The 288,358-nt window shown below is 46.1% G+C and overlaps 2 protein-coding genes, 2 long non-coding RNA genes, 1 other non-coding gene and 2 pseudogenes across 14 annotated transcripts; 4 read left to right on the plus strand and 3 right to left on the minus strand.

Moving 5' to 3' along the window:
• Positions 1–7,718: 7,718 nt before the first annotated feature.
• Positions 7,719–13,374, plus strand: LOC148777217 (uncharacterized). Its single transcript, XR_016037782.1, has 3 exons — positions 7,719–8,091; positions 8,937–9,103; positions 10,405–13,374. It is a non-coding gene; the product is annotated as an uncharacterized LOC148777217 (long non-coding RNA).
• Positions 13,375–57,032: 43,658 nt separating this feature from the next.
• Positions 57,033–206,053, minus strand: LOC129540269 (liprin-alpha-1-like). 9 transcript variants are annotated; one of them, XM_088837803.1, is made up of 20 exons: positions 205,923–206,053; positions 195,998–196,517; positions 194,218–194,421; positions 188,746–188,893; positions 172,390–172,585; positions 131,382–131,564; positions 130,203–131,122; positions 129,471–130,128; positions 117,231–117,274; positions 116,053–116,307; positions 114,828–114,922; positions 82,981–83,082; positions 82,348–82,512; positions 80,993–81,214; positions 78,933–79,079; positions 68,417–68,479; positions 66,686–66,909; positions 60,276–60,415; positions 59,264–59,430; positions 57,033–57,962 (listed from the first exon to the last, which is right to left on the minus strand). In XM_088837803.1, the coding sequence occupies exons 11-18, from the start codon at positions 114,828–114,830 to the stop codon at positions 60,391–60,393; spliced, it is 951 nt and encodes a 316-aa protein (XP_088693929.1). In that variant the 5' UTR covers positions 114,831–114,922; positions 116,053–116,307; positions 117,231–117,274; positions 129,471–130,128; positions 130,203–131,122; positions 131,382–131,564; positions 172,390–172,585; positions 188,746–188,893; positions 194,218–194,421; positions 195,998–196,517; positions 205,923–206,053; the 3' UTR covers positions 57,033–57,962; positions 59,264–59,430; positions 60,276–60,390. The 9 variants fall into 9 exon arrangements, with proteins under 9 accessions (XP_088693929.1, XP_088693924.1, XP_088693923.1 ...); XM_088837798.1 differs by lacking the exons at positions 57,033–57,962; positions 59,264–59,430; positions 60,276–60,415 and adding an exon at positions 64,827–64,993 and having other exon boundaries at positions 129,471–129,578; XM_088837797.1 differs by lacking the exons at positions 57,033–57,962; positions 59,264–59,430; positions 60,276–60,415 and adding an exon at positions 64,827–64,993 and having other exon boundaries at positions 129,471–129,619.
• LOC148777218 (U6 spliceosomal RNA) lies at positions 120,178–120,284 on the plus strand. The gene has a single exon (XR_016037946.1). It is a non-coding gene; the product is annotated as a U6 spliceosomal RNA (small nuclear RNA).
• LOC148777219 (large ribosomal subunit protein eL21 pseudogene) lies at positions 176,451–176,949 on the plus strand (annotated as a pseudogene).
• On the plus strand, positions 194,006–198,128 carry LOC129557881 (acidic leucine-rich nuclear phosphoprotein 32 family member B pseudogene; annotated as a pseudogene). The gene is made up of 2 exons (XR_016037783.1): positions 194,006–194,124; positions 197,180–198,128. The product of XR_016037783.1 is annotated as an acidic leucine-rich nuclear phosphoprotein 32 family member B pseudogene (transcript).
• A 4,487-nt stretch (positions 206,054–210,540) lies between the features above and the next one.
• Positions 210,541–221,792, minus strand: LOC148777220 (uncharacterized). The gene is made up of 3 exons (XR_016037784.1): positions 221,674–221,792; positions 211,387–211,639; positions 210,541–210,649 (listed from the first exon to the last, which is right to left on the minus strand). It is a non-coding gene; the product is annotated as an uncharacterized LOC148777220 (long non-coding RNA).
• Positions 221,793–222,034: 242 nt separating this feature from the next.
• On the minus strand, positions 222,035–240,374 carry LOC148777221 (liprin-alpha-1-like). Its single transcript, XM_088837794.1, has 8 exons — positions 240,173–240,374; positions 238,876–238,977; positions 238,242–238,406; positions 234,854–235,000; positions 230,742–230,873; positions 229,032–229,255; positions 227,051–227,261; positions 222,035–222,828 (listed from the first exon to the last, which is right to left on the minus strand). The coding sequence occupies exons 1-8, from the start codon at positions 240,287–240,289 to the stop codon at positions 222,685–222,687; spliced, it is 1,242 nt and encodes a 413-aa protein (XP_088693920.1). The 5' UTR covers positions 240,290–240,374; the 3' UTR covers positions 222,035–222,684.
• Positions 240,375–288,358: the final 47,984 nt, after the last annotated feature.

Here is a 288,358-nt window from a genome sequence, read left to right on the forward strand (position 1 = left end):
CTTTCAGTGGAGAATCTTGTGGTTTTTCTGGAATTGCTGCAGGAAGCTTGGGGTCCCTCTCGAGTAGTGATTCGGACCTCAGGAACTCAGTCGTCTTGTCCCAGGAAAATCAGGTCTCCTCTCGTGTTGGAAGGGGAAGGTCTGGATTCCTCTCGAGGCACGACAGAGGAATAGGGCCTCATCTAGAGTTGAGTCCTTATATTGGGTGCTCCTCTCCTGTGGGGACGGCTATATCGGGGAAAATTTTGAGTCACATAAGCGGTGTCAAGTACCCGTTTGAGTTTCAGGCGGGAATGTGGGATTTCTCTTTGACTCTGCAGCGGAAAAGTTCCTCATCTCGCATTGAGGGGAGAATCTTGTGATTTTTCTCGCGTTGCAGCGGGAAGCTTGGGGTTTCCCTCGAGTTGCAACTTGCATCTCAGGAACTCGCTCGTGTTGCCCCAGGCATGTCAGGTCTCCTTTCCTGTCGGAAGGGGAACTTTGAGATTCCTCTCAAGGGGCGGCAGAGGAATACTGCCACATCTAGCCTTGAGTCGGTCAACTGTGTGTTCCTCTCCAGTGGCGACAGGGATAGCGGGGTTACTATGTAAATTCTACTGGGGAGTCAGCCTCGTCTCGATTTGACGTATAGAATTCTGTTTTCTCATCGAGGTGTAAAACATGAGTCAGTCCTCTGTTCCTGCTCTGGTGGTTCAATAGGACATTTTCTATAGTCTCAGCATGGGTGTCAGGTCACCCATCATGTTGCGAAGGGATACTCGGTGTTTCATTGGAGCGGTGCAAGGACATCAGGACCTACCTCGGATGGAGGAGGAACTCAGAGTCTTTTATCCTTGCAGCAGGATCCACGGGAGAGCACACGAGTTTCAATAGGAGACAGAGGCCTCCTCTTGTGGTGGGAAAATAAGGAAGGATTCCTCATGAGTTGAAGCAGGGATTGGACGCACATATCGTGAGGAGGTGGGGAAAACGGTGCTCTTCTAGAGGTGTGCACAGAAACTCGGGGTTTCTCTAGATTAAATACGGGTATTTTGGGAGCCCTTTGAGTTGTAAATATGGATTCAAGCCTCCTATGGATTCTTAACAGAGAATTCGGGATTGCACTCCAGATGCTGCAGGAAAAAATGGCCTCATGTTTCGTTGCCTTGGGCATATCGTGGCTTTTGGGGAGCTGGAGAGAGAATTTTGGCTTTCCTTTCGAGTGACGATGGGGAACTCGGGGAGACTCTTGTGTTGTGTCAGGGAAGTAAGTTACGAGGGAAAGCTCGAGATTGCTCAAGTCACTGCAGAGGAGTCGAGCTTCAATTGGCATTGAAAGGGGTAACCACAAAGTGTTTCTCGAGTTGGGGCAGGAAACTTTCGAATTTCTCAAGTTGCAACAGGTGCCTCACGGAGACTCTCAAGTTGTCTCTGGGAAGTCTGGAATACTTTTGAGGTGTGAGTAGATTTTGGGATTCCTCTCGAGGGAGTGCAAAGGCCTAGGGTCTCATGTGGAGTTGAAGTGCTAACCTCAGGTACCTCTCAATTTCTGACACGGAGCTCACTGTTCTTATGAAGTTTCAACAGGGGAGTCATGCCAGCTCCCCGAAAACTCGGTTTCTCTGAGGAACTGTCTTCTCCTTAGGGAAGTCTGAGTATTCCATAGTAGGAAAACTGATTTCAGGTCTGCCTCAAGAGTTTTCAATTCCAAGATTGCCCTTGATTCTACAGTTCAGTCAGCCAGGGCGTTCTGTCCACAGTGTGTTGTCAGCACTCTGGGGGGGGGGGCGTTGTGGGGTGTCCTCCCCTCAGCTCTGAGCCCCAAGGTGGGTGAGGTCCTGAGGCGGTGTCCCCTGCAGCCCGTGCACACTCCAGCACTGAGGGAGTGCCTCCTGTGTCGCTCAGAGCCTCCCACGTTCTGGTGAAAAGCCGCCTGCATCAGAAAAGCTGGGGTTTTGTGGTTGGCAAATTCCCTATCAGATCTGCATTTTCCTTTTTCACTTAATACAGTGTGAAGATTGGCATGTTGGAAGACAGTGGTCCAAGGACATGCGTTTGAGTTTTACTCATCTCATCAGTAGATTTAAGAAGTTTTCTTTAGACACGGTCTTGGCAGTTATAGCAATTTACAAAAGGGGACAGAATCCAAAGGCCCGCCTCGTGGTGAGCAGGGGGCCTTGGGTCTGGGTACAGCCAGGTGGCTGGGGGCCCTGAGGCCTGCCTGGTGCCACACCCGCACAGCGGTTCCCCTGTCCCTAGTCCACGTTCAGAGTGGCTGCAGGCCGGCGACCCTGCACAGGACCTGGCAGAGCTGCTACTCAGATTGTTCTCGTCACATCAGCTGAGGCCGAGGTGCCCGTCCCTGTCGGCCGAGAGTGGGGGGACTGGGGGAAAGGCAGGGAGTGCACAGCACAACCAGCAAATGCAAGTGGTGCCGCCTCACTTTTGACGCCATAGACAGACTGCTTTGTAGGCCGTGTTTGAGCACAGACGAGCTCAGAAAGATTGCCTTTCCCCACCCCCACAGGAAATATGGAATGGTTATATATTAGTATTCTTATTTTTACAGCAAGTTGTCAGGTAAAAGTAATTTTCCCTTATGCAACAAGTTGACTTGATGTAAATGGTAAATTCTGTCCATCAACTTTTCAACAGTGAAAACTTTCAAGATGTATAAGTAGAAGTGAAACTGGAGAGTTTAGTTCCTGTAAGAATCTTATATTTTAATTTGAAAATCATTTTATTTGCATAATCGAGTATTTAAACTGCTGTATAACATCCTCCATGACACACGAGGGGAGAAGAGCAGTAACCATGAATTCTAGGTTAATACGGCACATTGACATGAATCCAGAAACTCACACAAAGCTGGGGGAGAACTTCATCAAGTGATGCGTTTGTACATATACAACCTCAAAAAAAAACAAAAAAAAAAGATCGACTCAGCACTTCATCTGGTCTGGGGACTTGTATTTAGAAACTCCAGCTTGTTCGTGAATCTCTGTTTTGACTGTACAGAGTTCCCGATTCCCAGTGGAAAAGACTTGAGGCACTGACGTGCATCTCTGCCCTGAGAGCAGGGAAAAGGTAAAGGCTGTCAACTTCAGGTATCTCCTTACAGGGAGAGAGTCACCACCCAGGCCCCGTCAGAATGTTAGAGTAAATAAGTGCAACCAAACGTGAATGATCAGGGGCCACTTTGTAAGACTCAGTGCTAGTTACTCTAAGTTTGAGAATATTCAAAAGAGGGAAAGTTGAACCTTTTTGCTGAGATGTTAATTGAGCAATTGTTTCTGGAATTTGCTAATCGTGACACAGAATGCCAGCCCAAATGTGTTGTCGAGACACACTCCCCTGCTGAAAAAGGCACGTGACGGGTTTTATTCTATTTTAGGTTGATCGAAGAGAAGAACACGGAGCAGTCGGCCGAGGAGACTGAGAGCAGTGTGGGCAGCGGGAGCTTAGGCAACCTCCGTCATTTTATTTATTTTTTATTTATTTATTTATTTTTTCAGCTTGTCAAATTTATATTTTATTAAAGGGATGTCTATGTGTCCTGTCAATGGGTTTATGTCTTCTTTCAGTGTATTTATTTATTTATTATTATTTTTTTTGGAGGCTAATTACTTTACAATACTATATTGGTTGGTTATGCCATACATGCTCCCTCAACCTGTATCCCGCCTCCTCGCTTGCCAGCTCCTGCTCGCACAGCAGTGGGCGCTCCAAGCCCCAAAGGAGGTGGCACAGCCCGCCGCAGGAAGTAGACAAGCTGGGCATCACGACTGGGATATGTGTCTGGCTCCTCCCTGCCGCGTCCCTCCCCCAGCACACTGGTTTTCTTTTGTTTGTTTGTTTTTTCTCTTTTTACCCAGAAGAAAATCAGGTACATTTGCTACGCTCAGAGGTCTAAGATTTTTTAAAACTGCCTAGTCTTTATGGCACAGTGACAAATTCAGTTCAGTTCAGTTCTGGACCACTGGCTTAGCACGTCATCGTGAACTCAGCCAGAGCCTGCCTCTGTAACATTGGGCCGGGCCTGTGCTGGGCACAGCAGCTGCAGGGAAGTTTCTGTTCTCAGGGAGCAGACAGCTTCATGAAAGTAACCATAGGCAGCTCTCATGGCGTGTGAAAACCGTGCCGCACATTTTCCACTGGGGATGCCTGACTGCAGGGCGCAGGGCATGCGGTGGGGACAAAACCCAAGAATCTCAACTGGTCTGCTTGCTGATGGGCCTGGCCGTGCGCTCAGGCCAGCTCTACGTGTGAAACCAGGTTAAAAGCCGGGGGCCCCAGGGAAGAAGTCGGGCTTCCTCACTCTTCCGAGTCTAAAAACAGGATGACTACCTAGGGCTTTTGGTGACAGAGTGTGTGGCTCTAAAGCACATGTCCCAGCTTGCTTTCATGTTTAGCCTGGGTTTTGTGAGTGCATTGCTGTTTACCCCATGAAATCACGTGTACAACACTCTGCTTTGTAACTGCACTTGCATTATCACTGTTTCCGTTACCACCCATTTCATGTTAGCTATATTGTTAGTCAGCATATAATTAAATTCACTGTGAATCATTTTAGTGGCATGTGAAGTGGTAACTAGTCCATGTTGTGGTCTTTTGACACGCTGTTTTTATAATTTGCATCATTGACTAAGTAGTTGAAATTTAAAATTCTTTGATGATTTCTCTGTGGTTTCATGCTTGATTTCTTTCCGAGTATTTGTAAAAGAACAGTTCTGTATATGTTTTCCTTGCTGTTGGACTTCTCTGACGGTGTGTCTGCTTTTGTCATTGGTTTTGATTTCCTGTCTCATCCTGCTGTCTGCTTAGTCGTTGTCAGTCAGGCAACGGTCAATCAGTCGTTGTCAATCAGCTGTCGTTTGCCCATCCGTCTCCCCTCCCCCATCCTCCCACTTGCTCTGGTCATAGCGGTGCTGTGGTCCACAGCGTGAGTCCCCTTAGTAGGGTTTGTGCTTTGTCTTCGTGTCTCATTAAATGGTGTGTTTGCCCCATAGCAGTAAGTTTGAATTAGCGTATCACTAAGCAGTTACAGGAGAAGGCAATGGCACCCCCACTCCAGGACTCTCGCCTGGAAAATCCCATAGACGGAGGAGCCTGGTAGGCTTCAGTCCATGGGGTCGCGAAGAGTCAGACACGACTGAGCGACTTCACTTTCCGTTTTCACTTCCATGCATTGGAGAAGGAAATGGCAACCCACTCCAGTGTTCTTGCCTGGAGAATCCCAGGGACGGGGGAGCCTGGTGGGCTGCCATCTATGGGGTCGCACAGAGGGGACACGACTGAAGCGACTTAGCAGCAGCAGCAGCAGCAGCATGCAGTTATAAGCATAATGTAGATGGATCCTAAACTACATAACGCGTGTAATTCATAAATGAGATGATCCTTACATAAAGAAATGACCCTCTTAAGTGTAGATTTAATGGACTTTTGACACAATATCCTTTCTGTGTAGGCGCTTGTATTTAAGACTCTCAATGTCATCAGCTTTTGCACAGTTAATGTCTCTCTTAGACTTTAAAAAAGTATCTTCTATGGTTAATGACTGCACCTGCTATTATGCTAGTTTTCATTCTTACATATTTTCACAGGGAACCTGCTTTAATGAATTTATTTTGAGAAGTTTTAAATCAAATTCTTTGTAAGGATTTTACATAAATATCCAATAAGTGGTCAGATTTCTTCAATGTTGAAATAGGTATTATGGTAACTTCCTCATCAGTTAAATTACTAATTTAATGTTTAACATTTTTTTATGAGAGAAACTAATTTATAGAGAAATTTGGCTGAGAATAGACAACTGTTAAGGCCCTTTATTGTACAGAATGCTGTGCTTTATTAAATCACGATATTGTAATGGAATTGTATCGTCTGAGTAGTAATTGATAGTGTTTCTCTAGTAAATCTTCAATAGCTTATTTAATTTCTGTGGTCAAAAATATGTTCTGTTTCCAGTTACATGTTCTCTAAATCTTCATCTCACTTATATGTTTGCAGTCTTTTTTGCTTTACTGTCTTTGCCTATACTGATTCTTGAATTTTTAGCTTCAGAGTCACAATAAATCTGGTGTCTTTTCATTTCTTTGCATGCATCTATCAACCTAGTGATTTAAGGAAGCATCGTTGAAAGGTAAACTACTTAGTACTTTAGCATGCCTTTGTTTCTCTGTGAAGTGTTAAACAGTCCTTATCGTTTAACATGAATGAACACTATGTGGTTATGTACTGGTGAATAATTGACGTTTTAATGGAAGTAACGAAGCTCACCTACCACTTAAAATATGCTGATGGTTCTGTTGGAAATAGGTCATTTGTTGGGACAATTGTAACAGTTTGCTTTCTCCCACTTGTTTGCCTTCTAATCATCTCATGCTTATTTATAATAGACATAGTATCATTGGTTATTTTTAAATTTTTCTTTACTTATTTTTTTGCCATGCTGCAGAGCTTATGGGATCTTACTTCCGCAACCAGGGATCAGACCAGTGTCCCGGCAGTGAAAGTGCCAAGTCCTAACCTCTGACCACCATGGAATTTACATTCGGTGTTTTCTTAAAAGTCACGACTGTTAGATTTTCTTAAAAGACATAGATGTTAGATTTGCGGGAAGCCAATTTACTGACGGTGGGTAGCAGTGTGCAGGAGACTCTGTGCACCGGGCACCGTGTCAAGTGCTTTCCAAGTCTGTCATCTCATCCCACAGACACCCAGGTGAGGTCTAGGCTGCTGTTATCCCCATTCAGCAGACATGGACACTGAGACTGAGAGAGCCCAGGCTCACACACAGCAGAGCGGTGCGGACTGGTCTGATCAGAGCCTGGACGTGTACCCGTGGTGCCGTCCAGCTCTCTTTCCTCCTGAGGCTCTCGTGTCCATCACGGCATCCCTGATGGAGGGAGCATCAGGAGGGAGCTCGGTGCCGCTCCCCTCGGGTCACTTGGATGAGCCCCTGTTGTTGGGATCCAGTGCCCCGAGGGTTGGCCTTCCTTGTCCCTCTCCCGCTCCCAGCCCGCTGACCGAGGACTCCTGGGGCCTTCCCGCAGGACTCGGGCAGCCGCACTCTGGTTCAGGCAGCTCAGTGCCCGGGAGCCCTCCTGTTGGGCACAGCAGGGCAGCGCCGTCACCCTGGGATTGGTGGCCGGGGTGTGCCGCTCTGTCAAACCTCAACATGGATCAGCCGTAGGCACCCATATGTCCCCTCCCTTTTGAACCTAACTCAAATCTCCCTCCCTATTCCACTGTTCTAGGTTGATACAAGATCATCTGTTAGTGAGACCTAGGGGTGCTTTATGGCAACCACAGTGAGCGAATTACACTCGAACTGTGTGTAAGCACTTCAGGGTGTAGCCCCCAGTCTGTGTGTTCCCTAGAAATCCAAGGCAGACCCGTGGTGTTCACATGGAGGGGTTAGGTACCTTTTCTGTGTTTCTCTGGTCGTGATGGGTTCCAGTAACCTGCATCATCACTACAAATGCTCTTGGGTGGTGGCACAAGCGGTGTGCTTTCCTCCTTCAAACAGAAAGGTCTGGACGGCTTTGCTGAGAGGTTTCTTACTCTTGAAACTGGTGCTTCTGAGCAGCGTCTGGCGATGAGCACAGTCCTTTCATCAGGGCAGTTCATGCCATGCAGGGTTCACGGTGCTGGCATTGCTCTGCCCTCCTGCCCGGCAGGGCCATCTGGTTGTTGGGTTCCAGGGAGGGCAGAGCCCGGCTGCAAGGAGGCTCTGGTCCGGGGTCTCTGCACTCAGTCGGGTGCTCTCGCTGCCCCACAGCCCTGCCTCTCTTGAACAAGACAGTCCTTTAAGATGGCATTAAGCTATAACAAGGGTTTATTTTGTACTTGGGGGAAAGCATAGCTAATAGATTTTCAAATAAGTTTCTGGTTATAATGTAAAGCCTGTGAGATTGCCTTTTACGACAGTCTTTTGTTACCCAATTTTACACTTACCTCATTCCCTCAGCCGCCAGCTATCCGGGAAGAGGTAGGAGGCATCGAAGGCAAAACCTCGACCCCTGCCTCGCCGCGGTCCCTTCGGCTGGACCGGCTGCACACGGGGTCGCTGCGCACAGCCAGCCACGAGGCCATCAGGGACGCCTGCAAGTAAGGGGCTTGTGCGCCTCGGCATCAGTTTCAGGAGCCCTGCGCCTCTTGTCTTGAAAGAGTTGCAAGGATGATTTTACATGAATCCCACTGGGTTCGGTGCCTGGGTTTAGTGGTGGACTTCAGGTGCTGGGGGAGGAGAGCTCAGTGACCTCAGTGATTTTAGGAAACGTCCGTCTCGATGGATTGACTCCTGTGGGAGCTTTCCTCCTGCTCTTGCTAGAGGTCTGCCCGGCCCGGTGTGCGTTCCTGCTGGTGGCGGCCCCTTGCCTCTCGGGTTCACTCTTGAGGGTCCCTCCCTTTTCCTCAAGCGTCTCCTCTCAGGAGACTCTGTCCACTCCCGTGACTGACACTGTCCTCATTCAGACCACCACCTGCTGATCTCCTGTCCTGAGCCAGGCAGCACTCGATGGAGGGCACGTGTGGTCACCTGACCAGCAGCCCTGCACGGTGACCGTCGCTCTCCTGCCACTGCCAGGGGCAGTCACCGTGCGGGAGGCAGGGCTACTGCCCAGAGCCGGGGAGCTCGCCTTCTCTGGGAGTGTCGTCACCTGCCGAGCAGCGACCCTGAGGGAAGGTTGGAGCGCCCTCAGCACCAGCTGGCCTGGAGTCAAGTCCTCCTTGGGGGAGAGCTAGAGGCAGGGAATCGCAGCTTCCCGGGGTGGTTGTCTGTGGCCAGGAGCCTGCTTTGCTCGTGTGGAGTGTGCTTGGTGAAGGAGACTCCACGGTCTGCTGCGAGGTTGAGGCACGGGTGTTGCTGGGTGCCCGGTTCTATCAGTAGGTCCTGTGGACGGGTGTGTGTTTGCACAAGGGTGCCAGATAACGGTCGTTTTCTCTCCCCGAAGCTCGACAGGCTCCCAGGACAGCCCCGGGAGCAACCCCAGCAGCAGCAGCCAGGACTCGCCGCACAAAGCAGCAAAAAACAAAAGCATCAGGTACTCCATCAGCCGCATATTTCAAAAGAAGTAAAAGGGCCGGCCTGGACACCCCGGCAAGGAGGCATTCGGACCAGGTGGGTGCTTCACCGTTCGGAGTTAGGGGGCCTGCAGGCATGTCCCTTCTGCGTCTCCCCCGTCATCCCCACGAGGCACCTGTCACTCACGCTGGGGGTCCTCCTGGGAGCAGGAGCGGAGGAGGCGTCTGTCTTCTCGGTGGGTCTGAGATGATCTGATGAGTTAATGAGTGGTTGGGTGGATGGATGGATGAATTCGTCAGTGGATGGGTGGATGGATTAATGAGTGGATGAACAGATGGCTGGCTGGATGGGTGGATGAAGGGAGCATGGAATGAATAAAGCAGATGTTTATACTCCAATGCTAGAAACATATTCTCCCAAATTGCTTGAGTAGGAGCTGGGCAATGGTTGTTTCCTCCAGAACAGTGACAGGTGTTTGGAAACGGCTAAGTGCTCATCAGTGAGGGGTGAGGTACAATCTGTGGACAGCCCACAAGGAACAGCCCCCTCCTTCCTGCCACCGTCCCCACCCCCAGGAGCCCGTCAGGGGCTCTGCCCACGGCCCCCGCCCCACCCCACAGCCGCGCAGGTCCTCCTGGGGGCTCCTCAGCACACAGTGTCATCACCAGGCCCCCACCTCACTCGGCGCCATCTCCTGGAGGACAGGGTGTGTTCCTGCCTCTCCAGCCAGATATTTGCTGAGTGTCTTGTTTGTGCTGGGTGTGGGATGTACAGGGGTAAGTAACGCAGATGTGGTCTGGAGCACAGTTTAGGGACAAGAGGGGAAAAGGAGCAGGTTATTACATCTCTCCCTGTTATTCAGAAATACAGCACTGCGAGGGATGCTGCATTGACTGTGTACCAAATGCTGCACGTGCCCCTCACCAAGCAGGGGCTGCCACCTCCCGATTTACAGAGGAGACATGGCCCCGCGGTTAGGGAGTGGTGAGGCAGGTTCACACCCACGCAGTGGGACCGGGCACTTTGCCGAACCCCAGCCACCTCTCCGGTGGATGCAACAGAAATGAGATGGTTCTATGGCATCACTGATTCAATGGACGAGAGTTTTAGCAAACTCCAGGAAATAGTGAAAAGGACAGGAAAGCCTGGAGTGCTGCCGTCCATGGAGCGGCAAAGAGTCGGGCACAACTGAGCGACTGAACTGAAACCTGAGTGTGTGCTGAACTGCTTCAGTCGTGTCCGACACTCTGCAAGCCCAGGAACTGTAGCCCAGTAGCTCCTCTGTCCAGGGGATTCTCCAGGCAAGAATACTGGAGTGGGTTGTCATGCCCTCTTCCAGGGCATCTTCTTGACCCAGGGATCGAACCCACGTCTCTCGTTATCTCTTGCATTGGCAGGCAGGATCTTTACCACGAGCGCCACCTGGAAAGCCCCAGTGAATGCTGACAACTAGGAAATGCAGAAAATAAGGGCTGCTCCTAAGTTAAACCAAAAGAGCAGCAAGCACAGGTTGTAAAGTGGGAAACGCAGGATGAGCGACAGCAGTGCTGATGGAAACAAGCTAGGATGCGCTCACCCACATAAAGAAAATACCCATGCCATTCGGAAGAGGAGCCCGTCAGCCCTCGAGGGACAGTAGAACCGGAACGGAAACCGAGGCCATGGTCAGCAGTGCCCACCCACAGGGCCCGAGTGGAGTAGTGTCACTCACCGGGCTTCCTGCGTCTCCAGAGCTGCTGGCGGTAACATCTCTGAGTGCTAGACTGGGCAGCGTCCCCGAGTGAGCTAAGACATCACTGCTCTCCTTCCAGTGCTGCTGCGGGGCCCTCTGTGGGCGGCCACGCTAATCCCCTGCCCTGCCACCCTCTGGGGCCCGGCTGTCCCCTGGGATCTTTTCAGCCCTTGATCTTGGGTGTTCCCAGCCCTCTGCCACGCAGGACTGGGACGCAACTCAGGACTTGGGCTTGAGACATCAAGGAGACCGTGAATCTGGACGGACCCCGCCCTGGGGCCTGTGAGAGAGCAGGAAAGCAAAGCCCCCACGGGGAGGAAGCAGAGCTGGGGAACGTGCCCTCAGCCACCACTGCCTTCTGCGCAAGTGCCTCTTCTTTGCCTCTCCTTGACCTGAAAGGAACCCCAGCTGCTGCTGCTCCGCAGGTGATTCCTAAAAATGCACCTCCTGCAAGAGCTGTTGTCCTGCTGCACTGGGGCTGCCTGAGTGTGCTAAGGAGTGTCAGAAAACTGGGGATGCCACACCTCATACTGGAGGTGGAGGGCCTGATACTGGGAAGGGTCTAATGCCTGGGGAGGGTCTGAGGGTGAGGGGGGCCAGATGCTGGACTAGGGTCTCATGCTGGGGGAGGGCATGATGCTGGACTAGGGCCTGATGCTGGGGAACGGCCTGATGCTGGACTAGGGTCTGATGCTGGGAGAGGACCTGATACTGGATTAGGGTCTGACCCTGGGGGAGGGTCTGATGCTTGGGAAAGGTCTGATCCCGGGGGAGGGCTTAATGGTGGGGGGGAGAGCCTGATAGTGGACAAGGGCCTGATGCGGGGGGAACCTCTGATGCTGGCCTAGGGTCTGATGCTGAAGTAGGGCCTGATGCTGGGGGAGGGTCTGATGCTGGGTCGTGTCTGAAGCGGGACTAGGCCCTGATGTTGAGAGAGGGTCTGATGCTGGAGTGGGCCTGATGCTAGGGGCAAACGTCTGATGCTGGGGGGACCCTCTGATGCTGGATTAGGGTCTGATGCGTGGGGAGGGCCTGATGCTGGGGGAAGGCCTGATGCTGGACTAGGGCCTGATGCTGGGGGAAGATCTGATGCTGGACTAGGGCCTGACACTGGGGGTGGGCCTGATGCTAGGGGGCAGGTCTGATGATGGGGTGCAGCCTGCTCCCAGATGTTCACAGAGTTGAGTATAAACCTCTGTGAGAAATCTTTTTCTCATACATTCCTAGCCGCCCTTCTATGTTCTCTTTTTCCGAAGCATAGTTGCTGTGCACTATCGGTTTAATTTCTGCCGTACATCAGCATGAGTTAGCCATAGGTGTACGTGTGTCCCCTCCCTCTTGAATCACCCCCCACCTCCCCTTGCTGCATTCTTGTTTCTATGGATACATGAATAGTAAAGACTGTTGACTAAGATAACATAAAAAGCTCCCACACACAAGCGTGCACAGGCACACTCCCTAGTGCATCATTCGGGTCCGCGTCAGGGTTGCCCTCGGCCAACCCCCTGGGACCCACAGTGCGCCTTGACACCTGCACTTTGTTCCCACCCTTGGCCCGCTGCCCACGCCTCAGCAGCAGCGGGGCCCTGTCCCCGCAGATGCTGAAGTGATGGAACCCCTTGGCTCCGGAGCCAAGGGCACGAACACCCCGTCGGTCGTCCTTTGCGGACACCTATGTCTTCGCCTTCTGGCCTTTCCACTGTATCCATCGGCTTCTCCTAACAGAATGTCCGTGTGATGACACGGGCTCCCATTACCAGCTCTGGTCTGTTCTCAGGGAGAGGACAGCTTACCCTCAGCACTCTTGATTGGCAGTGGGAAATTTTGCTTCAATACTTTATTGAAAGAAAACAATAAATAATACTGCAATAAAAAAAGTTCAGAAGTAGACTGTGCGTACTTTGTCACATATTCAGGAAGTTCACAAAAGAGTAATAGGAAAACAACGGTAAGAATGAATTGTACAAGTAAATTAAAGGCGGAACCTACATGTAAAGAGACATGTTGTCTCTGTCTACCGAGATCCAGCTGCATAATAAATATCGCACCATGATCTGAACGCATCTCTTGCTGGCTTTTTTAATGTGCCACTGAAAAAGTAAAAGTTACATTTGTACTTATACAATCCAGAATGGCTATGTCATTGCAATCTAAAAATGTACACCTAGGTCCATTCTTTAAACATGTTTAGAAACAGATGTAAAAAGGTGATTTACATACAAATAAGGCCTTTGTCAGAGCTGCACTACGCTGTCTGTCTGGGAAGTGGCACCTTCGCTGTCCAGCTGGATGGCTCCGCAGCGGGCACAGGGCATCGCAATTGGTCCCCGATGAGTCTCACCGGAGAGGAGGGATCCGAGTCCAGAGACTAGGTTACCGGAGAGATTTTCATAGCCGTCTTCTAGTCATCCTTTCAGCCCAAATTTCATCAGAAGCTCACATTTAACACCCAGTACTTTTAAATCGCTTCACGCTGCAGACAAAAAGCATTTCTTGCCAGAAAAAGTACGGTTTAGGTCAGTCGTTAAAATCCAACAACCATTGGTTGGAATTAAGTTTGCTGATTTCAGAGTGATTGTTCAAGAGCTCGGTTACAGTCTGGAAGGGTAATGCACACTGTGTCGTGATTTTACAATCGCAGGAAAAGCCCTTCTCTCATGGTTTAAGATGTAAAAGTTAAACAAGAATAATTACAATAAATGCATCATTTACAAAAGCCATATATTTGTTCATAGGATTGACACAGACAAGCACTGCAGTACATTCATTTGAAAGACTAAAATCAGGTATCAGAACACGAATTGCTCTGAAAGGATATTTATAGCCTGAATATACAATAAAAAGTAAGTAATTATATAAATGAAGTCATAAGTTTACATAAACATAAGAAACATGAAATTCTAAAATATTTTCTCTATGGTATCCATGAGCTTTTCACTAATTAAAAACCCTGTCATAAAATATCTTCGGGTCCATATAACAAGTATCAACAGATTAAAGATTGCATCGAGTTGAAAATGTAGTCTCTGTCGTATCCTGGACGCTGTCTAATCACCTGTAGAAGTAGTGTGGGTAAACTGGAAACACACAGACGAGTCAGTCCTGGGACGGCGGCTGGTGCCCGAGCCCCTGCCCCTCCAGACACCCCCCCACACCCCATTCTGGGCTTCAGGGGCTTTGAGAATTCAGAGAAACACGGAGGACCAAGCAGATGAAGGAGAGAACTCTGTGGCGGACTTTATTCTGACATATAGCTAAAAGCTGCTGGTAACAATCCCCAAAACCCAATCCAGCTTTCTAGCTGAGAGGGGAACAGGACAGAGCAGACAGCCTCCTGCCCTCAGAGCGGCTGGAGCAGGGCTGGGCCCCCAGGCCGGACACACCAGAGGACTGCCCAGAGCAGCACCTGCAAGGGAGGGTGGCCCCTCAGCGGCGGCCGAGCCCCAGATGCTGGTGCACCTCCGTGAGAAATGCTGGCCTCCGCACAGAGAGGCCCAGGGCAGGGCAGCCTCGAGAACCCTGACGCCCTGGGCCCTGCTCCCTCCAAGACTGTGCACGCAGGGCATGGCCGGCAGCACTGCCTCTGTGGGAGGGACACCCGTGCACACGGACGCATGGGAGCCTTGGGCCGTGCTCTGACCAGTCCAGCGCCAACCGGGCGCCAAGGTCACATTCTCTGCTGCTGAGGGCTCTCCCAGGCCGACTTCCAGAGACCCGCTGACCCTCCACTCCCAGGGTGTGGCCTCCATGCCCCCGCGGGACCAGGCTTGCCAGTACTCACCCCGAAGCTCAGCAGGAGCAAGTCCTGACTGCAGCGGAATCCAGCCTCTGCATTCCTGCCACGCTGCCTGATCCCACGAGCGCGGGAGGAAGCGTGCAAACACAGTGCGGCTAACCGTGCAATGTCACACGAGGCACGAGGACACACACACACTCACACCCGCAGCAGAGCCCACTCCTACTGAGGGTCTGGGGAACCTCCTAGAGGGAGGATGAGCCGGGGAGAGCGAGCCTGGCGGCTGCCATCTGTGAATCCTACCCACCGGGGGGGCGGGCAGTCACACTAGAGCAGGAACGGCACAGTCGATGACAAAAACACCGACATGGGGACAGCTACTCCACGTGAGCAGCTGCCACTGTTTCTCCCTGGTCTCTCATCCCCTCCTTTCCTTAATTAACAACTGCCTGAATCTGCCCAGTGGAACTCAGGGAAGGTCATGGAGGCTGAATGAAGGCCGTTAATCAAAGAAACGGGGGACACAGAATGCCTTGTGCTCAGGAGCCCCAGGGGGCCCTGCATGGTATCGCCTGTTGGCCCAGCTGCAGTTTGCTCATCCTGTCTTCCTATTCTGGGCCACCCTTCCCTTTTCCATCCCCTGCTACATTTCACTGTCAGGGCACCGACCATGACACCCTTTCTCCGGGTTCAACCACAGCAGGGTCGAAGGGCTGCAGCCTTTCAGCTTCCCCTCTGCTGGCACCTTCACCACACAGGACAGGGTCTGTGTGCACCCTGCTTGTTTACTGCAGCTGGAGACCACAGGCGGTGTGTTTGCTCATGTGCTCACCCCTTTCGCTTCGGGCCAGGTTTGGGGGGTACTGGAGGAGCCCACCACAAGGCGCCCTGGAGGTGGGGCATCAAGGCCCGGACAGAAGGATCGGTTCTTCCAAAATTGCTGGGGATGGGGGATGGGGCAATTTCAGGGCCTCCTCCTCCTGACACTTGGGAGTCTGTTCTTTGTTTTACTTTGCGTGTTTGTCAGAGGCTTCCCCTTTTTCTGTGAGCACTTTCTGAGCCCCCTTCCGCTGTCCCTAGACCCTAGGAGAAAGCCTGGCGAAGGCGGGGACAAACTTGGGGCTGAAATCAAACAGATCATTTACTCTCTGTATATCTTTGGTCGAATTATTAACTCGTCCACACTTCGGTTTCCTTTCCAGGAACAGGCCAGAAACTCCTAGCTCCTGGGACACCCCAGAGGATGAAAGAAGGTGACCAGTTGACCGCCCATCCCCAGTCCTGGCACCAGCACACAAAGAAAGCAATGCCTTCTCTCTGTCCTCCCAAATGTCAGGCCCCAGAGTTTCCTCCCTTATGATACCCGGCCCCCCACCCTACCCCCGCCCAGGAGAGGTATTCAGCTCAACTCAGTGTCAGGAGACATGGGGGCAGGTGAGGGAAATTGACGGTGATTTTCCACTAGCTGTTCAGCACTGTGCTGGATATTTTAGGCATTGCTAGATCTTTCAGGCATTATTTCGTTATTAGGCAGAAAGCACACAAAAATCGGTAATGACTCAGGCCTGCCTTGAACTTTCCTGCCTTCTGTGTGGCAGATTTCAGAGACTCAGGCCCTGGATTTCTCGTCCTCTGAGCCTGGCCACTGGGTGAGACCTGGTCCCCACTTTCCCTTTGCTGGCTGGCCCTGCAGGCCAGCACACAGACCCCTTTTCAAAGTGTCACAGACAGACTGACAAAGGAAGTAACACAAGTTTCAGAATCTCACAGGGCTCTGTGACTGCAGTCTGGATTCTGCCCCCTTTTAAGAGCTGGTTCTGAGACACCCCTTGACCTCTTGCCTGTTGCAGCCATGCCTGGGGCTGGGGGTCTGCAGTCTCCTGTTTCTTTTCCAACCTGCCCCCAACTCACCCCTGGCCGCAGAGTGTTCAGACCACAGAGAGAGGGACCTTAGGACCTCCTGAGGCATTTGTGAGGAAATCCCCTTGGGGAATTTTCTCAAAATGGGATTTGGAAATTCTGCACCTTAGTCACTCTGGACAGAGGCAGCTCTGGGCAGTGACAAGAGAGGGGGGACAGGGATTTAGATCTGGGCTCTGGCCCCAGTTCAGCTCCAGTCCTCTTTGTGAGATGGTGGCAGACCTCTGCCCTTTGAGGCCCTCCATTTCCTCATCTAGGAAGTGGAGGTTTGACAGTATTGTTCCTGAGGCTGTTCTCGGTTGAAAGATACAAAACTAGAGGATTTGTGGTATTCCGGAGGAGAGTTGGGGGTACGTGTGCTATTGCCCCTAAAATCGATTCACATCACTTCTCCTGCAGCTAAGGCTGAGGGGTTATCTTATCATCTCTCCTTCCTTCCCGTCCAAGGGAAGGGACTCACCAAGGCCCGGGACTCACCTTACTCCCTAGCTCATGAAGTCCTTGTGTGGGCAGTACTGGTCGGTCCTTTCACCTCACTCCCTCCGTCACTCCTTCCCTTTCTCCACCCGCTGCCGCCCCCCCCTCCCCGCCACCTTTCCATTCATTTCTACGTCTGTGACATGTAAAATTCTTCGGGGCTTCCCTGGTGGCTCAGTAGTTAAGAATCCACCTGCCAATGCAGGAAACACGGGTTCAATCCCTGGTTCAGGAAGATCCCACATTCTGTGTGACTACTAAGCCTTTGCGCCACAACTACTGAGCCTGTGCCCTACAGCCCAGAAGCCACAACTACTGAGCCCATGTGCCACAACTATTGAAGCCCGCACGCCCTAGGGCGTGTGCTCCACAACAAGGGAAGCCACCGCAATGAGAAGCCTGTGCACTGCACCTTGAGGGCAGCTCCCGCCTGTGCAACTAGAGAAAAAAAGCCCTCACGGCAATGAAAATCCAGCACAGCCAAATAGAAATAAAATAATAAAAAATAGAATTCTTTGTTTATTAATGTAGAAAACAACTTAAGCAGGAGGGTATTGTACTGGGGGCGATGCTGAGTAGTTCACAGAGTGGACAGAGCATTGGAGAACCTGACTTGGAAAAAGGGCAAGTGAGAAACCAGGGCATCTGGGCGGCAGTGCTACTGGACAGTCTCATCAGGGTACCACTGTTGAAACAAATATACCCCAACCATGTTTCCTATCCACGTCTCAATCTATTAAAGATTCATAGTCCTAGGGGAGGGAGGGTAAACAGCCAAGCTGGTGTCATTTTCTTGCTTCTTCTCTGGGAGAGGATAGAACTCTGCGATTTACAGTACCACTGAGACTGTAGAGCCTGGAGGAGAAATAAGTCCACAAAAGGATATCAAGATGATATTTGGAAGGGAGAATGGATACTGTGTAAGGAAGTTAAAAAACAAACACAGAAACATATTAAACCAATACTCCGCCCAACCATCCACCCATTAATCTCTCCATCTGTCCGTTTATCTAGCTATACTTTCGGCCAACCCAGAAACACGCTTAAACAAAAAAAAAGCCAAAACCTTTTATTTTGTATTGGGGTATGGTGCTGGAGAAGACTCTTGAGAGTCCCTTGGACTGCAAGGAGATCCAACTATTCCATCTGAAAGGAGATCAGTTCTGGGTGTTCATTGGAAGCACTGATGCTAAAGCTGAAACTCCAATACTTTGGCCACCTCTTGCGACGGGTTGACTCACTGGAAAAGACTCTGATGCGGGGAGTGATTGGGGGCAGGAGGAGACGGGGACGACAGAGAGTGAGATGGCTGGATGGCATCACCCACTCGATGGACATGAGTTTGAGTGAACTCTGGGAGTTGGTGGACAGGGAGGCCTGGCATGCTGTGATTCATGGGGTCGCAAAGAGTCGGACACGACTGAGCGACTGAACTGAACTGAACTGAACTGATAGCTGATTAACAATGTTGTAACAGTTTCTGGTGAACGGTGAAGGGACTAGGCATACATATACATGTATCCCTTCTTCCTCAAACTCCCCTCCCATCCAGGCTGCTGCAAAACAGTGAGCAGAGTTCCCTGTGCTAGAGCAGTAGGTCCTTGTTGGTTATCTATTTTAAATATAGCAGAAGAAACACACTAAAAAAGCCTTTTTTTTTTTTTTTTTTGGTCTGTGTGGCATGTAGGATCCTAGTTCCCCGACCAGGGATGGAACCTGTGCCCTCTTCATTGGAAGAGTGGAGTCTTAAACACCGGATCACCAGGGAAGTCCCTGAAGAAACACATTTTTATTCAGCACCGCTGGCTCAGATGGTAAAGCGTCTGCCTGCAATGCGGGAGACCCAGGTTCGATCCCTGGGTTGGGAAGATCCCCTGGAAAAGGAAATGGCAACCCGCTCCAGTACTCTTGCCTGGAAAATTCCACGGACTGAGGAGCCTGGTAGGCTACAGTCCATGGGGTCGCAAAGAGTAAGACACGACTGAGAGACTTCACTTTCACTTTCGTGTTCCAGAGGCCATACCAGGCACTTGATAGACTGCAAACGTATCCCTCAGAAATATCACAGGAATCTTCTTGGATTTACATACAAAGGATGTATTAATGGAGCTGAAACAAAGATGAGGACCCAGAGAAAGGAATTCATGTCTAGCCACGCACTGGAGGGCCTCTAACAACATATCTAGGGACAGAGTGACTCGCTTTGCATGCGGGCAGACAAGGGATGGATTTGTGGACGTGTATTGCAGGAGATTGCTCACCACAAGTGCACAACAGGATGTGGCCAGGATTTAACCTCTGAATCCTAGGCTCTGCCTCTAGTCTCTTTACCTCTCTAGCAGTAAGGAAGTCATAGTTCCTTTTTAACAGCTCTCAAACGGGGACTGTGAATATAAGAATCCCTGCCCGGTATAACTCAGAGAAGTTCTGTGAAGTGGGGTGAGTTAGTGGGTGTGAGGTACTTTCCAAGTACAAAGACAGAGAACTATTTTTGCCGTGTTTATTTCTGTCTCCAGAATGGCTAATGAGAACACTCCTGGCTCACGTGTCCCTCTCACTTCTTTCCAGTCCTCACTGCCCTCCACCTAGCGGTCACCACGGAGAGAGTCTGGTGAGATTTTTGGTTCTTTAGGCTGGTGGATGAATGTCCAGGATAATCACTGCTACTCACCTTGGATCTGTGAATAGTCAGGGCTCTGTGGGCCCCATGCTGGTTGGAAACAGTCCCTGGGTGAGTGTCTGTGTGTGTGTGAACAGATCCCGGTTTCTTGTAGAAGTGAATACAGTGACTCAGAAAGCCCTGAAATACGTGGGTGGCTCAGCTTTCAGTTCACAGTAGAAAGGAGCTGGTTCTCCAAGCTTTTGCTAAGTCAGCACAAGAGATCAGAGCTGAGATCAGAGGGTGAAACAGATATTGTCTGGAAATTGCCCCATGCTTACAGGACCCAGGCCATGACCCTGGGTGAAGCTTGTCAATTCCCAGTGCCTGTTTTGTCATCTGTAAAATGGGTGGCTTGCCTGTTGGTGGTGTTGCTTAATCTTTGTCACTTGTCCTAGGATGAATGTCTGTCCAGGCACAGGCCCCCAGCTCATCTCTTGCAGCTAACGGTCATTCCTCATATGGAAAGCACTCTCTGCGCTGCCTTTCATTGCTGGTGGTCTACACACACTGCCACCTCTCTGGAGGGTTGCTTGGCAAAATTCATTCAAATTTTCAAAGCGCATACTGTATTTAATAAGCACTAGCAATTCTACTTCTAGGAATTGATCTTACATTCATATGCACACGTGCACAAACTAATATTTACAAAATAGTCATGGTCTGTAACAATGAACGCTGCAGCCAGCCTCATTGTCCATCAGGAAGGGGCTGACTGGGGCTTCCCCAATGACTCAGTGGTAAAGAATCTGCCTATTGACATGCAGGAGCTGCAGGCGATGTTTGTTCGATTCCTGGGTCAACAAGAACCCCTGGAAGAGGGCATGGCAATCCACTCCGGTATTCTTGCCTGGAGAATTCCATGGACAGAAGAGCCTGGTGGGCTACAGTCCATAGGTTTGCAAAGAGTTGAAAACAACTGAAGGGCCTGAGCATGCAAGGGGCTGATTAATCTGGTGCTTCCATATAATGGAATTTTAGGCCGCTACTAAAAAGAATGATGTAGTTCTTTATGTGCAGTTATGAAATGATCTCCAAGATACAAGAGGCAAGAAACAGAGTAGCTTTTGAAGTGTGCTTCATGTGTGTGACAAAAGAAAACTCATCCATGCTTGTATATGTACAGATTCTCTTCTGGAGGCTCGTGGGAAACTAGTAATAATTACCTTCCCTTCCTATCAGAAAGGGCAATGCAAAGGAGGCCTGGGGGCATGGGTAAGAGGGGCAGTGCTTTTTTTCTTTTAAGCTTTCAGACACTTAAAACATGAGTTTAGGGACTTCCCTGGCAGTCCAGTGGTAAAGACTCCAAGCTCTTAATGCAAGGGGTACCGGGTTCAATCCATGGTAGGGGAACTAAGACCCTACATACTGCATGGCAGAGCCCAAAAGAAAAAGGTGAGTTTATTTAGGACAAAAGTATACTTTGAAACATTGACATGAGTCCTTCTTTTTTAATTTGTTATTATTATTATTACTGTTTTACTTTTTGGCCACACTGCACAGCATGTGGGCTCTTAACTCCCTGACCAGGGGTTGAACCCAGGCTCCTGGCATTGGAAACACGGAGTATTAACCACTGGAGCACCAGGGAAGCCCCAGCATGTATCATTTTAAACAGTATAACCATTCAAAATTATTATAGTATTTATTTTCAGTTTCTGGTAAAAAAAAAAAAATTACCTTTTTTACATGACTCCTTCACCAAACTTGCTTGATTTTTTTTCTAAAATTTTAATTTTATATTGGGGTACCATTTTGCTGACAAACGTCTGTATAGTCAAAGCGATGGTTTCTCCAGTAGTTATTTATGGATTTGAGAGTTGTACCATAAAGAAGGCTGAATGTCTAAGAATTGATGCTTTTGAACTGTGGTGTTGGAGAAGACTCTTGAGAGTCCCTTGCATTGCAAGGAAATCAAACTAGTCAATCCTAACGAAAAGCAGCCCTGAATATTCACTGGAAGGAATGACGCTGAAGCTGAAGCTCCAATACTTTGGCCACCTGATGCGAAGAACTGACTCATTGGAAAAGACCCTGATGCTGGGAAAGATTGAAGGCAGGAGGAGAAGGGGACGACAGAGGATGAGATGGTTGGATGGCATCAATGGACATGAGTTTGAGCAAGCTCCAGGAGAGAGTGAAGGACAGGGAAGCCTACTGTGCTGCAGTCGCAAAGAGAAGGACATGACTTAGCGACTGAACAACAGTTGATTAACGATGTTGTGTTTCATGTGTTCAAGAAAGTGATTCAGTTAATTATATACATGTATCTGTTCTTTTTCAAAATCTTTTCCCATTTAGGTTATTACAGAATATAGAGCAGAGTTCCCTGTCCTTGTTGATTATCTATTTTAAACGTAATAGTGTGTGTATGTCAATCCTGAACTCCCAACTTATTCCTCCCCACCAGAGGGATGCTATTTCTGTATCTTCAGAATTTAGTATCATGTGGATTTTCTGTCAGTTTATAAACAGTCATCTGGCAGGAAGTGCCCAGGAGTCCCTTGGCATTTCAGGCTCGGTCTTAGAGTCTCTTTGATCTCTAAGTCCAGTGAGGGACCCAGGTCTCACGGGGGTGGGACAACTCACCCAGAGGCTCATCCTTGCTGCAGTCTTTCACCCAATCCCTCGTCCCACCAGCTGCATTGGCTTTTGGAATCGTGCTTTGGCCCCAAAACACAGCCTTCTGTGCCTTCCCCTAGAAGAAGAATGATGTCTGAACCCTGGGAAAGGAGGGATGGATTACTATCTCCTCTGATAGAGGGTGTTGTGTAGTGGAAACTGCACCGGCTTTGCAGTTGCACAAGCTTAGTTTCCAATTCCAGCTTCTGCTGACGAAGCTGTGAAAGTTCAAGAAACTGCCGTGATCTTGTTAGACGGTCTGCTCATCTGTAAAACGGGCTGACTGCTACTGAGTCCTGGGACTGGAAAGACGAGAGGAGGTCATTGTGTACAGTGCCTGGCACACAGCAGCTGCTCCGCGAATAGCTGCAGCTGCGCCCATGGTCACTGAAGTTGGGGTGGCCTCTTCTCACGAGGGAGGGAAGAAAGAGTGGTGGTTGGAATTGAGGGCCCCCTGAGCTTGGCCCCTTGCTGGGTAGAGGTGAAAGGGCATGGTGCCTGCCTGCCAGGAATGCTCAGTGATTAAGTAGTCTGAGAGAACCTCAAGTCTGCAGCCGCCTCTCTGTAGCTCTGACGTCTGGAGATGGTGTGTTCGGCCCCAAGGTGACTGTTTGCAGGACGGGACTTGCCCTGGTGTTCATGGTGGTGACTCTGGTCAAGGAAGAGCCTGACTCAGGAAGAAGCAGGAGTGCTGGAAGCTGCTCTGGGAGGCTGGCATGACCCCGGCATCAGGGGTTCTTATTTCCTGGCTCCACACGTGACTCTGCAGCACACTGGCCTTTCCTGCCACTTGGAAATTGTTTTTAAAATGGGCTTTTCCTCCCAGCTACAGAAACGTCCACGCCTTCAAGGCGGGGGCAGTGGTGGAGGGCACAGAGTTTCGAGTAAGGCCCGCCTGGCTTGGAGTCCTTGCCTGGATGTTGATTCACTCATTGGCTGTGTTCTTTAACTTTTCAGAGCCTCAGTTTCCTTGTCTGTGAAATGGGGATAATAATGCTGCCTACTTTTCACTGTGAGGATGCACAGAAATGTGTGAGGCAGTACAAAAATGTTGTCTCAGGATAGCTGGTTAAAGCTGAGCTGATTGGTCTAAAATGAGGGCAAAAATCTTTTTAGGGTGGGAATTACTTTTGGGTTTGGGGAAAAGGTGCATAATGGGCATGTCTGATTAAAAAGGGGAGACTCCCTGCCTTACCCCACCCTTCCTCTGTTGTCTAGAGAGGGCTAATTTTTCTGCAAAAGAAAGAAACAGGTTTGAGAGTTTTTCATGGTCAGTGTGAGAGCTGGTGTGGAGTCGTGAGGGAGGAGAAGGGAGATGCCCAAGAGTCCCAGGTCTCGGGAAGAAAGTCAGGCCAGGAAGAGATTAATATTTTTCTGTCAGGAAATGGCCAGTGGGTTTTAAAAATAAATTTATCTAGCTAGGTAGCTATTTATTTATTTTTGGCTGTGTTGGGTCTTTCTTGCTGTACCCGGGCTTTCTCTAGCTGAGGTGAGCAGGGGCCACTCTTCATTGAGGTGCGGGGCTTCAGTAGTTGGAGCTTAGTTGCCCCATGGTGTTTAGTTGCCCGTGGCACGTGACGTCTTCTGGAACCAGGGATCAAACACGTGTTCCCTACATTGGCAGGCAGATTCTTAACCGGTGGACTACCAGAGAAGTCTCTGGCCAGTGGATTTTTAAAGCAGGGATTTTTACGGCTAATATCTCATTTTATTATTTATTTATTTTTAAATTTATTTATTTGGCTGTGCTGAGTCTTAGTTACAGCACGCAGGCTCTTCAATCTTTATTGCAGCATATGGGATCTGTAGTTGCTGCAACGAAACTCTTAGTTGCAGCATATGAACTCTTAGTTGTGGCATGTGGAATCTAGTTCCCTGACCAGGGATTGAACCAGGATCAGACACCCTGTACTGGGAGCACAGAGTCCTAGCCACTGGACTGCCAGGGAAGACCCTAATACCTAATTTTAAGTTCTCACCCAAATTATTCTGTGCTACATTCAGAACCTATCTTATGCCCAAATTTCCAGTAAACATCTGTTAACACCCAATAACTCACAGAGGGGTTACTTTGGGGAGATGAGGGCCCTGCGTGTGAAGGAAGAAAGAATTCAGTGGAAGCTGGGAACTGGAGAGGAGAGGTGGCAGGACCCAGCCCCAGCCTTCGGTTCTCACGAGGGCATGTGGATGGGCTGAGCTTCCTGACAGCTTGCAGACGCTGAGATGCCGGAGAGAACCAGTTTTGGGGATATTTTGGTGAGGCTCCAGATGACCCCAGAGCAGGACCTGCCAGGTGGGTGGCTTAAAAAGGAGGGAGGACACGCTGAGACTCAGGTCGAGGAGAACGGGGTGGGGCAGAGGCTGCAAGTGAGGGGCCAGGGGCTCTGGCCACCACGCCCAGTGAGCAGACTGCGAGTCCCCGGAGCTCAGAGCAAGGTGAGGTGACACCTCCTCAGGCAGAAACCGGAACCCGCAGGGTGAGAGTCACACCCCTCACCCCCAGCCAGGGCCTCCAGGCCACTTCAGTGCCCCTTGCATCCCCAGGCCCTCTTGGAGAGGGTTTCCCATCGTCCATCCTTGAGGATGGGATCCAGTGTGGGATCAGTTCCCGAGAACAAAGAGAACATCCGTCTTTGGGGGTGTAGCTAAGTGGTGACATGTCCGTTTTTGACACTGCCGCATGATGCACGGTAAAGGATCACCCCGCTGTCGCAGATCAGCGACACTCTCCAGCCACAAAACCACCCTCTTGGGTTGCAGACACACAGGCTGCTCTCCGGCCTCAGTGCTGCAGATACTCAGAGCATCTGTCTCTGCAAAGCCCTGCTGGTGCGGCTGAGAGCACAAGGGACCCTCCTTTTTCTGTCATGTAGCTGTCCTGTGACTTGTAGCTTCAGTCTCTTTAAAAAAAAAAAAAGAAAGAAAGAAAGAAAACAACAAAACTTTTTATTTATGTGACTGGGCCAAGTCTTATTTGGGGCACATGGAATCTTCGATCTTTGCTGTGGCGTGTGGGGTCTAGTTCCCTGACTTGGGATTAAATCTGGGCCCCCTGCATTGGGAGTGTGGAGTCTCAGCCATTGGACTACCAGGGAAGTCGCCTTCAGTCCTCTTTATGAGGCTTAATTTCCCTCCCAGGGACCAGGTAGAAAAGGCTCAGAGAGTAGGATGTGGAATGGTTTTGTTAAAAAATTAGAAAGAAAAGAAATGGAAAGTATGGAGGTTGAGTCACAGGGCAGTGGGGCTAGACCCAGGCCACCAGGACATCAGGTGGGTAGATTTTCTCTTTACTGTTCTGTTGAACTTGTCCTTTCTCCCTTTCTGTTAAATAGGGAATAATTTAAACAATTCTTCCCCTATGGCTTTGGCAAGATTCTCTGAGATAACATAAAGGATTGAATAGGATTTAGCACAGATGGACATGAGTTTGTGTGAACTCTGGGAGTTGGTGATGGACAGGGAGGCCTGGCGTGCTGTGATTCATGGGGTTGCGGAGTCGGACACGACTGAGCGACTGAACTGAACTGAAGCACTCAGTACAGACCAGCCGATATGGTCTTGCTTATTCTCGCCTCCCCTTTGTACTTTTGGTCTCTCTCTCTCTCTTTTCGTTCTCTCTTGCCTCCATTTTTCCACCAGTGATAAGGTGAGTGGAAGCATCATTCAGAATCCCAATAGTAGAACAGACATGTGGACACAGGGGGACGGGAAGGATGAGACGAATTGAGAGATTCGGATCGGCATATGCACACTCCCATGTGTACGATAGATAGCGAGTGGGAAGCTGCTGTATTGCACAGGGAGCTCACCTCAGTGCTGATGAGCTGGAGGGGTGAGATGGGGGTGCTTGGAGGCAGGTTTACGAGGAAAGGGATATGTGTGTCCAGCTGATGCACTTTGCTGTATAGCAGAAAATGACTCAACATTGTAAAGCATCTATACTCCAATAAAAGACTTAAAAATGAGAAGAGAAAAAAAAGGCATAAAGCACACCTAGAATAAACATCAAATGCTTATCATAAAAAAAGAAAAAAGAATCTCTATTGTGAGGAAAGGGGAACTTTCCTGTTAGGAGTGAGGATCTGGCTCCTGGTAATTAGGGATCGTCAAGATCCCAGGTTTTGGGCCCAGGCCAAAGCAGTGTGAACTTGCTACTTCCCTCAGCTCCTTGAAAGCCAGTTCCACCACTTACTAGCTGTTTGACCCTGGGCAAAGGGGTGAACTTAATCAAGCCTGTTTCCTTATTGGTAACATGGGGCTGATCCTGTGCAGGACACGCTGGGGCTGGGATAGTTGATCGGCATGTTCCATGTCATGGGCCCAGCTGAATGTGTAAGGCAGGTGCTCCAGATAAGTAGCTGCTTAAGCTAAGATGATGAAACTCTACTGCTCAGGCCAACAACCTGGGAGTCGTCGTCCTTGACTTTTCATTCTCACACACTTCTTTGAGCCTGGCGTGCTGCAGTCCATGAGGTTTGGAAGAGTTGGATGTGACTTGGCTACTGAGCAACAACAACTTCCCTGGGAGATGATTCCAGGAGTTTCCAGGAGGCACACAAAGAAATGGAGCATAAAAAGTAAGAATGCCCCTGCAGGTTTCTTTACTGAGCAGATTGCTATTGTAAATGGGCTTCCCTGGTAGCTCAGCGGTAAAGAATCTGCCTGCCAAGGCAAGAGACTGTAGGTTCGATCCCTGAGTTGGGAAGATCCCCTGGAGAAGGAAATGGCAACCCACTCCAGTGTTCTTGCCTGAAGAATCCCATGGACAGAGGAGCCTGGTGGGCTACCATCCACGGGGTCACACAGAGTTGGACATGACTGAGCAACTAAACAACAGCAAACCATCATAATGGGGCACTTTGGACTCAAAGTCTTCTTTGAGGACCCTGGCACATGGTGTGGAGGGAGAAGCTGAATGATTTGCCCACCAGCGTGGGTCTATCATTGATCAAGGGCTCTTCAGGATGACTTCCCCAGCATTCCCATCTTGCTGGGGGTGGGCCCTGGGGCAGGGAGGCAGCGGCTTGCTGTAGAGGGCCAGCCAGTGGTCGTGGGGCCTGGATTAAAAGGATGAGCTGGACCAGAAAGATTTCTCTGCTGTGGCCTTGGAGATGGAGAAAAAGTGGGGGCACAGGACCTTCCTCAGCTAGTAGGCGTGGACATTGAGCTGGGCGTGTAGATGCTATGACTATGGCCCATAGAGACAGGCATTGATCGGTCCCTCTGGGAGCCTTGGCATCAGACAGACACAGATTTGAATTTTGGCTTGGTCACTGACTAGCTGGGTGTGTTGGAGCAAGTTGCTTGAATTCTGAATTCTCCATGGTTTTCTCGTATGCCCTATGGCTAAAATCCCTGCCCTGCAGGGTAGATATTAGGATTAAGAGACATAAAGGATGCTGGGCGTCAGAAGAATTGATGCTTTTGAACTGTGGTGTTGGAGAAGACTCTTGAGAGTCTCTTGGGCTGCAAGGAAATCAAAGCAGTCAATCGTAAAGGAAATCAGTCCTGAATATTCATTGGAGGAACTGATGCTGAAGCTGGAACCCCAATACTTTGGCCACCTGATGCAAAGAAATGACTCATTGGAAAAGACCTTGATGCTGGGAAAGATTGAAGGTGGGAGGAGAAGGCGACGACAGAGGATGAGATGGTTAGATGACCTCACCAACTCGGTGGACATGAGTTTGAGTAAACTTCGGGAGCTGCTGATGGACAGGGAGGCCTGGTGTGTTGCAGTCCATGAGGTCTCAAAGAGTCGGACATGACTGAGCAACTGAACTGAACTGTCAGGTACCTGACACAGAACAAGATGGTCACTGAGTGTGATTTTCCTTTTCATTTCCCACTGCCCCACCCCTTGCTTCTTGGAGCTGGGCTGTGACAGGGTTGTGGGTCACAAGTGGGTTTGAGAATGGAGGCTTCTTAGGAAGAACTGAGGAGGACTCCAGCTAGAAAAGGGGAAGTGGAGGCATGCTCATGACTCAGAATTTCTATTTCAGGCTCCCAGGCAGGATTGGGAGGACAGTTCCCCAGCCATTGTGAGATATAAGCAGACAAGAACGAGCGAGGCCAGGGCTGGCTAGGCAGTGGGGGGTTTTCTGAGCTTGGGCCCTTCCCTTCCCCCTCCTCTCCCCTGGGGGGTGAGGGTGGGATGGTGGTCCTGGCAGGGACTCTGCTTTGTAGTAAGGCAAGAAAGGAGGTGGGGGAAGCACCCTGTCAGTTATGCAGCCAGGAGCCTCAGGCTGCTCTGTGAGCCCAAGAGGGAGACAGCTAGCTATCCAACTGTGGTCCACCCTCAGGATGAAGGGGCAAGGGCATCTGTGGGCAGACAAAAGTCTCAGGGAAGCCAGGGTGGGAGCACCTCCAGTGGACTCCTCCCTTGTAGGTCTCCATGCTGGAGACACAGGGTAACAAGAATGAGGGGAAATGATGCAAGTAAAACGCAAACACAGAAAACATTCAGATCATTAAAACGGATCCAAGTAATGCAGAAGCACCTAGAGCTGTGGCTGGAATCTAAGTTATAGACTCAGGTTTATAGGAAAGAGAACTTTACCACTATAACCTGGTCTGAAATGTATTTTTATCCTGCCCTGTTGCTGGCCTGGTGAGAAGCTTTGATGTCACCTTTCTGGGGGGTGTTCCAGGCATTGGGGCCCCCATTTGGTGACCTGTCACCACTAGTTATTGCTGAGCCTTCCTCCCTGGGGTTAGTGTGGACTGGGGGGTGTGGTGGTGTTCCGATAGTCTGGGGCTCGCTTGAGGACACAGAGACCTTCCCCAGGACTTGGGCCTTCTGTCTGAATGTTCTTCACAGCCCTTCTTCTTTGGGGTCTCCCCTGTGTCGGCCTAAAGAAAAAGACACAGTGTGTGAGCTGTGGCTTCGGGTTTCCTTCAGGGACTGGCTGAGGACTGCAGCCCGGGAGCCAGCCTCTCAGTCGCTCTGCAGAGTTGCTCTAAGGAAGTGTGTGGGGGGAGCCAGGGTGTGTGCGACTATCGGCTGAGGGTTATGAGCAGTCAAGCAAACACCTTGGTGAAAGGGCACCACTAGTCACGGAGCACAGCTGTCTCAGGTGAAAGGTGTCAGTGACATTCAGTGCATGGGAAGAGGTGAGAATCCGGGTCATTCAAGTTCTTCCTGAGATAAGCAACTGAGGGGTCTGCTTCTCTGAGGCCCAGAGTGTCTCATCTTGTTGTGGTCTTCTCTTTTTTCCTTTATAAATTATGAAAGTATGATAACACATTTACAGGAGGCTTGGAAAACACAGAGCAAGGTTATATATAATTCCACTATGCATTACAGTTTCTGTATTTATTTTTAAGTTTAAATTATGAAACTTTAATAACGCATTTACAGCAGTCTTGGAAAATACAGAACAAGGTTACATATAGTTCCACTATATATTACAATTATTTTTTAAGTAGATAAATTAAGATTTCTCTTTAAGTTGGAGTTTCAATGTCAAACTCTCAAAAATTAATAGGATGAAAAGATAGAAAGGTAGAAGGATATGGTAGACCTGAGAAGCACTATGAACCAATTCACATAGTTAAGATTTATACAATTTCCACACAATATCAGAATACAAATTCTAGTCAAGTCCCCGTAGTCTATAAGCCAGGAGACACTGGAACATATACAGGGACATAAAACAAGGTGCAAAAATTTAATGGTCTGCAGGTACAGAAACCATGGAGTCTGTCCTCTTATCACTGAAGAATTATGTTAGAAATCAATATCAAAAGATATTTGAAAATAACCCACATGTTTTCAAGTACACTGTGATGTTTACCAAGAGAGATCTTTGACTTAGCCTTTGAAAGCCTCAATAAAGATGAAAGACTGAAGAAACACAGAGGCTGATTGCAGAGAAGAAAGTGCTTAAATGAGAAATTAATGTCAAAATGGAAAATTAATATCAACGATACTTAAAAAAAACCATGTATTTTGAAATTAAATGTCCACTTTTAAATGACGGGTGTGTCCAAGAAGACATGACAGGGAAAATTAGAAGTGTCTGTACATCCTGTTGTGGGCTTCATTTCCCCTCAGAGCGTGCCGTCGGGCAGCTTCTGCAGCAGGTTATGACCTAACCTTCGTAAAGCCGGGTGCTGAGCAATGCTCTTGTTTATCTGTCTTGACACCTGCTTCCCGGCAGTGGTGCTGGGATGCGAGGTTGCACCTGCCTCCCTCCAGCCCAAACCAAGACTCCCTCTCTTTCTTTTCTTGGCCATGCCGAAGTGCAGGATCTTAGTTCCTTGATCAGGTCAAACCCGGGGCCCTAGCAATGAAAGTCCAGAATCCTAACCACCGGGTCAGCAGGGAATTCCAACCCCACCTTTTTTTTTTTTTTTTCCTTCTAAATGAGTGTTTCATTATCTTTCTTTCTTTTTTTTTTCAATTGAGGTGCAGTTGATTTACAATATTGTGTTAATTTCTGCTGAACAGCAAAGTGACTCTGTTATACACATGCATACATTTAAAAAATACCCTTTTCCTTTAAGGTTTATTCCAGGAGATTGGATACAGTTCCCTGTGCTATCCAGTAGGACCTTGTTGTTTATCCATTCTATTCTTTTTGGCTGTGCCACAGGGCATGTGGGATCTTAGTTCCCTGACTGGGGACAGAACACTCGCTCCCTGCAGTGGAAATCTTAACCACTGGACCACCAGGGAAGTCCCTGTTTATCTGTTCTAAAGGTAATAGTTTGCACCTACTAACCCTGGATTCTCAGCAGAACTCTCTTTTTTTTGTCCTGGAAGAAATCCTCCCTCTTTAATAATTCTGGTGAAGACATGAAGGAAATGCACTTTGAATCTTCTTTTATTCTTTGTGCAGAGGGCGTCGGCTTTTAGAACACAAGCCAGAGACCTCCAGTTTTGCTCTCTGCCCTGCATCAACTCTCCCCTGCAAGGGCTGCAGGAGCCCTCAGGGAAGGGAAGAGGGGACAGAAATAGGAAAATATCCCTAAATATCCTGACAGGGAGTAAAATGTGGCAGTCTGTTTTCCAACAGTGCTCCCTTCCCCCTGTTCACTCCTAGAGCAATGTGTCCTGCATTTGCATGTGTGTGGATTTGGTAGCCTGGGTTAGTCCTTAAGAGGGTCATGCCCCTCTACAGCCAGGAGCATTTCCCCATCTCCTCCCCATTCCCCGTTTCCCATTTTAAAATGCCATGTAGATTACAGTTTAGAATATGCTACACCTAGAGTAGAGCCAGACAGTTTGGTGACGTCAGCTCCCTCTGCAATACCAGCTGCCCTTCGCCTGGTAGATACCCAGTTCCCAAGAGCATAGTACAGAACTGCTATCTCTGCTTTACCGTTCCCCCAGCTCCCTATTAAAAAAATTATTGAAGGGCTTCCCTGGTGGCTCAGTGGTGGGGAATCTGCCTGCCAATACAGGAGACACAGCTTCGGTCCCTGGTTCGGGAAGATCCCACATGCTGCAGAGCCGCTAAGCCTGTGCACCCTAACTCCTGAGCCTGTGCTCCAGGGCCTGGGAACCACAACCACTGAAGTCCATGCGTTCTGTAGCCTGTGCTCCAAAACAAGAGAGGCCACTGAAATGAGAAACCCGTGCTCTGCAACGAGAGAGTGGCCCCTGCTCATCACAGCTAGAGAAAAGTCCAAGCAGTGACAAAGAACCGGCACAGCCAAAAAACGAAATAAAAAACTTAAAAGGAATTATTGAGGTGTGGCTTTGCATAGAGCTAAGTGTGTGCCTCTTACAGCTTGATGAATTTTGGCACATGGATATGTGTGAGTAGTCATCACCCAGACCCAGATAAAGAACATTGTCAGCTCCTCAGAAGTTTCTCTCTTGTTCACTCTCTTTTTTCGCCTTGCCAAAAGGCTTGTGGAATCTTAATTCCTTGAACAGGGATTGAACGCTGGCCACTGGGAGTGGAAGTGCAGAGTCCTAACCACTGGACCACCAGGGACTTCCCTCCCTCACATTTCTTTCTTTCTTTTCTTTTTTTTTTTTTGCAGTGAATCCCCTAAAAGTAACCACTATTTGATATCTATGACTGTTTTTTTTTTTTAAAGACTTTTTGGAAGTGGATCATTTTTTAAAAGTCTTTGTTGAATTTGTTACAACATTGTCTCTGTTTTGGTTTTCTAGCCTCAAGACATGTGGGATCTTAGGTCCCCCTACCAGGGATCAGACCTGCACCCCCTGCCTTGGAAGCTGAAGTCTTAACCACTGAATCATCAGGGAAGTTCTTCTATGATTGTTTTGACTGTTCTTGATTTCACATAAATGGGAAAAAGTATTTACCCTCATGAGTCTGACTGTTTTGCTCCAAACCATGTCTGTGAAATCCATTCATACTGCATCTATCAGTGGTTTGCCGGGTGGTGTGTCCCATTGCATGGATGCACCACAATGACTAAGGCTGCACACAAGCTTCTCTGAATTCAAGTTTCCCCCCAACCTCTGGTCTGAAGGGAGAATTGCATGACAAACTGCTCTCCACTTGTTCACCCAGTTCAGTTCAGTCGCTCAGTCTTGTCCGACTCTTTGTGACCCCGTGAACTGCAGCACACCAGGCCTCCCTGTCCATCACCAACTCCCGGAGTTCACTGAAACTCATGTCCATCGAGTCGGTGATGCCATCCAGCCATCTCATCCTCTGTCATCCCCTTCTCCTCCTGCCCCCAATCCCTCCCAACATCAGGGTCTTTTCCAATGAGTCAACTCTTTGCATGAGGTGGCCAAAGTATTGGAGTTTCAGTTTCAGCATCAGTCCTTCCAATGAACACCCAGGATTGGTCTTTGGGATGGACTGGTTGGATCTCCTCGCAGTCCAAGGGACTCTCAAGAGTCTTCTCCAACACCACAGTTCAAAAGCATCAATTCTTCGGCGATCAGCTTTCTTCACAGCCCAACTCTCACATCCATACATGATCACTGGAAAAACCATAGCCTTGACTAGACAGACCTTGGTTGGCAAAGTAATGTCTCTGCTTTTTAATATGCTGTCTAGGTTTGTCATAACTTTCCTTCCAAGGAGTAAGCATCTTTTAGTTTCATGGCTGCAGTCAGCATCTGCAGTGATTTTGGAGCCCAAAATAATAAAGTCTGACACTGTTTCCACTGTTTTCTCATCTATTTCCCACGAAGTGATGGGACCAGATGCCATGATCTTAGTTTTCTGAATGTTGAGCTTCAAGTCAACTTTTTCACTCTCCTCTTTCACTTTCATCAAGAGGCTTTTTAGTGCCTCTTCACTTTCTGCCATAAAGGTGGTGTCATCTGCATATCTGAGGTTATTGATATTTCTCCCAGCAATCTTGATTCCAGCTTGTGCTTCCTCCAGCCCAGCGTTTCTCATGATGTACTCTGCATAGAAGTTAAATAAGCAGGGTGACAATATACAGCCTTGACGTACTCCTTTTCCTATTTGGAACCAGTCTGTTGTTCCATGTCCAGTTCTAACTGTTGCTTCCTGACCTGCATACAGGTTTCTCAAGAGGCAGGTCAGGTGGTCTGGTATTCCCATCTCTTTCAGAATTTTCCACAGTTTATTGTGATCCACACAGTCAAAGGCTTTGACATAGTCAATAAAACAGAAATAGATGTTCACCCTGAGGTCCCGCCTTCTACGCTTCTGCAACTCTTGGAGTAGAAGGGGCAGCGTTTCCAGGTTCTCCAGCTGTCTCTTACTTTATGCCTTCCTCCTTCCAAGGAGGCACTGGCCCTGCCTTCTTTCTTGAGCTGGGAGAGCAACTGGTTTGCCAAGGAGGACATTCAGTACGACAGGACCTGCTGCTGGACCTGTGTGGGACTCCCGATTGGGGAGGGCAGTTGGAGAGGGAGAAAACGGGCCAAAGGAATAGAGGGAAATCTCGGGTGTGGAGTCTGGATTTCTGCAAGGCTGTGGCATTCAGGTTGCACCAAGTTTAATCAGGTATCCCAGGGGCAGAGAACCTCGAACTGGAGTCTTGGTTTCATACAAGGATGCCCAAGATCAGAGGTCATCTTGGTTCCTAGCCTAGTGCAAAGCAGGGCAAGCTGGATTGACTCAGATAGGACTTGGAAAAGGCTGGCTGGACTGAGCTGGGGAAGCTGGCTGCGGCTGCTTGGGAGGACAGACCTTCACCTGGGAGGTCCCTGTCCCCAGGAGGCCTTAGCTAAAGGGTAGGATGGCCTTCCGGGGGCATCAGATGGCTTCTGAGCAGATGACTATTTCTGGACCCCACTGAGGAGTAGGGCACATCACACCAATACCCCACAGGCAACACTGTAGAGGGAGAAGTTTGTCTGCAGAGGTCAGGATGAGAGCTGGACTGTGGCAGATACGGTCCAGAAGGCCCCTTGAAGACTTTCTGTTTCCAGGAACCCTCATTTAAGTGTCCACTTCAACCCTGACCTCTCCAGGAAATTCCCCATAATCCATAATACTCTCACTTCCTCTTTTCCAAAACTTTCCATCTCTCAGGATGGTGGGAATGGACAGCACCAGCCTGTGTGATAGTTTCCTAAAGGTACTAGCATGTAAAAGCAGTGTTCCTGGCTCCTAAATTGAGGTGCCAATTAGGAGGATGACAGGCACATGACCCTGGTGAAGGACAAGGCTCCTCATCATGACTGCAAGTTCTTTGCCATCATCTCCTCTTCTCCCAGGCAATCCCACTGCATCTCAGATTATACCATTACAGTGGCTCACTACTGGCTCACTACTTGCCCAAGCAATGTCTCAGCGTTGCCAATTCCCAGACAACCTTTTCCCTTTCCAAGTTAACCCTCCAGTATTAGTTTTGGAGAAAGTGGCTTTTCCCACCCCTGTTTATGTGTCTCCTCCAAGTGCAGCCACATCTCCGTCCTGTCGGTAATATGAGGGACCACATTCACTCTGCAGTTTGTCTGGTCTGATTTTTGGAGGTACTAATTTTTGGCTTAAGTGGCAGAAATCTAGCTTAAATGAACTTGCTCATAAAGGAAACATAATGGTTCATGGAACTGGAAAGTGCAAGCAGCTCCCGGCTTCAGATCCAGCTTGATCCAGAGACTCAAACAATGTCATCAGGAGTTTCTTGCCCTCCACTTTTCACTTCTGCTTTTTCTGAAGATACAGAATAGTCGGGATACTCAGAAATTATCCAGAAATGCTTGGACACAGCTCTCTCTCTTTGAGAGAGCCAAGACTCAACTTCAGTCATTAGCTGTGGACATGTTGTGACAGATTAAAGCAAGGGACATGGCACACAAACTCAAATTCCCATCGAGTCCAGGCAGTAATCTAAAAGAGTGAAATAGGCCAGCTGGAGAACGCACGCCTCATGAAAAGAGGGGCAATCACTATGTGGGATGTTGACCCATGGCTACCAGATCTGTTCATTTTTCTGAGTAGACATAGTGTTAACCTTTATTTCTGCATTATACTGTCTTGGATCAAACAAAATAATATTTTCAAAGTACATAAATCAGCAGGAAAAAGTGTATAACCAGTTTTCTCTGTAATAATATATTTTGAATATAAAGGTCAAAAATCATCTTAATACTGATTTTATCCAAGAGATAGATCTATTTTCCGTATCAGCCTGACAATTAGGGACAAAAAAGGAAAAAATAAAAACAGTAAAAGAAAATTTAAAATGGAAGCATTTAAAAATTATTTAAAACATTTTTATTTATATATTTATTTATTTTAATTGGAGGCTAATTACTTTACACTATTGTATTGATTTTCCCATACATTAACATGACTCTGCCCCGGGTGTACATATGTTCCCCATCTTGAACCCCCTTCCCACCTCCCTCCCCATCCCATCCCTCTGGTTCATCCCAGGACACCAGCCCCGAGCATCTTGTATCGTGCATCGAACTTGGACTGGCGATTCGTTTCACATATGATAATATACATGTTTCAATGCCATTCTCCCAAACCATCCCACCCTCACCCTCTCCCACAGAGTCCAAAAGACTGTTCTATACATCTGTGTCTCTTTTGCTATCTCGTATATAGGGTTGTCGTTATCATCTTTCTAAATTCCATATATATGCGTTAATATACTGTATTGGTGTTTTTCTTTCTGGCTTACTTCACTCTGTATAATAGGCTCCAGTTTCATCCACCTCATTAGGACTGATTCAAATGTATTCTTTTTAATTGCTGAGTAATACTCCATTGTGTAAATGTACCACAGCTTTCTTATCCATTCGTCTGTAGATGGACATCTAGGTTGCTTCCATGTCCTGGCTATTATAAACAGTGCTGCGATGAACACTGGGGTACATGTGTCTCTTTCAATTCTGGTTTCCTTGGTGTGTATACCCAGGGGTGCGATTGCTGGGTCGTATGGCAGTTCTATTTCGAGTTTTTTAAGGAATCGCCACACTGTTCTCCATAGTGGTTGTACTAGTTAGCATTCCCACCAACAGTGTAAGAGGGTTCCCTTCTCTCCACACCCTCTCCAGCATTTATTGCTTGTAGACGTTTGGATAGTAGCCATTCTGACTGGACTGAAATGGTACCTCATTGTGGTTTTGATTTGCATTTCTCTGATTATGAGTGATGTTGAGCATCTTTTCATGTGTTTGTTAGCCATCTGTATGTCTTCTTTGGAGAAATGTCTGTTTAGTTCTTTGGTCCATTTTTTGATTGGGTCATTTATTTTTCTGGAATTGAGCTGCAGGAGTTGCTTGTATATTTTTGAGATTAATCCTTTGTCAGTTGCTTCGTTTGCTATTATTTTCTCCCATTCTGAAGGCTGTCTTTTCACCTTGCTTATAGTTTCCTTTGCTGTGCAGAAGCTTTTAATTTTAATTAGGTCCCATTTGTTTATTTTTGCTTTTTTTCCAATATTCTGGGAGGTGGCTCATGGAGGATCCTGCTGTGATTTATGTCGGAGAGTGTTTTGGCTATGTTCTCCTCTAGGAGTTTTATAGTTTCTGGTGTTACATTTAGATCTTTAATCCATTTTGAGTTTATTTTTGTGTATGGTGTCAAGGAGTGTTCTAGTTTCATTCTTTTACAAGTGGTTGACCAGTTTTCCCAGCAGCACTTGTTAAAGAGATTGTCTTTTCTCCATTTTATATTCTTGCCTCCCTTGTCAAAGGAAAGGTGTCCCTAGGTGCATGGATTTATCTCTGGGCTTTCTATTTTGTTCCATTGATCTATATTTCTGTCTTTATGCCAGTACCATACTGTCTTGATGACTGTGGCTTTGTAGTAGAGCCTGAAGTCCGGCAGGTTGATTCCCCCAGTTCCATTCTTCTTTCTCAAGATTGCTTTGGCTATTCTAGGTTTTTTGTATTTCCATACAAATTGTGAGATTATTTGTTCTAGTTCTGTGAAAAAGAGAGTTCTGCTGAGAATCCAGGGTTAGTAGGTGCAAACTATTACCTTTAGAACAGATAAACAGGGACTTCCCTGGTGGTCCAGTGGTTAAGATTTCCACTGCAGGGAGCGAGTGTTCTGTCCCCAGTCTGGGAACTAAGATCCCACATGCCCTGTGGCACAGCCAAAAAGAATAGAATGGATAAACAACAAGGTCCTACTGGATAGCACAGGGAACTGTATCCAATCTCCTGGAATAAACCTTAAAGGAAAAGGGTATTTTTTAAATGTATGCATGTGTATAACAGAGTCACTTTGCTGTTCAGCAGAAATTAACACAATATTGTAAATCAACTGCACCTCAATTGAAAAAAAAAAGAAAGAAAGATAATGAAACACTCATTTAGAAGGAAAAAAAAAAAAAAAAGGTGGGGTTGGAATTCCCTGCTGACCCGGTGGTTAGGATTCTGGACTTTCATTGCTAGGGCCCCGGGTTTGACCTGATCAAGGAACTAAGATCCTGCACTTCGGCATGGCCAAGAAAAGAAAGAGAGGGAGTCTTGGTTTGGGCTGGAGGGAGGCAGGTGCAACCTCGCATCCCAGCACCACTGCCGGGAAGCAGGTGTCAAGACAGATAAACAAGAGCATTGCTCAGCACTCGGCTTTACGAAGGTTAGGTCATAACCTGCTGCAGAAGCTGCCCGACGGCACGCTCTGAGGGGAAATGAAGCCCACAACAGGATGTACAGACACTTCTAATTTTCCCTGTCATGTCTTCTTGGACACACCCGTCATTTAAAAGTGGACATTTAATTTCAAAATACATGGTTTTTTTTAAGTATCGTTGATATTAATTTTCCATTTTGACATTAATTTCTCATTTAAGCACTTTCTTCTCTGCAATCAGCCTCTGTGTTTCTTCAGTCTTTCATCTTTATTGAGGCTTTCAAAGGCTAAGTCAAAGATCTCTCTTGGTAAACATCACAGTGTACTTGAAAACATGTGGGTTATTTTCAAATATCTTTTGATATTGATTTCTAACATAATTCTTCAGTGATAAGAGGACAGACTCCATGGTTTCTGTACCTGCAGACCATTAAATTTTTGCACCTTGTTTTATGTCCCTGTATATGTTCCAGTGTCTCCTGGCTTATAGACTACGGGGACTTGACTAGAATTTGTATTCTGATATTGTGTGGAAATTGTATAAATCTTAACTATGTGAATTGGTTCATAGTGCTTCTCAGGTCTACCATATCCTTCTACCTTTCTATCTTTTCATCCTATTAATTTTTGAGAGTTTGACATTGAAACTCCAACTTAAAGAGAAATCTTAATTTATCTACTTAAAAAATAATTGTAATATATAGTGGAACTATATGTAACCTTGTTCTGTATTTTCCAAGACTGCTGTAAATGCGTTATTAAAGTTTCATAATTTAAACTTAAAAATAAATACAGAAACTGTAATGCATAGTGGAATTATATATAACCTTGCTCTGTGTTTTCCAAGCCTCCTGTAAATGTGTTATCATACTTTCATAATTTATAAAGGAAAAAAGAGAAGACCACAACAAGATGAGACACTCTGGGCCTCAGAGAAGCAGACCCCTCAGTTGCTTATCTCAGGAAGAACTTGAATGACCCGGATTCTCACCTCTTCCCATGCACTGAATGTCACTGACACCTTTCACCTGAGACAGCTGTGCTCCGTGACTAGTGGTGCCCTTTCACCAAGGTGTTTGCTTGACTGCTCATAACCCTCAGCCGATAGTCGCACACACCCTGGCTCCCCCCACACACTTCCTTAGAGCAACTCTGCAGAGCGACTGAGAGGCTGGCTCCCGGGCTGCAGTCCTCAGCCAGTCCCTGAAGGAAACCCGAAGCCACAGCTCACACACTGTGTCTTTTTCTTTAGGCCGACACAGGGGAGACCCCAAAGAAGAAGGGCTGTGAAGAACATTCAGACAGAAGGCCCAAGTCCTGGGGAAGGTCTCTGTGTCCTCAAGCGAGCCCCAGACTATCGGAACACCACCACACCCCCCAGTCCACACTAACCCCAGGGAGGAAGGCTCAGCAATAACTAGTGGTGACAGGTCACCAAATGGGGGCCCCAATGCCTGGAACACCCCCCAGAAAGGTGACATCAAAGCTTCTCACCAGGCCAGCAACAGGGCAGGATAAAAATACATTTCAGACCAGGTTATAGTGGTAAAGTTCTCTTTCCTATAAACCTGAGTCTATAACTTAGATTCCAGCCACAGCTCTAGGTGCTTCTGCATTACTTGGATCCGTTTTAATGATCTGAATGTTTTCTGTGTTTGCGTTTTACTTGCATCATTTCCCCTCATTCTTGTTACCCTGTGTCTCCAGCATGGAGACCTACAAGGGAGGAGTCCACTGGAGGTGCTCCCACCCTGGCTTCCCTGAGACTTTTGTCTGCCCACAGATGCCCTTGCCCCTTCATCCTGAGGGTGGACCACAGTTGGATAGCTAGCTGTCTCCCTCTTGGGCTCACAGAGCAGCCTGAGGCTCCTGGCTGCATAACTGACAGGGTGCTTCCCCCACCTCCTTTCTTGCCTTACTACAAAGCAGAGTCCCTGCCAGGACCACCATCCCACCCTCACCCCCCAGGGGAGAGGAGGGGGAAGGGAAGGGCCCAAGCTCAGAAAACCCCCCACTGCCTAGCCAGCCCTGGCCTCGCTCGTTCTTGTCTGCTTATATCTCACAATGGCTGGGGAACTGTCCTCCCAATCCTGCCTGGGAGCCTGAAATAGAAATTCTGAGTCATGAGCATGCCTCCACTTCCCCTTTTCTAGCTGGAGTCCTCCTCAGTTCTTCCTAAGAAGCCTCCATTCTCAAACCCACTTGTGACCCACAACCCTGTCACAGCCCAGCTCCAAGAAGCAAGGGGTGGGGCAGTGGGAAATGAAAAGGAAAATCACACTCAGTGACCATCTTGTTCTGTGTCAGGTACCTGACAGTTCAGTTCAGTTGCTCAGTCATGTCCGACTCTTTGAGACCTCATGGACTGCAACACACCAGGCCTCCCTGTCCATCAGCAGCTCCCGAAGTTTACTCAAACTCATGTCCACCGAGTTGGTGAGGTCATCTAACCATCTCATCCTCTGTCGTCGCCTTCTCCTCCCACCTTCAATCTTTCCCAGCATCAAGGTCTTTTCCAATGAGTCATTTCTTTGCATCAGGTGGCCAAAGTATTGGGGTTCCAGCTTCAGCATCAGTTCCTCCAATGAATATTCAGGACTGATTTCCTTTACGATTGACTGCTTTGATTTCCTTGCAGCCCAAGAGACTCTCAAGAGTCTTCTCCAACACCACAGTTCAAAAGCATCAATTCTTCTGACGCCCAGCATCCTTTATGTCTCTTAATCCTAATATCTACCCTGCAGGGCAGGGATTTTAGCCATAGGGCATACGAGAAAACCATGGAGAATTCAGAATTCAAGCAACTTGCTCCAACACACCCAGCTAGTCAGTGACCAAGCCAAAATTCAAATCTGTGTCTGTCTGATGCCAAGGCTCCCAGAGGGACCGATCAATGCCTGTCTCTATGGGCCATAGTCATAGCATCTACACGCCCAGCTCAATGTCCACGCCTACTAGCTGAGGAAGGTCCTGTGCCCCCACTTTTTCTCCATCTCCAAGGCCACAGCAGAGAAATCTTTCTGGTCCAGCTCATCCTTTTAATCCAGGCCCCACGACCACTGGCTGGCCCTCTACAGCAAGCCGCTGCCTCCCTGCCCCAGGGCCCACCCCCAGCAAGATGGGAATGCTGGGGAAGTCATCCTGAAGAGCCCTTGATCAATGATAGACCCACGCTGGTGGGCAAATCATTCAGCTTCTCCCTCCACACCATGTGCCAGGGTCCTCAAAGAAGACTTTGAGTCCAAAGTGCCCCATTATGATGGTTTGCTGTTGTTTAGTTGCTCAGTCATGTCCAACTCTGTGTGACCCCGTGGATGGTAGCCCACCAGGCTCCTCTGTCCATGGGATTCTTCAGGCAAGAACACTGGAGTGGGTTGCCATTTCCTTCTCCAGGGGATCTTCCCAACTCAGGGATCGAACCTACAGTCTCTTGCCTTGGCAGGCAGATTCTTTACCGCTGAGCTACCAGGGAAGCCCATTTACAATAGCAATCTGCTCAGTAAAGAAACCTGCAGGGGCATTCTTACTTTTTATGCTCCATTTCTTTGTGTGCCTCCTGGAAACTCCTGGAATCATCTCCCAGGGAAGTTGTTGTTGCTCAGTAGCCAAGTCACATCCAACTCTTCCAAACCTCATGGACTGCAGCACGCCAGGCTCAAAGAAGTGTGTGAGAATGAAAAGTCAAGGACGACGACTCCCAGGTTGTTGGCCTGAGCAGTAGAGTTTCATCATCTTAGCTTAAGCAGCTACTTATCTGGAGCACCTGCCTTACACATTCAGCTGGGCCCATGACATGGAACATGCCGATCAACTATCCCAGCCCCAGCGTGTCCTGCACAGGATCAGCCCCATGTTACCAATAAGGAAACAGGCTTGATTAAGTTCACCCCTTTGCCCAGGGTCAAACAGCTAGTAAGTGGTGGAACTGGCTTTCAAGGAGCTGAGGGAAGTAGCAAGTTCACACTGCTTTGGCCTGGGCCCAAAACCTGGGATCTTGACGATCCCTAATTACCAGGAGCCAGATCCTCACTCCTAACAGGAAAGTTCCCCTTTCCTCACAATAGAGATTCTTTTTTCTTTTTTTATGATAAGCATTTGATGTTTATTCTAGGTGTGCTTTATGCCTTTTTTTTCTCTTCTCATTTTTAAGTCTTTTATTGGAGTATAGATGCTTTACAATGTTGAGTCATTTTCTGCTATACAGCAAAGTGCATCAGCTGGACACACATATCCCTTTCCTCGTAAACCTGCCTCCAAGCACCCCCATCTCACCCCTCCAGCTCATCAGCACTGAGGTGAGCTCCCTGTGCAATACAGCAGCTTCCCACTCGCTATCTATCGTACACATGGGAGTGTGCATATGCCGATCCGAATCTCTCAATTCGTCTCATCCTTCCCGTCCCCCTGTGTCCACATGTCTGTTCTACTATTGGGATTCTGAATGATGCTTCCACTCACCTTATCACTGGTGGAAAAATGGAGGCAAGAGAGAACGAAAAGAGAGAGAGAGAGACCAAAAGTACAAAGGGGAGGCGAGAATAAGCAAGACCATATCGGCTGGTCTGTACTGAGTGCTTCAGTTCAGTTCAGTCGCTCAGTCGTGTCCGACTCCGCAACCCCATGAATCACAGCACGCCAGGCCTCCCTGTCCATCACCAACTCCCAGAGTTCACACAAACTCATGTCCATCTGTGCTAAATCCTATTCAATCCTTTATGTTATCTCAGAGAATCTTGCCAAAGCCATAGGGGAAGAATTGTTTAAATTATTCCCTATTTAACAGAAAGGGAGAAAGGACAAGTTCAACAGAACAGTAAAGAGAAAATCTACCCACCTGATGTCCTGGTGGCCTGGGTCTAGCCCCACTGCCCTGTGACTCAACCTCCATACTTTCCATTTCTTTTCTTTCTAATTTTTTAACAAAACCATTCCACATCCTACTCTCTGAGCCTTTTCTACCTGGTCCCTGGGAGGGAAATTAAGCCTCATAAAGAGGACTGAAGGCGACTTCCCTGGTAGTCCAATGGCTGAGACTCCACACTCCCAATGCAGGGGGCCCAGATTTAATCCCAAGTCAGGGAACTAGACCCCACACGCCACAGCAAAGATCGAAGATTCCATGTGCCCCAAATAAGACTTGGCCCAGTCACATAAATAAAAAGTTTTGTTGTTTTCTTTCTTTCTTTCTTTTTTTTTTTTTAAAGAGACTGAAGCTACAAGTCACAGGACAGCTACATGACAGAAAAAGGAGGGTCCCTTGTGCTCTCAGCCGCACCAGCAGGGCTTTGCAGAGACAGATGCTCTGAGTATCTGCAGCACTGAGGCCGGAGAGCAGCCTGTGTGTCTGCAACCCAAGAGGGTGGTTTTGTGGCTGGAGAGTGTCGCTGATCTGCGACAGCGGGGTGATCCTTTACCGTGCATCATGCGGCAGTGTCAAAAACGGACATGTCACCACTTAGCTACACCCCCAAAGACGGATGTTCTCTTTGTTCTCGGGAACTGATCCCACACTGGATCCCATCCTCAAGGATGGACGATGGGAAACCCTCTCCAAGAGGGCCTGGGGATGCAAGGGGCACTGAAGTGGCCTGGAGGCCCTGGCTGGGGGTGAGGGGTGTGACTCTCACCCTGCGGGTTCCGGTTTCTGCCTGAGGAGGTGTCACCTCACCTTGCTCTGAGCTCCGGGGACTCGCAGTCTGCTCACTGGGCGTGGTGGCCAGAGCCCCTGGCCCCTCACTTGCAGCCTCTGCCCCACCCCGTTCTCCTCGACCTGAGTCTCAGCGTGTCCTCCCTCCTTTTTAAGCCACCCACCTGGCAGGTCCTGCTCTGGGGTCATCTGGAGCCTCACCAAAATATCCCCAAAACTGGTTCTCTCCGGCATCTCAGCGTCTGCAAGCTGTCAGGAAGCTCAGCCCATCCACATGCCCTCGTGAGAACCGAAGGCTGGGGCTGGGTCCTGCCACCTCTCCTCTCCAGTTCCCAGCTTCCACTGAATTCTTTCTTCCTTCACACGCAGGGCCCTCATCTCCCCAAAGTAACCCCTCTGTGAGTTATTGGGTGTTAACAGATGTTTACTGGAAATTTGGGCATAAGATAGGTTCTGAATGTAGCACAGAATAATTTGGGTGAGAACTTAAAATTAGGTATTAGGGTCTTCCCTGGCAGTCCAGTGGCTAGGACTCTGTGCTCCCAGTACAGGGTGTCTGATCCTGGTTCAATCCCTGGTCAGGGAACTAGATTCCACATGCCACAACTAAGAGTTCATATGCTGCAACTAAGAGTTTCGTTGCAGCAACTACAGATCCCATATGCTGCAATAAAGATTGAAGAGCCTGCGTGCTGTAACTAAGACTCAGCACAGCCAAATAAATAAATTTAAAAATAAATAAATAATAAAATGAGATATTAGCCGTAAAAATCCCTGCTTTAAAAATCCACTGGCCAGAGACTTCTCTGGTAGTCCACCGGTTAAGAATCTGCCTGCCAATGTAGGGAACACGTGTTTGATCCCTGGTTCCAGAAGACGTCACGTGCCACGGGCAACTAAACACCATGGGGCAACTAAGCTCCAACTACTGAAGCCCCGCACCTCAATGAAGAGTGGCCCCTGCTCACCTCAGCTAGAGAAAGCCCGGGTACAGCAAGAAAGACCCAACACAGCCAAAAATAAATAAATAGCTACCTAGCTAGATAAATTTATTTTTAAAACCCACTGGCCATTTCCTGACAGAAAAATATTAATCTCTTCCTGGCCTGACTTTCTTCCCGAGACCTGGGACTCTTGGGCATCTCCCTTCTCCTCCCTCACGACTCCACACCAGCTCTCACACTGACCATGAAAAACTCTCAAACCTGTTTCTTTCTTTTGCAGAAAAATTAGCCCTCTCTAGACAACAGAGGAAGGGTGGGGTAAGGCAGGGAGTCTCCCCTTTTTAATCAGACATGCCCATTATGCACCTTTTCCCCAAACCCAAAAGTAATTCCCACCCTAAAAAGATTTTTGCCCTCATTTTAGACCAATCAGCTCAGCTTTAACCAGCTATCCTGAGACAACATTTTTGTACTGCCTCACACATTTCTGTGCATCCTCACAGTGAAAAGTAGGCAGCATTATTATCCCCATTTCACAGACAAGGAAACTGAGGCTCTGAAAAGTTAAAGAACACAGCCAATGAGTGAATCAACATCCAGGCAAGGACTCCAAGCCAGGCGGGCCTTACTCGAAACTCTGTGCCCTCCACCACTGCCCCCGCCTTGAAGGCGTGGACGTTTCTGTAGCTGGGAGGAAAAGCCCATTTTAAAAACAATTTCCAAGTGGCAGGAAAGGCCAGTGTGCTGCAGAGTCACGTGTGGAGCCAGGAAATAAGAACCCCTGATGCCGGGGTCATGCCAGCCTCCCAGAGCAGCTTCCAGCACTCCTGCTTCTTCCTGAGTCAGGCTCTTCCTTGACCAGAGTCACCACCATGAACACCAGGGCAAGTCCCGTCCTGCAAACAGTCACCTTGGGGCCGACCACACCATCTCCAGACGTCAGAGCTACAGAGAGGCGGCTGCAGACTTGAGGTTCTCTCAGACTACTTAATCACTGAGCATTCCTGGCAGGCAGGCACCATGCCCTTTCACCTCTACCCAGCAAGGGGCCAAGCTCAGGGGGCCCTCAATTCCAACCACCACTCTTTCTTCCCTCCCTCGTGAGAAGAGGCCACCCCAACTTCAGTGACCATGGGCGCAGCTGCAGCTATTCGCGGAGCAGCTGCTGTGTGCCAGGCACTGTACACAATGACCTCCTCTCGTCTTTCCAGTCCCAGGACTCAGTAGCAGTCAGCCCGTTTTACAGATGAGCAGACCGTCTAACAAGATCACGGCAGTTTCTTGAACTTTCACAGCTTCGTCAGCAGAAGCTGGAATTGGAAACTAAGCTTGTGCAACTGCAAAGCCGGTGCAGTTTCCACTACACAACACCCTCTATCAGAGGAGATAGTAATCCATCCCTCCTTTCCCAGGGTTCAGACATCATTCTTCTTCTAGGGGAAGGCACAGAAGGCTGTGTTTTGGGGCCAAAGCACGATTCCAAAAGCCAATGCAGCTGGTGGGACGAGGGATTGGGTGAAAGACTGCAGCAAGGATGAGCCTCTGGGTGAGTTGTCCCACCCCCGTGAGACCTGGGTCCCTCACTGGACTTAGAGATCAAAGAGACTCTAAGACCGAGCCTGAAATGCCAAGGGACTCCTGGGCACTTCCTGCCAGATGACTGTTTATAAACTGACAGAAAATCCACATGATACTAAATTCTGAAGATACAGAAATAGCATCCCTCTGGTGGGGAGGAATAAGTTGGGAGTTCAGGATTGACATACACACACTATTACGTTTAAAATAGATAATCAACAAGGACAGGGAACTCTGCTCTATATTCTGTAATAACCTAAATGGGAAAAGATTTTGAAAAAGAACAGATACATGTATATAATTAACTGAATCACTTTCTTGAACACATGAAACACAACATCGTTAATCAACTGTTGTTCAGTCGCTAAGTCATGTCCTTCTCTTTGCGACTGCAGCACAGTAGGCTTCCCTGTCCTTCACTCTCTCCTGGAGCTTGCTCAAACTCATGTCCATTGATGCCATCCAACCATCTCATCCTCTGTCGTCCCCTTCTCCTCCTGCCTTCAATCTTTCCCAGCATCAGGGTCTTTTCCAATGAGTCAGTTCTTCGCATCAGGTGGCCAAAGTATTGGAGCTTCAGCTTCAGCGTCATTCCTTCCAGTGAATATTCAGGGCTGCTTTTCGTTAGGATTGACTAGTTTGATTTCCTTGCAATGCAAGGGACTCTCAAGAGTCTTCTCCAACACCACAGTTCAAAAGCATCAATTCTTAGACATTCAGCCTTCTTTATGGTACAACTCTCAAATCCATAAATAACTACTGGAGAAACCATCGCTTTGACTATACAGACGTTTGTCAGCAAAATGGTACCCCAATATAAAATTAAAATTTTAGAAAAAAAATCAAGCAAGTTTGGTGAAGGAGTCATGTAAAAAAGGTAATTTTTTTTTTTTTACCAGAAACTGAAAATAAATACTATAATAATTTTGAATGGTTATACTGTTTAAAATGATACATGCTGGGGCTTCCCTGGTGCTCCAGTGGTTAATACTCCGTGTTTCCAATGCCAGGAGCCTGGGTTCAACCCCTGGTCAGGGAGTTAAGAGCCCACATGCTGTGCAGTGTGGCCAAAAAGTAAAACAGTAATAATAATAATAACAAATTAAAAAAGAAGGACTCATGTCAATGTTTCAAAGTATACTTTTGTCCTAAATAAACTCACCTTTTTCTTTTGGGCTCTGCCATGCAGTATGTAGGGTCTTAGTTCCCCTACCATGGATTGAACCCGGTACCCCTTGCATTAAGAGCTTGGAGTCTTTACCACTGGACTGCCAGGGAAGTCCCTAAACTCATGTTTTAAGTGTCTGAAAGCTTAAAAGAAAAAAAGCACTGCCCCTCTTACCCATGCCCCCAGGCCTCCTTTGCATTGCCCTTTCTGATAGGAAGGGAAGGTAATTATTACTAGTTTCCCACGAGCCTCCAGAAGAGAATCTGTACATATACAAGCATGGATGAGTTTTCTTTTGTCACACACATGAAGCACACTTCAAAAGCTACTCTGTTTCTTGCCTCTTGTATCTTGGAGATCATTTCATAACTGCACATAAAGAACTACATCATTCTTTTTAGTAGCGGCCTAAAATTCCATTATATGGAAGCACCAGATTAATCAGCCCCTTGCATGCTCAGGCCCTTCAGTTGTTTTCAACTCTTCGCAAACCTATGGACTGTAGCCCACCAGGCTCTTCTGTCCATGGAATTCTCCAGGCAAGAATACCGGAGTGGATTGCCATGCCCTCTTCCAGGGGTTCTTGTTGACCCAGGAATCGAACAAACATCGCCTGCAGCTCCTGCATGTCAATAGGCAGATTCTTTACCACTGAGTCATTGGGGAAGCCCCAGTCAGCCCCTTCCTGATGGACAATGAGGCTGGCTGCAGCGTTCATTGTTACAGACCATGACTATTTTGTAAATATTAGTTTGTGCACGTGTGCATATGAATGTAAGATCAATTCCTAGAAGTAGAATTGCTAGTGCTTATTAAATACAGTATGCGCTTTGAAAATTTGAATGAATTTTGCCAAGCAACCCTCCAGAGAGGTGGCAGTGTGTGTAGACCACCAGCAATGAAAGGCAGCGCAGAGAGTGCTTTCCATATGAGGAATGACCGTTAGCTGCAAGAGATGAGCTGGGGGCCTGTGCCTGGACAGACATTCATCCTAGGACAAGTGACAAAGATTAAGCAACACCACCAACAGGCAAGCCACCCATTTTACAGATGACAAAACAGGCACTGGGAATTGACAAGCTTCACCCAGGGTCATGGCCTGGGTCCTGTAAGCATGGGGCAATTTCCAGACAATATCTGTTTCACCCTCTGATCTCAGCTCTGATCTCTTGTGCTGACTTAGCAAAAGCTTGGAGAACCAGCTCCTTTCTACTGTGAACTGAAAGCTGAGCCACCCACGTATTTCAGGGCTTTCTGAGTCACTGTATTCACTTCTACAAGAAACCGGGATCTGTTCACACACACACAGACACTCACCCAGGGACTGTTTCCAACCAGCATGGGGCCCACAGAGCCCTGACTATTCACAGATCCAAGGTGAGTAGCAGTGATTATCCTGGACATTCATCCACCAGCCTAAAGAACCAAAAATCTCACCAGACTCTCTCCGTGGTGACCGCTAGGTGGAGGGCAGTGAGGACTGGAAAGAAGTGAGAGGGACACGTGAGCCAGGAGTGTTCTCATTAGCCATTCTGGAGACAGAAATAAACACGGCAAAAATAGTTCTCTGTCTTTGTACTTGGAAAGTACCTCACACCCACTAACTCACCCCACTTCACAGAACTTCTCTGAGTTATACCGGGCAGGGATTCTTATATTCACAGTCCCCGTTTGAGAGCTGTTAAAAAGGAACTATGACTTCCTTACTGCTAGAGAGGTAAAGAGACTAGAGGCAGAGCCTAGGATTCAGAGGTTAAATCCTGGCCACATCCTGTTGTGCACTTGTGGTGAGCAATCTCCTGCAATACACGTCCACAAATCCATCCCTTGTCTGCCCGCATGCAAAGCGAGTCACTCTGTCCCTAGATATGTTGTTAGAGGCCCTCCAGTGCGTGGCTAGACATGAATTCCTTTCTCTGGGTCCTCATCTTTGTTTCAGCTCCATTAATACATCCTTTGTATGTAAATCCAAGAAGATTCCTGTGATATTTCTGAGGGATACGTTTGCAGTCTATCAAGTGCCTGGTATGGCCTCTGGAACACGAAAGTGAAAGTGAAGTCTCTCAGTCGTGTCTTACTCTTTGCGACCCCATGGACTGTAGCCTACCAGGCTCCTCAGTCCGTGGAATTTTCCAGGCAAGAGTACTGGAGCGGGTTGCCATTTCCTTTTCCAGGGGATCTTCCCAACCCAGGGATCGAACCTGGGTCTCCCGCATTGCAGGCAGACGCTTTACCATCTGAGCCAGCGGTGCTGAATAAAAATGTGTTTCTTCAGGGACTTCCCTGGTGATCCGGTGTTTAAGACTCCACTCTTCCAATGAAGAGGGCACAGGTTCCATCCCTGGTCGGGGAACTAGGATCCTACATGCCACACAGACCAAAAAAAAAAAAAAAAAAGGCTTTTTTAGTGTGTTTCTTCTGCTATATTTAAAATAGATAACCAACAAGGACCTACTGCTCTAGCACAGGGAACTCTGCTCACTGTTTTGCAGCAGCCTGGATGGGAGGGGAGTTTGAGGAAGAAGGGATACATGTATATGTATGCCTAGTCCCTTCACCGTTCACCAGAAACTGTTACAACATTGTTAATCAGCTATCAGTTCAGTTCAGTTCAGTTCAGTCGCTCAGTCGTGTCCGACTCTTTGCGACCCCATGAATCACAGCATGCCAGGCCTCCCTGTCCACCAACTCCCAGAGTTCACTCAAACTCATGTCCATCGAGTGGGTGATGCCATCCAGCCATCTCACTCTCTGTCGTCCCCGTCTCCTCCTGCCCCCAATCACTCCCCGCATCAGAGTCTTTTCCAGTGAGTCAACCCGTCGCAAGAGGTGGCCAAAGTATTGGAGTTTCAGCTTTAGCATCAGTGCTTCCAATGAACACCCAGAACTGATCTCCTTTCAGATGGAATAGTTGGATCTCCTTGCAGTCCAAGGGACTCTCAAGAGTCTTCTCCAGCACCATACCCCAATACAAAATAAAAGGTTTTGGCTTTTTTTTTGTTTAAGCGTGTTTCTGGGTTGGCCGAAAGTATAGCTAGATAAACGGACAGATGGAGAGATTAATGGGTGGATGGTTGGGCGGAGTATTGGTTTAATATGTTTCTGTGTTTGTTTTTTAACTTCCTTACACAGTATCCATTCTCCCTTCCAAATATCATCTTGATATCCTTTTGTGGACTTATTTCTCCTCCAGGCTCTACAGTCTCAGTGGTACTGTAAATCGCAGAGTTCTATCCTCTCCCAGAGAAGAAGCAAGAAAATGACACCAGCTTGGCTGTTTACCCTCCCTCCCCTAGGACTATGAATCTTTAATAGATTGAGACGTGGATAGGAAACATGGTTGGGGTATATTTGTTTCAACAGTGGTACCCTGATGAGACTGTCCAGTAGCACTGCCGCCCAGATGCCCTGGTTTCTCACTTGCCCTTTTTCCAAGTCAGGTTCTCCAATGCTCTGTCCACTCTGTGAACTACTCAGCATCGCCCCCAGTACAATACCCTCCTGCTTAAGTTGTTTTCTACATTAATAAACAAAGAATTCTATTTTTTATTATTTTATTTCTATTTGGCTGTGCTGGATTTTCATTGCCGTGAGGGCTTTTTTTCTCTAGTTGCACAGGCGGGAGCTGCCCTCAAGGTGCAGTGCACAGGCTTCTCATTGCGGTGGCTTCCCTTGTTGTGGAGCACAGGCCCTAGGGCGTGCGGGCTTCAATAGTTGTGGCACATGGGCTCAGTAGTTGTGGCTTCTGGGCTGTAGGGCACAGGCTCAGTAGTTGTGGCGCAAAGGCTTAGTAGTCACACAGAATGTGGGATCTTCCTGAACCAGGGATTGAACCCGTGTTTCCTGCATTGGCAGGTGGATTCTTAACTACTGAGCCACCAGGGAAGCCCCGAAGAATTTTACATGTCACAGACGTAGAAATGAATGGAAAGGTGGCGGGGAGGGGGGGGCGGCAGCGGGTGGAGAAAGGGAAGGAGTGACGGAGGGAGTGAGGTGAAAGGACCGACCAGTACTGCCCACACAAGGACTTCATGAGCTAGGGAGTAAGGTGAGTCCCGGGCCTTGGTGAGTCCCTTCCCTTGGACGGGAAGGAAGGAGAGATGATAAGATAACCCCTCAGCCTTAGCTGCAGGAGAAGTGATGTGAATCGATTTTAGGGGCAATAGCACACGTACCCCCAACTCTCCTCCGGAATACCACAAATCCTCTAGTTTTGTATCTTTCAACCGAGAACAGCCTCAGGAACAATACTGTCAAACCTCCACTTCCTAGATGAGGAAATGGAGGGCCTCAAAGGGCAGAGGTCTGCCACCATCTCACAAAGAGGACTGGAGCTGAACTGGGGCCAGAGCCCAGATCTAAATCCCTGTCCCCCCTCTCTTGTCACTGCCCAGAGCTGCCTCTGTCCAGAGTGACTAAGGTGCAGAATTTCCAAATCCCATTTTGAGAAAATTCCCCAAGGGGATTTCCTCACAAATGCCTCAGGAGGTCCTAAGGTCCCTCTCTCTGTGGTCTGAACACTCTGCGGCCAGGGGTGAGTTGGGGGCAGGTTGGAAAAGAAACAGGAGACTGCAGACCCCCAGCCCCAGGCATGGCTGCAACAGGCAAGAGGTCAAGGGGTGTCTCAGAACCAGCTCTTAAAAGGGGGCAGAATCCAGACTGCAGTCACAGAGCCCTGTGAGATTCTGAAACTTGTGTTACTTCCTTTGTCAGTCTGTCTGTGACACTTTGAAAAGGGGTCTGTGTGCTGGCCTGCAGGGCCAGCCAGCAAAGGGAAAGTGGGGACCAGGTCTCACCCAGTGGCCAGGCTCAGAGGACGAGAAATCCAGGGCCTGAGTCTCTGAAATCTGCCACACAGAAGGCAGGAAAGTTCAAGGCAGGCCTGAGTCATTACCGATTTTTGTGTGCTTTCTGCCTAATAACGAAATAATGCCTGAAAGATCTAGCAATGCCTAAAATATCCAGCACAGTGCTGAACAGCTAGTGGAAAATCACCGTCAATTTCCCTCACCTGCCCCCATGTCTCCTGACACTGAGTTGAGCTGAATACCTCTCCTGGGCGGGGGTAGGGTGGGGGGCCGGGTATCATAAGGGAGGAAACTCTGGGGCCTGACATTTGGGAGGACAGAGAGAAGGCATTGCTTTCTTTGTGTGCTGGTGCCAGGACTGGGGATGGGCGGTCAACTGGTCACCTTCTTTCATCCTCTGGGGTGTCCCAGGAGCTAGGAGTTTCTGGCCTGTTCCTGGAAAGGAAACCGAAGTGTGGACGAGTTAATAATTCGACCAAAGATATACAGAGAGTAAATGATCTGTTTGATTTCAGCCCCAAGTTTGTCCCCGCCTTCGCCAGGCTTTCTCCTAGGGTCTAGGGACAGCGGAAGGGGGCTCAGAAAGTGCTCACAGAAAAAGGGGAAGCCTCTGACAAACACGCAAAGTAAAACAAAGAACAGACTCCCAAGTGTCAGGAGGAGGAGGCCCTGAAATTGCCCCATCCCCCATCCCCAGCAATTTTGGAAGAACCGATCCTTCTGTCCGGGCCTTGATGCCCCACCTCCAGGGCGCCTTGTGGTGGGCTCCTCCAGTACCCCCCAAACCTGGCCCGAAGCGAAAGGGGTGAGCACATGAGCAAACACACCGCCTGTGGTCTCCAGCTGCAGTAAACAAGCAGGGTGCACACAGACCCTGTCCTGTGTGGTGAAGGTGCCAGCAGAGGGGAAGCTGAAAGGCTGCAGCCCTTCGACCCTGCTGTGGTTGAACCCGGAGAAAGGGTGTCATGGTCGGTGCCCTGACAGTGAAATGTAGCAGGGGATGGAAAAGGGAAGGGTGGCCCAGAATAGGAAGACAGGATGAGCAAACTGCAGCTGGGCCAACAGGCGATACCATGCAGGGCCCCCTGGGGCTCCTGAGCACAAGGCATTCTGTGTCCCCCGTTTCTTTGATTAACGGCCTTCATTCAGCCTCCATGACCTTCCCTGAGTTCCACTGGGCAGATTCAGGCAGTTGTTAATTAAGGAAAGGAGGGGATGAGAGACCAGGGAGAAACAGTGGCAGCTGCTCACGTGGAGTAGCTGTCCCCATGTCGGTGTTTTTGTCATCGACTGTGCCGTTCCTGCTCTAGTGTGACTGCCCGCCCCCCCGGTGGGTAGGATTCACAGATGGCAGCCGCCAGGCTCGCTCTCCCCGGCTCATCCTCCCTCTAGGAGGTTCCCCAGACCCTCAGTAGGAGTGGGCTCTGCTGCGGGTGTGAGTGTGTGTGTGTCCTCGTGCCTCGTGTGACATTGCACGGTTAGCCGCACTGTGTTTGCACGCTTCCTCCCGCGCTCGTGGGATCAGGCAGCGTGGCAGGAATGCAGAGGCTGGATTCCGCTGCAGTCAGGACTTGCTCCTGCTGAGCTTCGGGGTGAGTACTGGCAAGCCTGGTCCCGCGGGGGCATGGAGGCCACACCCTGGGAGTGGAGGGTCAGCGGGTCTCTGGAAGTCGGCCTGGGAGAGCCCTCAGCAGCAGAGAATGTGACCTTGGCGCCCGGTTGGCGCTGGACTGGTCAGAGCACGGCCCAAGGCTCCCATGCGTCCGTGTGCACGGGTGTCCCTCCCACAGAGGCAGTGCTGCCGGCCATGCCCTGCGTGCACAGTCTTGGAGGGAGCAGGGCCCAGGGCGTCAGGGTTCTCGAGGCTGCCCTGCCCTGGGCCTCTCTGTGCGGAGGCCAGCATTTCTCACGGAGGTGCACCAGCATCTGGGGCTCGGCCGCCGCTGAGGGGCCACCCTCCCTTGCAGGTGCTGCTCTGGGCAGTCCTCTGGTGTGTCCGGCCTGGGGGCCCAGCCCTGCTCCAGCCGCTCTGAGGGCAGGAGGCTGTCTGCTCTGTCCTGTTCCCCTCTCAGCTAGAAAGCTGGATTGGGTTTTGGGGATTGTTACCAGCAGCTTTTAGCTATATGTCAGAATAAAGTCCGCCACAGAGTTCTCTCCTTCATCTGCTTGGTCCTCCGTGTTTCTCTGAATTCTCAAAGCCCCTGAAGCCCAGAATGGGGTGTGGGGGGGTGTCTGGAGGGGCAGGGGCTCGGGCACCAGCCGCCGTCCCAGGACTGACTCGTCTGTGTGTTTCCAGTTTACCCACACTACTTCTACAGGTGATTAGACAGCGTCCAGGATACGACAGAGACTACATTTTCAACTCGATGCAATCTTTAATCTGTTGATACTTGTTATATGGACCCGAAGATATTTTATGACAGGGTTTTTAATTAGTGAAAAGCTCATGGATACCATAGAGAAAATATTTTAGAATTTCATGTTTCTTATGTTTATGTAAACTTATGACTTCATTTATATAATTACTTACTTTTTATTGTATATTCAGGCTATAAATATCCTTTCAGAGCAATTCGTGTTCTGATACCTGATTTTAGTCTTTCAAATGAATGTACTGCAGTGCTTGTCTGTGTCAATCCTATGAACAAATATATGGCTTTTGTAAATGATGCATTTATTGTAATTATTCTTGTTTAACTTTTACATCTTAAACCATGAGAGAAGGGCTTTTCCTGCGATTGTAAAATCACGACACAGTGTGCATTACCCTTCCAGACTGTAACCGAGCTCTTGAACAATCACTCTGAAATCAGCAAACTTAATTCCAACCAATGGTTGTTGGATTTTAACGACTGACCTAAACCGTACTTTTTCTGGCAAGAAATGCTTTTTGTCTGCAGCGTGAAGCGATTTAAAAGTACTGGGTGTTAAATGTGAGCTTCTGATGAAATTTGGGCTGAAAGGATGACTAGAAGACGGCTATGAAAATCTCTCCGGTAACCTAGTCTCTGGACTCGGATCCCTCCTCTCCGGTGAGACTCATCGGGGACCAATTGCGATGCCCTGTGCCCGCTGCGGAGCCATCCAGCTGGACAGCGAAGGTGCCACTTCCCAGACAGACAGCGTAGTGCAGCTCTGACAAAGGCCTTATTTGTATGTAAATCACCTTTTTACATCTGTTTCTAAACATGTTTAAAGAATGGACCTAGGTGTACATTTTTAGATTGCAATGACATAGCCATTCTGGATTGTATAAGTACAAATGTAACTTTTACTTTTTCAGTGGCACATTAAAAAAGCCAGCAAGAGATGCGTTCAGATCATGGTGCGATATTTATTATGCAGCTGGATCTCGGTAGACAGAGACAACATGTCTCTTTACATGTAGGTTCCGCCTTTAATTTACTTGTACAATTCATTCTTACCGTTGTTTTCCTATTACTCTTTTGTGAACTTCCTGAATATGTGACAAAGTACGCACAGTCTACTTCTGAACTTTTTTTATTGCAGTATTATTTATTGTTTTCTTTCAATAAAGTATTGAAGCAAAATTTCCCACTGCCAATCAAGAGTGCTGAGGGTAAGCTGTCCTCTCCCTGAGAACAGACCAGAGCTGGTAATGGGAGCCCGTGTCATCACACGGACATTCTGTTAGGAGAAGCCGATGGATACAGTGGAAAGGCCAGAAGGCGAAGACATAGGTGTCCGCAAAGGACGACCGACGGGGTGTTCGTGCCCTTGGCTCCGGAGCCAAGGGGTTCCATCACTTCAGCATCTGCGGGGACAGGGCCCCGCTGCTGCTGAGGCGTGGGCAGCGGGCCAAGGGTGGGAACAAAGTGCAGGTGTCAAGGCGCACTGTGGGTCCCAGGGGGTTGGCCGAGGGCAACCCTGACGCGGACCCGAATGATGCACTAGGGAGTGTGCCTGTGCACGCTTGTGTGTGGGAGCTTTTTATGTTATCTTAGTCAACAGTCTTTACTATTCATGTATCCATAGAAACAAGAATGCAGCAAGGGGAGGTGGGGGGTGATTCAAGAGGGAGGGGACACACGTACACCTATGGCTAACTCATGCTGATGTACGGCAGAAATTAAACCGATAGTGCACAGCAACTATGCTTCGGAAAAAGAGAACATAGAAGGGCGGCTAGGAATGTATGAGAAAAAGATTTCTCACAGAGGTTTATACTCAACTCTGTGAACATCTGGGAGCAGGCTGCACCCCATCATCAGACCTGCCCCCTAGCATCAGGCCCACCCCCAGTGTCAGGCCCTAGTCCAGCATCAGATCTTCCCCCAGCATCAGGCCCTAGTCCAGCATCAGGCCTTCCCCCAGCATCAGGCCCTCCCCACGCATCAGACCCTAATCCAGCATCAGAGGGTCCCCCCAGCATCAGACGTTTGCCCCTAGCATCAGGCCCACTCCAGCATCAGACCCTCTCTCAACATCAGGGCCTAGTCCCGCTTCAGACACGACCCAGCATCAGACCCTCCCCCAGCATCAGGCCCTACTTCAGCATCAGACCCTAGGCCAGTATCAGAGGTTCCCCCCGCATCAGGCCCTAGTCCACTATCAGGCTCTCCCCCCCACCATTAAGCCCTCCCCCGGGATCAGACCTTTCCCAAGCATCAGACCCTCCCCCAGGGTCAGACCCTAATCCAGTATCAGGTCCTCTCCCAGCATCAGACCCTAGTCCAGCATCAGGCCGTTCCCCAGCATCAGGCCCTAGTCCAGCATCATGCCCTCCCCCAGCATGAGACCCTAGTCCAGCATCTGGCCCCCCTCACTCTCAGACCCTCCCCAGGCATTAGACCCTTCCCAGTATCAGGCCCTCCACCTCCAGTATGAGGTGTGGCATCCCCAGTTTTCTGACACTCCTTAGCACACTCAGGCAGCCCCAGTGCAGCAGGACAACAGCTCTTGCAGGAGGTGCATTTTTAGGAATCACCTGCGGAGCAGCAGCAGCTGGGGTTCCTTTCAGGTCAAGGAGAGGCAAAGAAGAGGCACTTGCGCAGAAGGCAGTGGTGGCTGAGGGCACGTTCCCCAGCTCTGCTTCCTCCCCGTGGGGGCTTTGCTTTCCTGCTCTCTCACAGGCCCCAGGGCGGGGTCCGTCCAGATTCACGGTCTCCTTGATGTCTCAAGCCCAAGTCCTGAGTTGCGTCCCAGTCCTGCGTGGCAGAGGGCTGGGAACACCCAAGATCAAGGGCTGAAAAGATCCCAGGGGACAGCCGGGCCCCAGAGGGTGGCAGGGCAGGGGATTAGCGTGGCCGCCCACAGAGGGCCCCGCAGCAGCACTGGAAGGAGAGCAGTGATGTCTTAGCTCACTCGGGGACGCTGCCCAGTCTAGCACTCAGAGATGTTACCGCCAGCAGCTCTGGAGACGCAGGAAGCCCGGTGAGTGACACTACTCCACTCGGGCCCTGTGGGTGGGCACTGCTGACCATGGCCTCGGTTTCCGTTCCGGTTCTACTGTCCCTCGAGGGCTGACGGGCTCCTCTTCCGAATGGCATGGGTATTTTCTTTATGTGGGTGAGCGCATCCTAGCTTGTTTCCATCAGCACTGCTGTCGCTCATCCTGCGTTTCCCACTTTACAACCTGTGCTTGCTGCTCTTTTGGTTTAACTTAGGAGCAGCCCTTATTTTCTGCATTTCCTAGTTGTCAGCATTCACTGGGGCTTTCCAGGTGGCACTCGTGGTAAAGATCCTGCCTGCCAATGCAAGAGATAACAAGAGACGTGGGTTCGATCCCTGGGTCAAGAAGATGCCCTGGAGGGGGGCATGACAACCCACTCCAGTATTCTTGCCTGGAGAATCCCCTGGACAGAGGAGCTACTGGGCTACAGTTCCTGGGCTTGCAGAGTGTCGGACACGACTGAAGCAGTTCAGCACACACTCAGGTTTCAGTTCAGTCGCTCAGTTGTGCCCGACTCTTTGCCGCTCCATGGACGGCAGCACTCCAGGCTTTCCTGTCCTTTTCACTATTTCCTGGAGTTTGCTAAAACTCTCGTCCATTGAATCAGTGATGCCATAGAACCATCTCATTTCTGTTGCATCCACCGGAGAGGTGGCTGGGGTTCGGCAAAGTGCCCGGTCCCACTGCGTGGGTGTGAACCTGCCTCACCACTCCCTAACCGCGGGGCCATGTCTCCTCTGTAAATCGGGAGGTGGCAGCCCCTGCTTGGTGAGGGGCACGTGCAGCATTTGGTACACAGTCAATGCAGCATCCCTCGCAGTGCTGTATTTCTGAATAACAGGGAGAGATGTAATAACCTGCTCCTTTTCCCCTCTTGTCCCTAAACTGTGCTCCAGACCACATCTGCGTTACTTACCCCTGTACATCCCACACCCAGCACAAACAAGACACTCAGCAAATATCTGGCTGGAGAGGCAGGAACACACCCTGTCCTCCAGGAGATGGCGCCGAGTGAGGTGGGGGCCTGGTGATGACACTGTGTGCTGAGGAGCCCCCAGGAGGACCTGCGCGGCTGTGGGGTGGGGCGGGGGCCGTGGGCAGAGCCCCTGACGGGCTCCTGGGGGTGGGGACGGTGGCAGGAAGGAGGGGGCTGTTCCTTGTGGGCTGTCCACAGATTGTACCTCACCCCTCACTGATGAGCACTTAGCCGTTTCCAAACACCTGTCACTGTTCTGGAGGAAACAACCATTGCCCAGCTCCTACTCAAGCAATTTGGGAGAATATGTTTCTAGCATTGGAGTATAAACATCTGCTTTATTCATTCCATGCTCCCTTCATCCACCCATCCAGCCAGCCATCTGTTCATCCACTCATTAATCCATCCACCCATCCACTGACGAATTCATCCATCCATCCACCCAACCACTCATTAACTCATCAGATCATCTCAGACCCACCGAGAAGACAGACGCCTCCTCCGCTCCTGCTCCCAGGAGGACCCCCAGCGTGAGTGACAGGTGCCTCGTGGGGATGACGGGGGAGACGCAGAAGGGACATGCCTGCAGGCCCCCTAACTCCGAACGGTGAAGCACCCACCTGGTCCGAATGCCTCCTTGCCGGGGTGTCCAGGCCGGCCCTTTTACTTCTTTTGAAATATGCGGCTGATGGAGTACCTGATGCTTTTGTTTTTTGCTGCTTTGTGCGGCGAGTCCTGGCTGCTGCTGCTGGGGTTGCTCCCGGGGCTGTCCTGGGAGCCTGTCGAGCTTCGGGGAGAGAAAACGACCGTTATCTGGCACCCTTGTGCAAACACACACCCGTCCACAGGACCTACTGATAGAACCGGGCACCCAGCAACACCCGCGCCTCAACCTCGCAGCAGACCGTGGAGTCTCCTTCACCAAGCACACTCCACACGAGCAAAGCAGGCTCCTGGCCACAGACAACCACCCCGGGAAGCTGCGATTCCCTGCCTCTAGCTCTCCCCCAAGGAGGACTTGACTCCAGGCCAGCTGGTGCTGAGGGCGCTCCAACCTTCCCTCAGGGTCGCTGCTCGGCAGGTGACGACACTCCCAGAGAAGGCGAGCTCCCCGGCTCTGGGCAGTAGCCCTGCCTCCCGCACGGTGACTGCCCCTGGCAGTGGCAGGAGAGCGACGGTCACCGTGCAGGGCTGCTGGTCAGGTGACCACACGTGCCCTCCATCGAGTGCTGCCTGGCTCAGGACAGGAGATCAGCAGGTGGTGGTCTGAATGAGGACAGTGTCAGTCACGGGAGTGGACAGAGTCTCCTGAGAGGAGACGCTTGAGGAAAAGGGAGGGACCCTCAAGAGTGAACCCGAGAGGCAAGGGGCCGCCACCAGCAGGAACGCACACCGGGCCGGGCAGACCTCTAGCAAGAGCAGGAGGAAAGCTCCCACAGGAGTCAATCCATCGAGACGGACGTTTCCTAAAATCACTGAGGTCACTGAGCTCTCCTCCCCCAGCACCTGAAGTCCACCACTAAACCCAGGCACCGAACCCAGTGGGATTCATGTAAAATCATCCTTGCAACTCTTTCAAGACAAGAGGCGCAGGGCTCCTGAAACTGATGCCGAGGCGCACAAGCCCCTTACTTGCAGGCGTCCCTGATGGCCTCGTGGCTGGCTGTGTGCAGCGACCCCGTGTGCAGCCGGTCCAGCCGAAGGGACCGCGGCGAGGCAGGGGTCGAGGTTTTGCCTTCGATGCCTCCTACCTCTTCCCGGATAGCTGGCGGCTGAGGGAATGAGGTAAGTGTAAAATTGGGTAACAAAAGACTGTCGTAAAAGGCAATCTCACAGGCTTTACATTATAACCAGAAACTTATTTGAAAATCTATTAGCTATGCTTTCCCCCAAGTACAAAATAAACCCTTGTTATAGCTTAATGCCATCTTAAAGGACTGTCTTGTTCAAGAGAGGCAGGGCTGTGGGGCAGCGAGAGCACCCGACTGAGTGCAGAGACCCCGGACCAGAGCCTCCCTGCAGCCGGGCTCTGCCCTCCCTGGAACCCAACAACCAGATGGCCCTGCCGGGCAGGAGGGCAGAGCAATGCCAGCACCGTGAACCCTGCATGGCATGAACTGCCCTGATGAAAGGACTGTGCTCATCGCCAGACGCTGCTCAGAAGCACCAGTTTCAAGAGTAAGAAACCTCTCAGCAAAGCCGTCCAGACCTTTCTGTTTGAAGGAGGAAAGCACACCGCTTGTGCCACCACCCAAGAGCATTTGTAGTGATGATGCAGGTTACTGGAACCCATCACGACCAGAGAAACACAGAAAAGGTACCTAACCCCTCCATGTGAACACCACGGGTCTGCCTTGGATTTCTAGGGAACACACAGACTGGGGGCTACACCCTGAAGTGCTTACACACAGTTCGAGTGTAATTCGCTCACTGTGGTTGCCATAAAGCACCCCTAGGTCTCACTAACAGATGATCTTGTATCAACCTAGAACAGTGGAATAGGGAGGGAGATTTGAGTTAGGTTCAAAAGGGAGGGGACATATGGGTGCCTACGGCTGATCCATGTTGAGGTTTGACAGAGCGGCACACCCCGGCCACCAATCCCAGGGTGACGGCGCTGCCCTGCTGTGCCCAACAGGAGGGCTCCCGGGCACTGAGCTGCCTGAACCAGAGTGCGGCTGCCCGAGTCCTGCGGGAAGGCCCCAGGAGTCCTCGGTCAGCGGGCTGGGAGCGGGAGAGGGACAAGGAAGGCCAACCCTCGGGGCACTGGATCCCAACAACAGGGGCTCATCCAAGTGACCCGAGGGGAGCGGCACCGAGCTCCCTCCTGATGCTCCCTCCATCAGGGATGCCGTGATGGACACGAGAGCCTCAGGAGGAAAGAGAGCTGGACGGCACCACGGGTACACGTCCAGGCTCTGATCAGACCAGTCCGCACCGCTCTGCTGTGTGTGAGCCTGGGCTCTCTCAGTCTCAGTGTCCATGTCTGCTGAATGGGGATAACAGCAGCCTAGACCTCACCTGGGTGTCTGTGGGATGAGATGACAGACTTGGAAAGCACTTGACACGGTGCCCGGTGCACAGAGTCTCCTGCACACTGCTACCCACCGTCAGTAAATTGGCTTCCCGCAAATCTAACATCTATGTCTTTTAAGAAAATCTAACAGTCGTGACTTTTAAGAAAACACCGAATGTAAATTCCATGGTGGTCAGAGGTTAGGACTTGGCACTTTCACTGCCGGGACACTGGTCTGATCCCTGGTTGCGGAAGTAAGATCCCATAAGCTCTGCAGCATGGCAAAAAAATAAGTAAAGAAAAATTTAAAAATAACCAATGATACTATGTCTATTATAAATAAGCATGAGATGATTAGAAGGCAAACAAGTGGGAGAAAGCAAACTGTTACAATTGTCCCAACAAATGACCTATTTCCAACAGAACCATCAGCATATTTTAAGTGGTAGGTGAGCTTCGTTACTTCCATTAAAACGTCAATTATTCACCAGTACATAACCACATAGTGTTCATTCATGTTAAACGATAAGGACTGTTTAACACTTCACAGAGAAACAAAGGCATGCTAAAGTACTAAGTAGTTTACCTTTCAACGATGCTTCCTTAAATCACTAGGTTGATAGATGCATGCAAAGAAATGAAAAGACACCAGATTTATTGTGACTCTGAAGCTAAAAATTCAAGAATCAGTATAGGCAAAGACAGTAAAGCAAAAAAGACTGCAAACATATAAGTGAGATGAAGATTTAGAGAACATGTAACTGGAAACAGAACATATTTTTGACCACAGAAATTAAATAAGCTATTGAAGATTTACTAGAGAAACACTATCAATTACTACTCAGACGATACAATTCCATTACAATATCGTGATTTAATAAAGCACAGCATTCTGTACAATAAAGGGCCTTAACAGTTGTCTATTCTCAGCCAAATTTCTCTATAAATTAGTTTCTCTCATAAAAAAATGTTAAACATTAAATTAGTAATTTAACTGATGAGGAAGTTACCATAATACCTATTTCAACATTGAAGAAATCTGACCACTTATTGGATATTTATGTAAAATCCTTACAAAGAATTTGATTTAAAACTTCTCAAAATAAATTCATTAAAGCAGGTTCCCTGTGAAAATATGTAAGAATGAAAACTAGCATAATAGCAGGTGCAGTCATTAACCATAGAAGATACTTTTTTAAAGTCTAAGAGAGACATTAACTGTGCAAAAGCTGATGACATTGAGAGTCTTAAATACAAGCGCCTACACAGAAAGGATATTGTGTCAAAAGTCCATTAAATCTACACTTAAGAGGGTCATTTCTTTATGTAAGGATCATCTCATTTATGAATTACACGCGTTATGTAGTTTAGGATCCATCTACATTATGCTTATAACTGCATGCTGCTGCTGCTGCTGCTGCTAAGTCGCTTCAGTCGTGTCCCCTCTGTGCGACCCCATAGATGGCAGCCCACCAGGCTCCCCCGTCCCTGGGATTCTCCAGGCAAGAACACTGGAGTGGGTTGCCATTTCCTTCTCCAATGCATGGAAGTGAAAACGGAAAGTGAAGTCGCTCAGTCGTGTCTGACTCTTCGCGACCCCATGGACTGAAGCCTACCAGGCTCCTCCGTCTATGGGATTTTCCAGGCGAGAGTCCTGGAGTGGGGGTGCCATTGCCTTCTCCTGTAACTGCTTAGTGATACGCTAATTCAAACTTACTGCTATGGGGCAAACACACCATTTAATGAGACACGAAGACAAAGCACAAACCCTACTAAGGGGACTCACGCTGTGGACCACAGCACCGCTATGACCAGAGCAAGTGGGAGGATGGGGGAGGGGAGACGGATGGGCAAACGACAGCTGATTGACAACGACTGATTGACCGTTGCCTGACTGACAACGACTAAGCAGACAGCAGGATGAGACAGGAAATCAAAACCAATGACAAAAGCAGACACACCGTCAGAGAAGTCCAACAGCAAGGAAAACATATACAGAACTGTTCTTTTACAAATACTCGGAAAGAAATCAAGCATGAAACCACAGAGAAATCATCAAAGAATTTTAAATTTCAACTACTTAGTCAATGATGCAAATTATAAAAACAGCGTGTCAAAAGACCACAACATGGACTAGTTACCACTTCACATGCCACTAAAATGATTCACAGTGAATTTAATTATATGCTGACTAACAATATAGCTAACATGAAATGGGTGGTAACGGAAACAGTGATAATGCAAGTGCAGTTACAAAGCAGAGTGTTGTACACGTGATTTCATGGGGTAAACAGCAATGCACTCACAAAACCCAGGCTAAACATGAAAGCAAGCTGGGACATGTGCTTTAGAGCCACACACTCTGTCACCAAAAGCCCTAGGTAGTCATCCTGTTTTTAGACTCGGAAGAGTGAGGAAGCCCGACTTCTTCCCTGGGGCCCCCGGCTTTTAACCTGGTTTCACACGTAGAGCTGGCCTGAGCGCACGGCCAGGCCCATCAGCAAGCAGACCAGTTGAGATTCTTGGGTTTTGTCCCCACCGCATGCCCTGCGCCCTGCAGTCAGGCATCCCCAGTGGAAAATGTGCGGCACGGTTTTCACACGCCATGAGAGCTGCCTATGGTTACTTTCATGAAGCTGTCTGCTCCCTGAGAACAGAAACTTCCCTGCAGCTGCTGTGCCCAGCACAGGCCCGGCCCAATGTTACAGAGGCAGGCTCTGGCTGAGTTCACGATGACGTGCTAAGCCAGTGGTCCAGAACTGAACTGAACTGAATTTGTCACTGTGCCATAAAGACTAGGCAGTTTTAAAAAATCTTAGACCTCTGAGCGTAGCAAATGTACCTGATTTTCTTCTGGGTAAAAAGAGAAAAAACAAACAAACAAAAGAAAACCAGTGTGCTGGGGGAGGGACGCGGCAGGGAGGAGCCAGACACATATCCCAGTCGTGATGCCCAGCTTGTCTACTTCCTGCGGCGGGCTGTGCCACTTCCTTTGGGGCTTGGAGCGCCCACTGCTGTGCGAGCAGGAGCTGGCAAGCGAGGAGGCGGGATACAGGTTGAGGGAGCATGTATGGCATAACCAACCAATATAGTATTGTAAAGTAATTAGCCTCCAAAAAAAATAATAATAAATAAATAAATACACTGAAAGAAGACATAAACCCATTGACAGGACACATAGACATCCCTTTAATAAAATATAAATTTGACAAGCTGAAAAAATAAATAAATAAATAAAAAATAAATAAAATGACGGAGGTTGCCTAAGCTCCCGCTGCCCACACTGCTCTCAGTCTCCTCGGCCGACTGCTCCGTGTTCTTCTCTTCGATCAACCTAAAATAGAATAAAACCCGTCACGTGCCTTTTTCAGCAGGGGAGTGTGTCTCGACAACACATTTGGGCTGGCATTCTGTGTCACGATTATCAAATTCCAGAAACAGTTGCTCAATTAACATCTCAGCAAAAAGGTTCAACTTTTCCTCTTTTGACTAGCACTGAGTCTTACAAAGTGGCCCCTGATCATTCACGTTTGATTGCACTTATTTACTCTAACATTCTGACGGGGCCTGGGTGGCGACTCTCTCCCTGTGAGGAGATACCTGAAGTTGACAACCTCTACCTTTTCCCTGCTCTCAGGGCAGAGATGCACGTCAGTGCCTCAAGTCTTTTCCACTGGGAATCGGGAACTCTGTACAGTCAAAACAGAGATTCACGAACAAGCTGGAGTTTCTAAATACAAGTCCCCAGACCAGATGAAGTGCTGAGTTGATCTTTTTTTTTTTTTTTTTTGAGGTTGTATATGGACAAACGCATCACTTGATGAAGTTCTCCCCCAGCTTTGTGTGAGTTTCTGGATTCATGTCAATGTGCCGTATTAACCTAGAATTCATGGTTACTGCTCTTCTCCCCTCGTGTGTCATGGAGGATGTTATACAGCAGTTTAAATACTCGATTATGCAAATAAAATGATTTTCAAATTAAAACATAAGATTCTTACAGGAACTAAACTCTCCAGTTTCACTTCTACTTATACATCTTGAAAGTTTTTCACTGTTGATAAGTTGATGGACAGAATTTACCATTTACATCAAGTCAACTTGTTGTATAAGGAAAAATCACTTTTACGACAACTTGCTGTAAAAATAAGAATATTAATATATAACCATTCCATATTTCCTGGGGGGATGGGGAAAGACAATCTTCCTGAGCTCGTCTGTGCTCAAACACGGCCTACAAAGCAGTCTGTCTATGGCCTCAAAAGTGAGGTGGCACAACCTGCATTTGCTGGTTGTGCCGTCCATCCCCTGCCTTTCCCCCAGTCTCCCCACGCTCAGCTGACAGGGACGGGCACCTCCGCCTCAGCTGACGTGACGAGAACTATCTGAGCAGCAGCTCTGCCAGGTCCTGTGCAGGGTCGCCGGCCTGCAGCCACTCTGAACGTGGACTAGGGACAGGGGAACCGCTGTGGGGGTGTGGCACCAGGCAGGCCTCAGGGCCCCCAGCCACCCGGCTGTACCCAGGCCCAATCTACTGATGAGATGAGTAAAACTCAAACACATGTCCTTGGACCACTGTCTTCCAACATGCCAACCTTCACGCTGTATTAAGTTAAAAGGGAAAATGCAGATCTGAGTGGGAATTTGCTAACCACAAAACTCCAGCTTTTCTGATCCAGGCGGCTTTTCACCAGAACGTGGGAGGCTCTGAGCGACACAGGAGGGCACGCCCTCAGTGCTGGAGGGTGCACGGGCGGCAGGGGACACCGCCTCAGCACCTCACCCACCTTGGGGCTCAGAGCTGAGGGGGGGACACCCCACAATGCCCCCCACAGAGTGCTGACACCACACTGTGGACAGAACGCCCTGGCTGACTGAGCTCTAGAATCAAGGGCAATCTTGGAACTGAAAATTCTTGAGGCAGACCTGAAGTCAGTTTTCTTACTATGGAACACTCAGACTTCTCTAAGGAGAAGACAGTTCCCCAGAGAAACCGAGTTTCCGGGGAGCTGGCATCAGGCTGACCCACCGGATCTCTTCGATGATGGCGTCCAGCTGCCCCTGAAGCATCACAGTCGGAGTCTCAGCATCGTTCTGCCCGCTGGGCGACAGCTGAGTGGCCGAGCTGAAGAGGGTAACCCCGTCGCCCTTGCCATCAGACACGCCCTCGTCACTCTCGAACGCCTGGGCCACGTTGGCCAGCATGCTGGCTTGCTGCACGCGATCCCAGCCCTGTTCCTTCAGGGTCTGCACCTGGGCATGAGAGGACCACGTCTCGTTAGCGACATTCAGGAAAGCTCAAGTCTATCAGGAACTGAACACAATTTTACATGGAAGCCCTGACTGAGGATAAATGGGTCATGCTTAGGAGACACTGCCATCTCTTAAGCGAGCAGTACTAAGAAACGGGCAGGAGGAGAATTCAGTTCCCATATGGCCTGGTGACACTCAGCTCTTAGCGTGGACAGAAGGCAATAGTATGAGGTTATTCACAAGGGAGGGCTGATGGAGTCAGAGACAAAAATCAAACATTAAAAAAATACATCCATGCCCCCATCAGCCAGGCTGAAGGAAAATAAGAAAAAGCAGTCCTTCAGCTCAGCAGCCGCTGGGTCCACCTCAGTTGTCATCACTTGTACTGGTTCACTGAGGAGGGCCACCCTCACAGGTTCCCAGTCCTCCATTTTCCAGGCTGGTCTGAACACCCACAGACAGGAGCGAGCAGGGGCAGCCAGGGGACAGGAGGGCCAGCCCCACCACGGCTTTCCTCTCAGGGCACAGGCCCTCGGCTGTTCTGGGCGGCGGCCCCTCGCACTGCAAGGGCGGCTCTGTCATCAGAGACGCACGGGAGGGTGCCTGCAGGGCCCCGTGCTGCCCTCCCACTCTCACACCTCACACCCTTCTCTCCGCAAATGTCCCCCCTGCCCCACTGTCACCCAGGTCCTGCCTTCTTTTCCCAGACATGACCTCAAAGCAACTGAGGGGCAGCCTCGAGATGCTGGCTTGCCGGCTCCCTGTCCCCAGGGGCCAGTGCCCTCGTCCCCTGTCTTCGTCACGACCCCTCCCCAGGGCAGGGCCACCCCCTTCGCTGGCTCCAGGACCACCTGCCATCATTCCTGCTCCGCTCCAGCGAACCAGCTGCCTATGGGTTCACCCCCATCAGCCCGGTCAGCACATCCTCTCCCTTCCTGCGCCTTCAAATCACACAACGGGAACCAGCAGATTCCTCCTCCAGGGCTCCCTGCAGCGCCTGCTGCGAGTCTCTTAAAGTTCCCTGGGAGCGGCCTCTACTGTCCCCCTCCCTGCCTGGTCTCCAGCTCTCTGCAAGCAGGCGGTGTGCCCCACCCCGCAGGGCAGCTCCCCGGGGGCTCTCAACCCCTGGACTGCCAGCAAAGACCCAGAAATAAACTTCTAAGAAAGAAACGAAGAGGTGAGGGTGGACCGAGAACAAAGTTCGAGCACGGCGGCTGCTAACACTGGGGCCATCGGGGGATCCGGCTCACTAATGCTTTCTGTAAGGGTTATGGGCACACGTCTACGTCTGTTCCTTTACACACTGCCTGTGGATGCTGTCATGCTTATTGACTAGCATGAAATGCTGCTACTCAATTATTCGTAACCAGTAAAGACATTTACTCTGGGGCCCTCTTGGGAACAGTTTTCCAACTCCTGTCCTGGAGCTTTCCCCCACACACAGATCAAGCCGGGACAGGCCACGCCATATGTGCCTCTTTGTAAAGGGGCCATGGGGCTGGCTCACCTTATCCTCCAGATCAGCCATTCTCTTATTGTGTTCTTCCTTCACGTCGTCTCCCTGCCTTGCCTACAACAGGAAAAACAAAACCTCATGAACTTCAAGAGCAAAGTACGGTTCTTCTTTTAAAAGCACCGGGGAGGGGAGAAGGAACAAGATGGCGGAGGAATAGGACGGCGAGACCACTCTCTCCCCCACAAAATCATCAAAAGAACATTTGAACGCGGAGTAAAGTCCACAAAACAACTTCTGAATGCTGACAGAGGACGTCAGGCACCCAGAAAAGCAGCCCATTGTCTTCGAAAGGAGGTAGGAAAAAACATAAAAGATAAAAAGCGAGACAAAAGAAGTAAGGATGGAGCTCCGTTCCGGGAAGGGAGGCTTTAAAAAGAGAGAAGTTTCCAAACACCAGGAAACACTCTTACTGGAGAATCTGTGGCGAGCCTTGGAAGCTCAGAGGGCCACATAACCCTCTTTTTTTTTTTTAAAGATTTTTTTAAAACCCACAGATTACCCGCCAAACGGTAACTCCCAGCAGAGAAGCAGCGCAGACGCCTGCATATGCCATTAGCAAGCGGCGGCTGGGCAGGGAGGAGCCGGCTGAACTTAGAGAGAGGACTGGGCTTGAATGCCGCAAGAACATTTTGAGAGAACTGGGGAGAGCAAAGCAGACTGTGGGACAGCTTCCCCACGAAAAGGCGGAAAGCTCTAACCTAAGACTCAGCCAGCCCCGCTCACAGAATAAAGGACTGAGCAGAGTGAGCCAGCTGCGGTCGGCCCATCCCCCATCCCCCACCGAGACAGGCAGGGAGCGCAGCCAGAGCTGGAGCGGGCAACCGCGGCCCCAGAAAGGCATCTGATACAAACTGCAGACAGGCTTGTTGCTAGTCAAGACTTCTTGGGCTCGGGCCGGTCGATATCCCCCTGAGAAGGTGCGCCAGTTGTACACCCAGAAAACTGAGTAGCGGGGACTGGGGAGGCGATAAGTCACAGAGACCGCGCTCGCCAAACACCTGGTCCCCTGAGCTGCTCGGACCGGGGAAGGCACAAAACGCAGGCCCAACCAAGTCTGCGCCTTTGTGGAGTACCTGAGAACCTGAACTTGAGCCGCTCAGACCTGGGAAGTGCATACAACCCGGCGCTGGCCTCGGACAGTTCCTGGCAGAGCAACCTAGAGCCTGTGCAGTGTAGACTGGGACAGCATATGTGCTGTGAGCGGGGGCAAACCCAGTGTGGCCGAGACGCTGCGAGCACTCCCCACAGATGCCAGAGATATTCGTCTGCAGTGTTCCTCCCTTCCCAGTACAGGACTGAACAACTGAGCCTTAAAAAGTGTCCACCCACCCCCTAGTATCAGGGCGGAAATTAGACACTGAAGAGACCAGCAAACAGAAGCTAAAACAGAGGGAACCACCTTGGAAATGACAGATAGAGACGTCTAGAGGCTACTCCAAGAATAAGACCAAAAACCAGAGGCAAGAGGCTTAAGCCCGAATCCTGAGAACACCAGAGAACTCCTGACTCCAGGGAACATTAATCAATAGAAGCTCATCAAACGTCTCCATACCTACACTAAAACCAAGCACCACCCAAGGGTCAACAAGTTCCAGAGCAAGACATACCACGCAAATTCTCCAGTAACACAGGAAACTAGCCCTGAGCTTCAATATACAGGCTGCCCAAAGTCACTCCAAACCCACTGACATCTCATAACTCATTACTGGACACTTCATCGCACTCCAGAGAGAACAAATCCAGCTCCACCCACCAAAACACCAACACAAGCTTCCATAACCAGGGAACCTTGACAAGTCACCTGTCCAACCCCAAACACAGCGAGGAAACTACATAATAAAGAGAACTCCACAAACGGCCAGAAGAGGGAAAGGCCACCCCAAGCAAAGCATTACAAGCAAGATGAAGAGGCAGAGAAATACCCAGCAAGTAAAGGAACAAGATAAATGCCCACCAACACAAACAAAAGAGGAAGATATAGGGAATCTACCCGATAAAGAATTTCGAATTTTGGTGGTGAAAATGATTCAAAATCTTGAAAGCAAAATGGAGTTACAGATAAATAACCTGGAGAAAAGGATTGAGAAGATGGAAGAAAGGTTTAATAAGGACTTAGAGGAAGTAAAAAAGAATCAATATACAATGAATAATGCAATAGATGAGATCAGAAACACTCTGGAGGGAACAAACAGTAGAATAACAGAGGCAGAAGACAGGATAAGCGAGCTAGAAGATAGAATTGTAGAAATAAATGAAACAGAGAGGAAAAAAGAAAAACAAATTAAAAGAAATGAGAACAATATTAGAGACCTCTGGGACAATGTTAAACGCTCCAACATTCGAATCATAGGAATCCCAGAAGAAGAAGACAAAAAGAAAGACCATGAAAGAATACTTGAGGAGATAATAGTTGAAAACTTCCCTAAAATGAGGAAAGAAATAATCACCCAAGTCGAAGAAACCCAGAGAGTCCCCAACAGGATAAACCCAAGGTGAAATACTCCAAGACACATATTAATCAAAATAACAAAGATCAAACACAAAGAACAAATATTAAAAGCAGCAAGGGAAAAACAGCAAATAACACACAAGGGGATTCCCATAAGGATAACAGCTGATCTTTCAACAGAAACTCTTCAGGCCAGGAGGGAATGGCAAGACATACTTAAAGTGATGAAAGAAAATAATCTACAGCCCAGACTACTGTACCCAGCAAGGATCTCATTCAAATATGAAGGAGAAATCAAAAGCTTTACAGACAAGCAAAAGCTGAGAGAATTCAGCATTACCAAACCAGCTCTCCAACAAATGCTAAAGGATCTTTTCTAGACAGGAAACACAGAAAGGGTGTATAAACTCGAACCCAAAGCAATAAAGAAAATGGCAACGGGATCGTACTTATCAATAATTACCTTAAACGTAAATGGGTTAAATGTCCCAACCAAAAGACAAAGGCTGGCTGAATGGATACAAAAACAAGACCCCCATATATGTTGTCTGCAAGAGACCCACCTCAAAACGAGGGACACATACAGACTGAAAGTGAAGGGCTGGGAAAAGATATGCCATGCAAATAGAGATCAAAAGAAAGCAGGAGTAGCAATATTCATATCAGATAAAATAGACTTTAAAACAAAGGCTGTGAAAAGAGACAAAGAAGGAAACTACATAATGATCAAAGGATCAATCCAAGATGAAGATATAATAATTATAAATATTTATGCACCCAACATAGGAGCACCACAATATTTAAGACAATTACTAACAAGTATGAAAGGGGAAATTAACAATCATGCAATAATAGTGGGAGATTTTAATACCCCACTTACATCTATGGATAGATCAACTAAACAGAAAATTAACAAGGAAACACAAACTTTAAATGATACAATAGACGAGTTAGACCTAATAGATATCTATAGGACATTTCACCCCAAAACAATGAATTTCAACTTTTTCTCAAGTGCACATGGAACCTTTTCCAGGATAGATCACATCCTGGGCCATAAATCTAGCCTTGGTAAATTCAAAAAAGTTGAAATCATTCCATGCATCTTTTCTGACCACAATGCAGTAAGATTAGATCTCAATTACGTGAGAAAAACTATTAAAAATGCCAAAATATGGAGGCTGAACAACACGCTGCTGAATAATGAACAGATCATAGAAGAAATCAAAAGAGAAATCAAAATATGCATAAAAATGAATGAAAATGAAAACACAACAACCCAGAACCTCTGGGACACTGTAAAAGCAGTGCTAAGGGGGAATTTCATAGCAATACAGGCACACATCAAAAAACAATAAAAAAGTCAACCGATTAACCTAACTCTACATCTAAAGAACTAGAAAAGGAAGAAATGAAGAACCCCAGGGTTAGTAGAAGGAAAGAAATTGTAAAAATTAGGGCAGAGATAAATGCAAAAGAAACAAAAGAGACCATAGCAAAAATCAACAAAGCCAAAAGCTGGTTCCTTGAGAAGGTAAATAAAATTGACAAACCACTAGCCAGACTTATCAAGAAACAAAGGGAGAAGAACCAAATCAATAAAATTAGAAATGAAAATGGAGAGATCACAACTGACAACACAGAAATACAAAGGATTATTAGAGAATACTATCAGCAATTATATGGCAATAAAATGAATAACCTGGAAGAAATGGACAAATTCCTAGAAAAGTACAACTTTCCAAAACTGAACCAGGAAGAAATAGAAAATCTGAACAGACCCATCACAAGCACGGAACTAGAGGCTGTAATCAGGAATCTTCCAGCAAACAAAAGCCCAGGTCCAGGTCCAAATTCTACCAAAAATTTAGAGAAGAGCTAACACCTATTCTACTCAAACTCTTCCAGGAAATTGCTGAGGAAGGGAAACTTCCAAACTCATTCTATGAGGCCACCATCACCCTAATCCCAAAACCTGGTAAAGACCCCACAAAAAAAGAAAACTACAGGCCAATATCACTGATGAATATAGATGCAAAAATCCTTAACAAAATTCTAGCAATCAGAATCCAACAACACATTAAGAAGATCATACATCATGACCAAGTGGGCTTTATCCCAGGAATGCAAGTTTTCTTCAATATCCGCAAATCAATCAACATAATACACCACATTAACAAACTGAAAAATAAAAATCATATGATTATCTCAATAGATGCAGGGAAAGCCTTCGACAAAATTCAACATCCATTTATGATTAAAAAAAAAAACCCTCCAGAAAGTGGGAATAGAAGGGACATACCTCAATATAATAAAAGCTATATATGACAAACCCACAGCAAACATTATCCTCAATGGTGAAAAACTGAAAGCATTTCCCCTAAAGTCAGGAACAAGAGAAGAGTGCCCACTCTCACCACTACTATTCAACATAGTTCTGGAAGTTTTGGCCACAGCAATCAGAGCAGAAAAAGACATAAAAGGAATACAAATTCGAAAAGAAGAAGTAAAACTATCACTGTTCGCTGATGACATGATCCTCTACACAGAAAACCCTAGAGACTCTACCAGAAAACTACTAGAGCTAATCAATGATTACAGTAACGTTGCAAGATATAAAATCAACACACAGAAATCCCTTGCATTCCCATACACTAAAAATGAGAAAATAGAAAGAGAAATTAAGGAAACTATTCCATTCACTGTTGCAACGAAAAGAATTAAATACTTAGGAATATATCTACCTAAGGAAACAAAAGACTTGTACATAGAAAACTATAAAACGCTACTGAAAGCAATCAAAGAGGACAGTAATAGATGGAGAAATATACCATGTTCATGGATTGGAAGAATAAATATTGTAAAAATGAGTATACTAGCCAAAGTAATTTATACATTCAATGCAATCCCTATCAAGCTACCAACGATATTTTTCACAGAACTAGAACAAATAATCTCACAATTTGTATGGAAATACAAAAAATCTCGAATACCCAAAGCAATCTTGAGGAAGAAAAATGGAACTGGGGGAATTAACCTGCCGGACTTCAGGCTCTACTACAAAGCCACAGTCATCAAGACAGTATGGTACTGGCATAAAGACAGAAATATAGATCAATGGAACAAAATAGAAAGCCCAGAGATTAATCCACGCACCTATGGACACCTCATCTTTGACAAAGGAGGCAAGAATATAAAATGGAGAAAAGACAGTCTCTTTAACAAGTGGTACTGGGAAAACTGGTCGGCCACTTGTAAAACAATGAAACTAGAACACTTCCTAACACCATACACAAAAATAAACTCAAAATGGATTAGAGCGCTAAATGTAAGACCAGAAACTATAAAACTCCTAGAGGAGAACGTAGGCAAAACACTCTCCAACATAAATCACAGCAGGATCCTCCATGACCCACCTCCCAGAATATTGGAAATAAAAGCAAAAATAAACAAATGGGACCTAATTATAATCAAAAGCTTCTGCACAGCAAAGGAAACTATAAGTAAGGTGAAAAGACAGCCTTCAGAATGGGAGAAAATAATAGCAAATGAAGCAACTGATAAAGGATTAATCTCCAAAATATACAAGCAGCTCCTGCAGCTCAATTCCAGAAAAATAAATGACCCAATCAAAAAATGGGCCAAAGAACTAAACAGACATTTCTCCAAAGAAGACATAAAGATGGCTAAAAAACACATGAAAAAATGGTCAACATCCCTCATAATCAGAGAGATGCAAATCAAAACCACAATGAGATACCATTTCACACCAGTCAGAATGGCTGCTATCCAAAAGTCTACATGCAATAAATCTGGAGAGGATGTGGAGAGAAAGGAACCCTCTTACACTTTTGGTGGGAATGCAAACTAGTACAGCCACTATGGAGAACAGTGTGGAGATTCCTCAAAAAACTGGAAGTAGAACTGCCATATGATCCAGCAATCGCACTCCTGGGCATACACACCGAGGAAACCAGAATTGAAAGAGACACATGTACTCCAATGTTCATTGCAGCACTGTTTATAATAGCCAGGACATGGAAGCAACCTAGATGTCCATCTGCAGACGAAAGGATAAGAAAGCTTTGGTACATATACACAATGGAGTATTATTCAGCCATTAAAAAGAATACATTTGAATCAGTTCTAATGAGGTGGATGAAACTGGAGCCTATTATACAGAGTGAAGTAAGCCAGAAAGAAAAATACCAATACAGTATATTAACGCATATATATGGAATTTAGAAAGATGCAAATGATAACCCTGTATATGAGACAGCAAAAGAGATACAGATGTATAGAACAGTCTTTGGGACTCTATGGGAGAGGGTGAGGGTGGGATGATTTGGGAGAATGGCATTGAAACACGTATGCTGTTATATGTGAAACGAATCACTAGTTCAGGGTCAATGCATGTTATAGGATGCTCGGGGCTGGCATGCGGGGATGACCCAGAGGGAGGATAAAGGGAGGAGGGAGGTGGGAGGGAGGTTCAGGAGGGGGAACTTATGTAAACCCGGGGCGAATTCATGTATGGCAAAACCAACCAATATAATATTGTAAAATAATTTGCCTCCAATAAAAAATAAATTAATTACCAATAAATAAATAAATAAATAAAAGAACCGGGGAGCCGTGACGTGAGCAGCCTGTGCCCTGGTTCTCGAGGTGGTCCCCTCCCACAGCCACGTCTGGTGGGCTCTTGAGCATCCCCAGAGCAGACGGGCAGGTGCAGAGAGAGGCAGGGACTTCACTTGTCAAAGGTCACTCCCAACGCTTCTCTTTGGCTGAGCACCTGAGGGACCTTAGTGTCACCAGCCATTACCTGTTGGAGGAGCTCGGGGAGCAAGCAAATTTACACTCAGAAACAAATAGACTTTAAAGGGGATCAGCTTACACACACGTTGGTAGAGAAAATTCCCAGTACATAAACAGAAGCTTGAGTCTGGTTTAAGGGGGTAAAATGAATTCAAGTTATAAAGCAAAAGGTGAGAAAATTCATTTTGGGAAAAAAGCCAGTGGAGATAGACATTCACATATTTTTCTTTACATGCAACATCACTTAAATTCTTTGTAATGATTGCTGTTGTTCAGTCGTGTCTAACTCTTTGTGACCCCATGGACTGCAGCATGCCAGGCTTCCCTGTCCTTCACTATCTCCCAGAAGTTGCTCAAACTCACATCCATCGGGTCAGTGATGCCATCCAACTGTCTCGTCCTCTGTCGCACCTTCTCCTCCTGCCTTCGATCTTTCCTAGCATCAGGGTCTTTTCCAATCTGTCAGTTCTTTGCATCAGGTGGCCAAAGTACTGAACCTTCAGCCTCAGCATCAGTCCTTCCAATGCATATTCAGGACTGATTTCCTTTAGGATTGATTGATCTCCATGCAGTCCAGGGGACTCTCAAGAGTCTTCTCCAACACCTCAGTTCAGAAGCATTGATTCTTTGGTGCTCAGCTTCTTTACGGTCGAACTCTCACATCCATACATGACTACTGGAAAAACCATAGCTGTAACTAGGTGTTCCTTTGGTGGCAAAGTAATGTCTCTGCTTTTTAATATGCTGTCTAGCTTGGCCATAGCTTTTCTCCCAATGATAATTCATATTCAGTTCAGTTCACTTGCTCAGTCGTGTCTGACTGTGCAACCCCATGAATCACAGCACGCCAGGCTTCCCTGTCCATCACCAACTCCCAGAACTTGTTCAAACTCATGTCCATTGAGTTGGTGATGGCGTCCAACCATCTCATCCTCTGTCACCCACTCTCTTCCTGCCTTCAATCTTTCCCAGCATCAGGGTCTTTTCCAGTATGAAAATTCATATTAAAAAACTGGAAATAATTACCTCAAGCAATTTTTAAATGTAATAACAAAGTTGGCAAGTCTGTGTTTTATAAAACGAGCATCAAGCTCGTGGTTTAAAAAGCTGTTTTAGGACCTACTATATAAAAAAAAAAAAAAATGGAGAGAAGACAAAAGAATGATCTATTTGAGACTGGCCCTGTGTTAAAAATTGCTGAGGCTAATTGCTGGGTCATGGGCATTTATTATACTATATTATAGAAGTGGTATATGATTATACCACTTTTGTGCATGTTTGAAATTTTCCACCTTAAAAAATGAAAAAACAGGTTCAGTTCAGTTCAGTCGCTCAGTCGTGTCCGACTCTCCGCGACCCCATGAATCACAGCACGCCAGGCCTCCCTGTCCATCACCAACTCCCGGAGTTCACTCAAACTCATGTCCATAGAGTCAGTGATGCCATCCAGCCATCTCATTCTCGGTCGTCCCCTTCTCCTCCCGCCCCCAACCTTTCCCAGCATCAGAGTCTTTTCCAGTGAGTCAACTCGTCGCATGAGGTGGCCAAAGTATTGCAGTTTCAGCTTTAGCATCAGTCCTTCCAATGAACACCCAGGATCGATCTCCCCCAGAATGGACTGGTTGGATCTCCTTGTGGTACAAGGGACTCTCAAGAGTTTTCTCCAGCACCACAGTTCAAAAGTATCAATTGTTCGGCGATCAGCTTTCTTCACAGTCCAACCCTCACATCTATACATGACCATGGGAAAAACCATAGCCTTGACTAGACGGACCTTTGTTGGCAAAGTAATGTCTCTGCTTTTTAATATATTATCAAGGTTGATCATAACTTTCCTTCCAAGGAGTAAGAGTCTTTTAGTTTCATGGCTGCAATCAGCATCTGCAGTGATTTTGGAGCCCAAAAAAACAAAGTCTGACACTGTTTTATTTTCTGTTAAAGTCTTCTCCAGCAACACAGTTCGAAAGCATCAGTTCTTCAGTGCTCAGCCTTCTTTATTGTCCAATTCTCACACCCATACGTAACTACTGGAAAAACGATAGCTTTGACTATACGGACCTTTGTCGGCAAAGTGATGTCTCTACTTCTCAATATGCTGTCTAGGTTTGTCATAGCTTTCCAAGGAGCAAGCATTTTTAAATCTCATGGCTGTAGTCACCGTCTGCAGTGATTTTTGAGCCCAAGGAAACAAAACCTCTCACAGCTTCCACAGTACGGCATCGGCATTCAAATATTTTTAAAGCAAAACAAAAGTTTACTTTGAACTGGCTTAGTCATAAACAGCATCCCAAGCTCAACAGCCTCTGAGCAGCTGTTCTGAAAGTAAGGAAGTGCACCCCTGATTGGGAGACATTGAGCTCTCTGCCTAAGCGGGGAGGGCGCCTCACCGTGGGTCTCATCATCGCAGTCAGAACCACTGCCCCCTGGGAGCCCACGTCTGAGGCTCTACAGTCCAGGCCCAGGAACACAGGCATGGTGGGGACAGTGCTGACACGTGAGGCTTTAAAACCCTCAGTAAACAATAGCATATGGTACGTAGTATTTTCTGATCTGCCTCTTGCAGCCACTATTTTGTATATCGTAATGCATTCCACCTCATACATTTCAATGATTTTCTAGTGTTTTATTTTTGTGGTGGGGCCAATGATACATGTTGGCACACACCGGCCCGACTCACTTTTTTTGAGAGAAGCCAGATTTGGTTTTCCTGGTTAAGTCCTGATTATCTGAGACCACACAGGAACAGGAGCGAGTAAGGCTCACCAAACCATAGGAAGGACAATCCCTAACCAGACCGGAGCTCTAACCCTTTTGTCACAATGACCCAGTTCTCCACAGGCAGCCCGCTGCCCTGAAGTTCCCTGCTGCTCTCTGCTCTTTCAGTAAAAACGCTAACAAGCCAACAGATTCACGTTCAAATAAAACAAGGGAGTCAGGAGAGGAATTTCACAAAATGGTTAAACCAAGTCCCAAATAATTCAAACCTGCAAGTTGCAGTCACCCCCAAATTTTAAAAAATGTATTTCCTTCCCGTACGCTGATTTACCATGATGTACATCATGATTTACCATGATATACCATGATGTACATAATTTACATGATGTACATGTTTTAGGGTCATAAGAACTTTACACAGGGACTTGATTTCCAACGTGGGAGGTCACATGAAAAGGTCTTTACCTTCCCTCCTCAGTAATTCAATACTATAAAAATCAGACACAGTACAGTAAAGGCCATTACCTGTCGATGCATAGAATCCTCATTTGCGATTTCCTTTTCAAGTTTATCATTGAAGTCATGCACATAGGCAGCTTCACGCTGTGTGGCGAGGGAGCGTTTCTCTAGGGTAATGATTCTCTTTTCCATGTCCTCCTTCTGGGCCATGGCCTACACCGGGCATTGCAGAGGAGAAAATGTAAGTTGTTATCATGGAACACTCCGATACACTTGAGTAACAAAGCTGGACTAAATCCTAAGTTTCAAATCAAACATAAAGTCAGCGTACTCAAAATTAAACTCCTAGACGTGGCAGTTTTCTTGAACGTGAGCAAAAACACGCCTACCTCCAAGGTCACATTTGCCATGATGGGCAGCCATCTGTCTGAATGTTCTGCCCGACTAATCGGTTTACCAAGCTTCTTTGCTATATAATAAATCCAAACAGCAAACAAAAAGTATACTAATCTACCCTGTTATTGCAAGAATTCCAGGAGGGAAGGTATCTGGCATGAAGTCAGGACCTCTGTCTGCTACACCATACAGGCAGACGTGACCAGAACAGGGAGGGACCTACAACAGACCCAAGAGGGAGCTCTGAGGCTCGTTTCCTCGGGTAAAAGTTGGAAAAATCTCATGCAATTTCCTCAAAATTAAAGTAAGACTATTAACGAGTGGAAACAGAAGTCAAAGTGTAACACAACTGGAAGCAGCCTTCTCAAGCAGAGTTAAACCACATGTATGAAATGCTCAAACCAGGACCAGAACTTGCTGCTGGCGCGACTCCTGTCTGCCAGCTCAAAATCCATTTTGGGTCCCTCTGCGGTCACTAAGTAACCAATGTAGGCCAAGTCCTAATATTAAAAGTGAAAGGTCTTAAAAACACTTTTTCCAGAATTCTCAACGTACTAAACTCTGTCACCTAATCTCCTCCTGTTGCCAAAGAGTAGTGTGAGAAGGTTATACAAACACGTGCAAGTATTTCTGTTTTGAGTTCTCACACAGAATTCCTCACACCAAGCTACTAAACAGGTACACCTGCTGGAACACATGCTGGAGCGGCTCTGTCTGAGACGGTGTCACGGGGGAGGGGTGGGGCAGGGTGGGCGCTGTCTGTCTGCATACAGAGGAGAGGTGAGGCTCACAGGAGGAGGCCTGAACCCCCAGCACTCTTCTGTTTTCACAATGACTGTTAGGTAGTTTCTCATAAATCATGACACCCGCAGACATGACTGCCAGAAACATCAGGAGTCTACGCGGTTACACAGCTCGGGCCTGAGGACCTGAGGGTGAGCAAACGCCACTCGACTGGTCTGACCGCCGGGATCACTGTCACACATCCCTGTCAAGGAGCGGAACCTCAGCAAACCAAAGAAGACGGCCAGGCAAGCTGCCTCGGCAGAGCCCACACAGCATGCTCCTATCTCTCCGAGAGAACGGCCTCCACAGACGTCACCAGACGCGCCTGAGTGAATCAGAAGGAAATCTCAGCATCGTCAGGAATACATTTGACAGGCAGGTGGGGGGGCGGGTGAACTGGGAGATTGGGGCTGGCATGTATACACTGCTGATACTACGTATCAAGTCAACAGCCAGTAAGGACCTAGTGTACAGCACAGGGAAGGTTCCTCAGTGCTCTGTGGTGAAGGAAATGGGTAGGAAATCTAAACAACAGGGATATACGTAGATATATATATACACATATACATGACTGATTCAGTTTGCTGCACAGCAGAAATTGACCCAGCAGTGTAAAGCAACTACATGCCAAGAAATGAATAAATGGATAAATGAATGTTTTAAAAGGAACACACTGGGCCCCCTAGAACTTGTAGAAATGAGGAGTCCACACCCAGGGTGCAGCACAGCGCAAGGGCTACCCTCATGTTGGTCCACTGCCAACGGACCGCCTGGATCAGGCCTCTTCTACCCCAGAGACCTTGACACAGAGGCGGGGAGGCAGCCTGTCGTGGTCTCACCAGAGCTCTGCTCTTACTCGCGCAGCCATCCCGAGGCTGAGATCACCGGGAGAACAAGGGACCCACAACCACCTCAGGGCAACAGACACGGCCGCCGTCACTCACTTCACGGACATCCCGCTCCAGTTTCGTGTTCACTTCCTCGGACTTGAGGAGTTTCTTCCTGGCCGTGTCCAGGTCCTCCTCCAGCTCTCTCACGTGTGCAGAGAGGGCTGCCAGGCGCTCTTTCATCTGGCTCTGCTCCCGCAACTGCTTGTCTATGACTTCCTGGAGCTCCCTCATCTTAGCCAGGTTTTGCTCGTGGCTTAGAGTGCCATCAGACGATCTCTGAGGGGGAAAGGAAGCCTTAGGCAGCCTTGTTTTGGGAGGGAGGGGACACAGCACTTCCGGGAAATCGGCGAGGTCAAAACTGCCTTCTGCTCTGGGAGCTCACGGGACCCTCACGGCTGCTCAGACCTACATGGTGCATTGGTGATGCTGTCCATCCCGATTAGAACCGGGTGATTATAGTCAGACTTTGTCTTCTCCTGGACAAAGGGGTGCTTAAGAGATCCTGCAGCTCTGAGCCACAAGTCTAGTTTGCTAGTCATTAAAATACCCCAGGTGGGCGGGTCCTCAATCAGAACGATAAATAGAATGTGATGCCCACCACTACAGCCTTCATACATTTTTAAAACGAAAGGATACAAATGACAAACTTTTAACTGAAATTACACGATGACTGATCAAACTTACCTCTTTATGTGTAGCACCTAATTCTTCTTCTAACAAATGACACCTTTCGAGTGATATACCTAACCGCTCTCTGAACTCAAATACAAGGGGTCGAGTCACTGTGTGTTGATGTGTGTATACACTTTAGTGCACTCCTCATTCTATACTCACTCTAATACATGGCTACTGTAACAGAGTATCTTTAATGGCTCTCATTGATCTTAACATCAAGAAAATCTGCTTGTTAACAGCTTTAAATTCTAAGTTTGAGAGAATAAAATGTTATCCTAAATTAATTATATTGCCCAGTTTTTAACTGCAAATTGATATACAGAATATAATAAACCTTGAGACATTTATGCCAACTAATACTTTTTAACTGGGGGCTTCCCAGGTGGCTCAGTGGTAAAGAATCCGCCTGCCAATGCAAGAGGGCAGGTTCGATCCCTGGGTTGGGAAGATCCCCTGGAGTAGAAGATGGCCACCCACTCCAGTATTCTTGCTTGGGAAACCCCATGAAGAGAGGAGCATGGTGGGCTATAGTCCACAGGGTCACAAAGATACAGACATGACTGAGCATATACGTAGGCAATGTTTCTTAACCATATAAAACTCTGACTTCTTACAGAAAAAATGTATTTACAAGAATTCAAGAAGCTCAAAAGTCAACTAGTTACATAAATACATGCATCATCCACCTAACAAGGCAGCAAGTGTACAAATTCAGGAGGTTGGGTGGCTGGTACCTTCTCATCCAGGGACTTGTGGTGGTCAAAAAGAAATTTCAGCGCCCTGAGCAACTCCAACTCGCTGGTCATGCTGGCTGGGGGCTGCTCCTGCTGCTTGCCCGCCGTCATCCGGAGGGATGGCACATTCCGGGAAACCAGGTACTCCAGGTGCTCCAGCAGCAGCTGCAGGGTGGGGCCAAAGGAGCACCTTCAACCTCATACTTGCATTCAGGGCCGGTAACTCCTCTCAGCCTCACTCTAAAACCGAAACCATGCTAAGGCATGTCAGAATCCCGCCAGTTCAGTCTCAAGTTAGAGTGGACTTCCCAGGTGGCCCAGTAGTTAAGACTCCACACTTCTGCAGGGGTCATGGGTTTTAATCCCTGGTCGGGGAACTAAGATCCCACACAAAGTATAGCATGGACAAAAATGTAAGTGAAGAGAACTCCCCCTCAAATGTAATAATTACATTAGCTCTCATCATAAATTTGAAGCAAGGTATGAGAACCCCGAACTGATCCACCCCAGTCTGCTCAGTGGGACGTTGTGAAAAATGACTTGAAAATCAGATAGAGTTTAAAGTCAGCAGCACAGAGCCCAGAGGTAACTGCCGCGGGGCAAATGTCAACACGTCAGAATCCCTCTACTGACCCTGGTATTGTTCCTTTCGGCTCTGAGCTCAGCGAGTTCTTCTTCTCTTTCCAGGAGCTGCTTCCTATATACATTTACCTCCTTGGTAGAAGTCAGAAACTTCTAGAAAACAATTAAATTAGTCACTAAATGCAAACACAAGTTAAAAAGAGAGCGAGACAATGAAGACTGACCCTGTCAAGTCTCTCCAGGCTCCACACAAAGGATCTCCCTGCCCCCCCACAGAAGAGGGGGTCCGCTGACCCCAAGACCACACAGACCACCATAACTCAGACCGGCCGTCAGCCTCCACCACGACCTGGCCGCACGCGGCAAGGGAGAACCCAGAATCCAAGCCTACCTTCTCAAGACCCAGGGACATCTGAGAAACGTTCCTAAACATAAACCTAACAACAAAGTGGATGAAGAGATTCTTAAAAGACACACAGACAAGTGACCTAGAACCACTGGGGAAAGTGAGGAAGAAAGGCAAGGTCTACAAGGCCACCAGGCTTTGGAGTGTTCCTCTGGGAAAAAGGCTGATGGCACCCCAAGGCCATCTGTTAGCTTGACCCTAGTGAAGTCACACAGTCATTCAATAAACTGGTTAAAATGTTAAATTCATGTTATATGTATTTTACCACAATTTGCGTGCACACGGAGATGTCCAAGTGGTGAACTTGCCCAAATTGAACCACAAAGCATTATTCATTCTTCTGTTTTTCTTGGCACAGATACGAAACTCCTGGGCTACGTATCCCCTATTACATACTGAGTATTCAGGACCCAGAACAGTGCCCTACACTTGTCAGAGGCATATAGTAGACAAGTGAAGCTATGAGGGTGTATGTTATACACATAAGCAGTAGGTTCAGTTCAGTTCAGCCACTCAGTCGTGTCCGACTCTCTGTGACCCCATGAATCACAGCACGCCAGGCCTCCCTGTCCATCACCAACTCCCGGAGTTCACTCAAACTCATGTCCATAGAGTCGGTGATGCCATCCAGCCATCTCATTCTCGGTCGTCCCCTTTTCCTCCCGCCCCCAAACTTTCCCAGCATCAGAGTCTTTTCCAGTGAGTCAACTCGTCGCATGAGGTGGCCAAAGTATTGCAGTTTCAGCTTTAGCATCAGTCCTTCCAATGAACACCCAGGACTGATCTCCTTTAGAATGGACTGGTTGGATCTCCTTGCAGTCCAAGGGACTCTCAAGAGTCTTCTCCAGCACCACAGTTCAAAAGCATCAATTCTTCAGCACTCATTTTTCTTCACAGTCCAACTCTCACATCCATACATGACCACAGGAAAAACCATAGCCTTGACTAGACGGACCTTTTTTGGCAAAGTATTGTCTCTGCTTCTTAATATACTATCTAGGTTGGTCATAACTTTCCTTCCAAGGAGTAAGCGTCTTTTAATTTCAAGCAGTAGGTACCCGTCATTAAAATCCTGGACACACTGGTCTGTGATTTGTAAGGCAGGGGATGTTAAGGGGTCTAGCCTTTCTGCTTCAAGGACTGGCTCTCTAGCTCAGTCCACGTGGCCCAGAGACTCCTTCAGCCAGTGTTTCCCTTCTTGTGGGGCCCCCGCCCATCCTCTGTGCAGCACCGCAGCACCAGCACAACCTCTTACAAGATCAACCTGCTGGGGTCGATCCTGCCCACTAAGGTCAAACGCCCTGCCTGGCAGGGCCCACAACCAGGCTAACAAAAGGAAACACAACCCCAACACTTCGCCAGGTGAGGGCCAATCTGACGGGCCCAGCCCCAAACTGCTCTCACCTCAGGCCACTCTGCTTCCAGGACTCGGTCCGAGGCCAAGTTCTTCCTTGTCTTCGCCTTTGCTTTGGGGTTGAAGCACTGGAATAACGCCCACAGGCGGGCCCTTCTGCGACCCATCCTCACGGATGGGGGCAGACCCCCACTCAGGGCAACTGCTGTTTCACAGCAGGATACCTCAGCTCCTGAGCTATCACCACTGATCTCACACTATGACCACCGCTCTCACACACACACTGCTCTCACACACACTGCTCTCACACACACCACTCTCACACTATGACCACCAGGACCACTGTCTCAAGGAGAAATGGCACGAAGTCTCTGCCCCCAGCACGTCTCCCAGGAGCACGGAACCAGAACCCACTCAGTCACAAGGGGTTCCATGGTAACAGGGGGGCTGGGCTCGGGCCCACCATCAACGGTGCAGAGCGGGGGAGGGGCTGCCAAAAAGATGGCAGGTGGGTGTGGGGTATGGGAGAGGGAAGGCCGTGCCAACAGCTCAGGCCCACCACCAAACATGACCCTGCAAGGTACTGGTCACAGTCGGACCGAACAGTTGAAACTGCTTTAGAAACCACCACCACTAGGAATGAGCATGTCTTCTAAGTGGCCTTCTGCCCCCTCCACCCCCCAAACAAGCCTTCAGTGAGGCTACAGAAAGGGTACCCCTGAACTCAAGGGCATCCCCAGAACCCACCCAGCTGAGGAGGACTCACCACGCCAGCCGCCCCTCACTCTCACCCTGAGCTCAGTCCTCCCTGACTGACTCCCTCACTCGAGCTCAGCAAGGGCTTGACCAACCTCGCTCCAGACACCTAAAATGAACCCACAGTGGGTACAGGGGTTCATTCAACCTGCTGCGAACTCGCCCTCTTAACTTCAACCCTGGGCTACCAGATGACTCTGCCCCGTGGGGGCTGCACGGTGGAGGTCCGGGGTGTCCCTGACTCGAGCCGCAGCAGCCAGCACCTCCCAGACCATGCCAGATGCTGCCCCTCCCTCCACCCCCAAGTCTCCCACCCCCTCTCCTGGCCCCACTCCCACGCTCCCAGCTCTCCACTCGCCAGGGCACAGGCCACACTGCTCCTGGCTCAGCCCAGACCTCTGCTGTCACTTGAGGACCTCAGTCCCCGGGGTGCTTGGGGTCCTATATCCACCCATCTCAGCGATTACAGACTCTGGGAGAGACAGAGGACAGTTTGGGGTCCCGCCCGCAGTTCACCCTGAACACTCTCTTTTTTTGGCTTTATCTACTGGAGTTCTCTGAGATGTCTTTTTGATACCTCAACTACTGCTTTCAAAAGACTGTAAAATCACTGTGCTCAACTTTAAGAATAAAATCTTCATTTTCAACCTTAAAATGAAACTGGAGGCAAGACTAAACGCAGTCAATTTTTCAAACTGAAAAACAAAACCCACATGTGACCACGTCAGAGAATACAGGTCATGTAACCCCTCCCTCCTCAGCCTTCTCCACCCCCAGCAGCCCGTCATCACAAGGCCTGCCCTGGGCCGGCAGGGGTGGGGAAGTGACCTGACCAGCTCCTCTGTTCCCAGGCCATGTGGGCCGCTTGCACCACCTTCTTCACAAGTTCACATGGCACTGAAACAACCCGGGTAAGCTGGGGCTTCTGATCAGAAACACAACCGTGGGTACTAGGCAAGGATCCCTGGTTCTTGTTTACCCCAGTAGCAAATAGAGATGATCAATACAATTACTGTGACTGTTACATGTGGCTTCAGATAAGAGAAGACACCCAGGGCGTCCCCACTTCAAGTTACAGACGCAAGCAGCTTGTAGGGCATCCCACTGGGAGCTAGAAAAGCTAAACACGGTTTAAAGGAGGTCCTTGAAAGTGAGAGTGAAGTCGCTCAGTCGTGTCTGACTCTTTGCGACCCTTTAGACTGTAGCCTACCAGGCTCCTCTGTCCATGGGATTTTCCAAGCAACAGTACTGGAGTGGATTGCCATTTCCTTCTCCAGGGGATCTTCCCAACCCAGGGCTCAAACCCGGGTGTCCCGCATTGCAGATAGAAGCTTTACAGTCTGAGCCAGAGGTCCTTAGGCAGCCACAATCCAAGATTTCGAACAGGAGGGAAGCCCAGTGAGGGAGCTGGAGACCGAGAGGGCCGCTCCTTTCCTCGTGGCATCTGAACAAAGCTGACTCTGTGAAGAAAAGGCAGGGAAAAAGTCAAGCAGAGAGGACTGGCTAACACAGCTCTGGACAGTTCCTTGGGCTGGGAAGACAAAAATTTGAGCGGAGGCCTCACATGTCAGTCCGGATGACAGAGACCAAGCTCCCCAAGAAAAGGGAGGAACAGAAAACGTACCCAACACAGCCCAAACCGGCTGAGTGCTGAGTATCAGTCACCTCGTGATGCTCAGGAGACAGAAGGTGGGCTTCAGGACCTGCTGAGAAGGGGGGGCCCTGGGAGGCACCCCAGGCTTCCAGACAGAGAGGCTGGAGCGCTCCTCCCTGGGGTCAGGGGGGGACGGTGGGGGAAGGCTTCTGAGACTGAGCTTACAAGGACCCCCTAGCCTCAAGTCACTCAAACCCTGAGTGAACAGAGAGCTCTGTGTCCACTAGAGGTCTGCGTCAGAGGAAACTCTGGAGAAGACAGCATCACCAGAACCTCTAGGGTTTTCCATACAGAATGCCCAACATGCAACCAAAAAAGCAAAAAAGGGTGTAACAACAAATACGAGCAAGAGAAAAAGAACCGAAACAGACCCAGAGGTATCAATATATATCAGCATATCAGAGGTGTGTGTGTGCTACAGGGATCAGATGCAAATGTCACCAGTTCAAAAATACACTTGAAAAAAGGAAAAATTTCTGAGAATCAAAAGCGATTCTAGAACTTTACAATAACAGTGAACTGAATTTAAGATCTCAGTCTCTGGGCTTAACATCAAATTGGACGTAGCTGAAGAGAGGATCAGTGAACTGAAGGATGGATCGGTTAAAATATATATATATATATGTGGGGAAAAAAGTATAGAATATATCAAAGGAGCCCATTGTTAAACTACGTTGTTAAAAACTATAAATGGGGACCCTCATGGTGGAGAAAAGACAGAAAGGGGAATAAGAAATGCCTACAGGGGTTGAAACTTAAGAGTCTCTTAATGAAAGTGAAAGAAGAGAGTGAAAAAGCTGGCATAAAACTCAACATGCAAAAAATGAAGATCATGGCATACGGCCCCCTCACTTCATGGCAAATAAATGGGGAAACAATGGAAACAGTGACAGATTTTATTTTCTTGGGCTCCAAAATTACTGCAGATGGTGAAATTAAAAGATGTTTGCTCCTTGGAAGGAAAGCTATGAAAAACCTAGACAGCATATTAAAAAGCAGAGATATTAATTTGCCGACAAAGGTTCATTTAGCCAAAGCTATGTAGGAGCTCATTTAGTACTAGTTCATTTAGTCAAAGCCAGCAGTCATGTATGGATGTGAGAGTTGGCCCATGAAGAAGGCTGAATGCCAAAGAATCAATGCTTCTGAACTATGGTGTTGGAGAAGACTCTTGAGAGCCCCGTGGACTGCAAGCAAATCCAACCTGTCAATCCTAAAGCAAATCAGTCCTGAATATTCATTGGAAAGACTGGTGCTGAAGCTCCAATACTTTGGCCTCCTGATGCGAAGAACTGACTCATTGGAAAAGAACCTGATGCTGGGGAAGACTGAAGGCAGGAGGAGAAGGGGACGACAGAGGATGAGACGGTTGGATGGTATTACCGACTCGATGGACAGGAGCTTGAGCAGGCTCCAGGAGTTGGTGATGGACAAAGAAGCCTGGCATGCTGCAGTCCATGGGGTCGCAACGTGTCCGACACCGAGCGACTGAACTGACTGACAGGGACAGTGGCAAGAGTTGGTTCAAGAATCAGACCATTGACTCAAAAATGAAAACCACACATTGGTTTCAGCAGCTCTGCGAGTGCCTAAGGCAAGAAGAAAATGTTCAAGCTCAGAGGGAAAAAGGTGTGGCTTTGAATGGCACAGAAACACTGAGAGCTGACTTTTCAAGAACAAGGAAGTCAGAAGATAATGGACGGGCATCTGTAAAATACTGGAAAACAACCACCCACCCACCTGGAATTCTATACCCCACAGAAACACTTTCCAAAGTGAAAACAAAATGAAGACTTTTAGGGCGAATGGAAATGAGACAACTCATCACGCAGAGACATGAACTAAAAAAATATTCAGGCAGCGCTTTGGGAAAAAGAAAAGTAGTCTCTGACAGAAATATAAAAAACAAGTAAAGACCAACAATGAGGTAACTGTGAGGGTAAACATTAACTCTACAAAACAATGATGTTAACGCCAAAAATATATCTAACAATTTAAAGTATAACAGTGACAAGGAGGAGACAGTCGTGTCAGGGAGGCAATAAAAGTACTAAGTTAGACTTGAATGTAAAACACACGCTCTATCTGTGAATGGACACCCAACAACCTGACAGAGGAGTACAGAACTAGAAAAAGACTTCACACTTCTACAAGAAGCAAGAGAAAAGAACACAGAATAGGTGAGACAGACAGAAAACAAACAGTAACACGGTATCTATGCACTGAAATATCAACATTATAAATAGAGCAAATACTCTCATTAAAAGATAAAAACGATCAATTGATGACAATGAAAACTATACACTAGTCACAGAGGTTCCTGTTAAGATGGAAGATCTTTTATACAGGTGAAGGTAAAAGATACCCAGGCAAACAAGGACAGAAAACTGATGTGGCAATATCACTGTCAAATAGTGTCTAAAGTAAGAAGCATCACTAGCCTTAAAAAGGAGCTTCTCATACTGATACAAGTTCAGTCCAGCAAGAACATGAGGATTCCACATTTGAATGTACCGAATAACATAACCTCAAAATATCAATACATAAAACTGACAGAAATAGAAAAGGAGTAACAGCCAAGTTCATAATCACAGTGGGAGACGTTAAAGACACATCTCTCAGGGAACTGGGCTCCCTGGGACGTAGTCACCTGCAGCCATGAAGTACCTGAATTGCGACTGGCTCTACGATGAGATGTGCTGCAAGCATGAAACACACACTGGATTTTTAAGACTTAGCGTGAACAAAAGAACGTGAAATATTTCATTAGGTTGTATCATATTGATTACACACTGAAATGATAATATTTTGGGTGTGTTAAAATAAAATACACTGCAAGTAATTTCACCTACTTCTGCTTTACAAAACGTGGCTACCGGAATCCGAATTACATGAGTCACAAACCTGATCTAACTGATACACACGGAATATTGCTTTCTCACTGATACATATTATTTTCAAGAGCCCAAGGAACATATCACAAAATGAATACATATTGGGCCATTAGGAAAGCTCAAACTCTTTCAAAGGACTGAACTAATGTGGGGTACACTTAGGGACTGCAGTGGGCTGACGGTCTATGTGCCTCAAACTGCACCCCGTGCGCGGTGATGAGCCCAGGAGGCAGGCACTCTGGGAGGGCTCAGGGCAGGAGGGAACAGGCGCTCATGCTGTGAGGACAGGGAGAAGCAGCAGGCAGTCTAGGAACCAGGAGACAGGCCTCACCAGACATGGCACCTGCTGGTGATCTTGGGATTTCCCAGACTCCAGTACTATAAGAAACAACTTTCTGTTGTTTATCACTAGTCTATGGTATTTATAACAGTAGCCCCAAAAGACTAAGACGGGGCTCTTCATGGAATTAAGCTAGAAATCAAAAAAGGGTCACCAGAAAAACATCCCCAAACATTGTTAAAAGACATACTGCTTGAAGAATTTCATGAATAATCATTTTTTAAAAACACAATGAAAATTAGAAAATAATTTTCCATAAAAATCTGGCTTACTAAAACTTGTGGGACGCAGCAAACTGTGTTTAGAGGGTAACTTAAAGCCTTACACACATATACTGGAAAAGAAGGAAGGATAAAAATCAATTAAGCCTCTATCCCTGCTGCTGCTGCTTCTAAGTCACTCCAGTCGTGTCCGATTCTGTGCGACCCCATAGACAGCAGCCCACCAGGCTCCCCCGTCCCTGGTATTCTCCAGGCAAGAATACTGGAGTGGGTTGCCATTTCCTTCTCCAATGCATGAAGTCAAAAGTCAAAATGAAGTCGCTCAGTCGTGTCCGACCCTTAGCGACCCCATGGGCTGCAGAAACCAGAAAAAAAGCAAAGCAAACAAAACACAAGGCAGATGGGGAAAAAAAGAGAAGAAAATAAGGAAATCGAAAGCAATATGGAATTTTTTCAAAACAAAGCCAAAAGTTGGCTCTTTGAAAGGACTGCCAAAACTGATAAACCCCTAGAGAGACTGATTAAGAAAAACAGACAAAGCACAAATCAGCAGTATCAAGGGTTTTTCAAAGGGGAGACAACACATCTTGCAGATAAAAAGATATGATGAACCACAGTTCACTTACTAATTGGAGAGTCTGCTGGCCTCAATAAATTCCTAGCAGCGGGGAAAGGCTTTACACAACTAGACCCAAGAAGACATACAAAATCAGAAAATTTTATTTGCATGAAAAACATTACATCTGAAATTAAAAGCCTCCCCACAATGAAACCAACTGGTTTTGCCAATAAATTCTTCCAAAAATCGAGGGAAGGAAACAGTAATCTCACAGGAACTCTGGGGATAAACAAGGAACACTCTCCAACCTTGTTTTATAAGACTAGCATAACCTTGATACTAAAACCAACAAGGAAGAAGTACAAGAAAGTAACATTACAGACTCTGGATATAGATGAAATAATCCTAAATAAAACACTAACAAAATCCAACAGAAGGAGAATACATCAAGATTAGGTTGGTGTTGTTTTAGAATCACAAAATTTTTTAAAAGTTAAATCACCACATAAAAGAAAAATCACCTGTTTCAAAATCTACAGAAAATAAACTTAAGAAAACTTAATGTAATAATTTTAGTGCATGACTAAGAAAAAACTCTTAGTAAACTAACAGAGAAGAATTTACATATTTTGATAAAATTATCTATAAAAAAGCTAATATCATATGGGATGATGAAATACTGAAAGGTTGAAAGGTTTTCCTCTGATAATGGGAAAGAGACAAAATTACTTATTCTCAGTACTTCTGTTCACCATTGTACTCGGTACTGGATATCCTAGTCCGTACAATAAGGTAAGAAAAAGAAAAGGGTTATCACAGTTGCGAAGGGGGAAAAAAGCACTTATTTGCAGACATAATTGTGTATACATAAGAAAATACAATTAGAATGATTTGAAATTAATGGATTTAGCAAGTGAATATAGAAAAGTCAATTCTATCTCTATTAGGAATTTATAATGGCACTGAAATATCAAGATATCTAATTAAACAAGTGCAAGACTTACAGCAAACTATAGACTTCTAAGATAAAGAAGATGTAAAAAAAATGGAGAGCTATCTATATTGTGTTCATGGATTATAAGAACAGCATAAAACACACACACACAGAGTTAACCGTGTGAGGCGATGCGAGTGTTGGGCAATCATTCCACGACATCTATGGGCATCAAGTCATCACAATCACAATGTAGACTTGAAATACACACAAACTGTATCTGTCAATGACTCCTTAGTGAAGCTGGGGGTCTAAAATCAGCGCCTGACACCTGGTAGCTGGGAGGTGTGGGAACCCGGGTTCACGGGCAGGCTGCACACACTCTTAATCACAGGTAAGACATGAAGCAACCCAGCAACTCTCCATTTTTCTGTTTCTGTTTTTCTCTGTTCCCCTTGCCATTTCTGTTGAACAGATTCCCAGTATCGAGTGAGCAGCGTCAATGCAGCGATAATGTTTCCCCATCTACAGCAGGAGCATGTAACCCCAGCAGACCTCCCAATTGCCCCGAGATAACTGGGGTGCCCCATCACAACAGAAAGCAAAGAAACGACATTAACCGAGACAGAGCTGCCCGACAGCAGTGGCGACTATGGTCCACCAGACTTCCCAAGGGAACCCCCAGGGGCTTGGATCCCATGCTGGGCCCCTCAGCTTGAGGCCACACGTGCATTTCCACCATTCTGGGAGTCCTGGCAGAAGAAAGCCAGATCACAGAAGGGGGATGGTGTGGCCGGCCCATGGGACGCAGGGTAGGGCTGACTTGGGTCTGTGCTGGGCTCCACGTCCTGTCACCACCCTTGGAGTGTACAAAGTTCTTGGGATCATTGTAGGTTTTTAGCAAAAAGCAATGGAGCCGAAGTCACTTAGGATGGTTTTTAAGAAGAAAAACTCACTGAGGATTCACTCAGCACCAGCCTCGGCCCCTAGTGAGATGCAGACTTCCGGTGGTCATCCATGGCTGTGCCCATCACCCACCAGGGCAAGGGGAGGCCCCCGGACACCGGGTGCCACGTGGGGTTCTTCCCCCACTTTGAGTGAAGGGCTGCATCCCCCTGGATGAACCCGGCTCACCCCTCCACCTCTGATGCTGAGGCCCCCGTGCCTCCCACGACCGGAGGATCCAGCGTCTCCCGGGCCTCCGTGTCACTGCACAGGCCTTGTCCGTAAAGCCCCAGCAGGCAGGGTGAGTCCTGCGTGGAGCTTCCCAGCTCGCTGGCCTCGCTGTCCACATCGGGGCTGGGCAGGAGCACCGCATGTCCACTGAACGAGTGGATGAGGGTCCCAACAATGCCAGGGATGATGAAGGGGAGGTGAAGGGGGCTGAGATCCAAGTGTCAGTCCCTGATTCAGGCAGCAGTGCGTATTGACTCATTTAACCTCATGACAAGACTGTGTGTCAGCGGGTGGGGGGTGGGTCCTGCCACTGTTCTCACCTTGGAGCTGGCAAGTTCACTCTCAGTGTCCAGGGACAGCTGCAGCCACTGACCACAGACTGGACAACTTTAACACAAATTCATTCTCCCTCAGTTCTGGAGTCAGAAACCTGTGATCAAGGTGTGGGCAGGACTGAGCTCCCTCCAGAGGCTCCAGGGGAGGGTCCCTCTGGCCTTGTCCAGCCCTTGGGAGACCCCAGGCCTCCCTAGGCTTGTGGCCACATCACCCCAACCTCTGTGTCCATCTGCACAAACCTTCTCCCCTGGGTGACTCTGTGCCTCAGATCATGCCCTCTTCTCTTCCAAGGACACCCGTCATTGGATTCAGGGTCCACATGCATCCCGGGTGATCTGGTGCAGCGGTCAGGAACTTACTTCCATCTGCCAAGACTTTTCATCAGAATAAGGTCACCTTGGCAGGCTGCAGAAGGATGGATGGCTTTTGGGGCCACCACTTAGCCCACTACACTTGTCATGAAGCCACAAGGCAGAGCCTCACTGGGCTTGGTGCAGGGAGCTTCGAAGAAGCAGGGCTCCAGTCCTGGGCTGCCTCAAGAACACACTTAGGATCAGGACACTCGGGCACAGGGACCAGATGGGCAAGGCTCAGAGGTGTGCTGGTGGGCGTGGGGCTCACCTGCAGGGAGCCTGGAGCCTGACATGATGGCCCAGGGGTGGGGGACACAGCGCATGGTTTGGGAATGGACACATCCCAGCACGGATGAGAGGAGGCAGGCGCGGGGGCTCAGGCCAGGGGAGCCCAGATCTTCCTGCTGCCCTCAAGGGGCCGGTCAGATGGGCACAGGAGGGAGCCGAGGTTTCAGCGACCTGGGTCGGAGTCCTGGTCTGCTGCTGTGTTGTCTCTGGCGAGTGACTCAGCCTCTCTGAGCCCACCTTTTGCTCCTCTGCAAATCTTTGCCACACGTGACTGTCTTCACAGTTGTGGGGAGTTCTTGGTGCTCTCAGCAGCCCCGCCCAACCCCATGACTGGGGCTATGCCGCCTCTCCACGACCTTGAGGCCGCTAAGACCACCCCTGCACAGACTCTCTTTGCAAAGAAGCTGGAAGCCGCTTCTCCTACCCCAGGAGCCCTGGGGCACCCAGACCCAAGAGGCAGCAATGCCTCTAGCCTGGGGGCTCCCGGGCGAGGAGTTGACCACGTGGGGCACTGGGAGTGACCGTGGATGGCCCCATATGGCCAACTCCATCTTTCCTGTTGCAGCCCTGGTTTATTTCTGTGTGCTCTGCTCAGCCGCACGCAAAGACCCAAAATATATCCCTCCGAGTCCCTGGAGATTTCTCTCGACGGTGGTCAAGAAGCAGTGCCTGGGCTGGCATCCCTGGGAAAACACGCTCTGCTGTTTACATGAGCGACAGGGTCCCTTCAAGAAAAACATCTGGCCAGATCAGGAAAGGGTCGTGGGACTCACTGGACAAATGGGGTATCCTCGTTCTTACACACATGGGATGTTTTAAACGCTGGCACCCAGTCTGACAACAGCCTGATCCTGGCGGGAAGAAACCGAGAGATGCAGGTCCCCTCCCCCAGTCGGACACCCCAGACGGTGGCTTCTGTCCGGACTGGCCCTGTGGGTGGGGAGTCTGGAGGACACAGAACCACAGGGGCCTCGAGGCTTGGCGTGGGCGTGGGGAGGGCCAAGGGGCTTGGGAAGGCGAGAGGGTCAGGGCCCTTGCAATGGACTGCCACCAAAGGTTGGACAAAGACAAGAAGTAAGAAAACAAATGCCACACCTTAAAGCTGCTCAAGAGCCAAGAAGGCCCAGAAGAGTGACCAGGACTGCGCCGTCCAAGGTGGGGTAGTGGAGGAGGAGGCTCGCCCAGCTCGGACTGGACGGGGTTAAACCTCCGCTCCGGCTCAACTCACAGGAACCTCACCACAGTCACTCCTGACACTTTCCTTTTCGAAGGAAAAAGGGAATCACAGAACAAGCAACACCATCCCTGTGGGGGACTCTTGGCGGTCGAGGATGCCAAGGGCCCCTCTGCGTCCGCACGGCTGCCTGAGCCTGCATGTTGTGCATCACAGTCACCTGTCTCCGCTGAGGGGCAGCCTCCGAGCTTGTTGGAAGGTTGGCCTCAGCGAGGCCGAAATGGGGTCCCTAGCTGCCCCCAGAGGGCTCCCAGGCAGCACACCTCCCCAGCCCACCCTGAACCCACGGCTGCTGCCCACCCCAGAGGGCCCCGTCACTGCCATCAGGGAATTAGGGGGTGCCAAGTGCTCAGACCCGAGGGTGGTGGGGGCGCCTCCATGGCATCCTGTGTGTACCCCTCCTCGGCTCACGGTCCAGCAGGAGCTGCGGGGAGCGTGTGTACATGGCAGGGACACACAGGACGCCTCCTGAGCACCGCCAGGCCAGGAAGCCCTGGAGCCCCGGTGCGAAGCCTGGGCCGGACTTCTGACCACCACAGGGGCCTGGTCAACCTCCCCTTCTCTGTGCCCTCGGCTTCCTCAGCTACAAGGATAACACCACCTCTCGGAGAGCCTCTGATGCCAGGGCTGCTCTGTGGGAGGGATCGTGTTCTCCTCAAATGTGTTCAAGGCACGTGATGCCTGGTCAGTCCCTAATGACTGGCTGCATTCTTGGCAGGCCTGGGGCCTGCCTGCTCTTCCTGTTGGCACCGGGGTCCCGCATGCATGTGAGTTGGCAGGCCTGTTCCAGGCTGGGTCTGTCTGCTTAGGTGACAGACGTGCCTCCTGGGAGGAAGAGCATCTGGCACGGGGTGGGCCTCATCCCCTGATTGGCTCCAGGACCAGCCTAGTTCCCGGGTTGGGAAGACAAGGGCCATTTCTGGGTCACTTGAACGTGTCATCTCATGGGAGCGTGGCTTTATGATATTTGCTGAGTGATCTGGGGGGTGGGGGACAGTCCTGCTGAGCTCCTACTGTGTGCTGGCAGAGGATGTTCCCGCAGTCCTTCCTTGACTTCTGGCAGCATCCTCGGGTTCACTTTAATACTCTTGGATGAGGAGGCAGGCTTGACTGCCACTGGGGGCCAACCCTGGCTTGCTCACGCCCGCCTGCCACCTGGACAGCTCCTGGAAGGGACAAGAAAGGGCTCAGTCCCTGGGCAAGTATCTGCAGGGAGGCATTTCTCCACCATGGTTCCTGCTGACCACATCTGCACCACCCTGGAGGAGCGGCTGTGGTCACTCAGGCACGGTCACATGGGTGCTGGCCTAAGCATACCTTCTACACAACCTGGACATGGTACCCTCGACTGTCTCCAGTGAGCCCGGACCTAGAACGTGGTCTCTGAGTTAACTGGAGCTGCAGGACTGGCTGGGGCGGATTTACCCCTCAGCTCTCGGCATAGGTTCTGGCTCCCAAGGACTGGCTTATTGAAGGAATAAAAGAAATGTATTCACTCACAGGCCTGCTTTGATGATGGGTGGGTAGGTTACTCAGATCCACCCTCTCATGGTAAACAATTATTAAAAAAAAAAAAAAGTGTCATGCCTTAAAGTTGCTGAAGACCTGAGAAGACCCAGAGGAGCAACTGCCCAAGATGAGGGATCTAACAGAAGACCCCTCCCTCCCCATGGAGCCAGACTCCCAGAAGACGACACTTTCAGGTGACCCAGAAAGGGCCTCCCTCCTCCAACCACGGGAATTACAAGGAAGGTGGTGCTGGTGCCGAGCAGGGGAAGAAGCAGGTGAAGACCCCAGTGGGTGCAGGCACATCAGCCTGTGACCTTGGTTCAAGGGGATCCTATCCATGACGCCTCAGATGAGTGGAGAATGCAAGTGCCAAGTCTTTCTGGATAAGGGCACCTTCTTCCCAGGCTTGGGAACTGCTCCGTGGGTTATGGAAGGGTGGTGGCCAGTGGGGAAGAGCGCCAGGCCCATCAGGATGAAAGACAGCTGGAGGAGAACCAGCAGAAGTGACCCCCTCAGCTTTGGGAGCGACTTCACTTCTGAGACAATTAGATGGATAATAAATCTAAGAAATCAGCTAAGCTCACCTCGCTTAGAGAAATAAACCTCAAGATAGAAAGGTCCTGCAAAGACAGGAAACCATTAAAGAAAATGACACAGCCAACTTGGGAAAGAACCAAACAGAACATGCAGAAATTAAAAAGTGTCATAACGAGAAGCAAAAATACAACAGACACGTTTGAAGACACTTGACCTCTTCCGGAAAGGGAGACACGTGGGCACAGAGCAGGGGCATGCTGATAACGTATGCATCCCCTTGCCCAACCCCCTGCTCTCCAGGAAGAAAAACCAACCCTGAACTGTAGCTGCATCATTTGCCAATTTCCGCAGTGTAAATACTCCCACAGTGGCCTGATTCATGTACCAAAGGGTTAACACCCTGCCGGCAGAATTCCCCATGAAACAGAACTACCGGCCAAGAGACATGGGAGGACGTCAGAATCGCAACCCGAGGGGCACAGATTTCAGCCCAAATACCTGGGACCTGGGCAGAGCCGACCTTGGGGAACTTTAAAGACAAGACTCTTTAAACATGTCTAGAATTCACTTTATAACTTTGCCATTTCCTTCTCCTGTTTATAACAAGTACGCTTCCACAAAACCAAGAGAGGCCCAAAGGAAACCAGGTGGGGTGTATAAAAGCCTCAGCACTTAAGACTCAAGAGACATAAAAACTTTACGGGCAAAGAAATGCATGTGTAATGGTGGAATTATGAATAGAGATATGAATAGCTTCGGGACTAGACAATGGCCCCTGACACCTCATTGTAGGACAGGCTCATGGCATAGGCATTAAGCCTGGGGGTACGAGTGAGATGGGGGCTGAAGACCACGTTTTGTTGTTGTTTAGTCACTAAGTCACGTCCGACTCTTTGAGACCCCATGGAATGCAACACACCAGGCTTCCCTGTCTTTCACCATCTCCCAGAGCTTACTCAAACTCACGCCCATGGAGTCAGTGATGCCATCCAACCATCTCTTCTTCTGATGCCCCCTTCTCCTCCTGCCCTCAATCTTTCCCAGCATCAGGGTCTTTTCCAATGAGTCGGCTCTTCACATCAGTTGGTCAAAGTACTGGAGCTTAAGCTTCAGCATCAGTCCTTCCAATGAATAATTTTCAGGGTTGATTTCCTTTAGGATGGACTGGTTTGATGTCCTTGCAGTCCAAGGGACTTTTAAGAGTCTTCTCCAACACCACAGTTCAAAAGTATCAATTCTTTGGTGCTCAGCCTGCTCTATAGTCCAGTTCTCATGGTTCAGGGCAAAGAGTCTGACACGAGGGTGCAGCATCCAAGTTCAAGTGCTGGTTCTGCCCCTGCCGGGCCCAGTGGCCTTGGTCTCCTTGCCCCACCTCTCAGAGCCTCTATTCCTTCTCTCGGTAAAGGGATCTGACCCTGCACCACAAGCCGGGTCGGGATGGGGGTTTGTGTCCAGGCTGACAAGTCCCCGAGAACACCTGCTGCTGCACTGTTCTTACATGTGGAGTTGTCAAAATTAGACTTGAGGTATCTCAAAGTCTAGAACCCCCACCCCACTGTCCAGGCTATGAGGACGGGCCCCGCCCCCAACTCCATGCTCATCACCACACTTAGCCAAGTCGGGGAACCGTCTTGGACACCAGCTCATGACCACAAGGCCTCAGCTGGAAACTGCAAGAAACACGTCCCTCTCCCCTGTCCCATGTCCCCTGGCAGGGAGGACGTGCCATCAGCTCCATTCTACAGATGGAAAAACTGAGGTTCCCAGTGTGGAAGCCATGTGCCTGAGGCTGCTGAGCCCCCAGGAAGTGGTCAGTCTGGGTCTGGACCCGCACACGTGGCCTCAGAGGGGCTAGGCAGGGTCTGAGCCTCCCTGGGAGCTCAGGTACCCTCACCGCCTGACCGTGGGTCCTGGAGTCTGGTGTGGAGGCGGATACCATCTTCCAGCAGGCAGCTCCTCGCTCTCTTTTCAAAAAACAACATCCACAAAGACAGGAAAACAGATGCCGCCGTGGCCCACACCAGCTCCGGGGAGAAACGAGGAGAAACTACAGCCCGCCAGCCCTGGGGTGCGGTGGCGAGCCCTGAACGGCAGCTTGAAAGCAAATTGCCCTTGTAAGGTTCATGTGTCTGAGGCCTTAACAATTCTGCCAAAGACGGAGTCAAGTTCAACATCAGGCCAGTGCAGGCCTCCGTCATCCCCAGTACACAGCCGGGATTTTCCTGTGTGGCCTTCTCAGAGTGGACATAAATAATGCCCTGGCTTTGAGGTTGGACTTGAAAAATGTTGATGGGTTTCAGTTACAAGGAAACATGTTGGCCCACAAGCTGCTCTTGTCCATTTCCCAGAAAACCTGGCCGCTGACCCCAACGCCATCGGAGGGACAGAAGAGTGGGGGATGGGTGGATGAGGTGCTCCTGCAGAAGGAAGGCCTGGGCCACCTGCCTCCGGGACCTTCCCCCACCATTTCTATCCTGTCTGCTGTCCCAGGGGTCTCTGACATGACACCCCTCCTGGACCGTCATGTGTGAAACTGACTTCGGGGGCCGTCTTTTGGATCAAGGTGTCAGATCCTCATTTGACAACCAGGGTCTCTCTTGTGGGTGGCTGGGCAAGCAATTTTTAAGCCGAGTCCCTCTGGGCCCACGGTGCCTGGCAGAGGGTAGGGGGCAAGTGGGTCACCTGTGGTCACAGCCAGTCAGCCAGGCTCAGCCTCCATCCATCCTATACACGAAGTTATGGGCACGTTTTGTCCAGACCCGCCACTCCCCCCTCCACTGGGTTCCTGGCCCGGGGCACCCAGTATTGAGTGCGGTATCACTCTGGATAACCCAGTGATATAATGACTTCTTTCCCAGGTGGTTCAGCAGAAAAGAACCCGCCAGCCAATGTAGGAGACGCAGGAGACCTGGGTTCGCTCCCTGGGTTGGGAAGATCCCCTGGAGGAGGAAATGGCAACCATTGCAGTATTCTTGCCTGAAAAATTCCATGGATAGAGGATCTTAGGGGCTAGAGTTCACAGGGCTGCAAAGAGTTGGACATGAATGAGCAACTGAACATGCACACAGTCGTGTAAATACTGTTGTTGTCTCTGTTTGACAAATGGTGAAGCTTCATTGCTGTTGTTGTTCAGTCATCAGATTTTGTCTGATTCCTTGCGACCCCATGGACTATACACTCCATGGAATTCTCTAGGCCAGAATACTGGAGTGGGTAGTGTTTCCCTCCTCCAGGGGATTTTTCTGACTCCCCACATACTGTAAGACTAAACTTGAGAATTCTTGTTTTTTTAATTTCATTTCAAATAGCCTTTGGGTATCTGAAAGGACAGTGTAGGTACTTTTAAGATGTCTTCTGCAAAACAAAGCCCTTTTGGCAAATGTGGTCATAATATCCAGGTAGACGTTGCTGTTGTAAGTGTCACATCTCAGCCAGAAGGCACATTCTGAGCTCTTCCTCTGGCAGAAGCAAATTAACAAAATAAGCCAAGAAAGAGAGTTGGAAAAACAAACCACACCAACAACCAGAAAAGTATTCCTCATGAGACAAAGCTCAAAAAAATCCCAACATCCTTGTGCCCCAAAAAACCTCTTGGAAATGAATGCTCAGTAAGGAAGAGATGAAACACGGCAAGTTCCAAAGAGAGGCAATGCCCATGGCCAGTGTAGCTTAGAAACGGCCTGACCACTCAGATGAAGATGCACATCAATGTAAACCCTTTGTAGATAGCAGTAATGGTCGTCACCAGAGTAAGTGTTTAGTCTGGTGACAACCTGTCCTGGGCACCACATAAGGGAGCAGACCTGGTTCTCCTCCTTTGCCCCACACCATTCACACATGAAGGCAGCTCAGGTGCTACCTTGCCCTGCCTGCCTGTCTGGCTCACCCATGAGCTGTGACCACCTCCAGGGAAGGACTCCGCCTTCTCTTCTCTGTGCGCCATGAACCTGCACACAGTGGGCCTTCAGAACCTCAGGAGACTCACCCCACCCCCGCTATAGCCAGAACCCTCCCCAGGCATTAAAACACCTGTGGAGTCACTTTGGCCCAAGCCCTGGTTATGGATCCCTGGAGCCTAATACAGATTCTACAGTGCGATTAATCAGGTCCTTTATACACAGATTCCCACCTGTCAGGTCTGATCTTTGGATTCATTGTCACTCTGTCCCTTCCCTGGCAGCAAGGTGGGCCGCAATGCAGACAACAGAGCTCATGAGCTGAGTTTCAAAGGACAGCGATGGATGCAACCTGTTGCAAACTAAAGGAGTGTCCCTGAATGTCTCAGAAAAGGCCTCCGGAGGAGGGACCCCCACGGTGCAAAGGAAAGAGAGGTACTCAGGGGCAAAGGCTCTTGGCCTCTCCTGTAGCAGCTCCAGTTGGTAGCTCGTGAACAGTGGACAGCCAGTGTGGTCACATGAGCGTGACTCTTATTCCCTCACAAAGCAAGAAAAAGGGGGCAGGGTGTGGGAGTACCCGGAGGGTGTGGTGGGGTGGATGGAGGGATGTGTCCCTCCTCTCTTCAGTGCACATTGCTTTTGTGAGTCTCAGAGCTGCCAGAAGGCAGTCGTCAGGTCCCCACAGTATCCAGTGTGGGCAGGTGCCTTAGCCCCGGTCACATGGACAAGCCACACCATATGGTTTCCCTGAGTTCCAACAGCAGGATCTGGGGCTTTTGTTTAGGTACACACTTCCTTGCTGTAGCTGTGTTACCCCCCTTCTTTGAGCCTCCGTTTTGTCCTCTAGAAAAAGGACATCGATTGCTACCTTAGCAGGTTGCTACCTTAATCCCGTGAAGACTAATTAGGGTAATCCTACAATTAATAGCTGGCCTTAAGAGATACTGGGCTTCCCTGATAGTTCAGCTGGTAAAGAATCCTCCTGCCATGCAGGAGACCTCAGTTTGATTCCTGGGTCGGGAATGATGATCCGCTACAGAAGGGACCGGCTACCCACTCCAGTATTCTTACACTTCTCTTGTGGCTCAGTTAACCTGGGTTCAATCCCTGGCCTGGGAAGATCCCCTGGAGAAGGGAAAGGCTACCCACTCCAGTATTCTGGCCTGGAGGATTCCATGGACTGTACAGCCCATGGGGTCGCCAAGAGTCGGACAAGACTGAGGGACTTTCACTTCACTTTCAAGAGATAGGACCTGAATCCAGATTAAACTGGAGTCTCCCAGTGTCATCTGGCATTTCTTCCCTGAAGCCAGCCAAAACCCACACAGGTGCATTTCCAGGGTCTCCACTTAGCCAGCCTGACAGAAAACCCAGCGTGGTTCAAACAAGCTGACAGACAAGCAGGAGAGGACTCACAGGCAGACGGCTTCCCTCCGGGTCTCAGGTGGAGCTCGGGGACCACAGCAGAAACCGGAGCTCTCAACCCGTGGGCTCAGCAGCGCCCTCCTTCTCAGGCCAGCGTCTCTGCCCTGACGGGCGCGGGAGGGCCGCCAACCGCCACAGGCTGCCCTCACGCCCCTCCCACTGCTGTAGCCTGACCTCTCCTGGCCCCACCCCTTCCGGCCGAACCAGAGCGCCTCTTCCCTTGATTCCAGCGTGAGGCCCGGCCCTGGGCCCTGATTGGCCACCGCCCCAGCCCTGAGCCAATCACGGTGGCCAGGAAGGATGGAACACACCGATTGGCCAGGTCCAGGTCATGTGACCACACTCTCCAGGACACTTGTGAGCCGCTCACACTGTGTCTGGGGTGGAGACAGTGCGGTGCACCCAGTGCAGGGTTGGGAGTCCAGACACTGTGTCTGTGTGCTGTGTCCTGGGACGTGCCTGTGCATCCTCTCTACACGCCGCTGTGCCCTCTGCAGGAAAAACACTCATGACACACCACTTCCCTTCCCAAGCGCTGTTTCACGCACCCACATTCAAGGGAGCAAGACCTCCTGTTTGAAGGTAGGTTTGGAGATCCTCTCTTAACCTCTGGGCTTGTTTCTTGTATCATGTTAGAATAATTTACTCAGTCTAAAAACCCCCACGAGCACCGCCACATGCTGCTTTGCCTATTCTGGATTCTTAGCTGTTCTGAGTAGAGGGCATGGCCCAGGGGCTTCCCAAAGGGTGAATCACTGAATCACTTTGCTGTACACCTTACACAAACAAATTCATTGTAAATCAACAGTACTTCAATTTAAAGAAAATATATTCCCTCATCAAAAATGGTTCAAAATTTTGTAAAGTTTTTCCTTCAATTGTTGGTTTTTGGTATGTGTCTATTTGGTTTGGTGGTATTTTTTGAGGTAGGGATCCAGCTTGCCTTCCCACATGGATACCAAATTGTCCCATTGGGAAGATTTTTTTTGTCCTTTCTCCTGGAAAGGTCCTTTCTGCGTTTACACATTAAGAAGCTTTTTAGAAAATGCCACGTATCAAGAACTTCAGATCTTTGGTAGTTTGTGCAGCGCCCCAGAGGCATGGCTCCCCTTCTGTGTCTTCTCTCCGCATCTCACCCTTGCCAGTTTCTAGTGTGCACGGGTGCCCTCAGAGGGTTCTCTGCAGTGAGCCGTGTTTCTGTGAGGACAGAGGATGTGAGCACTGCGTCCCCAGTGACTGTGTGGCTGTGCTCAGCGACCCCGATATTGAGTCTGGCTGCGACTTCCTGAGGCAAGCTCTGCGTTTCTTCCTCTTGGTGTCTGGCTATGCAAAGTGGTGCTGGTGGATTGGGGCTTGGGTCCCTGGGTCCAGCAGTGGAGAGATACTCCCACAGCCTGCTTTTCCATTATAGTTTCCTCCTGTGGGCTCTGCTCAGCCGGTGTGGAGATATTTCTGCTCAAGGCTTGAGAGGTAGTCAGTCACTCTGCTTCTCATCCCCTGCCTCGTCTGTACTTCTGTCTTTCTTTCTTTTAATATAGCTAATTTTCAATATTGTTAGTCCCTGTGTCATTCTGACTCTCAGGCACCTGTGGTTTAATAGGCCACCAACTCCCGAGAGCTCTTTGCCTGGTGGAGACATGGAGCACTCAGGGAGCAGCACCACATCACACTGGAGCCTGGCCCAGAGAGCAGCTTCTTGCCAGGAGTCCATTCCTGCTGTGGGGGTTCGGAGTTATCACATCTGATGTGCATCCCCTGGGCCTCCAGTGCAGGCCCCACTCTGAGATCTGGAAAGGAGGTAGCTTCCCTTCCTGACACAGAACTAGTATTTTTTTGTCCTCGTCCTTGTCCATTCCCATTTGGCTCGCAGGTTCTACACTTGACCCTCACCCACAGGATCAGAAGAGCCCAGTTCTAGAGACGTTTCATACAAGGAGAGGCTCCCGGAGACACTCCAACCCCCGGGCCTAAGTAAGCATTTCCTTGGAGTTTCACAGCCCTGGGAGGAGATACTGGGTTTGTGTCCATGTTACAGTTGAATATGTTGAGCCTCAGATCATTGCGTGATTTGCTCTGGGTCACTCTGCAGGTCAGTGGGTAAGGTGGGATTTGAACCCAGACTCTATGTCTTGGAGCTCGTGACTGTACAGGTGTTTCTGCTCCTCGGGTAAGTTTATTTCAGGATTTTTGTTGTTGTTGTTGTTTTTGATGCATTTGTATGTGGGACTGTTCTGTTTTCTCTCTGACGGTTCATATCCTGCTATGCTGCTGAATTTCTTAGTTTTAATATTTGTTACTTGGTGCAGTTTTTAGGGTTTCATATAAATCCTGTCATAATCGAATAGTGGCAGTGTAACTTCATCTGTTCCAATGGGGATGGCTTTTATTTCCTTTTCTTGCCTAGTTATTCTGGGTAGGACAATTCCACTACTATGTTGAACAAGATTGGTGAGAGTGGGTATCCTTGTACTATTCCTGATCTTTTAGGAAAATCTTTCATCTCTTTACCATTGAGTTGGATGTTAGCTGTGGGCTTGTTTTTATACCCTTTAGGATGGTCCACGTATAACCACTGTATTGAGAGATTGTACCAAAATTGATGTTAAACTCTGTCGAAAGCATTGTCTGCAATTATTGAGAAGATCACATGATTTCATTCTTAATTTTGCTCAAATTGTGTATCACGGTGATTGATGTGCAGATAAAAATATCATGCTTGCAGGCACAGAATAAATTCCATTTGATCACAGTGTATGATTCTTTTAATGTATCTTCTATTTGGTTTGCTAATATTCTTTTGAGGATTTTCACATCAGTGTACACCAGGGTCAGGGTTCTCTGGTTGTTCATATGGTAGAGAATATGCCTACAATGCGGGAGACCTGGGTTTGACCCCTGGGTCAGGAAAATCCCCTCGAGAAAGGAGTGGCTACCCCCGCCAATATTCTTGCCTGGATAATTCTGTGGACAGAGGACCTGTTGGGCTACAGTCAATGGGTCACAAATAACTGGACATGACTGAGTGACTCACACTTAGAAGAGTGCTTCTTGACTTTCTTAATATCTAAATTTAAGATTTTATCTCAGTCAAAAATTACAGTCTAAGGCAAAAATGTCAAGAGTCCTTAGAAGTAAATGACAATAAGGCCTAACAGTTGAAAGCAAGAAAGACTGCACATAATTTATTTTTCATAAGAATGTTAGATCTACAGAGGAATTCTCATTAAACTGAATTAAAATGCAAGCTTTAGTTTAAAATGGAAACCTGTTTTGGAATTATGTGTCTATGTTGAGACTGAAATTTTATTATTTATGTATGAGATATTAAGCAATACAGTGTAGCTATTAAAATCATATTTTCAAAACCTTTCATGACATTTATAAGCTCTTATAGTGGAAAAATAGCTAGGGATAGAAGATGATCCCATATAGCTTTAGATGACAGCACAGATATGTTGAATGATAGTTTTCAGATTGTATTTATTTATTTTTGATTGAAGGATAACTGCTTTACAATGGTTGGTTGGTTTTCCTCATACAACAACACAAATAGGCCATAAGTATATTATCCACTCTTTGGTGAGCCTGCCTCCCACTTCCCAATATCCCACCCTCTAGGTCGTCACAGAGCACCATGCTGGGTTCCCTATCTTACATAGCACCTTCCCACTAGCTAGCTATTTTACGTATGGTAGTGGCAATGTTTCAATGCTACTGTCTCAATTCAGCCCACCCTCTCCTTCTCCAGCTGAGTTCACAAGTCCTTCGCCTACATCTGTGTATGTATTTCTGCCCTTCAAATATTCATCAGTACCATTTTACAAGATTCCATGTGTATGCATTAATATACTTTATTTTTCTCTTTCTGACTTACTTCACTCTGTATCACAGTTTCTAGGTTCATCCACCTCAGATAAACCGACTCGTATTTGTTCCTTTTCATGGCTGAGTAATATTCCATTGTGTATATGTTCCACAACTTCTTTATCCATTGTTCTCTTGATAGACATTAGGTTGCTTCCATGCCCTGGCTATTTTAAATAGTGCTGCAATGGACATTGGGGTACATAAGTCTTTTTAGAGGTGTGGTTTTCTCAGTGTATATGGCCAGTAGGGGATTGTTGCATCATGCAGTAGTTTTATTCCTACTTCTTTAAGAAACCCACCTTCCTTCTCCATAGTGTTTGTATCTATTTACATGTCTACCAACAGTGCAAGAGGGTTCCCTTTCTTCCATGTCCTGTCCAGCATTTATTATTTGTAGAATTGTTGATGATGGCCATTCTGACGGTGTGAGGTGATAGCTCATGTAGTTTTGATTAGCGTTTCCTTAATAATGAGCGATGTGGAGCATCTTTTCACCTTCTTAACATCCTCTTTGGAGAAATGTGTTCATGTCTTCTGCTCGCTTTCACTTGGTTGCTTTTTTTCTGATATTAGGCTCGATGATCTACTTGTGTACTTGAGATAATCCTTTGTCAATTGCTTCATTTACAATTATTTTCTCCTATTCTGAGGGTTGTCTTTTCATCTTGTTTATAGTTTTCTTTGCTGCTTAAATACTTTGGAGTTTCCCTAGATGCCATTTTTTTAATGTTTCTTTTTATTTCAGTCATTCTCGGAGGTGGATCAAAGAGGATCTTGCTGTGATAGATCTCAAAGAGTGTTCTGCCTTTGTTTTCCTCTGAGAATTTTATAGTTTCTGGCCTTCCTGTTGGTCTTCAATCCACTGTGAATTAATATTTGTGTATAGTGTGAAGAAGTGTTCTAATTTCCTTCCTTTGCATGTAGTTGTCCAGTTTCCCAGCACCACTTACTGAAGAGGCTCTCTTTTCTGTCCTTTCTCCTTTGTACATTCTTGCCTCCGTTGTCAAAGAAAAGGTGCCTATAGGAGTGCGGGTTTACCTCTCAGCTTCGTGTCTTGTTCCATTGCTCTATGTTTCTGTTTTTGTGCCTGGACCATAGTGTCTTGGTAGTATAGTCTGAAGTCAGAAAGGTTGATTCCTCCAGTTCCACATTTCTTGCCAAGATTGCTTTGGCCTTTCTGGGTCTTTCTCCCCCGCCAATAAAAATTGTAAAATTATTAGTCCTAGTTCTTTAAAAAATGTCACTGGTTGTTTGATAAGGATGAATTGAATCTGCAGATTACTTTGGGTAGTGTAGTCATTTTCACAACATTGATTTCTTTCAATTCAAGAACATGGCATATCTATCTGTTTCATATTTGCTATCTTTCATCATGCAGCCTGTCTTTCTGCATACACGTGTTGCGTCTGTTTAAGTAGGTTTATTCCTAGCTATTGGAGAAGAAAATGGCAACCCACTCCAGTACACTTGCCTGGAAAATCCCATGGATGGGGGAGCCTGGTAGGCTACAGTCCATGGGGTCCCGAAGAGTTGGACACGATTGAGCAACTTCACTTTCACGTTTTACTTTCATGCATTGGAGAAGGAAATGGCAACCCACTCCAGTGTTCTTGCCTGGAGAATCTCAGGGACAGAGGAGCCTGGTGGGCTGCCATCTATGGGGTCTCACAGAGTCAGACATGACTGATGTGACTTAGCAGCAGCAGCATTCTAGCTATGCTATTCTTCTTGTTGCAGTGGGGAATGGCACTTTTTCCTTAGTTTCTCTTTCTGATTTTTCTTATTGTGCTATAAGTATGCAAAGGACTTCTGTGTATTAATTTTGTATCCTGTGCTTTACTAAATTCACTGATTAGCTCTAGTAATTTTCTGGTTCTATCTTTAGGGTCTTCTGTGAATAGAAACAGGCCACCTGCAATCAATGAGAGATGGACTTCTTCTTATCCAACTTGCATTCTTTTTCATTTTCTTCTCTGATTGCTGTGTCTATGACGTACAAATCTATATTGAATAACAGGAAGGAGCGTGGGCACCATGGTCTTGATCCTGATCTTAGGGAAATGCTTAAATTTTGACACCATTGAGGATAATGTGCTGAGAGGTTTCCCTTATGACCTTTATTATGTTGAGGTAGGTTTCTTCCACGCCCATTTATGGGGCGTTTTTTAAATCATAAACTGGTGTTTAATTTTGTCAAACTCTTTCTCTGCATGATAGAGATTACCATATGGTTTTTATCTTTCAGTTTGTTAATATAGTATATCACATTGATTGATGTGCACATAGTGAAGAATCCTTGCACCCCTGGGATAAACCGCACTTGAACGTGGTGTGTGGTCCTTTCCCTGTGTTCTTGTTTTGCTTTGCTCATGCTCGCGTTTCCTCAGGATTGTTGCATTGGTGCTCGTCAGTGGCGTTAGCCTGTCGTTTTCTTTTCTGGGTTGCGTTCCTGACTCATTGTGGTTCAGGGTGATGGTGGCCGCACAGGATGAGTTGGGATGCTCCTCCCTCTGCGCTTTTCTGGAGGAGTTTGACCAGCACAGGTATCATCACATCTCTACCATTTGAGAGCATTCACCTGTGAAGTCCTGGGCATTTGTTTGTTGGAGACTTTTGATCACAGTTAGTAGTGCTTGTGATTGATGTGTTCATAGTTAGAGCTTGTGACTGGTGTTAGTGCTTGATTTATTCACATTTTCTGTTTCTTCCTGGTTCAGTCCTAGAAGATTGTACTTTTCTAAGAATCTGTCCATTTGTTCCAGGTTGTCCATTTCATTGTCATGCAGTTGTTTCTAATTGTCTCTTATGATCCTTTCTCTTTCTGTGTTGTCTGTTGTAACATCGCCTTTTTCATTTTGAGTTCATTTGAGTGGGCTGCCGTCTATGGGGTCACAGAGAGGCGGACACGACTGGAGTGACTTAGCAGCAGCAGCATCATATAAGGCTCAGAGACCCCGAGCTTTCCCGGATGTGGGATTTTTAGTACCTAAACCAGGACAGAAAGCTGAGCACCGAAGAATTGATGCTTTTGAACTGTGGTGCTGGAGAAGACTCTTGAGAGTCCCTTGGACTGCAAGGAGATCCAACCAGTCCATTCTAAAGGACATCAATCCTGGGTGTTCATTGGAAGGACTGATGCTAAAGCTGAAACTCCAATACTTTGGCCACCTCATGCGATGAGTTGACTTGCTGGAAAAGACTCTGATGCTGGGAAGGATTGGGGGAAGGAGGAGAAGGGGATGACAGAGAATGAGATGGCTGGATGGCATCACCAACTTGATGGACATGAGTTTGAGTGAACTCCGGGAATTGGTGATGTACAGGGAGGCCTGGCATGCTGTGATTTATGGGGTCGCAAAGAGTCGGACACGACTGAGCGACTGAACTGAACTGAATCCAGGACAGCCCCGAGTAAACCAGGATCCTGGTCACCCTAGTTCTGTGTATCGTCTTCCTCAATCCTGAATGCTCCGCCTTGTCTGTCCCACCCCGTGTTTACTATCCAATATTTCTCATCCTCCGTTTCTGCTTGTACATCACTTCTGCAGCCCCCAGGGAGTGGTTTATTCATCCTATCTAGGTGCTCTGGGGTTTCCCAGGAGGCACTGAACAGAAAGTGAAAGTGTTAGTGGCTCAGTGGTGTCCTGACTCTCTTGAGACCCCATGGACTGTAGCCTGCCAAGCTCCTCTGTCCATGGAAATCCCAGGCAAGAATACTGGTACCCATGCCCTCCTCCAGGAGATCTTCCTGACCTGGGGATAGAACCCAGGTCTCCTGCATTGCAGGTGAAATCTTTACCATCTGAGCCACCAGGGCTGCTAGTGGAAAAGAACCCGCTGCCAATTCAGGAGATCCAAGAGATAATCCCTGGGTCTGGAGAAGGAAATGGCAACCCACTCCAGTATTCTTGCCTGCAGAATCCCATGGATAGAGGAGCCAGGCGGGCTACAGTCCATGGGGTCTCAAAGAGCCAAACATGACCGAGTGACTGAGCACAAATGCTCAAGCTCTCCTGGCAGTGACCACTGTGTTCTAACAGCTGCTCTGTCTTTCTTCAAGTTATAGACTTATTAAAGACCGAGGCAGTTTTTTTTTTTCCTTTTACCTATAATCTCAGAGCCTAGCAGAGATTCTGGCACACAGTAGGTATGCAATGAAGTTTTCTTGATTTAATGACTATCATATCAACGTATCAAGTGCCATCTATTTCATATCACTACGTGGGATGTTATGGACTGAATGTTTGGGTCCCCTCCAAAACTCGTATGTTGAAGTCTGAACCCCCAGAGGGGCTGTATTTGGACATGGGGCCCTTAAGGAAATTCATGAGTGTGTGCTAAGTCGCTCAGTCATCTCCAATTCTCTGCAACCCCCAAGGACTGTAGCCTGCCAGGCTCCTCTGTCCATCGGATTTTCCAGGCAAGAATACTGGAGTGGGTTGCCATTTCCTCCTTCAGGAGATCTTCCTGACTCAGGGATCAAGCCTGTGTCCCAGTGCTGGGGGCCTGGGTTTGATCCCTGGTCAGCAAACTAGATCCTACATGCCACAGCTAAGCCCTGGTGTGGTCAAATAAATTTTTTTTTAAAACTCAAATAACACTAAATTCAACACTATAATTTACAAACAGCATGTGCAGATTGAGCCTATTCCTGTTACAGTCACTCTGTGTAGCTCTCTCTCCATTCTTCTATCTGTATTTGTTATAATGAAGCTCACCAACTGTGGATATTTGTACTATTTCTGTGATCATAAAATCAGGATGATTTGAACTTAGGAAAAAAAAGAAGAGACACCAAGAGATCGCTTCTTCTCTCCCTCCCTCCATCCCCCTCGCTTTTTTCCCCTGCAAAGTTGCCCAGGAAACACCATATGAGCACACACTGAAAAGGCAACCCAAAGGGAGCTCTCAGCAGACATCCACCCTGTCAACACTGAGTCTCAAGCTTCTAGTCTCCAGAGTGGCGAGAAAACAAATTCCTGTTGTCAAAGCCACCAGCCCACGGTAGTTTGTTACGGCAGCCCCAGCGCGATAACACAGGGGACGTACCCAGTTCATAAAACCAGGCTGTGACCAGTGATGGGTGTGGTCACACAGGCACCCTCCTGAGGCAGAGAGCTGCTTTCTATTCCAAAACAGTTCCAGTAATACTTCCCATCCCATTTTAAGAACATAAGTGTTCAACATGACAAGATTGACAAACCTATTTTTCTATCATTCTGCTTTACTTCTGCGGAGAAGTATATTAGAATAGTAACTTCTGGGACTGGGAATGGTTACATGAATATGTGGTTCAGTTTCGAATGTGTGACTAATATTTTTTGCAGCTAAGTAGCATTTTCTGTTTTCCAATGACACTTTAAAGCCCATTTATGTCACCTGAGAATGCATAATTAATTCCTCCTGTGGAAATGCCTTTGTTTTCTCCACTGAGCTGGTGATTCTTCATCGTCCCACTCAAATCCTACCACTCCCCTCCCACCCCTGGCCACACTTGTCAGCCCGTTCCCTGCCTCAAAGCCTGACTCTACAAGCTGCAGCCCCCAGGCCTCGCTGTTCTCAGCTCCTCTTTCTTGGCTCTTGGCCAAAGGGAAGCACTATCAGAGTGTGAAGGAAGGAGTGCGAAGGGCAGGGAGAGAGGGGGGTGGGCCTTCTCCCTCCCTCTCTGCCACAGCCTGGTCTCCACCATGGGTGCCTTCCTCTGTCATACAGCACCCACGCTGGGCGGTCCCTCTCCTGTGACCACAGCTCTGGATGGCTTCGAGGAATAGCACACCCTTTCTCTTTTGTTTCTCCAGGCCCAAGGATGACAGAGGCTTCTGCTGCTAATAGTTCCCAGTGTCTTCTCCATCTCGTCTTGATTCTCTTTACCTTGCCCACAGTGTGAGTTAAGGGTTGAGTTGTAACCCCTGCCCCCCATTCCTATGTTGAAGTTCTAACTCCCAAGACCTCAGAGTGTGACTGTCTTAGGATAGTGTCTTCAAAAAGGTAATTAAAGTTAAACAAAGTCATACAGGTGGACCCTAATCCAATCTGACTTATGTCCGTATAATAAGAGCCCCAGGTGGCACTAGTGGTAAAGAACCCGCCTGTCAATGCAGGAGACATAAGAGAGGTGGGTTCGATCCCTGGGTCTGGAAGATCACCTTGGAGGAGGGCATGGCAACCCACTCCAGTATTCTTGCCTGGAGAATCCCGTGGACAGAGGAGTCTTGCAGGCTACAGTCCATGGGGTGGCAAAGAGTCGGACACGACTGAGCAACTTAGCATATGCACAGTAAGGGAAGATTAGGACATCGACATGCAGAGAAGGAAGACAGTCTGTGGGGAAGGCAGCCATCTGCAACCAAGGAGAGAGGCCTCAGAAGAAACCAACCCTGCCCACATCTTAATCTCGGACTTCCCAGCCTCGAGAAAATAAATGTCTGTTGTTTTTAAGCCACTCATCAATGGTGGTGGTGGTTTAGTCACTCAGTCGTGTCCAACTCTTTGTGACCCTGTGGGCTGTAGCCCACCAGGCTCCTCTGTCCGTGTGATTTCCCAGGCAAGAATACTGGAGTGGGTTGCCATTTCCTTCTCCAGGGCATCTTCCCAACCCAGGGATCAAACCCAAGTCTCCTGCATTGCATGCTGTTTCTTTACCTCTGAGACGTCAGGGAAGCCCACTTATCAATGGTACTTTTGTTACAGCAGCCTAAACGGACTAAGACTTTGTTACAGCAACCCCAGCAAACTATGACACCACGGTCCATCATCCCATCACTAAACCACTTGTGGAGCCTTGGGAATGTGCTGGTTATATCCTTCTCGGACCTGGTCTCACACAGCCAACCTCACCAAGGACACTATCATATGTCCCTTTATCCACTCCACGGTATCTATCATCACGTTCCTAAGTTTCTAAATGTGCCAACGTTTGTGCTGTGAATACCTGTTCCTGAAATACTACAGGACTTGCTTTCACAATAAGGTTCCTAAGCCGTTTCTAAGCAAGGAGCCAAGTGACATCCAAGTCTCTGTGTAGAGCATCTTGTCATTTTTGGAAAAATCTTTTCACATTTTTAACATCAACTGCTGCTGGAAGGCCTGGGGTGATGACTGAAGTCCAGAGCATCTGGAGATGCTGTGTGAGAGTTTTTCTTGCTGATTCAGTGGCTGGGGGGCCCAGTGGCTGGTAAGGAAGCCAAGCAAGGTGAGCTGGAACGTGTAGGGAGTGCCTGGGTTCTGCATTTAAGGAGATCTAGGGAGGTGAAAGCAATGGCAACCCACTTCAGTACTGTTGCCCGGAAAATCCCATGGACAGAGGAGCCTGGTAGGTTACAGTCCATGGGATCGCAAAGAGTCCAACACGACTGAGTGACTTCACTTTCACTTTTCACTTTCATGCATTGGAGAAGGAAATGGCAACCCACTCGTGTTCTTGCCTGGAGAATCCCAGGGACGGCGGAGCCTGGTGGGCTGCCCTCTATGGGGTCGCACAGAGTCAGACACGACTGAAGCGACTTAGCAGCAGCAGCAGGGAGGTGAAAAGATACCACTGGAGTGAGAGTGGTTAGAACCGCAGAAAAAGCTATCTAATTCAACTTATTTAAGGAATATAAAGGGCTTCCCTAGTGGCTCAGTGGTAAAGGATCCACCTGCCAAGCAGGAGATGTGGGTTTAATTCTTGGGTTGGGAAGATCCTGGGAGAAAGGAATGGCAACCCACTCCAGTATTGTTGCCTGGAGAATTCCATGGACAGAGGAGCCTGGTGGGCTACAGTCCACAGGGTTGCAAAAGAGTCGGACACAAACTAGTTACTAAACAACAACAAAGTAGTATAAAGCAATTTTATAAAATCATAGGGCTGGATGGGATTTATTGAGACATCCCAGTTTTACCACCTTCCCCCTCACACAATCCCTCAAGTATTGAGTTACTCCTAATAAATACATTTCTTTGTCTCCAAAGCACTTTCACAACCATATTGCATTTGAGCCTCAAGGAAATCCTGTGAGGTAGATAGGAGGAGCATTAACGTCTTCATTTCACAAATCAATGAAACTGAAGGGCAGGTAGTTGAAATGCCAGGTTTCAAGGAGCTAAAAGGTTTTAGAGCTGGGCCTGGAGGCTCGTGCTCCTGAGACCAGGTGGGTATTGATAGAGTTCCCATCGCTTACCATCCCTGCTCATCCGGGCATGCACACAAAAGACTGACGTCACAGGTGGACATTCCACCCAAACTCACAGCGAGGAAGGGCTTCTCAGCATCTGTCTGTGAGCAGAAAAGGCAGAGAAAGGGAGAGAGTGAGAGAGACATAACATGAGCTGAGTTTACAGGGAACCGGAGTGGGCACATGCACCCTTATCTCGGCCCCAACTGGGCAGAGCAACACAGAGCAAGCAGAGGTACAGAGGCTGAGCCTCTCCGATCACGGTCCCCCTCCCGACTCCATATTCAGCTGGCAGGTCCCAGGAGTCAGGTCACCCGTTACCTCCCTCTAATACTCTGATGAATACGTTTGCAACACACAGGGTTTCCATTAATCTGGGGAAGATCCTACTTTAGGCTTTCACTGAATCAGAAATTGCTTCAGCCATGACTGCTGTCTCCAGTGAACTGGGTCCCTCTTTCTCCACAGAGATGCCCCACACAGGCTGGTCTCGCCTGCTCCCTCCACCCGCCTGTCTCTCTCTTGTTTAAATTGGAGGATAATTGCCTTACAGTGTTGTGGTGCTCTCTGCCATACATCAGTGTTAATCAGTCATAATGATGCATATGTATCTATATATATATCTCCCTTCCCTCTGGAGCCTCCCTCCCCTGCATCCCATCCCTCCAGGTCATCACAGAGCTCCAGGTTGGGCTCCCTGTGATATATAGCCGCCTCCCACAAGTTATGAGCATACATGGGGCTTCTTTGGTGGTTCAAATGGTAAAGCATCTGCCTGCAATGCAGGAGACTCAGGTTTGATCCCTGGATTGGGAAGATCTCCTGGAGAAGGGAATGGCAACCCACTCCAGTATTTTTGCCTGAGAAATCCCATGGACAGAGGAGCCTGGCAGGCTGCAGTCCATGGGGTCTCAAAGAGTCAGACACATGTGAGTGACTGAGAGGGAGTGAGTGTGTATACATCAATGCTGCTTTCTCAGTGTGTCCCAGCCTCTCGTTCCCCCGCCATGTGCACAAGTCCATCCCCTACATCTGCATCTCCATTTCTTCTCTGTAAATAGGTTCATCAGTACTGTTTCCCTAGATTCTGTATATATGTGAGGTGTGTGCATGCTAAGTCACTTTGGTCGTGACTGTGGTCATACAGACCCCACAGACTGTAGCCTGCCATAATGCATATCATACATGCATTAATACACAATATTTCTTTTTCTCTTTCTGACATACTCACCTGGTCTCTTTACTTCTTCCTCTATCCGTGGAGGCTCACCTTCTCTAAGAAGCTTGAGTGTTTCAGCCCTGAGGGATTCTTGTCTCAGCTGCATTCCTGAAGCCATTATCATCCAGACCCCAAATTTAGCACTGAACACATGCTCTTCAGTACTAGTTCTCTGATGAGACATCAGCCCCTGGAGAATCAAGCTGGAATCCACCCTCTTGCATCTATGCTCCTGCGGTAGATCCATGCATGTTAGCTGTGACTTTTCTGGGAAAGAGTAGGCAAAACTAGGGTTAAACACAGCCAGTCGTTGGAATCCAAGAGGAAAGGGGGAAGGAGTGGGAATTAATTGTCTTCCCGTGTTGGAAGTTTTCGGTGGTGTTTCAAGATCCGCGTACAGTCAGCATTTTCATGTTGCTCTAAGATTAGCACAAGGTAAGAGAACAACAGAAGCCTTCCTCTGTGCTATTTTAGGAACACGGAAAATAAATTAATACCCTCCAAATGCAGGAACAGCCTAGCTTGCTGTGACACAAGAATGGGCTCGTAACACCTCGGCTGTAACAGTTTCAAATGGAATCATATTACAGTGCAAAGTATATTTATCACTGTGTTGAGGAACCCTTTCTCCTAAGTCCCCCCAGGGGAGAGCCACAGCCCCAGGCAGGCTCCTCTCAAGCTCTCCATTCCACCCTGGCAGGTCCCGGGGCTCCCCCGCCCCGCCACCTCTCTTCTTGGTAATTTTCACTACCTACCCAAACTGTCAAGTTTCCCACCCCTTCCTGAGGGGCTCTGGAAGCTGGTCTTTTTATGCCCACCTGTGGGACTGCACCTCACAGGCCTACAAAGCTTGAATTTGCCCAGCTTCAAGACTGAAGAAAGCCTGCATTGGGCAAGAGAGGGATTCCCCAGCGGTTCAGCGGTAAAGAATCCACTAGCAATGCATGAGACACAGGAGATGGGGGTTTGATCCCTGGGCCAGGAAGATCCCCTGGAGAAGGGAATGGCAAACCCACTCCAGTGTTCTTGACCAGAGAATCCCATGAACAGAGGAGCCTGCCAGACTACAGCCCATAAGGTTGCAAAGAGTCAGACATGACCGAAGTGACTTAGCATGTACACATGCATCAAGCAACAGAGACATCAGTAGTTTGACAGACGGGGAGCTTACGTATCTGAAGCACCCCCACCTTGTGCAGCAGACACCTTCAGGACGTGGCAGCAGTCTTTGCTCCTGGTGGAGGGGGAGATTGCCAGTTACAGGGGAATTGATGTCATATGGGCTTATCGATTACCAGGGAAACCAACAGAAGGGCACACCCTTCACTGCCCCTTTGATAAGAACAATCACTGGCCAAGGCCCAAAGCAAGTATGTAGGAAGGCCAGAGTCAGTGTAAGTGAAGCAGGCACTGGTCAGGCAGGGGATAGACAGAGAGCAAGAGAACAGCCATCTTGAGTGGGCTGGTCAGCCACCACCCTTCCTGGTTGTCCCTGAAAAAAAGCTTATAGACCCTCTTCATTTTAAGACTTTAATGCCCATCATGATAAGAGGAAAGACAAAATATGGGGAATTACATGTGTGTGTGTGTTTCCAGTGGCTAAGTTGTGTCTGACTCTTTGCAACCCTGTGGATTGTAGCCCGCCAGGCGCCTCTGTCCATGGAACTTTCCAGACAAGAATACTGGAGTGGGTTGTCATTTTCTCCTCCAGGGGAGCTTCCCGACCCAGGGATCAAACCTGTATCTACTGCCTGCATCTCCTGCATTGGTAGGTGGTTTTTTGTTTTTGTTTTTTTTACCACTTGAGCCACCTGGGAAGCCTGAGGAAATATACAAAGGGTACAAATCTGACAGTCTTGAGTTTGGTCCAGAGCATCTGATGATCTGGTTGAGATAACTAGAAATTTCTTTTATGTCAACATTGGGTGTTGTAAGCAGATAGGGCAGTGGGTCCCTGGAGAAAAAGAATCAGGCATGACCTCTTTGACATAAGAGAACCCATTTTGGTCCAAGACATTCTGTGATCTAAGCCTGGCTACAATGCTTGCCCTTAAACAGGTCTCAGTAATTAATGATCTTAAGGGAAGAAAGGACTGCAGGAACAAAGGGAAAGCAGTCAAGAAACAATGGGTCTAGGACTCCACTGGTGGTCCAGTGGCTAAGACTCGAGCTACCAATACCCTAAAGGGGCTGGGGTTCCATCCCTGGTCAGGGAACTAGATCCCACATGCCCCAACTAAGAGTTTGCATGCCCCAACTAAAGATCCTGCATGCTGTATGATGTGGCCATTAAAAAAAAAAATTAATCCACATTAAAAAATATATACCTTAAAAATTTTTTTAAATAGATAGAGGTGAGCAAGAAATAATCAACACAACAACAGGCCTGTTTTTGTTCTTCGTTTGTCTTTAGCTCTGGGGTAAAACTGTCAGTTGTGGGGGAAAGGCTAAAAAGAAAATTCTAGCCAGGGTTTTGAAATTTAAGTCCAAGATTATATGATGGCACCAGTCAGCCTCCCAAGTAGGTGACATAAAGTCGGGATGTGCAGCCAAATGTGCACAGACATAGAATTCCTATGGTTGTTTCTTAGTAGGGACTATGAATTATATTTCAAAGAATCCATGTCTGAAAAAAATTGGCTTCTGATGCAGTTTGTTGTAAAAAGGCAAACTATTTAATACAAAGGTTTACACACGTGCACATACGTATAGACTACATATGCACACATATATATTTTTAAAAGATATTTTTGATGTGGACCATTTTTAAAGTTGTTTATTGAATTTGTTACAATATTGCTTCTGTTTTTTGTTTTGGTTTTTGAGCAGTGAGGAATGTGGGATCTTGATCCCCCATCAGGGATTGAACCTGCAGCCCCTGCATTGGAAGGCCCAGTCTTAACCATGGCACCACCAGGGAAGTCCCTTTTGTTTAACTCTTAAGCAAAAACAGGAATCCATTTGGCCCCAGTCTAAATATTCAGGGAAAGAAGCAAGTAGAATTACTCCGGTTGGAAATGCCACGTTAATTTATTACGCATAGCATGATCAAACAAGAGGCCACAAAGAGAAATGCAAAGATGCTAAGTCGTGGTCCTTCCTGAGAATTAATTTTGCCCCCAGGATTCTTAGCAATTGGGTCTTTACATCTTGGAGGTATCAGGGCAGGAGAGGGCGCACAGCACCAAATCCATGGCACAGAGTGCAACACACAGCATCCTACCTGGGAGCGTGGAATCAGAAACCCAGCACTGAGAAGGGGTCATGCACAGACACAAGATTTATGGAGGCCATGCAGGGAAAGGAAATATATGGGTTACATGTCATACCGCTCTGGATGCAACCATTTTTCACACAGCAGAATCTGTGAGAGAAAAGACAAAGGAGAAAGACAAAGAAAAGTGGGGAGGGGCTTTCCCTGGTGGTCCAGTGGTTAAGAGTCTGCCTTCCAATGCAGGGGACGAGTGTTTGATCCCTGGTAGGGGAACTAAGATCCCACAAGCCACAGGGCAATTAAGTTTGCAAGTTACAACTACTGAGCCTGGGAGCCACATCTAGAGAGAAGCCCGCGCCCTACAGTGAAAGACCCCACACGCTGCAATCAGGACCCACCACAGCCAAAAAATAATCCATTAAAAATATTTAAAAAGAAAAGTGGGGAAAGGAAAGGTAAAGTTGAAAAAGAGAAGGTTGGAGCCTCCTCCTGGCCACCTGGCTGACCCCTCGGCAGCAACTCGGCAGCCACTCAGCATCAGCACTCTCTCAGCATCCCTGCTGTCTCCATGGTGATTTAATGTGATTCTGATGGATGTGACTAGTTCATGAACGCTTCCTGGAGCTGGGCACTGTTGTTGCTAGCTCTATTTTCCAGATGAGAAAACAATGCTTCCGAGATTGTTAACAACTTGTCCCAAATCACTGAGTTGCTAAAGTTGTGGAATCAGGCATTGAACCTAGGCTGTTTCAGGCCCAAGCATGTGCTCTTGGTGAGCAAAGTAAAAAATAAGATGGTGTTTAATGGACGAGAACGTGAACATGTATTGAGTCCTTAATATATACCTGGCATGTAATCCTCACAACAGTCCCGCAAGGGAGGTATCATTATTCCCATTTTATAGATGAAGAAACTGAGGCTCGGTGCTCACTGTGGCAGCACATACACTTAAACAGGAATGATACAAAGAAGATTAGCATGGCCCCTGCTCAAGGATGACATGCAAACTGGGGAAGCATTTCATGTTTTTATGGCAGAAACCATCACAACATTGTAAAGCGATTTTTGATGCATGATACAGGATGCTCGGGGCCGGTGCACTGGGATGAACCAGAGGGATGGGGTGGGGAGGGAGGTGGGAGTGGGATTCAAGATGGGGAACACATGTACACCCAGGGCAGATCCATGTCAATGTATGGCACAACCAATACAATAATGTAAGTAATTAGTCTCCAATTAAAATAAATAAATTTTTAAAAAATTAAAAAGTATGAATAAAACGGGGACGATTTTTTAAAAATTGAGGCTCAGAGAGGTTAAGTAACTTATCTAAAGTCGCACTGCTTAGTGAAAGAGTCCCGGTCTGGGGCCCTGCACCTCCTCTCAGTGTCTGTTTTCTGTCTGAAATAAATCCTGCTTGCTTACTACCATGAAAAAACAAAAAAAACCCAGGTCTCTCAGACTGCAAAGCCCATATTCCATTGTTTAAAAAAATATATTGTTGTTTTACTGCTAAATTTTATTTATTTGGCTGCTTCAGGTCTTCACTGTGGCATGTGGAATCTAGTTCCCTGAGCAGGGATCAAACCCAGGCCCCCTACAATGGGACTTTCTTGGTTTCTAGACTACTGAGATCTTGCTTCCATGTGTAAATTGAGTACAATTTCCTAAAGAGATGGAAGGCAGGCTTTATATCCCAGTATGTGATTCATGGGGTCACAAAGAGTTGAACACTACTGAGCGACTGAACTGAACTGAATAGGGAACAAATTTGACTGGGAATGGTTGGTTTACCATCTAACACTGACATGTCATTTTCCCCTGCCTGGGCTCGGCTTCCCTCCATCCAGCTGGCTTTTCTTTCCTGGGCTTATTTCTTTCCTTTCCACCCTCTGCCCCCCTCCCCTCGCCTTGCAGGAGCAGAAACAAGAAGCTCTTCCTCTAATCTCCAGCCTGGCAGGTTTTCCCTCCCCTGGAGTCCAGGTGCCTGTAGCATTTGCTCCTTAGTGGCTTTCCCCCAAGGAGACAGCTCACTCCTTCTTCTTCCCAAAAAGGAATTGTGGGGCCAACTGTTAAGATTTTTTAAAAATATTTTTTTCATGTCTTTACTCAAGATGGGAAAAATCTCTGAAGTTTAAGGTGGCACCTGGCTGTCCTGTGGTGTTTATATTTTTTCAAGGCTTTGTTCTGTCTGGAATTTTATTATAATAACTACTGATGGGACTTCCTTAATGGTCTAGTGGTTAAGATTCTGAGCTTCCAATGCACGGGTTCACAGGTTCAATCCCTGGTCAGGGAATTAAGATTCCATATGCCACATGATGTGGCCAAAAAGCAAAACAATCACCACAACAAAAAACTAATGGGAATGAACATACCTTGATGTTTATATAATTTTAATAAATCACCTTCAAAATGATAAAGCATTAGTAATCAAATAGAGTTCACTCAGTCGTGTCCAACTCTTTGGGACCCCACAGACTGTAGCACGCGAGGCTCCTCTGTCCATAGGATTTTCCCAGGCAAGAATATTGGAGTGGGTTGTCATTTCCTCTCCCAGGGGAATCTTCCCAACCCAGGGATCAAACCCGTGTCTCCGGTATTGGCAGGTGGATTCTTTACCACTGAGCCACATGGGAAGGCTAGCTTCTATCAATGATTCACACCAAAAGGTGGTTCAATGAAGCAGCGATGATGAGGCAGTGCTAGAATTAAAAGGGGAATCAGGTACCCTTGAAACTCAAACCTAATAATAGTAGAAAACATCACCCACTCACAGCAGTATACACAGATCTGAAACTGTTTCCTTGAGAACGTTTCTGTTTGGGGGGATAATTCTATTATTTGAAGACTCTAAGTAATGACAGGCTAACAGTGATGATGCCTCAGTGACCTGATAGCCATGCCCTGGAGAGATAGCCGAGAGAGGGGTCCCCAACCTCCAGGATCTCATACCTGATGATCTGAGGTGGAGCTGATGTAATAATAATAGGAATTAAGTGCACAATAAATGTAATGCACTTGAATCATCCTGAAACCACCCCCCCTTCTCCAATTCATGGAAAAAATTCTCTTCCATGAAACTGGTCCCTGGTGCCAAAAAGTTTGGGGATATTCAAAGGAATATTCTTTGTCTTTCACACCTGCGCTGTTTTTCTTCTAACCACCCCATCCCACAAAGCTTTACCTGTTCGGAGTGTCACACGTCCCTTCCTGTGAGGGGCAGGGTGCCCGCCAGTGCTCAGGCCTCAGGGCCCCCCTGGGCGCTGCTGGTCTGTCCTTCTCATCCTGGCTGTGTGAGGTGTTCCCCTAAGGTTTTCCTGCTACACTGTTTTTCTAGTTCCTCTTGAATCTTCCTAGACAAACCTGCCTAAATGATGCAAGAACTATCTAATGAATATGTTACTTTCTCCAGTTTAATCACACCTGGGTTGTGTCTGCCACACTCTCTCCACAGCTGCACTTGTCGTTTCTGTTTCGTTTTCAGCTTTTTATTTTACACTGGAGTACAGCCGATTAGCAACATTGTGATGACTTCAGGTGGGCAGCAAAGGGACTCAGACATATGTACACATGTACCCATTCTCCCCCAAACCCCTCTCCCATCCAGGCTGCCACATAACATTAAGCAGAGTTCCCTGTGCTGTACAGGAGGTCCTTTATTATCCATTTTATTGTCAGGTTTTATTTACTCCTTACTTTCCTTATGTCCCCTAAATGAGTTTCCTCAAAACCCAGTTCCTCTCATCTCAGGCCCCATAGCTAGTGTTCCATTTTCACAGTCAGCTTGCCTCACGTAGGAGGCTGCTCCTCTCCTCTTAGGGAGGGTGGTGGGCGGTGGGACACACTGGTGCAGTGAGGGAGGGTGCCTTCGCCACCTGCAGCCTGCAGCCCAAACAGCCACAAGGCTCCCCAGTGGCGCAGTGGCACAGACGCTGCCTGCCAATACAGAAGACGCAGGAGACTTGGGTTGGATCCCTGGGTCTGACAGATCTCCTGGAGTAGGAAATGGCCCACTGCAGTATTCTTGTCTGGAAAACTGCATGGAAAGGAGGAGCCTGGCAGGCTACAGTCCATGGGGTTGCAAAGAGTCAGACAAGACTGAGCACATCCCAGCTCACTTGTGGAGGGTTTAATTATGCCTTAATGCTCGTTATCATAATTAAGCAGAAATAGTGATTCTAATTAGCACATTTGCAGAAACCACACCAGTATGCTTCCCTGGTGGCTCAGATGGTAAAGAACCTACCTGCAATGCAGGAGACCCAGGTTTGATACCTGGGTTGGAAGATCCCCTGGAGAAGTAAATGGCAACCCACTCCAGTGTTCTTGCCTGGAGAATTCCATGGACAGAGAAGCCCGGCAGGCTACAGTCCACAGGGTCGCAAAGAGTCAGACATGACTGAGCAAATAACAAACACAAGTAGATCCATATAATCGCACACTTCACCTACTCATAGCTTAATGGTGTTCCATCCTTGTTTCCTTTGCCCTGCTTTTCCTTTCAGCTTGAATGAGCACAACTTTTGAAGTCTTTAATTTATGACTATTTTAACTTATGCAAGTCCTGCTAGAGGGTGACAGATGGTCAATGTCAAAAACCCAGAGGGAGGGTTTCTGTTTAGCCTTTGATTTTTGTTTTGCTTTTTAAGCCAGAGAAATGTCCAATTGTGCTCATAGTTTGTCGGAGAATGTGATGGCACCCCACTCCAGTACTGTTGCCTGGAAAATCCCATGGACGGAGGTGCCTGATAGGCTGCAGTCCATGGGGTGGCTGAGAGTCAGACATGACTAAGAGACTTCACTTTCACTTCTCACTTTCATGCATTGGAAAAGGAAATGGCATCCCACTCCAGTGTTCTTGCCTGGAGAATCCCAGGGACGGAGGAGCCTGGTGGGCTGCCATCTATGGGGTCTCACAGAGTCGGACACGACTGTTGCTTTCCAGGCTCCCGTGTCCATGGGATTCTCCAGGCAAAAATACTGGAGTGGGCTGCTGTGCCCTCCTCCATGGGATCTCCTGACCCAGGGATCAAACCTGAGTCTCCTGCATTGACAGGGGTATTCTTTATCACTGAGCCACCAGGAAGCCCTCACATGAACCTACAGTTGGGCAAAATCATCTACCACAAAGCCTATTTTATAATAAAGTGTTGACTACTACACCTGGAGAAGGGAATGGCAACCCACTCCAGTATTCTTGCCTGGAGAGTTCCATGGACAGAGGAGCCTGGTGGGCTACAGCCCATGGGGTTGCACAGAGTTGGACACAACTGACGCGACTTAGCACGTGCACAAGCACACTGAACTTGAAAACCAGAATGGCTGTCTGGGTACTGATGGTTTTAGTGTATTTGGCCTGTACTCTTGTGACCAAGTGGCTAACTGGGAGCTGTGGCTCACTGGCTGCCCAGCACTAAAAATGAGTATCCTACTGCACATGGCTAGCCACCCCTCCCAAAAAATCCAGATACAAAATTTAAAGTATGGTTTCCACTGAACATCTATTACTTTTGCATCACTATAAAGCCAAAAAGTTGCTAAGCCAAAGCATCTTAAGCCACGGACTGCCCAAACAAACTTAAGGGAAGACACCTGGGCAGTCAGCCTCCCCCACAGTTTCTGCAGCAGCTCATTAGTGATTAAGACTCCAGGACCAGAAACAAACCTTTGCGTTCACAATTAGAGATAAAGCAATACAAGGAAATATCTCTGAGAAGGGGGAATATAGAGGGTTAAAGTCCTCTGTGTGTGTTCTCAGTCACTCACTCTTGTCTGACTCTTTGCTGAGCCCGCTAGTCTCCTCTGTCCATGGAATTTTCCAGGCAAGAATACTGGGATGAGGGGCCATTTCCTATTCCAAGGGATCTTCCCGACCCAGGGATCAAACCTGTGTCTTTTGGTCTCCTGCACTGGCAGGTGGATTCTTTACCACTAGCACCACCTGGCAAGCCCCAGTTAAAGTTTTGCTAATATGTAAATAATTGATATGATTGGAAAGGAAAAGTGGATAGGAGGACCTGGAAAAAAAAAAGAGTGTCAGAGACAGGAAGCGCATGCCGAAGTAATCTGGGGCATGCCGAACAAACGCTCAGGTTACACACAATCTTCCCCAGTGATGACCCCAAACCAGTCCCAAGATTAGTGACTGATCAAAGATGAGAACATGAGAGCTGGCCAAAATCAAAAGAAAGGTTAGCAACTGAAGGAGCTGTTATCAGAGTCTAAATCTCTGTTTTTCTTCTTTAGTCCATTAGAGAAGAGAAAACAGGGAAGTTTGGGGCTACTTGTATTTTATACGCTACTGCATTTCACCAATAGATATTTGCTAGTTATTATCAAGTAATCAGAATTTTATAATACTTTAGTTTTAATCATTAAATACATTGACCACCTAAAAAGGCATATGAAGTAAAAATGTATTTTTGACAAGCCTTATGATAAGTCAACTTCTTTATAATCATAGGATCTTTTTTTTTTTTTTAATTATTTGGAGTACTTCTTGATTAAAACCATTCACTGTGGGATTTCCTTGGAAGTCCAGTGACTAAGAATCCGCCAGTGCAGGGGATATGAGTTCCATCCCTGGTCTGGGATGATTCCACATGCTGCAAGGCAAGTAAGCCTGAGAGCCACAACTACTGAGCCCACACGCCACAGCGACTGAAGCCCAAGCAGCCTAGAGCCTGTGCTCTGCAACAAGAGAAGCCACTGCAGTAGGGAGACCGCGTACTGCAAGTAGAGAGGGGTGGTCCCATGCTCACAACAACTAGAGAAAGCCAGCACACAGCAACGAAGACCCAGCTCAGCCATAAACAAATAAAAAGAATCTGGCTTCTAATGCAAGGGAACAGGGTTGATACCTGCTCGGGGAACTAAGATCCCACATGCCACAACTAGAGGAAGCCTGTGTGCTGCAACAAAGGCCCAGTGCAGCCAAAACAAAGAATTTTAAATAAAAGAAACCTATTCGCTGTTACCAGATCTATTCAGTGCTCATGAATCACACTGTGGACACTATCATTCAAGGGGGAGGGGGGACTCTAAAATGGAAAAAAAAAAATCAGAAACCTTAACTTACAAATAAGTGAATAAAATGTATTCGTGGATGAATGTTCCCAGATTTCCTCTTGGCCTGTTTCTGCACAGTCCATATTTCCAACTAACATAAAATGAGACTTCTTTCCTTTGGGGATGGACTATTAGAATGATAGAGAAGCCAGACCAGAGTGGCGAGGGCCAGGAGAAGGACCAGCCCACGATGCTGCGGTGATCTATAAAACAAGGAGCCAGTGGGGGCATATGGAGACAGGGAGCTGCAGGGTTTTGGCTTGTAGGTAGTTCGTGGCAGTTCAGGCTGTAACTGCCTTTCCAGCAGTTATACAGTGTGAGAGAACTGGGGAATGAAGAAAGGGGATCTGGTAAGTAGTGTTATGAGTTCTGAATTGGATCCCCTGTGATTTTTCTTTGAGAGACAACATGAAAATTGGTATTCATCTGTAAAATTACTTTGGGTAGTGCAACATGCTACTCTGTAGAAACTGAGCTACATGGGGACCCAGGATGATTAGGGTTATGAAAAAATTCGTATGGGATATAATCATCACTACAGTAAATCAGAAATAACCCCAAATGCCTCACAATAGTGAATCAGCTCAGCAACATGATGAGAGAAAATATGGCATTGAGGATGCATGGGGGCTTTGGGAGTGAGGCCATTCAGTGTCTCACTAAGAATCTCTTAATTTCTTCATTTACACATTGAGAATAATTATGTCTAAATTTAGAGTTACTGGGAAGATTAAATAAATGAAAATAATGTATAAAATTCCTAGAAGAGTGTATGACTCATTGTACTCATGGTAGCTAATATTATAAACAGCGGTCCCCAACCTTTTTGACACCGGGGACCAGTTTCATAGAAGAGAATTTTTCCACAGACTGGGGGAGCAGGCAGGGAGGGATGGCTTCGGGGTGATTCAAGTGCATTACGTTTTGTTGTAGTTCAGTTGCTCAGTCATGTCCAACTCTTTGCAACTCCATGGGCTGCAGCATGCCAGACTTCCCTGTCCTTCGTCATCTCCTGGAGCTGGCTCAAACTCATGTTCATTGAGTCAGTGATGTTTTCCTACCATCTGGTCCTCTGTTGTCCCCTTCTCCTCCTGCCTTTAATCTTTCCCAGCATCAGTCTTTTCTAATGAGTCAGCTCTTCGCATCTGGTGGCCAAAGTATGGAGTTTCAGCTTCAGCATCAGTCCTTCCAATGAATATTCAGGACTGACTTCCTTTCGGATGGACTGGTTTGATCTCCTTGCAGTTCAAGGGACTCTCAAGAGTCTTCTCCAACACCACAGTTTAAAACCATCAGTTCCTCATCGCTCAGCCTTCTCTATAGTCCAACTCTCACATCCATACTTGAAACTGGAAAAACTACAGCATTACATTTATTGTGCACTTTATTTCTAATGTGAGGCCACTGCTGATCTGATGGGAGGTACCAATGAGTCTGTGGCCCAGAGGTTGGGGACCCCTGTTATAAAATATCTTAGTGATGTTAAAAATAATAAGCATGAGGGATAAATCATTAGATATACAATAATTAAATTACAAAGCATAAAGTTACCATGTTTGTACATTAACAAGTACAGGAAGCATATTTTGAAGAATTGAGGTCAGCTCAATTATTTTCATGATGCCCAGAAAAAGAGAACAGGCTCAGATTGAAGAACAGTGATTTAGAATCAATATAAAAGAATATTAGGATTATAAAGCGCTGAAGAAATCTATAAAAGAAAACATTCAAACCTTTTCCTCTAGAGATTAAAAAGATAATTACATTGGTTTCTCATTTATTTCCCTGATTATAACGGTCAAAGATAATTTATATTTGGCTTTGATAGCAGTGGCAAGCCATTCCAGTACTCTTGCCTAGAAAATCCCATGGATGGAGGAGCCTGGTAGGCTGCAGTCCGTGGGGTCGCTAAGGGTCGGACACGACTGAGCGACTTCACTTTCACTTTTCACTTTCACACATTGGAGAAGGAAATGGCAACCCACTCCAGGGTTCTTGCCTGGAGAATCCCAGGGACCGGGGAGCCTGGTCGGACACCACTGAAGTGACTTAGCAGCAGCAGCAGGTGTTCTTTGCCTCGGGGGTTTCTCCTTTCTAATTGTGTTTATTTAGTCTAATAGAAAATGAATTTGCATTCCTTGAACTTCTACCAGTTGAAGGTGGGTAGATGACTGAGAAGAATGCTTAAAAGCTGGGGAAATCCCCTTGGAATTTAAAAGGTGCTGGGAATAATCCAAAAAGTAGATAATCCATGGAAGAATTAACTGTACATGAATTTGGTAATTGCCCAGTATCTTTCTCTTTTTTTAAAAAAATTCTAAATTGAAGCACTGTTATTTTACAGTGTTTTAGGTATATAGCATAGTGATTCAAACACACACACACACACACACACATATTCTGTTTTAGGTTCTTTTCCACTGTAGGTTATTATAAGATATTGGATATAGCTCCTTGTGTCATATAGTACGTTCCTGTTTTTTTTTCAAATCTATTTTATATATAGTAGTATATAAAAGGTCCATCTAGTCAAAGCTATGGTTTTTCCAGTCATGTACGGATGTAAGAGTTGGACTGTAAAGAAAGCTGAGCACTGAAGAATTGATGCTTTTGAACTGTGGTGTTGAAGACTCTTGCGAGTCCCTTGGACTGCAAGGAGATGAAGACGGATTCTAGCAAAGAGGCTTCGGAGTAGGCTGATATCACCTACTAAGGGGTGGCGCCCTCTCCCTTTTTGACCCTGGAGGAGACTTTCTGTACATGTGCAGTTGGGAAGGTCGCCTTGATTTCCAGAGTGAGAACCATGTGGTTTCTTCACCTCTTATCTGGGCAGGCTCAGCTCCTTCTCACTCCTGCTATTACCTTCATCTTAGAGTCTCTGTCCACAGGGGGACAGACTCCAGCTCTCAGCCTGGGGCCCACTACCTCAGAGTGGCATACGTGGAGGGGTGTGGAAGCTCCATGCTGTCTCTCCACACCTCGCACTGGACATCTCACCCATCTGGTTCCTCCTGTGTTACCTCGTTTTATACTAAACCAGTGATCTGGAGGCTCCATATGAAGACAGTGACATCAGATAATGGAAGGGGACCCTTGATGTGCACTTCCCCAACAATCAGTGATGTTGACCAATCTGTTCAGGTACCTGTTGGTCATCTGACTATCTTCTTTGAAAATATGTCAGTTTGGATCCTAGAACACCCAGCACCACGGGTGCGCTCTGCTGCTGCTCAGTGTTCTCCAGTCAGATTCCCTGGATGGGCAGGAACCGAGGCCGAGTTATTTGCTTTCCTGCTGAAGTGAGGCAGAAGAATGAGCTGGTGGGGCCCCTTGACTGGAGGCTCAGGTCAGACAGAACGGCCAAACAACCATATTCCCTGGCCAGATGGGACCCCCAGCAAAGCCACTGGCTGGGATGTCTGCTCCCGCACATGTTAAGTGGGAACATGGTTCACAGAGGGCCGCAAGCAGGTCCCTGCAAGCCTGGCACCCTGTGTCTATTTGATCCCTGATGGTGGAGCCCTGCCACTCCCTCAAGTAATTTCTTTGAGGCAAGACCCAAACAGACCTCCCCGGAAGCATGTTCCACAATGCTGAGAAAGCAGGGTGTCCATTTGGGGTTCTCTTTTTGCCTGCCAGAGAAACTAGGTGGGGGGGGGCGAGGATGGGGGGGCTATGACAGCCTGGGGGAGGAACAGCGTGGTCAGACTGTACTTGCTCCTTCTGCCTTCAAATGTGGTCCTCCGCAGTCTCTGTGGTCCAGATGGGTGCTTCAACCTCACCCCTACGGCCTACGAGTTTCTCTGTGGAAAGATATTAATTGATCCTCCTGAGGGCTGAAGTAGCTTGAGGCATTGCTCCATCTTTATGAACTTACCTTGGGGAAGATGCTGCTGCAGGTCCAGCTGGGGCACTGGGGCAAGCTCTTAATGGCACAAAAAGTTCGGCTGGTGATGGCAGGATCTGCTAGCATTGGAGGGTCTCCTCTCAGGTGATGGGGCGGGTCCTGTGGCTCACTAGAGGGAAAAGGCCACTGGTGGCAGTAGCTGTGGGGAGTCCTCACTGGTGTGAGCCGTCCTGGAGGCCACCATTTTCTCACCAAGACCTGCCCCACCCAGCAGCCTTGTTGTTGTTGTTGTTTAGTCACTAAGTTGTGTCTGACTGTTTACAACCTCATGGATGCAGCACACCAGGCTCCCTTGTCCTTCACTATCTCCCAGAGTTGGCTCAAATTCATGTCCTCTAAATTGGTGATGCCATCCAACCATCTTATCCTCTACTGCCCCCTTCTCCTCCTGCCTTCAATCTTTCCCAGCATCAGGGTCTTTTATAATGAGTCAGTTCTTTGCATCAGGTGACCAAAATATTGGAGCTTCAGCATCAGTCCTTCCAATGAATATTCAGGGTTGATTTCCTTTGGGATTGACTGGTTTGATCTCCTTGCAGCCCAAGGGTCTCAAGAGTCTTCTCTGACACCACAAATCGAAAGCATCAATTTTGTAGCCCCTCAAGCCACTCCAGTACTCTTGCCTAGGAAATCCCATGGACGGAGAAGCCTAGTGGGCTGCAGTCCATGGGGTCGCTACGAGTCAGACATGACTGAGCGACTTCACTTTCACTTTCACACATTGGAGAAGGAGGTGGCAACCCACTCCAGTGTTCTTGCCTGGAGAATCCCAGGGACGGGGGAGCCTGGTGGGCTGCCGTCTATGGGGTCACACAGAGTCGGACACGACTGAAGTGACTTAGCAGAGATGTATACTCAGTAGGTCCGATGTGGGGCCCAGGAATCTGAATCTGAAAGCACACATGATTCTGATGCCTGTGGCCTGAGGACCACACTTAGAAAAACATTCCTACACATCATAGATTCTCGAACCCATTAGGCAGCAAGCACATCTTCTGTATCACAGAAGCACAAATAAGCAGGTGATGATGAGTTATTTTCAATAATTCTTGAGATTTTTTTTCCCTTTCCCCTTTGTCCCCGAATCCTTGGCTCTGCAGCAGCTTGCCTGTGCTGTGGGGTGGGCACGTGGGAAGTGTGGACACCTACCAGCCAGCCTGGTGGGTGCAGCTCAGCTCCGGGGAAGGACAGGGCAGTTCTGAGTCACCTTTCCTAATGAGCATCGCTTGTTGACTGACTGGAGGGAAGGAGCTCATTATTCATGTTTGGCCCAGGGCCTTCTCTCTTGATTGCAAAGGAACAGAGGCCCCGCAGCTTCCTCCATGTTCACATCTGTGGGGAAAAAAGTGGAAAGATCATCCAAGCAACACTTTAGTTCACCCTTCTCATTGAAAAGAGATTAGCTGGAAGGAAGCTTATGAGGCTGTTTGGCAGAGAATTTTCACACTTGATCTATTCCTTTCTTCCTCCATCCATTACCCCTTGCCCAGCCCACCTTGATCCTTTGAATAGGGACATTGTCTGCTCCAAGTCATCCAAAACAAAGCCTCTGTTCTTTTGAGCAATTCCTGCCCCTCCACTCCAGCCCCCAGATGCTTCAGAAACGTAACCCCTAAGAAAACAGCATGAGGTTAAAGAATATCATGTCAGTATCCCTATTCCTGTAAAAGGGCTGGCCTAAATCCAGAAACTTCATTTCTCATGTTGTCCTTGTTTCAAAATCCTACAGTACATTTTTGTCTCTTGGTAGAACTCTCAAATAAAGCCCCTAGAGCCAAACATATTTGGAGTTAAAAATTAAGTTGGGAAACACGGTGGAATTTGTGGAGCTCAACTCCGAAGTGCCTTCCTGGACCAGCCACAGCCAGCACTTTAAGTTGATGGTTTCAACGTAAACAACCTTCTTTAATCATGAGACGGCTCTGTACAGAGGCATAGGGGAGGTTCTTCCCTCCCCAGAAGAGGAAGGTTCACTTCATCCTGGCTCCTGGTTCTATAGCCCACAGGGACTGGAAATGAGAGAAGCCTTAGCTCCTCTTCCTGCAGCCTTGGCTTCAGTTCTCCATCCTTTGCACCCAGGACTCCTACTGGCCCCTGGACAACTTCTGGGCTCACCTTGTATCGATTCAAAAATGTCTGTTTTCATCAGTGGGAGTCCCTTCACTAGGTCTTGAGACATGAGTATTTGCTAAGGTAACACTGCTCAGGGGGTTGGCTCCAATCTGATGTCATTCTAGAATGGATCCCATCATCACGTTTGAAGACCACGGTGCTCCCTTTGAACGTGGGGCATAAGGTTAGATGAGAGAGAAGCTGGGGTGGCGAGGGGAATGCCCATCTTCCTTTCTTTCCTTGCAGCTCTTTTTGCCCATTTCTCCATGTTTCTGCCTCGTGGCATCTTTCTCTTTGCTTTTGCTCCTCTGAAGCTCTCTATTTAAGGCTTCCCTGGTGGCTCAGTGTTATTTAAAGAATCCACCTGCCAAGCAGGAGCCTCATGTTTGATCCCTGGGTTGGGAAGATTCCCAGAAGGAAATGGCAACCCACACCCGTATTTTTGTCTGGAAAATCCCATGGATAGAGAAACCCGGTGGGCTACAGCCCAGGGGGTCACAAAAGAATCGGACACAACTGAGTGACTAAGCAACAACAGTCTTGTTTAAACCAGGAGATCTTATTTTGGCTGCACCACTCAGCTTGTGGGATCTTAATTCCCTAAGGAGAGTTGAACCTGGGATATGGCGGTGAAAACCCAGAATCCTAACCACTAGGCCACCAGGAAACTCCATTAAACCAGGAGTTCTGAACCTATGGTTCATGGATCCCTTGAATATACAAGAATACGTCTATTTTATGGGGAAAAGCCCACAGTTTTCACATTGTCAAAGTGGACTGAGAAAAAAGAACAGTCATTCTCAACTTCTCCTTTCTCTGCCTTCAACTTCTCCTTCGCGCTGCCCCCTTGGGTTCTGGCTCTTGTGCTGCTGTGACTCTTCCTCCCTGAGCCATGGCTCCCGTTTCTTCTCTCATGTGCTCATATGCTGAGTCGCTCAGTCATGTCTGACTCTTTGTGGCCCCATGGACTGTAGCCCGCCAGGCTCCTCTGTCCGTGGGATTCTCCAGGCAAGAATACTGGAGTGGGCTGCCACGCCCTCCTCCAGGGGATCTTCCTGACCCAGGGATCAAATCCCTGTCTCTTTTGTCCCCTGCTTTGGCAGGCAAGTTCTTTACCACTAGCGCCATCTGGAAAGCCCTTCTTCTCTCCTACCTTCTCTCTTTCTCTTTCTGTCTTTGGCTTATTGCCCCATGCCATCCTTTCTTTTTTTTCCTGAAAATAGGGTATAATAAAAAGTGAATACTAATAATTGTCACATATTGGACAGTGTTCAGTAAATGAAGGTTTAATTTCCCTAGTTATGTTCTTAATTTTAAAAGCCACTGAACTGGATATTTTTCTCTAAAAAAAAAAAAAAAAATTCACGAGGGGTAATTGCTGGCTACTTTTTTTAAAAGTCATCTGTGATGGTTCATTCTACCCACTGTGAGCCCTCAACTGTGAATGAGAGCACAGCTTCCTGCCCGCGGTCTAATCAAACATTGGGAGGGCAATTGCGCCCCCTAGTGTCACAGTTTTAGATTTCATGTTGGGTTAGATGAGGAAGTCACCTCCAAAGGCAAGAAATCTAATTATTTAATAGAATTTGAATCTATGAGCAGGATTGCTTTCAGCAGCTTGCTGGTCTATCCAAACTGGGGGGCTTCACAGAGAAAGAGGCAGAGGGAACAGGGAAGGGTCTGACTCTTTGTCATCGGAGCAATACAAGACACCTCAACCATTAGATAGAGTGGATCTTTGTCCTTAAAGAGTACAGACTGCAATCCCACCTTCTGGTGTTTTGATGTTTTGAGATATTAACATTCCAGTATTTTGCTGGCATAATGCTACCATTATGGTAATGTAAAAAATCTTAAATGCATCTTGAGATATATTTAGAGAGTTAGACACTGCATTAATTTTCAAATGATAAAGTTTACTCATCTGGAAAGTGTTCTTTTATGCCTGTATAACATTCAAGAAGAGAAAGAAAATCAACTGACAGAAAATCTCTTACAAGAATGAGTCTCCATTTTCAGACTTCAGAAATTTCATTTCTCATATTATCCCAAGAGAAGGAAATGGCAACCTACTCCAGTATTCTTGCCTGGAAAACCCCAAGACAGAGAAACCTGGTGGGCTACAGTCCACGGGATGACAAAGAGTCGGATACGACTTAGTGACTATTCCTGCTTCAAACCCCCTAAAGTACCTTTTTCTTGGAACTCTTAGATAAAGAACTCTAGAATAAAAACACAAGAGCCATGTTTATCTGTTTGGAGTTAAAAAATAAGTTGGAAGATAAGGTGGAATTTGTGGAGCTTAATTCCAGAGTACCTTCCTTGGACCAGCCCCAGATGACACCCCAAGGAAAGGAAAGAAGCCTGGGGCAAAGGTCAGCATTAGACACTTCAGGTGGAAGGTTTCAACATAGATATCCACCTTCTTTAACCATGAGACTGCGCTACACAGAAGTGCAAAGGGAGGTTCCTCCCTCCCCAGAATTCTATAGTGTCCAAATGTAAAATCGTTGTTGTTCCCCAGGCGTTCATCTTGTTCCTTTGTAATGTGCAAAACTGAGATCCATCTGGGGATGGGAGAAAGATAGCATCCATGGGAGCCTCAGGGGCCAAGGGAGGAGATGGTTATGAAGGTGAAAAACAACGATGGTGTTAGAGGCTGTTGTCAAAATGCTCCTACATCAAAGCAGTTGCACCGAACTCTCAGACTAGTAAAATACTCAGTTACCAAGGCACTGGGAGGGAACCATATAGGGGCAGTTTATACTGATTGCAGGCCAAGCAGTGGGAAGAAATGAACTTAGCATCTCATCCTTTTTAAGGGATATGGGATGAGGTGGTGTGAGATGGGAGTGGGAACCAACAATTACTGAGCACCTACCGTATGCCACTCGCTGCCTCTCATTTAACCTTCAAAACAGCTCTGGGTGGTAGGTAGTATTAGCCCTAGTTTTCAAGAATCGAGAACTGAGAATCAGGTTAAACGGCATGATTTTTTCATGTTCCTATGATGAATTTTCTGAAGTATCCCACAATAACTCCCTGCAAAGCTGAATCAAAGGTGTGGTCAGCTGTAGTTGTCCAGACATCACTCTCTAAGGACTCTCCATCCTTGCAGGAATATAGTAACGTGGAGAAGTTAATTCCACTCCCACCCCTGCCCCGCCCAGCACTTTCTCTTAGAGAGAATAGAATAAAAAGCTGTAAGGAATAGTCGATGGGCTTCTGGCAGTGAAAGGGAGTTATAACCCCTGGCTCCTAGCCGTCCTTGTGGAGAAGGCAGCGACTAACTCATGTCTCTGGTTTGCTGAGGTGATAGGCAAGGTTAGAGACAGCCGAAGGTTTGGGACCGCGCAGGAAGGGCGGAGCTGCTGCCACCAGAAGGCGCCCTTCGCTCCTTCCTGCACCCCAGACCCGTCCACACCCACCGCGCAGCTCTAGCCCCAGCCTGGTCTCCACCCGCATCTCTTTCCTTTCTCCAGTTTTTCTCTTTCTCCCTGCTCCTGCTCCTCTCTCTGAGGATCATAAGGTGGCAATGAAGGAAACCTCCTGGAGCTGCTTTTCCACCGCTAGGCACTTTGTTGTTGTGTCTATCCATGGAGGTCGTTTGACAATTTTATGTGACCTTCACTTTGGGTAAATCTCTTCAGTCCTTAATAACAACGTTGCTGGAAATTGTTTCACCAGGGGGAAAATAGCAAGCCCACCATACTATAATTACAACAGGCCTTGCTTTTTAACTTTTAGAGTGACAGCTAGTTAAAAAGTCAATTTCTGGGTGATCACGTAAATGTGCGTCTAAATTAATGGGAAAGGTGTTAACAAAATCTAGCCTTTTTCCAAATTCCTTTTAAAAACGAAACAGTCCAGAATGTTGTAGAAAACAGGTGGGTCTTTTCCCCACATGACAAGAGGAAAGATAGAAGTGGCAAGATTGGGAAGAGAGAGGGGGTCACACAGAGGGTTGGGGTAGGAAAAGAAGTAGGAAGATAAGGAAGATACAGTGGGAGGAGGGCATGGAGTTTGACCTGAGGAAAAGAGGGTGAAAAAGTGATGAAGAGAAAAGGGAAAGAAAAGTGGCATAATGGTTCCTGTATTACGTGCCCGGAATGACTTAAGTGGGTAGAAAGTAAAGACTGGGTGTTAGCACCTTAAGTTTTCCTTGCCTATGAGGTGAGGGGGAAATCCAGGAAAAGAGTCCTAGAGAAACTGCTAACTCCGCTGTCTTTCTCAGAGCATGTGCTCATCTTCTAGACCCACAGCAGGCGAAACTGCAGAAGGAAGGTCTAAATCTGTTCCCCTCACAAGGTGAGTGTGCTTCCATCTGCCAGGCTGTCTGCTTGCTTTTCACGTCTCCCCAAATCATCTGCTAACAGCACTCATCATCTGCCATCCTGGCACGAGCCCAAGAAGATGCAGCTAAATTAGAATGTGGGGGAGAGGAGGAGAGCACGGCTAGTTTTCTGCTCTGGAATTTGTGGTAATTCATGAGTCACTGCTGCTGTTTAGTCGCTCAGTCATGTCCGACTCTTTGAGACCCCATGGATTGTAGCCCACCAGGCTCCTCTGTTCATGGGATTCTTCAGATAAGAATACTGGAGTGGGTTGCCCTTTCCTTCTCCAGGGGATCTTGAGGCCTTTGGAGGTCAGGAAAACTGAGATCCTATAGAAAAGGATTCAGGGTTTTGTGCTGGGCTTGCCCAGTCTCTCCTCATTCCCTTTGACCTGGTTGGTGCACTTCTGAACATCAGCAGATTTTTGTGGGACAGTTTTGGGATTCAGTTGAAATGAATGCTCCTCCAAGATAAGACTCTTTAGTTCACTTTTGGTGGTCTTGAGTTTATTTCTTTTTCGATTCAAACAACAACTATTTGTTGCATGACTTCCACATGCCAGAGCAGGAAACAGGGTGGATTGAAAGATCCCTGCAGTCTCACAGAGATTCTCTTCTCACAGAGCAGGACCGGCAGTAACCAAAGAAATAAACAAGAAATCTATCAGCAAGTAACATGAGCTACACAGATAATTACAAGAAGTGGCTGTAATAGTGAGTGACTGGGTGGTCTTCTGGCATGGGTCGTCTGAGCTGGTGGCATCACTCGGAGTACCAGAGGCCCCTGCCCTGCCAAGATATGAGGGGACACATTGCAGGCTGATGCAAAGGCCCCAGCCCAGGACTAACCTTGGAACATATGAGGAACAGAGACAAGGCTCACTTGTCCTGAGCCCAGTGAATGAGCAGAGAGGTGTGGGGTGAGTTGGAAAGACAGTGGAGGGTAGGGGGGATCACTGAGGCTTTTCTGACTCAAAAGAAGGAATTTGGAATTTTTTTTCCAAGTTCGGTGGGAAATCATTGGAAAGCTTAAGCTTAGGGATAATTTGATCTGGTCTATATTGTCACCCTGCTTATTTAACTTATATGCCGAGTAGATCATGAGGAACGCTGGGCTGGAAGAAGCACAAGCTGGAATCAAGATTGCCAGGAGAAATATCAATAACCTCAGATATGCAGATGACACCACCCTTATGGCAGAAAGTGAAGAGGAACTCAAAAGCCTCTTGAGGAAAGTGAAACAGGAGAGTGAAAAGGTTGGCTTGAAGCTCAACATTCAGAAAACAAAGATCATGGCATCTGGTCCCATCACTTCATGGGAAATAGATGGGGAAACAGTGTCAGACTTTATTTTTTTGGGCTCCAAAATCACTGCAGATGCTGATTGCAGCCAGGAAATTAAAAGCCGCTTACTCCTTGGAAGGAAAGTTATGACCAACCTAGATAGCATATTGAAAAGCAGAGACATTACTTTGCCAACCAAGGTCCATCTAATCAAGGCTATGGTTTTTCCCGTGGTCATGTATGGATGTGAGAGTTGGACTGTGAAGAAAGCAGAGCGCGGAAGAATTGATGCTTTTGAACTGTGGTGCTGGAGAAGACTCTTGAGAGTCCCTTGGACTGCAAGGAGATCCAACCAGTCCATTCTAAAGGAGATCAATCCTGGGTGTTCACTGGAAGGACTGATGCTAAAGCTGAAACTCCAATACTTTGGCCACCTCATGCGACGAGTTGACTCACTGGAAAAGACTCTGATGCTGGGAGGGATTGGGGGCAGGAGGTGACGGAGACGACAGAGAATGAGATGGCTGGTTGACATGACCGACTCGATGGACATGAGTTTGAGTTAACTCCGGGAGTTGGTGATGGGCAGGGAGGCCTGGCGTGCTGTGATTCATGGGGTCGCGAAGAGTCAGACACGACTGAGCGACAGAACTGAACTGAACTGAACTGATATTGGCTCAGATGGTAAAGAATTTGCCTGCAATGAAAATTCAATCCCTGGGTCGGGAACATACCCTGGAGAAGGGCATGCAACCCACTCCAGAATTCTTGCATGGGAAATCCCATGGACAGAGGAGCCTGGCGGGCTACAGTCTATAGGGTTGCAGAAGAGTTGGCTGTGACTAAGTGACTAAAGCATGTGCACACATGTTTGTAAAAGGTTAGGTGGGTTTGTGAAGAGGGAACGAGTCTGGGATCAGGGTGGATACCACAGTGGTAAAACAGAAATTCACGGTGGCCCAGACTTGATGGTGGGGGAGTGGTCGAAGTAGAGATGTGGAGAAGAGGATGGATTAGGGTGCATTGTGCATTGACGGCCCTGAGGAAGATGAAAGAAGAAGACCCGGGAACATTCCTAGATTTTTGGCTTAAGTAACCAAGTGGATTGTGTTGTCCTTTTCTGAGATGGAGTGCTTGAAAGAGGAGCTGGTCTGGATGTGGGAAGGTAGAATCAAGAACTCTCTTCTGAGCAAGTTCATTTGAGATGCCTGTGAAACCATTCAAGTCTTCATCTGGAGTTCTGGGCAGAGGTCAGGGCTGAAAATACCAGTTTGGGGAGCCATTGGGCTGTAGGCAGAATCCCCTATTGCTTTTGTCTTCCTCTGATTCCATGTGGCTCAGATGGTAAAGAATCTGCCTGCAAGGCAGGAGACCTGCGTTCGATCCCTCAGTCTGGAAGATTTCCTGAAGGAGGAAATGGCTCCCCACTCCAGTATTCTTGCCTGGAGAATTCCATGGACAGAGGAACCTGGCAGGCTACAGTCCATAGGGTCACAAAGGGCTGGATACGATGGAGCAACTAATTCTTTCCTTCCTTTTTGTCTTCCTCTGCCCACATTCTCTTCTCCTAAGACCATGCAGCCTTCTTTTCTTGATCTACTGGCTTTTTTTTGTATGTGTGATGACCTAGGCTGATCAAAGTTCTTATTGACCCTGATCATTTTTCCATGTTGGAAATATAGGAATAGGTATCCCCAGTTATACAAACATACACACACACACACTTCTGGATCTTACAGCATATATATGTAAATACAGGTTAAAGAAAACTCATTGAATTGAGCAGTTGGGGAGGCTTCCAAAATATCAATATCAAACGATAATATCAATTTTTAATCACCTTTACTGGTGGCTCAGAGGTAAAGAATCTGCCTGCAATGTGGGAGACTCAGGTTCGACCCCTGGGTAGGGACGATCCCCTGGAGAAGGGAATGGCAACCCACTCTAGTATTCTTGCCTGAAGAACTCCATGGACAGAGAAGCCTAATAGGCTACACAGTCCATGAGGTAACAAAGAGGCAGACACGACTGATCAACTAACAGACCCACACCCTATTTCTCTGATGGAAAAACTGAACTGCAGGTGGATCTAGGTTTTCATGTACAGCTTATCGGGGTAGAGGCAGAAACTAAGCCCCATTCTGTATCTCATTTGCTGAAGAGCAGAACTACAGAGACATGGTAAATCATCTAGGGGTCCCTTCATCCCCAGCCTGAACCTGATACCTGCAAATACTCTGCCTGTTGCTGTCATTGGGACCAGAGCAAACAGGAATGAACTGTGACTCCAGAGCCCAGCACTGAGCTCTAGCTCTGACCCTGAGATCCAAAAGAAAGAAGGAAAATGATTATTGAGGATTCTTATGTGGCAAAACTGTGCCAGTGCTCTCCAGGTTTCAGTCTTAATTTAAACAGCAGTCCTGTGAAGTGATTCCTATTATGCCTATTTTACAGATGAAGAAACAAGGGCTCAGACGGGTGCAATGACTTCTTGGTGTTTGGGAATCAAGCCCTGGTCTATTGGAAAGTATTGTCCTGTATTGCTTCACTTTGTCATGTACCCAAGGGCTAGATCTTTAACCAGGTTAAAAATCTGTCTTCGTTTATTAAATGGAACATAACATTTTTTATTTGTATGGGTTTATCTAGCTCTGATATTCTGGATTTTAAATGCATTTGAATGCTTAATTTTCCACTTTTCTAAGAAAGAGTTTTGAATCATATTGTGAGTGACGTGCTTTAGCCAGAGTGTCACTTTCACCCTTTCACTGCAAAAGGGTTATCGCTTGTAGAGTGGATTTGTTACCCTGACACCCAGGAGTGAAAGGTCACTTAGACACAGAAAGGATACAGACATAGCTTCTTTGTTCCCCTTGTTTATAGCTCTTGGTTTCTTCTTCTTTTTCTTTCTCTCTGGAAAATGCTTCTCATTTTCTAAATCCTTGTGCTTTGAAACCAGTTTTGTCAGAGAAATGTCAAACACGGGGTTAAATACGGAATTGATTCTGTTCACTTTGAGCTGCAGTAGCCTGACTGTCACCCCAGACCTCATCATCCTGATGAGCGTTCTGGGATCACCACTTCCTTTGCCAGCAGCAAAGGGTTCTTTCTTAATTGATGTTTGCCAGTCTGGATCTTGAAGATCATTCTGATGGTAGAAAGGAAATGCAGCACCCGGCTGACAGCATGATGTTTTGGTCAAAATCTATCTTCACTGAAGAAATTCTCATGGTGTTTTAATCCCATCCCTTTGGGTGGTTGTCCATTTATAACATGTTTTAAAAATTTTGCAAGGGGAATATTCTTACTGTTCTTGACAACTATCTATTCATGAAGAATTGTTATTATTCAGTTCAGTTCAGTTCAGTCACTCAGTCGTGTCCGAATCTTTGCGACCCCATGAATCACAGCACGCCAGGCCTCCCTGTCCATCACGAACTCCCGGAGTTCACTCAAACTCATGTCCATCGAGTCGTTGATGCCATCCAGCCATCTCATCCTCTGTCGTCCCCTTCTCCTCCTGCCCCCAATCCCTCCCAGCATCAGACTCTTTTCCAGTGAGTCAACTCTTTGCATGAGGTGGGCAGGCCTCCCTGTCCATCACCAACTCCCAAAGTTCACTCAAACTCATGTCCATCGAGTTGGTGATGCCATCAAGCCATCTCATCCTCTGTTGTCCCCTTCTCCTCCTGCCCCCAATCCCTCCCAATATCAGAGTCTTTTCCAATGAGTCAGCTCTTCGCATGAGGTGGCCAAAGTATTGGAATTTCAGCTTTAGTATCAGTCCCTCCAATGAACACCCAGGACTGATCTCCTTTAGAATGGACTGGTTGGATCTCCTTGCAGTCCAATGGGCTATCATGAGTCTTCCCCAACACCACAGTTCAAAGCATCAATTTTTCGGTGATCAGCTTTCTTCACAGTCCAACTCTCACATCAGTACATGAACACTGGAAAACCCATAGCCTTGACTAGATGGACCTTTGCTGAAAAAGTAATTACTAATTTTCTATAAAATATATAATGAATGGGGGTTGGATTTTGTAAAGTACCTTTGCTGTATCTATTAGTATGTTCATATGATTTTTCTTCTCTCAGTTGACATGCTGGGTTCCTTCCATTCATTGATTTTGGAGGGTATGCAAGGCTAGAGTTTTGAACTAGATAGATAGAGTGCCTGATGAACTCTGGACGGAGGGTCGTGACATTGTACAGGAGACAGGGACCAAGACCATCCCCATGGAAAAGAAATGCAAAAAAGCAAAATGGCTGTTTGAGGAGGCCTTACAAATAGCTGTGAAAAGAAGAGAAGCAAAAAGCAAAGGAAAAGGAAGATATAAGCATCTGAATGCAGAGTTCCAAAGAATAGCAAGGAGAGATAAGAAAGCCTTCCTCAGCGATCAATGCAAAGAAATAGAGGAAAACAACAGAATAGGAAAAACAAGAGATCTTTTCAAGAAAATTAGAGATATCAAGGGAACAATTCATGCAAAGATGGGCTCAATAAAGGACAGAAATGGTATGGACCTAAGAGAAGCAGAAGATATTAAGAAGAGGTGGCAAGAATACACAGAAGAACTGTACAAAAAAGATTTTCACGTCCAAGATAATCATGATGGCGTGATCACTCACCTGGAGCCAGACATCTTGGAATGTGAAGTCAAGTGGGCCTTAGAGAGCATCACTATGAATAAAGCTAGTGGAGGTGATGGAATTCCAATTGAGCTATTTCAAATCCTCAAAGATGATGCTGTGAAAGTGCTGCACTCAATATACCAGCAAATTTGGAAAACTCAGCAGTGGCCACAGGACTGGAAAAGGTCAGTCTTCATTCCAATCCCAAAGAAAGGCAATGCCAAAGAATGCTCAAACTACCGCACAATTGCACTCATCTCACACGCTAGGAAAGTCATGCTCAAAATTCTCCAAGCCAGGCTTCAGCAATATGTGAACCGTGCACTTCCAGATGTTCAAGAGGGTATTAGAAAAGGCAGACGAACCAGAGATCAAATTGCCAACATCCACTGGATCATGGAGAAAGCAAGAGAGTTCCAAGAAAACATCTATTTCTGCTTCATTGACTATGCCAAAGCCTTTGACTGTGTGGATCCCAATAAACTGTGGAACATTCTGAAAGAGATGGGAATACCAGACCACCTGACCTGCCTCTTGAGAAACCTGTATGCAGGTCAGGAAGCAACATTTAGAACTGTATACGGAACAACAGACTGGTTCCAAATAGGAAAAGGAGTACGTCAAGGTTGTATATTGTCACCCTGCTTATTTAACTTATATGCAGAGTACATCATGAGGAAGGCTGGGCTGGAAGAAGCACAAGCTGAAATCAAGATTGCCGGGAGAAATATCAACAACCTCAGATATGCAGATGACACCACCCTTATGGCAGAACGTGAAGAGGAGCTCAAAAGCCTCTTGAGGAAAGTGTAAGAGGAAAGTGAAAAGGCTGGCTTGAAGCTCAACATTCAGAAAACAAAGATCATGGCATCTGGTCCCATCACTTCATGGGAAATAGATGGGGAAACAGTGGTATCAGTGTTAGACTTTATTTTATTTTTGGGCTCCAAAATCACTGCAGATGCTGATTGCAGCCATGAAATTAAAAGGGTTCAGGAGGGGGAACTTATGTAAACCCGGGGCAAATTCATGTCAATGTATGGCAAAACCAACCAATATAATATTGTAAAATAATTTGCCTCCAATAAAAAATAAATTAATTACCAAAAAAAAAAAGTAAATAAAACTAATCTGTTAATGTCTTTACTTATTTTCTGCTTCCTCTCTTTAGACTCAAAATTTCCATTATAGAACTACAACAGGACAACTGTCTATTTGTTCCCTAACATAACTTCAGCAATTATTAGGTGATTAATAAATTCTTATTGTTTGGATCATTCATATTCTAATAGTTCTCTGAACACCCAGTCTTCATGGCAGAAGTAACTACTTCCACATTTGTGCTCAAATAACGCTTTGAACACACCACCATTATAGTACTCAGGTGTCTACAAGTGTATCTCCTTACTAGAGTGTGAACTTTGCAGGAGTGTAAATCACGACATTTTCTTCTTCAAATTAGAATTCTAGGGTCTTATTCACTACCTGATAAGGAATAGGTAAACAAATGCATGTTTACTGAATAAATGAATGAATAAATGCTAATGAACAGTCACAGAGACTTGAAAACTCATTTTCTAAAATTGCTTTCATCAACAGACAAGAAAAACAACATGAACATAACCTCTGGTTCTGGAAAAACAACTAAAACGGTGACAGCAAAATCAAGCCTCTAATTAAATTTGTCATGCTTCTGCAAAAGAACTCCTAACAACGATTAGGACAGGAGAGAGGAAGAAAAGGACTTTCAGGTTAAATGACTTTGATCTCCTCTGTATTTGCTCATCAATTTTAGTGCTGCAGCAATGGCTCTAGAAACAAGCCAATTTCTGACAGTCACGTGGCCCACATAATTATTGGAATTTTCAGAAATGCTTATCATCACATTGAAAAGGAAAGAGACTTCTCTCCTTGTCTTTGTGCTAAGGGTTCATTTGGGATCTATTAAATTGATGACTGAGGTAATACCTGTGCCCTTTGGATTATTACCAATAGTGCCCCTAAGCTGGCTCCACCAAAGCCCAATCTGTCGCCAGAGAACAATGTCCCTTCTGCCCTTGTAGCCAGCAGGACATGTGGGAAATCAGAAACTTGTACATAGACATTAGTGCACTGATCTTAGTCATCACACTCAGCAAACATGTTCCTAAAAATCTGGTGCCAAACAATTCTTAAAATAAAAATGTACATGTGCCACTGATTCACTTAAGTGTTTAGATGCTTCTCTTGTATTTACTGTTGTTCAGTAGCTCATCTAATGTTACTTGACGCTGATGAAAACCTTCCGTTAGCTCCTTAAGGCCTTAGTTTTGAGCTTAGAGATAGTGAAAAGGGGTCAACATAGCTTTTCAGCAGCAAAACTAGGAGACAGTCACTAATTGGTACCTTAGTAAAAACCTTTTATTATTTTCAAAATACTTTTGAGTGCCTGCTTAGTTTTGATTTTTTTTTCCTAATAAATGGATTTGTGTGTAACCCTGATTTGTGAATTCGTGTGCTGCACTGGAGTACTCAGAGACCAGGTGCTAAAGCTACGTTCCTTACCATTTTAATTCTTGGCACGCTGCAAAATCTCAAACTTCTCCCAGTACTCCTCTCATATTCTGCTCCTTATCTCCTTCCAACAAATTGGGTGGGTATGCTAGTGGGAGTGTGAGGTTGATAAAAAACATACACTTGATTAGCAGATAAAAATAAAGAGCATTGTTTAAAAATGGAGGAAAGTATGATGGAGGAGAAGATAAAGGAGAAGTGGGAATAAAAAGAAAACTGGACAATAATGGTGAAAAAAACTGAAGGATAATATTGGAAGAAGGGCACCAGAGACTGATTGCTCTTATTAATCTCAGTACCTCCAACTTCTCCAAGCCACCTCAACAGTCTGTTTCATGGCAACAGGCCAGTTCTGTGCAATGTAATGTTTCTGGTCTTTAATGGATTCCTTGGGCCATTTTCCATTCCTCTTTTGTTCACTGCCCACACTTTGCAGATGTGCAAGTGTGAGGCTGAATATTTTAGTTTTCTACTGCTGCTCTAATAAATTACCCTAAATTTATGGGCTTAAGCAACACTTAAGCAACTTATCACCTTCTGTAAGTTAGAAGTCTGACATGGGTCTCACGGGGCTAAAATGAAGATGTCAGCAGCTCCTTTATGAAGACTTTGAAAGTGAAAGGCACTCAGTTGTGTCCAACTCTTTGCGACTCCAAGGACTATATAACCCATGGGATTCTCTAGGCCAGAATACTGGAGTGGGTAGCCTTTTATGAAGACTTTAGGGAAGTGTTAATTTCCTTGCTCACTTTGCTCATTTTGGTTGTCAGCTGACTTCAAAATGGAATGGAAGGCCTTAGAGTAGTAAGCTTCCTGTTACTGAAATCACTCAAGCAGAGGCTTATAAAAGATGGTTTTGGAGGATGTTGGTGCTGGGTTCGAAGTTGAACTTTATGATTTCTAAGGTCCCTTCCAACTAAAGAATGCATGGGAGGGCAATCTGAGGAAACTAACTTGAGATAGCAAAGCAGACTGTGTTATAGCTACCCTGTGAAAAGGTGAAAAGCCCTGACCTAGGACACTGCCAGACCTGCTCCCAGAGTGGGGGACTCAACAGGGCTAGCTGGCTGCGGGCGGCCAGTCCCCCATCCCCCGCCGAGACAGGCAGGGGAGGGCAGCCAGAGCCGGAAGGGGGCAATCGCGGGCCCAGAGAGGCGTCATCTACCAAACTTCAAGCAGGCTTCGTTGCTAGCCAAGATTTATTGGGATTCTGGCCAGTCAACATCCACCTGAGAAGGTGCGCTGGTTGTACACCCAGAAAACCGAGAGGCAGGGACGGGGAGGCAATAAGTCACAGCAACAGCACTAGCCAAACACCTGGTCACCTGAGCTGCTCAGACCGCGGAAGGGCACAAAACGCTGGCCCAACCGAGTCTGCACCTTTGTGGAGTACCCGAGTACCAGAACTTGAGCAACTTTCACCCGGGAAGTGCATGCAACCCAGGGCTTGCCTCAGACAGTTCCTGGCAGAGCAACCTAGAGCCTAAGCAGTATAGACTGGGAAAGCACACACACTGTGTGCCCGTGAGTGGGGGCAAACCCAGTGTGGCCGAGACACTGCGAGCACTCCCCACAGATGCGAGTGATATTTATTTGCAGCGTTCCTCCCTCCCCACAGCACAACTGAACAAAGGAGCCTAAAAAAGTGTCCACCACCGTCCCCTTGTGTCAGGGAGGAAATTAGACACTGAAGAGACCAGCAAACAGAAGAAGCTGAAACAGAGGGAACCACCTTGGAAGTGACAGATGGAGAAGTCTTGAGGTTACTGCAAGAATAAGACTGAAAACCATAGGAAGAGGCTTAGTCCAAATCCTGAGAACACTAGAGAACTCCTGACTCCAGGGAACACTAATGAATAGGAGATCATCAAACGCCTCCACTGAAACCAAGTACCACCCAAGGGCCAACAAGTTCCAGAGCAAGATATACCACACAAATTCTCCAGCAACACAGGAAAATAGCCCTGAGCTTCAATGTAAAGGCTACCCAAAGTCACTCCAAAACCACTGATATCTCATAACTCATTACGGGACACTTCATTGCACTCCAGAGAGAAAAAATCCAGTTCCACCCACCAGAACACCAACACAAGCTTTCTTAAACAGGGAGCGTTGACAAGTCACCCGTCCAACCCCACCCACAGCGAGGGAACCCCACAATAAAGAGAACTCCACAAACTGCCAGAAGACGGAAGTTCAGTTCAGTTCAGTCGCTCAGTCGTGTCCGACTCTCTGCGACCCCCTGAATCACAGCAGGCCCAAACACAGCAATATAAGCAAGATGAAGAGGCAGAGAAATACCCAGCAAGAAAATGAACAGGATAAATGCCCACCAACCCAAACAAAAGAGGAAGAGATAGGGAACCTACCTGATAAAGAATTCCAAGTAATGATAGTGAAAATGATCCAAAATCTTGAAAACAAAATGGAGTTACAGATAAATAACCTGGAGACAAGGATTGAGAAGATGCAAGAAAGGTTTAACGAGGATCTAGAAGAAATAAAAAAGAGTAAGTATACAATGAATAATGCAATAGATGAGATCAAAAACACTCTGCAGGAAACCAACAGTAGAATAACGGAGGCAGAAGATAGGATAAGCGAGTTAGAAGACAAAATGCTAGAAATAAATGAAACAGAGAGGAAAAAAGAAAAACGAATTAAAAGAAATGAGGACAATCTCAGAGACCACTGGGACAATGTTAAACACCCCAACATTCGAATCATAGGAGTCCCAAAAGAAGAAGACAAAAAGAAAGACCATGAGAAAATACTGGAGGAGATAATACCTGAAAGTTTCCCTAAAATGGGGAAGGAAATAATCACCCGAGTCCAAGAAACCCAGAGAGTCCCAAACAGGATAAACCCAAGGCGAAATACCCCAAGACACATATTAATCAAATTAACAAAGATCAAACACAAAGAACAAATATTAAAAGCAGCGAGGGAAAAACAACAAGTAACACACAAGGGAATTCCCATAAGGATAAAAGTTGATCTTTCAATAGAAACACTTCAGGCCAGGAGGGAATGGCAGGGCATACTTAAAGTGCTAAAAGAAAATAAGCTACTGCCCAGATTATTGTACCCAGCAAGGATCTCATTCAAATATGAAGGAGAAAGCAAAAGCTCTACAGACAAGCAAAAGCTGAGAGAATTCAGCATCACCAAACCAGCTCTCCAACAAATGCTAAAGGACCTTCTCTAGACAGGAAACACAGAACAGGTGTATAAACTCGAACCCAAAACAATAAAGTAAATGGCAATGGGATCATACTTATCAATAATTACCTTAAATGTAAATGCGTTGAATGCCCCAACCAAAAGACAAAGGCTGACTAGAATGGATACAAAAACAAGACCCCCATACATGTTGTCTACAAGAGACCCACCTCGAAACAAGGGACACATACAGACTGAAAGTGAAGGGCTGGAAAAAGATATCCCACGCAAACAGAGACCAAAAGAAAGCAGGAGTAGCAATACACATATCAGATAAAATAGACTTTAAAACAAAGTCTGTGAAAAGAGACAAAGAAGGACACTACATAATGCTCAAAGGATCAATCCAAGTAGATATAACAATTATAAATATATATGCACCGAACATAGGAGCACCACAATATGTAAGCCAAATGCTAACAAATGTGAAAGGGGAAATTAACAATAACACAATAATAGTGGGAGACTTTAATACCCCACTCACACCTATGGATAGATCAACTAAACAGAAAATTAATAAGGAAACACAAACGTTAAATGATACAATAGACCAGTTAGACCTAATAGATATCTATAGGACATTTCACCCCAAAACCATGAATTTCACCTTTTTCTCAAGCGCACACGGAACCTTCTCAAGCACAGATCACATCCTGGGCCATAAATCTACCCTTGGTAAATTCAAAAAAATTGAAATAATTCTAAGCATATTTTCTGACCACAATGCAGTGAGATTAGATCTCAATTACAGGAGAAAAACTATTAAAAATTCCAACATACGGAAGCTGAACAACACACTGCTGAATAACCAACAAATCATAGAAGAAATCAAAAAAGAAATCAAAATATGCACAGAAAACGAATGAAAATGAAAACACAACAACCCAAAACCTGTGGGACACTGTAAAAGCAGTGCTAAGGGGAAGGTTCATAGCAATACAGGCACACCTCAAGAAACAAGAAAAAAGTCAACTAAATAATCTAACTCTACACATAAAGCAACTAGAAAAGGAAGAAATGAAGAACCCCAGGGTGAGTAGAAAGAAAGAAATCTTAAAATTAGGGCAAAAATAAGTGCAAAAGAAACAAAAGAGACCATAGCAAAAATCAACAAAGCCAAAAGCTGGTTCTTTGAGAGGGTAAATAAAATTGACAAACTCATCAAGAAACAAAGGGAGAAAAACCAAATCAATAAAATTAGAAATGAGAATGGAGAGATCACAACAGACAACACAGAAATACAAAGGATCATCACCAATTATATGCCAATAAAACGGACAACTTGGCAGAAATGGACAAATTCTTAGAAAAGTACAACTTTCCAAATTGAAACTGTAATAAGAAATCTTCCAGCAAACAAAAGCCCAGGTCCAGAAGGCTTCACAGCTGAATTCTATCAAAAATTTAGAGAAGAGCTATCATCTACCCTACTCAAACTCTTCCAGAAAATTGCAGAGGAAGGTAAACTTCCTAACTCATTCTATGAGGCTACCATCACCCTAATCCCTAAACCTGACAAAGATACCACAAAAAAAGAAAACTACAGGCCAATATCACTGATGAACATAGATGCAAAAATCCTTAACAAAATTCTAGCAATCAGAATCCAACAACACATTAAGAAGATCATACATCATGACCAAGTGGGCTTTATCCCAGGAATGAAAGGATTCTTCAATATCCACAAATCAATCAATGTAAATACACCACATCAACAAAATGAAAAAGAAAAACCATATGATTATCTCAATAGATACAGAGAAAGCCTTTGACAAAATTCAACACCCATTTATGATAAAAACGCTCCAGAAGGCGGGAATAGAAGGAACATACCTCAACATAATAAAAGCTACATATGACAAACCCATAGCAAACATCCTCAATGGTGAAAAATTGAAAGCATTTCCACTAAAGTCAGGAACAAGACAAGGGTGCCCACTCTAACTACTACTATTCAACATAGTAGTGGAAGCTTTGGCCACAGCAATCAGAGCAGAAAAAGACATAAAAGGAATCCAAATTGGAAAAGAAGCAAAACTCTCACTGTTTGCAGATGACATGATCCTCTACACAGAAAAGCCTAAAGACTCTACCAGAAAATTACTAGAGCTAATCAATGAATATAGTAAAGTTTCAAAATACAAAATCAACACACAGAAATCCCTTGCATTCCTATACACTAATAATGAGAACATAGAAAGAGAAATTAAGGAAACAATTCCATTCACCATTGCAATGAAAAGAATTACATACTTAGGAATGTATCTACCTAAAGGAACAAAAGACCTATATATAGAAAACTATAAAACACTAGTGAAAGAAATCAGAGAGGACACTAATAGATGGAGAAATATACCGTGTTTGTAGACTGGAAGAATAAATATTGTGAAAATGAATATATTACCCAAAGTAATTTATAGATTCAATGCAATCCCTATCAAGCTACCAATGGTATTTTTCACAGAGCTAGAACAAATAATCTCACAATTTGTATGGAAATACAAAAAAACTTGAATAGCCAAAGCAATCTCGAGGAAGAAGAATGGAACTGGGGGAATCAACCTGCCGGACTTCAGGCTCTACTACAAAGCCACAGTCATCAAGACAGTATGGTACTGGCAATAAAGACAGAAATATAGATCAATGGAACAAAACAGATAGACCAGAGATAAATCCACACACCTATGGACACCTTATCTATGACAAAGGAGGCAAGAATATTCAATGGAGAAAAGACAGTCTCTTTAACAAGTGGTGCTGGGAAAACGGGTCAGCCACTTGTAAAAGAATGAAACTAGAACACTTTCTAACACCATACACAAAAATAAATTCAAAATGGATTAAAGATCTAAATGTAAGACCAGAAACTATAAAACTCCTATAGGCAAAACACTCTCCGACATAAATCACAGCAGGATTCTCCATGACACACCTTATATTGGAAAGAAAAGCAAAAATAAACAAATGGGACCTAATTAAAATTAAAAGCTTCTGCACAGCAAAGGAAACTATAAGCAAGGTGAAAAGACAGCCTTCAGAATGGGACAAAATAATAGCAAATGAAGCAACTGACAAAGAATTAATCTCCAAAATATACAAGCAACTCCTGAAGCTCAATTCCAGAAAAATAAACGACCCAATAAAAAAATGGGCCAAAGAAATAAACAGGCATTTCTCCAAAGAAGACATACAGATGGCTAACAAACACATGAAAAGATGCTCAACATCACTCATAATCAGAGAAATGCAAATCAAAACCACAATGAGGTACCATTTCACGCCAGCCAGAATGGCTGCTATCCAAAAGTCTACAAGCAATAAATGCTGGAGAGGGTGTGGAGAAAAGGGAACCCTCTTACACTGTTGGTGGGAATGCAAACTAGTACAGCCACAGTCCGTCTAGTCAAGGCTATAGTTTTTCCAGTGGTCATGTATGGATGTGAGACTTGGACTGTGAAGAAAGCTGATCGCTGAAGAATGGATGCTTTTGAACTGTGGTGCTGGAGAACACTCTTGAGAGTCCCTTGGACTGCAAGGAGACCCACCCAGTCCATTCTAAAGGAGATCAATCCTGGGTGTTCATTGGAAGGACTGATGCTAAAGCTGAAACTCCAATACTTTGGCCACCTCATGCGATGAGTTGACTCACTGGAAAAAACTCTGATGCTGGGAAGGACTGGGGGCAGGAGGTGAAGGGGACGACAGAGAATGAGATGGCTGGATGGCATCACCGACTCGATGGACATGAGTTTAAGTGAAGTCCGGGAGTTGGTGATGGACAGGGAGGCCTGGCGTGCCGTGATTCATGGGGTGGCAAAGAGTCAGACACGACTGAGTGACTGAACTGAACTGAACCTTATATTTTGGAAACTTCTTTTGTGATTTAGGACATAGTCCTTTTTTTTTTTTTTTCATAGTCCATTTTTTTTCCCTCAGTTCAGAGTTTAATATGCAAGTAACATCTCCATTAACATTTGAAACCAAGAATAATAACCCATAGCAGAAAGAGGATTTAGAGAAATCTTAGTAACAAAAATACGTTTGATTTAATTCAACTTTTATTTTTTTATGTTTAATTTTATATATTTATTTTTTTGAAGTAGAACAGTTGTTTGCATTTTTTTTCTACGCATGCTCCCCATCCTGACCCCCCTCCCACCTCCCTTCCCCTCCCATCCCTTTGGTTCATCCCAGTACACCAACCCCGAGCATCCTGTATCATGCATTGTACTTGGACTGGCTGCAGACGAATGGATAAGAAAGCTGTAGTACATTTACACAATGGAGAACTACTCAGCAATTAAAAGGAATACATTTGAATCAATTCTAATGAGGTGGATGAAACTGGAGCCTATGATTTGACATAGTCCATTTTTTAAAGTACTCCTTCTGTGCTCAGAAATAACGCTTATTCTCTATTTGTTAGGTACAAAATTTTCTATATGTATGAGACCAAATTTATTAGTTGTGTTGTTCAAGTCTTCTATATAGGCATTCTCAAAGATATTGTAGTCTAGTTCCATACCACCACAATAAACAAATACCACAGTAATGTGAGGCATGGGGATTATTTTGTTTCCCAGTACATATAAAACCCATATTTATATTATAATGTAGAATGTAGTATCAACTCATAAGAGTCTAAATAACAATGTTCATGTCTAAATTAAAAAATATTTTATTGCTAAAAAATGCTAACCGTCACCTGAGCCTTCAAGTGAGTCATACTCTTTTTGTTGTGGAGGGTCTTGCCTCGATGTTGAAGGCTGCTGACTGATCGCGGTGGTTTCTGTAGGAGAGATAACTATGGTAATTTCTTAAAATAAGATAATATTGAAGTGTGCCACATCCATTGACTCTTCCTTTCATGAAAAATTTCTCTGTAGCATGAATGACTGTTTGGTAACATTTTACCCAATGGCAATCCATTCCAGTGTTCATGCCTGGAGAATCCCAGGGACGGCGGAGCCTGGTGGGCTGCCGTCTATGGGGTCACACAGAGTCGGTCACGACTGAAGCGACTTAGCAGCAGCAGCAGCAACATTTTACCCAAAGTAGAATGTCTTTCAAAACTGAAGTCAATATTCTCAAACCCTGCTTCTGTTTATCAACTAAGTTTACGTAATATTCTAAGTCCTCTGTTGTCATTTCATCAGTCCTCACAGCATCTTCACCAGGAGTAGATTCCATGTCTAGAAATCATTTTCTTAATGCTCACCCATGAGAAACAACTCCTCATCCATTAAAGTCCTATCATGGGATTGAAGCAACTTAGTCACATCTTCAGGTTCCCCTTCTAATTCTAGTTCTCTTGCGATTTTTCTACCACACTAGGTATTATTTCCTCCACCGAAGTCTTACAGCCCCACAAGGCACCATGAGGGTTGGAATTAACTTCTTTCAAACTCTGCTAATATTCATATTTTGACCTCTTCCCTTGAATCACGAATGTTCTCAATGGCATCTAGAGTGGTGAATCCTTTCCATGTTTTCATTTAACCACCCAAATCCATCAGAGGAGTCACTACGGTAGTTACAGCCTAAAAATGTATTTCTTATGGGACTTCTCTGGCAGTCCAGTGGTTAGAATTTGGCACTGTGGTTTTTCACTGTGGTTCAATCCCTGGTCAGGAAACGAAGATCATGCAAGCTGTGAGGTGTGCCACTCCCAAAATATGTTTCTTAAATAATAAAGCCTTAAAAGTTCCAATTACTCCTTGATCTGTGGGCTGCCGAATGGATGTTGAGAAGGTAGGCATTAAACAACATTAATCTTGTACATCTCCATCAGAGTGCTTGGGTGACCAGACGCATTGTCAATAAGCAGTAATATTTCCAAAGGAATCTCTTTTTTCTGAGCAGCAGATCTCCACAGTGGGCTTCAAATATTTAGAAAACCATGTTGTAAACAGATGTGCTGTCACCCATGCTTTGTTGTTCCATTTACAGAGTACAGGAAGAAAAGATTTAGCATAATTCAGAATGGCAAATGAGCATTTTGTTACTCTTCAGTTGCCATGTCATATCCTACTCTTTTTGAAACCCCATGGACTGTAGCCCACTAGGCTCGTCTGTCCATGGAATTTCCCAGGCAAGAATACTGGAGTGGGTTGCCATTTCCTGCTCCAGGGGATTTTCCCCGACTCAGGGATCAAACCCACATCTCCTGCATTGACAGGTAGATTCTTTACCACTGAGCCACCAGACCAGCTGCATTAGCCCCTAACAAGAGAGTCATCCTGCCTTGTGAAGCTCTCAAGCCAGGCACTGACCTCTCCTCTCTAGCTATGAAAGTCCTGGTGACATCTTCTTCCAATAGAAGACTGTTCTGTCTACACTGAAAATCTGTTGTTTAGAACAGCCACCTTCATGAATGATCTTAGCTAGATCTTCTGGATAACTTGCTGCAGCTTCTACATCAGCACTTGCTGCTCTGCCGTGAACTCTGATGCTACAGAGATGATATCTTTCCTTAATCTTCACGAAATTGACCCCTGCTAGCTTCAAACCTTTCTTCTGAAGCTGTCTCATTCCTCTCAACCATCACAGAATTAGAGTTAGGGCCTTGTCTTAGATTAGGCTTGGGTTTAAGGGAATGCCATGGCTGGCTGATCTATGCAGATCCCAAAACTTTCTCTGTATCAGCAATAAGGCTGTTTTGTTTTCTTATCATTCATGAATTCACTAGAGTTATCATTTTCGATTTTCTTTAAAAACCTTCCCTTTGGATTCACAACTTGGCTGCTGGGCTCAAAAGGCCTAACTTTTGGCCTGTTTCAACGTTCAACATAACTTTCTCACTAACCTTAATCATGTCTAGCTTTTGATTTAAAGTGAGAGGTATGCAACTCCTTTCACTTGAACCCTTAGCGGCCATTGTAAGATTAGTTGACCTGATTTCAGCATCACTGTGACTAAGTGAATAGGGAGGCCCATGGAGAGCCTTTTATATATAAATCCACCCCCAAAACTTGCATGACTTGCTTTATTGTGATATTTGCTGTATTGAAGTAGTCTGGAACCAAACCTGCAATATCTCAGAGATATGCCTGTTATGCAAGTGTTACCGAAATGTGATACAGGGATATGCAGTGAGCAAATGCTTTTGGGAAAAAAGGCACCAACAGATTTGCTCAACACAGGGTTGCCACGAACCTTCAATTTGTAAAAACTGTGGTGTCTGCAAAGCAAGAGTATGAAATGCTGTACCAGGATGCAATCTGAAAAACAACGGAATGATCTATTCATTTCCAAGGCAAACCATTCAATATCACAGTAATCCAAGACTATGCTTTGACCAGTAATGCTGAAGAAGCTGAAGTTGAATGGTTCTCAGAAGATCTACAAGACCTTCTAGAACTCACACCCCAAAATGATGTCCTTTTTATTATAAGGGACTGGAATGCAAAAGTAGGAAGTCAAGAAACACCTGGAGTAACAGGAAAATTTGGCCTTGGAGTACAGAATGAAGCAGAGCAAAGGCTAATAGAGTTGTGCAAGAGAATGCAATGGTCATAGCAAACACCCTCGTCCAATGACACAACAGAAGACTCTACGCATGAACATCACCAGATGTACAATACTGAAATCAGATTGATTATGTTCTTTGCAGGCAAAGATGGAGAAGCTCTATACAGTCAGCAAAAACAAGACTGGAAGCTGACTGTGACTCAGACCATGCACTCCTTATTGTCAAATTCAGACTTAAATTGAAGAAAGTACGGAAAACCACTAGACCATTCAGGTATGACCTAAATCAAATCCATAACGATTATACAGTGGAAGTGAGAAATAGATTCAAGGGATTAGATCTGATAGAGTGCCTGATGACCTATCAATGGATGTTCGTGACACTATACAGGAGACACGGATCAAGATCATTCCCAAGAAAAAGAAATGCAAAAAAGCAAAATGGTTGTCTGAGGAGGTCTTGCAAATAGCTGTGAAGAAAAGGAAAGATACACTCATTTGAATGCAGAGTTCCAAAAAACAGCAAGGAGAGATAAGAAAACCTTCCTCAGTGATCAGTGCAAAGAAATAGAGGAAAACAACAGAATAGAAAAGACAAAAGATCTCTTCAAGAAAATTAGAGATAATAAGGGAACATTTCATGCAAAGATGGGCTCAATAGAGAAGAGAAATAGTATGGACCTAACAGAAGCAGAAGATATTAAGAGGTGGCAAGAATACACAGAAAAACTATACAAAAAAGATCTTCATGACCAAGATATTCACGATGGTGTGATCACCAACCTAGAGCCAGACATCATTGCATGTAAAGTCAAGTGGGCCTTGGGAAGCATCACTACGAACAAAGCTAGTGGAGGTGATGGAATTCAAGTTGAGCTATTTCAAATCCTAAAAGATGATGCTGTGAAAATGCTGCATTCAGTATGTCAGCAAATTTGGAAAACTCAAGAAGTGGCCATAGGACTGGAAAAGGTCAGTTTTCATTCCAATCACAAAGAAAGGTAATGCCAAAAAATGCTCAAACTACCCCATAATTGCACTCATCTCACACGCTAGTAAAGTCATGCTCAAAATTCTCCAAGCCAGGCTTCAGCAATACGTGAATCGTAAACTTCCAGACGTTCAAACGGGTTTTAGAAAAGGCAGAGGAACCAAAGATCAAATTGCCAACACCCGCTGGATCATCGGAAAAGCAAGAGAGTTCCAGAAAAACATCTATTCATGCTTTATTGACTATGCCAAAGCCTTAGTGTGGATCATAATAAACTGGAAAATTCTTAAAGAGATGGGAATACCAGATCACCTGACCTGCCTCTTGAGAAATCTGTATGCAGGTCAAGAAGCAACAGTTAGAACTGGACATGGAACAACAGACTGGGTCCAAGTAGCAAAAGGAGTACGTCAAGGATGTATATTGTCACCCTACTTATTTAACTACTATCCAGTGGACATCATGAGAAATGCTGGGCTGGAGGAAGCACAAGCCGGAATCAAGATTTCCGGGAGAAATATCAATAACCTCAGATATGTAGATGACACCAACTTTATGGCAGAAAGCAAAGAACTAAAGAGCCTCTTGATGAAAGTGAAAGAGGAGAGTGAAAAAGTGTGCTCAAAACTCAACATGCATCGAACATGGACTGGCGATTCGTTTCACATATGATAATATACATGTTTCAATGTCATTCTCCCAAATCATCCCACCATCACCCTCTCCCACAGAGTCCAAAAGACTGTTCTATACATCTGTGTCTCTTTTACTGTCTCGTATACAGGGTTATCGGAGAAGGCAATGGCAAGCCACTCCAGTACTCTTGCCTAGAAAATCCCATGGATGGAGGAGCCTGGTAGGCTGCAGTCCATGGGGTCGCTAAAGGTCGGACATGACTGAGCGACTTCGCTTCCACTTTTCACCTTCCACTTTCACACATTGGAGAAGGAAATGGCAACCCACTCCAGTGTTCTTGCCTGGAGAATCCCAGGGACAGGGGAGCCTGGTGGGCTTCCGTCTATGGGGTCACACAGAGTTGGACACGACTGAAGTGACTTAGCAGCAGCAGCAGCAGCATACAGGGTTATCGCCAGTCCAAGTTCGATGCATGACACAGGATGCTCGGGTCTGGTGTACTGGGATAAACCAGAGGGATGGGACGGGGAGGGAGGTGGGGGGGGGGGGTTCAAGATGGGAAACACATGTACACCAGAGGTAGATTCATGTCAATGTATGGAAAAACCAATATAATAATGTAAAGGAATAGCCTCCAATTAAAATAAATAAATTTTTAAAAAATAAGAAAAAAAGCAAACCCTCAACATGCAGAAAATTAAGATCACGGTATCTGGTCCTATCACTTCATTGCAAATAGATGGGAAAACAGTGACAGACTTTATTTTTGGGGGGCTCCAAAATTACTGCAGATGGTGACTGCAGCCATGAAATTAAAAACACTTACTCTGTGGAAGAAAAATTATGACCAATCTAGACAGCATATTAAAAAGCAGAGACATTCCTTTGTAAACAAAAGTCCATCTAGTCCTATGGTTTTTCCAGTAGTCATGCATGGATGTGAGAGCTGGACGATGAAGATAGCTAAACGTTGAAGAACTGATGCTTTTGAACTGTGGTGTTGGAGAAGACCCTTGAGAGTCCCTTAGACAGCAAGGAGATCCAACCGATCCACCCTAAAGGAAATCAGTCCTGAATATTCTTTGGAAGGACTGATGCTGAAGCTGAAACTCTGATATTCTGGCTTCCTGATGCAAAGAACTGACTCATCGGAAAAGACCCTGATGCTGGGAAATATTGAAGGTGGGAGGAGAAGGGGAAGACAGAGGATAAGATGGTTGGATGGCATCACTAACTCAACGGACATGAGTTGAAGTAAACTCTGGGAATTGGTGACGGACAGGGAGGCCTGGCGGGCTGTAGTCTATGGGGTCACAGAGAGCTGGACATGACTGAGCGACTGAAGTGACTGAAGTGAAGTGTCTGCAAAGCACAATAAAGGGAAGTGCAACAAAACAAGGTATATGTGCTTTCTTGACTAATTTTCTGTTTACCTATTCATTTTTGTTTTTAAGGATATGTATTTCTTTGGCTCCATCGAGTCTTAGCTGCGGTGTGTGGGCTTGGTTGCCCTGCAGCACATGGGATCTTAGTTCCCTGACCAAGGATCAAACCCATGTCCCCTGCACTGCGAGGCGATTCCTAACCACTGGACCACCAGGTAAGTCCCTACCTATCTGTTTTAATAGAGATATGCTAATCTGTGGGCTCCTCCGTTTTCCTTCTGATCCTGTCACTTTTCACTTTTAAGGCTGTGTTAGGTGTTATATCAATGCTCCAGCTGCCCAATGCACTTCAGTGCTCACTGTCAACAGTATTCTATCTCACGTCACTGTTGCCACACCAGTGTGTTTCCTCATCAGACCATCACATTTGTCAAGCGTATCTTTTCCTATTTACCAATGTATTTCTTTCAAGCCTGTCTGTGCTATACTACTGTTTTTAAACAATATATAGTTTCCTCCTACTAAAGTATAAACTCAACGAGGAGTTTTTTTCCCCCAGTGGTCTTATTTCCAGAGCCTAGATCAGTGTCTGGGACATAGCAGGTGCTCATTAAATACATACATACATTTACAATATGTACTTATACTTGGCTTTATGAGAAAAAGTTATAGTTGAAAGTATTCAGCACTTCCATCTTCTTGAACAAGACTATGCTCCTAGCACACTTGAGCTACCTAATACTCCTTGTTATTATTTTCCAGAGAATCAGAATAACCTTTACAAAAATAATTGGTTTTGTTATTATCATTGTTTAGTGGCTTTGCCAAAAAGTACACCCTCATCCTATCTTGGGGTTCTCTTTTCTTTCTGCTAAAGGATGCTTTTTAGAAATTCTTATAGATAGGGTATGCTGAAGATAAATTATTTTATCCTTGACCCAAAATGTCTTTCTCTTGTCCTCAATCTTCAGTGGTGCTTTAGATGGATAAAGTTATCATCACTCAGCATTTTAAAGATATTAGTTCATTATCTTCTAGCCACGATTGTTGCTGTGGAGAAGCCTGCACAGTTGATAATCTTTTGGAGATTTCTTCTCTCTGGTAACTTTTAAATGTCTCTAGCCTTCTAGTTGCTCTATCCTTATACTTGCAAAGAATGTTTCTCATTGTGATTGGTTTTTACTTGTCCTGCTTAGTATGCAGAGCGTACTTTTAATGTGAGGTTTCAAGTTGTCAGTTCTGATAAATTCAGGATGTAGTTCTTTAGTTATCATTTCTTAGTCATTCTTACAGCCCCTTGTTCTAGAACTCCCATTCGATGTACACTGAAGCTTCTCAACCTATTTTTAATATCTCTTAATGGCATAATTAGGTAATTTTGAGTATTTTATGTCTTTATTATGCATTCTGGGTGATCTAGAGTTAGAACAATTTTCCACTTTACTAGTTCTCTCTTTAATCATGTCTACTTTAGAATTCATTCCATCTATTGACCTAATTCCTATAACTACATTTCTAGGCAAACTGACTTTTATGTTTGTCTATTCTTATTTCATTTCTGCTAATTTATCATAAGTTCTTATTCTTTTAAAGTGCTTTTTATTATTTATCTATTGAAGAATCCTAAACATACATATTTTTAAAATAAGTCTTTAGAAAATTATTACTTTCTATTTACTACTTTCATTACATTTGGGAGTGAATCCATCTCCTGACTTGATTTTATTGAATGACTTTTTAGGTTTAGCTTTTTTTCTTTAATTGTGCTTTGGAATTTCGGTTTACTCACTCCCTCTATTTATCCACCATGTTTCATTCATTTTTGTCTTTACCAGTACCCATGGGGCCCTGGACTTCCCTGGGGGCTCAGGCGGTCGACCCAGGTTTGATCCCTGGGTTGGGAAGATCCTCTGGAGAAGGAAATGGCAATCCACTCCAGTACTCCTGCTGGGAAAATCCCATGGACGGAGGAGTCTAGTGGGCTACAGTCCATGGGGTCGCAGAGTCGGACATGACTGAGCGACTTCACTTTACTTTATGGGGCCCTAGTTAAAAACCAGGTCTAATACTGATGACTGCACACTCCAGGCATTATCAGCTACCATAGACTCAGCTACTGAGTCATTCAAGTTTGGCCCTCTCCCATCTCTAGATAAATATTTTAAGTGTTTTTATGCTAAATGCAGTTTCAGAAAAGAGCTGGTTCCACCTTTCATGTAAACTTTCTTCTAGGAGCAGGAGAGTTCCATTTCTGACTCCTACTTTTAACTGATAAGCCTAGTCAGAGGACTCTCTGACTCCCATGTAACAATTTTACTTCTGTATACCCATAGAAACTGAATGCCTAGCCACCCCAGCCACTTCAGACCTGGATTCTAGTAGCCCACGCTTTTATCTCCAGTCATCATTTTGCATTTCTATTCTACAAATTAGCTTATTTTGTCTTTTAGGCTGACTCTGTTTAAAAATTCCCTTATTACACTTTATCTCTAACCGGCGCATGATTATAGCTGGACTGGTCCATACAGTCAAAGATATGATCTTTCCAGTACTCATGTACAGCTGTTAGAGTTGGACCATATAGAAGTTTGAGTGCCAAAGAACTGATGCTTTAGTTCACTGTGGTGTTGAAGAAGCTTCTTGAGAGTCCCCTTGACTTCAAGGACATCAAACCAGTCAATCCTAAAGGAAATCAACCCTGAGTATTCAATGGAAGGACTGATGCTGAAGCTCCAATACTTTGGACACTTGATGTGAAGAACCGACTCACTGGCAAAGACCCTGATGCTGACAAAGACTGAAGAGAAAAGGAGAAGCAAGTAGCAGAGGATGAGACCGTTAGACAGCATCACTGACTTCATGCATATGAAGGTGAGCAAACTCGATGAGACGGGGAGCCTGGTGGGCTGCAGTCCACGGGGTTGCAAAGAGTCAGACACGACTTAGCAAATGAACAACTACTCACAGATGACAATACCATTTACTGAATGGAAATAATTGGGGATGGAATGCAGGAACAGTGACAGGGTTTAAGAAGAAAAATTAAGAATTGTATTTCAGACACGTTGAGTTGGAGATGTCATATAAACAGATACACGTCGCAGTTCAGAAGAAAAGTTGACCTATATAATCCAAAGTATGGGACTGAATACGTTTACCCAGAAAAGGAGGAGAGGAGAAAAAGGGAACTTGGGGGAGAAACCGCATCCGATGACTCCTTCAGTACTTTTTAACTGCATTGTATTATCTTTCATAAATTAGAAATACTGTCCATATATCACAAATGCTTATATTAAAGGAGTGCTAAAAACAAAATCAGTAATAACAGCAACAACCAAAACCTTCAACTGAGCAAGACAGTAAAGAGGAAAATTGTAGGTCAGAAGGTTGTAACGTGGGACATTGTGTATTACACGGTTCTGGTTAAAGCCAAATCCCCAGGGAAGACAAGTCAGTACCTGCCATGATAACGATACAGTGAGAAAGCAACTCAAGCTAAACAGAAAGAGACTCATAGACTTTGAAAATAAACTTACAGTTACAAAAGGGGAAAAGTGGAAAGGAGGGATAAATTGGGTTTGGGATTAACAGATACACATTACTGTATATAAAACAGAGAATCAACAACTGCACTCAATATTCTGTAATAACCTATATGGGGAAAGAATAGAAGAAGAATGGATATCTGTACATGCATAACTGAATCGCCTTGCGGTACACCTGAAACTAGCACAGTATCATAAATCAACATTACTCCAATATAAAATAAAGTTAAATTTTAAAATACCACCTTAACAGTGGAAAAGCCTCATCTGATGTATTTCTTCGGTCTCTTTACTGGGAACTGATGGAGAATCCCCAGCAGAAAAGGCAGACAATCCGCCTCCACCACTATCCCTATATCTTGGTCATCGTCCTTTTTCTACAGCTGCCTGCCTCGCTGTGAAGAGCCTACTTTTCCTATCTTTTCAACAACCAGTCTCCACTAACAACACTCTAATGTCAATCAACAGAATTTTGCAACGTGACTTTATTTCAACACAATATGGAAAATATTTTCCCAATTTAGATCCATCATCTACCAAAGACGCTGGGGCTTAAATTCTTTTTAATTAAATAGAAAAAATTATTCACGCTAAAGTGGGAAAAAAGCCTCACAGAAGAAGAAAAACACCAAGGATATATGTATCGTTATTGTGGTGGCCTAAGTACAATTATTGTTTCCGAGACTTTGGCTCTGAATCAGGTAGGCAGAGTCTTTGGCTTCTCTCCCGATCAAGTGGAATCCATTCAAGTGGAGTCACGGGTAGGGGATGGAGCCATCACCATAGCCTCTCTCTCCCCACACGCCAGCATCGGCAGCTGGACAATAGGCTGGCCCATCAAACACCTGACACACTGAACTACAGAGTAGGACCCCACCCAGGGTGCCACGTTAAGTGCCAGAGGCACCAACCTACAGACTAGGATTCTAGCCAGGGGGGCCCCTCTATGTGCCTGACACACCGAACAACAGAGAAGGACCCCAGGCAAGGTAGCCCTCTAAGTGTTCGAGCAGGCGGAGTTAAGGTAGAATGGCCAAAGAGGCCTTTCGATCGCCGGCTACAAGAGGCTCTGATAGGGACGTAACTCTGGCAGCGGAGGAAGTCCGTATCCTTGCACACTAGGCACTGCCAGGGTCCCTGCAACCCAAGCAGCTGCACCACCTTCAAGTTCAACTCTCACTGGGGCAGAGCTGCCACAGGCAGCTGTCCGCTATCTTGCGTCTACGCCCACAGGGTCGCTTCAGTCCTGTCCAACTCTTTGCTGTCCTGTAAACTGTGACCTGCCAGGCATCTCTGTCAGGGAGGAGGGGCGTTCTCCAGACAAGAATACTGGAGCGTATTGGCCAATACTGGTTGCCATACCCTTCTAGAGCACTGTACGTCCTGCTGCCCTCGTCGCCAACTCCCCTGAGTACCTGGTGCTGCCAGAACCCCTGTAACCCAAGCAGAGGAACCACCTCCACACCTGGCCTTCACAGGGGCAAACCCAAGTCCTCCAGGGCAGCCGCAGGAGCAAACCCCAGTGGAGGACCACATGTATAGGTGGAAATAAAACCACAACTGGAACCCAGGGGCAGTGTGGCTAAGGAAGAAGACCTAAAACCTTCCCACCAGCTGTACAAGCTACAGATTAAATCCACACGATCAATTAGGCAGACTCTGTGTCTATGGAATATATAAAAGGTCATTGAGAACTCCCACAAAAGAAAACTCACTAGTTCTGATAGCTTTGGACACTGGAGGCAAGAACACACAGGAGTTGGACCAGATTAGAATCTAAGCTGCCCCCACAGCAGGTCCAGAGATCAGCACAGTGCTGGAGGGCATCCTAGGGAGGTAAAAGTGGACTGTGACTCCCAGCGAGGGAAAGGACGCTGACAGCAATGACTCAAGAAAAACATTTATTATTCTTATTTTTTGACTTCTTCTGTAGATTCTTTTGGCTTTTTTCTTCTTTTTCTCCTTCCCTGCCCCCCCTCTGTTGGAGCTGTCGATTTTACTGGCACTACGAAATCCAATGGATGCAGAAAAAGCCTTTGACAAAATTTAGCACCCATTTATGATTAAAACTTCAAAAAATGGGCACAGAAGGAACTTTCCTCAACCTAGTAAAGGGCATATATGATAAGTCTACAGCAAACATTATTCTCAATGGTGAAAAACTGAAAGCATTCCCCCTAAGATCAGGGACAACATAAGGGTGTCCACTTTCACCACTATTATTCAAAATAGTTCTGGAAGTCCTAGCTACAGCAATCAGAGAAGAAAAAGAAATAAAAGGAATTCAGATCAGAAAAGAAGAAGTACAGCTCTCACTGTTTACAGATGACATGATACTGTACATAGAAAACCCTAAAGACAGTATCAGAAAATGACTAGAGCTAATCAGTGAATTTAGCAAAGTTGCAGGACACAAAATCAATACACAGAAATCACTTGCATTTCTATATACTAACAATGAAAAATCAGAAAGAGAAACTAAGGAATCAATCCCATTCACCACCGCAACAAAAACAATTAAATATCTAGGAATAAACTTACCTAAGCAGACAAAAGAACTGTACACAGAAAAGTATAAGACACTGGTGAAAGAAATCAAAGATGACACAAACAGATGGAGAGATATTCCATGTTTCTGGGTAGGAAGAGTCAATACTGTGAAAATGACTATACTACCAAACACAATCTACAGACTCAACGTGATCCCTATCAAATTACCAATGGCATTTTTCACAGAACTAGCACAAAAAACTGCACAATTCATATGGAAACACAAAAGATCCCAAACAGCCAAAGCAGTCCTGACAAAGAATGGAGTTGGAGGAATCAACCTTCCTGACTTCAGATTATACTACAAAGCTACAGTCATCAAGATAGTATGGTACTGGCACAAAAATAGAAATATAGACTGATGGAACAAGAGAGAAAGCCCGAAATAAACCCATGCACCTATGGGTACCTTATTTTTGACAAAGGAGGCAAGAATTTACGATGGGGCAAAGACGGGCTCTTCAATAAACGGGGCTGGGAAAACTGGACAGCTACATGTAAAATAATGAAATTAGAACACTTCTAACACCTACAAAAAGATAAACTCAAAATGGATTAAAGACCTAAATGTAAGATCAGAAACTATAAAACTCTTAGAAGAAAACATAGGCAGAACACTCAATGACGTAAATCAAAGCAAGATACTCTATGACCCACCTCCTAGAGTAATGGAAATAAAAACAAAAGTGAACAAGTGGAAACTGATTAAACTTGAAATCCTTTGCACAGCAAAGGAAACGATAAGCAAGGTGAAAAGACAGCCCTCAGAATGGGAGAAAATAATAGCAAATGAAATAACTGACAAAGGATTAATTTCCAAAATATACAAGCAGCTCCTACAACTCAATGCCAGAAAAACAAACAACCCAACCAAAACGTGGGAAAAAGACCTAAACAGACATTTCTCCAAAGAAGACATACAGATGGATAACAAACACATGAAAAGATGCTCAACACTGCTCATTATTAGAGAAATGCAAATCAAAATTACAATGAGATATCACCTCACAGCGGCCAGAACGGCCATCATCAAAAACATCTACAAACAATAAATGCCGAGAGTGTGTGGAGGAAAGGGAACACTCTTGCACTGTTGATGGGAATGTAAATTGATACAGCCACTATGGAAGACGGTATGGAGATTCCTTAAAAAATTAGGAATAAAACCGCCATATGACCCAGCAATCCCACTCCTAGGCATATACCCTGAGGAAACCAAAGTTGAAAGAGACCCATGTATCCCATTGTTCACTGCAGCAACCTAGTTGTCCATTGACAGATGAATGGATAAAGAAATTGTGGTACATATGCACAATGGAATATGACTCAGCCATCAAAAGGAAGGCATCTGAGTCAGTTCTAATGAGGTGGATGAACCTAGAAGCTATCACACAGAGTGAAGTGAGTAAGAAAGACAAAGATAAATATTGTATTCGAATGCATATATATGGAATCTAGAAAAGCACTACTGAAGAATCTATTTATAGGGCAACAACGGAGAAACAGACATGGAGAAGACACTTATGGACATGGGGAGAGGGTAGGAGAGGATGAGACATTCTTCAGCACCTCAAATTCTATTTTATTATGCCTATGTTAGGGCCCAAGAAATCTGCATTTTGACAGTTTTCCAGACTTGAGAAAGCATCACACGCACAGTACAGAAAAAATCAGGGACGTGCTGCAGACATTCTCACATGATCGCAAGTACTGTTCTCATGAACTTCCTGCATTTTCAGTTTTCTTGGCAGCACCAGTTTCTAAGCCTTCAGACTCCCATCAACTAGATATTCAGTAGTTACATGGATCAAATCGTTTCCAAGAAACTGTCACTGATATTAAGTTTGCCAAATACATGTATAAGCTTACACTGAAGCTGATTAATACAAACCGTTTTCTTCACAAGGCTTGGATTATAAAGAGAAATGACAGAAACTCACTGCACAGAGGCATTTATTAGAACTCTGCAGTAAGCCAGGGCTTTAAGAGAAAAACACCTAAAAAACACTCTATCCTTGAGTTCAAAAGAAGGCACAAACTTGTAAACACAATACAAGATACAGCAGCATGACATATGAAGCAATCAAAATTATGAAAGACTTCATGTCAGTCCCTCAACACAGGATTTTTGAATCAGTATTTGCCTGTACTGGCAGTATGGCAATCAGTATTCTAACAAAAAATGCGAGCAAAGGCACAGAGGTTCAAACAGGGTGTGTGTAGTGTTGCTGGGGCACGAAGAGCGCATGAACTGTAAGCACAAGAGGTAAGCACTTTCAGAAACATGTGTATGCGTGTGTGTGTAAACACTGACATAAACATATCAATGGACACATCTCTACATCCAACCACCAACTCATCACAGACACACTCCTTACTTTCCAATCCTTCCAAAACCAAACTCTTGATTTCCACTCCTTAGTTTCTCCATTTTCACAAATGGTAATCCCACTCTTCTAGTTGCTCAGGCCGAAACCATTGGGGTCCTCCTTGAAACTGCTTCTGAGTATCCACCTCACAACCTACCAGCACTTCTTGTCATTCGATTTCGCAACGTATCTAGAATCTGACCACTTTCCACATCCTCCACAGCATCCACCCAGTTTGAGCGATTAGTACCTCATCCTTGGATTTCTGGAGTGTCTTCCACTTCATCTCCATTTGTACACAAGAACCAGGGTGATTCTTTAAAGACATGCCACCCCTGTGCTCATGATCATGTCTCTTCTGCTCAACATCTTCTGACTCACTCAGAATCAAATCCAAATTCCATAAAGGAGCTCTAAAGACACCTCCCAACCCCAGTGCTTTCTGATCGAATTTCCTTCCCTTCTCCCTTACTCACACGGCTCGAGCCTCTGTGGTGTCCCCGTTGTTCTGTGAATATAACCAGCACGCTTCCACTTCAGAGCCTCTGCACTTGTTGCTCTGCTTCCTCTGCCTGGACCGATCTTCCCTAGATATCTGTATCATTTGTTCTCTCATTTCATTCACGTCCCTGTCACACTGTCTCCTTATTAAAAAAGGACTTCCCTAATGTCACCTAACTCTATTCTTTCTTATTGGCAGTCACTGCTATCTGACATTATCTGCTTATCTATATCCTACCATTACAGCCATCACTTGAACTGTAGCTCCATTAGAACAGACCAGGTTTTGTTCACTACTCATCTCCACTATCTGGAGTAGTGTCTAGCACATGCTGCTGCTGCTGCTCAATCACTTCAGTCACGTCACACTCTGTGTGACCCCACAGACGGCAGCCCACTAGGGTCACCCCGTCCCTGGGATTCTCCAGGCAAGAACTCTGGAGTGGGTTGCCATTTCCTTCTCCAATGCATGAAAGTGAAAAGTGAAAATGAAGTCGCTCAGCTGTGTCCGACTCTTAGTGACCCCATGGACTGCAGCCCACCAGGCTCCTCCGCCCATGGGATTTTCCAGGCAAGAGTACTGGAGTGGGTTGCCACTGCCTTCTCCGGTCAAGCACATGGAAGACATCCAATTGATATTTGCTGAATGGATGACTGTTGACTAAATATATTCATATGGCCCTTACCCAACTTAACAGCTTCCCTGGTGGCTCAACTGGTAAAGAACCTGCCTGCTACTGCAGGAGACACAAGAGACGTGGGTTCGATCCTGGGGTCGGAAAGATTCCCTGGAAAAGGAAATGGCAACCCACTCCAATATTCTTGCCTGGAAAATTTCATGCATGGACAGAGGAGTCTGGTGGGCTATATATATAGTCCACGGGGTCTCAAAAAGTTCTACATGACTGAGCGCTCACCCCACATACAAGTTAATTAGAAAGATGACTAGAAGGAGTATGGAAGACATTTGAGCTGTACAAAATTGAGAGCAGAGATATCCGATGAGCCATAACTAAAACCAGATCAGGCAGTGAGAATGAGACAGCTGTGAAATTAGTTAAATAAAAGCAACAGAATCTACAACTGACTGGATGTGGGAGCTTGGGTCAATGAAGGAGGAATATGCCTTCTAGGAATTAAAAAAAAATAAAATGAGCAAGAAGTAAAATCAATTTTAGACATGTTGAAGTTGAGGTACTTGAGACAAATTCAGGTTAGGATATCCAATGGCTGCTTGTTAGGCAGATTTGGAACTTACCAGAAAGATGACAAGGGTATAGATTTGGATTTAGGAGGCATCAGCGTGTGGGGAATGGTTAAAATCAGTGAGATGAAATTATCCAGAGGAAACATGTAGAATCAAAAAGAACAGAAACAGATTGCTAAGAAGCACCAGGAAGAAGAAGATGCAAGAAAGGAAATTAAGAAGGACTGGACTGAGTGACATGTAGCAGACTAGCAGACCACAATAGTGTGCACAAAATGCTGAAGTGATTTTCAGGGAAGGAGGACAGACTGAGGTTGAGGGGAGTAAGGGTCACATACGGAATGACTGTGAAATGAAATATAGGTTTGAAGTGAGTGACGTAGATTTGGCATAAGTGCTGGGGAGAATGAATAGAAACTTTCCCGTTGACCACACTGAAAACTGACTAAAGACAAAGAGCAAACAGAGCGGCTATGGTTTAAACTGTCTAGCAACAGGAGAATGGATAAGCCAAATATAGTAATCTATACAATGGAAGACAAGAAAAAGGAAAGAACTATTAATGAACACAAAACCATTAATGAGTCTTGAAAACAGAGCAAAGAAGAGCACTCTTCACTCAAGCACAATGAGAGTTATACACGTATGGCTTCATTTGTATGAAGCTCTAGAATACACACAGTGATCATCTAGGAAGGATACTAAACAGCAGTTGCCTCCAGAGGATGGCACAGACATGGGCTGACTAGCAAGGAGCATGAGAGCGTGAGGCAATGGTAATGATCAGGTTCTACACCCTTCTAAGGATTTGGCTTTCTAAGCTGCAGGTTTTTAATCAAAACTCAGGTGCTGTCTTTAGATCTGTGCATTTCCTTGTAAAGTTTTAAACGGAAGAAAAAAAAAAAAAACACTACAGACAAATGTTTGGTGAAGGACCTAATAAAATATTTGTGAGGACAGTAACTGTTGTCTCTCTTTTATTTTTAAATACACTCAAAGAGTAATGTAGATTAGTAGATCAGTAGAGGGATGGACAGATGTGATAAAGCAAATATAATAAAACAATGATAGAATTTGGACTGTAATAAAAAAAAAGGTGTTGCTATGATTTAAATAATTAAATATGCAGCATAATTAACTTGTAATAAATTAGTTGAATTGGTCCAGCTAGAGATCTGAACAAGCACAGTAGATGGAATAAGTTGAAATTGTTAGCAAAAGTACTATTTTATGTGACAGACAACAAAGTTTAACCTAAGTAAGAAAAGAAATGAGATCAGGAAGGGAGCTATTAGGAAAGCTGAGATCAAACCCCATAACTTTGGGGTATCCATAAAACTGAAGAAGAGGTACAGTATGAACAAGGATATGAGAGATGTGGAAGAATGAAAGGTTATTATGAGAGATCAGTTTGTCAGAAGTTAAGGAAGAATTCAGAGTTAGGCAACTCCAGGCAAAATACTGAGGACATAAAACAGATTTAATACTAACAAAACAGAGATCATAATGACATTTCTATAACTGTACATAATCTATTAAAATAAAAAGACCACTAAACAATTGTAGTTAGACACAAAACTTAAAATAGGATTCCTGCCAAGGTAATTCATAACTGTTGTTATAAATACCAATAAATTTAGATTTCTAAAAGAGGAACAATAAATACTATAAGGTTTTGGGGAGACAGTGGATGAATGGTTTGATGGGTCTAGACAAGAGAGTATGTCAAACAGGTGAAAAACAGAGTAGACAAAGAAAGCCAGCTGTCAGTGAACTGACTACAAGTAACTAACACATGTTTTAAGTTTCTCCATCTATCAAATGACAGTGACAACGTGGGCTTTTTACCTATCTCCAAGGGCTATTGACAGATGATAAATAAAATTGATTTTAAACATGAAGGAGAATTAAGTGTTCTGTGCAGCACTGCCCATAATAGCAAACCCTTGGAAATAACTTAAATGACCATCAGTAGAAGATGGCTAAGTAACTACAGATAGTAGTATTAACACAATTGGCCATTACACAGCAATTAAGAGGAAAGAACCAGGCTAACAAATATAAACAACAGATACAGATATAAACACAGATACATGTACAACATTATATATTTATATATATATATGGAACGTAAAAAAGCATAGAATGTTGCTTATGGATATGCTTGTGATGTACACTAAGAGTGTAAAAACAAACACAAGAAGAATTAACGACAGATTCAACACTGATGATCTCATCTCTGGGGAGAAAAGAAGGAAATGAAATCAAGATGAATACTAACGAAGGAATCTTCAACTCTACCTGTACTGTTTTATTTCTTTAAAAAAGAAATCTGGGGCATTCCCTGGTGGTCCAATGGTTAGGACTTGGTATTCTCATTGTCTGGGCCCCAGGTTCCATCCTTAGTTGGGGGAACTAAGATCCTGCAAGCCATGTGGGATCTTGGGTGTGGCCAAAAAAAAAAAAAAGTCTGAAGCAAACACTGCAAAATATTATTGGACAAAGCTAGACAGTAAGAGCTTTATAGGTATTCATCTATGCTTTATCCTTGAAACATTTAAGAACACGAAAAGGCACAACATTATAGTATAAAAAAATGCAGTATTACTACCATACACGTTATTACTGACAATTATGTTCTCTTAAACAAATCTATAAGACTGTCAGGTAAATGTCCTCAAACCTTTAGGAAATGCTTACAATCTATATATTGGAAGTGATTTGAAAAGTATCTGACATTTTCTGGGTCTGGGTATGGTAATACATGATAGTAAAACAGAACAAAGGGACTTTCCTGGCAGTCCAGTGGTTGACTCCGTGCTTCCAGTGCAGAGGCCACGGGTTCTATCTCTGATCAGGGAACTAAGATCCCACATGTTGCATGATCAAAAAACCAACATTGAAAAAAAGGAAGAAAAACAGAAATGACAGAACTACTGTAGTCAATAACACCGAAATCATAAAGATATTTGAGTCCCATTAAGTCATTAGAGATATTTAATAATGAGGCAACAAATGATTATGTTCTCTATATCTTCTAATGCTTTATAAATGGCATTACTTTTATAACCAGAAAAAAAAAAAAAAAAAAACTAAGGGAAAGATATCAAACAATCAATATCTTATGTTTTTCTTAATTACTTTAAAATTTTCTTCACTGAAATGTTTTTCTTTTTCCACCTTTTTCATTTTATTCCAAATTCCTAAGGAAATGAACAGCTCTGAGGCATGAAACTTCTGTTCAAAATTATAAGTAATATACACACTTCGAAAAGTTCTTAAAAACTGATGAACTAGAAGACAAATAATTTTAAATATGCTGCAAAAGAAGCAATGGTCCATGAAAAATCTATGATTTTCGCACCTACTGCATTCCATATCTTCAGGCTAAGGAACACCAAACAGCTCCATGAGCCTCGAGCACTCACTGTGAGCCCACTGACAGAGCCTGCGGCAGGGAAGTGTGACACGTCCGTACTCCACACAGATAGAATAACAGAGCGCACAGAGAGATGGCGGAAATCCCGACAGCAGTCCAAATTCACCCCAGGGCGGAATGGCTGGGAAAAAGTCCAAACCAAATCATTAGATGGAGAGTTGTATACAAGTCAAAGTTTTCTTCACATATAATATGGCAATATTCTTGGTTTTTTCTGTTTTAGAAGATTTCTGAAGGCAATTAAAATTTTCTGAAGGGAAGTTTTTGTTTTTCTCAACAAAACCCTCTTCACCCTACCTCTAGAGATTCTGATTTGGTTAAGTATGAGGTGTATTGCAGAATCTATACGGATATTTTAATTATTACAGGTGATATTAATGAAAAGGCCTGGCTGAGAACGACAAATAACAATACATACAGTCCATTTTACATAGAAAACCCCACAAAAGATACGTGTCAAATGCTCAGAAACCTGATTACTGCTTGGTAATGGGATTACAAGAGATTTCAAATTTGTTTTTCTTAAGTACTTCAATTTCTGTATTTTTGCCAACTAACATGTATCAATAGGAAAGGAGGACAAAAAATGAAAGGAGAGGGTAGGAGAGGAAGAGCAGTCATTATACACAGTGGGACACATTTTGAGGTGGCAGGTAAAGGAAGAGATATCACTTTGGTCTCATATTTTCCTGTTCTTTTTACATTAAAAGCAAAATTTAAAAACACACATTAGAGTTCTTTGAACTCTGAAATCACATGATGTAAACAGAGCTAACACTGTAAGCTGATATTAAGGAAACAAAAAGAAAAAATAGTGGCCCCAAACATAAAACCATACTAAAATCATCAATTATCCCAAGAAATGTACATCTGGGCTTTTGACTACCAAATATTTTTTTCACATGTTTATATAATCAGTTTCAGAGTCATTGCTGACTTTTACCTCGTAACATATTCTCACCACAAGGCCTTTCCACTAAGACTCAATTTATTTCTACATTGATATAAAACATTTTCCAGAAGCCTTCTATACACAACGCCGTCACAAAACCGAGCGTCACTTAGAGAAACTTGTGTTCAAAGAAGTTAACTGTGTAAGAGATGTGATAAATGATACATAACTATATGGGACAATCACTTTACCACTTATTATCACTATTACTACATAGTATATAATAATATATAAAATAACACTACATATAATAGTGTATATATATACACTATATATAAGAATATAACATATATTTATATATAATAACATATAACAAACTATATGCAACCAGCACTTCCAAGCATGAAGAAATCATTTTAAATGAATAACTTTAAATTAAATCAATGTTCCCATCAAGAACAACTTCAAAATATAGGAAAAGTTTTAAAGTAACTCTTGAAGGCTACCAGAGAACTACTGAAGGAAAAGAACTAGACAGACCAGGAATCAGAGAGCAGGAAAGCAGGCAGAGGTGGCCCGATAAGCGAGGCCACTTCTCCAAGGAGGTATCTGCTGAACCTGGGTGTAAGGCAAGAGACTGAGATGCAACTTTTGCGCAGGCTGATGCTAGAGAACCAAGAAACCAGCAGGGCTCTGGTAGTCGTGCAAGACCGTAGACAGTACATGTATATATATAACTGAATCACCTTGCTGTACCCCCTGAAACTAACACAACACTGTATCGATGATGCTCCAATATAAAATAAAAAGTAGAAGGAAAAAAAAGACTACAGACAAAATTCAAAACAAAAGGGACAAATGGGTGAACAGGGAAGTTCCGAGGTTTGGGCCTGACACAGAGCTAATTTTCCCTTCAAGATATTTAAAAAGTCTGGAAATGCATAGGGCAGGAGGTTAGGAAGCTAAGCACAATGCCTCTGAAAAGCAGAGTGGAGATTTTGGCAGTGTTATCAGTATGAGGAAACATAAATTAGAGGCTCAAGTCCAGCTAGGGGAAATGGGCATAACTCACTCGCAGCTGGAAGCCCCTCCCCTGAGTGACCACATGTCAGCAGTGGGGGCAAATGACAGGGAGGCAGAGGCCGGTCAAAACTGAAACCCAGCCTCAACTCAGCTCAGTCCCAAGACGGTACATGAGAAATATGTTTGAGAAAATAAAAGATGAAGGATTCCAGAAAATTGGAATCGATCATAAGAAGGACCAAATGGAAATTCTGTAAGTGAAATACATAAATGATGCTGTAAAGAGCTCATTAGATATACCAGAAGAAAGAACAGACAAAATGGAAAACAAGGCAATAGAAAATATCCAAACCAGAAGCAGACAGACCAAAACCTACTGAAAAATACAGAAAAAGACATAGTAGATGTGTAAAACACACGAAAATGTTTAGGATATACATAACTGGAACCTCAAAAGAGGGAAGAAAGAAGGAACAGAGGCAATATATAACAAGATGATGGTCAAGAATTTGTCAAAACTGATTAAAGACAACCCATAGATCTGGCAACCGGCTCCAGTACTCTTGCCTGGAAAATCCTATGGACAGAGGAGCCTGGTAGGCTACAGTCCATGGGGTCACAATGAGTCGGACACGACTGAACGACTTCACTTTCACTTTTTTATAGATTCAAAAAGTTATGCAAATCCCCAGAAGAATATATACAAAAAACACACCTAAACATATCACATTTAAACTGTGGAAAACCAACGAAAAATATCGGAAAAACAACCGGTGGAGGGGAAAAACATACCTTACCTTCAACAGAACAACTACTGCTGGACTTTGGAATGCTAGAAAACAACAGAATGACTTATTCAAAGAACTAAGAGAAAACAACTGCTCACCATAATACTATGGTCAGCAGAAATACCCTTTAATAAGTGAAGGCAAAGTAAAGACATTTCTGGATAGGCAAAAACAGAAAAATTACTGGCCCAAACCTACACTAAAAGATAAAAGTAATCCAAGATGAAAATTCTAAAGGAATTAAAAGACACAAATAGGTGAATGTGTGGGAAAATAGAAATGAATATTCTCTGTAAGGGCTTCCCTCGTGGCTCAGAGGTTAAAGCGTCTGCCTCTAATGCGGGAGACCCGGGTTCGATCCCTGGGTCGGGAAGATCCCCTGGAGAAGGAAACGGTAACCCACTCCAGTATTCTTGCCTGGAGAATCCCATGCACGGAGAAGCCTGGTAGGCTACAGTCCACGGGGTCGCAAAGAGTCGGACACGACTGAGCGACGGAACGGATTCTCTTAAAGACAAAACACAATGCCTTAAAGACATATAGAATACAAAATAATTATGTGTAATAATAAAATGATAAAGACAGGGGTCAGAGGAACACTAATGGGAGAGTGACCAAAGTTATTATTTTTATTAGAATATTGTAAGTCAAGACTACATATCCTAATTTCTGGGGTAAGCAATACAAGAATGCACAACTAACTAGGTAATCAGAGAGAGAAACACAGTACTACAAAAGAAGTCAAGACAGGAGAGAGAAAAAGAAAAAGAGTTTGGAAACACTGAAATCGAATGACAAGATGGCGGATTTAACCCAAGTACCTCACCAACTGCATTATATATAAATGAACTACCGACTCCATAAGAGAGGAAGATTGCTGGACTAGGTACAAAAAAAGTTTGCTGACAGGAATGCAAAATGAGGCAACCACTATGGAAAACAATTTGGCGACTATTCAAGCAGTTAAACATAAAACTTTCACATGACCCTGCAATTCCACTCCTAGGAATTACCCCAAATAACTTTAAATCATGTCTAAGCAAAAATAACCCTGCTTATTTAACTTCTATGCAGAGTACATCATGCAAAATGCCAGACTCAACAAAGCACAAGCCGGACTCAAGACTGCCAGGAGAAATATCAATAACCTCGGATGCGCAGATGACAAGACCCTTATGGCAGAAAGCAAAGAACCAAAGAGCCTCTGGATGACAGTGAAAGAGCAAAGTGAAAAAGTCAGCTTATCCCGCCGCCTTCTCTCTCTCCCCGGCCCCTCAGGCTAATTCGCCAAAACGACCAACACAAAGGGAAAGAGGAGGGGCACCCGCTACATGTTCTCTAGGCCTTTTAGAAAACACGGAGTTGTTCCTTTGGCCACAGACGTGCGAATCTACAAGAAGGGGCTTATTGTAGATATCAAGGGAATGGGTACTGTTCAACAAGGAATGCCCCACAAATGTTACCATGGCAAAACTGGGAGAGTTTACAATCACCCAGCATGCTGTTGGCATCACTGTAAACAAACAAGTTAAGGGCAAGATTCTTGCCAAGAGAATTAATGTGTGTATCGAGCATATTAAGCACTCTAAGAGCCGAGATAGCTTTCTGAAACGTGTGAAGGAAAACGATCAGAAAAAGAAGGAAGCCAAAGAGAAAGGGACTTGGGTTCAGCTTAAGCGCCAGCCTGCTCCACCCAGAGAAGCACACTTTGTGAGGACCAATGGAAAGGAACCCGAAATGTTGGAGCCCATTCCCTATGAATTCATGGCCTCATGGGTGTAAAAATAAAGACCTGGACTGTAAAAAAACAAAACAACAACAACAAAAAATCCTGGCTTAAAACATAACATTCAGAAAACTAAGACCACGACATCTAGTCCCATCACTTCATGGCAAGTAGACAGGGAAACATTGGAAACCGTGAGAGACTATTTTGGGGGGCTCCCAAATCACTGCAGATGGTTACTGCAGCCATGAAATTAAGATCACTTGCTCCTTGGAAGAAAAGTTATGACCATCCTAGATGGCATATTAAAAAGCAGAGACATCACATGCCAACAAAGTTCCGTCTAGTCAAAGCTATCGGTTTTCAGGTAGTCATGTATGGATGCGAGAGTTGAACTATAAAGAAAGCTGAGTGCCGAAGAATTGACGCTTTTGAACTGTGGTGTTGGAGAAGACTCTTGAGAGTCCCTTGGACAGAAAGGAGATCAAACCACTCTATCATAAAGGAAATCCGTCCTGAATACTCATTGGAAGGACTGATACTGAAGCTGAAACTCCAATACTTTGGCCACCTAATGGGAAGAACTGACTCATTGGGAAAGATCCTGATGCTGGGAAAGACTGAAGGCAGGAGGAGAAGGGGACGACAGAGGATGAGATGGTTGGATGGCATCACCGACTAAATGCACAGGAGTTTGAGCAAGCTCTGGGAGTTGGTGATGGACAGGGAGGCCTGGCACGCTACAGTCCATGGGGTTGCAAACAGTTGGACACGACTGAGCGACTGACCTGAACTGAAGCAAAAATGTGCGTATGAATGTTCATAACAGAGTAGTGTTATTCATAATTACCAAAAAGAGCAAAATAAAGCAAAAGCAAGCAAAGGAAAGGAAATAATAAAGAAGAGAAGTCAATGACACTAAAATCAGAAAATCAATTTTTTAAAAAATATCACTCAACCCAAGAGATGGTTCTTTGAAAACTTTAGTACAATTGATAAGGTTCTAGTACGAATGACTTAAAAAGACAGAGAAACACAACTTAACCAATTTCAAGAACGAAAAAGAGGGTATCATTAGAGACTGTACCGACATTAAAAATATAATAAGGAAGGACTTTCCTAGTGGCCCAGTGGCGAAGAATCCGCCTGCCAATGCAGGGGACACAGGTTCGATCCCTGGTCCAGGAAGATCCCTCATGCTTCAGAGTGGCATGCCCATGTGCCACAACTACTGAAGCCCACACTCTAAAGCCCAGGCTCTCCAACAAGAGAAGCCAGCACAATGAAAAGCCTCAAAGAAAGAGTAGCCCCGACACTCTGCAACTAGGGAAACACTGCACGCAGCAATGACAATCCGGCACAGCCAAAACTAACTTTCACTTTCCAATAAAAATGCTAAAAATATATAAGTAATATTACAAACAACTCTATGAATATAAACCAGACAATTCAGATGAAGTAGACCAATTCTTCATAAGTCAAACTACCAAAACTCACCCAAGATGAAACTGATAATCTGAACAGTCCTATAACTATTCGACAAATTGAATTTGTAGTTTAAAATCTCCTGAAAAAAGATATTCAGGTCTGATGCTTTCACTGGTAAAAATCTAACAATTTTAAAAGAATACCAATTCTACACAATCTCTTCCAGAAAACAGCAGAGAACTAATGCGAACAAATTCTGTGAACTTCGGATTATTTGATATTCAGTTCAGTTTAGTTGCTCAGTTGTGTCCAACTCTTTGAGACCCCGTAGACTGCAGCAAGCCAGGTATCCCTGTCCATCACCAACTCCCAGAGTTTACTTAAACTCATGTCCACTGAGTTGGTGATGCCATCCAACCATCTCATCCTCTGTCGTCCCCTTCTCCTCCCACCTTTGATCTTTCCCAGTATTAGGGTCTTTCCCAATGAGTCACTTCTTCCCATCAGGTGGCCAAACAATCTTACTATGGAGCCAAACAATCTTGCTATACCAAAGAACAGCAAGGAGAGATAAGAGATCACTTCCTCAGTGATCAGTGCAAAGAAATAGAGGAAAACATTAGAATGGGAAAGACTAGAGATCTCTTCAAGAAAACTGGAGATACCAAGGGAACATTTCATCCAAAGATGGGCTCAATAAAGCACGGAAATGGTACGGACCTAACAGAAGCAGAAGATATTAAGAAGAGGTGGCAAGAATACACAGAAGAATTCTTTAATATTAAAGCAAAACAAGTGTGTCAGTCGCTCAGTCATATCTGACTCTTTGAGATCTCATGGACTGCAGCCCAACAGTCTCCTCTGTCCATGGAAAGCTCCAGGCAAGAATACTGGAGTGGGATGCCATTCCCTTCTCCAGGGGATCTTCCTGACCCAGGAATTGAACCTGTGTCTCCTGCATTGCAGGCAGAGTCTTTACTTTCTGAGTCACCAAGGAAGCCCAACAAAGATAATACAAAAGATGAAAACTGTAGACTAATACCACCCCCTTAAAAAATGCAAAAATCCTTCATAAAGTAGTAGGAAATCAAGTCCAAAAATACATGAAAACCATTATACAACACCATAACTTAGTAGGATTTGTTCCAGAAATCCAAAACTGGTTCAATATTCCAACATCAATGTAATCCACCAAATCAACAGGCTAACATAACAAAGAGAAAAATCACACGATCATACCAAATGATGCCAAAAAAGCATTCATGATTTTAAAAGTTTTCAGCAGACTAGATATAGAAAGTAACTTCTTCACCTTGACAAAGTATATATACAAAAACCCTATGGTAAACATCATACTTTGTGGTGAAACACTGGATTTCTATATTCAACACTGGAAACAAGGGAAGAATGCCTAGTCCCACCACTCATATTCAGCAGAGTCCTAGAAGTCCCATCAGCACAAAACAAGAAAAGGAAACAGAAAGTGTAGAGACTGGAAAAAGAAAGCTGTCCGTATTTGCATGTGACATTACTGTCTACGTAGAACATCCCAAGGAATCTCAAAAAAATTTTTAAATTAGTAACAACAACAAAAAACTAATAAAATTTATTAGTCCTAGAATAAGTTCAACAAGATTGCAGAATACAAGAAAAACATACCTAAAAAATGAATTTCTGTATACAATTGTGCTTTTATATATATTGAACATGCAGAAACAAAATTAAAACAACACATTTATAATCCCATTTATTTTTTAAAAAAGAAACACCTGGGTATATACTTAACAAAACACATACGGCTTGTGTGCTGAAAGGAAGATATAAATAAATGAACAGATATATGTTTTATTAGTCTGCTAGGGCTGCTGTAACAAAGTCCCTCAAACTGAGTGGCTTAAACAACAGAAATTGATTGTGTCACATTTCTGGAAGCTAAAAGTCCGAGACCAAGGTGCTAGCAGAGCCACACTCCCTCTAAGGGTGATAGGGAAAGATATGTTCCAGGTATCTTTCTCAGCTTCTAGCTGCTCCTTGGCTCGTGGCAGCACACGCCTAGCTTCACACAGCATCCTCTCCATGCTTCTACACGCATCGACCCTCTATGCGCACCTGTGTCTAAAATGGCCTTTTCTAAGGACACCTGTCATATTGGAACAGGAGTCCCTCACTACTTCAGTATACATCTGTCTTAACTAATAACATTGAGAATGACCCTATTTTCAGATAAGGTCACATTCTGAGGTACTGGAGGTTAGGGTTTATTAGAGGCACTCAAGGGACTCCGCTGATGGCTCAGACAGTAAAGGATCTGCCTGCAATGCGGGAGACCCAGGTGCAATCCCTGGATCAGGAAGATTCCTTGGACAAGGGAATGGTTACCCACTCCAGTATTCTTCCCTGGAGAGAATTCCATGGAGAGAGAAGCCTGACGGGCTATACAGTCCATGGGGTCACAGAGAGTCAGACATGACTAACACTTTCACTTTTCAGGGGGACTCAAGTCAATCCACAGCAATACTGTTTATGGATTGGAAATTCAACATCTGACCTCTAGATTTAGTAACATTTCTGTCACAATCCAGTAACACTTTTAGTAGTTAAAGACAAGCTTATTCGAGATTTTATATGAAAAAAAAAGTAAAATAAATGAAACAATTTTGGAAAAAAAAAAGTGGGAAAAATCTTACTATCCAGTTTTAAGATTTACTATATAGCTAACAAAAATCAAGACACTGTGGTACTGGTGGTGAAATAGACGCAAAGATCAACAGGACAGAATAGAGAACCGAAATATAAATCTATACAAGGGCAGATAACGGATTTTTGAGGAAGAAGGAAAAGCAGTTCAATAGTGTAAGGACAGAGAGCCTTTCCAACAAATAGCGCTGAAGCTAGTGGCAAAAAAATGAAACTTACTTTATACAGATTAACTCAAAATTGATCATAGATTTAGATGTAAGACATAAAGGTATAAAACTTCAGAGAATTTGCAGACCAACTGAAGAGTTCTTATAAATGACACCAAACACGCAGTCTCTAAAAGGAAAAAAACTTGGTAAACTGGACTTTGTTAAAATTTAAGACTTCTATTCTCCTAGACTTTGTTAAAAGAATGAAAAAGCAAGCTATAGACGAGAATAAGCTATTTACAAACTACATTTCCAACAAAGGATTTGTATCTAGAATATATAAAGAACTCTCAAAGCTCAGAAGTCAAAAACAATTCAACTGAAAATGAACAACAGACATGAACAGACATTTGATCAAAGAAGATATATGAATGGCACATGAAAAGATGTCCAATATTATTAGCCATAAGGGAAATGCAAATTGAAATCACGTAAGATACCACATCATCTGAGAAAAGCTGAATAAAAAAGTGCAAATACCAAATGGTGGTAAGAATGCTGAGAACGTACGTCTCTCATACACTGCTGGTAGAATGTAAAACGGTAGAACTTCTATGAAAAATAAGTGAGTAGTTTCTTAAAAATTCAAACACATGCTTATCATATAAGGCAGCAATCACACTCCTGGGCATTTATTTACCCAAAAGGAAAATTTATGTCTGCACAAAAGCCTGTATATGATTGTTCATAGCAGCTGTACTTGTAATAGCAAAAAGCTGGAAACAACTCAGTATCCTTCAGTGGATGATTAAACAAACGGCGGAACATCTCTATACCGGAATAGTACTCAGCAATTAAAAACAGTCACGACTGGTACATGAAACAACCTGGATGGATCTCAAGGGTATTATGCTAAATGAAAACAGTCGATTATATACTGTATGATTCTATTTATATAACATTCTTGAAATGACAAAATTATAGGGACAGAGAACAAATTAGTCGTTGCCTGGGAATAGGAAAGGGTGGTAGGGAGAAAGGAAGCACAAGAAAGATGTGGTGATAAAAACAGTTCTGTATCGCTTTTGGTGTTTTGTTTTCTTTTTGCCACACTGCGGGTCTTGTGGGATCTCAGTTCCCCGACGAGGGATCTGAACTCCTGCCCACTGCAGTGGAAGCACAGTATCCTTAACCACTGGACTGCCAGGGAATTTCCACAGTATCTTAACCAAAGTGATGGCTACATGAACATATACATGTGATAAAAATGCACAGACAATAAAAATACATGTACATGTGCATATACAGACACAAAAATGAGTACATGTAAAAACTGGTGAAATGTGATAAAGGGCTAAAGAGTATACCAATGATAACTTTCCTTTTTTTTTTTTTAGATCACCTGTGCCTTTAAATTTTTTTATTTATTTATTTGGCTGTGCTGGGTCTTCATTGCTGAGTGCAGGCTTTCTCTAGCTGCAGGGAGTGGGGGCTACTCTCTAGTTGCATTGTGCAGGCTTCTCATCGCAGTGGCTTCTCTTGTTGCAGAACACAGGCTCTAGGGCATAGAAGCGTCAGTAGTTGTGGTACATGGGCTTAGCTGTCCCGAGGCATGTGGGATCGTCCTGGATCAGGGATCAAACTGGTGTCCCCTGTACTGGCAAGAGGATTCTTAACCACTTGACCACTAGGGAAGTCCAATGACCCAGTTTTGATACTAATAGCTACATAAGATAGCAAGACACTGCCCCCTCCAAGCCCCTGGTGAAACTAGCTACAGTATATAGAATTCCTACACTACTTTAACTTCCTGAGCTGCTGCTGCTGCTAAGTTGCTTCAGTCGTGTCCGACCCTGTGCAACCCCATAGATGGCAGCCCACCAGACTCCCCCGTCCCTGGGATTCTCCAGGCAAGAACACTGGAGTGGGTTGCCATTTCCTTCTCCAATGCATGAAAGTGAAAAGGGAAAGTGAAGTCACTCAGTCGTGTCTGACTCTTAGCCACCCCATGGCCTGCAGCCTACCAGGCTCCTCCATCCATGGGATTTTCCAGGCAAGAGTACTGGAATGGGTTGCCATTGCCTTCTCCCTGTAAGTCTATAACTATTTTAAAGTTTAGGGATTCCCTGGTGGTCCAGTGGTTAAGAATCCACCTTGAAATGCAAGGGACACCAGTTCAATCCCTGGTCTGGGAAGATCCCACATGCCACAGGGCTACTGAGCCAGTGGGCCACAACTAATGAGCCTGAGCTCTGGAGACTGCAAGTTGCAACTATTAAGCCCACGCTCCACGACTACTGAAGCCTATGCACTTTAGAGCCTGTGCCCTGAAACAAGAGAAGCCACTGCATCGGAGAAGCTCTTAAACCACAACTTGAGAAAGACTGTGCACAGCAACGAAGACCCAGTGCCACCAAAAAAAAAAAAAGAACTTCAAAGCTGAAAACTGCATTATATTCACAGCTGATATGTGTGTAGACATCATGCATGCAAGCATGTGCATGCCCTAAGGCAGCCTCAGACCCGCTCAGTCCCCAACCATACAACACCAACTAAGCTGATACTGACATGTCACCATGGTAGTAAAACCTCCATTTGTGAGCACCATCATGAATTTTAAAATTGACCTGAATCACTATTTTGTGCTGCCAGCACTGAGTATAAGGCTTTAAGTTTATGCTTCTGTCACTCACTAGCTAGAAGTATCTTGTGCTGTATCTCAGCTAGCATTTATGGACACTTACTACAGGCTGGGCAGTGTTGTAAGTGCTTCACACACCTAACTTAATCTTCTCAACAATCCCATAAGGGAGGTACTATAATCAGTCACACCATTTTATAATAAATGTGAAGAAAAGAAGACATAGAAAGTTAAGTACCTTGCCAAAGATCACATAGTTACAAAGACAGTCCCAAGAGTTAAACCGTGGCATTCTTATCCAGAGCCCTTGAGCTCATTAACCAGTTTGTTCTCTGTAACCTCTCTAAATTTCAGCTTTTCCTCTATAAAATGGTGTTAATATATATAGATGCATTAAGGAGATCAAACCAGTCCAGTCCATCCTAAAGGGAATCAACCCTGAATATTCACCACAAGGACTGATGCTGAAGCTGAAGCTCCAACACTCTGGCCACCTGATGTGAAGAGCCGACTCACTGGAAAAGACCCTGATGCTGGGAAAGACTGAGGGGAGGAGGAGAAGGAGATGACAGAGGATGAGACGATTGGATGGCATCACAGACTCAATGGAGATGAGTTTAAGCAAATTCCAGGAGATGGCGAAGGACAGGGAAGCCTAGCATGCTGCAGTCCGTGGGGTTGCAAAGAGTCGGACACAACTTAGCGACCAAACAACAACAATATAGACAAATAAGAATATATAAAATAGGATACAGCACCTAGTAAATGACAGCTTAAAAAGAGATTAGGAAAGAGGTACAAATTAATAAAGCTGCAGAAGGCCTATTTGATGGGCACGAGGAACCCTGCTCAATTGCCTGTGCTCAACTACCAAGTGAAAAAGTCAACTGTCAACTGGAACGGTGTTTTTAAAAAAGCAAAAGAAAACGCATTAATCTCTACATCACGACTCTGGGTGAAAGAAACCAGACATAAAAAAGTAGATACTACAGGTACATTCATATAAAACTCTAGAAAATGAACACTAACCCACAGTGACAGAAAGCAGATCAGAGGTTGCTTACAGCAGGGAGTCAACTCAGAGGGGTGGACTACAATGGGCACAGGGAAGCTGTTGTAGTGTAATACTGTTACTCGCTCAGTCGTGTCAAACTCTGTGCGACCCCATGGACTGTGGCCCACCAGGCTCTGTCCAAGGGATTCTCCACGCAACAATACTGGAGTGGATTGCCACTCCCTTCTCCAGAGGATCTTCCCGATCCAGGGATCGAACCTGGGTTCGATTCTGTCTGAGCCACAGGGACGATCCCCAGGAAGCTTTTGAGGTGATGGACATGTATGATATCTTGATAGTGATGATGGTTTCACAGATATATACTTCTGTCAGAACTCAAGCTGAACACTGTTAAATGGGTACAGTTAACTGTATACAAATCATACCTCAACAGAGTTATGCAAAAACAAAAAGCATTCATCTTTTCCAAATAAGCAAACTGCCCTGATTATAACTCTAACAATTTTTAACTTCAGCAAAGTAAAAGTTAAATGAGTTAGCCAGCATACTGCCAAGTTGAGAATATATATAAGGAACACAGACTATCAAAGCTCTATAAAGGAGGAAAAAAGAATCTTCAGCTGATAAAATTTTTAAAAGATTCTTACTGAGTACTCCCTTAAGCTGCAGTACTTTTATTCACTAAATTAAGACCAGGGTATACGAAGTTTACAAACTGAAAAATAACTTTCTAAAATTAAATTTCTGGCTTCTTCAACAAAGGTGCAAGACAGGGAACCTTCTATTCTTTGTTCAAATTCAAATCAACCAAGCCTTTGTGCTCCAATTCTCTTTCTTCTTTGAAATTTCCAAGCCTTCAAGCACAGCAACAGCCCAAGCTTAGCAAGGAGTGTGAAAGGGGAACAGAGTTAAAGGCTAAAATTTGATTCACGAGAATCAGAATGCCAATCTCTGTCACTCTACAAAGGGTCTGATAACCGTAGAAACTGTATCCTACTGGGTTTGGGAATATTATGACTAAATTCACTAAATGTGAAACCAAATGTGGAACGGCCTTGAAAATTCAAAAATGGTATTCATTCCATTTTAGATCCAAATTAGAGTAAGAAATTATTTTTAAATAGAATAATTTTAAGTGATGTAAAAGAAGATCTTTAATAACTTTTTTCTAAGAATAAAATTCTAAAGAGAAAAGGTCTAAAACTTTAAGAATTACTTTATATTATATATATATATATATATATATATATATATAAAGTTCTACGTTTGTAAAATACCTTTAGTCCCATAGATTTGCTTTTCTTTTACAAATTTATTTTGTTAATGTCTTATGACAGCATATTAAATATTTCCCAATATTAGTTCAGTGAGCTAGTTTGCAGAAATATGACTTTATCACAGGAGTATATTTATCTTAAGTCAAAGGGGAGCTCCTAAAGCAGCCCATAAAATTTGACTTTTCTTCAGGAAGTAAACTTTTAGCATTTCAAGTATCATGAATGGTTATGAATTATAGTCTGTCTCAAAAGATAAAACTTTACAAACCAAACTCATCAGAATTAATACTTTAATTTAAAATAAGCATTTTAAGGCATTCTTTTTTTTTTTCTTTTATTTATTTCAATTGGAGGCTAATTACTTTACATTATTGTATTGGTTTTGCCATACATTGACATGAATCTGCCCCGAGTGTAGTGATCTAAAATGCAAGAAAATCAAACTGTCAAAAAGTTTATTTTTTTCCTAAAGTCAGAAATAACTAAATGCAATTAATTCTCCACTATGTGTGTATTTTTCACCTTTTTCAATTTAGAAGTTTCCTAGTTCCTGGCTCATTTCCCTGTCACACGATAGGCTCTTCAATCCACTTCACCAGGCTGTTGTTTGCTTAGGGAAAACCACCTTATTAATACTAACCTAAATAGAAGATAATAAGTCAGTCTGACTGATAATGCATATATCCTAAAAATATAAGCCATGAATTTAAAGAATAAATACAATCAAAGAAATTTCATTTCCTCAAATGCCTATCCACAAAATGTTAATCACTGGTACAAAGGGGTATTAAATTATAGTATCCTCTTGAAAAAAAAAACAAAAACAAAACAAAACCCTGCCTTTCAAGGTCAATTCAAACATCTGCAACTGATCCTTTCCACACATGATCCTTTCTCTTTTGAATCCTCTGAGCACTATATGCCTATTTATGGCATTTACCAAGTTCTTCCTTAAGTTTCAGTCATTCGGATAAAAACATATTTAATAAATACTGAGACACTGAAACTGGGAGCTAGACAAAAAAGGACAGCTGGGATTTTTAAAAATAAAGTTTCCGTACTAATTTTACTATTTTGTTTCTTACAAAAAAAATCAGAAAACACAAACATTAAATGAAAAACACAGAAAACACAAATAAATCGTGTTAATTCAAGAACAATCACTGCTGGTCTTGACAAAAATCTTTCCAGATCACTTACTCTACATGAACATGAATACACTTCTTTTCTTCAACAAAAACAGGATGATACCACATACATTATTTTATTATCTATTCCTATTTTTTCCTATTAATTAATGTATCAAATTTGGCTTCCCTGGTGGCTCAGTAGTAAAGAATCCACCTGCCAAGTAGGAGACGCTGGTTCAATCCCTGGGTCGGGGAGGTTCCCTCGAGGAGGAAATGGCAAACCCACTCCAGTATTCTTGCCTGGGAAATCCCATGGACAGAGAAGCCTGGAGGGATACATCAAGTACAACCATTAGAATTTGACAGGCAAAGATGGAGATGAGATTATTTAGGCAGAAAGAGAATGAGAGGTCTAGAAATAAGAAAGCTGGTCAGTTTTGTTCCTTTACTTTACTATACTACTTACAAGTGTAAATACATAATGTTGAAAGCTTCAAGTCGCTTTGACCTTTTCCCGCTCCAAAAATAAAAGGGCAAAGGCAAACACTGGTGTTCACAGGAAAGTGGTATCTTTGGTACTCCTGTCAGGACTACCATTACTAACCCCAACAAACCCACAACTACTGACAATTCCAGGAGATCACGTGCTGAGTACACCTCTGTAACACAACCACGACTGACTACCGCCCCTTCCGGAATTCAGTTTATGAAGTTCATTAACTCACTCAGACATTTATTCAGCAGCTATTATGTGTGAGGTACCATGGTAGCTGCTGGCCCTACAAAGATGAATAAGGACCTCAACAGCAAGTTCTGCTTTCAAAAGCAAATGTCCTTCAGCAGGACCTGAACTAAAAAATGAGGACAAGTTGGTACCCAATACAGCGGCTATCATTCCAAAACAAAAACCCAGAAAATAACTAGTGTTGGTGAGGATGTAGAGATACTGGAACCCTTGTGCATCACTAGCAAAAATGTAAAATGGAGCAGCTGCTATACAAAACAGTTCAGTGGCTCCTCAAAAAATTAAACAGGATTATCATGCTATCCTAAAATTTCACTTCTGGGAAGACCCAAAAAACACTTAAATCAAAGACTGGAACAAATATTTATATATCTGTACTCAGAGCAGCTATATTCATAATAGCCAAAAGGTGGAAGGAACTCAAGAGTCTGATGAATGAATGATTAAACTAAACGTTGGGCATAAATATACAAAGAAATATTATTCAGCCTTAAAAAGGAAGGGAATTCTGACACTTGTTACAACATGGATGAATCGTGAAGACAGTGTGCTAAGTGAAATAAGCCAATCACAAATGGACAAATATTTTATGATTTCACTTAAATGAGGTACTGGAGTCATCAAATTCAGAGAGAAAGAAAAAAAGTAGAACGGTGGCCGCCAAAGGTTGAGGGGAGGAGAGAACAGGGAATTATTGTTTAGCACGTATAGTGTTTCAGTTGCAGAGGCTGAAAAAGTGCTCAAGAAGGATAGTGGTAATGACATACCAAGGTGACTGTATTTAACTCCACTGAACTGCACACTTAAAAATGATTGGAATGGGGGAATTCCTTGGTGGTCTCATGGTTAGGACTCCGAACTTTCAGTGCCGGGAACTGGGTTCAATCCCTGGTCGAGGAATTAAGATACCACAAGCTGCACGGTATGCCAAAAAACAAACAAGAAAAGATTCCAGTGGTAAATTTTATGTTATATATATTTTGCGTACATGCATGCTAAGTCACTTCGGTCATCTCCAACTCTTTGCAACACTATGGATTGTAGCCTGTCACACTCCTCTGTCCATTGGATTCTCCAGGCAAGAATACTTGATTGGGAAGCCATGTCCTCCTCCAGGGGATCTCCCCCACCCTAGGATTGAACCCACACCTCTTGCATTGGCAGGCGGTTTCTTTACCACTAGTGCAACATGTATATTTTGCCACAATTAAAAAAAATGCTGAGGAACATTATCTATAAGTGCTACTATGAAATAACCAGGATATACTGTTAAGTAAAAAAACAAGGTAGAGAAAACAAACAGTATGACACTGTATCAAAAGAGCGTGAAACAATATATAGCTATATAGAAATATTATACAGACGTTTTCTATAATTACTATAATTTTTAACGGAAGGATAAACAAAAAGCTTTAAAAAAAACAACTACCCCCAAGGGAAGGAAAGAATAAGGTTAGGATTCAGCTGGTAAAGAATCCACCTGCAGACTCCGGTTCAGTTCCTGGGTCGGGAAGATCCCTTGGAGAAAGGATAGGCTATCCACTCCGGTATTCGTGGGCTTCCCTGGTGGCTCAGATGGTAAATAATTTGCCTGAAATTCGGGAGACCTGAGTTCGATCCCTAGGTTGGGAAGATCCCTTGAAGGAGGGCATGACTACCCACTCCAGTATTCTTGCCTGGAGAATCCCCATGGACAGAGGAGCCTAACAGGCTACAGTCCATTGGGTCTCAAAGAGCCAGACACGATGAGTGACTGAGCACAAACACAGTCCAGAAACTAGACTCCTCTGAATGTACCTTGTCGTATATATCAAGTTTTTAAACACGATTATAAAATAAATTCAAACAAAAAAAATTTTAAGTCGTTTCTCAAAATCAAAATGAAACACACACCTAAACTGTGTATTGAGTTAAACCAAACAGAGGAGTACTTAACTCTAAAACACAGTAATCTGACTGCACATCCTTGGTGAAATACATCCTAAGGACATAAGAAATACAAAGAAACCTTACAGGGCTCTCAGTAACGATACTGATATGATTCTGAAATTAAGTACTGTCTATATATCATAAGCTTTCGGCACGAGAAGAAACAAAAATTCTAAAATATTAAATAAAAACTCTCCAATATTATTTAATTACAAGTTATCAGTAAAAACTCATGCTGCACAGTCTTTTTTTAAAAAAAGTTATTTCCTAGCTCCATCTTTGACGAGACCTATAAATTACTAACCTAGTATCAATAAGCATAGCACCCAGATAGCAGTCTGCAAAAATCCGTGAAAATTCTCTCCAACTAAAAGGAACCAGCACTCCCTAAAGAAAGTGATAATTCAAGTTCTGAGGCAGAATTTTATGAAATAAGGTTGGATCATACCAGAAAGCAAGGAAGCTATCAGAAACCACTAGGGTAGTATCAAAAACACTTAGGAGCTATCTTGAAGAGGTGCTCACTACCAAAAACAGAACAGACTCAGCCACAACAAAATAACAACTGCAGTGGACTCAAACGCATAAAATATGGTAAAAATCCATGAGTTCACAATGATACTTGAAAGGGGAACAATGATATTTGAAAGGAGAAAGATCTCAGTCACTTTTGAAAGATTCTTGTGAATCAATTTATTATCCTAAAAACTAACAAAGGAGAACAGTTGCATATTTGCTGTCTTTTTTTTACATAAACTGAACATAAGAGTAATTCAACAGTCCAATAATCAAAATGAGCAAGTTTCTGTTTAAAGTATTCTAGCTGAGAAATGAAGAATGACAGAATATCACCATTTTGCTGCTGCTGCTAAGTCGCGTCAGTCGTGTGCCACTCTGTGAGACATCAGGAACCGCAGCAGGTCAGGCCTCCCTGTCCATCACCAACTCCCGGAGTCCACCCAAATCCATGTCCATCAAGTCGAGGATGTCATCCAACCGTCTCATCCTCTGTCGTCCCCTTCTCCTCCTGCCCTCAATCTTTCCCAGCATCAGGGTCTTTTCCAATGAGTCATCTCTTCGCATCAGCTGGCCAAAGTACTGGAGTTCCAGCTACAACATCAGTCCGTCCAGTGAACACCCACGACAGATCTCCTTTAGGACGGACTGGTTCGATCTCCTTGCAGTCCAAGGGACTCTCAAGAGCCTTCTCCAACACCACAGGTCAAAAGCATCAATTCTTCTGCGCTCAGCTTTCTTCACAGTCCAACTCTCACATCCATACATGACCACTGGAAAAGCCACAACCTTGACTAGATGGACCTTTGTTGGCAAAGTAATGTCTCTTGCTTTTTAATATGCTGTCGAGGTTGGTCATAACTTTCCTTCCAAGGACTAAACGTCGTTTACTTTCAAGGCTGCAGTCACCATCTGCAGTGATTTTGGAGCCCAGAAAAATAAAGTCAGCCACTGTTTCCACTGTTTCTCCATCTTTTTGCCATGACGTGATGGGACCAGATGCCATGATCTTAGGTTTCTGAATGCTCAGCTTCAAGTCAACTTTTTCACTCTCCTCTTTCACTTTCATCAAGAGGCTCTAGAGTTCCTCTTCACTTTCTGCCATAAGGGTGGTGTCATCTGCATATCTAAGGTTATTGACATTTCTCCCGGCAATCTTGATTCCAGCTTGTGCTTCCTCCAGCCCAGCGTTTCTCATGATGTCCTCTGCATAGAAGTTAAATAAGCAGGGTGACAATATACAGCCTTGATGTACTCCTTTTCCTATTTGGAAGCAGTCTGTTGTTCCATGTCCAGTTCTAACTGTTGCTTCCTGACCTGCATACAGGTTTCTCAAGAGGCAGGTCGGGGGTCTGGTATTCCTGTCTCTTTCAGAATTTTCCACAGTTTACTGTGGTCCCCACAGTCAAAGGCTTTGGCATAGCAATAAAGCAGAAATAGAAGTTTTTCTGGAACTCTCTTGTTTTTTCCATGATCCAGCGGATGTTGGCAATTTGATCTCTGGTTGCTCTGCCTTGTCTAAAACCAGCTTGAACATCTGGAAGCTCACAGTTCAAGCATTGCTGAAGCCTGGCTTGGAGAATTTTAAGCATTACTTTACTAGCGTGTGAGATGAGTGCAATTGTGCGGTAGTCTGAGCATTCTTTGGCATTGCCTCTCTTTGGGATTGGAATGAAGACTGACCTTTTCTGGTCCTGTGGCCACTGCTGAGTTTTCCATATTTGCTGGCCTACTGAGTGCAGCACTTTCACAGTGTCTTCTTTCAGGATTTGAAATAGCTCAACTGGAATTCCATCACCTCCACTAGCTTTGTTCGTAATGATGCTTCCTAAGGCCCACTTGACTTCACATTCCAGGATGTCTGGCTCTAGGTGAGTGATCATACCATCGTGATTATCTGGGTCGTGAAGATCTTTTTTGTACAGTTCTTCTGTGTATTCTTGCCACCTCTTCATAACATCCTCTGCTTCTGTTAGGTCCCTACCATTTCTGTCCTTTATTGAGCCCATCTTTGCAAGAAATGTTCCCTTGGTATCTCTAATTTTCTTGAAGAGATCTCTGCTGCTGCTGCTAAGTCACTTCAGTCATGTCCGACTCTGTGTGACCCCATAGACGGCAGCCCACCAGGCTCCCCCGTCCCTGGGATTCTCCTGGCAAGAACACTGGAGTGGGTTGCCATTTCCTTCTCCGATGCAAGAAAGTGAAAAGTGAAAGTGAAGCCGTTCAGTCGTGTCCGACTCCAAGCGACCCCATGGGCTGCAGCCTACCAGGCTCCTCCCATGGGATTCTCCAGGCAAGCGTACTGCAGTGGGCCGCCATTCCCGTCTCCAAAGAGATCTCTAGTCTTTCCATTCTATTGTTTTCCTCTATTTCTTTGCACTGATCGCTGAGGAAGGCTTTCTTATCTCTCCTTGCTATTGTTTGGATCTCTGCACTCAAATGGGTGTATCTTTCCTTTTCTCCTTTGCTTTTCGCTTCCAGTCTTTTCACAGCTATTCGTAAGGCCTTCTCAGACAGCCATTTTGCTTTTTTGCATTTCTTTTCTTGGGGATGGTCTTGATTCCTGTCTCCTGTACAATGTCAGCTGTACATAGGAGACAACTACACTGCATCCTGTACTTGGCAATTTAGACAGTTCAAAATGGTGTGGGAAACTGAGGAATGAGCAATCTTGTTTCTATCAAAAGCCACAATACTCGGGGAAAAGACAGACATCAAGTTAAGAACTTAAGAAACATTTAATGTATGTGTTTATGTAGAAACGCACTTTTTGTAAAGTAAGAAAAATATACATACTAACAAACTAACAAGGATCTTTTCTCCAATTTAATAAGTGGACATTCACCCCATTTATTTGAACATGTTCCAATTTCAATAGAAGTATTGAGGAGGAATTCTCAATATACAATGAAAGAACACCCAACTTGTTGACTGTGAACAATAATAAGCAAAGTTGAAATAACCCACATTCTGCAATTTCTCTCCTGGCACCCTTAGCTCAATACCATATATTATTTCATTTGAAGCACTCATTTTGATTTCACCAAATATCAGTACAGGAATGAACCTGAGGTAGGCTTGAAGCCTGAGTCTGCTGAACGATGCTATTACCTAGGAAATGTCTTTCAACTCATCCAGTCCCACAAAGAACACTCAAGAATGTGCTGGGGTTACCTGCTCCAATTATTTGCTCCCACTAAAAGCTGACAAGTTGATCCAAAGGTCCTGGGTCAGAGAAAGGAGCGTGTCATCAGCAGACAAGTCCTTGTAAGGATCTAAGAATCCTTACTTCTATTTGCAAGTGTGCTGTGTTGATTGCTGAGATTCCATATCCTTCGCTATTATAGAAACTTTACACTCTCAGACTGTCAGGAGACTGTCAGTGGCATCACTATCCTGATATGACAACCAAGCCAACTATCCCCAACATCACTTCACATCACCAAAGCTTTCTCTTTCTCATCTAGGTGCTCTCCCTAGAATGAGTGAAATTCAAAAAGATGCAGTCTCACTGCCAGCAAAATGTCTAGCCTATATGGGCATGTTTGAAGAGAGGACAGACAGCCCACCATGCCACCATCATGAAAGCCCCCGGAGCCCACAATGAGAGATGCAAACTCATCTGAAACGAATACATCGTCCTTCTCGCACTTTCGCTCTAGTGTCACTTAGAAATGACATTTGGAATAGAAGTAACACTGGTGGGTCATCTAGTCTGCGTCATGCACTGTGCTAGCTACTTAAATCTCTCATTTAATCCTAATAGCCGTTCAAAGTATTTTTGTTATCAGTACCTTTTCACAAATGATTTTCACAAAGATGCTGAAGTGAAGTCAAGTGACTCAGTCATGTCCCACTCTTTGCGACCCCATAGACTGTAGCCTACCGGGCTCCTCCGTCCATGGGATTTTCCAGGCAAGAGTACTGGAAGTGGGTTGCCATTTCCTTCTCCAGATCACAGAGATGTTAGGTGACTTAATTTCAAAGTCTGAAAGCTACTACGTGAAAGAGGCAAAAGTTAAACCCAAATCAGTACATAAATCTTTATGACTTATTTCTTACAACCCTATTTGCTGTCCAAAGGAGTTACACTGACTTAAAATGACACCAGAACCAAAGATATTCCTCCTTCATTTTCTTGGTGAGAGAACTGGGTAGTTTTAATACCCGGCAGGGACTACCATGCCCGAACCAAATTCCTATATGAAACCAATACCCATTTTCATATACTCAATCTCACAGTCTATACCAAATCTCTCCTTACCAGTTAGACTGTGTGTAGTCAGTGGAAGAGCAGAAATATTTCATTCAACCTCTAAAATATTTTCAAGTATTTGGACTATACAAGTTGCCCTCTGCATTTCAAAATCTATGAATAATAATCTTTCCCAGATTTATGTTCGTTTACTTGGAAGTACTAAACCTTTGAATTTTACTATAAAATGAAGATTCTAAACCACGTAGTATTCAATTTGCTGAAAGCACTGTAACAAAGGATTAAAGACTAAAATTAAAAAAAAAAAAAAAAAACTTTAAATTCTATGTACTATGTAGCTACATTAATATTAGAATATGGGAAAATGGTAAAAGCTATCACTTTCAGAGAACTTACTCCAAAAGTACTGTGCCAAGTACTTTAGAAACACTTCATTTTGTATCTTCCAAAGTGTTAACTCTAGTTTACAAGCAAAGTGACAATGGTAAGAAAACTCAAGTAACTTGCCCAAAGTAATACAGATAGAAAGTGGTAGCTGCTGCTGCAGTTTATACAACTCCAAAGCTTTTACCTCTTACTGTCACAGTTTACTGCCCCCTAATTCCTATCTGGTCAACATATCTTTGTCCACAATTCTAAAACCATTATTGAAACACATACGAAATTATTTAAACCTATTATTAACTATATCCATTAACTGGTCATAGCTTCTAAAGTAAAAGAATTAAAAAGTGCCTAAAGAATTACCATTAGAAAAATTCAAGTAAGGCAACAGATTTTCATGAAGCCCTGAGGTCAAGAACAGATAATTCACACAACAAAACCTTTATCACTGCTTGGGAGTTGCTGTTCTTAAATCGATGTGAAGATAGTAAGACCAGGATACCATCTTAATTATTTAAGACAATGTAAATACTGTAAACCCACCAGCCTGAAGGCTGAACCAAAGAACCCATTTTCAAAATCATGTTACCTTCAATATTTACTAAGTGAATCATGAATATTATTATTATTATAGTCTGCTCTTTAAAGTCTTATTATCAAATAGCAGAAAAGATGTAACCATAACTTGGACAATTTAAACTTCTGAAAGGCTATTACTTCCCCAGTTCCAAACTTCCAAATTTCTTCATAAAACAATAATATCTGAAAACTAAGATGAGTAACATTCCCCAAACCTGAAATCTTCAATCGATCAGAGTCTGAACCTAATTACATAACTTTTTAATGTACAAGATGCAGTTCAAAATAACATATTAGTTTTTTCTGTTGTTTATCAAATACATTCATTAGACTGATTAAAAGGGCAATACAAGAACAATTTTCTACGACATGCCAAATAATAGATGAAGTCTTACCTCCACTGCTAAAGCTGCCGTCTGTTGGTCATAATGATTCAGAAGATTGGGAATGAGGGCAGTGTTACAAGGCAAATCTTGGCACATCCTCAAGGTAATAGGCTCAAAGAAAACAAACTGTGCCCATCTATACAGCCCACAAACATAGTCAAGGGCCACGGACAGAAGACGATCCAACTCACAGCCATGCTTTCTCGACTGAATGAGATTCAGATGATCAGGCCTACTCAATATGTATTTTAGATCTTTGTACACCTCAGCTTGAAAGTACTTCTTCTATCTTGCTGTTAAGTTCTTCAAACAGAGTTATTCTTTGCACCATCAGAGGTTTGTTAGCTTGGTCTCATGAGAGGCATTTGTTTTTGGTTTCACAATATGGGAAAATGACATCATCTTGCCTCTTGTTTTCATTTTATTACATTGGGCACCATCTGGCCAACGTGTCAAGTGGATCAACCACATTCCCAAACAACAGACTCCATCTTAGGAGAAGAACTCTTTCTGCCTTTGGCTGAACTATCTGAAAAATAATTGTTTTTTAAAAATGGGAGAAATTAGCAATTTCCTCTTGAAATATTACAGGCTTGATATTAAAACTTTGATTAGCTCAGTACAGTTGCAGGATACACAATCAGTATACAAAAATCAGTTGCGTTTCTACACACTAACAATCAGTTCTAGGAAGAGAAATTTTAAAATACTGCCTTTGGGACCTTCCGGTGGTCCAGTGATTAAAGCTGCACACATCCACTCCTGGGGCACCAGTGCACTCCCTGGTGGAGAACTAAAATTCCAAATGCCGGGCGTGTGGCAAACAACAACAACAATCACAGACTTTGACCGAGAGACACAATACTGCCTTACAGATAAAACACATGGGTATTTCATAAACAAATCCTATAGCTTTTCTACCTTAGCATTCTTGTTCTAGATATACCAGAGAATCCATAAATAGCATTTAAAGGCACTGTTTCCTCCCTCAGTTGTTTATATACCATACAGTTTAACTTCCCATCTATAATGGTAGTTTTTCATTTGTCACAAGACATAATTGATCCATTGGGAAAAACTTGCATGCTGTTGTCCTAAATTTTATTTAAATATCTGCCACACTTAATAACAAGTTATTTACATTTTATTATAAATGTTTTAATCATTAAATGATTCAGCTTTTCCCTCCAGGGTTTCTCTCTGCTCCCGCGAGTAACTTGGCTCCAGGGCCTCCGCTCGCCTGCCTGCACGCCGCCCGCCACCCAGGACCGTGCCGTCGGCCTCTGCCTCGAGCAGACCCCTTCCGATGGCCCTCGCTGCGCAGGCTGGGACGCCTCTCCCCTCTCCACGGAAAGTTAAGTTTGAAGAGGGGGGAAGAGAGAGAAACATGGGCATGAAGAGGAGGATCCACCTGGAGCTGAGGAACCGGACCCCGGCAGCTGTTCGAGAACTTGTTCTGGACAATTGCAAATCAAATGATGGGAAAATTGAGGGCGTAACAGCTGAATTTGTGAACTTACGAGTTCCCCAGTTTAATAAATGTAGGCTTGATTTCAGTTTCAAATCTTCCCAAACTACCTAAATTGAAAAAGCTTGAGCTCGGTGACAACAGAATCTGTGGAGGTCTGGATATGTTAGCAGAAAAACTTCCAAATCTTACACATCTCAACTTAAGTGGAAATAAACTGAAAGATATCAGCACCCTGGAACCTTTGAAAAAGTTGGAATGTCTGAAGAGCCTGGATCTGTTTAACTGTGAGGTTACTAACCTGAACGACTACCGAGACAGTGTCTTCAAGCTCCTGCCCCAGCTGACCTATCTGGATGGCTATGACCTAGAGGATCGTGAAGCCCCAGATTCAGATGCCGAGGTGGATGGTGTGGATGAAGAAGAGGATGATGAAGAAGGAGAAGATGAGGATAAGGAGGAAGATGAAGATGGTGAGGAAGAAGAGTTTGATGATGAAGAGGATGACGATGAAGATGTAGAAGGGAGGAGGAGGAAGATGAAGTCAGTGGGGAGGAAGAAGAATTTGGACATCATGGAGCAGTTGATGAAGATGAGGATGAAGAAGAGGAAGAAAGCGGGAAAGGTGAAAAGAGGAAGAGAGAAACAGATGACAAAGGAGAAGATGATTAATAAGACCCCAATAACCTGCAAAAAAAGAACTGTTCAGTATTGGCTGGACTGCTGACATGGATCTGGTAGCTGCTGTTTTTTGTTTTTTTTTTTAAGAAAAAAAAAAAAAGGTAGCTGTGATACAAACCCCAGGACACCCACCCACCCAAAGAGCCAAAGAATAGTTCCTGTGACATTCCACCTTCCTCCATTTAGTCCCTCTTGGAAATCCACCACCAAGCTTGGGGACTTCACCCCAACAAAATTGTAAGCGTTGTTAGGTTTTTGTGTAAGACTTGCTGTAGTGTGGATAGCTGTGATTGGTGAGTCAACTGTCCGTGGCTACCAGTCACACCAAGATCGTAACAGCATTTTTACTTTCTGTACAACAAAGAAGTTTTGTAAATAAAATCTTAACATTTAAAAATAAATAAATAAATTCAGCAGATGGTATCTGTGAAAGGTGTAAAATATAAAGAAATCAATAGATATGGATTCAAGCCTCTTCCCAACTATGTGAATCACTTAACTTCTCTGAGCTCAGAATTTTCCTTTCTAAACATTGCACCTCCCTATCAAAGATGGTACATAAGTGAATTATAAAATAATGTACTCTATAAAAGGTAAAGCAACATCAAACTTTAGGTAGTTTCATTACTGAATTACTGCGGATACAAAGACTTACTTCTATCAACCAATACTGAACTGGCAAACAGAAGATTCTAAGAGTATTATCAGGACATTTTCCCAACAACGCTTCATCCTTTTAGATAGTACAAAAATTCAGTACATAGATAGAAAACGTTTGACCAACAAATGCTTCATTACACACAGTCAGGCTGCAGAGAAGAGTCAACCCTAGAAAGTTACAGTGTGGGATACGAATGATTTCCAGTTAAGAGTTTCTACCAAGTTTCAGAGTCCGGTTTGACACTGCCTTTGCTGGGGGCTTCCCTGGTGGCTCAGACGGTAAAGGATCCGCCTGCAATGCTGGAGACATGCGTTTGATCCCTGGGTTGGGAAGATTTCCTGGAGGAGGAAATGGCAACCCACACCAGTATTCTTGCCTGGAGAACTCCATGGACAGAGGAGCCCGGCAGGCTACAGTCCAAGGGGTCGCAGAAAGTTGGATGCAACTTTCACTTTTTTTCTAGGGACAAAAATATGCATCTCTCTGGGGGCTGGAAGGGTAGGTAGAGTGGAAGACAGGACTGGTAGGAAAAAAGCATATTCTAAAACTATCATACTTCCATTTGGTTTTGTAATGATGTTAAGCCTGCTTTTACTTTATTTTCGTTTCACAGATGGCAAATATTTCTGTTTGAAGTACACAACCTCAGTTGGGAAAACATGAGAAAGTCAGGTTCAGAAATTCTCAGAGACCCAGGTTAACAGGACAATTCAAATAGATATTAGGGCCCGTGACAGCTTAGACCTTGAAAACTTGAACTGGCTTGGCTAAAGCAGAGAAAGAAACTGTCCTTTGTGCACTACCAATGACAGGGACCTCTGCATCCCAAGCTTTAACTACTGGGCAGAAAAAACTATTTGGAGAAAGTAAAGCCATGGCTGAATCTTCCCAATTTTTCCCTCAAGCATATGGTCTTGAGTAGAAGAAGGGAAAAGCAAAGTCTACAACCTTAGGAATTAGGAACACCAAAGTTACAAGCGACCTCTGCCCCAAACGTCTCATCTCTCTAATACTGAAATCTCTAAGTAAGAAATATTTGTGAAAGCTTCTTGGCCTGCCATTGTATTGTTTCCTCCTTCAAGCTGGGCCCAGAAATGTGATTTCTGGCTATGGAAAAGTGATATTAAACACAGTCATGTATATGGAAGCTTATCATGCAGCACGGTAACAATTATGCATATCATTAAATATGTCAAGCCCTGAAAGCTTTATTTCGCTGCAGTATCAAAACATCCATATAAGTTCCATGTTTGTAGTTTGCTGCTTATGCAGCATGTTCATCTGCTTGCAACTTAAAAAATAAAAGCTAAAGGGAACACTGCTGCTGCCGCTGTCACTTCAGTCGTGTCCAACTCTGTGTGACCCCATAGACGGAAGCCCACCAGGCTCCCCCATCCCTGGGATTCTCCAGGCAAGAACCCTGGAGTGGGTTGCCATTTCCTTCTCCAATGTGTGAAAGTGAAGTCGCTCAGTCGTGTCCGACCCTTAGCGACCCCACGGACTGCAGCCTACCAGGCTCCTCCATCCATGGGATTTTCTAGGCAAGGGTACTGGAGTGGCTTGCCATTGCCTCCTCCGAATTATGTGCTGAGCAAAAGTAATATATAAAATGAATTTTTTTAAAAAGCAGATAAAGAATACTACTTTAACAGAAAAATGGAAAAAGGACAAACATTTACAAAAGAAATACAAATGGCCAACAAACACATGAAAAGATATTCAACTTTACTAATAAAAACATACAAACATGATATATAACATTTTTGCCAATCAGATGAGCAAAAAGAATAACAGAACACAGCATAGGAGAGGGTGCAGAAAAAAGAATATCTTCAACATTCCCACACTTGGAGATACATTTTTCTTTTTTTTTTTGGCTGTCCTTCACTCCTTCACAGCTTGCAGAGTCTTAGTTCCCCAAACAAGGACTGAACCCAGACCAAGGCAGTGAAGTGTCTAACCACTAGACCGCCAGGAAATTCTCCATTTTCAAGTAGTACTGGAGGAAAAGTAAACTAGTTGGTATTTCAAAAAAATAGCTATGGACATCAAAAGCTCTTAAAATGTATATACTTTGATTCAGCAGACCTATTCTACAATTTATTCTAAGCAAGTAAACACAAGTACACATGATGTATAACTGAAATGTTAGTACAACACTGTTTATAAAATAAAAACCCAGAGACAATCTGAAAGTCTACCAATAAGGAATTGGTTAAACTACAGCACAACCAACACATAACACACTCACTAAAAATGATGAGCAGGATCTGTATATGCTGACTTGAAAAGACAGTAACAATACAGTAAGTGAAAAATAAAATTTTAAATGGTTTACAAAACAGCATAGAGTCTCCCACTTTTGTCAAAAATATACATACATGAAACAGAATAAAACTACCTGAATTGTTTAAAAATACAATATTATAGGGACTTCCCAGGACTCCACACTTCTACTTCAGGGGGCTCGAGTTTGATCCCTTGTCAGAGAATTAAGGTGCCACAAGCTGCACAGCGTGGTCAAAAAACAGAAACAAAACAAAAAAGGAGTAAAGTATTATAAATGCTGAAATGTTATTTTTAAATCTGTCACATGTTATTTGTGTACGGGAAAATTAAGTCTGCTAAATCTGTAAATGTGTGCTGACAATACTACTACTTGAATCAATGTTTACTGACTGTTGATTAAGTAACAAGCCAAGGGACACAAAAATGCCCTACTACAGGCAGCAAGAAAAGCAAAAAAAAAAAAAAGATGATAAACTCAGACTGAGTCAAAAATTGATTTTCACTACTGAAAAAAAATCAGATCACCTCTCAGCTGAACCAAATATTATGCACAATTTAAAAAAAAAAGTTGATATATATTCTAAATTGTTTTTCAATAATATAGTGAAATAAATGCTTCTAATCAGGATCACGTGAGTATGGACAGCAACAATCCTTTTTCCTAAGAGAACCATCCTTGAAGAAGCTGTAAGTTTCAGACAGCAGGACACAGAAGATTGAGCAAACCAAGAAATACTGACAAAATACAGCAACTGATTACATAAAGGTTAAAAGATTTTTTGTATTCTTTTTGATATTATATCTTTGACTACAGAAATCTGCAGAATCTCAGCTGAATAAGGGAATTGCTGGATTAACTGGAGGGAACAGTCTCAGGCGCCAAGGACCAGTAGAAAATGAGGGGTCTGTAAACAGTTTTCCATGCCCTAACCCTGAGAAAAGAGACATTCACTTCTTTACAGAGCAATACAAGATATCTGGGAAAACTAATTTCAGATTAAGTGACCTGATGATTATTTCATCAGAAAACAAAAAGGACTAGATACACTGAACCCTACACTTTAATTTTTATCAATGTGTAACATCAGGAATCTGATATTCCCCAATTTACCAGTTCTCTTTTGAAGATAAAAAGTAAAAGCCCATAAAATAAGGTGAGTATTTGTCCTGAAGAACAGCAATAAAGGGGATGCAGTCTTGGAACTGTCTTCAGAGGCTGGCTACAAAGCCAGACCCAAAGAACTCAGGTGGGAAAAGCAGGAGATGGCAACTGTGAAGAGGAAAGAAAGCAGGCTGAATCCCAGAAGAGACAATGACAAAAGTGGGCCCTGGGGGCTTGTCAGCAAGGCCCTGCAACAAAAGATGTTAGCAATTCTATTCCAATTCACACTTCCTGTACAGAAAGTGATTCCTTTCATCTTTCTCAGCTTAGATTTACTTATCTTGACACACTACAAATGTACGTAACATTTTGCGTTTCCAATTCAGAAATTAAAGGTTGCCTCAAACACACTGGCTACAATGGGAACAGGAGGATATTCTTTTGTCTTCTTTCAGAGTTTTCCAAGACTGCATTATAAGGATTAGCAATCACTACCTCTGAAGCTTCTTCTCTCAAGGAACATAAACAGCAAAGTACACACTGAGAGCATATCACTGCTCAAAGTGCTAGATTCCTTTTCCTAAAACTCATGTGGGTTTTGGCCTTTTGTTTTCCATATCTTTTTTTTTTTTTTTTTTTAAATAAATTCACTCTCAGGATACTGTTTTCTGGTTGCTAAAGTTTATATAGCTCCATATTTAATTCTGAGGGCCTAGATTCTTACTAATCTCAAGGTATCACTTTGCTACTTTATCTAATTTTTAAAGTCCATCTAGTCATCTACTGATTACAAAAGATAATCTAATCTTCCAGTGTGCTGAGTGATGGGGCTTAAAAAAATACAGGGAAAACATTCAAGTTCAAGATTAAAATGAACAGTAGGCATCAAAATCCAGTCCATCTTACAAATTATACATTACTTTTAAGACTAGAGAAAGCAGAAGCTCTTTTAAAACTAAAAGCAAAACTGGAAAGTTGAAAGATGGCCAGAATCTGGACTTTAAAAAAAAAAAATCAGGTTGAAATTCCAGCCTGGTTTCCCTTTTTCATTAAAATGTGTTCAGAAAATGCTCTAATATCAAGCTCCTGATTTTTCCCCCCCTTTAGCATGGTTGCATGTTTTGACTATAAAATTAGTTTAATGAGATAAACTTTGGGGACCAAGATTTTTTTAGGCCTACTAGCCTAGTTGTTTTTTCTTAAACTTCATTCACAGTGCATTCCTTGGATCCACCGAAACTGTTGCTAGTTCTCAGCATAACTCAAAGACTGTAACTCAAAGATAGATTCACCATTTACGATGCAACAGTCAGTTAAAACTGTTTTCTAGTCAAGGAGGAGTTGTTACTCTTCAAACATTCATTCCTAACCTTCCGGAAATGCCACTATTAAAAACCTTCCCTTGTTTCCTCAAGATGCTGTGACCCTTCTCACAAATCTATACTGAACAATTCCTCTGGTACATATTTCAAAATCTTGCTTTTCATTTGCACTACTGCTCTTTTTGTGGCCAACTGCAGCTTTAAACGTCTCTAACTCTAGAGATTTAGGGGTTAAAAAACACTTGAGGCCAACACTGCTCTTCCCTGTGAAAGAAGGTAAAGATGCAGTAAGAACTGTTTCCTATCACAAGTCTCCTGAAGAAAATAAAGTCAACAGCAGTCTAACATCAACAAACTAACAAGCTCAGAGTAAGTTTTCAGTATGAAATCTCATAGTTTTACCAACACATACGAAACTTAAGTTGGAGAGAGAGATTCTCTGCCTGTGAAGTGGACAACAGAGGACTTACAGGGAATTTAAAAGCCCCTCTCTCTGTCCAATGATGACGCTCTCACAGCACTGTGCTATACAAAGAAAGAACGTGCACTTTACTGTTTATCTTCCCCGCAAGGCTCCCTACTTCAAATATCTCAATCATGGCTGGGGATCTCTCTACAAAAATCCACCTCAATGTTCAAAGCACAAAACAAAGTTCAGAGGAATACAGTACCTAAGATGAAAACGGGATGAAAGAACCTACAGTCCTTTCTTCTTCTATTAATAGGGCACTGGTAGATTCGGGAGAGACGGAGAGGCAGGGAATATCAGCGGATGAGAAAAAAATAAATAACGGAGGAGGAGGAAAGAGAAGGTAGGACACTAGGCTTTACTAATTACCTTACTTTCCTGACAGTTTCAAAGCATTTGGGGGGAGGGGGGTAGAGGAAGAACCCCCTATAGAAAAAACAACACTGTAAGAAGAATTGCATCTCGATTATCTTTTATTTTCAGCTCCATCTTTGGAAGCCAGGCCACTTAAGCTTTTACATCACTTTCCTATCTTATTACCTCTATGTTGTGGTTTGGTACTTCAAACAAACACTTTTTTGTTATTTTCCTTCTTCTTCTGGAGGAAAAAGATGGCATTGATTTGCCTAAAAGTACAGATGGGGGAAAAAAAAAAGTACGGATGGAAAGCATTATCTTGAGGAGTAAATGGTTCTTAATAACAGAACTATGGATTCCTCTATCCCTTTGACTGTCAGCACATCACTAAAGGCTAAAAGAAGGCTCAAGAGGGAGGTAACATCCCCCTTGTCAAGTCTCTGTTTCCTTGCTCCTGCGATATTAGCTTTGCCAAGTAACCCAATTCCCGTAAGTAAACATTACAGGTCTCTCCAAACTACTTCTATAAAATACTATCTTGCTTGACCAACCTTATAGAGCAGTCATTTATTTCTATAGCTGCTGAGCTGCTCTGCTGTTCTGTCTGCCTACATTCAGAAGGGAACCAAAATTCAAAATTTCATTTATTCTGGGCCAAAACCCAGACCTTTTGTCCTCCTTCCTAGATATGCTGCAACTTCAAGTTGGCTCCTCTGCCTAAATTAGTGGCACATGCTTTTGTTCTTTTAAGAACGAAAGAAAACACACCCCTTTTTCTCTTATTGAGGAAGGCACCTAACTCTGATAAAGGCCTCTAGGAAGATGCTACAATGCCTTGACATGTTTGCTGCTGCTGCTGCTAAGTCTCAGAGGCTACGGATGAATCTCACCGCCCTACCCCAGGGCAAACACACGGAGCGTCCAAGGGGGCAGAGGGGGAAAGCTCGAGGAGGAATATGCAGACTTTGCAAAACTGACGGGAGGGAAGAGAGGGGACAACATTCAGGACTAGAAACAGGAGGCAGTCCAGATGCTGCGACGCCGCCCGGCCCCGGGAAGCCCCGACGCCCCCCGCGCCCCAGCGCCCAGCCCTCGGCGCACTGCCCTCCCGCCAGCGGCCGCGGCCTCCCCCCACAGCCCCCAGCGGCCCGGGAGCGCCACACGCCCCCGCGGCGCCGACCGAGCCCCAGGGCTGGCGCAGGGAGCGCGGCGCGGAGGGAGCGCGGGCCGCCCTCCAACAGGCTGCTCGGCGCGGGCTCGGGACCCAGAGGGTCAACCCCGTCCGCGGGCATCGGCCCGCCCCGGCGCCCAGCCCCAAACTCGGGCTCCTCCGCGCCCCGCCGGCCCGCCGCCCGCCCCGAGAAAGCCCCGAGACACCCCTCCACAGCCCGGCGCCCGCGGCTGTTGTTTCGGCGGCGACGCGAATAACGCTCCCTGAGGAGGAGGGGCCGCGGCCGCTGGTGCCTCCTCGGCACTGGGTCAGACCGAGGAGCGGGCAGCCGCGGCGGCACCTCCTCAGTCCCCACTCCCGACTCCTTTTCCCGCTGCGCCGGACGGGAAGGGGCCTGCACGACCCGGGGCTCACCTCACACCTCGGGGCCGGGTTCCCGGGAGGCTGCGACGCCGGCCGGGGGCGGCCGCGGGTCCCTCAGGTAAGCGGTATCAGCGACCAGCGCCGGCGAGCTTTTGCAACTGCCAGGGCGCGGGGGCGGGCGGGGGCGGGGAGCATGCGCGCGCACGTACGGCGCAGGCGCGCTGCGCTCGCTCGGCTGCGAGCTCAATTTTTGAGCCCAGCTTCTGGGTAGCAGTTAAATCAGAGAAGGCAGTGGCAACCCACTCCAGTACTCTCACCTGGAAAATCCCATGGCCGGAGGAGCCCTGTAGGCTGCAGTACATGGGGTTGCGAAGAGTCAGACAGGACTGAGCGACTTTACTTTCCCTTTCCACTTTCATGCATTGGAGAAGGAAATGGCAACCCACTCCAGTGTTCTTGCCTGGAGAATGCCAGGGATGGGGGAGCCCTGGGACCCTTGGGCATCTCCCTTCTTCTCCCTCACGACTCCACACCAGCTCTCACACTGACCATGAAAACCCTCAAACCTGTTTCTTTCTTTTGCAGAAAAATTAGCCCTCTCTAGACAACAGAGGAAGGGTGGGGTAACGCAGGGAGTCTCCCCTTTTTAATCAGACATGCCCATTATGCACCTTTTCCCCAAACCCAAAAGTAATTCCCTCCCTAAGAAGATTTTTGCCCTCATTTTAGACCAATCAGCTCAGCTTTAACCAGCTCTCCTGAGACAACATTTTTGTACTGCCTCACACATCTCTGTGAATCCTCACAGTGAAAAGTAGGCAGCATTATTATCCCCATTTCACAGACAAGGAAACTGAGGCTCTGAAAAGTTAAAGAACACAGCCAATGAGTGAATCAACATCCAGGCAAGGACTCCAAGCCAGGCGGGCCTTACTTGAAACTCTGTGCCCTCCACCACTGCCCCCGCCTTGAAGGCGCGGGTGTTTCTGTAGCTGGGAGGAAAAGCCCATTTTTAAAACAATTTCCAAGTGGCAGGAAAGGCCAGTGTGCTGCAGAGTCACGTGTGGAGCCAGGAAATAAGAACCCCTGATGCCGGGGTCATGCCAGCCTCCCAGAGCAGCTTCCAGCACTCCTGCTTCTTCCTGAGTCAGGCTCTTCCTTGACCAGAGTCACCACCATGAACACCAGGGCAAGTCCCGTCCTGCAAACAGTCACCTTGGGGCCGACCACACCATCTCCAGACGTCAGAGCTACAGAGAGGCGGCTGCAGACTTGAGGCTCTCTCAGACTACTTAATCACCGAGCATTCCTGGCAGGCAGGCACCATGCCCTTTCACCTCTACCCAGCAAGGGGCCAAGCTCAGGGGGCCCTCAATTCCAACCACCACCGTTCTTCCCTCCCTCGTGAGAAGAGGCCACCCCAACTTCAGTGACCATGGGCGCAGCTGCAGCTATTCGCGGAGCAGCTGCTGTGTGCCAGGCACTGTATACAATGACCTCCTCTCATCTTTCCAGCCCCAGGACTCAGTAGCAGTCAGCCCGTTTTACAGATGAGCAGACCGTCTAGCAAGATCACGGCAGTTTCTTGAACTTTCACAGCTTCTGCAGCAGAAGCTGGAATTGGAAACTAAGCTTGTGCAGCTGCAAAGCCGGTGCAGTTTCCACTACACAACACCCTCTATTGGAGGGGATAGTAATCCGTCCCTCCTTTCCCAGGGTTCAGACGTCATTCTTCTTCTAGGGGAAGGCACAGAAGGCTGTGTTTTTGGGGCCAAAGCACGATTCCAAAAGCCAATGCAGCTGATGGGACGAGGGATTGGGTGAAAGACTGCAGCAAGGATGAGCCTCTGGGTGAGTTTTCCCACCCCCGTGAGACCTGGGTCCCTCACTGGACTTAGAGATCAAAGAGACTCTAAGACCGAGCCTGAAATGCCAAGGGACTCCTGGGCACTTCCTGCCAGATGACTGTTTATAAACTGACAGAAAATCCACATGATACTAAATTCTGAAGATACAAAAATAGCATCCCTCTGGTGGGGAGGAATAAGTTGGGAGTTCAGGATTGACATACACACACTATTACGTTTAAAATAGATAATCAACAAGGACAGGGAACTCCGCTCTATATTCTGTAATAATCTAAATGGGAAAAGATTTTGAAAAAGAACTGATACATGTATATGTTTAACTGAATCACTTTCTTGAACACATGAAACACAACATTGTTAATCAACTGTTGTCGTTCAGTCGCTAAGTCATGTCCTTCTCTTTTCGACTGCAGCACAGTAGGCTTCCCTGTCCTTCACTCTCTCCTGGAGCTTGCTCAAACTCATGTCCACTGATGCCATCCAACCGTCTCATCCTCTGTCGTCCCTTTCTCCTCCTGCCTTCAATCTTTCCCAGCATCAGGGTCTTTTCCAATGAGTCAGTTCTTCGCATCAGGTGGCCAAAGGATTGGAGCTTCAGCGTCAGCATCAGCCCTTCCAGTGAATATTCAGGGCTGCTTTTCGTTTGGATTGACTAGTTTGATTTCCCTGCAATCCAAGGGACTCTCAAGAGTCTTCTCCAACACCACAGTTCAAAAGTATCAATTCTTAGGCATTCAGCCTTCTTTATGGTACAACTCTCAAATCCATAAATAACTACTGGAGAAACCATCGCTTTGACTATACAGACGTTTGTCAGCAAAGTGGCACTCCAATATAAAATTAAAATTTTAGAAAAAAGATCAAGCAAGTTGGGTGAAGGAGTCATGTAAAAAAGGTTATTTCTTTTTTACCAGAAACTGAAAATATATACTATAATAATTTTGAATGGTTATACTGTACTATGGCCACCTCATGCGACGAGTTGACTCACTGGAAAAGAGTCTGATGCTAGGAGGGATTGGGGGTGGGAGGAGACGGGGACGACAGAGAATGAGATGGCTGGATGGCATCACCGACTCGATGGACATGAGTTTGAGTGAACTCCGGGAGTTGGTGATGGACAGGGAGGCCTGGCGTGCTGTGGTTCATGGGGTCGCAAAGAGTTGGACACGACTAAGCGACTGAACTGAACTGTTTAAAATGATACATGTTGGGGCTTCCCTGGTGCTCCAGTGGTTAATACTCCGTGTTTCCAATGCCAGGAACCTGGGTTCAACCCCTGGTCAGGGAGTTAAGAGCCCACATGCTGTGCAGCGTGGCCAAAAAGTAAAATAATAATAATAATAACAAATTAAAAAAGAAGGACTCATGTCAATGTTTCAAAGTGTACTTTTGTCCTAAATAAACTCACCTTTTTCTTTTGGGCTCTGCCATGCAGTATGTAGGGTCTTAGTTCCCCTACCATGGATTGAACCCCGTACCCCCTGCATTAAGAGCTTGGAGTCTTAACCACTGGACTGCCAGGGAAGTCCCTAAACTCATGGTTTAAGTGTCTGAAAGCTTAAAAGAAAAAAAGCACTGCCCCTCTTACCCATGCCCCCAGGCCTCCTTTGCATTGCCCTTTCTGATAGGAAGGGAAGGTAATTATTACTAGTTTCCCACGAGCCTCCAGAAGAGAATCTGTATATTTACAAGCATGGATGAGTTTTCTTTTGTCACACACATGAAGCACACTTCAAAAGCTACTCTGTTTCTTACCTCTTGTATCTTAGAGATCATTTCATAACTGCACATAAAGAACTACATCATTCTTTTTAGTAGCGGCCTAAAATTCCATTATATGGAAGCACCAGATTAATCAGCCCCTTGCATGCTCAGGCCCTTCAGTTGTTTTCAACTCTTTGCAACCCTGTGGACTGTAGCCCACCAGGCTCTTCTGTCCATGGAATTCTCCAGGCAAGAATACCGGAGTGGATTGCCATGCGCTCTTCCAGGGGTTCTTGTTGACCCAGGAATCGAACAAACATCTCCTGCAGCTCCTGCATGTCAATAGGCAGATTCTTTACCACTGAGTCATTGGGGAAGCCCCAGTCAGCCCCTTCCTGATGGACAATGAGGCTGTCTGCAGCGTTCATTGTTACAGACCATGACTATTTTGTAAATATTAGTTTGTGCACGTGTGCATATGAATGTAAGATCAATTCCTAGAAGTAGAATTGCTAGTGCTTATTAAATACAGTATGCGCTTTAAAAATTCGACTGAATTTTGCCAAGCAACCCTCCAGAGAGGTGGCAGTGTGTTTAGACCACCAGCAATGAAAGGCAGCGCAGAGAGTGCTTTCCATATGAGGAATGACTGTTAGCTGCAAGAGCTGAGCTGGGGGCCTGTGCGTGGACAGATGTTCATCCTAGGACAAGTGACAAAGATCAGGCAACACCACCAACAGGCAAGCCACCCGTTTTACAGATGACAAAACAGGCACTGGGAATTGACAAGCTTCACCCAGGGTCATGGCCTGGGTCCTGTAAGCATGGGGCAATTTCCAGACAATATCTGTTTCACCCTCTGATCTCAGCTCTGATCTCTTGCGCTGACTTAGCAAAAACTTGGAGAACCAGCTCCTTTCTACTGTGAACTGAAAGCTGAGCCACCCACGTATTTCAGGGCTTTCTGAGTCACTGTATTCACCTCTACAAGAAACCGGGATCTATCACACACACACACACACACACACTCACCCAGGGACTGTTTCCAACCAGGATGGGGCCCACAGAGCCCTGACCATTCACAGATCCAAGGTTCCAAGGTGAATAGCAGTGATTATCCTGGACATTCATCCACCAGCCTAAAGAACCAAAAATCTCACCAGACTCTCTCCGTGGTGACCGCTAGGTGGAGGGCAGTGAGGACTGGAAAGAAGTGAGAGGGACACGTGAGCCAGGAGTGTTCTCATTAGCCATTCTGGAGACAGAAATAAGCACAGCAAAAATAGTTCTCTGTCTTTGTACTTGGAAAGTACCTCACACCCACTAACTCACCCTACTTCACAGAACTTCTCTGAGTTATACCGGGCTGCTGCTGCTAAGTCACTTCAGTTGTGTCCGACTCTGTGTGACCCCATAGACGGAAGCCCACTAGGCTCCCCCGTCCCTGGGATTCTCCAGGCAAGAACACTGCCGGGCAGGGATTCTTATATTCACAGTCCCCGTTTGAGAGCTGTTAAAAAGGAACTAGGACTTCCTTACTGCTAGAGAGGTAAAGAGACTAGAGGCAGAGCCTAGGATTCAGAGGTTAAATCCTGGCCACACCCTGTTGTGCACTTGTGGTGAGCAATCTCCTGCAATACACGTCCACAAAAACCATCCCTTGTCTGCCCGCATGCAAAGCGAGTCACTCTGTCCCTAGAAATGTTGTTAGAGGCCCTCCAGTGCGTGGCTAGACATGAATTCCTTTCTCTGGGTCCTCTTCTTTGTTTCAGCTCCATAAATACATCCTTTGTATGTACATCCAAGAAGACTCTTGGGATATTTCTGAGGGATACGTTTGCACTCTATCAGGTGCCTGGTATGGCCTCTGGAACATGAAAGGGAAAGTGAAGTCTCTCAGTCGTGTCCGACTCTTTGCGACCCCATGGACTATAGCCTACCAGGCTCCTCAGTCCGTGGAATTTTCCAGGCAAGAGTACTGGAGTGGGTTGCCATTTCCTTCTCCAGGGGATCTTCCCAACCCAGGGATCGAACCTGGGTCTCCCTCATTGCAGGCAGACGCTTTACCGACTGAGCCAGCGGTGCTGAATAAAAAATGTTTCTTCAGGGACTTCCCTGGTGATCCAGTGGTTAAGACTCCACTCTTCCAATGCAGAGGGCACAGGTTCCATCCCTGGTCAGGGAACTAGGATCCTACATGGCACACAGACAAAAAAAAAAAAAAAAAAAGGCTTTTTCAGTGTGTTTCTTCTGCTATATTTAAAATAGATAACCAACAAGGACCTACAGATCTAGCACAGGGAACTCTGCTCACTATTTTGCGGCAGCCTGGATGGGAGGGGAGTTTGAGGGAGAAGGGATACATGTATATGTATGCCTAGTCCCTTCACCGTTCACCAGAAACTGTTACAACATTGTTAATCAGCTATACCCCAATACAAAATAAAAGGTTTTGGCTTTTTTTTTTTAAGTGTGTTTCTGGGTTGGCCGAAAGTATAGATAGATAAATGGACAGATGGAGAGATGAATGGGTAGATGGTTGGGTGGAATATGGGTTTAATATGTTTCTGTGTTTGTTTTTTAACTTCCTTACACAGTATCCATTCTCCCTTCCAAATATCATCTTGATATCCTTTTATGGACTTATTTCTCCTCCAGGCTCTACAGTCTCAGGGGTACTGCGAAGCCCAGAGTTCTATCCTCTCCCAGCGAAGAAGCAAGCAAGTGACACCAGCTTGGCTGTTTACCCTCCCTCCCCTAGGACTATGAATCTTTAATAGATTGAGACGTGGATAGGAAACATGGCTGGGGTATATTTGGTTCAACAGTGGTACCCTGATGAGACTGTCCAGTAGCACTGCCGCCCAGATGCCCTGGTTTCTCACTTGCCCTTTTTCCAAGTCAGGTTCTCCAATGCTCTGTCCACTCTGTGAACTACTCAGCATCGCCCCCAGTACAATACCCTCCTGCTTAAGTTGTTTTCTACATTAATAAACAAAGAATTCTATTTTTTATTATTTTATTTCTATTTGGCTGTGCTGGATTTTCATTGCCGTGAGGGCTCTTTTTCTCTAGTTGCACAGGCGGGAGCTGCCCTCAAGGTGCAGTGCACAGGCTTCTCATTGCGGTGGCTTCCCTTGTTGTGGAGCACAGGCCCTAGGGCGTGTGGGCTTCAATAGTTGTGGCACGTGGGCTCAGTAGTTGTGGCTCCTGGGCTGTAGGGCACAGGCTCAGTAGTTGTGGCACAAAGGCTTAGTAGTCACACAGCATGTGGGATCTTCCTGGACCAGGGATCGAACCCGTGTTTCCTGCATTGGCAGGTGGATTCTTAACCACTGAGCCACCAGGGAAGCCCCGAAGAATTTTACATGTCACAGACGTAGAAATGAATGGAAAGGTGGCGGGGGGGGGGGGGCGGCAGCGGGTGGAGAAAGGGAAGGAGTGACGGAGGGAGTGAGGTGAAAGGACCGACCAGTACTGCCCACACAAGGACTTCATGAGCTAGGGAGTAAGGTGAGTCCCGGGCCTTGGTGAATCCCTTCCCTTGGACGGGAAGGAAGGAGAGATAATAAGATAACCCCTCAGCCTTAGCTGCAGGAGAAGTGATGTGAATCGATTTTAGGGGCAATAGCACACGTACCCCCAACTCTCCTCCGGAATACCACAAATCCTCTAGTTTTGTATCTTTCAACCGAGAACAGCCTCAGGAACAATACTGTCAAACCTCCACTTCCTAGATGAGGAAATGGAGGGCCTCAAAGGGCAGAGGTCTGCCAACATCTCACAAAGAGGACTGGAGCTGAACTGGGGCCAGAGCCCAGATCTAAATCCCTGTCCCCCCATCTTGTCACTGCCCAGAGCTGCCTCTGTCCAGAGTGACTAAGGTGCAGAATTTCCAAATCCCATTTTGAGAAAATTCCCCAAGGGGATTTCCTCGCGAATGCCTCAGGAGGTCCTAAGGTCCCTCTTTCTGTGGCCTGAACACTCTGTGGCCTGAACACTCTGCGGCCAGGGGTGAGTTGGGGGCAGGTTGGAAAAGAAACAGGAGACTGCAGACCCCCAGCCCCAGGCATGGCTGCAACAGGCAAGAGGTCAAGGGGGTCTCAGAACCAGCTCTTAAAAGGGGGCAGAATCCAGACCGCAGTCACAGAGCCCTGTGAGATTCTGAAACTTGTGTTACATCCTTTGTCAGTCTGTCTGTGAAACTTTGAAAAAGGGGTCTGTGTGCTGGCCTGCAGGGCCAGCCAGGAAAGGGGAAGTGGGGACCAGGTCTCACCCAGTGGCCAGGCTCAGAGGACGAGAAATCCAGGGCCTGAGTCTCTGAAATCTGCCACACAGAAGGCAGGAAAGTTCAAGGCAGGCCTGAGTCATTACCGTTTTTTGTGTGCTTTCTGCCTAATAACGAAATAACACCTGAAATATCTAGCAATGCCTAAAATATCCAGCACAGTGCTGAACAGCTAGTGGAAAATCACCGTCAATTTCCCTCACCTGCCCCCATGTCTCCTGACGCTGAGCTGAGATGAATACCTCTCCTGGGCTGGGGGTAGGGGCGGGGGCCGAGTATCATAAGGGAGGAAACTCTGGGGCCTGACATTTGGGAGAACAGAGAGAAAGCATTGCTTTCTTTATGTGCTGGTGCCAGGATTGGCGATGGGCTGTCAACTGGTTGCCTCCTTTCATCCTCTGGGATGTCCCAGGAGCTAGGAGTTTCTGGCCTGTTCCTAGAAAGGAAACCGAAGTGTCAGTTCAGTCAGTTCAGTCGCTCAGTCGTGTCCGACTCTCCGCGACCCCATGAATCACAGCACGCCAGGCCTCCCTGTCCATCACCAACTCCCGGAGTACACTCAAACTCATGTCCACAGAGTCGGTGATGCCATCCAGCCATCTCATTCTCTGTCGTCCCCTTCTCCTCCCGCCCCCAACCTTTCCCAGCATCAGAGTCTTTTCCAGTGAGTCAACTCGTCGCATGAGGTGGCCAAAGTATTGCAGTTTCAGCTTTAGCATCAGTCCCTCCAATGAACATCCAGGATTGATCTCCTCTAGAATGGACTGGTTGGATCTCCTTGCAGTATAAGGGACTCTCAAGAGTCTTCTCCAACACCACAGTTCAAAAACATCGATTCTTCGGCGATCAGCCTTCTTCACAGTCCAACTCTCACATCCATACATGACCACGGGAAAAACCATTACCTTGACTAGACGGACCTTGGTTGGCAAAGTAATGTCTCTGCTTTTTAATATACTATCAAGGTTGGTCATAACTTTCCTTCCAAGGAGCAAGCGTCTTTTAATTTCATGGCTGCAATCAGCATCTGCAGTGATTTTGGAGCCCAAAAAAACAAAGTCTGACACTGTTTCCACTGTTTTTCCATCTATTTCCCATGAAGTGATGGGACCAGATGCCATGATCTTTGTTTTCTGAATGTTGAGTTTCAAACCAACCTTTTCACTCTCCTCCTTCACCTTCATCAAGAGGCTTTTGAGTTCCTCTTCACTTTCTGCCATAAGGGTAGTGTCATCTGCATATCTGAGGTTATTGATATTTCTCCCAGCAATCTTGATTCCAGCTTGTGCTTCTTCCAGCCCAGCGTTCCTCATGATGTACTCTGCATATAAGTTAAATAAGCAAGGTGACAATATACAACCTTGACGTACACCTTTTCCTATTTGGAACCAGTCTGTTGTTCCATGTCCAGTTCTAACTGTTGCTTCCTGACCTGCATACAGGTTTCTCAAGAGGCAGGTCAGGTGGTCTGGGATTCCCATCTCTTTCAGAATGTTCCACAGTTTATTGTGATCCACACAGTCAAAGGCTTTGGCATAGTCAATGAAGCAGAAATAGATGTTTTTCTGAAACCGAAGTGTAGACGAGTTAATAACTCGACCAAAGATATACAGAGAGTAAATGATCTGTTTATCCCCGCCTTCGCCAGGCTTTCTCCTAGGGTCTAGGGACAGCGGAAGGGGGCTCAGAAAGTGCTCACAGAGAAAGGGGAAGCCTGCAACAAACACGCAAAGTAAAACCAAGAACAGACTCCCAAGTGTCAGGAGGAGGAGGCCCTGAAATTGCCCCATCCCCCATCCCCAGCAATTTTGGAAGAACCTATCCTTCTGTCCGGGCCTTGATGCCCCACCTCCAGGGCGCCTTGTGGTGGGCTCCTCCAGTACCCCCCCAAACCTGCCCCGAAGCGAAAGGGGTGAGCACACGAGCAAACACACCACCTGTGGTCTCCAGCCGTAGTAAACAAGCAGGGTGCACACAGCCCCTGTCCTGTGTGGTGAAGGAGCCAGCAGAGGGGAGGCTGAGAAGCTGCAGCCCTTCGACCCTGCTGTGGTTGAACCCGGAGAAAGGGTGTCATGGTCGGTGCCCTGACAGTGAGATGTACCAGGGGATGGAAAAGGGAAGAGCGGCCCAGAATAGGATGACAGGATGAGCAAACCGCAGCTGGGCCCCCTGGGGCTCCTGAGCACAGGGCTTCCTGTGTCCCCGTTTCTTTGATTAACGGCCTTCATTCAGCCTCCATGACCTTCCCTGAGTTCCACTGGGCAGATTCAGGCAGTTGTTAATTAGGGAAAGGAGGGGATGAGAGACCAGGGAGAAACAGTGGCAGCTGCTCACGTGGAGTAGCTGTCCCCATGTCGGCGTTTCTGTCATCGAATGTGCCGTTGCTGCTCTAGTGTGACCGCCTGCCCCCGGGTGGTAGGGGTTTGTAGATGGCAGCCGCCAGGCTCGCTCTCCTCGGCTCATCCTCCCTCTAGAAGGTTCCCCAGACCCTCAGTAGGAGTGGGCGCTGCTGCGGGTGTGAGTGTGTCCTCGTGCCCCGTGTGACGTTGCACGGCTAGCCGCACTCTGTGTTTGCACGCTTCCTCCTGCGCTCCTGGGATCGGGCAGCATGGCGGGAACGCAGAGACTGGATTCCGCTGCAGTCAGGACTTGCTCCTGCTGAGCTTCGGGGTGAGTACTGGCCGGCCTGGTCCCGCGGGGGCACTTAGGCCACGCCCTGAGAGTGGAGGGTCAGCGGGTCTCCGGAGGTCGGCCGGCGAGAGCCCTCAGCAGCAGAGAACGTGACCTTGGCGCATGGCTGGTGCCGGACTGGTCAGAGCTCGGCCTGAGGCTCCCGCGCGTCTGTGCGCACGGGTGTCCCTCCCACAGCGGCAGTGCTGCTGGCCATGCCCTGCGTGCACGGTCTCGGAGGGAGCAGGGCCCAGGGCGTCAGGGTTCTCGAGGCTGCCCTGCCAGCGTTTCTCACGGAGGTGCACCGGCAGCTGGGGCTTGGCCGCCGCTGAGGGGTCACCCTCCCTTGCAGGTGCTGCTCTGGGCGGTCCTCTGGTGGGGCCGGCCCGGGGGCCCAGCTCTGCTCGAGCCGCTCTGAGGGCAGGAGGCTGTCTGCTCTGTCCTGTTCTCTCAGCTAGAAAGCTGGATTGGGTTTTGGGGATTGTTACCAGCAGCTTTTAGCTATACTTCAGAATAAAGTCCGCCACAGAGTTCTCTCCTTCATCTGCTTGGTCCTCCGTGTTTCTCTGAATTCTCAAAGCCCCTGAAGCCTTGAATGGGGTTGGGGGGGGTGTGTCTGGAGGGGCAGGGGCTCGGGCACCAGCCGCCGTCCCAGGACTGACTCGTCTGTGTGTTTCCAGTTTACCCACACTACTTCTACAGGTGATTAGACAGCGTCCAGGATACGACAGAGACTACATTTTCAACTCGATGCAATCTTTAATCTGTTGATACTTGTTATATGGACCCGAAGATACTTTATGACAGGGTTTTTAATTAGTGAAAAGCTCATGGATACCATAGAGAAAATAATTTTAGAATTTCATGTTTCTTATGTTTATGTAAACTTATGACTTCATTTATATAATTACTTACTTGTATATTCAGGCTATAAATATCCTTTCAGATCAATTCGTGTTCTGATACCTGATTTTAGTCTTTCAAATGAATGTACTGTAGTGCTTGTCTGTATCAATCCTATGAACAAATATAGGGCGTTTGTAAATGATGCATTTATTGTAATTATTCTTGTTTAATTTTTACATGTTAAACCATGAGAGAAAGGCTTTTCCTGCGATTGTAAAATCATCATGACACGGTGTGCATTCTCCTTCCAGAATGTAACCGAGCTCTCCAACAATCACTCTGAAATCAGCAAACTTAATTCCAACCAATGGTTGTTGGATTTTAACGACTGACCTAAACCGTACTTTTTCTGGCAAGAAATGCTTTTTCTCTGCAGCGCGAAGCGATTTAAAAGTACTGGGTGTTAAATGTGAGCTTCTGATGAAATTTGGGCTGAAAGGATGACTAGAAGACGACTATGAAAATCTCTCCGGTAACCTAGTCTCTGGACTCGGATCCCTCCTCTCCGGTGAGACTCTTCGGGGACCAATCGTGATGCCCTGCACCTGCTGCGGAGCCATCCAGCTGGACAGCGAAGGTGCCACTTCCCAGACAGACAGCGTAGTGCAGCTCTGACAAAGGCCTTATTTGTATGTAAATCATCTTTTTACATCTGTTTCTAAACATGTTTAAAGAATGGACCTAGGCATATATTTTTAGATTGCAATGACATAGCCATTCTGGATTGTATAAGTAGCAAATGTAACTTTTACTTTTTCAGCGGCACATTAAAAAAGCCAGCAAGAGATGCGTTCAGATCACGGTGTGATATTTATTATGCAGCTGGATCTCGGTAGACAGAGACAGCATGTCTCTTTACATGTGGGTTCTGCCTTTAATTTACTCGTACAATTCATTCTTACTGTTCTGTTTTCCTATTAATCTTTTGTGAACTTCCTGAATATGTGACAAAGTACGAACAGTCTACTTTTGAACTTTTTTTATTGCAGTATTATTTATTGCTTTCTTTCAATAAAGTACTGAAGCAAAATTTCCCACTGCCAATCAAGAGTGCCGAGGGTAAGCTGTCCTCTCCCTGAGAACAGACCAGAACTGGTAATGGGAGCCCGTGTCATCACACGGGCATTCTGTTAGGAGTCGATGGATACAATGGAAAGGCCAGAAGGCGAAGACATAGGTGTCCCCAAAGGACGACCGACGGGGTGTTCATGCCCTTGGCTCCGGAGCCAAGAGGCTCCATCACTTCAGCATCTGCCGGGGGCAGGTCCTCTCCCATCATCAGACCCTAGTCCAGCATCAGGCCATCCCCCAGCATCAGGCCCTAGTCCAGCATCTGACATTCCCCCTGCATCAGACCCTCCCCCAGCATCAGATCCTAGTCCAGCATCAGCCCTTAGTCCAACATCATGCCCTCCCCGAGCATCAGATCCTAGTCCAGCACCACGCCCTCCCCCAGCATCAGACCCTAGTCCAGCATCAGAAGCCCCCCCCAGCATCAGACTCCCTCCCCCCTCAGCATCAGACCATCCCTCCCAGCTTCAGGACCTAGTCCAGAATCAGACCTTCTGGGGCATTAGACCTTGCCCCAGCGTCAGGCACTCCCCCAGCATCAGACCTTAGTCCAGCATCAGAGGTTACCCAAAATATCAGGCCCTAGTCCAACATAAACCCTCCCCCAGCATCAGGCCCTATTCCAGTAGCAGGCCCTCCCCAAGCATCAGACCCTAGTCCAGCATCAGACACTCGTCCAGCAACAGGCCCTCCCCAGCTTCCGACCCTAGTCTTGCATAAGACGTTCCCCTCAGCATCAGAAGTTCCCCAAATCAGACCTTCCTCCAGAATCAGACCATCCCACAGTGTCAGGCACACCCCGTCACAGACCCTCCCCCAAAATGAGACCCTAGTCCAGCATCAGGCCCACCCCCACCCTCAGACCCTCCCCAGGCATCAGACCCTTCCCAGTATCAGGCCCTCCACCTCCAGTATGAGGTGTGGCATCCCCACTTTTCTGACACTCCTTAGCACACTCAGGCAGTCCCAGTGCAGCAGGACAATAGCTCTTGCAGGAGGTGCATTTTTATGAATCACCTGCGGAGCAGCAGCAGCTGGGGTTCCTTTCAGGTCAAGGACAGGCGAAGAGGAGGCACTTGTGCAGGAGGCAGTGGTGGCTGAGGGCACGTTCCCCAGCTCTGCATCCTCCCCGAGGGTGGGGGAGGGCCTGATGCTGGACTAGGGGCTTTGCTTTCCTGCTCTCTCACGGGCCCCAGGGCGGTGTCCTTCCAGATTCACGGTCTCCTTGATGTCTCAAGCCCAAGACCTGAGTTGCGTCCCAGTCCTGCATGGCAGAGGGCTGGGAACACCCAAGATCAAGGGCTGAAAAGATCCCGGGGGACAGCCGGGCCCCAGAGGGTGGCAGGGCAGGGGATGAGCCTGGCCGCCCACAGAGGGCCCCACAGCAGCACTGGAAGGAGAACAGTGATGTCTTAGCTCACTCGGGGATGCTGCCCGGCCTAGCGCTCAAGAGATGTTACCGCCGGCAGCTCTGTGGACGCAGGAAGCCTGGTGAGTGACACTACTCCACTTGGGCCGTGTGGGTGGGCACTGCTGACCACGGCCTCGGTTTCCGTTCTGGTTCTACTGTCCCTCCGAGGGCTGACGGGTTCCTCTTCCGAACGGTACAGGTATTCTCTTTATGTGGGTTAGCGCATCCCTGCTTGTTTCCGTCAGCACTGCTGTCGCTCATCCTGTGTTTCCCTCTTTACAACCTGTGCTTGCTGCTCTTCTGGTTTAACTTAGGAGCATGGAATTGTAGCATGTATATTATCATAAGTGACCAGTCCAGGTTCGACGCATAAATTTTCCTCTGTTCATTTCTTTGCATTTGTGCTTTTTTAATAAAATTCTTTTTTAGAAATTAAAAAAAAAAAATAAAGAATTGAATATGTCAGTGAAAAAAAAAAAAACAAAACTTAGGAGCAGCCCTTATTTTCTGCATTTCCTAGTTGTCAGCATTCACTGGGGCTTTCCAGGTGGCGCTCGTGGTAAAGATCCTGCCTGCCAATGCAAGAGATAACAAGAGACGTGGGTTCGATCCCTGGGTCAAGAAGATGCCCTGGAGGAGGGCATGACAACCCACTCCAGTATTCTTGCCTGGAGAATCCCCTGGACAGAGGAGCTACTGGGCTACAGTCCCTGGGCTTGCAGAGTGTCGGACACGACTGAAGCAGTTCAGCACACACTCAGGTTTTAGTTCAGTCGCTCAGTTGTGCCCGACTCTTTGCCGCTCCATGGACGGCAGCACTCCAGGCTTTCCTGTTCTTTTCACTATTTCCTGGAGTTTGCTAAAACTCTCGTCCATTGAATCAGTGATGCCATAGAACCATCTCATTCCTGTTGCATCCACCGGAGAGGTGGCTGGGGTTCGGCAAAGTGCCCGGTCCCACTGCGTGGGTGTGAACCTGCCTCACCACTCCCTAACCGCGGGGCCATGTCTCCTCTGTAAATCGGGAGGAGGCAGCCCCTGCTTGGTGAGGGGCATGCGCAGCATCTGGTACACAGTCAATGCAGCATCCCTCGCAGTGCTGTATTTCTGAATAACAGGGAGAGATGTAATAACCTGCTCCTTTTCCCCTCTTGTCCCTAAACTGCGCTCCAGACCACATCTGCGTTACTTACCCCTGTACATCCCACACCCAGCACAAACAAGACACTCAGCAAATATCTGGCTGGAGAGGCAGGAACACACCCTGTCCTCCAGGAGATGGCGCCGAGTGAGGTGGGGGCCTGGTGATGACACTGTGTGCTGAGGAGCCCCCAGGAGGACCTGCGCGGCTGTGGGGTGGGACGGGGGCTGTGGGCAGAGCCCCTGACAGGCTCCTGGGGGTGGGGACGGTGGCAGGAAGGAGGGGGCTCTTCCTTGTGGGCTGTCCACAGATTGTACCTCACCCCTCACTGATGAGCACTTAGCCGTTTCCAAACACCTGTCACTGTTCTGGAGGAAACAACCATTGCCCAGCTCCTACTCAAGCAATTTGGGAGAATATGTTTCTAGCATTGGAGTATAAACATCTGCTTTATTCATTCCATGCTCCCTTCGTCCACCCATCCAGCCAGCCATCTGTTCATCCATCTATCCACTCACTAATCTATCCACCCATCCACTGACGAATTCATCCATCCATCCACCCAACCACTCATTAACTCATCAGATCATCTCAGACCCACCGAGAAGATAGACGCCTCCTCCGCTCCTGCTCCCAGGAGGACCCCCAGCGTGAGTGACAGGTGCCTCGTGGGGATGACGGGGGAGACGCAGAAGGGACATGCCTGCAGGCCCCCTAACTCCGAACGGTGAAGCACCCACCTGGTCCGAATGCCTCCTTGCCGGGGTGTCCAGGCCGGCCCTTTTACTTCTTTTGAAATATGCGGCTGATGGAGTACCTGATGCTTTTGTTTTTTGCTGCTTTGTGTGGCAAGTCCTGGCTGCTGCTGCTGCTGGGGTTGTTCCCGGGGCTGTCCTGGGAGCCTGTCGAGCTTCAGGGAGAGAAAACGACCGTTATCCAGCACCCTCGTGCAAACATACACCCGTCCACAGGACCTACTGATAGAACTGGGCACCCAGCAACCTCCGCGCCTCAACCTCACAGCAGACCGTGGAGTCTCCTTCACCAAGCACACTCCACACGAGCAATGCAGACTCCTGGCCACAGACAACCACCCGGGAAAGCTGCAATTCCCTGCCTCTAGCTCTCGCCCAAGGAGGGCTTGACTCCAGGCCAGCTGGTGCAGAGGGCGCTCCAACCTTCCCTCAGGGTCGCTGCTCGGCAGGTGACGACACTCCCAGGGAAGGCGAGCTCCCCCGCTCTGGGCAGTCCCCCTGCCTCCCGCATGGTGACTGCCCCTGGCAGTGGCAGGAGAGCGACGGTCACCATGCAGGGCTGCTGGTCAGGTGACCACACGTGCCCTCCATCGAGCGCTGCCTGGCTCAGGACGGGAGTTCAGCAGGTGGTCGTCTGAGTGAGGACAGTGTCAGTCACGGGAGTGGACAGAGTCTCCTGAGAGGAGACCCTTGAGGAAAAGGGAGGGACCCTCAAGAGTGAACCCGAGAGGCAAGGGGCCGCCACCGGCAGGAACGCGCCCCGGGCTGGGCAGACCTCTAGCAAGAGCAGGAGGAAAGCTCCCACAGGAGTCAATCCATCGAGACGGACGTTTCCTAAAATCACTGAGGTCACTGAGCTCTCCTCCCCCAGCACCTGAAGTCCACCACTAAACCCAGGCACCGAACCCAGTGGGATTCATGTAAAATCATCCTTGCAACTCTTTCAAGACAAGAGGCGCAGGGCTCCTGAAACTGATGCCGAGGCGCACAGGCCCCTTACTTGCAGGCGTCCCTGATGGCCTCGTGGCTGGCTGTGCGCAGCGACCCCGTGTGCAACCGGTCCAGCCGAAAGGACCGCGGTGGGGCAGGGGTCGAGGTTTTGCCTTCGATGCCTCCTACCTCTTCCCGGATAGCTGGCGGCTGAGGGAATGAGGTAAGTGTAAAATTGGGTAACAAAAGACTGTCGTAAAAGGCAATCTCACAGGCTTTACATTATAACCAGAAACTTATTTGAAAATCTATTAGCTATGCTTTCCCCCAAGTACAAAATAAACCCTTGTTATAGCTTAATGCCATCTTAAAGGACTGTCTTGTTCAAGAGAGGCAGGGTTGTGGGGCAGCGAGAGCACCCGACTGAGTGCAGAGACCCCGGACCAGAGCCTCCCTGCAGCCGGGCTCTGCCCTCCCTGGAATCCAACAACCAGATGGCCCTGTCGGGCAGGAGGGCAGAGCGATGCCAGCACCGTGAACCCTGCATGGCATGAACTGCCCTGATGAAAAGACTGTGCTCATCGCCAGACGCTGCTCAGAAGCACCAGTTTCGAGAGTAAGAAGAAACCTCTCAGCAAAGCCGTCCAGACCTTTCTGTTTGAAGGAGGAAAGGACACCGCTTGTGCCACCACCCAAGAGCATTTGTAGTGATGATGCAGGTTACTGGAACCCATCACGACCAGAGAAACACAGAAAAGGTACCTAACCCCTCCATGCGAACACCATGGGTCTGGCTTGTATTTCTCGGGAACACACAGACTGGGGGCTACACCCTGAAGTGCTTACACACAGTTCGAGTGTAATTTGCTCACTGTGGTTTCCATAAAGCACCCCTAGGTCTCACTAAGAGATGATCTTGTATCAACCTAGAGCAGTGGAATGGGGAGGGAGATTTGAGTTAGGTTCAAAAGGGAGAGGACATATGGGTGCCTACGGCTGATCCATGTTAAGGTTTGACAGAGCAGCACACCCAGGACACCAACCCCAGGGTGACGGCGCTGCCCTGCTGTGCCCAGCAGGAGGGCTCCCGGGCACTGAGCTGCCTGAACCAGAGTGCGGCTGCCCGAGTCCTGCAGGAAGGCCCCAGGAGTGCTCGGTCAGAGGGCTGGGAGCAGGAGAGGGACAAGGAAGGCCAGCCCTTGGGGCACTGGACTCCAACAACAGGGGCTCATCCAAGTGACCCGAGGGGAGCGGCACCGAGCTCCCTCCTGATGCTCCTTCCATCAGGGATGCCGTGATGGACACGAGAGCCTCAGGAGGAAAGCGGGCTGGACGGCACCACGGGTACGCGTCCAGGCTCTGATCAGACCAGTCCGCACCACACTGCTGTGTGTGTGAGCCTGGGCACGGTGCCCAGCCTCTCTCAGCCTCAGTGTCCATGTCTGCTGAATAGGGATAACAGCAGCCTGGACCTCACCTGGGTGTCTGCGGGATGAGATGACAGACTCGCAAAGCACTCGACACGGTGCCCGGCACACAGTCTCCTGCACACTGCTACCCACCGTCAGTAAATTGGCTTCCCGCAAATCTAACATCTATGTCTTTTAAGAAAATCTAACAGTCACGTCTTTTAAGAAAACACTGAGCATAAATTCCACGGTGGTCCAGAGGTTAGGACTTGGCACTTTCACTGCCGGGACACTGGTCTGATCCCTGGTTGCGGAACTAAGATCCCATAAGCTGTGCAGCATGGCCAAAAGAATAAGTAAAGAAAAATTTAAAAATAACCAATGATACTATGTCTATTATAAATAAGCATGAGATGATTAGAAGGCAAACAAGTCGGGAGAAAGGCAAACTGTTACAATTGTCCCAACGAATGACCTATTTCCAACAGAACCATCAGCATGTTTTACGTGGTGGGTGAGTTTCATTACTTCCATTAAAACATCAATTATTCACCAGTACATAACCACATAGTGTTCATTCACATTAAACGATAAGGACTATTTAACACTTCACAGAGAAACAAAGGCATGCTAAAGTTCTAAGGAGTTTACCTTTCAACGATGCTTCCTTAAATCACTAGGCTGATAGATGCATGCAAAGAAATGAAGAGAAACCAGATTTATTGCGACTCTGAAGCTAAAAATTCAGGAATCAGTATAGGCAAAGACAGTAAAGCAAAAAAGACTGCAAACATATAAGTGAGATGAAGATTTAGAGAACATGTAACTGGAAACAGAACATTTTTTTTTACCACAGAAATTAAATAAGCTATTGAAGATTTACTAGAGAAACACTATCAATTATTACTCAGAAGATACAATTCCATTACAACATCATGATTTAATAAAGCACAGCATTCTGTACAATAAAGGGCCTTAACAGCTGTCTATTCTCAGCCAAACTTCTCTATAAGTTAGTTTCTCTCAACAAAAAACATGTTCAACGTTAAATCAGTAATTTAAGTGATGAGAAAGTTACCATAATACCTATTTCAACATTGAACAAATCTAACCACCTACTGGACATTAATGTAAAATCCTTACAAAGAATTTGATTTAAAACTTCGCAAAATAAATTCATTAAAGCAGGTTCCCTGTGAAAATATGTAAGAATGAAAGCTAGCATAATAGCAGGTGCAGTCTTTACATTTTATTAGCCATAGAAGATACTTTTTTAAAGTCTAAGAGAGACATTAACTGTGCAAAAGCTGATGAGATTGAGAGTCTTAAATACAAGCACCTACACAGAAAGGATATTGTGTCAAAAGTCCATTAAATCTACACTTAAGAGGGTCATTTCTTTATGTAAGGATCATCTCATTTATGAATTACACACGTTATGTAGTTTAGGATCCATCTACATTACGCTTATAACTGCATGCTGCTGCTGCTGCTGCTAAGTCGCTTCCGTCGTGTCCCCTCTGTGCGACCCCATAGATGGCAGCCCACCAGGCTCCCCCGTCCCTGGGATTCTCCAGGCAAGAACACTGGAGTGGGTTGCCATTTCCTTCTCCAATGCATGGAAGTGAAAATGGAAAGTGAAGTCTCTCAGTCGTGTCCGACTCTTCGCGACCCCATGCACTGAAGCCTACCAGGCTCCTCCGCCCATGGGATTTTCCAGGCGAGAGTACTGGAGTGGGGATGCCATTGCCTTCTCCTGTAACTGCTTAGTGATACGCTAATTCAAACTTACTGCTATGGGGGAAAAACACCATTTAATGAGACATGAAGACAAAGCACAAACCCGACTAAGGGGACTCACGCTGTGGACCACAGCACCGCTATGACCAGAGCAAGTGGGAGGACGGGGGAGGGGAGACGGATGGGCAAACGACAGCTGATTGACAACGACTGACTGACCATTGCCTGACTGACAACGACTAAGCAGACAGCAGGATGAGACAGGAAATCAAAACCAATAACGAAAGCAGACACACCGTCAGAGAAGTCCAACAGCAAGGAAAACATATACAGAACTGTTCTTTTACAAATACTCGGAAAGAAATCAAGCATGAAACCACAGAGAAATCGTCAAAGAATTTTAAATTTCAACTACTTAGTCAATGATGCAAATTATAAAAACAGCGTGTCAGAAGACCACAACATGGACTAGTTACCACTTCACATGCCGCTAAAATGATTCACAGTGAATTTAATTATATGCTGACTAACAACATAGCTAACATGAAATGAGTGGTAATGGAAACAGTGATAATGCAAGTGCAGTTACAAACAGAGTGTTGTACACGTGATTTCATGGGGTAAACAGCAACGCACTCACAAAACTTAAGCTAAACATGAAAGCAAGCTGGGACATGTGCTTTAGAGCCACACACTCTGTCACCAAAAGCCCTAGGACGTCATCCTGTTTTTAGACTCGGAAGAGTGAGGAAGCCCGACTTCTTCCCTGGGGCCCCCGGCTTTTAACCCGGTTTCACACATAGAGCTGGCCTGAGCGCACGGCCAGGCCCATCAGCAAGCAGACCAGTTTAGATTCTTGGGTTTTCTTCCCACCGCATGCCCTGCACCCTGCAGCCAGGCATCCCCAGTGGAAAATGTGCGGCACGGTTTTCACACGCCATGAGAGCTGCCTATGGTAACTTTCACGAAGCTGTCTGCTCCCTGAGAACAGAAACTTCCCTGCAGCTGCTGTGCCCAGCACAGGCCAGGCCCAATGTTACAGAGGCAGGCTCTGGCTGAGTTCACGATGACGTGCTAAGCCAGTGATCCAGAACTGAACTGAACTGAATTTGTCACTGTGCCATTATGGAATGATTAAAGGCTAGGAAGTTTTAAAAATCTTAGACCTCTGAGCATAGCAAATGTACCTGATTTTCTTCTGGGTAAAAAGAGAAAAAACAAACAAACAAAAGAAAACCAGTGTGCTGGGGGAGGGACGCGGCAGGGAGGAGGCAGACACATACCCCAGTCGTGATGCCCAGCTTGTCTACTTCCTGCGGCGGGCTGTGCCGCCTCCTTTGGGGCTTGGAGCGCCCACTGCTGGGCGAGCTGGAGCCGGGATACAGGCTGAGGGAGCTCATCGTTTTACAACGACGGAGGTTGCCTAAGCTCCCCCTGTCCACCCTGCTCTCAGTCTCCTTGGCCGACTGCTCTGTGTTCTTCTCTTCGATCAAGCTAAAATAGAATAAAACCCGTCACCCGCCTTTGTCAGCAGAGGAGTGTGTCTGGACAACACATTTGGGCTGGCATTCTGTGTCACGATTAGCAAATTCCAGGAACAGTTGCTCAATTAACATCTCAGCAAAAAGGTTCAACTTTCCCTCTTTTGAATATTCTCAAACTTAGAATAACTTAGCACTGAGTCTCACAAAGTGGCCCCTGATCATTCACGTTTGATTGCACTTATTTACTCTAACATTCTGACGGGGCCTGGGTGGCGACTCTCTCCCTGTGAGGAGATACCTGAAGTTGACAACCTCTACCTTTTCCCTGCTCTCAGGGCAGAGATGCACGTCAGTGCCTCAAGTCTTTTCCACTGGGAGTCGGGAACTCTGTACAATCAAAACAGCGATTCACGAACAAGCTGGAGTTTCTAAACACAAGTCTGCAGACCAGATGAAGTGCTGAGTTGATCTTTCTTTTTTTTTGAGGTTGTATATGTACAAACGCATCACTTGATGAGGTTCTCCCCCAGCTTTGTGTGAGTTTCTGGATTCATGTCAATGGGCCGCATTAACCTAGAATTCACGATTACTGCTCTTCTCCCCTAATGTGTCATGGAAGATGTTATACAGCAGTTTAAATACTCGATTATGCAAATAAAATGATTTTCAAATTAAAATACAAGATTCTTACAGGAACTAAACTCTCCAGTTTCACTTCTACTTATACATCTTGAAAGTTTTTCACTGTTGATAAGTTGATGGACAGAATTTACCATTTACATCAAGTCAAGGAAAAATCACTTTTACCTGACAACTTGCTATAAAAATAAGAATATATAACCGTTCCATATTTCCTGCGGGGAAGGGGAAAGACAATCTTTCTGAGCTCGTCTGTGCTCAAACACGGCCTACAAAGCAGTCTGTCTATGGCGTCAAAAGTGCAGGCAGCACCACCTGCGTTTGCTGGTTGTGCCGTCCATCCCCTGCCTTTCCCCTAGTCCCCCCACGCTCGGCTGACAGGGACGGGCACCTCGGCCTCAGCTGACGTGACGAGAACAACCTGAGCAGCAGCTCTGCCGGGTCCTGTGCAGGACGTGGACTTGGGACAGGGGAACCGCTGTGCGGGTGTGGCACCAGGCAGGCCTCGGGGCCCCCAGCCACCTGGCTGTACCCAGACCCAAGGCCCCCTGCTCACCACGAGGCGGGCCTTTGGATTCTGTCCCCTTTTGTAAATTTTTATAACTGCCAAGACCGTGTCTAAAGAAAACATCTTAAATCTACTGATGAGATGAGAAAAACTCAAACACATGTCCTTGGACCACTGTCTTCCCACAAGCCAATCTTCACACTGTATTAAGTTAAAAAGGAAAATGCAGATCTGAGTGGGAATTTGCCAACCCCAAAACCCCAGCTTTTCTGATCCAGGCGGCTTTTCACCAGAACGTGGGAGTCTCTGAGCGACACATGAGGGCGCGCCCTCAGTGCTGCAGGGTGCACGGGCCACAGGGGACACCGCCTCGGCACCTCACCCAACTTGGGGCTCAGAGCTGAGGGGGGGACACCCCACAACGCCCCCCCCCCTGCAGAGTGCTGACACCACACTGTGGACAGAACGCCCTGGCTGACTGAGCTCTAGAATCAAGGGCAATCTTGGAACTGAAAATTCTTGAGGCAGACCTGAAGTCAGTTTTCTTACTATGGAACACTCAGACTTCTCTAAGGAGAAGACAGTTCCCCAGAGAAACCGAGTTTCCGGGGAGCTGGCATCAGGCGCACCCACCAGATCTCTTCGTTGATGGCGTCCAGCTGCCCCTGAAGCATCACAGTCGGAGTCTCGGCATCGTCCTGCCCTCTCGGTGACAGCTGAGTGGCCGAGCTGAAGAGGGTGACCCCGTCGCCCTCGCCGTCAGACACGCCCTCGTCACTCTCGAACGCCTGGGCCATGTTGGCCAGCACGCTGGCTTGCTGCGCGCGATCCCAGCCCTGTTCCTTCAGGGTCTGCACCTGGGCAAGAGAGGACCACGTCTCGTCAGCGACATTCAGGGCAGCTCAAGTCTATCAGGAACTGAACACAATTTTACATGGAAGCCCTGACTGAGGATAAATGGGCCATGCTTAGGAGACACTGGCATCTCTTAAGCGAGCAGTACTGAAGAAACGGGCAGGAGGAGAATTCAGTTCCCATATGGCCTGGTGACACTCAGCTCTTAGCGTGGACAGAAGGCAATCCTATGAGGTTATTCACAAGCGAGGGCTGATGGAGTCAGGGACAGAAAGCAAACATTAAAAAAAATACATCCATGCCCCCATCAGCCAGGCTGAAGGAAAATAAGGAAAAGCAATCCTTCAGCTCCACAGCCGCTGGGTCCACCTCAGCTGTCATCACTTATACTGGTTCACCGAGGTGGCCGTCCTCGCAGGTTCCCAGCCCTCCGTTTTCCAGGCTGGTCTGAACTCCCACAGACAGGAGAGAGCAGGGGCAGCCAGCGGACAGGAGGGCCAGCCCCGCCGCAGCTCTCCTTTCGGGGCACAGGCCCTCAGCTGTTCTGGGCGGCGGCCCCTCGCACTGCAAGGGCGGCTCTGTCATCAGAGACGCACGGGAGCGTGCCTGCGGGGCCCCGTGCCGCCCTCCCGCTCTCACACCTCACACCCTTCTCTCCGCAAATGTCCCCCCTGCCCCACTGTCACCCAGGTCCTGCCTTCTTTTCCCAGACATGACCTCAAAGCAACTGACGGGCAGCCTCGAGATGCTGGCTTGCCGGCTCCCTGTCCCCCGGGGCCAGTGCCCTCGCCCCCTGTCTTCATCACGACCCCTCCCCAGGGCAGGGCCACCCCCTTCGCTGGCTCCAGGACCACCTGCCATCATTCCTGCTCCACTCCAACGAACCAACTGCCTATGGGTTCACCCCCATTCACCCCCGCGCCTTCAAATCGCACAACGGGAACCAGCAGATTCCTCCTCCAGGGCTCCCTGCAGCGCCTGCTGCGAGTCTCTGAAAGTTCCCTGGGAGCGGCCTCTACTGTCCCCCTCCCTGCCTGGTCTCCAGCTCTCTGCAAGCAGGCGGTGTGCCCCACCCCGCAGGGCAGCTCCCCGGGGGCTCTCAACCCCTGGACTGCCAGCAAAGCCCCAGAAATAAACTTCTAAGAAAGAAACGAAGGGGTGAGGGTGGACCGAGAACAAAGTTCGAGCACGGCGGCTGCTAACACTGGGGCCATCGGGGGATCCGGCTCACTGATGCTTTCTGTAAGGGTTGTGGGCACACGTCTACGTCTGTTCCTTTACACACTGCCTGTGGATGCTGTCACGCTTATTGACTAGCATGAAATGCTGCTACTCAATTATTCGTAACCAGTAAAGACATTCACTCTGAGGCCCTCTTGGGAACAGTTTTCCAACTCCTGTCCTGGAGCTTTTCCCCACACACAGACCAGGCCGGGATAGGCCCTGCCAGATGTGCCTCTTTGTAAAGGGGCCCTGGGGCTGGCTCACCTTATCCTCCAGAGCAGCCATTCTCTCCTTCAGATGAAGCTGAAGCCTCTCATCTGATTCAGACACAGGCTTATCCACGGTATCAGATAAGGGTTTATTGTGTTCTTCCTTCACGTCTTCTCCCTGCCTTGCCTAAAACAGGAAAAACAAAAACTCATAAACTTCAAGAGCAAAGTACGGTCCTTCTTTTAAAAGCACCGGGGAGCCGTGACGTGAGCACCCTGTGCCCTGGTTCCCGAGGCGGTCCCCTCCCACGGCCACCTCTGGTGGGCTCTTGAGCATCACCAGAGCAGACGGACAGGTGCAGAGGGAGGCAGAGACTTCACCTGTCAAAAGTCACTCCCAACGCTTCCCTTTGGCTGAGCACCTGGGGGACCTTAATGTCACCAGCCATTACCTGTCAGAGGAGCTCGGAGAGCAAGCAGATTGACACTCAGAAACAAGCAGACTTTAAAGGGGATCGGCTTACACACACGTTGGTAGAGGAAATTCCCAGTATATAAACAGAAGCTTGAGTCTGGTTTAGGGGGTAAAATGAATTCAATTTACAAAGTAAAAGGTGAGAAAATTCATTTTGGGGAAAAAAGCCAGTGGAGATAGACATTCACATATTTTTCTTTACATGCAACATCACTTAAATTCTTTGTAATGATTGCTGTTGTTCAGTCGTGTCTGACTCTTTGTGACCCCATGGACTGCAGCATGCCAGGCTTCCCTGTCCTTCACTATCTCCCAGAAGTTGCTCAAACTCACATCCATCGGGTCAGTGATGGCATCCAACCGTCTCGTCCTCTGTCGCACCTTCTCTTCCTGCCTTCGATCTTACCTAGCATCAGGGTCTTTTCCAATCTGTCAGTTCTTCGCATAAGGTGGCCAAAGTATTAAAGCTTCAGCCTCAGAATCAGTCCTTCCAATGCATATTCAGGACTGATTTCCTTTAGGATTGATCGGTTTGATCTCCATGCAGTCCAGGGGGACTCTCAAGAGTCTTCTCCAACACCTCAGTTCAAAAGCATTGATTCTTTGGTGCTCAGCCTTCTTTACGGTCCAACTCTCACATCCATACATGACTACTGGAAAAACCATAGCTGCAAAGTAATGTCTCTGCTTTTTAATATGCTGTCTAGGTTGGTCATAGCTTTTCTCCCAATGATAATTCATATTCAGTTCAGTTCACTTGCTCAGTCGTGTCTGACTGTGCAGCCCCATGGACTGCAGCATGCCAGGCTTCCCTGTCCATCACCAACTCCCAGAACTTGCTCAAACTCATGTCCATTGAGTTGGTGATGCCGTCCAATCATCTCATCCTCTGTCACCCACTCTCTTCCTGCCTTCAATCTTTCCCGGCAACAGGGTCTTTTCCAATATGAAAATTCATATTAAAAAACTGGAAATAATTACCTCAAGCAATTTTTAAATGTAATAACAAAGTTGGCAAGTCTGTGTTTTATAAAATGAGCATCAACCTCATGGTTTAAAAAGCTGTTTTAGGACCTACTGTATAAAAAAAAAAATGGAGAGAAGATAAAAGAATGATCTATTTGAGACTGGCCCTGTGTTAGAAATTGCTGAGGCTAATTGATGGGTCATGGGTATTTATTATACTATATTATAGAAGTGGTATATGATTATACCACTTTTGTGCATGTTTGAAATTTTCCACCTTAAAAAATTAAAAAACAGGTTATTTTCTGTTAAAACAAAGTCGTCTCCAGCAACACAGTTCGAAAGCATCAGTTCTTCAGTGCTCAGCCTTCTTTATGGTCCAATTCTCACACCCATACGTAACTACTGGAAAAACGACAGCTTTGACTATATGGACCTTTGTCGCAAAGTGATATCTCTACTTCTCAATATGCTGTCTAGGTTTGTCATAGCTTTCCAAGGAGCAAGCATTTTTGAATCTCATGGCTGTAGTCACCGTCTGCAGTGATTTTTGTGCCCAAGGAAACAAAACCTCTCACAGCTTCCACAGTAAGGCATCGGCATTCAAATATTTTTAAAGCAAAACAAAAGTTTACTTTGAACTGGCTTAGTCATAAACAGCATCCCGAGCTCAACAGCCTCTGAGCAGCTGTTCTGCAAGTAAGGAAGTGCACCCCTGATCGGAAGACATTGAGCTCTCTGCCTAAGCGGGGAGGGCGCCTCACCGTGGGTCTCACCATGGGAGTCAGAACCACTGCCCGCTGGGAGCCCACGTCTGAGGCTCTGCAGTCCAGGCCCAAGAACACAGGCATGCTGGGGACAGTACTGACACGTGAGGCTTTAAAATCCTCAGAAAACAGTAGCATATGGTACGTAGTATTTTCTGATCTGCCTTTGGCAGCCACTATTTTGTATATCGTAATGCATTCCACCTCATACATTTCAATGACTTTCTAGTGCTTTATTTTTGTGGTGGGGCCAATGCCAAAGCCTTTGACTGTGTGGATCACAATAAACTGTGGAAAATTCTGAAAGAGATGGGAATACCAGACCACCTGACCTGCCTCCTGAGAAACCTGTATGCAGGTCAGGAAGCAACAGTCAGAACTGGACATGGAACAACAGACTGGTTCCAAATAGGAAAAGGAGTACATCAAGGCTGTATATTGTCACCTTGCTTATTTAACTTCTATGCAGAGTACATCATGAGGAGCGCTGGGCTGGGAGAAGCACAAGCTGGAATCAAGATTGCCAGGAGAAATATCAATAACCTCAGATATGAAGATGACACCACCCTTATGGCAGAAAGTGAAGAGGAACTCAAAGGCCTCTTGATGAAAGTGAAAGAGGAGAGTGAAAAGGTTGGCTTGAAGCTCAACATTCAGAAAACGAAGATCATGGCATCTGGTCCCATCACTTCATGGGAAATAGATGGGGAAACAGTGGAAACAGTGTCAGACTTTATTTTTTTGGGCTCCAAAATCACTGCAGATGCTGATTGCAGCCAGGAAATTAAAAGCTGCTTACTCCTTGGAAGGAAAGTTATGACCAACCTAGATAGCACATTAAAAAGCAGAGACATTACTTTGCCAACCAAGGTCCGTCTAGTCAAGGCTATGGTTTTTCCCGTGGTCATGTATGGATGCGAGAGTTGGACTGGGAAGAAAGCTGAGCACCGAAGAATTGATGCTTTTGAACTGTGGTGCTGGAGAAGACTCTTGAGAGTCCCTTGGACTGCAAGGAGATCCAACCAGTCCATTCTCAAGGAGATCAGTTCTGGGGGTTCATTGGAAGGACTGATGCTAAAGCTGAAACTCCAATACTCTGGCCACCTCATGCGACGAGTTGACTCACTGGAAAAGAGTCTGATGCTGGGAGGGATTGGGGGTGGGAGGAGACGGGGACGACAGAGAATGAGATGGCTGGATGGCATCACCAACTCGATGGACATGAGTTTGAGTGAACTCCGGGAGTTGGTGATGGACAGGGAGGCCTGGTGTGCTGTGATTCATGGGGTCGCAAAGAGTCGGACACGACTGAGCAACTGAACTGAACGTGTTCCACCTCATATATTTCAATGACTTCCTAGTGCTTTATTTTTGTGGTGGAGCCAATGATACACTTTGGCACACACCGGCCCGACTCACTTTTTTTGAGAGAAGCCAGATTTGGTTTTCCTGGTTAAGTCCTGATTATCTGAGACCACACGGGAACAGGAGCGAGTAAGGCTCACCAAACCATAGGAAGGACAATCCCTAACCAGACCGGAGCTCTAACCCTGCCTCTTGTCACAGTGACCCACTTCTCAACAGGCAGCCCGCTGCCCTGAAGTTCCCTGCTGCTCTCTGCTCTTTCAGTAAAAACGCTAACAAGCCAACAGAGTCACGCTCAAGTAAAACAAGGGAGTCAGGAGAGGAATTCCACAAAATGGTTAAACCAAGTCCCACATAATTCAAACCTGGAAGTTGCAGTCACCCCCAATTTTTAAAAAATGTATTTCCTTCCAGTACAGCTGATTTACCATGACGTACATCCACACTTTTGAACGCAATGTTTTAGGGTCATAAGAACTTTACACGGGGACTTGATTTTCAACATGGGAGTCACATGAAAAGGTCTTTCTTTACCTTCCCTCCTCAGTAATGCAATGCTATAAAAGTCAGACACAGTTCAGTAAAGGCCATTACCTGTCGATGCATAGAATCCTCATTTGCGATTTCATTTTCAAGTTTATCATTGAAGTCATGCACACAGGCAGCTTCGCGCTGTGCGGCGAGGGAGCGTTTCGCTAGGGTAGTGATTCTCTTTTCCATGTCCTCCGTCTGGGCCATGGCCTACACCGGGCATTGCAGAGGAGAAAAGGTAAGCCGTTATCATGGAACACTCCGATACACTTAAGAGTAACAAAACTGGACTAAATCCTAAGTTTCAAATCAAACATAAAGTTAGCGTCCTCAAAATTAAACTCCTAGACGTGGCAGTTTTCTCGGACGTGAGCAAAAACGCACCTACCTCAAAGGTCACATTTGCCACGATGGGCAGCCATCTGTCTGAATGTTCTGTCTGGCCACTCGGTTTACCAAGCTTCTTTGCTATATAATAAATCCAAACAGCAAACAAAAAGTATACTAAACTACCCTGTTATTGCAAGAATTCCAGGAGGGAAGGTATCTGGCATGAAGTCAGGACCTCTGTCTGCTACACCATACAGGCGGACGTGATCCAGAACAGGGAGGGACCTACAACAGACCCAAGAGGGAGCTCTGAGGCTCATTTCCTCGGGTAAAAGTTGGAAAAATCTCATGCAATTTCCTCAAAATTAAAGTAAGACTATTAACGAGTGGAAACAGAAGTCAAAGTGTAACACAACTGGAAGCAGCCTTCTCAAGCAGAATTAAACCACATGTATGAAATGCTCAAACCAGGACCAGAACTTGCTGCTGGTGCAACTCCTGTCTGCCAGCTCAAAATCCATTTCGGGTCCCTCTGCGGTCACTAAGTAACCAATGTGGGCCAAGTCCTAATATTAAAAGTGAAAGGTCTTAAAAACGCTTTTTCCAGAATTCTCAGCGTATTAAACTCTGCCACCTAATCTCCTCCTGTTGCCAAAGAGTAGTGTGAGAAGGTTATACAAACATGTGCAAATATTTCTGTTTTGAGTTCTCACACAGAATTCCTCACACCAAGCTACTAAACAAGTACACCTGCTGGAACACATACTGGAGGGGCTCTGTCTGAGACGGTGTCACAGGGGAGGGGTGGGGCAGGGTGGGCGCTGTCTGTCTGCGTACAGAGGAGAGGTGAGGCTCACAGGAGGAGGCCTGAACCCCCAGCACTCTTCTGTTTTCACAGTGACCGTTAGGTAGTTTCTCATAAATCATGACACCCGCAGACACGACCGCCAGAAACATCAGGATTCTACACGGTTACACAGCTTGGGCCTGAGGACCTGAGGGTGAGCAAACGCCACTCGACTGGTCTGACCGCCGGGATCACCGTCACACATCCCTGTCAAGGAGCGGAACCTCAGCAAACCAGAGAAAACGGCCAGGGAAGCTACCTCGGCAGAGCCCACACAGCATGCTCCCATCTCTCCGAGAGAACGGCCTCCACAGACGTCACCAGACGCGCCTGAGCGAATCAGAAGGAAATCTCAGCATCGTCAGAAATACATTCGACATGCAGGTGTGGGGGATGAACTGGGAGACTGGGACTGGCATATATACACTGCTGATACTACGCATCAAGTCAACAGAGAGTAAGGACCTAGTGTACAGCACAGGGAAGGCTCCTCAGTGCTCTGCGGTGAAGGAAATGGGTAGGAAATCTAAACAACAGGGATATATGTAGATATATATATACACATATACATGACCGATTCAGTTTGCTGCACAGCAGAAATTGACCCAGCAGTGTAAAGCAACTACATGCCAAGAAATGAATGAACGGATAAATGAATGTTTTAAAAGGAACACACTGGGCCCCCTAGAACTTGTAGAAATGAGGAGTCCACACCCAGGGTGCAGCACAGCGCAAGGGCTACCCTCATGTTGGTCCACTGCCAACGGACCGCCTGGATCAGGCCTCTTCTACCCCAGAGACCTTGACACAGAGGCAGGGAGACAGCCTGTCGTGTCTCGCCAGAGCTCTGCTCTTACTCGCGCAGCCATCCCGAGGCTGAGATCACCGGGAGAACAAGGGACCCACAACCACCTCAGGGCAACAGACACGGCCGCCGTCACTCACTTCGCGGACATCCCGCTCCAGTTTCCTGTTCACTTCCTTGGACTTGAGGAGTTTCTTCCTGGCCGTGTCCAGGTCCTCCTCCAGCTCTCTCATGTGGGCAGAGAGAGCTGCCAGGTGCTCTTCCATCTGGCTCTGCTCCCGCAACTGCTTGTCTATGACTTCCTGGAGCTCGCTTATCTTAGCCAGGGTTTGCTCGTGGCTTAGAGAGCCGTCGGACGATCTCTAAGGGGGAAAGGAAGCCTTAGAGAGCCTTGTTTTGGGAGGGAGGGAACACAGCACTTCCGGGAAATCGGTGAGGTCAAAACTGCCTTCTGCACTTGGGAGTTCACAGGACCCTCACGGCTGCTCAGACCTACATGGTGCATTGGTGATGCTGTCCATCCCGATTAGAACCGGGTGATTAGAGTCAGACTTTGTCTTCTCCTGGACAAAGGGGTGCTTAAGAGATCCTGCAGCTCTGAGCCACAAGTCTAGTTTGCTAGTCATTAAAATACCCCAGGTGGGCGGGTCCTCAATCAGAACGCTAAATAGCATGTGATGCCCACCACTACAGCCTTCATACTTTTTTAAAATGAAAGGATACAAATGACAAACCCATAACTGAAATTACACGATGACTGATCAAACTTACCTCTTTATGTGTAGCACCTAATTCTTCTTCTAACAAACGACACCTTTCGTGTGCTATACGTAATCGCTCTCTCAACTCAAATAAAAGGGGTCGAGTCACTGTGTGTTGATGTGTGTATACACGTTAGTGCACTCCTCATTCTATGCTCACCCTAATACATGGCTACTGTAACAGAGTATCTTTAATGGCTCTCATTGATCTTAACATCAAGAAAATCTGCTTGTTAACAGCTTTAAATTCTAAGTTTGAGAGAACAAATGTTATCCTAAATTAATTCTAGTACCCAGTTTTTAACTGCAAATTGATATACAGAATATAATAAATCTTGAGACATTTATGCCAACTAATACTTTTTAACTGGGGGCTTCCCAGGTGGCTCAGTGGTAAAGAATCTGCCTGCCAATGCAAGAGGGCAGGTTCAATCCCTGGGTCGCGAAGATCCCCTAGAGTAGAAGATGGCCACCCACTCCAGTATTCTTGCCTGGGAAGCCCCATGAAGAGAGGAGCGTGGTGGGCTACAGTCCACAGGGTCGCAAAGATACGGACATGCCTGAGCCATATAAAACTGACATCTTACAGAAAAAATGTATTTACAAGAATTCAAGAAGCTCAAAAGTCAACTAGTTACATAAATACATGCATCATCCACCTAACAAGGCAGCAAGTGTACAAATCCAGGAGGTTTGGGTGGCTGGTACCTTCTCATCCAGGGCCTTGTGGTGGTCAAAAAGAAATTTCAGCCCCCTGAGCACCTCCACCTCGCTGGTCATGCTGGCTGCGGGCTGCTCCTGCTGCTTGCCTGCCGTCATCTGGAGGGACGGCATGTTCTGGGAAACCAGGAACTCCAGGTGCTCCAGCAGCAGCTGCAGGGCGGGGCCAAAGGAGCACCTTCAACCTCACACTTGCATTCAGGGTCAGTAACTCCTCTCAGCCTCACGCTAAAGCCGAAACCATGCTAAGGCACATCGGAATCCTGCCAGTTCTGTCTAAAGCTAGGGTGGACTTCCCAGGTGGCCCAGTAGTTAAGACTCCACACTTCTGCAGGGTCATGGGTTTTAATCCCTGGTTGGGGAACTAAGATCCCACAAAAAGTGTAGCGTGGACAAAAATGTAAGTGAAGAGAACTCCCCCTTGAATGTACTAAAATTACATTAGCTCTCATCATAAATTTGAAGCAAGGTATGAGAACCCCGAACTGATCCATGCCAGTCTGCTCAGTGGGAAGATGTGAAAAATGACTTTAAAATCAGACAGAATTTAAAGTCACTAACACGGAGCCCAGTGGTGACCCCCGCGGGGCAAATGTCAACACGTGAGAATCCCCCTACTGACCCTGGTGTTGTTTCTTTCGGCTCTGAGCTCGGCGAGTTCTTCTTCCCTTTCCAGGAGCTGCTTCTTGTATACATTTACCTCCTCGTTAGAAGCTGGAGACTTCTAGAAAACAATTAAATGAGTCACTAAATGCAAACACAAGTTAAAAAGAGAGCAAGACAATGAAGACTGACCCTGTCAAGTCTCTCCAGGCTCCACACAAAGGATCTCCCTGCCCCCCCACAGAAGAGGGGGTCTGCCGACCCCAAGACCACACACGCCACCACAACACAGACCGGCCATCAGCCTCCACCACGACCTGGCCGGCACGCGGCAAGGGAGAACCCAGAATCCAAGCCTGCCTTCTCAACACCCAGGGACGTCTGAGAAACGTTCCTAAACATAAACCTAACAACAAAGTGGATGAAGAGATTCTTAAACGACACACAGACAAGTGACCTAGAATCACTGGGGAGAGTGAAGAAGAACAATAAGGTCTACAAGGCCACCAGGCTTTGGAGTGTTCCTCTGGGAAAAGGCTGATGGCACCCCAAGGCCATCTGTTAGCTTGACTCCACTGAAGTCACACAGTCATTCAATAAACTGGTTAAAATGTTAAACTCATGTTATATGTATTTTACCACAATTTGCGTGCACGCGGGGCCGTCCACGTGGTGAACTTGCTCAAATTGAACCACACGGCGTCATCCATTCTTCTGTTTTTCTTGGCACAGATACAAAAATCCTGGGCTACATATCCCCTATTCCATACTGAGTATGCAGCACCCAGAGTAGTGCCCTACACTTGTAAGAGGCATGCAGTAGACATGTGAAGCCATGAGGGTGTATGTTATACACGTAAGCAGTAGGTACCCGTCATTAAAATCCTGGACACACTGGTCTGTGCTTTGTAAGACAGGGGACGTTAAGGGGCTTAGCCTTTCTGCTTCAAGGACTGACTCTCTAGCTCGATCCACACGCTCCAGAGACTCCTCCAGCCAGTGTTTCCCTTCTTTGTAAGACAGGGGACGTTAAGGGGCTTAGCCTTTTTGCTTCAAGGACTGGCTCTCTAGCTCAGTCCACGTGCCCCAGAGACTCCTCCAGCCAGTGTTTCCCTTCTTGTGGGGCCCCCACCCATCCTCCGTGCAGCACCTGCCCAACTTCTTACAAGGTCAACCTGCTGGGGTCGATCCTGCCCACTAAGGTCAAAACGCCCTGCCCGGCAGGGCCCACAACCAAGCTAACAAAAGGAAACACAACCCCAACGCTTTGCCGGGTGAGGGCCAATCTGACGGGCCCAGCCCCCGGCTGCTCTCACCTCAGGGCACTCTGCTTCCAGGACTCGGTCCGAGGCCAAGCTCCTCCTTGTCTTGGCCTTTGCTTTGGGGTTGCAGCACTGGAATAACGCCCACAGGCGGGCCCTTCTGCGACCCATCCTCGCGGATAGGGGCAGACCCCCACTCGGGGCAACTGCTGTTTCACAGTAGGATACCTCAGCTCCTGAGCTATCACCACTGATCTCACACTATGACCACCACTCTCACACACACACTGCTCTCACACACACTGCTCTCACACACACTGCTCTCACACACACCGCTCTCACACTATGACCACCAGGACCACTGTCTCAAGGAGAAATGGCACGAAGTCTCTGCCCCCAGCACGTCTCCCAGGAGCACGGAACCAGAACCCACTCAGTCACAAGGGGTTCCATGGTAACAGGGGGGCTGGGCTCGGGCCCACCATCAACGGTGCAGAGCGGGGGAGGGGCTGCCAAAAAGATGGCAGGTGGGTGTGGGGTACGGGAGAGGGAAGGCCGTGCCAACAGCTCAGGCCCACCGCCAAACATGACCCTGCAAGGTACTGGTCACAGTCGGACCGAACAGTTGAAACTGCTTCAGAAACCACCACCACTAGGAATGAGCATGTCTTCTAAGTGGCCTTCTGCCCCCTCCACCCCCCAAACAAGCCTTCAGTGAGGCTACAGAAAGGGTACCCCTGAACTCAAGGGCATCCCCAGAACCCACCCAGCTGAGAAGGACTCACCGCGCCAGCCGCCCCTCACTCTCACCCTGAGCTAAGTCCTCCCTAACTGACTCCCTCACTCGAGCTCAGCAAGGGATTGACCAACCTCGCTCCAGGCACTTAAAATGAACCCACAGTGGGTACAGGGGTTCATTTAACCTGCTGCGAACTCGCCCTCTTAACTTCGACCCTGGGCTACCAGATGACTCTGCCCCGTGGGGGCTGCATGGTGGAGGTCTGGGGTGCCCCTGACTCGAGCCGCAGCAGCCAGCGCCTCCCAGACCCTGCCAGGTGCTGCCTCTCCCTCCGCCCCTGAGTCTCCCACCCCCTCTCCTGGCCCCACTCCCACCCAGAGTGGTGGCTCTCCACTCGCCAGGGCACAGGCCACACTGCTCCTGGCTCAGTCCGGACCTCTGCTATCACTTGAGGACCTCAGGCCCCGGGGTGCTTGGGGTCCTATATCCACCCATCTCAGCGATTACAGACTCTGGGAGAGACAGAGGACAGTTTGGGGTCCCTCCCGCAGGTCACCCTGAACACGTTCTCTTTTTTTGGCTTTATCTACTGGAGTTCTCTGAGATGTCTTTTTGATACCTCAACTACTGCTTTCAAAAAGACTGTAAAATCACTGTGCTCAACTTTAAGAATAAAATCTTCATTTTCAACCTTAAAATGAAACTGGAGGCAAGACTAAACACAGTCAATTTTTCAAACTGAAAAAGAAAACCCACATGTGACCACGTCACAGAATACAGGTCACGTAACCCCTCCCTCAGCCTTCTCCACCCCCAGCAGCCCATCATCACAAGGCCCGCTCTGGGCCGGCACGGACAGGGGAAGTGACCTGACCGGCTCCTCTGTCCCCAGGCTGCATGGGCCGCTTGTTCCACCTTCTTCACAAGATGGAACTGAAGGCACTGAAACAGCCCAGGCAAGCTGGGGATTCTGATCAGAAACACAACCGTGGGTACTAGGCAAGGACCCCTGGTTCTTGTTTACCCCGGTAGCAAATAGAGATGATCAATACAATCACTGTGACTGTTACATGTGGCTTCAGATAAGAGAAGACACCCAGGGCGTCCCCACTTCCAGTTGCAGACGCAAGCAGCTTGTAGGGCAGCCCACCGAGAGCTAGAAAAGCTAAACACAATTTAAAGGAGGTCCTTGAAAGTGAGAGTGAAGTCGCTCAGTCGTGTCTGACTCTTTGCGACCCTTTAGACTGTAGCCTACCAGGCTCCACCGTCCATGGGATTTTCCAGGCAACAGTACTGGAATGGATTGCCATTTCCTTCTCCAGGGGATCTTCCCAACCCAGGGCTCAAACCCGGGTGTCCCACATTGCAGACAGATGCTTTACAGTCTGAGCCAGAGGTCCTTAGGCAGCCACAATCCAAGATTTCGAACAGAAAGGAAGCCCAGTGAGGGAGCTGGAGACCGAGAGGGCTGCTCCTTTCCTCGGGGCATCTGAACAAAGCTGACTCTGCGAAGAAAAGGCAGGGAAAAAGTCAAGCAGAGGGGACTGGCTAACACAGCTCTGGACAGTTCCTTGGGCTGGGAAGACAAAAATTTGAGCGGAGGCCTCACAAGTCAGGCCGGATGACAGAGACCAAGCTCCCCAAGAAAAGGGAGGCACAGAAAACACACCCAACACTCAGCCCAAACCGGCTAAGTGCTGAGTATCAGTCGCCTCGTGGTGCTCAGGAGACAGAAGGTGGGCTTCAGGACCTGCCAAGAAGGGCAGGCCCTGGGAGGCACCCCCGGCTTCCAGATGGAGACGCTGGAGGGCTCCTCCCTGGGGTCGGGGGGACGGTGGGGGAAGGCTGCTGAGACTGAGCTTACAAGGCCTGAGTGAACAAGAGAGCTCTGTGTCCACTAGAGGTCTGTGTCAGAGGAAACTCTGGAGAAAACAGCATCACCAGAACCTCTAGGGTTTTCCATACAGAATGTCCAACATGCAACCAAAAAAGCAAAAAAGGGTATAACAACAAATACGAGCAAGGGAAAAAGAACCGAAACAGATCCAGAGGTATCAGTGTATATCAGCATATCAGAGGTGTGCTAGCGGGATCAGATGCAAACGTCACCAGTTCAAAAATACACTTGAAAAAAGGAACAACTTCTGAGAATCAAAAGCGATTCTAGAGCTTTAAAATAACAGTGAACTGAATTTAAGAACTCAGTCTCTGGGCTTAACATCAAATTAGACGTAGTTGAAGAGAGGATCAGTGAACTGAAGGATGGATCAGTTAAAAAACATATATACGTGGGGAAAAAAGTATAGCATATATCTGAGGAGCCCGTTGTTAAACTACGTTGTTAAAAACTACTATAAATGGAGACCCTCATGGTGGAGAAAAGACAGAGAGGGGAATAAGAAATGCCTACAGGGGTTGAAACTTAAGAGTCTCTTAATGACAGTGAAAGAGGAGAGTGAAAAAGCTGGCATAAAACTCAACATTCAAAAAATGAAGATCATGGCATATGGCCCCATCACTTCATGGCAAATAAATGGGGAAACAATGGAAACAGTGACAGATTTTATTTTCTTGGGCTCCAAAATTACTGCAGATGGTGAAATTAAAAGATGCTTGCTCCTTGGAAGGAAAGCTATGAAAAACCTAGACAGCATATTAAAAAGCAGAGACATTACTTTGCCGACAAAGGTTCATTTAGCCAAAGCTATGTTGGAGTTCATTTAGTACTAGTTCATTTGGTCAAAGCCAGCAGTCATGTATGGATGTGAGAGTTGACCCATGAAGAAGGCTGAATGCCAAAGAACCAATGCTTCTGAACTATGTTGTTGGAGAAGACTCTTGAGAGCCCCGTGGACTGCAAGGAGATCCAACCTGTCAATCCGAAAGCAAATCAGTCCTGAATATTCATTGGAAAGACTGGTGCTGAAGCTCCAATACTTTGGCCTCCTGATGCGAAGAACTGACTCATTGGAAAAGAACCTGATGCTGGGGAAGACTGAAGGCAGGAGGAGAAGGCGACGACAGAGGATGAGATGGTTGGATGGTATCACCGACTCAATGGACATGAGCTTGAGCAGGCTCCGGGAGTCGGTGATGGACAAAGAAGCCTGGCATGCTGCAGTCCATGGTGTCGCCACGTGTCCGACACTGAGCGACTGAACTGAATGACAGGGACAGTGGCAAGAGTTGGCTCAAGAATCAGACCATTGACTCAGAAATGAAAACCACACATTGGTTTTGGCAGCTCCGCGGGTGCCTAAGGCAAGAAGAAAATGTGCAAGCGCTCAGAGGAAAAAAGGTGTGGCTTTGAATGGCACAGCAACACTGAGAGCTGACTTTTCAAGAACAAGGAAGTCAGAAGATAATGGACTGGCATTCGTAAAATGCTGGAAAACAACCACCCACCCACCTGGAATTCTATACCCCACAGAAACACTCTTCCAAAGTGAAAGCAAAATAAAGACTTTTAGGGCAAGTGGAAATGAGACAACTCATCACCCACAGACATGAACTAAAAAAATATTAAGGCAGTGCTTTGGGAAAAAGAAAAGAGGTCTCTGACAAAAATATAAAAAACAAGTAAAGACCAACAATGAGGTAACTGTGAGGGTAAATATTAACTCTACAAAACAATGATGTTAACGCCAAAAATATATCTAACAATTTAAAGTATAACAGTGACAAGGAGGAAACAGTTGTGTCAGGGAGGCAGTAAAAGTACTAAGTTAGACTTGAATGTAAAACACACGCTCTATCTGTGAATGGACACCCAACAACCTGACAGAGGAGTACAGAACTAGAAAAAGACTTCACACTTCTACAAGAAGCAAGAGAAAAGAACACAGAATAGGTGAGACAGACAGAAAACAAACAGTAACACGGTATCTATGCACTGAAATATCAGCATTATAAACAGAGCAAATACTCTCATTAAAAGATAAAAAGTGTTGAACTGATGACAATGAAAACCGTACACTAGTCACAGAGGTTCCTGTTAAGATGGAAGATCTTTTAGACAGGTGAATGTAAAAGATACCCAGACAAACAAGGACAGAAAACTGATGTGGCAATATCACTGTCAAATAGTGTCTAAAGTAAGAAGCATCACTAGCCTTAAAAAGGAGCTTCTCATACTGATACAAGTTCAGTCCAGCAAGAACATGAGGATTCCACATTTGAATGTACCGAATAACATAACCTCAAAATATCAATACATAAAACTGACAGAAATAGAAAAGGAGTAACAGCCAAGTTCATAATCACAGTGGGAGACGTTAAAGACACATCTCTCAGGGAACTGGGCTCCCTGAGACGTAGTCACCTGCAGCCATGAAGTACCTGAATTGCGACTGGCTCTACGATGAGATGTGCTGCAAGCATGAAACACACACTGGATTTTAAAGACTTAGCGTGAACAAAAGAATGTGAAATATTTCATTAGGTTGTATCATGTTGATTACACACTGAAATGATAATATTTTGGGTGTGTTAAAATAAAATACATTGCAAGTAATTTCACCTACTTCTGCTTTACAAAACGTGGCTACTGGAATCTGAATTACATGAGTCACAAACCTGATCTAACTGATACACACGGAATATTGCTTTCTCACTGATACATATAATTTTCAAGGGCCCAAGGAACATATCACAAAATTAATATATTGGGCCATTAGGAAAGCTCAAACTCTTTCAAAGGACTGAACTAATGCGGGGTACACTTAGGGGCTGCAGTGGGCTGACGGTCTATGTGCCTCAAACTGCACCCCGCACGCGGTGATGAGCCCAGGAGGCAGGCACTCTGGGAGGGCTCAGGGCAGGAGGGAACGGGCGCCTGTGCTGTGAGGACAGGGAGAAGCAGCAGGCAGTCTAGGAACCAGGAGACAGACCTCACCAGACGTGGTGCCCGCTGGTGATCTTGGGACTTCCCAGCCTCCAGTACTATAAGAAACAACTTTCTGTTGTTTATCACTAGTCTATGGTATTTATAACAGTAGCCCCAAAAGACTAAGACGGGGCTCTTCATGGAACTAAGCTAGAAATCAAACAAGGGTCACTAGAAAAACATCCCCAAACATTGTTAAATGACATACTGCCTGAAGAATTTCATGAATAATCATTTTAAAAAACACAATGAAAATTAGAAAATACTTTTCCATAAAAAATCTGGCCTACTCAAACTGTGGGACGCAGCAAACTGTGTTTAGAGGGTAACTTAAAGCCTTACACACATATACTGGGAAAGAAGGAAGGCTAAAAATCAATTAAGCCTCTATCCCTGCTGCTGCTGCTGCTAAGTCACTTCAGTCATGTCTGACTCTGTGCGACCCCATAGACAGCAGTCCACCAGGCTCCCCCATCCCTGGGATTCTCCAGGCAAGAATACTGGAGTGGGTTGCCATTTCGTTCTCCAATGCATGAAGTCAAAAGTCAAAAGTCAAGTTGCTCAGTCGTGTCCGACCCTTAGCGATCCCATGGGCTGCAGAAACCAGAAAAAAAGCAAAGCAAACGAAACACAAGGCAGATGGGGAAAAAAGGAGCAGAAAATAAGGAAACTGAAAGCAAATACGGAATTTTTTCTAAACAAAGCCAAAAGTGGGCTCTTTGAAAGGACTGCCAAAACTGATAAACCCCTAGAGAGACTGATTAAGAAAAACAGACAAAGCACAAATCACCAGTATCAAGGGTATTTCAAAGGAGACAACACATCTTGCAGATAAGAAAGATATGATGAACCACAGTTCACTTACTAATTGGAGAGTCTGCTGGCCTCAATAAATTCCTAGCAGGGGGGAAAGGCTTTACATAACTAGACCCAAGAAGACATACAAAATCAGAAAATCTTATTTGCATGAAAAACATTACATCTGAAATTAAAAGCCTCCCCACAATGAAACCAACTGGTTTTGCCAATCAATTCTTCCAAAAATCGAGGGAAGGAAACAGTAATCTCACAGGAACTCTGGGGATAAACAAGGAACACTCTCCAACCTTGTTTTATAAGACTAGCATAACCTTGATACTAAAACCAACAAGGAAGAAGTACAAGAAAGTAACACTACAGGCTCTGAATATAGATGAAATAATCCTAAATAAAACACTAACAAATAAAATCCAACAGAAGGAGAATACATCAAGATCAGGTTGGGGTTGTTCTAGAATCAGAAAATTTTTTAAAAGTTAAATCACCACATAAAAGAAAAGTCACCTGTTTCAAAATATACAGAAAATAAACTTAAGAAAACTTAATGTAATAATTTCAGTGCATGACTACGAAAAAAATCTTAGTAAGCCAACAGAGAAGAATTTACATATTTTGATAAAAATATCTATTAAAAAACTAATATCAGTAGAGAGACAGGAAGATGGTGGAGAAACAGGATGGGGTGACCACTTTCTCCCCCACAAATTCAGCAAAATAACATTTGACCGCTGAGTAAATTCCACAAAACAACCTCTGAATGCCAGCAGAGGACATCAGGCACCCAGAAAAGCAGCCCATTGTCTTAGAAAGGAGATAGGAAATAGTATAAAAGATAAAAAGAGAGACTAAAGAGGGAGAGACGGAGCTCTGTCCCGGGAAGGGAGGCCTGAAAAAGGAGAGAAGTTTCCAAACACCAGGAAACACTCACTGGCGAGTCTGTGGCGAGCCTTGGAACTTCAGAGGGCAACATAACCAGGAGAAAAAAAAAATAAATAATTAAAACCCACAGACTAAGTGCCCAGAGGAAACTCAGCGGAGAAGCAGCACAACCGCCCGCACCCGCCACCAGCAAGCAGGGGCTGGGCAGGGAGGCGCGGGCGGCATCGCTTAGAGCGAGGACCAGGCCTGTGCCCCAAGTTGCAATCTGAGGGCGCTAACTTAAGACAGCCAAGCAGACTGTGGGATAGCAACCCCGCGAAAAGGCAAAAAACCCCAACCTAAGACACCACCAGACCCGCTCACAGAACAAAGGACTGAGCAGAGCTAGCTGGCTGTGTTCGGCCCACCCCCCATCCCCCACCGAGACAGGCAGGGGAGCGCAGCCAGAGCCAGAAAGGGGCAACCGCGGCCCCAGAGAGGCTTCCCCTACCAAGCTGCAGGCAGGCTTCATTGCTAACCAAGACTTCTTGGGTTCGGGCCAGTCAATATCCACCTGAGAAGGTGCACCGGTTGTACACCCAGAAAACTGAGCGGCAGGGACCAGGGAGGCGATAAGTCACAGCAACCGCGTTCGCCAAATGCCTGGTCACCTGAGCTGCTCAGACCGGGGAAGGCACAAAACGCAGGCCCAACCAAGTCTGCGCTTTTGTGGAGTACCCGAGTACCTGAACCTGAGCTGCTCAGACCTGGGAAGTGCATGCAACCCAGCGACGGCCGCGGACAGTTCCCGGCAGAGCAACTGAGAGCCTGAGCAGCATAAACAGGGAAAGCACACACGCCGTGAGAGGGGGCAATCCCAGTGTGGCCGAGACACTGTGAGCACTCCCCACAGACGCCAGTGATATTTATTAGCAGCGTTCCTCCCTCCAAACAGCAGGACTGAACAGGTGACCCTATAAAAGTGTCCACCACCGCTCCCTTGTGTCAGGACAGGAATTAGACACTGAAGAAACCAGCAAACAGAAGAGCTTAAACAGAAGGAACTGCCTTGGAAGTGACAGATGGAGAAGTCTTGAGCTTACTGCAAGAATAAGACTGAAAACCAGAGGCAGAGGCTTAAGTCCAAATCCTGAAAACACCAGAGACCTCCTATTCCAGGGAACATTAATTGATAGGAGCTCATCAAATGCCTCCATACATATACTGAAACTAGGCACCACCCAAGGGTCAACAAGTTTCAGAGAAAGACATACCATGCAAATTCACCAGCAACACAGGAGAATAGCCCTGAACTTCAATATGCAGGCTGCCCAAAGCCACTCCATACCCACTGACATCTCAAAATCATTACTGGACACTTCATTTCATTCCAGAGAGAAGAAATCCAGCTCCACCCACCAGTACACCAACACAAGCTTCCCTAACCAGGGAACCTTGACAAGCCGCCCATCCAACCCCACACACAGCGAAGAAACTACATAATAAAGAGAACTCCACAAACTGCCAGAAGACGGAAAGGCCACCCCAAGCACAGCAATATAAGCAAGATGAAGAGGCAGAGAAATACTCAGCAAGTAAAGGAACAGGATAAATGCCCACCAACACAAACAAAAGAGGAAGATATAAGAATCTACCTGATAAAGAATTTCAAATTTTGATAGTGAAAATGATTCAAAATCTTGAAAGCAAAATGGAGGTACAGATAAATAACCTGGAGAAAAGGATTGAGAAGATGCAAGAAAAGTTTAATAAGGATTTAGAGGAAATAAAAAAGAGACAATAAACAATGAGTAATGCAATAGATGAGATCAGAAACACTCTGGAGGGAACAAACAGTAGAATAACGGAGGCAGAAGACAGGATAAGTGAGCTAGAAAATAGAATTGTAGAAATAAATGAAACAGAGAGGAAAAACGAATCAAAAGAAATAAGGACAATATTAGAGCCCTCTGGAACAGTGTTAAACGCCCCAACATTCGAATCATAGGAGTCTCAGAAGAAGAAGACAAAAGACCATGAGAGAATACTTGAGGAGATAATAGTTGAAAACCTCCCTAAAATGAGGAAAGAAATAATCACCCAAGTCCAAGAAACCCAGAGAGTCCCCAACAGGATAAACCCAAGGCGAAATACTCCAAGACACATATTAATCAAATTAACAAAGATCAAACACAAAGAACAAATATTAAAAGCAACAAGGGAAAAGCAACAAATAACACACACGGGGATTCCCATAAGGATAACAGCTGATCTTTCAACAGAAACTCTTCAGGCCAGGAGGGAATGGCAAGACATACTTAAAGTAATGAAAGAAAATAACCTACAGCCCAGATTACTGTACCCGGCAAGGATCTCATTCAAATATGAAGGAGAAATCAAAAGCTTTACAGACAAGCAAAAGCTGAGAGAATTCAGCATCACCAAACCAGCTCTCCAACAAATGCTAAAGGATCTTCTCTAGACAAGAAACACAGAAAGGGTGTATAAACTTGAACCCAAAACAATAAAGAAAATGGCAACGAGATCATACTTATCAATAATTACCTTAAACGTAAATGCGTTGAATGCCCCAACCAAAAGACACAGGCCGGCGGAATGGATACAAAAACAAGACCCCCATATATGTTGTCTACAAGAGACCCACCTCAAAACGAGGGACACATACAGACTGAAAGTGAAGGGCTGCAAAAAGATATGCCATGCAAATAGAGACCAAAAGAAAGCAGGAGTAGCAATATTCATATCAGATAAAATAGACTTTAAAACAAAGGCTGCGAAAAGAGACAAAGAAGGAATCTACATAATGGTCAAAGAATCAATCCAAAAAGAAGATATACGAATTATAAGTATTTATGCACGCAACATAGGAGCACCGCAATATGTAAGACAATTACTAACAAGTATGAAACGGGAAATTAACAACAATGCAATAATAGTGGGAGACTTTAATACCCCACTCACACCTATGGATAGATCAACTAAACAGAAAATTAACAAGGAAACACAAACTTTAAGTGATACAATAGACCAGTTAGACCTAATAGATCTCTATAGGACATTTCACCCCAAAACAATGAATTTCACCTTTTTCTCAAGCGCACACGGAACCTTTTCCAGGATACATCACATCCTGGGCCATAAATCTAGCCTTGGTAAATTCAAAAAAATTGAAATCATTCCAAGCATCTTTTCTGACCACAATGCAGTAAGATTAGATCTCAATTACAGGAGAAAAACTATTAAAAATGCCAACATATGGAGGCTGAACAACACGCTGCTGAATAATGAACAAATCATAGAAGAAATCAAAAGAGAAATCAAACTATGCATAGAAATGAATGAAAATGAAAACACAGCAACCCAAAACCTGTGGGACACTGTAAAAGCAGTGCTAAGGGGAAGGCTCATAGCCATAGAGGCAGACCTCAAGAAACAAGAAAAAGGTCAACTAAATAACATAACTCTACACCTAAAGAAACTAGAAAAGGAAGAAATGAAGAACCCCAGGGTTAGTAGAAGGAAGTTCAGTTCAGTTCAGTTCAGTCGCTCAGTCGTGTCCGACTCTCCGCGACCCCATGAATCACAGCACACCAGGCCTCCCTGTCCATCACCAACTCCCGGAGTACACTCAAACTCATGTCCACAGAGTCGGTGATGCCATCCAGCCATCTCAAAATTAGGGCAGAAATAAATGCAAAAGAAACAAAAGAGACCATAGCAAAAATCAACAAAGCCAAAAGCTGGTTCTTTGAGAGGGTAAATAAAATTGACAAACCACGAGCCAGACTCATCAAGAAACAAAGGGAGAAGAACCAAATCAATAAAATTAGAAATGAAAATGGAGAGATCACAATCGAAATACAGAAATACAAAGGACCATTAGAGAATACTATCAGCAATTATATGGCAATAAAATGAACAACTTGGAAGAAATGGACAAATTCTTAGAAAAGTACAACTTTTCAAAACTGAACCAGGAAGAAATAGAAAATCTGAACAGACCCATCACAAGCACGGAAATAGAAGCTGTAATCAGAAATCTTCCAGCAAACAGAAGCCCAGGTCCAGATGACTTCACAGCTGAATTCTACCAAAAATTTAGAGAAGAGATAACACCTATTCTACTCAAACTCTTCCAGAAAATTTCTGAGGAAGGGAAACTTCCAAACTCATTCTATGAGGCCACCATCACCCTAATCCCAAAACCTGGTAAAGATCCCACAAAAAAGAAAACTACAGGCCAATATCACTGATGAACATAGATGCAAAATTCCTTAACAAAATTCTAGCAATCAGAATCCAACAACATATTAAGAAGATCATACATCAAAAGGATTCTTCAATATCCCCAAATCAATCAACGTAATACACCACATTAACAAACTGAAAAGTAAAAATCATATGATTATGTCAATAGATGCAGAGAAAGCCTTTGACAAAATTCAACATCCATTTATGATAAAAACCCTCCAGAAGGTGGGAATAGAAGGAACATACCTCAACATAATAAAAGCTATATATGACAAACACACAGCAAACATTATCCTCAATGGTGAAAAGCCGAAAGCATTTCCACTAAAGTCAGGAACAAGACAAGGGTGCCCACTCTCTCCACTACTATTCAACATAGTTCTGGAAGTTTTGGCCACAGCAATCAGAGCAGAGAAAGACATAAAAGGAATCCAAATTGGAAAAGAAGAAGTAAAACTTTCACTGTTCGCCGATGACATGATCCTCTACACAGAAAACCCTAAACACTTTACCAGAAAGTTACTAGAGCTAATCAATGAATACAGTAAATTTGCAGGATATAAAATCAACACACAGAAATCCCTTGCATTCCTATACACTAATAATGAGAAAACAGAAAGAGAAATTAAGGAAACTATTCCATTCACTGTTGCAACGAAAAGAATTAAATACTTAGGAATATATCTACCTAAAGAAACAAAAGACCTGTACATAGAACACTATAAGACACAGGTGAAAGTAATCAAAGAGGACACTAATAGATGGGGAAATATACCGTGTTCGTGGATTGGAAGAATAAATATTGTGAAAATGAGTATACTTCCCCAAATAATTTATACATTCAATGCAATCCCTATCAAGCTACCAACAATATTTTTCACAGAGCTAGAACAAATAATCTCACAATTTGTATGGAAATACAAAAAACCTCGAATAGCCAAAGCAATCTTGAGGAAGAAGAATGGAACAGGAGGAATCAACTTGCAGGACTTCAGGCTCTACTACAAAGCCACAGTCATCAAGACAGTATGGTACTGGCATAAAGACAGAAATATAGATCAATGGAACAAAATAGAAAGCCCAGAGATAAATCCACGCACCTATGGACACCTCATCTTTGACAAAGGAGGCAAGAATATAAAATGGAGAAAAGACAGTCTCTTTAACAAGTGGTGCTGGGAAAACTGGTCGGCCACTTGTAAAAGAATGAAACTAGAACACTTCCTAACACCAAACACAAAAATAAACTCAAAATGGATTACAGATCTAAATGTAAGACCAGAAACTATAAAACTCCTAGAGGAGAACATAGGCAAAACACTCTCCGAAATAAATCACAGCAGGATCCTCCATTACCCACCTCCCAGAATATTGGAAATAAAAGCAAAAATAAACAAATGGGACCTAATTAAAATTAAAAGCTTCTGCACAGCAAAGGAAACTATAAGCAAGGTGAAAAGACAACCTTCAGAATGGGAGAAAATAATAGCAAATGAAACAACTGACGAAGGATTAATCTCCAAAATATACAAGCAGCTCCTGCAGCTCAATTCCAGAAAAATAAACGACCCAATCAAAAAATGGGCCAAAAACTAAACAGACATTTCTCCAAAGAAGACATACAGATGGCTAACAAACACATGAAAAAATGCTCAACATCCCTCATAATCAGAGAAATGCAAATCAAAACCACAATGAGGTACCATTTCACACCAGTCAGAGTGGCTGCTATCCAAAAGCCTACATGCAATAAATGCTGGAGAGGGTGTGGAGAAAAAGGAACCCTCTTACACTGCTGGTGGGAATGCAAACTAGTACAGCCACTATGGAGAACAGTGTGGAGATTCCTTAAAAAACTGGAAATAGAACTGCCATACGACCCAGCAATCCCACTGCTGGGCGTACACACTGAGGAAACCAGAATTGAAAGAGACACATGTACTCCAATGTTCATTGCAGCACTGTTTATAATAGCCAGGACATGGAAGCAACCTAGATGTCCATCTGCAGACGAATGGATAAGAAAGCTTTGCTACATATACACAATGGAGTATTACTCAGCCATTAAAAAGAATACATTTGAATCAGTTCTAATGAGGTGGATGAAACTGGAGCCTATTATACAGAGTGAAGTAAGCCAGAAAGAAAAACACCAATACAGTATACTAACCCATATATATGGAATTTAGAAAGATGGTAACCTTAACCCTGTATACGAGACAGCAAAAGAGACACAGGTGTATAGAACAGTCTTTGGGACTCTGTGGGAGAGGTGAGGGTGGGATGATTTGGGAGAATGGCATTGAAACATGTATATTATCATATGTGAAACGAATCACCAGTCCAGGTTCAATGCATGATACAGGATGCTCGGGACTGGTGCACAGGGATGACCCAGAGGGAGGATAAGGGGAGGAGGGAGGTGGGAGGGGGGTTTGGGAGGGGGAACTCATGTACACCCGGGGCGGATTCATGTCAATGTATGGCAAAACCAACCAATGTAATATTGTAATTAGCCTCCAATAAAAAAATAAATTAAAAAAATATATAAGTTTAAGCAGTAAAAATAAGGAAATAAAGTAAAAAAGCTAACATCATATGTGAGGGTGAAACACTGAAAGCTTTCCTCTGATAACGGGAAAGAAGCAAGGTATACACATTCTCACTACTTCTGTCCACCACTGTCCTCGGAACTGGAGATCCTAGTCTGCACAATAAGGGAAGAAAAAGAAAAGGGTTATCACAGCTGTGAAGGGGGAAAAAGCACTTATTTGCAGACATAATTGTGTATACATAAGAAAATACAATTAGGATGATTTGAAATAAACGGATTTAGCAAGTGAATACAGAAAAGTCAATTCTATCTCTATCTATTAGGAATTTATAATGGCACTGAAAATATCAAGATATATAAACATGTGCAAGACTTACAGCAAACTATAGACTTCTAAGATAAATTAAAGATCTAAAAAAATGGAGAGCTATCTATATTGTGTTCATGGATTATAAGAACAACATAAAACACACACACACACAGAGGTAACCGTGTGAGGCGATGCATATGTTGGGCAATCATTCCACGACGTCTATGGGCATCAAGCCATCACCGTGTAGACTTGAAATACACACAAACTGTATCTGTCAATGACTCCTTAGTGAAGCTGGGGGTCTAAAATCAGCGCCTGATACCTGGTAGCTGGAAGGTGTGGGAACCCGGGTTCACGGGCAGGCTGCACACACTCTTAATCACAGGTGAGACCTGAAGCAACCCAGCAACTCTCCATTTTTCTGTTTCTGTTTTTCTCTGTTCCCCTTGCCATTTCTGTTGAACAGATTCCCAGTATCGAGTGAGCAGCATCAATGCAGCGATAATGTTTCCCCATCTAAGGTGGGAGCATGTAACCCCAGCAGACCTCCCAATCGCCCCAAGATAACTGGGGTGCCCCATCACAACAGAAAGCAAAGAAACACGACATTACCTGAGACAGAGCTGCCCGACAGCAGTGGGGACTATGGTCCACCAGACTTCCCAAGGGGACCCCCAGGGGCTTGGATCCCACACTGGGCCCCTCAGCTTGAGGCCACACTTGCATTTCCACCATTCTGGGAGTCCTGGCAGAAGAAAGCCAGGCCACGGAAGGGGATGGTGTGGCCAGCCCGAGGGATACAGGGTAGGGCTGACTTGGGTCTGGCTGGGCTCCACGTCCAGTCACCACCCTTGGAGTGTACAAAGTTCTTGGGATCATTGCAGGTTTCTGGCAGAAAGTAATGGAGCCGAAGTCACTTAGGATGGTTTTTAAGAAGAAAACCTCACTGAGGATTCACTCAGCACCAGCCTCGGCCCCTAGTGAGATGCAGACTCCCGGCAGTCATCCATGGCTGTGCCCGTCGCCCACCAGGGCAAGGGGAGGCCCCCAGACACTGGGTGCCACGTGGGGTTCTTCCCGCACTTTGAGTGAAGGGCTGCAACCCCCGGATGAACCTGGCTCACCCCTCCACCTCTGATGCTGAGGCCCCCGTGCCTCCCACAACTGGAGGATCCAGCCTCTCCCGGGCCTCCGTGTCACTGCACAGGCCTTGTCCGTGCAGCCCCAGCAGGCAGGGTGAGTCCTGCGCGGAGCCTCCCAGCTCGCTGGCCTCACTGCCCACATCGGGGCCAGGCAGGAGCACCACGTGTCCACTGAACGAGTGGATGAGGGCCCCTACAATGCCAGAAATGATGACGAGGGGGAGGTAAAGGGGGCTGAGGTCCAACTGTCAGTCCCTGATTCAGGCAGCAGTGCGTATTGACTCATTTAACCTCATGACAAAACTGTGTGTCGGCGGGTGAGGGGCGGGTCCTGCCACTGTTCTCACCTTGGAGCCGGCAAGTTCACTCTCAGTGTCCAGGGACAGCTGCAGCCACTGGCCACAGACTGGACAGCTTTAACACAAATTCATTCTCCCCCAGTTCTGGAGTCAGAAACCTGTGATCAAGGTGTGGGCAGGACTGAGCTCCCTCCAGAGGCTCCAGGGGAGGGTCCCTCTGGCCTTGTCCAGCCCTTGGGAGACCCCAGGCCTCCCTGGGCTTGTGGCCACATCACCCTGACTTCTGCGTCCATCTGCACAAACCTTCTCCCCTGGGTGACTCTGTGCCTCAGATCACACCCTCTTCTCTTCCAAGGACACCCGTCATTGGATTCAGGGTCCACATGCATCCTGGGTGATCTGGTGCAGCGGTCAGGAACTTACTTCCATCTGCCAAGACCTTTCATCGGAATAAGGTCACCTTGGCAGGCTGCAGAAGGATGGATGGCTTTTGGGGCCACCACTCAGCTCACTACACTCGTCATGAAGCCACAAGGCAGAGCCTCACTGGGCTTGGTGCAGGGAGCTTCGAAGAAGCAGGGCTCCAGTCCTGGGCTGCCTCAAGAACACACTTAGGATCAGGACACTCGGGCACAGGGACCAGATGGGCAAGGCTTGGAGGTGTGCTGGTGGGTGTGGGGCTCACCTACATGGAGCCTGGAGCCTGACATGACGGCCCAGGGGTGGGGGACACAGCGCATGGTTTGGGAATGGACACATCCCAGCATGGACAAGAGGAGGCAGGCCCGGGGACTCAGGCCAGGGGAGCCCAGATCTTCCTGCTGCCCTCAAGGGGCCGGTCAGATGGGCACAGGAGGGAGCCGAGGTTTCAGCGACCTGGGTCGGAGTCCTGGTCTGCTGCTGTGTTGTCTCTGGCGAGTGACTCAGCCTCTCTGAGCCCACCTTTTGCTCCTCTGCAAATCTTTGCCACACGTGACTATCTTCACAGTTGTGGGGAGTTCTCAGTGCTCTCAGCAGCCCCGCCCAACCCCGTGACTGGGGCTATGCAGCCTCTCCACGACCTTGAGGCCGCTAAGACCACCCCTGCACAGACTCTCTTTGCAAAGAAGCTGGAAGCCGCTTCTCCTACCCCAGGAGCACTGGGGCACCCAGACCCAAGAGGCAGCAATGCCTCTAGCCTGGGGGCTCCCGTGCAAGGGGTTGACCGCATGGGGCACTGGGAGTGACCATGGATGGCCCCATATGGCCAACCCCGTCTTTCCTGTTACAGCCCAGGTTTAGTTCTGTGTGCTCTGCTCAGCCGCACGCAAAGACCCAAAATATATTCCTCCGAGTCCATGGAGATTTCTCTCAACGGTGGTCTGGAAGCAGTGCCTGGGCCGGCATCCCTGGGAAAACATGCTCCGCTGTTTACATGAGCGACAGGGTCCCTTCAAGAAAAACATCTGGCCAGATCAGGAAAGGGTCGTGGGACTCACTGGACAAGTGGGATGATGTCCTCGTTCTTACACACATGGGATGTTTTAAACGCTGGCACCCAGCCTGACATCAGCCTGATCTTGGCAGGAAGAAACCGAGAGACGCCAGTCCCCTCCCCGAGTCAGACGCCCCAGACGGTGGCTTCTGTCCGGACTGGCTCCACGGGTGGGGAGTCTGGAGGCCACAGAACCGCAGGGGCCTCGAGGCTTGGCGTGGGCATGGGGAGGGCCAAGGGGCTCGGGGAGGCGACAGGGTCAGGGCCCTTGCAATGGACTGCTACCAAAGGCTGGACAAAGACAAGAAGTAAGCAAACAAATGCCACACCTTAAAGCTGCTCAAGAGCCAAGAAGGCCCAGAAGAGTAACCAGGGGGAGGCTTGCCCAGCTCAGACTGGACGGGGTTAAACCTCTGCTCCAGCTCAACTCACAGGAACCCCACCACAGTCACTCCTGACACTTTCCTTTTCGAAGGAAAAAGGGAATCACAGAACAAGCAACACCATCCCTGTGGGGGACTCTTGGCGGTTGAGGATGCCAAGGGCCCCTCTGCGTCCGCACGGCTGCCTGAGCCTGTGTGTTGTGCATCACAGTCACCTGTCTCCACTGAGGGGCGGCCTCCGAGCTTGTTGGAAGGTTGGCCTCAGTGAGGCCGAGATGGGGTCCCTAGCTGCCCCCAGAGGGCTCCCGGGCAGCACACCTCCCCATCCCACCCTGAGCCCACGGCTGCTGCCCACCCCAGAGGGCCCCGTCACTGCCATCAGGGAATTAGGGGGTGCCGAGTGCTCAGACCCGAGGGTGGTGGGGGCACCTCCATGGCATCCTGTGTGCACCCCTCCTCGGCTCACGGTCCAGCAGGAGCTGTGGGGAGCATGTGTACACGGCAGGGACACACAGGACGCCTCCTGAGCACCACCGACCAGGAAGCCCTGAAGCCCCGAAGCCCCAGTGAGAGGCCTGGGCCAGACTTCTGACCACCACAGGGGCCTGGTCAACCTCCCCTTCTCTGTGCCCTAGGCTTCCTCAGCTCCAAGGATAACACCACCTCTCGGAGAGCCTCTCTTGCCAGGGCTGCTCTGTGGGAGGGGTCGTGTTCTCCTTGAATGTGTTCAAGGCATGTGATGCCTGGTCAGTCCCTAATGACTGGCTGCATTCTTGGCAGCCCTGGGGCCTGCCTGCTCTTCCTGTTGGCACCGGGGTCCCGCATGCGTGTGAGTTGGCAGGCCTGTTCCAGGCTGGGTCTTTAGGTGAGAGACATGCCTCCTGGGAGGGAGAGCATCTGGCATGGGGTGGGCCTCATCCTTTCCTTCTCCTGATCAGTGCCAGGACCAGCTTCCTTCTAGTTCCTGGATTGGGAAGACTGGGTCACCAGAACGTGTCATCTCATGGGAGCGTGGCTTTATGATATTTGCTGAGTGATCCGGGGGGTGGGGTGGGGATACAGTCCTGCTGAGCTCCTAATGTGTGCTGGCAGAGGATGTTCCCACGGTCCTTCCTCGACCTCTGGCAGCATCCTCGGGTTCACTTTAATACTCTTGGACGAGGGGGCAGGCTTGACCGCCACTGGGGGCTGACCCTGGCTTGCTCACGCCTGCCCTCTACCTGGACGGCTCCTGGAGGGGACAGGAAAGGGCTCAGTCCCTGGGCAAGGGTCTGCAGGGAGGCATTTATGCACCGTGGTTCCTGCTGACCACATCTGCACAGCCCTGGAAGAGCGGCTGCAGTCACTTGGGCACGGTCACATGGGTGCTGGCCTAAGCATGCCTTCTACACAACCTGGACATGGTACCCTCGACTGTCTCCAGTGAACCGGGACCCAGAACATGGTCTCTGAGGTAACTGGGGCTGCAGGACTGGCTGGGGCAGATTTACTCCCTCAGCTCTCAGCATAGGGTCTGGCTCCCAAGGCCTGGCTTATTGAAGGAATAAAAGACATGTATTCATTCACAGGCCTGCTTTAATGACGGGTGAGTAGGTTACTCAGATCCAGCCTCTCATGGAAAACAATTATTAAAAAAAAAATTGTCACACCTTAAAGTTGCTGAAGACCTGAGAAGACCCAGAGGAGCAACTGCCCAAGATGAGGGATCTAACAGAAGACCCCTCGCTCCCCATGGAGCCAGACTCACACTTTCAGGTGACCCAGAAAGGGCCTCCCTCCTCCAACCATGGGAATTACAAGGAAGGTGGTGCTGGTGCCGAGCAGGGGAAGAAGCAGGTGAAGACCCCAGTGGGTGCAGGCACATCAGCCCGTGACCTTGGTTCAAGGGGATCCTATCCATAACGCCCTCAGATGAGTGGAGAATGCAAGTGCCAATTCTTTCTGGATAAGGGCACCTTCTTCCCAGGCTTGGGAACTGCCCCGTGGGTTATGGAAGGGTGGTGACCAGTGGGGAAGAGCATCAGGCCCATCAGGATGAAAGACAGCTGGAGTAGAACCAGCAGAAGTGACCCCCTCAGCTTTGGGATTCTGAGATGATTCAGTTCAGTTAAGTTCAGTTCAGTCGCTCAGTCGTGTCCGACTCTTTGCAACCCCATGAATCACAGCACGCCAGGCCTCCCTGTCCATCACCAACTCCCGGAGTTCACTCAAACTCATGTCCATTGAGTTGGTGATACCATCCAGCCATCTCATTCTCTGTCATCCCCTTCTCCTCCCGCCCCTAATCCTTCCCAGCATCAGAGTCTATAAATCTAATAAATCAGCTAAGCTCACCTCGTTTAGAGAAATAAACCTCAAGATAGAAAGGTCCTGCAAAGACAGGAAACCATTAAAGAAAATGACACAGCCAACTTGGAAAAGACCCAAACAGAACATGCAGAATTAAAAAGTGTCATAACGAGAAGCGAAAATACAACAGACACATTTAAAGACAGTTGACCTCTTCAGGAAAGGGAGACACGTGGGCACAGAGCAGGGGCATACTGATAATGTATGCAGCCCCCTGCCCAACCCCGTGCCCTCCAGGAAGAAAAACCAACCCTGATCTGTAGCTGCATCATTTGCCAATTTCCGTGGTGTAAATACTCCCGCCGTGGCCAAAGTGTTAACACCCTGCTGGCAGAATTCCCGATGAGACAGAAAGAGCTGACTCTGGCACACCACCGGCCAAGAGACATGGGAGGACGTCAGAACTGCAACCCGAGGGGCACAGATTTCAGCCCAACTACCATTCTAAAGGAGATCAATCCTGGATGTTCATTGGAGGGACTGATGCTAAAGCTGAAACTGCAATACTCTGGCCACCTCCTGCGACGAGTTGACTCACTGGAAAAGACTCTGATGCTGGGAAAGGTTGGGGGCAGGAGGAGAAGAGGACGACGGAGAATGAGATGGCTGGATGGCATCACCGACTCTGTGGACATGAGTTTGAGTGAACTCCGGGAGTTGGTGATGGACAGGGAGGCCTGGCGTGCTGTAATTCATGGGGTCGCGGAGAGTCGGACACGACTGAGTGACTGAGCGACTGAACTGAACTGAACTGAACCTATAGTCAAGGCTATGGTTTTTCCCGTGGTCATGTATGGATGTGAGAGTTTGACTGTGAAGAAAGCTGATTGCCGTAGAATTGATGCTTTTGAACTGTGGTGTTGGAGAAGACTCTTGAAAGTCCCTTGTACCGCAAGGAGATCTATCCAGTCCATTCTAAGGGAGATCGATCCTGGGTGTTCATTGGAAGGACTGATGCTAAAGCTGAAACTGCAATACTTTGGCCACCTCATGCGACGAGTTGACTCACTGGAAAAGACTCTGATGCTGGGAAAGGTTGGGGGCGGGAGGAGAAGGGGAAGACCGAGAATGAGATGGCTGGATGGCATCACCGACTCTGTGGACATGAGTTTGAGTGAACTCCGGGAGTTGGTGATGGACAGGGAGGCCTGGCGTGCTGTGATTCATGGGGTCGCGCAGAGTCGGACACGACTGAGCGACTGAACTGAACTGAACTGAACCTGGGACCCGGGCAGAGCCGACCTTGGGGAACTTTAAAGACAAGACTCTTAAAACACGTCTAGAATTCACTTTATAACTTTGCCATTTCCTTCTCCAGTTTATAACAAGTACGCTTCCACAAAACCAAGAGAGGCCCAAAGGAAGCCAGGTGGGGTGTATAAAAGCCTCAGCACTTAAGATTCAAGAGACATAAAAACTTTACCAGCAAAGAAATGCATGTGTAATGGTGGAATTATGAATAGAGATATGAATAGCTTCGGAACTAGACAATGGTCCCTGACACCTCATTGTAGGAGAGGCTCATGGCATAGGCACTAAGCCTGGGGGTACGAGTGAGATGGGGGCTGAAGACCACATTTTGTTGTTGCTCAGTCACTAAGTCACGTCCGACTCTTTGAGACCCAATGGACTGCAACACACCAGGCTTTCCTGTCCTTCACCATCTCCAGAGCTTACTCAAACTCATGCCCATGGAGTCAGTGATGCCATCCAACCATCTCTTCTTCTGATGCCCCCTTCTCCTCCTGCCCTCAATCTTTCCCAGCATCAGGGTCTTTTCCAATGAGTCGGCTCTTCACATCAGTTGGCCAAAGTACTGCAGCTTAAGCTTCAGCATCAGTCCTTCCAATGAATAATTTTCAGGGTTGATTTCCTTTAGGATGGACTGGTTTGATGTCCCTGCAGTCCAACGGACTCTCAAGAGTCTTCTCCAACACCACAGTTCTAAAGCATCAATTCTTTGGTGCTCAGCCTGCTCTATAGTCCAATTCTCATGGTTCAGGGCAAAGAGTCTGACACGAGGGCCCAGCACCCAAGTTCAAGTGCTGGCTCTGCCCCTGCCAGGCCAAGTGGCCTTGGTCTCCTTGCCCCACCTCTCAGAGCCTCAGTTCCTTCCCTCGGTAAAGGGATCTGACCCTGCACCACAAGCCGGGTCGGGATGCCCACACAGGGTGGGGATGGGGGTTTGCCTCCAGGCTAACAAGTCCCCAAGAACACCTGCTGCTGCACTGTCCTTACATGCGGAGTTGTCGAAATTAGACTTGAGGTGCCTCAAAGTCTAGAACTCCCACCCCAATGTCCAGGCTATGAGGACAGACTCCCGCCCCCAACTCCATGCTCATCACCACACTCAGCCAAGTCGGGGAACTGTCTCGGACACCAGCTCATGCCCACAAGGCCTCAGCTGGAAACTGCAAGAAACACGTCCCTCTCCCCTATCCCATGTCCATGGCAACCCTGCCCACCCCCCAGCAGGGAGGACGTGCCATCAGCTCCATTCTACAGATGGAAAAACTGAGGTTCTGAGTGCGGAAGCCATGTGCCTGAGGCTGCTCAGCCCCCAGAAGTGGTCAGGCTGGGTCTGGACCTGCACACGTGGCCTCAGAGGGGCTAGGCAGGGTCTGAGCCTCCCTGGGAGCTCAGGTACCCTCACCACCTGACCGTGGGTCCTGGAGTCTGGTGTGGAGGTGGCTACCATCCTCCAGCAGGCAGCTCCTCGCTCGCTTTTCAAAAAACAACATCCACAAAGAGGGGAAACAGATGCCGCTGTGGCCCACACCAGCTCCGGGGAGGAACGCCCCGGGGTGCGGTGGCGAGCCCTGAACGGCAGCTTGAAAGCAAACTGACCTTGTAGGGTTCACGTTGTCTGCGGCCTTAACAATTCTGCCAAAGCCGGAGTCAAGTTCAACATCAGGTCAGTGCAGGCCTCCGTCATCCCCAGTACACAGCCAGGATTTTCCTGTGTGGCCTTCTCAGCAATGACCAGTGGACATAAATAATGCCCTGGCTTTGAGTTCGGACTTGAAAAATGCTGATGGGTTTCAGTTACAAGGAAGCATGTTGGCCCACAAGCTGCTCGTGTCCATTTCCTAGGAACCCTGGCTGCTGACCCCAAGGCCATCGGAGGGACAGAAGAGTGGGGGGTGGGTGGAAGAGGCGCTCCTGCAGAAGGAAGGCCTGGGCCGCCTGCCTTCGGGACCTTCCCCCACCATTTCTATCCTGTCTGCTGTCCCAGGGGTCTCTGACATGACACCCCTCCTGGACCCTCATGTGTGAAACTGACTTCGGGGGCCGTCTTTTGTATCAAGGTGTCAGATCCTCATTTGACAACCAGGGTCCCTCTTGTGGGTGGCTGGGCAAGCAATTATTAAGCTGAGTCCCTCTGGGCCCACGGTGCCTGGCAGAGAATAGGGGGCAAGTGGGTCACCTGTGGTCACAGCCAGTCAGCCAGGCTCAGCCTCCATCCATCCTATACACGAAGTTATGGGCATATTTTGTCCAGACCCGCCACTGCCCCCTCCACTGGGTTCCCGGCCCAGGGCACCCAGTATTGTATGCGGTATCACTCTGGATAACCCAGTGATGTAATGCCTTCTTTCCCAGGTGGTTCAGCAGAAAAGAACCCGCCAGCCAATGTAGCAGATGCAGGAGACCTGGGTTCGCTCCCTGGGTCGGGAAGATCCCCTGGAGGAGGAAATGGCAACCCATTTCAGTATTCCTGCCTGAAAAATTCCACGGACAGAGGATCTTAGTGGCTAGAGTTCACAGGGCTGCAAAGAGTTGGACACGAATGAGCAACTGAACATGCACACAGTCGTGTAAATACTGTTGTTGTCTCTGTTTGACAAATGGTGAAGCTTCATTGCTGTTGTTGTTCAGTCATCAGATTTTGTCTGATTCCTTGCAACCCCATGGACTATACACTCCATGGAATTCTCTAGGCCAGAATACTGGAGTGGGTAATGTTTCCCTCCTGCAGGAGATTTTTCTGACTCCCCACATACTGTAAGACTAAACTTGAGAATTCTTGTTTTTTTAATTTTATTTTACTTCAAATAGACTTTGGGCATCTGAAAGGACAGTGTAGGTACTTTCAAGATGTCTTCTGCAAAACAAAACCCTTTTGGCAAGTGTGGTCATAATATCCAGGTAGACGTTGCTGTTGTAAGTGTCACATCTCAACCAGAAGGCAAATTCTGAGCTCTTCCTCTGGCAGAAACAAATTCACAAGATAAGCCAAGAAAGAGAGCTGGAAAAACAAACCACACCAACAACCAGAAAAGCATTTCTCACGAGACAAAGCTAGAAAAAAATCCAACATCCCTGTGGCCCCAAAACCCTCTTGGAAATGAATGTTCAGTAAGGAAGAGACGAAACATGTCAAGTTCCAAAGACAGGCAATGCCCATGGCCAGTGTAGTTTAGAGACGGCCTGACCACTCAGATGAAGAGCACACCAATATAAACCCTTTGCAGGCAGCAGTGATGGTTGTCACCATAGGAAGTGTTTAGTCTGGTGACAACCCGCCTTGGGCACCACATAAGGGAACAGACCTGGTTCTCTTCCTTTACCCCACACCATTCACTCATGAAGGCAGCTCAGGTGCTACCTTGTCCTGCCTGCCTGTCTGGCTCACCCATGAGCTGTGACCACCTGCAGGGAAGGACTCCGCCTTCTCTTCTCTGTGCGCCATGAACCTGCACACAGTGGGCCTTCTGAACCTCAGGAGACTCACCCCATCCCCACTATAGCCAGAACCCTCCCCAGGCATTAAAACAGCTGTGGAGTCACTTTGGCCCAAGCCCTGGTTACAGATCCCTGGAGCCTACTACAGCCTCTACAGTGCGATTAATCAGGTCCTTTATACACAGATTCCCGCCTGTCAGGTCTGATCTTTGGATTCATTGTCACTCTGTCCCTCCCCTAGCAGCAAGGTGGGCCGCGATGCAAACAACGGAGCTCATGAGCTGAGTTTCAAAGGACAGCGATGGATGCAACCTGTTGCAAACTAAAGGAGGGTCCCTGAATGTCTCAGAAAAGGCCTCCGGTGTGCAGGTGAGGAGGAGGGCCCCCACGGTGCAAAGGAAAGAGAGGTACTCAGGGGCAAAGGCTCTTGGCCTCTCCTGTAGCAGCTCCAGTTGGTAGCTCATGAACAGTGGACAGCCAATGTGGTCACATGATCATGACTCTTATTCCCTCACAAAGCAAGAAAAAGGGGGCAGGGTGTGGGAGTACCCGGAGGGTGTGGTGGGGTGGATGGAGGGACGTGTCCCTCCTCTCTTCAGTGCACATTGCGTTTGTGAGTCTCAGAGCTGCCAGAAGACAGTCACCAAGTCAGGTCCCCACAGTATCCAGTGTGGGTCGGGTGCCTTAGCCCCTGTCACATGGACAAGCCACACCATATGGCTTCCCTGAGTTCCAACAGCAGGATCTGCGAGGTTTGTCTAGGTACACACTTCCTTGCTGTAGCTGTTACCCCCCTTCTTTGAGCCCCAGTTTTGTCCTCTAGAAAAAGGACATCGATTGCTACCTTAGCAGGTTGCTACCTTAATCCCATGAAGACTAATTAGGATAATCCTACAATTAATAGCTGGCCTTAAGAGATACTGGGCTTCCCTGATAGCTCAGCTGGGAAAGAATCCTCCTGCCATGCAGGAGACCCCAGTTTGATTCCTGGGTCGGGAATGCTGATCCGCTACAGAAGGGACCGACTACCCACTCCAGTATTCTTGCACTTCTCTTGTGGCTCAGCTGGTAAAGAATCTGCCTGCAAAGCGGGAAACCTGGGTTCAACCCCTGGCCTGGGAAGATGGCCTGGAGAAGGGAAAGGCTACCCGCTCCAGTATTCTGGCCTGGAGGACCATGGACTGTACAGCCCATGGGGTCGCCAAGAGTTGGACACGACTGAGGGACTTTCACGTCAATTTCAAGAGATAGGACCTGAATCCAGATTAAACTGGAGTCTCCCAGCGTCATCTGGCATTTCTTCCCTGAAGCCAGCCAAAACCCACACAGGTGCATTTCCACGGTCTCCACTGACAGAAAATCCAGCGTGGTTCAAACAAGCTGACAGACAAGCGGGAGAGGACTCACGGGCAGACGGCTTCCCTCCGGTCTCAGGTGGAGCTCGGGGACCACAGCAGGAAACGGCGTTCTCAACCCTGGGCCCAGCAGCGGCCTCCTTCTCCTGCCGGCGGCTCTGCCCTGACGGGCGCGGGAAAGCTGCCAACCGCCGCAGGCTTCCTTCACGCCCCTCCCACTGCTGTAGCCTGACCTCTCCTGGCCCCACCCCTTCTGGCCAACCAGAGCGCCTCTTCCCTTGATTCCAGCGTGAGGCCCGGCCCTGGGCCCTGATTGGTCACCGCCCCAGCCCTGAGCCAATCACGGTGGCCAGGGAGGATGGAACACACCGATTGGCCAGGTCCAGGTCATGTGACCACACTCTTCCGGACACGTGCGAGCCGCTCAGCCTGTGTCTGGGGTGGAGACAGTGCGGTGCACCCGGCACAGGGCTGAGATTCCAGTCACTGTGTCCGTGTGCTCAGTGTCCTGGGACGTGACTGTGCATCTTCTCTACACACTGCTGCGTTCTCTACAGGAAAGATATTCATGAGACACCTCTTCCCTTCCCAAGTGCTGTTTCACGCACCCACATTCAAGGGAGCAAGACCTCCTGTTCGAAGGTAGGTTTGGAGATCCTCTCTTAACCTCTGGGCTTGTTTCTTGTATCAGTTCAGTTCAGTCGCTCAGTCGTCTCTGACTCTTTGCGACCCCATGAATCACAGCATGCCAGGGGCCTCCCTGTCCATCACCAACTCCCGGAGTTCACTCAAACTCATGTCCATCGAGTCGGTGATGACATCCAGCCATCTCATTTCTTGTATCATGTTAGAATAATTTATTCGGTCTTAAAACCCCCACGAGCACCGCCACATGCTGCTTTGCCTATCAGGATTCTTAGCTGTTCTGAGTAGAGGGCATGGCCCAGGGGCTTCCCAAAGGGAGGCACATGAGAGGCTGAATCGCTGAATCACTTTGCTGTACACCTTACACAAACAAATCATTGTAAATCAACAAGACTTCAATTTAAAGAAAAGATATTCCCTCATCAAAAATAGTTCGAAATTTTGTAAAAGTTTTTCCTTCAATTGTTGGTGTTTGGTATGTGTCTGTTTGGTTTGGTGGTGTGTTTTGAGGTAGGGATCCAGCTTACCGTCCCACATGGATACCAGATTGTCCCAATGGGACAATTCGTTTGTCATTTCTCCTGGAAATGTCCTTTCTGCGTTTCCACATTAAGAAGCTTTTTAAAAAATGCCGCGTATCAAGAACTTCAGATCTTTGGTAGTTTGTGCAGCACCCCAGAGGTATGTCTCCCCTTCTGTGACTTCTCTCCGCATCTCACCATTGCCAGTTTCTAGTGTGCACGGGTGCCCTCAGAGGGTTCTCTGCAGTGAGCTGTGTTTCTGTGAGGACAGAGGATGTGAGCACGGAGGAGGGGCTGTGTCCCCAGTGACCATGTGGCCGTGCTCAGCGACCCCGATATTGAGTCTGGCTGCGACTTCCTGAGGCAAGCTCTGCTTTTCTTCCTCTTGGTGTCTGGATACGCAAAGTGATTCTGGTGGATTGGGGCTTGGGTCCCTGGATCCAACAGTGGAGAGATACACCCACAGCCTGCTTTTCCTTTATAGTTTCCTCCTGTGGGCTCTGCTCAGCTGGTGTGGAGATATTTCTGTTCAAGGCTTGAGGGGTAGTCAGTCCTTCTGCTTCTCATCCCCTGCCTCGTCTGTTCTTCTGTCTTTTTTTTTTTTTTAATATAGCTAGTTTTCAATGTTGTTAGTCTTTGTGTCATTCTGACTCTCAGGCACCTGTGGTTTAATAGACCTCCAACTCCAGAGAGCTCTTTGCCTGCTGGAGACATGGAGCACTCAGGGAGCAGCACCACATCACACTGGAGCCTGGCCCAGAGAGCAGCTTCTTGCCAGGATGGCTCCATTCCTGCTGTGGGGGTTTGGAGTTATCACATCTGATTGTGCATCCCCTGGGCCTCCAGTGCAGGCCCCACTCTGAGATCTGGAAAGGAGGTAGCTTCCCTTCCTGACACAGAACTAGTATTTTTTTGTCCTCGTCCTTGTCCATTCCCATTTGGCTCGCAGGCTCTACACTTGACCCTCACCCACAGGATCAGAAGAGCCCAGTTCTAGAGACGTTTCATACAAGGAGAGGCTCCCAGAGACACTCCAACCCCCAGGCCTAAGTAAGCATTTCCTTGGAGTTTCACAGCCCTGGGAGGAGATACTGGGTTTGTGTTCTTTTTACAGTTGAATATGTTGAGCCTCAGATCATTGTGTGATTTGCTCTGGGTCACTCTGCAGGTCAGTGGGTAAGGTGAGATTTGAACCCAGACTCTATGTCTTGGAGCTCGTGACTGTACAGGTGTTTCTGCTCCTCGGGTAAGTTTATTTCAGGGTTTTTTGTTGTTGCTGTTTTTGATGCATTTGTATGTGGGGCTGTTCTGTTTTCTCTCTGACGGTTCATATCCTGCTATGCTGCTGAATTTCTTAGTTTTAATACTTGTTACTTGGTGGAGTTTTTAGGGTTTCATTTAAATACTGTCATAATCGAATAGTGGCAGTGTAACTTCATCTGTTCCAATGGGGATGGCTTTTATTTCCTTTTCTTACCTGGTTATTCTGGGTAGGACACCTCCACTACTTGTTGAACAAGGTTGGTGAGAGTGGGTATCCTTGTACTATTCCTGATCTTTTAGGAAAATCTTTCATCTCTTTACCATTGAGTTGGATGTTAGCTGTGGGCTTGTCTTATATACCCTTTAGGATGTTCCATGTATAACCACTGTATTGAGAGACTGTACCAAAATTGATGTTAAACTTTGTCAAAAGCATTTTCTGCAATTATTGAGAAGATCACACGATTTCATTCTTAATTTTGCTTATATTGTGTATCACAGTGATTGATGTGCAGATAAAAAATCATGCTTACAGGCACAGAATAAATTCCATTTGATCATAGTGTATGATTCTTTTAGTGTATCTTCAATTTGGTTTGCTAATATTCTTTTGAGGATTTTTACATGCGTGTACACCAGGGTCAGGATTCTCTGGTTGTTCATATGGTAAAGAATCTGCCTACAATGCGGGAGACCTGGGTTTGACCCCTGGGTCAGGAAAATCCCCTCGAAAAAGGAATAGCTACCCCCGCCAATATTCTTGCCTGGAAAATTCTGTGGACAGAGGACCTGTTGGGCTACAGTCAATGGGTCACAAATAACTGGACATGACTGAGTGACTCACACTTAGAAGAGTGCTTCTTGACTTCCTTAATATCTAAATTTAAGATTTTATCTCAGTCAAAAATTACAGTCTAAGGCAAAAATGTCAAGAGTCCTTAGAAGTAAATGACAATAAGGGCTGACAGTTGAAAGCAAGAAAGACTGCACATAATTTATTTTTCATAAGAATTTTAGATCTTCAGAGGAATTCTCATTAAACTGAATTAAAATGCAAGCTTTAGTTTAAAATGGAAAGCTTTTTTGGAATTATGTTTCTATGTTGAGACTGAAATTTTATTATTTATGTATGAGATATTGAGCAATACAGTGTAGCTATTAAAATCATATTTTCAATACCTTTAATGACATTTATAAGCTCTTATAGTGGAAAAATTGCTAGGAATAGAAGATGATCCCATATAACTTTAGATTACAGTACAGATATGTTGAATGATAGTTTTCAGACTGTATTTATTTATTTTTGATTGAAGGATAACTGCTTTACAATGTTTGGTTGGTTTTCCTCATACAACAACACGGATAGGCCATAAGTATATTATCCACTCTTTGGCGAGCTTGCCTCCCACTTCCTGCCATCCCACCCTCTAGGTCGTCACAGAGCACTATGCTGGGTTCCCTATGTTATATAGCACCTTCCCACTAGCTAGCTATTTTACGTATGGTAGTGGCAATGTTTCAATGCTACTCTCTCAATTTGGCCCACCCTCTCCTTCTCCAGCTGAGTTCACAAATCCTTCCCCTACATCTGTGTATCTATTTCTACCCTTCAAATATTCACCAGTACCATTTTACAAGATTCCATGTGTATGCATTAATATACTGTATTTGTTTTTCTCTTTCTGACTTACTTCACTCTGTATCACAGTTTCTAGGTTCATCCACCTCAGTTAAACCAACTCGCATTTGTTCCTTTTCATGGCTGAGTAATATTCCATTGTGTATATGTTCCACAATTTATTTATCCATTGTTCTCTTGATAGACATTAGGTTGCTTCCATGCCCTGGCTATTTTAAATAGTGCTGCAATGGACATTGGGGTACATAAGTCTTTTTAGAGGTGTGGTTTTCTCAGTGTATATGGCCAGTAGGGGATTGTTGCATCATGCAGTAGTTTTATTCCTACTTTTTTAAGAAACCTTACTTTCCTTCTCCATAGTGGTTGTATCCATTTACATGTCTACGAACAGTGCAAGAGAGTTCCCTTTCTTCCATGTCCTGTCCAGCATTTATTATTTGTAGAATTGTTGATGATGGCCATTCTGACTGGTGTGAGGTGATAGCTCATGTAGTTTTGATTAGCATTTCCTTAATAATGAGTGATGTGGAGCATGTTTTCACCTTCTTAACGTCTTCTTTGGAGAAATGTATTCATGTCTTCTGCTCACTTTTCATTTGGTTGCTTTTTTTCTGATATTAGGCTTGATGATCTACTTGTGTACTCTGTAGATAATCCTTTGTCAATTGCTTTGTTTACAATTATTTTCTCCTATTCTGAGGGTTGTCTTTTCATCTTATTTATAGTTTTCTTTGCTGCTTAAATACTTTGAAGTTTCCCTAGGTGCCATTTTTTTTATGTTTCTTTTTATTTCAGTCATTCTCGGAGGTGGATCAAAGAGGATCTTGCTATGATAAATCTCAAAGAGTGTTCTGCCTATGTTTTCCTCTAAGAATTTTATAGTTTCTGGCTTTCCTGTTGGTCTTCAATCCACTGTGAATTAGTTTTTGTGTACAGTGTGAAGAAGTGTTCTAATTTCCTTCTTTTGCATGTAGTTGTCCAGTTTCCCAGCACCACTTACTGAAGAGGCTCTCTTTTCTGTCCTTTCTCCATTGTATATCCTTGCCTCCCTTGTCAAAGAAAAGGAGTGCGGGTTTCTCTCTCAGCTTCGTGTCTTGTTCCATTGCTCTATGTTTCTGTTTTTGTGCCTGGACCATAGTGTCTTGGTAGTATAGTCTGAAGTCAGAAAGGTTGATTCCTCCAGTTCCACATTTCTTTCCAAGATTGCTTTGGCCTTTCTGGGTCTTTCTCCCCCCCATATAAATTGTAAAATTATTAGTCCTAGCTCTTTAAAAAATGTCACTTGTTGTTTGATAAGGATGAATTGAATCTGTAGATTGCTTTGGGTAGTGTAGTCATTTTCACAACATTGATTTCTTTCAATTCAAGAACATGGCATATCTTTCTATCCGTTTGTTTCATTTTTGCTATCTTTCATCATGCAGCCTGTCTTTCTGCATACACGTGTTTTGTCTGTTTAGGTAGGTTTATTCCTAGCTATTGGAGAAGAAAATGACAACCCACTCCAGTACGCTTGCCTGGAAAATCCCATGTATGGAGGAGCATGGTAGGCTACAGTCCATGGGGTCCCGAAGAGTCGGACCCGACTGAGTAACTTTACTTTCACATTTCACTTTCATGCACTGGAGAAGGAAATGGCAACCCACTCCAGTGTTCTTGCCTGGAGAATCCCAGTGACGGAGGAGCCTAGTGGTCTCCCATCTATGGGGTCTCAGAGAGTCGGACATGACTTATGTGACTTAGCAGCAGCAGCATTCCTAGCTATGCTATTCTTCTTGTTGCAGTGGGGAATGGCACTTTTTCCTTAGTTTCTCTTTCTGATTTTTCTTGTTGTGCTATAAGTATGCAAAGGATTTCTGTGTATTAATTTTGTATCCTGTGCTTTACTAAATTCACTGAAGAGCTCTAGTAATTTCCTGGTTGTATCTTTAGGGTCTTCTGTGAATAGAAACAGGCCACCTGCAATCAATGAGAGATGGACTTCTTCTTATCCAATATGCATTCTTTTTCGTTTTCTTCTCTGATTGCTGTGTGTATGACGTACAAATCTATATTGAATAATAGGAAGGAGCGTGGGCACCATGGTCTTGATCCTGATCTTAGTGGAAATGCTTAAAATTTGACATCATTGAGGATAATGTGCTGAGAGATTTCCCTTATGACCTTTATTATGTTGAGGTAGGTTTCTTCCATGCCCATTTATGGGGCGTTTTTTAAATCATAAACTGGTGTTTAATTTTGTCAAAACCTTTCCTGGCATTGATGGAGATTATCATATGGTTTTTATCTTTCAATTTGTTAATATAGTGTATCACATTGACTGATGTGCACATAGTGAAGACTCCTTGCATCCCTGGGATAAACCCCACTTGAACGTGGTGTGTAACCCTTTCCATGTGTCTTGTTTTGCTTTGCTCTTGCTCGCGTTTCCTCAGGATTGTTGCGCTGGTGCTCGTCAGTGACGTTAGCCTGTAGTTTTCTTTCCTGGGTGGCGTTCCTGCCTCATTGTGGTTCATGGTGATGATGGCCTCACAGAGTGGGTTGGGATGCTCCTCCCTCCACGCTTTTCTGGAGGAGTTTGACCACAGTAGGTATCATCACATCACTACCATTTGAGAGCATTCACCTGTGAAGTCCTGGGCATTTGTGTGTTGGAGACTTTTGATCACAGTTAGTAGTGCTTGTGATTGATGTGTTCATCGTTAGAGCTTGTGACTGGTGTTAGTGCCTGATTTATTCACATTTTCTATTTCTCCTGGTTCAGTCCTAGAAGACTGTACTTTTCTAAGAACCTGTCCATTTGTTCCAGGTTGTCCATTTTATTGTCATGCAGTTTTCTCTAATTGTCTCTTATGATCCTTTTTCTTTCTGTGTTGTCTGTTGTAAAGTCTCCTTTTTCATTTCGAGTTGATTTGAGTCTTCTCCCTATTTTTCTTGATGAGTCTGGCTAATGATTTGTCAATTTTGTTTATCTTCTCCAAGACATATCTTATTGTTTTATGGATCTTTGCTAGTGTTTCCTTCATTTCCATTTATTTCTGCTCTGATCTTTATGATTTCTTTCATTCTGCTAACTTTGCAGATTTTGTGGCCCTTTTTCTTCTTTTTCTAGCTTCTTTAGGTGTTAGATTAGCTTGTTTATTTGATGTTCTTTTCATCTCTTTAGGTAGGCTTCTTGTATTGCTCTAAACTTTCCTCTTAGCATTGCTTTTATTGCATCACATAGGATTTGGGATGTCATTTATTCATTGCCCTTTGTTTTTAGGTATTTTTAAATTTCCTTTTTTATTTCTTCAGTGACCTGTTTGAGTTCTCCATGTGTCTGTGTTTTTTACAAATCTTTCTTATAAACGATCCCTAATCAGTATCAGTGTGATCAGAAATGATGCTTGCTAGGATTTCAGTTTCTTACATTTGCCAAGGCTTGATTTGTGACCCAAGATGTGATCCATTCCAGAGAGTGTTTCATGTGCACTTGAGAAAAAAAAATGCATTCTGCTGTTTGGTGATGGAATATGCTAAAGATACCAATAAGGTCCATCTAGTCTAATGTGTGATGTAAGGCGTATGTTTCTTTATTAATTTTCTTTGTGCATGATCTGTCCATTGGTATAAGTGGGGTGTTAAAATCCCCTAGTATTATTTTCTTACTGTCAATTTCTCATTTTATGGTTGTTGGTATTTGTCTTATGTATTTAGGTGCTCCTGTGTTGGATGCGTGTGTATTATTATTGCAATATCTTCTTCCTGGATTGATCTCTTTATCATTATGTAGTGTCCTTCCTTGTCTCTTGTAATAGTCTTTATTTAAAAGTCTATTTTATGTGCTATGAGAATTGCTACTCCAGCTTTCTTTTGATTTCCATTTGTATGGAATACCTTTTTCCAGGCCCTCAGTTTTAGTCTGTGTGTGTCCCTAAGTCTGAGGTAGATGTATTAGCGACAACATTTATATGGGGCTTGTTTTTGTTTCCGTTCAGCCAGTCTGTGTTTCCGTTGGACCATTTAATCCATTTATAAAAATTTAGGGTAATCATTGATATGCACGATACTATTATTATTTACTTTATTATTCTGTTTTTTTCTTTTATGTCTATTCACTCCCTTCTATTTCCTGTCTAGAGAATGTCCTTTAATATTTGTTGTAAAGCCACTTTGGTGGTGCTGAATTTCTTAACTTTTTCTTATATGTAAAGGTACTGAGTTCTTTGAATCTGAGTGAGATCATAGCTGGTTGGAGTAATCTTGCTGGTAAGATTTTCCCTTTCATAACTTTACCTGTATCATGCCACACCCTTCTGGCCTGCAGCATTTCTTCTGAAAGATCAGCTGTTAACCTTATGGGGATTCCCTTGTTATTTGTTGCTTTGCCCTTTCTGCTTTTAATATTTTCTCTTTTTGTTAAATTTCTCTTAGTTTGATTAATATATGCCTTGGCATATTTCTCCTTTCATTTACCCTGTGTTGGACTCTCTGTGCTTCTTGGACCTGGGTGTGTTTCCTTCAACAATAGAGGGAAATTTTTGGCCATTGTTTCTTTAAGTGAGATTTCATCTTTCTCTTTCTGTTCTCCTTGAATCCCTATAATGTGAATGTTAATATGCTTGATATTGTCCACCAAATGCCTTAAACTATCCTCAGTTTTCTGACTTATTTTTTTCTTTTTGATGCTCAAACTGGGTGATTTCCACCACTTTGTGTTTCAGCTTACTGATCTGTCCTCTGAATCATCTAATCTGCTCACTCATCTGCTGTATTTTTCATGTCTGTTATTGTATTTTTCTATTATAATCAGTTCTTTTTTATACTTATTGCCTCTCTGTGGAGATTCTCACTCCGTTCTTTCATGCTTCCCCTGATAGAAGTAAACATCTTTTATTCATTGATTTAATGGGCCCACTGGGTCTTGCTGTGTCATTGGCTTTCTCTAGTTGCATAGAGTGGGGGCTACACTCTAGTTTTGGTGCGTGGGCTTCCCATTGTTCTGTCTTCTCCTGTTGTGGAGCACAGGCTCTAGGGTGCATGAGTTCAGTAGCTGTGACATGCAGCTTTACTTGTCCCGCAGCCTGGGATTTTAGTTCCCAGACCAAAGGTTGAACCCTTGTCGCCTACGTTGTCAGGAAAATCTTAACAAATGAACCAGCAGGGAAGACCCAAGTATGATCCTTACTTTGCAGTCATCTGACATAGATTATTTATCTCCATCTTGTTTAGTTCTTTTTCTGAGTTTATGTCTTAGCTATTCACTTAGCATAGATTCTTTGTCTCTTTATTTTGCCTTTTTGTTTCTATGCATTAATATTAGGTAGATAAATTATATCTCCATGTTGAATAAGTGGATTTATGTAGAGTGTCTCCTGTGCGGCCCAAAGGAAGAGTTCCCCCAGGTCACCAGAGACAGGAAATCCAGGGTGTCTCCTCTGTAGGCTGAGTGTGGTGTCCTGTTAGATGTACCCATGTTGCTTTGGGCATGCTGGTGGGTCTGGCTGGCCCCCAGTGCAGCTGAATTTGAGCACTACCTCAACAGTCGCAGATGTACTTCTGGCTGGAGGTGACCTGGAGTGGAAATCACCTTGAGGGGATGCCAGTCACGGCTGAGTCCACCCACTGTGAATGGTAGGAAAGGAGGCTATTGTGGGGGAATCCAGGCCCTTGGGGGTGAAGCCATTTTGGAGGAGCATTGTGGGCGTGGCTGGGTTGGATATGTCTGTTCCACAGGGAACACAGAGACTAGCAGGGCAAGCAGTGCTGGCAAGGTAAGTGGGGAATGTCAAAAACGTCTCCTGCTAGCACTGGGCCAGCTGGGTACAGGGAGGATTTTTTTAAATGTCATCAATCAGTGACTTCATCCCTGGAGAAAGTTTCAAGAAATCCTTGCCCCTTTGGCACGTGTCCTAAAATCATTCTCCTTCCCATGTGACCTGGGCCAACGTTCAGCACTTAATTGGCACTAACCTATTAAGCATGGGGTCTTGGCTCACCACAGCCCCCAGCTCTCTCCCAGACATAGCTCTGCTGGTTTCAAATCAGGATATTATGGGGGCTTGTCTTCCTCATTCAGGTTACCAGGGCTCAGGTGCTCAGCATGTCCCCCCAGGGAAGATACCAAGTTGGAAATGTCCCCTCCTAATTCTGGGTCACCCATCAGGAGTATGGGTCCTGACTAGACTGAATCTCTGCCCTTCCAATGCATCTCCATGTGGTTTTTTCTTTACATCCTTAGTTGTGGAAGAGCTACTCTGCTAATTTTCAGGTTGGCATCTGGGTTTTCCGTGTGAGGAAGCTCTCAGAATAGAAGAGAGGAAGTGTCTCCAAAAGTGCCATTTCAGCTTCTGTGGAAGCTCTCTCCTTGTGTAAGTCAGTGGTTCTCAAAGGGTCATCACTGGACCAGCAGTGTTAGCATCACCTGGGAAGTGGTTAAAAATGGAGATTCTCAAGGTCCACCCTGATCTACTCTATGAGACTCTCTGTATCATTTCTCCAAGCCTTACACATGCTCAACACTAAATCAATCTGAAACACATCTTCCCCAAGGTTCTGGGAGCACTGTGCCCCTTAGCTTTAACCAGGTACTACTCTTTTGGAATTTTAGGAATTGGGGGGGCATGTTTCACCCTCTCACATGGAAGACAGTAAGGAATATCTAATAAGCTGGACACGATACTTCTCTCTCGTCACCCATTGTGAGAGTTCTTAGTACATAAAGTAAAAATAAAGGCCAATTTTATTGGTAAAGAAAATTCCACAGCAGGTCGGAAAGGAGCAGATGCCACATTAAGATCAAGGTCTTGCACAAGGTTCACGGGAGTACAGTTCAGTTCAGTTCAGTCGCTCAGTCGTGTCCGACTCTCCGCGACCCCATGATCACAGCACGCCAGGCCTCCCTGTCCATCACCAACTCCCGGAGTTCACTCAAACTCATGTCCACAGAGTCGGTGATGCCATCCAGCCATCTCATTCTCGGTCGTCCCCTTTTCCTCCCGCCCCCAACCTTTCCCAGCATCAGAGTCTTTTCCAGTGAGTCAACTCATCGCATGAGGTGGCCAAAGTATTGCAGTTTCAACTTTAGCATCAGTCCTTCCAATGAACAAGATGTATGGATATTTTGTAACTTCATGAAAAAGAAACAAGGGTGCAGCAGAGTAGCCACTGGGCTTCAGTGACCCCCTACTGCTTAGCTGTGCCCCTTTCTGCAGGTGTGATCACCACTGGACCCTGGGAAGAGTGCTTCACACCTGGAACTGTGAGGCACCCCAGCAGGCTGGCCTGTGGCCTCCTGGGTACCATCACCTGCTGCTGCTTCCTGAGCTGGCCACGTTTTCTCCCTCTGCCTTCATCTCTCCTGCCTTTATCTCCTCCTCTTTTGTGGGGTTGCCAGTACCTTGTGGTCTGCGCTGGGCCAATGAAGACAAACTTTTACACTTCCGAACTCTACTGGCCACCTGATGACACATCATCCTCCCGTGATCGTAACTCTGGCCCTGATGGGAGAGAGCTGTGTTCATTCACCACTGATGTACTCTCTTTTAGCTAAAGAAGGAATCCGTTCTAATCATGCCTTTTAGGTGGCTGGATTTACCAAACAGAAATAGAGGAATCCCAGTTAAATTTGAATTTTAGGGAAACGATGGAAACTTTTTTTTTTTTAGTAGAAGCCCATCTCCTGCAATACTTGGAATGTACTTATACTAAAAAATTATTCACTGAAAACCAAATTTAAGTAGATGTCTTGTATTTTACCTGACAGGCTTACTCCCAAGGTAAAGGGGTTCCCATTTTAGCTTCCCATCCTAGGAGTGGCACTTTGTCTTAGAAAGGAATGTATTTAGTCATTAAAATAAGGTCAGATTTATCTGCACACCAGCCGTGACTTGTGACATATTGATCACATGTTGAAATTATAATATTTTTTGTTTACCAGATTAAAATATAATTTGAAAATTAATTTCATCTGCTGCTTTTTGTTTTTAAATGTGGGTACTAGAAAATTTAAGGTTTTATATGGAGCTTGAATTTGTCCACTTCACTAGACAGCTTTGGCCTAGAGCAAAAGCCATGTTGGGGGACCTAACGACCATCAGGCTGAGAGTGGGCACCCCTCTCCCCAGAAAGAGTTAGACTCTCCTCTTTTGAGTCGTCTGTGGCTGAACTGGTCAGGGGCATACAGAATCCTTGAGTATAGTTTGTTTTTACAATCTTTTTATTGTTTGAATTTTTCAGTTCTGACCAAATCTTGGTGGTTTTTGATTGATGACAGACCAAACAGGCCTGGAGTGCATTTCCTGTTAAGTGTATTTGTAGCAGGGTGCTTCCCAGGTGACTCAGGTGGTATAGAACCCATCTGCCAATTGAGGACACACAGAAGACTAGGGATAAAAGTTTGAGCCCTAGGTCGGGAAGATCGCCTGGAGGAGGGCAAGACAGCCCACCCAGTATTCTTGCCTGGAGAATCCCATGGACAGAGGAGCCTGGTGGGCTACAGTCCCTGGGGACGCACTGAGGCGGACATGACTGAAGCAATTGAGCACACACATGTATTTGCAGTTGAATTATGACAGCAGATTGAGACACGTGGGAGGAAGCAAGATGGGTGTGGAGAGGGGGTGATTTGGGGAAGGGTCTGGTTTCTGGAACCTGTACTGTGTTGTCCTTTTTTTACTCTTCTTTCTCTTCCTTTGGTTTTGTGATTGCACACTGCTGGTGGCAAGACAACACTGACTGCATTTGCTAGAAGCAGGTGTCCCCATTAATTTAGATTTCAGAGACTGAAAGTTAAGGAGGGTGCAGTATGCAACTTGGAAGAAGCAAATGAAGATTTCTTCGGCGACATTCGAACTCTGAATGTCTCCTGAGTTGGGTGTCTTTTTATAACTGACAGGATCGTAGTTTAGCTGTAGAACTCCAATTCTCCTTGATCATTCACTCCTTTCCTCTCCCTAGCCCTTAACCTTCTGAAGTTCTTGGAAAGCCAAGAAACAGTAGTGAGAGCAAAGCAAATAAAAATTCAAGAGTTTTCAGAGGCTGAGGGCTTGGTCTCTGGTCAAATAACCTGACCTTTACTCAGTTCCATTTACAATCTCTCTTCTGGGGAGGCTCGGTCAGTAAAAGAATCTGCCTGCAGTGCGGGAGAAGTGGGTTCGATCCCTGGGTTGGGAAGATCCCCCACTCCGATATTCTTGCCTGGAGAATCCCCATGGATAAGGAGCCTGGAGGACTACAGTTCATGAGGTCGCAAAGAGTCGGACATGACTGACCAACTAAGCATAGCATGTGCCAAGCACAGCAACTCGGAGAATCTGCTCTTGCTGCAGGATCCACCTTCTGTCCACTTCCACTTTTCCCTCCAGGTCTCACTACCTGCTGATCATGTTGCCAGAGTGTCCCTGATAGGTGTCTTGTCACCAGTTTGAGGACATGACCTCCAAGATGTCAGGCCAGTGGGAAGTTGATGCCACACACCTTAGCAGCTGTCAGTCTAGCGCATCTGGTGATAATTTCATTAAGCTCAGCCCTCTCCCAACCTAGGTCTTCTCATTGGCACTGTTGTTAATTTGAGGACTTCTATAGGACACATGTGACACATGGCTCTTCAGTAAGAGGAGCTGATAGCCTTGGCTGGCAGAATGAGGCATGGGGCTGTGTGCAAGTTTCCATTTTCTGAGAAGGAGAACACCTCAATTTCATGAGGCCTTGAGTTCTCAGACCCAAAGGAGAGAAGCCAAGGGTGTAGAAAGTTGACCGGCGCTGACTGGAAATCTGTGTGAGAAGGTGTTGCTGTTGGCTATGTCCTGTGTCTCATGCTGAGGGCAGAAAAACTGATGCTTTTGAACTGTGGCATTGGAGAAGACTCTTGAGAGTCCCTTGGACTGCAAGGAGATCCAACTAGTCCATCCTAAAGGAAATCAGTCCTGGGTGTTCACTGGAAGGACTGATGTTGAAGCTGAAACTCCAATCTTTTGGCCACCTGATGTGAAGAGCTGACTCATCTGAAAAGACCCTGATGTTGGGAAAGATTGAATGCAGGAGGAGAAGGGGATGACAGAGGATGAGATGGTTGGATGGCATCACCGACTCAATGGACATGAGTTTGAGTGAACTCCAGGAGTTGGTGATGGACAGGGAGGCCTGGCGTGCTGCGATTCATGGGGTCACAGAGAGTCAGACGCGACTGAACTGACTGACTGCCTGACCACCACCATCGTCATGCACGGCCACTGGCCCTTGTCCGAGTCCAGCAGGTCCAACGCCCCTTATGCCCTGGCAGCCTTATTCTGCTTTGTGTTTGTAGTGCACTAATCTGCACGCCTCACGGTGGAATCATAGATTATTTTCCATTTCTGTTTAGCTTGATTCACTTGGCATATGACTTCAAACTTCGCTCACTTTGCAACACATGTCAGAAATTCCCTAGTTGTTAAAAATAAATAGCACATAGGCTCACGGTCATGTCCAATCAGGGAGTTACAAATTAAAGTCGTGATGTGTCACACCACACCTCTCAGGACTGCTGAACTGCAAATATAAGATAATACTAACCGCTGGGGGGTGAGGAACAACAGGAACCACTCCTCATTGCCGGTGGGAAGCCTGAGAGCCCCCGTGAGGGACAGTCTGGCAGTTTTCCCCGAACCTCAACAGGTCTCGCCTTGGGATCCAGCAGTCATGCTTTCAGTATTTAGGCAGTTGCCCTGAAGTGCTATGTCCAAATGCAAACGAGGATGCAATTTTGCACAGCAGTTCTATTCACAGTGGCTACAAACTTGACGAGATCAGGATACCCTTCAGTAGATGAATGTGCGAGCAAATTGGTGTACACGGATATCAAGGGGACCAGAACACATCACCCCAAATTATGTCCGTTTGACATGAGTTATTTTAGTTTAATTTAAAATAATAAAAACTGAGTAGAGGTTTCTCCCTATGCTTTTTTAAGATTTATTCATTTCCTTATGGCCATCCTGTGTCTTCCTTGCTTTGAGAGGGCTTTCTCTCGCTGTGGAGAGCTAGTTCTACTCTTGTTGTGGAGCACGGGCTCTGGGTGTGAGGCTTCAGGAGTTGTGGCGCATGCATTTAGTGGTTGGGGCTCCCTGGCTCTGGAGCACTGGCTCAGCAGTTATGGTGCATGAGCTCAGCTGTGCTGAGGCGTGTGGGATCCTCCTGGATCAGGGGTAGAACCTGTGTCCACTGCATTAGCAGGCAGATTCTTAGCAGCTAGTTCACCAGGGAAGACTGAGGTTGCCCTTCTGTGAGGTACATTTACATTTATTCGGGAAATCTTCATCTGTACAGGTGTCCCTCTTTGAACCTAGGAGAAAGATAATTACATCTCAAAGAAGGAACACTTATCTGTGAAGAAGTCAGGACTTAAATCTGCAAACAATCATCTGTTTATTTACTGTGCTTTGCATGATAACTTGCATAAATGTCCTCTGCCTTCCCCTCAAGGTCTTTCTTCTGTTTGGGACTGAAGAGCTATTTAAGATGAGGTCTTGGGTCATTTCAGGGAGTGACTCAATTTTCCTTGGCATCTCCTCTCTATGCAAAAGGTATACATGTTTGTTAAACTACTGTTTTTCCCCTGATAATGTGTGTTCAATGATGAAGCAGGAGGGCTCAACCAGGCACCTGGAAGGGGAGAGCGAAATTTATTTCCCTCGTATATACATGCAAAGGAATAACACTCAACAGTGGAAAGGAATGAAACATCAGCCCTTGAAAGACAGGGATAAGTCTTAGATGCATATGGCTAAGTGAAAGAATCCAGTTGAAAGGCTGCACCCAGTATGACCCCATTGTGACATTCTTGGAAAGGTAAAGCTACATAGGTGATAAGCAGATCGTGGAGCAGGGAACTGGAAGTGATCGTTTAGGATGGGTACCTGTCAATATGCATTTGTCTGCGTGTATCACTTTATAGAGCACGAAGGGTCACTCAGAATCTATTCAAGTGTACTGATGTATAAGTAAGTCATACGATGGAACACCAAACACAACAGAATCTCAACATCACTGACTATTCTATCACTGTTAGAGAAATGCAAATCAAAACTGCAAATGAGACATTATCTCACATCAGTCACAATGCTGCTACTGCTGCTGCTAAGTCACTTCAGTCGTGACCGACTCTGTGTGACCCCACAGACGGAAGCCCACCAGGCTCCCCCGTCCCTGGGATTCTCCAGGCAAGAACACTGGAGTGGGTTGCCATTTCCTTCTCAGTCACAATACCTATCATCAAAATATCTACAAACAATGCTGGAGAGGGTGTAGAGAAGAGAGACCCCTGCTGCACTGTTGGTGGGAAGGAAAGTTGATATAGCCACTACGGAGGGCAGTATGCAGGTTCCTTAAAAACTGAAACTAGAACTGCCATACCACCCAGCAATGCCACTGGGTTTGCTGAGACTGCCATAATTCAAAAAGACATATGCACGCTCATGTTCATTGCAACCCTATTTACAATAACTAGGACATGGAATCTGGAGACGGAAATGGCAACCCACTCCAGTACTCTTGCCTGGAAAATCCCATGGACGGAGGAGCCTGGTAGATTACAGTCCATGGGGTCAGGAAGAGTCAGCCACTACTTCACTTTCACTTTTCACTTTCATGCATTAGAGAAGGAAATAGGAACCCACTCCAGTATTCTTGCCTGGAGAATCCCAGGGACAGAGGAGCCTGGTGGGCTGCCGTCTGTGGGGTTGCACAGAATCGGACATGACTGAAGTGACTTAGCAGCAGCAGCAGCAGCAGCAGAATATTGAATCAACCTAAATGTCCATCAACAGAGAAATGGGTAAGGAAAAGTGCTACATATATACAGTGTAATATTATATAGCCATTAAAGAAATGAAAGTGGTCCTCTGAAGAGATGTGAATGGACGGTCAGTCAAAGTGAAATAAGACAGAAATACAAAAACAAATATTTTATATTCATATATATATGTGTGTGTGTATATATATACATATAGATATATATTCATATATACGAATCCATACGTATCTATCAATCTATCTATCTATACATATGTATATAGGCTTCCATGGTAGCTCAGCTGGTAAAGAATCCTCCTGTAATGCAGGAGACCCCGGTTCAATTCCTGGGTTGGCAATATCCCCTAAGAAAGGATAAGCTACCCATTCTACTATTGTTGGGCTTCCCTTGTGGCTCAGACAGTAAAGAATCTGCCTGCAATGTGGGAAACCTGAGTTTGATCCCTGGTTTGGGAAGATACCCTGGAAAAGGGCATGGCAACCCACTCTGGTATACTTGTGGAGAATATTCTTTGGCAGAGGAGTCTGAAGGGTGCAGTCCATTGCCAGAGGAGCCTTGCAGGCTACAGAATGAACAGGTTTGAGCAACTAAGCACAGCGTGTGTAGAAAAATGGTACTGATGACCTCATCTCCAGAGCTCAATAGAGGCAGAGACACAGAGAACGAACTTGAGGACACAGCAGGAGAAGGAGAGGAGAGGACAGCCTGAGAGACTAACATCGACATATATACACTGCTGGGATATATGTTCCCTGTTGCTGCTTTTTGTTTGTTTTTAAATTTCCTTTATTTCTAATAATCCTCAGGTCTCTAAAACAGATAGCTAGTGGAAAGTGGCCGTGTCGCATCCGGAGCTCAGCTTGGTGCTCTCCATTGACCTAAAGAAGAGGAATGAGGGGGTGGGTGGGAAGCTCAGAGGGGAGTGGATATATGGATACATAGAAATGATTCACATCATTGTACAGCAGAGAATAATGTAACATTGTAAAATGACTATAACACAATTAAAAACAGAGAGAGAGAAAACAAATAGGTGGTCCTCGTGCTACGACTCTGTGCTCCCAAAGCAGGGAGCCCAGATGTGATTCGTAGTCAGGGAACTGTATCCCGCATACCACAACTGAGGCCCAGAGTGGCCAAATAAAAAAAAAAATTAAAAAATATGAATACCACAGACAGCATAAAAAATAAAATAGTATCCATATATTTCTGATAAATGTTATAAAAAAATGGGGACATTTCCTTTTCAGGAAAAGACCTGAGGGTTATTAGAAATAAATTAAGGAACTTTAAAAACAAAAAGCAACAACAGAAAACCTATTATGCCAAACAAAAGAAGTCAGACACAAATGCAAACACATGATCCGGTTTTTAGGAAATCCTAGACAATAGATCTAATCTCTCAAAACCAGCAAATCACTGGCTGCCTGGTGTTGATCACAGTGGCTGGGAAAAGGACAAGAGAAGGTTTGTGGTGATGGAAACATTCTGTATCTTGCCTGTGGTGGCTGTACATGGGTGTATTTATCTGTCAGAAATCATAAAACTATACCCTTAAATTAAGTTTTATTGCATGTAGATTATACTAAGCTCATGAAACGATACTTAACATGATTTGTCACTGCTGCTGCTGCTGCTAAGTCACTTCAGTCGTGTCCGACTCTGTGTGACCCCATAGACGGAAGCCCACCAGGCTCCCCCATCCCTGGGATTCTCCAGGCAAGAACACTGGAGTGGGTTGCCATTTCCTTCTCCAATGTGTGAAAGTGAAAAGTGAAAGTGAAGTCGCTCAGTCGTGTCCGACCCTTAGCGACCCCATGGACTGCAGCCTACCAGGCTCCTCCATCCATGGGATTCTCCAGGCAATAGTACTGGAGTGGCTATGTTACATATGACATACACACTTATGTCTTTGCACACACACATCCCTATGGTGTGAATTGCTCCATTTAAACATATAAACTCAGCTGTGTCCGACTCTTTGTGACCCCATAGATAGTAGCCTGGAGGTTCCTCTGTCCATGGAATTCTCCAGGCAAGAACACTGCAGTGGGTTGCCATTCCCTTCTCCAGGATATCTTCCTGAGCCAGGAATCGAACCCAGATCTCCTGAATTGCAGGCAGATTCCCCACTGTCTAATCCACCAGGGAAGCCCCATATAAAACTACACCATTCTGCATGTATTACTTTGACCTTGCTTTTGTTATTTAACCTGGGGGACTCCTCCATATCTGTATGTATATGTCAACCTCTTTCGTTTTAGTAGTACTATGCTAATCCACATAATGAATGTAGCATAATTTATTTTACACTTCTGAAACTGATGGGCATAAAAATTGTTCTTAATTATTCACCATTCCATTCAAGACTGAAATATGTTTTTCGTTTCTTCACCACTGATGACAGTCATCACAATCTAGATTGTTCTCAGAGATACCTATTCTGCCTGCCACACAGATTTACAGAGTCTAGAACATGCAAACTAAGAAAGAGTTTTTAGTTGAATCATTGATGATAATGTGAGAGAAATATTGGTACTAGAGAAATGCAAGTTAAAACCACAATGAAAAACTATCTCACATCTAAGGTAGCTTCAATGTAAAGATCAGAAACAACAGAATATAACAAGAGTGCACCGGATTAACAGGTGGTGGAAGAACGTGGAAACCCTGGAGCTCTGTGTCTTGCTGGGGAGAATGGAAGATGATGTGGCCACTGTGGAAACAGTTCACACATTCCTCAAAAAGTTAAAATTGACATATGAGCTGGCAAAACTACTCCTAGGTCTAAACCCAAAAGAATTGCCAGTAGGGACTCCAACAGATACTTGTACACCAACATTCATACCAGCACCATTCACAACAGACAAAAGGGAGATGCATCCCAAACGTTCATCAGTGGGCGGTGGATAAACAAAATTCGTTACACACACAGGTACCCTCAGACAACACAGATTTGAACTGCACAGGTCCACTTACACCTGTATTTTTTCAATAAATACATAATATGGCATGTCCCATGGTTTTTGAATCCACAGAAGTTAAACTGAGGTTATAGAGGGCTGACTGTAAAGTGTACACAGATTTTTGACTACATGGAGGATCTTGATACTTTTCTGCTTTCAGAGAACTAATTTTGTAAAGGGAATGTTGCTCAGAGATATAACTTGATACTTTCGTCTCCACCTGCCTACCTCCCATCTTCATTCTGAAGTCTAAGAGCTGCCTCAGTATCAGCACGGCCCACAGACATGACTTTTCGCCTCTACTCTGTTCCTCCAGGTGCCCCCCCCTACCCCCAGCGGTAGTCACCGCTTATTGTTTCTCAGGCCCAAACAACGATTCCATTCTTGGCTCCTTCCTTCCACCAGCTCCAGACATGAACTGAAGAAAAATAAAGTTGATCCTGTCTTTGAGATATGTCTAGTTCTACCCATACATGAGCACTTGCTTTATTAAAATAGTAGTACCAGTGACTTCCCTGATAGCTCAGATGGTAAAGAATATGCGTGCCATATAGGAGACCCCAGTTCGATTCCTGGCTTGGGAAGATCCGCTAGAGAAGGGATAGGCTACCCAGTCCAGGATTCTGGCCTAGAGAATTCCATGGAGTGTCCAGTCCAGGTGGCTGAGAAGAGTCGGACACGACTAAGGGACTTTCATCCATTCCCTCACTGACTCAGTACCAGTGAGCAGGCAAGTCGACTTTAAGTAAGTGCAGCTTAATTAACTGCCCATCTGGATGGAATAAAATCAGTCCAACAAAAGTCAGTTCCAAGTGAATAGTGAACCTAAAGGAAAAGGAAAGAAAAACCAGTAGATGACACAGGGGAATAACTTCATGATCTCAGGTAGCCAAAAGTCCGAGGGCAGTAATTTGTGTCTGCTGTGTTCACGCCGCATCTCCAGTGTAGATGCCCAGTGTTTCCAGAGGGAACAGAAAGGAAACTTCAACGCCATCTGGAGGAAACTACACACATGCAAGCACTTGGGTCATCGTGAAGACACACAGTGTTCTTCATGATCAGATTGAATGTCATAGAAATGTCACTTCTCATTAGTCTAACATCTAATGCAATCCTAATTAACAGCCATTCAGACTGATATTCAGGATAAACTGATTCTAAGTTTCACATGAAAAATGAGCAAGAACACCTAGGAAAGCCTGAGGGAAAAAAGCCAGGTCCAGTGATGAGGTGTGATAAAGCCTACCAGGAGATAAGACAGATTTTAAAGCCAGGATTATTATCACTTTTTTGGAAGAATCCAGGCCACTACTGTTACAAGTTTCATTATTGGCCCAGATCAGTTCAGTTCAGTTCAGTCGCTCAGTCGTGTCCGACTCTCCGCAACCCCATGCATCACAGCACGCCAGGCCTCCCGGTCCATCACCAACTCACGGAGTTACACTACATAAAACACTATTCCAAAGACTCTTGACTTGTTAGGTGCCTCCTAGTTCAGGATTTCTGCTCTTATTTTCTTTCTGGTTTCTCACTCAGTCATTTGTTAAGAGTGAAAGCTGGGTAACCCCATTCACGCTGATGCAACACAAAAAGCCGTACATGTACTCAGAGTGTTAATACCCTCTGTAGGCAGGTGAGAGGTGCCCAAGTGGCAGGAGAAAATAAAACTGCAGTTGGTGGACTTTTTTTATTCCTTTTTTCTTTCATAATTCTGTGTTGTCATGACAATACCTGGTTCTCCCTGAACTTAGCTTGATCTCAAATCTAGCACTTACCAATGCGTTTTTTTCATGGAAATGTCTTCCTTAAGCTGTGTTAATATGTCAAAAGACTATGTATTTTCTTGGAAATCTGCCTTTCTTTAAGATTCCTGTCAACTGTTTTATGGCCAGGCATGACTCACCTTGTGCCACGCTATCTCAAAATGCATGTTGTAGGTGAGGTGCGTGGTGCAGCGCTCTCAGCTTTGAGGTGTTTCTTTTCTCTAATTAGCAGCTTGCTGATACATATATAACTCCTTGCTAGAAACTAGCAAGGGGGCACTCTTTCTGTCCCCTTCTAATGTCTATATCAGAAGCTTTCTCTATCTCTTTTATACTTTAATAAAACTTTATTACATAAAAAGCTGTGAGCGATCAAGCCTCATCACTAGCCCCGGATCGAATTCCTTTACTCCAGAGGCCAAGAATCCTGGCATCTGTCACAGCTCATCGCAGCAACATTTCAATACTGAAGAGATCCTCCAAGAAGTAAGAGTCTTTTAATAGTACAGAGCCATAGATCACAAAATGAAAATACATATG

Source organism: Moschus berezovskii, chromosome 7 (assembly GCF_049115385.1).
Source record: "Moschus berezovskii isolate FMDL1 chromosome 7, NW_MosBer_1.0, whole genome shotgun sequence".
NCBI classification, from domain to species: domain Eukaryota; kingdom Metazoa; phylum Chordata; class Mammalia; order Artiodactyla; family Moschidae; genus Moschus; species Moschus berezovskii.

Bases quoted from the DNA above. Each gene is read 5' to 3' on its own strand.
- LOC148777221 (XM_088837794.1), bottom strand. From the start codon at position 240,289: ATGGGTCGCAGAAGGGCCCGCCTGTGGGCGTTATTCCAGTGCTGCAAC. The intron at 235,001-238,241 runs GTACCAGCCACC...TGCCCGGTGTAG, and splicing joins ACAAGGCCCTGGATGAGAAG to GCCATGGCCCAGACGGAGGA. The intron at 227,262-229,031 runs GTGGGTGCGCCT...ATTCTATTTTAG, and splicing joins GCCATCAACGAAGAGATCTG to CTTGATCGAAGAGAAGAACA.
- LOC129540269 (XM_088837800.1), bottom strand. The intron at 82,513-82,980 runs GTCAGTAGAGGG...CCCACCCTGCAG, and splicing joins CCGAAAGGAACAATACCAGG to CTGCTGCTGGAGCACCTGGA. The intron at 66,910-68,416 runs GTGAGCCAGCCC...TCTCATGCCCAG, and splicing joins TGGCTGATCTGGAGGATAAG to GTGCAGACCCTGAAGGAACA.